This window comes from Mustela erminea, chromosome 10 (genome assembly GCF_009829155.1).
Source record: "Mustela erminea isolate mMusErm1 chromosome 10, mMusErm1.Pri, whole genome shotgun sequence".
Lineage (NCBI taxonomy): Eukaryota > Metazoa > Chordata > Mammalia > Carnivora > Mustelidae > Mustela > Mustela erminea.
The window spans coordinates 93988567-94272468 of record NC_045623.1 but is presented as its reverse complement, the minus strand read 5'-3'; the positions used below and the strand labels follow the sequence as shown (position 1 = coordinate 94272468).

Here is a 283902-nt window from a genome sequence, read left to right as displayed (position 1 = left end):
GTATGGAATTTATCATGTAGCAGTCTTCAGAAAAAAAATTATAGATAAGAAGCCAATGTCTTTCTCCAACATTCCCAAAAAAGCCTCATATAAGGAGGTTAACAGTCAAGAGTCCTCTGTGAACCAGGCCAAGGAATGAGGGAAACAAGATTCTTTAAACCATTTTTTCCCTTGCTTTAATTAAATCTGGATGAGGTAACCCCAGGCCTGGCTCTCCGGTTTCTGCAGTTGTCACTGAGTTTTAGCTGTGCATGAGCAGAGTGGTCTGGGGGTCATTATGGACACAGATGCCACATACTCATTAGTAACAGAGCTCCAGAGACATAAAGCAGAGGAGGATCAGGAGGAAAGCACAGAAGAGTACCGGCTCAGCGGGACACCCACTGGCCAGGTGCCACACAAAGCCAAGTTCCACTCTAGCCCGGAGTCTACAGAGACACACCGGTGATCTAACATTTGTTAAAAACTTACGTGCAAAGGGGAGTTAAAAACAAAGAAAAAGTTAATAATTTTCCTCAATTGCAGGAGGTCAAGCTGCACCTAAGTCCCACAATTAGGAAGAATAAAAATATCTACAACAAAATATAATTTTACTACAGACATACAAAACACAACCAAATAACAAATCCCTAGACACTGAGCAAGATATATTTTTTTTAATGGCTCTGATTTTAAATGGTTCTAAAAGCTTTTCCCAGAATTATTTTTTCAAAAACAAAACAAAACAAAACAGAATTTAAATCCAACTTATCTGACAAAAAACAGCCCACTGGTTTTAGATGGCTTTCAATTACCTAAGTGATATCTAACACTGGGTGCATCATTAACCTGAATTGGAGAAAAGGTCAAAGTCAAAGGGACCCGGTTGATCTAGCTTAGAGGAAAAAAAGGGATTTGTTCCTCCCCATTAAGGACAAGTGGAGATGCAGCCTTTCCTATTACAGGGATTTAAATCAGCAATTGCAGAGGCTCTCACTGGACAGAGATACAGTAACACGTCACAAAGAAAATGTCAGGAGGCCGAAGTTCTGAAAGCCATTACATTCTTCTGGTATCACTTCCTCCTCTAAAGGAAGGTCACACTTGAGATTTTTTTGAGGGATAAAATATTTAAAACATTCTAGAGTATTACAATATCCAAACAAGGAGAGGGAAGACAAAAGAAAATTATAATGTATATATAAAAGAAATTACAGCATAAAAGGCAAGGTTTCCCATCATTCCCTAACATATTTGTAAATATGAAATCTGTTGTCATCCACAACTGAGAAGAGTAATTCTATATGCACTCTTTAAAAATTGCTGTGGTTATAACCACAATGAATAAAACTAGACATTCAAAAAAACCCCGGCTTCCCAAAAATCTCAATCACTTGAAAATATAAAGGGTTTTCTAAATAACTCAGGCTAAAAGGCAAAGCCTAAAGTAACAGAAGCTAAGGGCAGTATGAACATACATATCAAGCTTTACAAAGCAATTTACAAAATTTATAAGAACAGAAAATGAGTCAGTGATAACAGACTTGGAAAAAAGAGGAGATTTCTAACTGATTATTAAACCATACTTCCAAGACATAATCATTGAAATAGCATCTCACTGCCAGCCAAGGAATGTAAGGCAGCAGTGTCCTAAGTCGGTGGATGTGCTCACCCCCCAACACCCACATGATTTTAATGTAGCATCTGAAACGAGCCAACAGACCAGTTTGGGGATCTCTGCCTTGCAAGATGGATGGTCTGAGGCCATGGGGCCATGAGAAGAGCTGATGACAAACATGGTTAGAAGCTGACCAGAAAGCTGTTTGCCAACTCCAATCAAGAGATCATCTCAGGGGGAAGAGGGGTAGGGAGAGGGTGGTGGGGTTATGGACACTGGGGAAGGTGTGTGCTATGGTGAGTGCTGGGAAGTGTGTAAGCCTGATGATTCACAGACCTGTACCCCTGGGGCTAATAATACGTTATTGTTAATAAAAAAATTTAAAAAATTTTAAAAAAAGAGAGCATCTCGAAAACCACCCCAAGAAATGTAAGGCCTACACCTACAACATGTGAACAAGCACAGTACTTATGATGTCCTGTCAAAACTCAGTCTGTGTTCCTGTAAAATGTCTAGGTTTGGTACGTTCTGATGCACAGGGCCCACCGGTGCTGACTAAGTGAAGCAGGGATTTGAGGGGCAGATCACGGTCGGTGGGGGTTGCACCCAGTGCCCGATTTTGTCCTTTCTCATAGGTGCTCACAGTGAGTGTCGTAGGAGATCCAACAAGCCCGGGAAAACAAATGTGGGTTATCTCTCTGTACTGGCTAAAAAACTATGAGTAAAGTTTACCTCAGGGAGACGAAAATTCAAGTCAAGAGGGCTTTTCAGACCTTCTTAATGTTGAAAAGGAAGTGACAGTATCGGTGTGTTACCAATGTCCCAACAAGCACAGGGAACTGTGCTCTTTAACAGCACAGATGCAGCAGAGGCCCCTGGAACACCTTCCCTCCTTCAGGGAGGAGGTTCATCGTAATTTGACTAGTTTTAGTGCACTTAAGTGGTAAAGAAAGAAATCACATGCCTCATCTGTTTAAACTTGGAAAAAAACAAAAACAAAAACAAAACCTAAACTCAAATTAGAGTAGACATCCCATGAATTGAAGGTATCCATAGAATACCCTGAACACTGTGGTCTGACTTTTTGAGAAGCTGAAACTTACCTATACCATGTATCAACTCTATCCCCATGTTATCTCCTGTTCTTAAGTTACTTTTCTCCAAAAACACTATGAATATAATCAAGCAACCAAACAAGTGGGCTAGAAAATTATAAAAAAAAATACACAGAAAGCAGACAGATGATCTGAGGTGGAAAAAATTAAATTTATCATAATGAAATAGGAAAGATGAATGCTGGCCTGGTCATTTGATTAACACTTTAAGAGACACAGAAACCTCTTCCATAGACTCCATTAGTAAAGCCACAGCACGTTTTGTTTGTAATGAGGGAAAGTGGGTTAATTTTTTCATACTTAAAAAATCCATGATTAAATAACAAACCAAGATACAGATCCCATTTTAGCTTCTTTTCCAGCAGAAGATTTAATCATTGTATTGTATTTTAACCTTTCTTACTGAATAGTAACAAATGCATTATTAATCCAGGAATAACGTAGCTCATGGCTTTTTGAGAGAAATCAGGGCTGCGACTGCGAACCAAGGAACTAAAGAAAGAGGGCAAACAAAGGGAGTTGAATACAAACATTCCATGTTTGGGGGCCTGGACTGGCTGCTTTCAGAACAGCGGAAGGTAGGACAATAAAAAGCAGCTTCACACATACTTGATTAAAATCTGGATCTTTTTCTCCATCTGGTTTAGCTTCTTCTTTATCCTCCTCTGTTTCGGAACTACTCACGTTCAGCTCCGGAGCCGAATCCTTCATCACCTGAATGCAATCACAGAGAGAAGAGGGTCAGACCTTGCAGGGCAGGCTATGGGAGGTGCTTATCAATGGGTGGGGGCGGATAACAGAACCAGCAGAGGACCAAGACTCAAGGGCTGCTTCCTGTGCTCTTTTAACATGTTTGTTTCTATCCTAGGCTTTACTCATGTAAAATGTGGTCACCATAAACGTAAACAGTATCTGCGGAAGAATTATTACTGTTGGACTTTTACAATGACGTGATTTTTGCAGAAGTTCAAAGATGCTCTAAATTTTCCCTAGCAGGGGGACTGTCAAACCATTCAGACAGTGGGAGCCACAATATTTCCTGAAGACCGAAAAGGAAGCATGAAGGAAATGCTCTTTTATATTATGAAATACTGTTATAAAACTCAAAATAAGTATTAAAATTTAGGAAAGTTGGATTTTTAATTTTTTATTATTATTTTTTTAAATATTTTATTTATTTATTTGCCAGAGAGAGAGAGAGAAAGCACAAGCGGGGGGGCATCAGGCAGAGAGAGAGAGGCAGACTTCCCACTGAGCAAGGAGCCCAAGCCAGGACTTGATCTGAGGACCCCGAGATCATGACCTGAGGCCAAAGACAGACGTTCAACCGACTGAGCCACCGAAGCATCCCTGGATATTTTTTAAGGATACCAATGTAGATATGAACTAATAGCCACAAAAGACTGAAATTTTTCGAGTAAACACAGAAATCCATGCCGGTTAGCTGCACTTTCTCAGCGAATGAGGAAATAAAGGCCTTAGTTCAACTTGTGAAGCAGAACCCAAGACCTTAAGAGCATAATCGGTAAATTACTCTCCTAAAACAACATGTTTGGTAACGACCGTCAAATAAAATGTAGTTTGGTCTCTAATTCCCCAAATCCTGGAATCAAATTAATGACATGCCCAGAGATCTAGGTCAGGATCTACCTAAGAGCCACCCCTAATATAACAGAAACGCTCCAAATCCAATTCGCATTAAGTTTTAACACCCCTGCTCCCCAAATACAGCCAAGTCTGTCTTCCTTCATCTACTCTTAAAGAGATCAGGGCAAGAGGCTCTATACTGGCCTTCCTTATTCCTGTTCTGCCCCTGGCAACTCGAAACACAGCGGCCAGGGTCACCTCTTTAAAGCATAAATTCATTCACACTATGACCTTAACTGCACCTCCCCAATGGCTTACATCTATCTATACTCAGAATAAAAACCCAAGTCCTTGGTATGATGTATAAAATGTGATAGGATTTGTCCCGTGCTCCGTTATCACCATCCTTCGTTGGAAAAAGACTTACTTTAGACTAGTGTTGCCCCCTATGGTAGCCAGCGGATACACGTGGCTGTTTAAATTGAAATAAATTAAAAATTCAGTTCCTTAGTCACCTTAGCCACAGTCACACGTGGCTACTGGCTTCCCCAGCATCCAGTGAAGACACAGAACATCCCTATCGCTGCAGTAAGTTCTACCGGACAGGGCGGTTCTACACACGACTCACTCTACCGCTTAAGCACATGAGGTACCCTTCACAGGCTAGACCTCTGCAGTGGACACTCAGGTTAACAACTCCTCTAAGACCTGTTTCTTGACCATTTCCCATCTAACACTGCCACCTCCACCTTCACCAGTCTCCCACTTCACCCGGCTACATTTCCTTCAAAAACACTCATTCCTGTGTAATCACTTTATCAATTTATGGGTTTATTCTTGTTTTTTTGATTGGATGTTCTAGATCATTTTTAAACAGAAATATAATTAATATACAACACTATCAATTTCAGGTGTACAAAGCAGTGATGTGACATTTGTATGGATTGTGAAATGAACACGAAAATAATGCTCGCTCACACTTGCCACCATATAAAGTTACAGAAATTATTTTTTGGTGATTAGAGAACTCTTAAGTTTTACTTTTTAAACAACTTTCAAATTTGCAATATAATTACTATTAACTATAGCCACCACCATACACATACATTACATACCCTATATACCCATGACTTATTTTACAGCTGGTAGTTTCTGTCCCTTGATCCCCTTCACCCTTTTCACTCATTCTCCTCCGCCAACCCCCGGCAATGACAAATCTATTCTCTGTATCGTGGAGTTTTGTTTTGTTTTTTAGATTCTATATACAAGTGAAATCATACGGTATTTCTGTCTGACTTTATGTCGTGTGCACCCTACCCTCAAGATCATTCCATGTGGTCATAAATGGCAAGACTTCGTTATTTTTTTATGGCTGAAAATAGTATTCCATTGGGTACACAAATACAATTTCGCTTTCCATTCATCTATCAACGAACACTTAGGTTACCTCCATTTTGGCTATTGCAAATAATGGTGCAGTGAACACAGGGGCACATGTATCTTGTAGACTCACTACTTTTGTTTTCCATGGATAAATACTCAGAAGCATAAATGCTGGATCATATGGTAATTCAAGGAACCTCCATCTTGTTTTCCATAATGACTGCACCAAATTTACCTTCCCCCCAACAGTGCATAAGAGTTCCCTTTTTCTCCACGTGCTCACAAATGCTTCTTTCTTGTTTAGTAGCCATTCTGACTGGTGTGAGGTGATCACTCACTGTGGTTTAGAGTTGCATTCCCTGTTGATTAGTGATGCTAAGTTTCTTTTCACAAGGATGTTGGCCATCTGTATTCCTTCTTTGGAAAAATGTCTATTCAGATTTTCTGCCAAATTTTTCGATCCAATTTTGCGCTGTCAGAGTTCTTTATATATGATTTGCAAATACTTTCTCCCATGCAGTAGGCTGTTGATGGTTTCCTTCACTGTGCAGAAGGTTTCAGACTGATATGGTCCCATTTATTGATTTTTTTATTTTGTTGCCTTTGGAATCCATCAAAAAAAAGTATCACTATAAGGGATATCAGAGAGCTTGCTGCCTGCTTTCTTTCAGGAGTTTTATGGTTTATGGACTAACATTCAAGTCTTTAATCCATTTTTAGTTGATTTTTGTGTGAGATGGGAGACAGTGGTCCACTTTCGTACTTTTCCATGTGGCTGTCCACTTTACCCAGCACCATTTACTAAAGAGACTGTTCCTTCCCCACTATATATTCTAGCCTCGTCTGTGGCAAAATACTTGACCAAAAATGCTTGGGTTTATTCTACTGATCAAAGTCTCTTGTTTTTACACCCATACCATACTGTTTTGGTTAGTGTAGCTTTGTAACACAGTTTGAAATTACAAAGTGCTGCCTTTAGCTTTTTCCTTCTTTCTCAAGACTATTTTGGCTGTTAAAGAGCTATTGTGGTTCCATACTAATTTTAGGGTTGTTTTTGTTCTATTTCTGCAAAAAAGAAAAAAAAAGCCATTGTGATTTTGACAGGGATGGCACTGAATCTGTAGACTGCTTTAGGTAATACTGACATTTTTACAGTATTTTTCCAATTCGTTAGCAAGGAAGACCTTGCCATTTATTTGTGTCTTCTTCAACTTTTTTTTTTAATTAAAGATTTTTATTTATTTATTTGACAGAGAGAGATCACAAGTAGGCAGAGAGGCAGGCAGAGAGAGGAGGAAGCAGGCTCCCTGCTGAGCAGAGAGCCCGATGCGGGACTCGATCCCAGGACCCTGAGATCATGACCTGAGCCGAAGGCAGCGGCTTAACCCACTGAGCCTCCCAGGCGCCCTGTCTTCTTCAATTTTAACAGTCTCATAGTTTCCAATGTATATAGATCTTTTATCTCCTTGGTTAAATTTATTCCTGAGTTTTTTGTTTTTTTTAGAAGACTTTCTTTAGGAGAAATAGAGAATGAGCAGGGAGTGGGGAGGGCAGAGGGAGGAGGAGCTGGATGGATGGCTCAATCCAAGACTCCGACCTGAGCCAAAGGAAGGCACTTAACCAAACGAACCATCTAGACATCCTGTATTTTCTTCTTTTTGATGGAACTGTAAAGGATATTATTTCCTTAATTTCTGATAGGTCATGCTAGTTGTATAAAAATGCAACTAATTTTTTTGTTGTTGTTGTTTAAGTAATATGTCCAAGGTTGGGTTTGAACTCACAACTCTGAGATCAAGAGTCACATGCTTAAGGACTGAGCTAAGCAGGCGCTCTGCAACTGATTTTTTTATATTTTAATTTTTGTGCTCTCCAACTTCATTAAATAAACAAATGGAGACTGAATTCTGTCAAACCCTTTTCTGCACCTATGGAGAGGATCATGATTTTATCCGTTTTATTAATGTACTATATCGTGGTGACTGATTTGTAGATGAGCCATCCTTGCATCCCTGGAATAATTCCCACTTGATCACAGTGTATGTTCCTTAAGATTTTGACAGGAGAGCAAGCAAGTAGCCCACATGCGAGTGAGTGCATGAGCAGGGGGAGTGGGAGGGTGCTAGGCAGGGAGCCTGATGCTGGCCTAGATCCCAGGACAGACACTTAACTGACTGAGCCACCCAGGCACTCCATGTTTAGGTATTCTTATGTTGGGTGCATATTCACAAATGTTTAAAGCTCTTGATGGAATGACTCCTTTATCATTATGTAATGCCCATCCTTGTCTTTTATTACAGTCTTTGTTTTAAAATCTCTTTTCTCTATATACACAGCTTTCTACTGGTTTCCATTTGCATGAAACAGGTTCCTCCATCCCTTTACTTCCAATCTATGTATATCCTTACACCTGACATGAGTCTCTTATAGGCAACATATGGATGGGAGATGGTTGCTGTTCTTTCTTTTAATTTATTCAGCTACTATTTTGATTGGAGAATTTAGCCCATTTACATTAGTAGGTACATATACTTATTGCCAATTTGATTGTTTTTTAGTTCCTTTCTGTTCCTTCTCTTGCTTTCCTCCCTTGTGGTTTGATGACTTTGCTTAGTTTGTTCTCATTTTTTGTGTATATATGATAGTTTTTTGCTTTTGGTTAACATTAAGGCTCACACTAACAACTTACATATAATACCCATATATTTTAAATTGACAGCAAGTTAAACTTAATCACATTCTACAATTGTCTTCTTGTAATCCTCCAATGATTTTTGATGTCATTTTCTACATTTTTTAATCCTTAAACTAATTATTGCAGTCATACTCATTATTAGTAGGACTTTAACATTCAGACTAGCTTTGTACGCGATTAATCCACTTTCTTTTTATATATTTACGTTTACCAGTGAGATTTTTACTGTCACGTTTTCTTATTACTAATTGGTACCCTTTCTATTCACCTTAAGAAGTCCCATTAGTATTCCCCAGAGGGCTGGTTTAGTAGTGATGAACTTCTTTAACTTTTGCTTGTCTGCAAAATTATTGTTCCTTTAATTCTCAATGATATCCTTGCCAGGCAGAGTGCTCCTGGTTACAAGTGTTTTCCTTTTAGCCCTTTAGATATGTCATTACCACTCCCTCCTGGCATGATTTCTGTGTTGGTAAGTCTTACAGAGGTTCCCTTATATAAAACAAGTTGTTTTTCCCTTACTACATTTAAGATTCTCTACTTCTGACATTTTAATTATGATGTGCTGTGGTGTGGGACTTCTTGGATTCATTATGTTTGGAACTCTCCAAGCTCTCTGGATCCAGGTGTCTGTTTCCTCCCCCAGGTTACGGAAATTTTCAGCCATTATTTCTTCAAAGAAGTTTTCTGCCCATTTCTCTCTTCCCTCTTCTGGGACTTCTATAACATGAATGTTGTTGTGCCATAGGTCCCTTAAGCTGGTTTCATATTTTAAAATTCTTTTTCCTTTAGGGTGCTTGGGTAGCTCAGTAGGTTAAACATCCAACTCTAAATCTTAGCTCACATCTTGATTTCAGGGTTATGAATTCAAGCCCCACACTGAGCACGCAGCCTACTTAAAAAAAACAAAAACAAAAACTTTTTTTTCATTTTGCTGCTCTGGCTCAGTTCTACGGCTGTCTTCCAGACTGCTTATTTTCCTTCTGCTTGATCTGGTCTCCTGTTGAAACCCTCTAGTGTATTTTTCAGATCAGTTACTGCATTCTTTAGCTCTGTGACTTCTGTTTGGTCCTTTTAAATATTTTCTCTCTCTTTGTTGAATGAAATTTTCCTCTGTGTTCATCCATATTCTCCCAAATTCTGTGAGCATTTTTATGACCATTAATTTGAACACCTTGTTAGGTAAATTACTTAGGTCTGTTTTGTTATGGTTTTGATTTGGGGGTTTTATCTTATTCTTTCATTTTGGAACCTATTCCTGTGTTTCCTCTTTTTGCCTGACCATTTGTTAGGTGAAACAGTCTCTCCAATTCTCAAACAGGTCGCCCAGTATAAGCACTGAACCTTACTGTTTAACTTCCGACATCTATGGTATCTGTCAAATGGTCTGACTGTTTTAGACCCATGGGCCCAGAAATGCAATCCCCTCTGGCCACAAGAACCCAGTGCCCCAGGGAGCTGGGGATGTGGTAGTCTGCAACAAGTGCACAGCACACTAGTAGGTTAGAGAGTACAAAACTGCCCACCAGTGTGGGCATGAGCAAGGTGGAGAATTTTAAAATGGTGCGCCCCCACCCCCGTGGCTCTGGTCCCTGAAGGGAGTCCCAACAAGCTTTAACCCCTTTGGCAGATGCTTTAAGATGAGCAAATGAATCTCCTTCACATATGATCGAGGCGTTTTGCAAACTGCTGCCTTTGCATGGGGTCCCAGAGTAAGTCAGCCAGCACAGGACCAGGTCTAAGAAGCACCATCTCCATTCTCTACAACCGTGTGATTTTCCTGGATGGAAGTCCCCTTGGTTTCAAAGCCAGACATTTGGAGAACTGCTTGCTCTGGTGTAGGACCCAAGAGCAGGTCCCAGGGGGACCTGATGTGTGCCACAAACCCTTCTTTCCTCAGGAAGGAGTCCACATCGTGAGATCCCTCCCCATGATGGACGGCTGTGCTGGGGGTGGTGATTTTGGTAAGACAGTATCTCTGCTTCTCCTACCCATCCTGATGCGACCTCTTAATCCTTTGTGGAGCAGCTGTTTAGCTAGTTCTCAAGTTCTTCCAGAGGTAATTAATCCATATATAGCTATAGATTTACTGTATCCTGGGAGGAGGTTATGTTCAGGATCTTCCTATCAGGATCTTCCTGCCATACTCAACCATCACACTTTCTGGGTTTGTTCTTGATCTTCCTTAATAGGTACAAATATTTTCGAGGGTAGGTACCTGGTCTCTCTTCTGTACCACTGTATTCCCTCCACACCACACAGCTGACATTCAATAATTATTTGTGTATCAAATCAATAACTAACTAAATCCACATATAATCCCGTAAGTATTCATCTTGAATTCTTATCCAGTATGAATTCTTATGCTCTAGCTCCAAGGAAATAAAAATGTAATCTTAGGCAGGCTCTAGTGAAAATCTATCAGCAAATCAAAAAGCCAACTTGATCATTACTAGTCACGGCCACGAGAGGGACTGGTACCTTTTTGTTATCCACAACTTTATGAACATAGATGGTGGCCTGAGTATATTCACGTAGGTCCCGCTGCTGTTGACACAATAAGCCCTCTCTGCATTCTGGACAGAGTTCTAAAAAACAAAACGAACAGAAGTAGTTGGGGAATAACTGTAAAAGAACCAAAAAACTATAAACACACAGCAAAAAGTTACCAGTGAACATTCATTAAATAACTATTACTCTTAATTCCCATTAATTATTGAATATTAGTAATACCAGTAAGGAAATTCACTTACTATCAACTAGTAAACATACAAATAATGAGAGGGGTATAGAATAATTCCCGCCTTGGGTGTATTTGTTTAGACCTAAATACATGATCGTTAATTTTATTTTATTTTTGACTGTTAATTTTAAATAGGAGGTACAACAGTGACACACTCTCCTTCCCTCTAAAAATGTCAAGTGTTAACTATACGAACAAATATGAAAACTTACTTGGCTCAGAAATATACTGTGTTTCTGAAGGGTTTGCATCTCCTACTTCAGTTCTTGTGATTTTAATTACATGATCCACGACAAAGAGCTTTTGTATCATCTGCCACTCACTGGGCCATATGAGAGCTATACTGTGCAAAAAAACACAACATGCCTTAAGACACATGGAAATTAAGAGAACTAAAATAATCCATTAGTCTCCTAAACCCAAATCGCCAAATCACTAAGACCAGTATTTCATATAGAAAAGTTAAGAAGAAAAAGATACATCATCCTCAACAAAGAACAGCAGTAAACCTCATACAAGGAGAGTGTTAAGAGCAGTGAAACTCAAGATTCACATTACAGGGATCAACAGTTCTTGCGAGTCTAAATCTCAAAAACTGAAACTGAATGAAGGATAAATATCGTATGATGTCCGTTTGTAAAACCCATTTTCAAATAAGCAAAATATTACTTTGTAAATAGTACTTTCTGAGCAAGGTAACCCTCAACTTCAGGCCTGAGATGCATGTACGCAGAACAAAGGGAGAGAGAAAGGGAGGAAGGGAAGAAAGGGTAAGACTGAGGGGCCTTCAGTTTTATTTAATTGTTTAATATTTAAGTTGCCTGGTACACACAGCTGTATTATTATAGTTATCCTCCTGATGTCTAGCAGTTACAACACCACCCTCATAGAGGAAGGAAGGAAAAAAAGAGGGAAGAACCTAGAAAGAAAAATTATTTTTTTTAAAGATTTTATTTATTTATTTGACAGACAGAGATCACAAGTAGGTAGAAAGGCAGGCAGAGAGAGGGGGGAAGCAGGCTCCCTGCTGAGCAGAGAGCCTGATGCGGGGCTCGATCCCAGGACCCTGAGTTCATGACCTGAGCTAAAGATAGAGGGTTAACCCACTGAGCCACCCAGGTAACCCATAGAAAGAAAAATTAATAACTATAAGCTTCCCTAAATGATGTGAAAGTATTAACATGAATAGTAAACTCCCTACCTCTACTCTTAGTCCCAAAGGAATGATTATGTATGTGTTCCAATGTTCACAGTTTATAAGCAATATCAGAGGCATTCTATGTTCTCTTACATAGTTTTTAATTCTTTGAAAAGATAAAATGGCAATATCATGGGTAAATTTCAGACATGAGTCCTTTTGGAAGCACTTGAAGAGTGAGGGGGAAAAAAATTTTGACTTTAAGACCCCAGAATTGCAAATGACCAGCCCAGTAGCTCTGCTCTGGTGCCACAGTGCCTTCCTCCTCAGCTGTTTGCAGAAGCCCGGTGGCTGCAGGAAAAACGAGGACCAGCAAGCCCCTGGTGATTACGGGATGCTGGAAGAGGCAGTACTGGAACTGGCAGCTTGGGAGAAAAAGACTGGGGCTCTGGGAAGGACAAGGTAGACACAAAGAGCACGGCAGCTTCAGGCAGATTCTCGCCTGCTCTACGGAAGCAGTCTTGCCCCCCCCCACACCCCCTTTTTAAAGGGGAGTGCTTACTCTAGTGGAGCTTTTGAAAGGACAAACCCCACATTTCAGCAAAGGCCTAGATCCTTCATATACACTGCTTGTGTCAGATAAAAATTACCTAAGCATTCATTATTAATCACTAGAAAAATTACATGAGGAGAAGAAACTCACAGTTTAGAATCTTCTTTGGTCATGGAAGCAAATGTAAACATGAGCCCCCCGTGGGGGCACAGAAGAGCACTGTTTCCAACCGACGACACAGGACTACATCTTGTAGGTTTTCTACTCAAGTGAGACAAGGAGGATCAATATACATCACTACCACAACCACTCAAGATGTTTAAGATAATTATTTTTACATCTGTAATGTATTTAATTGTCAACAAAAGAAAATTTTAGTACATGCTTAAAAACTAACCATCGAAGGTACTGTGCTCAGAATCCATTAATTCTTTTTTTTTTTTTAAGATTTTATTTATTTATTTGACAGAGAGCTAGAGAGAGTACAAGTAGGCAGAGTGGCAGGCAGAAGGCGAGGAAGAAGCAGGCTCCTGGCTGAGCAGGGAGCCGATGTGGGTCTCGATTCCAGGAGCCTGGAATCACAGCCTGAGCTGAAGGGAGACGCTTAACTGACTGAGCCACCCAGGAGCCCCTACTAATTATTAAAAATAGCAGAATCAACAACAAAAGAAAAGGAAATAGCAAATTTGGGGCCGTACCTAACAAACTTCCGCCATTCTTCTACGAAGAATTGTGACACAATGTATAGAACATCCGTTTCCTGGAACAAGAGAATCACACGCAAATGTCCATTAACTCACCTACATCTTTAGGGAAAATGTTTTCCCATATGCTGTCGTTCTCCTGTTTTAAGATTTATACATATAATGCAAATATAGCCCTCTGCCAAGAAATGCTAAGCTAGGGTAAACCCTCCAATTAGACAACTAAACAATGAGAATCAGAGGCGCTCTGGGTTGTTCCCAAACAGTTCATTAGGAATTTGCAAAGTGCCTTTAAAAGGTTAAGATGAATTCTATCCTACTTTATGGGGATCACTATACCTCTGGCCAGTTACTGAGACACGGTCTGTTCTTATCCTGGAACAAATTTGGAAGAGAAGTCTTTTGCTCATTTGCAATCATCTTATGTAAGGCTTCATTTTCTTCCCCTTCTCTTTCTAAAATCTGTAAGAAAATGAAACAAGAAGCAATCAACCACCCCCTGCTGACAGCACAGGACATGCCTCCTCCCTACTCCCCCCACAGAAGTACAATGTCAATTCCCGGGGAAAGTCAATCCAGGGAGGCGGCATGTGACTTCCCCAGGAGGCAGCACCACATTCAGTACCTTGCACTGGGAACAGCATTCTCTGTAACTTGGAAACTCGGGAGCCTTTGGAAAGTACTGCTGCAGTTTACTCCAAGCCTCTTTAGAAACAAGTCTTCTTTCATTTTCAGATATGCATAACTCCCCTAAGTTAAAAAAAGATTATATTGGGGGGAGTTTAAAAAAAAATCAATATAGATCCCCTAAAATCTCCTTCGACCTAAAAAAAATTTGTAGATCCTCTTTTCTTTCTTTCCTGTAATTCACTCTTTCCTTAGTTTCAAAACTCTTTAAATTTCATCCTTAATTCTGAAGAACTAGCCATTCCTGTATGTCCTTAATCGAAGTCTGTGATTGAAACACCAGGCAATTAAAAAACAAAAAACAAAACAAAACAAAACAAAAAAACACACAAATGTATAAGACTAGAGCCAAACACTTCCCATCTCTATCTCTCTACCTGTCAGTAAAGGAAGCAGTGAAAAGGGCCTTCTGGGGATTGAGGTACCCTTTGCCAGCAGGGTGGTTCAACAGCACTGTGCCTCCACTCATATCCAAATGGCACACTCGCCACTCGCCTACAGTTACCTCCACCCACTCCGGCTGGAGAAATAGGATTTTCAAGATCGGGTCCATTTTTTTTTTTTTTTTAAAGATTTATTTATTTATTTATTTGACAGAGAAATCGCAAGTAGGGAGAGAGGCAGGGAAGTAGTCTCCCTGCAGAGCAGAGAGCCCGATGCGGGACTTGATCCCAGGACCCTGAGATCATGACCTGAGCTGAAGGCAGAGGCTTAACCCACTGAGCTACCCAGGCGCCCAAGGTTGGGTCCAATCTTACCAGAGCCATTCTCTTACACATCAACTCAAGTTGAATAAAGCAAGCCCTGTTCAATAAGAAAACCATCTCCAGTCAAAATCCAGTTGGCTTTCTTGCTACTGCTGTCACCACAGTTCCTGGGAATCTTTGAAAATAGCAGAGGACTGGGTGCCGGGGTGGTTCAGTCAGGTAAGCCTCCAACTTTTGGTTTTGGCTCCGGTCATGATCTTATGGGTCATGGGACTGAGTCCCATGTCAGGCTCCTCGCTCAGCAGGAAGTCTGCGGGGAGAGTCTCTCTTTCTCTCTCCACATTGCCTACCCCTGCACACTTGCTTTTCTTTGTGAAAGAAATAAATACATCTTAAAAAACAATACAAACCCAGAGGAGAACACGCTCAGCACCACCCCTTTCCCTCTTCTCCCATCCCAGGAACGCCCAGGCAGCAGCAACTCCCAATCTTAAGGGCCCCACATCAGTTTACTGCTTGCTGGCCCATGTCAGGCTTACAGGGGGCCTGTCTGCCTTTCTCCACCCCTCGGCCCTTTTCTGCTTCTACATCCTGTTGTTTCAGCTGTCTCTGGTCAGTGAATTAGTGAACTGCACTTACATTATTAGGTGCAGTCATTACACCCCCCACCAAAATCTTCAGGTTTTCAAAGCCATACATTTGTTTCTACCCCATATCTAAGAAAAATAATGCCAGTAACTTTTCAAAGTACTGTCTCATCATTTTTTGCTTTACAGGTTCTATAAAATAAACACAATCAGTGAAGCTGATATACCCAGTCACCAGCGTGGATTGTTTATAACACAGCTGGGATATGACCTCAGGTCTGTCTCATCCAAACCTCCAACTTTCTAACACCTTAAAATGCATCATCTTCCATTCTATCTCTCATTGAGCTTTGAATAACCCCAAGAAAAGATTGCTTTAGAGAACTTATTATCAGAGCAAATAGGTCACACTGTAAAAATTAATCTTCTTTCTGAGTAGGCTGTTGACTTAAATTTCCTGAGGTCATGAAGACCTATTCCAATACGTCTATCCTCAGACAACTGCGGAAGTTTTTTAAAAGGTTATCTGGAAGGGCGCTTGGGTAGTTCAGTGGGTTTAAGCCTCTGCTTTCAGCTCAGGTCATGATCCCAGGGTCCTGGGATCAAGCCCCACATCCAGCTCTCTGCTCAGCGGGGAGCCTGCTTCCTCCTCTCTCTCTGCCTGCTTCTCTGCCTACTTGTGATCTCTGTCTGTCAAATAAATAAATAAATCTTTAAAAAAATAAAATAAAAGGTTAACTGGATTATTGGATTCTAATTTAGTATATCTTTATGATGAAATATAATGCAGTCATAAAAAAGATGACAGTAGATTTCCACAATCTGATTTAAAAGAACTCCAAAGCAATTATAATTTTAAACTGGTTTCTTTCCTGCCCTCCCCCCAACAAGACTGAAGGCTACGTTTGTGCTGAACCAAGTACCTGATTCAGAAGAGGTATGTGAACAAAGGAAACAGTAATATAAACACACACACACTTTAAGGGGATTTCCTGTCACTGGGGACATGTTGCCCTAGTTCTGATGGGAGGCATTTCAATGCTGGATGTGTATAAAGAACAACCTAAATTTATTTCTGAATTCAGGAGACTATTTTAATAAATCACTTCACTGCAGTTTGAGTGAATAAACAAAGTCCTCTCCCCTGTACTTCTTGCCATGTTTCTAAAGTTAGTGTCCTATCATTTTTTTTTTTTAAAGATTTTATTTATTTATTTGACAGAGACATAGCGAAAGAGGGAACACAAGCAGGGGGAGTGGGAGAGGGAGCAGCAGCTTCCCACCGAGCAGGGAGCTCGATCTAGGACCCTGGGATCACAACCCAACCCCAAGGCAGATGCTTAACGACTGAGCCACCAAGCACCCCATGTCCTATTATTTTAATAACTGCCATGACTGAACATATCTGAATCCTGCTTATGACCTCACAATCTCTAACTTTTACTTGTGGTATATGAATTTTTAGACTTGTATCCTGTGATAAGTATCACTTTCCTAAATTTGAAAAGAAAAAGCCTATCAATGAAATTCATCCTGGAGGAACATCTCTCAACACAAGATCAAATCAGCCATGAGAGATCAAATTCACCAAATATACTGGTTAACCTAATCCCCAAGGATTCTTCCAGTAAAAAACAGGAATCTAGTAAACAATGAGTTTAGACTGTGTATAAATATCCTCACCCACAAAATCTAGATCTAAACTGCCCAACTGCAAAGCAAACTGTGCAATAAGAAAGGTTTAGGGACGCCTGGGTGGCTTAGTCAGTTAAGTGCCCATCTTTTTTTTTTTTTTTTTTTTTAAAGATTTTATTTATTTATTTGACAAACCGAGATCCTAAGTAGGTAAAGAGGCAGGCAGAGAGAGAGGGGAGGAAACAGGCTCCCTGCCAAGCAGAGAGCCGGATGCAGGACTCGATTCCAGGACCCTGAGATCATGACCTGAGCTGAAGGCAGAAGCTTAACCCACTGAGCCACCCAGGCGTCCAAGTGTCCATCTTTTGATTTCAGCTCAGGTCATGATTTCAGGGTCCTGGGATCCAGCCCCATGTTTTGGGGGGTGGTGTTGGTTAGGGGGAAATTCTGGCTCAGCAGAGAGTCTGCTTCTCTCTGCCCATCCCCCAGCTCATTAGTATGCAGACGCTGTCTCAAATAAATAAATTTTATTTAAAAACAAAAAAAAGGTTGGGGCGCCTAGGAGGCTCAGTCATTAAGCATCTGTCTTTGGCTCAAGTCATGATCCTGGGGTCCTGGCATCAAGCCCTACATCAGGTTCCCTGCTCAATGGAAAGTCTGCTTCTCCCTCTCCCACTGCCCCTGCTTGTGTTCCCTCTCTGGCTGTCTCTCTCTCTCTCTCAGAAAGGAAGGAAGGAAGGAAGGAAGAAGGGAAGAAAGGTTATCCACTTAAATAAATACAAAATGAACTGGGTAAAAAAGCTTGATGCATACATAGCATATGCAATAAATACTGAACTCTATGGCAGCAGTAAATCTCCTAATGGAATATAATCCAGTGATTAACTCATATAAATCTCTGATGTATTAAATATACACAGGGCTTTATAGATATACTGGGATTTCACAGTAAAAATATGCAAATTCACAATAAGGACATCCAGATAAAAACAAAATTCTGAAACTGGATTTTCAGTGCCTCCTAAATAACATTAAACCAGAGTAAAGGGATATATATATATATATATATCTATAGATATATATATATATATATATATATATTTATTTGACAGACAAAGATCACAAGTAGGCAGAGAGAGAGAGGAGGAAGCAGGTCCCCCACTGAGCAGAGAGCCTGATGTGGGGCTCGATCCCAAGACCCTGGGATCATGACCTGAGCTGAAGGCAGAGGCTTTAACCTACTGAGCTACCTAGGTGCTCCAAGGGACTTTTTTTTTTTTTTTTTTTTTAAATTCTAAGGATTTATTTGAGAGAGAGTGTCTCTGTATGCGGGCATATGCGCATGTGGGGGGGGCGAGTAAGCCCTCTCACTGGGGAGAGTCCCAAGGAGATTCCCTACTGCATGCACAACCCTGAGGTCATGACCTGATCCAAAACCAAGAGTTGGGCACTTGCTTAACTGACTGAGCCACCTAGGCGCCTCCAGAGTAAAGGGATTTTTAAAAAAATTTATAAAATCATGATGATGGATAAAGAAAACACTGCGGGAGCCGTGCCAACAAAAATTTTTGAAGCTTAAGAGGAAATGGATGGGACATAAGAAAAATGAATTTTAAATTGGCAAAAGTCAGGAAGTAACCAGATTCACTACATTGCAGAAGTGCCCCAATGACTCAGGAATTGGGAGCACACAGAAGCACAGATGGTATTAAAAAACAGGTAAACGAACCGCAAGTCTGAACTCAGGAGGCAGTTAAATTCTCAGTCCCTTCCTCATGCTCTAAGCCACTCTATCCACAGAATACCACAGGCTTCTCTGACAACACGCAGCCTCAGGCCCCTGCACCGGGGAACAAAGTGCGCAGATGAATGTGGGCACGAACTGAGATGGAGTTAAGTGTTTCCACACAGAAGGCAGAGGCTCCCAAACCCTCTTGTCTCTCACGACCCCAGAGCTCTGACAGTCCAGTCAGCACTCTGCAAGCAGGAAGATGGAAGATACTTATGGAAAATCTGAGTAGCCTAAGAGCAGATCCCAAACAGTGGGAATTCCCCAGAACAAGAGGCCAGCCAGGGGCCTCCCAACAGCAAAGCTTGTCATCCCCAGCCTCAGCCACACGCACAGCACCCAGAGAGCATCTCACACGAGAGAAGAGGTCGGGCCCACACGGAGGCGGGTTGAGGTGAGAGGTCACAACACTGGAGACAAAAGTCTTACAAGCTGCCAGAAATGAAAGAAAAAAGGTAACCTACAAAGAATGGCTTTGGACAAATGGTACACTGTAAGATGCAATTCCTTCCGGGTTTTGACAGAAAATAATTTCCAACAATTATATACCAAGCCTTTGCAAAACTACCCCCTCAAGGGTGAGGACCTCTAGCAGATAATTCTCGCCTCTTTGTGACTCAGTTTACTTACTCGTGAGTCTGATGGATGTGACAGTAATACTAATACTGACCACTCAGGGTTGCTGTAGAGGCTGAATGAGTTAGTATCTATACCCTTACGAAACTAACAGACAAAAAACCAAAACAAAACAACAACAAAAAACTAACGGACACACGGTCGACATTCAGTTCCTGTGTACTACCCTCTTACTACCAGTAGTGTTCTACTACCACCACGAATGAGCTTTAATATAAACCAAATAGGTGAAGTGGGTTTCTAAGTAAGGTCCAATATCCTGCACCTGAAAACCTGGGTCCCCCAGACACACAGTACACTGAAAAGTGAGGTCCACAAAAAAATCGCTGAGAACCATGCTTTTAAACTACTAGAGAAAGTAGGGGTGCCTGGCTGGGTCAGCGGGTGGAGCACGCGAGTCTTGATCTCACAATCGTGGGTTCAAGCCCCTTGCTGAAAGTACAACTTACGTAAAAAAATAATAAAATCAAATTCAAGATAAAGTATAGCCACGAGTTGAGATCAGGCTAAGGCCCTAAAAACCACCTCTTGTGCTCAAATTTTCAGCTGAGGAGTAGAGCACAAGTCCTGAAATCACATTCAGCTCTGCCATGCTTTTTGTCACAACTGTGATGCTGAAATGACAAGATGAGACAAGAGGTGGGAAGACTGAGCAAAAGTCAGTGAACCGAGGGGTAAGATGACAGTCTGAGTTCTGACACTGTTTCAAACAGCAGGGAGGCACCGAGCAGGAAAGTCAGCGTTGTGTCGCAGAGGCCTCAACTCTCAGAAGGGAGGAACGTACCCCACTGTCTGCATCCTTGCTGTGACGCTTAAGGGAAAAGAAAAGCTGGTATGAAAGTGTCACGAGAACAACTGATGTACTCTTGGCTATTCACTTCACCTTCTTCTACCTACTCAACCTGCCAACCACACACAAGGTCGTGTCCTCTTTGCATCTGTGTTCCTCCTGTGCGTTACAGTGTAAGCAGGGCCAACTGGGAGGCAAGGTGATGGGACAGGAAGGAAAGATGGGCTTGTGGCCCTCCCCATGAGATGCAAATCCACACCCCAAGATGACTTCCCCTCCCAGCTGTATGGCCAATGAACAAGTAAGCACAGTCCTTCAACGACTCAGTGAAGTACAGTGCAACAATGTCCAAAAGGCCAGCACACAAGTATCATTTGAGTGATGACTATAATCACTAATGTCCGCAAGGACTCCGGATATAAAAGGACTCGTGTGCATGCGGGTAGGCGCTGAGATACCATGCATTGGTACATAATGAACTGGTAAGAGCTGGATGCAGTCAGGGATGGGGTGGGGGCTGGGGACACTTATGCATAAATGGCTTTGAGAAGCAAATGCCTGTTTGACTTTCACAGAGCTAACAGAATGGAAAACCGTGTCTCATATACAATCAGTCCCTTGCAAAAAGTTGCTTACTAGAAATGAGCACTCCCTGAGAAAAATAATACGCAACCAAATACACAGGATAAATAAAAACCTGGAAATCATTATTAGGAGTACACAGCACACGGCAGCTGGTCATTAAATGAAAATGAAATGAAACCAGAAATAGCCCTGATAATATTAAAATGCATAAACACTGTTGTGAAAATGTTCAAGTAGAGCAAAGACTCACAGTCATGGGACATAACTGAAATTCTTCCTTTTAACTCAGATAGTCCTTCAATGTGGCAAGTGGCAAAAAAGTTTCTTCTCTAAATATGGGAAAATCCCATTTTTTTTTTTTTAATTTCTTGCAAGGAAAGAGCAGAAGATATGAGGGGTACTAGCGGGAAAACAGGAAGCAAGAATCTAACCATTAAACAGGGTAAGAGAAAAGAAACATTTATGACCAAGCGCAGGCTAGAAAGCCAGCGCTCCACCCTGACTGCCATGTCTGGGCCTAACCCTTAAGAAATGCGGCAAAACTCTGAACACATTTATGATATGCTAACATCAGACAAGCAAGGGAAGACGTATGCTTCTGGCTTACCATGTGGACAAAGAATGTCTTCATTAAAATTTAATTCCTCCTCCTCTTCTTTTCTTTCTTCTTTTGATTCATCTAATCAAAAGAAATACAGATAATAACCACTCTGGCTGTTATATTTGAAGTTCAAAGTAGCAGAGAGATATGACTGGGCACAATTTTGAACAAAGAAAACTGAAAACATTCTGAAAATTAGACCCAAGTGATTCCTACCTGCTACTGTTAGGAAGTGTTATATTTCTTTCCCTTAAAAGGAAAGAAAAATATCTGAATGGCAGTTTTCTTTTTTCAAGATTTATATTATGCAAGAAAATGTTCCTTTTTTCAAATTGAAAAATACTTTACATATCCTTCCATTAATTCTAGTCAAGCTATTCAGAATACAGGATCATAAACCAAGTTAATCACCTACATGTCATGTCATTTTCACCCACCTATTCTTTCAGGGGTTGAACAGAAAGCTTCAGAAGACTAATGAGAAATAAGGACTTAACCTTTAACATGAAAAATATATATTAACAACTGAGCTTTTCCCGTTACCATTTCTCTTCCGATATTCATTTTTCCTATCTGTCTACACTGTGTCACCGTGAATTTGTAGTTGTGTATACCAGTTACACGGTCACATAGAAAGTCTTAAGTCTAAGGAGATTAGAATAGTTATCCATGGGTTTTAGTTTAAGTACATAAGACATTTAAAGAATATTTACTAACCATTAAAAAGCTCAGTAAAAAAAAGGCATAGGAAGGACACTCTATCACAAACACAACAAGAACTTCTTAAATAAAGGACCATGGTTGATCTCGATGGTAATTTTGAAAGGCAAACCCCTGACACTGCTAAGTCATTTTTCATGTATCAGACTAGTATTAGCACATGTGAAAGGTTTATTGTTCATGTTGATAAAAGCATGGAAAAACAAGCCCATATATACTTTTTGGAGAAAATTTACCAATACGTATCAGTACATGGCTATTATAAATGGTTATAATTCTCTGATCCAACCATTTCTGGGAATTTATGCAAAGATGTAGGTACAAGCATATGTAAGGATGCTCACTTTATCTGTTCTTATATATTAATTGTACAAAACTGAAAAAAAAAATCAGTTAAATAAATAGAATACATCCATACAATAATGTATGGATTCCTTCAGGCACTAAATAAGAAGAGCCATATATTCTAATAGAGGAAAATGCACGACTGCACCTACAGGACTGCCATTATTAAAAGACAAAAGAAAACCCCATTTAGGGGCGCCTGGGTGGCTCAGTGGGTTAAGCCGCTGCCTTCGGCTCAGGTCATGATCTCAGGGTCCTGGGATCGAGTCCCGCATCGGGCTCTCTGCTCGGCGGGGGGCCTGCTTCCCTTCCTCTCTCTCTGTGATCTCTTCCCTTCCTCTCTCCTACTGTGATCTCTGTCAAATAAATAAATAAAATCTTAAAAAAAAAAAAAAAAAGAAAACCCCATTTATAATGATTATATTTGTAGAAGGGCTTCCAGATTTTACTTTGTACCTTCTGCTCTGCTTCAAGCTCTTAAAATCTCTGAACGGAGGAAGGGGGAGAAGAGAAGCATATTACTCTCAAACCAACATGAAAACTATTTTTAAGCTAGGCCAACATCAAGATACTGCCTATTATGGCACCTGACTTTACTTAAAAAGAACAATCACTCGGGTGCCTGGCTGGCTCGGTTGCTGGAGTGTGTGACTTGATCTCTGGGTTTTGATTTTGAGCCCTGTTAGGTGCTGAGATTACTTAAAAGCTTTAAAAAAAAAAAAAAAGAAAAAGAAAAAAAAAAGAAAAAAGACCACTAACACATAAAGAAGTTTAAACAAGCACCAAGTAAATATTTAACACAGTGTCACATGATGCTACTAAAAACAGGGTTTTCAGAAAAGGTCGAATCCAAAAACATTAAAAATCACAGCCTGAAACAAATAGCGGCTTTGAGGATTTTATTTTTTATAAAGTAAGAGTTGCTGAATTATGTTGTACACCTGACAATAATAGAGCACTGTGTGTTAACTTCCTTCAAAAAAATAATCCTAGTCCATTTATTAAAATAAAATATACAAAAAATTAAAAGGTAGTGATAGGGGAAGAGCCAGAATATTCAGAAATTCAGAATATTTCAGTAAAAAGGCTACGAATATCAAAAGATAATTTTAAAAAATCTGTGTATGTGATCCTAATAATTGGATAAGAGAACGAGGTGAGACAACTGCTTAAGAGTCACTAACTGTGCCTGAACACACTGATCAAACCAGTAGCTTCCAATTTAAACCTACGAATAATTTTTAGAGCCTTAATTCCTCTTGTATCTTACAAAACACTGATTATAAAATTCAATTTAGTGGTTGACCTATATTAACATAATTTCCTACTTGAAAGCCTAGCTTCAGAAAACTCAGTAGAATTTATTAAGAAAATACTATTCATAAGCTGCCTTCTCTCCTGGATGAAAAAATGCAGAAGTACAGGGTCACTTTATTTGCCAAAGGCAGCCTGTAAGTGGGGCAGATAATCTATAACCAAACATACTGAGCTGACAATATCCTATGCGACTGGCAGCAGACTCACCTTTCTTAAAGATTTTAGTCTGGAGCAGAATTAAAAAGAATTTTGCCTGTGATTAACTAGAGCGACCAAGAGGAAAAAGGATGCCAGGGCACACAGAACTCCTCGCGTGAGCTGCTGAGCCCTTGCTCAACTTCAGTATAATTTAAACAATCTTTTTATTTGTTCTGAGACACTTGAGTGCTTCTGGTTTAATAAAAATGGCTTCTGAAATTCCACAGGTGGGAATTCTGCAGTGCCGCCCACGACCACCAACACAGACTTTTCACGTTACCTTTGTTCAAGGTGTTGCCGTTCATTTTCCCATTGCTTTGGTCTACGTCACCGTCTTGTTCATCTAGTTGTTCAAGAGCGAGCTGACGCCAACTGCGCAGGGAGGATTTCCCTACCCAAAACCCATCACTGCTGCGGAAGAGAGACCATGTGAAATCATGCAAGTAACATTTCCTAATGCCCTCCCCCTTTATGTGTAAAGGTCATGAATGAAAATGAATTACAAACATTCGAAATTTGCTACCATCCACATCTTTTTAAAGACTTTATTTATTTATTTGTCAGAGAGAGAAGAGAGCTAGCGCAAGTAGGCAGAGGCAGAGAGAGAAGCAGGCTCCCTGCTGAGCAAGGAGCCTGATGCGGGACTTGATCCCAGGACCCTGGGATCATGACCTGGAGCCAAAGGCAGCGGCTTAACCGACTGAGCCACCCAGGCATCCCCATCCACACAATTTTTAAACCAGTGCCATGTTTTGGCCATTTTCACTCTTCACTACTGAAATGCAGGTATCTCAGATTCTGTTTCTATCCCAAGTCTTACCTGCTTCCTCAATTACATTCACACCAAACACAACCCAATGAGCTACTTTCTTTCCCTTGACTACTACCCCAAAATACATACAGCCGCGCCTTTAAGCATACATACAAGTCCACACATAAACACATCCATGTCTATACACACATCTAAGGAGTCATGAGGCTATCTGGAGAATGACCAAAAATTGCAAAGTAGGTTACTCTTTATTTGGAAAATATAGAACAGAAGTTAAACCTAGCCATAATAAGCGCCATTAATAAATGCCACCTGAGTTTATTGGTTCCTGGGTCCAGAGGTCTGCTAGGGAGTGGCGCTGGGTTTTTCTGCCAAGGATGCTCCTCTGGATACCATTTAATACACTCCAGCCTCTCTAGAGGGACGCCCCCACACCTGAACACACACTAACACACTGCCTTGGTCTGGTTGGACCTCAGATCTGTACCTCTGCTTCTACCTTTCTGATGAATGGAATACAGTCACAAAGGCTGGGTGACTCACCTTTGTTCATCGCAGCCACAGTGGCGATCACTGCACAGTCTAACCTCCCTGTCATCCACATCATTACTCCTCTTTCTTCAAAAACCCTAACTGCTATTGTCTATAAGTCACAAGCCATTTGGTTGTTCCCTCTTACAACTATTTCGGTTTACCGTCAACAGTATACGCTGTGCAACATACCCCTTGACCGTTGCCTTCAGCAGATTATTCACGGTTTTATAATCTTCATTCAGTTGGCTCTTCAGACGCAACACACGACAGCGTTCTACCACACACTCCTTACACAGGGCTTTCACTAGAGGTGGGAGAGAGGGACAGCAAATGAAGTCTGTTTGCGCACAGGTAAAGTGTCAGGACTTCACGGGACACAGAATTCTAAAGCAAAGTCACAAGTTTTGACAATAGGGAAAGCTGATCTATGGCCTGAATTATTTAGGTGGTACAGATTTCAAGACAGCAAAACTCGTATCGGCATAAAGAACGAACGAGAGCTGAAACGTAATATGCTAAAATAGCCTATGCCATCAAGTATAGTATTCTACAAGGTTTAGACACATATTTTATGAGACTAGAGTTAAATAATTGAGGCTCTAAGTTGGGGGGAGACAACATTTCTGGGACCTATGTAACGTTAATTGAGAGCTTCATGTGAGTATGAAATATTGGGACACTTCAAAGCACAGAACACTAATGGGGAAAAAAAACCACCAAAGACCAGTTTAAAACTCACAGTTGTAGGAATTCTATGAGATGTGATTCTCTGAAAGAGCTTATCACTGCTCAGTTCACTGATCATGAATCAAAAACAGATTTAGAAAGCAAAACTCCAGATGTGTACAAGAGAAGGCCTGGGCCACGCAGTTAAATGCCAGTTTTTATGCAGTAAGTTGTACACATTCAGAGAACAGCACTTAATTTAGGAAAAGGAGGGAGCGTGATCACGCAATTTCGTTTTCGTAGACTCACCTATAGGGTGAAGGTGGGGCTTATGTTGCTGATAAAAATAAAATGTTTTGAGGAGAGACAACCAGAACCAAACAGACTATGGATACTATGTCGTTACATACAGCTCTATAGTCAAAGCAGAATCAAGCAGCTTCCATTCGCATGCTAAATAACCATCTAAGTAGATGTGCAATCAACCAGACCAAGGTTCAAGTTGGGTTTCTCAGAAGAAGGAAATTCTGTCAATGAAAAGTGAGGTATACTGCTACATAACTTCTATCTTTAGCCAATCCTTTCTGCAAAGTATACAGAACATTCGGACCGGCTGGCACAGTCTGAGTCAGATGATCACAGACACCATAGGGTGAGGACTTCATGAATTACTTCGTATGCAGAGAAGACACCCTGAATTACCAGTGAGTCTTGGTCCTCCCCCGTATCGACTATAGAAAATGTCAGCTGCGTATTCCGATATTCTCTTCATAATTGAGATCTTGTCAGGGTGAAGCTTGTCGTGGGAACACAGGCAAGCGTGATTATCGATAGGCTTGGTGGGTGTTGATTCATCCAACCACTTCTGCAGCCACTCGAGAGAGACAAATTCATAGGGCTCTGAGGAAGAAAGGAAAGAGTCTATGTATTTTTACCGTTTTTTGACTAAGTGATACATTCGTTTTCCTCAAAAGACAATGCAAACTCTGTCCAAAGTTAGCAGAATCAGAAGCAACACTGTTCAGGGGAAATGTTTGGGGACCACGACACAAAGCTCCATTTAACTACCCCTCTTCTGGTTCAAGGAGCTGTGCACTATAGGGACGAGTTGGCACAGTGCCCTATGAGATCGGCTGGTATTATTAACCACATTCTACAAAAGAGGCATCCACAGAGAGAAGTGTCTTGCTTGACAGCACAGCAGAGCTCTGATCAGGACACCCACGATGGTTAACTACAAAGCCATGCTCCACGCCAGCTCGTAAATCACATAACCTTATTCCCTATCATGTTTATTTCATAAATGATTTTCATGAACACTTTTCACCAATATGTGATATACATGTGGAACTGAAAATGAAACATCTGAGTTTTCAGTTAGAGATTAACCTCATCAGCTGTAACGGTTTATAAAAGCCTGTTTCAACCACTGAATTTTTCTTCATCCAAGAGGACACTGTCAATTATAACGTACTTGATTTCCCCACCCCAAACCATATCATGAGCTATTTGTTACATTATTATATTATCTCAAAAAACTAAGCTATTTTAAACAAATTTCAGGATGAAGTTCACTAGAATTGAATTGTTACTGATTTTGAAGTTGCAAAAATTAAGATAAAACCAAACTACCTCAAACTGAATTTTCGTTTGGGAAAACTGAGTCCATGAGTTCCCTAAAAGTCAAAATTAAAGACAAAGGACCAGCTTTGATTACTTACAAAGATCTCCAGTGAGTCCCAGCATAAAACATAGAAGAAAACATACAGAGATTGAATTTACGTATTTGTATTATGTACTACTACTGATGAGATCTGAGGGGATAGACAATTCAACTCAAAGCCCATTTTGACCACTTTTAAACTACAGGTCTAGAAAACCAATTTCCATCTCCAGATTAGTTTGAAACATTTCAATTTTTACAAAAACAGAACTCAGCATCGTCACATCCCTTATTTATGCTAAGACTGTACATTGTCAACTAAGAGCCTTCTGACTGGTCATCCCTAATGTCACTACAGAGAATGAGCTCATGACTGCAAGTTGAGATCAAGGTCTAATCCAAGTTCTGCCACCAAGGAACTGAACTTGAGCAAGTCACTTAAACTCTCTATGCTTTAGGTCTTTTATTTGTAAAATGAAGGTAATAATACCTGCCTTCTACCTACCTCACAGGGATGTTGTTGAATGTAAAAGATAAGATAAGTGAAGCATTTTGAGCTTTTTGGAAGAAAAGAGATATAGAAAAGTTAATCATACATTCACAAAATATATATAAAGAGGAGACCTTAACATTCAGTATAGATTACATGGTCGTGGCACTTTACAATATATAATGGTGCCATTCATTAAATTTAAAATCCCTCCCAATTTTATTTGCCATTTATCACGTTGCATCTGCCAGGGACAGAGTACACTGGGTATCTTAAGAATGCAAAGACAAATGATCTCTATCCAAGAAAGGAAAATGAACGTTTTAGTGTATCTCTTCTTTTCCCAAATACAGTCACATAGATTAAAATTTGTATTGATCTAAAGGCCATCAAAGGAGGGAAAACACAACTGTGACACAGAGCCACATTCCAGAATAATTTGGCAGGTGTTCTCATTTCCCAGAAGAGCAGACGACACGTGCTATGGCTAACTGAAGAATGCAGTAAGGATCTCACCCTCACAAGAACGGCAATCTAGGAAAACTGCATGTGCACAAAGCACGCCTGCCCAAGGGCTGTCTGACAGGATTCAAGGTCCAGGGCGGCCATACCCCTGACCCGTACGACAACGAGGCTCAAAGGCAGTCTGTTCAAGACACCGTGCTCTGATCCCCTACCAGAGTCCCACAGAAAATGTCCAAGTGAAGCATATTCTGGTTTTGAGCAGTTTCATATGAATTAAATGTAAGATATTAAGATCAGAAAAATCATATCTGATTTTATAGGAAGAGGAGGAAGAGAGCAGGCCAGGGATTCTGATGTAATACTGTATTATTAATTCTGGCCATTTTCTAGATTCAGGGCGCCAGTTTTAGTATGCTGGAGGACCTGTGGGAGAAGAGGAACTGCGGTCAAAGGTCTCTCTTTCTCTCGTTTTCAATCACTGTTACTATAAAGAACTGTATCAATCTCTGCCAAGAGTATCCCTGGGATCAGGGTCGAGCTCAAGTCTCAAGGTTAAGGCAGATTTGCTAGAAAGTTTTTAAACTACAGATGCTTCCGCTCTAGACAAAGACTCATGGCAAGTTCTTTATGACTTGTGATCCAGAAAAGCACCTGAGCAACACTTTCACCCCAAAAAGGAATGAAACCTCTATTTGCCAAGGTGGAGATACCAGTGTTTAAAATCTCAGCATTTAGCCAAACAGGAAAGCATTTGTTAAAATATTTACTAAGGAAAATGTACATTTTGGTTAAAAGTTACTTCTAACTTTTTTTTTTTTAATGCTGGATTGAACATTAGACATTTTCTTTGGGGGAGTTATAAAAAAAAAAAAAAGGCCAGGAAAAACTGTGGCATCAAAAATATTTGGAACACTCCACCTAGAGATAAAATTTGATTATTAAGAGGTAATTTATTTTAATAAAAAGGGCCAAAGGGTTTGTGTTCCCAATGAGGCTTGTATTTTAGGTAAGTGACTCTTCTTTAAATAGGTTTGCAAACACAGGTAGGATTCAGAAAATGCTTAGCAAAGACTTGGATTGGCAGCACAAAACCATGGTCATCTGCTTTGGGATTTTTCAACATTTTAGCACAAAATAGATTTTCTACCATGTGTTTACTGCAAATGGGAAAAATAAAATCATAAAGTTCATAATTTGTAGAAGTACTGATAAAGAGCCATATTCTAAGAACATAAGCACAGGTTCTTCTAGACTAAATGGAAACAGCCAAGAGAAGCCCAAGTATTAAGCACAAGTGTTAACCTGACACATCCAATCTTTGGGTGATGCAGCAGTTTTAAAGAGTGGTTCAAAAACGGCATTTTACTTTAGATTCAGTAAGTCCCAGTCTCTCGTCCAGTGAAAGCAGGAAACTGGGGAATGCAGTTCAAAAATAGATTTCTAGGTCTCAACTCTTTTGAATAAATTTAGAGATTTGAATCATATTCATTTCCAAATAATTTCCAGTAAAATAAGGTCAGTCTAGCACTTTAGAATCATCCCAACCCTTGGGACAGAGTGAGAGTAGCAGGTTACAAAGAAAGGTCAGAATCAAGTAAGATATAGTTCAGAAAGAACTTTTAAGAGCTATTCTTACAGACTTAGCAATTTATATTCATCTTTTGTTTAAAGTTATACCAGTAATAGAAAATTAAGATATGAAAAAGACAAAACCACAAATACAATTATGCTTGAGTATTTATTTTCTAAAATTAGGATTGAATTGCCTCTCCTTTACGCAGGAACTGGGCATGGGGAATTCTGTCTATGAAACGACAAAGATAGCGTATCATTACTGGTGGCACAGTAGCCGGGAAAAGTTGGGATTTTCTTTCTAAGGCACTACACTAGGTAAACTTGCATTAAACATACACAGTAAATGGATGAGCTGGCTCATGTGGGATAATTCTTAAGAAATTAGGGGTCAGCAGAAAGCTCTCCTATTCTTAGCAGAATATTTGATATTAAAATTTCAGATCAGTCTACCAGTATCATAAAAATAGTATTCATAGAAAAGAGTGCCGGTTAATATGGCCAGGGCACACACTGTGCAAGGAATCAACAGTCAGTTGCTTCCATAGTTATCCAATCAGATCTTTTGTTAAGAACAAATTAGTATCTTACAAAACAAAAACGTCTGTAAGACTTATATATACACAGAGCGCTGACCTAAACCTTGTAATTTATTAAGAGCTTCCCGTTCTTAAAGTACATGATAAATGAAAATTCTAAGGAATGCTACACATCACACTGTTGCTGGTTTACACAGTAATTCTGCAGCGCTTCAGCGGCACGAGTAGGGTAAAGGAAAGGGTTGGGGGCACGTTTGTTCATATACATCTGCGAACATGAAAGAGACAAGGCACGTCATGGCAACAGTGCTGTCCCAGAATATCTTACAGACCAGCTCCAGCAGGTAACCTTTGGTACAGCTCCTTAACCTCTTCGTGTTTAGCTTTTCCTTTGTCCACGCTCTGCTTGCGCATCTCGGCCATTTCAATACACCACTCCTCAAATTTGGAATTATCGCGATCTACCAGCTCTTGAAGAAAGGCTTTCCAAACAGAAAACAGAAAAAAATTATGTTTTCCTGTTTTCAAAGACAAAGAAACACACGGATCTCTGAACTATACCAAATACTGACTAGGATTCTGGTGGCAACTTCCTCTTGAAGTCTCCCTTCCTGGGACAGACCTCCACCCTGAAGGCGAAAGTAAAACTTCCACGAGCCACTAGAATAATACTGGCTGATGCCCGACCTGGTTCTCCACGTCACCAGCCAACTGGAGCCAACAAATGGCTCAGAAAGTACCACTCGGAACTGAGGATGCCACAGAGCACAGACAGAATTACGTAAAATGACAACTGAGGACGGTCCTCGGGCCAGTACCAACTCTTCTTCTTCTTCTTTTTTTAATTAAGTAGGCTCTATGCCCAACATGCCGCTCAAAATCACCACCCTGAGATCAAGAGTAGCAGGCCCTACCACCTGAGTCAGCCAAGCAGCCTTCAACTGTTCCTTTTTAAAAACCCATAAAAATTAATTAAAAGTGGCTAAAACATATTTGCATGCTTTACAAATTAAACCAAGTAAATCATAATGGCTGATTTAAACCAAGTAAAACTAAATAGCTCTTTAAATACATGCTTTGCAGGGTGCCTGGGGGGCTCAGTGGGTTGGGCCTCTCTCTGCCTTTGGCTCAGGTCATGACCTCAGGGTCCTGGTATAGAGCCCTGCATCGGCTCTCTGCTCAGCGGGGAGCCAGCTTCCCCTCCTCCCCCACCTGCCTCTCTGCCTACTTGTGATCTGTCGGTCAAATAAATAAATTCTTTTCATAAATAAATAATGCTTTGCTTACCTATAGAATTTAAACTGTTTTTGCTTTTCTTTGCGAGGGGAGGGGTCAGTGAAATCACTCTGTTAAAGGCTCCTTTATTTTGAAAACTCACCACTTTTTCTTAAAGAATTCATTCTTGGGGTGCCTGGGTGGCATAGTTGGTTAAGCGTGTGCCTCCTGGTTTCAGCTTAGGTCACGACCTCACGGGTTATGAGACTGACCTTCTTGCTCAGCAGAGTCTGCTTTAAGATTCTCTCCCCCTGTCCTTCACCCTTTCATGAGTGGACACCCCCCGGGCCCATGCGATGCTATCTCAAATAAACAAATATTTAAATAATCTCTACACCCAACGTAGGGTTCAAACCCACAACACAACATCAACTAAGCCAGACAGGTGCCCCTAAAACTCATTATTTTATTTTTATTAAGTAGGTTCCATGCGAACATGGAGCCCTACGTGCGGTTCCACCTCATGACCCTGAGATCAAGACCCGAGCTGAAATGGAGTCAGATGCTAAACCAACTGAGCTACCCAGATGCCCCAAAACTCACTACTTTAAAGCAAATCTGTGTCTATATCTACTTTTACCAACATTTACCATATGCAACGAACCCATCTTGACAAAAGGAGTAATTTCCTGTCATTGACCTGTAAGCATGATATTTTACAGTGTTTGCCTTATGGATTCTTAGAAAATGGCTCACCTGGTACCTGAACAGCTGTGGTGGGTTTTTCTTGAGTTTGTAGTCTATATACCAACATATACGCATTTCGAGAGCAGTGAGTTCCTTTGCCACACTTGGGTTTACGTGTCTGGGACTTAGAAGGCTCTGCTGAGGTGGAGAAACGAAAGGTAACGAAATTAGAATGCCTTTTGTTGGTCCATGCTTTGCAGGAGAGGGACAGGGGGAGGGCCACAGAACACAACTCCCACAATACACATTTAAGATGCTTATTCATTTATTATTTTTTAATTTATTTTTTAAGTGGGTCCACACCCAGTGTGGAGCCCAACACGAGACTTTAACTGATGACCCTGAGTTGAGATCACGAGTCAGATGCCCAACTAACTGATCCAACCAGGCGCCCCCACACTTAAGGTACTGTAACAGAGATCTAAAACACTAAGAGGCAGGGGCACCTGGGGGGGCTCAGGGTCTTGGGATCAAGCCTCACATCGGGCTCCCTGCTCAGTGGGAAGACTCCTTCTCCCTCTCCCACTCCCCTTGCTTGTGTTCCCTCTCTCACTGTCTTTCTCTCTGTTAAATACATAAAATCTTTTAAAAAACTTAAAAACACTAAAAGGCAATACAAATTCAGCATGCTCTTTGGATGTCTGAATATTCAGACACATTTACTACCCTCCCCCGTTGTGTGCCACATTCCATTTTTAAAAAGATGGTAAGTACTTTTCACAAAGACAAACCTAGAAGCAGAAAACTGGTGTTACTGCAATGAGTTTATTTTAATGTTGGTCTTAGATTCTAAAAATAAATCCAGATTATTTTATCACAAACTGATGGCTCCCTGAGAGGAGAGGGCTGGCTGATGGGTTAAATGGGTGGTGGGGGTTGAGGAGTTCACTGGTGTGAGGAGCGCTGGGTGTTAGATGCCAAGTTTTGAAACGCTATACTGTAATATAATATAATATAACCCTGGATGTTAACTGGAAAAAAACAAAAATTTAACAAAATAGTATGTTCATTAAAATGCTAACAGGCATAAAGATTAGCTGTGAATTCAGTAGCAAGTAGAAATATTAAGTGTTTTACAGGTCAAGTTTATCACATGAACATGATCTTCAAAATGGTGCTGAGTATCTCAGGGTAACCTTCCAGGGGGTGAAGAGGCTTAGTTCTGGGGAAATCAACAACCAGATCTTCAATTCCCTATGTTCTTTTCTAAAATCAACCCACCTCAATGCTATGGTTCTACTCGTGGTTTCTGCCTCTCCTTTCTCAGTTATCTTCCCAGATCCAAAAAAAGGATAGAACCTCTCCCCCACAAATTAATAAAGTTTTAGCCATGTAATTAGAAGAGATGTTTACAAGAAAATTTTGCTTTGTTCCATTCAGATATTTGTTAACATACTGATATTGATCGATTATGTGGTGATATTTATAAATTTTTTTTAAAAAGCTCAATGCAGGAGTGCCTGGGTGGCTCAGTCGTTGGGCATCTGCCTTTAGCTCAGGTCATGATCCCAGGGTCCTGGGATGGAACCCTGGATCGTATCCCCTGTTCAGCGGGAAGCCTGCTTCTCTCTCTCCCACTCCCATTCCACCTAATTATGTTCCCTTGCTTTCTGTGTCTCTGTTAGATAAATAAAACCTTTAAAAAAAAAATTAGAGGGACGCCTGGGTGGCTCAGTTGGCTAAGCAGCTGCCTTCGGCTCAGGTCATGATCCCAGCCTCCTGGGATAGAGTCCCACATAGGGCTCCTTGCTCGGCAGGGAGCCTGCTTCTCCCTCTGCCTGCCATTCTGTCTGCCTGTGCTCACTCTCTCCCCCTCTCTCTCTCTGATAAATAAATAAAATCTTTAAAAAAAAAAAATTAGAAAGTTCAATCCAAAAGAACTTTTGAATTATTTAGAGATTTATGGTTATAGAGATCTTAAGTATAGTCCATTAGAACAAAATCCCATACAGTCAGTTATAACATAAATACTAGCGTGGGAGAAAGGGTAAGGGTTAAAAATGTCCTGCTCTAAAGACCCATCCACAAGTGTCTTTTGAGAAGTTGATACTGTGTTACTAATTTCATCTGGACTCTCTTAAAAGAGTGATGTTACAGTTCCACTATTTATGTCAGAAATCACATTATTTGTAGCTACTTAAAATCATGATGAAAAAAATATTGGATTTTTGGGGCACCTGGGTGGCTCAGTGGGTTAAAGCCTCTGCCTTCGGCTCAGGTCATGGTCCCAGGGTCCTGGGATCGAGCCTCCCATCGGGCTCTCTGCTCAGCAGGGAGGGAGCCTGCTTCCCTTCCTCTCTCTCTGCCTACTTGTGATCTCTGTCTGTCAAACAAATAAATAAAATATTTTAAAAAAAATATTGGATTTTAAAATGCTCAGGGAAGGGGATGCCTGGGTGGCTCAGTGGGTTAAGCCTCTGCCTTCGGCTCAGGTCATGATCCCAGGGTCCTGGGATCGAGGCCCAAATCAGGTTCTCTGCTCAGCGGGGAGACTGCTTCCCCTTCTCTCTCTGTCTGCCTCTCTGCCTACTTGTGATCTCTGTCAAATAAATAAATAAAATCTTTAAGGAAAAAAAAAGTGTTCAGGGAGGGACACCTGGGTGGCTCAGTCAGTTAAGCAAACTGCTTCTTGGTTTCAGCTCAGGTCATACTCTCAGGGTTTTGAGACTGAGCCCTGTGTTGGGCTGCGTACAGAACCTGCTTGGAATTCTCTCCCTCCGCCCTAGCACTTTAACCCAGGCACCCCTCTTTTTAGAATTTTAAAATTTATTTATTGTTTAGGAGTCCCTGGGTGGCTTAGTGGGTTAAAGCCTCTGCCTTCGGCTCAGGTCATGGTCCCAGGGTCCTGGGATCGAGTCCCGCATCGGGCTCTCTGCTCAGGAGGGAGCCTGCTTCCCTTCCTCTCTCTCTGCCTACTTGTGATCTCTCTCTGTCAGATAAATAAAATCTTTTAAAAAAATTATCATTTAAAAAAAAATTTAGGACTATCTATATATCTATATATGAGAATACTAAACAAAACAGCCTTAGCAATGCTTTTAATCCTACAATTCTGAATAAAATTAAGATGAATCAAATAAACTTCAGTTAAGAACAGTTAAAGCCATATCTCAGTTTTGTTCCCAGAAAGATTCTCATAATTAAAAAAAGAAAAAAAAAATATATATATATATATGTAAGTGGGGCGCCTGGGTGGCTCAGTGAGTTAAGCTACTGCCTTCAGCTTGGGTTATGGTCTCAGGGTCCTGAATTCAAGCCCCGCATCAGGCTCTCTGCTCAGCAGGGACCTGCTTTCCCCCGCCCTCTCTGCTTCCTACTTGTGATCTGTCAAGTAAATAAATAAAATCTTTATATATATATGTGTGTGACACATATATATATAGAAGCAAATGTTAAGAACCTCAGTATTAAAGTCAGAATAATATAGCTGAGTATCTATAAACATCGAAATGTGATTTAATTTTTTGTAGTATTTTCTATTTTCTCTTATTCTTATTATTAACATATATTATTTGTTTCAAGAGACAGGTCTGGGAGTCATCAGTCTTTCACAATTCACTGCTCACCATAGCACACACCCTCCCCACTGTCCATGACCCAAGAGCCCCTTCCCTCCCATCCCCCTCCACTCCAGCAACCCTCAGTTTGTTTTCTGAGATTTTCTGAGATTAAGAGTCTCTTATTAAGAGACAAACTTCTAGGATTAAGAGGTTTCTCTCCCTCTCTGATTTGCTTCATTTTTTCCTCTTTCCCTATGATTCTCTGTCTTATTTCTCAAATTCCACGTATCACCGAGACTATAGGATAACTGTCTTATTTTGCTTAGCATAATACCCTACATGAGATTTAAAAATGGGAACTCCCTCTACAAAATATGAAAACATGGTTCCTCTTAACATCCACAGAAAGATTCCCTATATGCACCAAAAGCCAACTCGAACGGCCATGCTCCTCCCTCACACCTTGAGAAAGTGGATTTGATTAAGAACAGTGGCAGGGGACAATCCTTTTCTCGTACTTAGACCCCATAGTCGAAACCTCACTCAAAAATGACAAACACAATAATAAAGTGATGAGAAGCTCGGCCAAGATGGCTCCTACTGGAAGAACCATTCACTTCTGCGGGAAGTGGGAGTAAGTGGGTATTCTGGGCCAAGAACACGGACATGGTAACAGCTATTCGCCAAGTACTCCTGATGGCAGACCTCATCGCTACAAAACAAGCAGCTCACCCCTCAGAGGCACTGCTCAGATTCCAGGGATGGGAAAAGACACTCAACAGGATAGGCACTGTTCTCAAGAGCAATGGTGCCCTGCTAGAGCTACTTCCCCAAAATGACCCTCCTAACCCAAAGAAAAGGACTACAAATTCTACTATGTTCAATCTACTGTTCATCAGTACTGTTTAAGCTTGATAACCTGCTATCCTCTCCCCTTTCCATCCCTGTTCCTACCCAAAATTAAACTGGTTATTGAATATTTGCCTTCAAACTGCACTGAAACCATCTCTGGGGGAGAAAAAAAATTTTTTTTTTTTTTTAAATTCAGGCATTGCTAATAAACGATATTCAGAGACTTTACGTGTGTTTAAGAAATGCAAATATCCAGAACCCAATCTTGGGCCTTAAGATTATCACAAAGATTTCTAGTTAAAACAAAAAAAAAATTTATATTTTAAAAGGGCACTCACAACTTAAAGGTTTTACCTAGATCTTCCTCAATCCCTAGTTGTAATTTCTTCCCCTCCATCTTTTCTATGTCTTCATCGTTAAACTTATACCATTCACCGGACTGTGGATCTTTCACATGGGCAATGTAGTGGCCAGAATATGCACTCACTCCTCTGTGTATAAGGACTGCACTGAGTTCATACACATAGGACCCACCTGGAGAAAGAGAAAGGGAGAAAGTGAAAGAATATATTTCTTCTTATATCCAGAGTCTGAATTGTAATGATTAAAATTGTTTACACATCTGAGAAAATTCAAAACATGTCACCTAAAACAAAACAAAAATGTGACACCTAAGATTAAAAAAATTCAGTTTTACAGAGTAACGTAAACACATCTTAAGCAGCTCACTGCATTAACTCTCCATTTCCTCTGCAAAATTTACAGATGGAAAGAAAGCTCTGACATTCTGGGCACTCAGGTCAGGGTTACGAAGCTATTCTGCTGTAGGCCTTGCCCTTCTGCAAGCTAGCTGAGCTATATGCCGTTCCTATTCTTGCCACAAAATTACTTACACAAACTAGCCAGATGGAGTGTGAAACTAAAAAGCTATTGATTCAAAAAAAAAAAAAGAAAAAAAAGAAGAAGAAGAAGAAGAAAAATGTTTTAGAAACAACTGAAGGTAAGTCATTAAGAAAAACTGCTGTCAAAATAGGTGTAGGCCAAGGTAACTGGAAACAACCAGGAGAGATAACATTAAAAATCTAGAATGATTCTGCACTCAGATTTCTTTGTAAGTATTTTTAAATTCCCATTTCACTTTAAATAACCAAAAACAAGTCACAGCCTATATATTATGCATGTGGTTTATGCAAGAGAAGACTTTACCCATACATCAAGATATCAGCAAATGAATGAATACTGACATTTTCAGATACAAGTTGAAAAAAATCTTTTAATTAGTTACAGTGGGGAAATTACATATGTACTGGAAAACATCACTTCTACACATTAAAAATCAGAAACCAAATAAATTCATTAGCAACCCTACAATACAGATGTAACCACTATTAATACTGGAATAATAAATAAACACTATTAATTGCACTATTAATACCGAAACCCGCAGGTTCTAACAAATCATTAACATCTTTCTACATCCTTAAATGTTCTTCTGGAACATATCATAAGGTATAATACATCGAACCACTCCCATATTGGACATTTAAACCAGTAGCTTTTATTAAAGTTAAACAATAATTACTACCTTTTTGGCAGAATAGTCTTTGCACATATCCTTGACGATTTCATCACTGTAACTTCCTTCAAACTGCAAGAAGTGAGTCACAAGGCAGAGCCAATCACCCATTCAACAAACATGCTGCACACTTTTAGGAAGACAGGGCTATAGCAGCTGAGTAAAAGGAGAAAGTCTCTGCATTCTTTCAGCTCAGTGGGGGATTCAGTAACACAGATTAACACCCACCTGACGACCCTAGCTGAAAATAATTTAAAAAAATACTCAGATATGGACACCCGGGTGGCTCAGTCGGTTGGGTATCTGCCTTCAGCTCAGGTACTAGGACAGAGCATCACACAGGGATTCCTGCTCAGCAGGGAGTCTGCTTCTCCCTCTCCAGCTCTGCACCTCCCCACTGCTCATTCTCGCTCTCCCTCCTTTTTATTCAAATAAAATCTTTACCCCCCCCCCCCGCAAAGAAAATTCCAGGGGCAATGACCAGCACACAATCAAAGATAACCAAATACAGAAGAAACACGGCAACATTAAAAGAACCCACCCAGACAGCAAAAATTAGGCTGCACAATATTCCAACATCAGTCAGGGATTACGAAACTAGGCTTTCTATGTTTCAAAAAATGAGAAGCTTGAAAATCTATTCAAGTAAAAGAAAACCAAAGAAAGTGACGCAGATTTGAATCAGAGGAAGTATCAGTACTTACCTTAAGGGTAACTGGACTAACTGATGCAGTTAAAAGATGTAGATCAGAATTCAATTTTTTTGGTATAAATCTGAAATTCCTCAATATAAGAAGTCTGAGAGGCAAGCAAACACACAGCTAGGATGGTGTTTTTCTCCAGCTACCTTCAACCATCAGCCAGATGATGGAGCAGAGGAGGGAGACAGTGCAAGACCTTGTCCTGGGTTAGGTTTCACCCAGCACCATCCCAGGAGGAAAAAGGGAATCTCAACTCTGATGTTTAGGGATGGAAACTTACAACGTCAAACACTAAAGCAAGCAAGCAAGCAAATAAATAAAATTAATAAAAATAACAGAAGAGACTGCCATAAAAGCCAGATTAGAGCCTATGATGGAGAGGGGCAGGGGGAAGCATCTATTACTGGGAGGGGCACAAAAGAGACTTTGGGGTCATGGGAAAGTTCTGTTTCTTGAGCTGGATGTTGCTTATGCAGATGTCCACTTTGAAAGAATTCTGCAAGCCACACATGTTTGTATTTTGGACTCTTATGAATGCATTACATTTTATTATAAAAAGTAGGATAAATGGGTAGAGCGACATATATGGTGCAGACAATGGCAGGATAAGGGAGTGTGTGCCTCCCCCGCCCCCAACCCTGTGGGTGGTTGCGGGAGGGTGAAGACAAGACCACTGAAGCAGACAAGTAGGAAAGAGCGCCGACAATATGAGTTCCTCATGGTATTTCCTAAGTTAAATGATCACAATAAGCCAAACAAATGGAAGCAGTAACCACAACTGTATTACCAAGAGACAACAGAGACATTTTCATATCACGATACCACTGTTCACCTGAATTTATGCTCATCCATTCGTTATACTAACAACTTCAGAATTCTGGTAGTTTTATTTGCTCCCCCTTGAGCAAGAAGCCTGATGTGGGACTCGATTCCAGGACCCCGGGGATCATGACCTGAGATGAAGGCAGATGCTTAACCGAATGAGCCACCCAGGCGCCCCTGTTTTTGTTTCTTTTCTTTTCTTTTTTTTTAAAGATTTATTTATTTATTTGACAGACAGAGATCACAAGTAGGCAGAGAGGCAGACAGAGAGAGAGAGGAGGAAGCAGGCTCCCTGCTGAGCAGAGAGCCCGATGTGGGGCTCGATCCCAGGACCCTGGGATCATGATCTGAGCCGAAAGCAGAGGCTTTAACCCACTGAGCCACCCCGGCGCCCCCGTTTTTGTTTCTAATTAAGTAGGCTCCACACCCAATGAAACTCGTTACCCCAAGATCAAGAATCATGCTCTCTGCCCTACACTGGGTATAGAGATTACTCAAAAATAAAATCTTAAGCGTGCCTGGGTGGCTCAGTCAGTTGAGCGTCCAACTCAAGATTCTGGCTCAGGTCATGATCTCAGGGTTTTGGGAATGAACCCCGTGTCTCTCTCTCCCTCCCTCTCTGCCCTTCCCAACCCATGAACGCTCTCTTCCTCTAAAAATAAAAGCTTTCAAAAAATTATTTTAAAATAAAAATAAAATAAAAGCTTATTACCTTTAATCAACACACTAAGTTTAGCTATTTCTACAGGTTTTTTTGACCTACCAAGTCTACTTCCTAATCGTCTCGTCTTCCTTACCGTATAAACTGGACAAACACAAAATAAGCTTAGTAACGGTAAGAACTATGCAAAGTCATGCAGTGGCGTCAAGGAAAGTGCTAATTTTATACCTATGTTTCTGACCCCTGAGACACCACTAGGCTATCAGACATCTCTAATTTCAAACAATTACCTAACAACTTAGGCAGGAAGCAAATCACTACACACGGTGAACTACAGTTACATTCATTCAGTCAAACAAAACAAAGACCAAGTCCAAGAGCAAGGTCTCCAGCTTGTTTCCTCCTCCACTGAGTACAAATCTGAAACCGTGGCACTGACAGAACACACGTTTTTAAAGCTCATTCCCCAACCTCCCCGATGGCTTCTTTCAAAGGTTTTTAGGGCTTGTTTCTATTGTAAGTCGCCTCTAGAAGCTTTTATGATCAAATTTCTATATTAACAATTTAATAAATAAGATCGATCTGAGAAAGGATGGGAAGCAGTCCCTCCAGTCAGGGCAAGAGAAACAAAAGGGTCAGATTCTTTTCTCTTTCAGGTACCATCCTGTGGAGTGAGGCGATGACCCCCAAAAGGAAAAGGCAGTAAATTACTTCTTCTCAAAACTATGTCACAGCGTAAGTTTCCTAGAACTCATCAGTCATCACAGATAGGGAGATCTACAGCATCAATATTGGAATTATGCCACCCAACGGTTTTGATAAGATTTTTTAAAAACCTGGAGGCAGCTCAGACAGACTTAACTTTATGAGGGATTACAGACATGGTATTGATACTAAGGTACCCCGCGTGGGTTCAGAGAGTAAAACACCATCTCCCCTTTTTATTCTTTTATAGATATTGATGAACCATGTAATCCCTGTGGTGTACTTACTCATGGAAAATGGAAGTAACATCTCGACTCGCCTAAAAAGCCTTTATTCCCAGACAGAGGTTAGCAAAGTATAGCCATGAAATGCTATTCTGTATGCATCACAAGCTGACCACAAGTTACAGTCTCTGGGCATTATAATTACCACTGCTCGGTAAAAATATTACCTTTATGTTCCACATAAGGCTCCATATCCAAAATTTCTGAGAAGCCAATGTAGGTATTCAGCTTTTTCTTATGTCCAGTTTGCCTAACCAAGAGGAAAGCTAATTATATTTATATTTAAAACAATCATAAAACAATGTATAAGCTCTACCAGCTATTTTAATAAACTCAATGGTACCTACGTAAGTTGCACTCAACAATCTTGCTCAAAAACTTGTACAATTAGAAGTCAACATAAATTATAAGAAGTCTTATAATTTGTGGGAAAAAAATAAGCTAAAAGTATGAATTTAAAATGTTGATTCCAAACTTACTTTCAGAAGTTTTAATATAATCACAGGAGAGAGCTATAGATGCTCCCGTTCATAGAAGTAATGCGCATGTGCACATATTTCCTTTAATTACACAACCAAAGATATATTCCCATGGGGGTTGGGCAGATTGGAAGACTGTAATAAATAGAAATGTACTCTAGTTCTTTTTCAAAAATACAGAACATCAAGATAATTCAGTTCTTAACCTATGTTTGTTTTCCTTTGCAGTGTTTAATCATTAATAGAGTAAAAATAAGGGTTTCCTACTTTCCTAGTTCTTCCTCAGATATGGCTGGCTTCCTTAAGAATTTTGTGATAAAACCAGCCATTATTGGCATTTCAAAAGGGCAGGTCCCAACTACAACTGTCATTCCCAAATCTTGAGTTTCAAATTGGAGAGGCTATTATCTGTCTATGGTAAAATCTGTACACATTAGTCCACGATGAGCAGCAAACACTGCTCCTCATACATATTTACCTGTCGAAGACAAAACGCATCAGCTGTAAGTTCAGGGTGCAGGGAAGGCTCAGGAGCCTGATCTTCCTTGTGGCATTCTGTTTACTTTGACAGTTTTCACAAAAGTATCGATTGTCTCCCTCTAATTTTTCTTCCTGATCAGAAATAAGACATTATTTAAAAAAAATTAGAAGACAGAAAGCTTTTTTTTAAGTAATCAAATCTCTGATGTACAGCATAATTTCATTTTAAGTAACAGCCCTCGCAACCTGTTGAAGATCGAGCCACTCTAAGTAGTGAAAGACACCCAAGTTAGAAGGCACTACTTAGAAGTGATATTAATTTGCATACAGTGATTTAAAATTGTTGGGGCTCTTTCCCAAATGTGTGATTTTTAAAAGTACTTCTCAAAAATAAAAAATCAGGGCGCCTGGGTGGCTCAGTGGGTTAAGCTGCTGCCTTCACCTCAGGTCATGATCTCAGGGTCCTGGGATCAAGTCCCACATCGGGCTCTCTGCTCGGAAGGGAGCCTGCTTCCCTCTCTCTCTCTCTCTGCCTGCCTCTCCATCTACTTGTGATTTCTCTCTGTCAATAAAATCTTAAAAAAAAAAAAAAAAAAAAATCATAAGCACTTGATGCAACCAAATTAAGAACAGTGCAAAATGGTGGAAATTACATATGGGCACCAGAATACAGAACTACATAGATCATATATACAAAATCATACACAGACACACACACGAGTTACATACATAATTAAAATTGCTGAATCATGCTGATGGGATAAATTTAAAAGACCTCAGGAAATTCAGTGGTATAGCTTGGTGGTTTTAAATTTTTCCTACTGTGTCCTCTTAACTTACTGGCCGGTCCTTCTGCTCAGCATCATTTGCTAGCTCCTCCTACCTCCCTGAGTCCCTGTGTCTGAATGTCCAAAGACTCGGTCCTTGGTCCTCGTCTCGCAGTCCTGATTTCAACCAGCCCCCAAAACCCCGAACCACACGCCTCAAATCTAACACACCCCAAAGTAAACTCCCAATCCCTCTCCCTAGCCCATTCCTCCCACAGCACTTCCCAGAGCAATTCTGGCAACTCCATCCTACCTGGCACTCAGGCGAAAACTTAGTAATTCTTGATCCTTCCTTTTTCTCCAGGTCCAGTCAGCAAACTCTATCAGCCCCACTTTGAAAATATATCGAAAATCCAAACAAGACAGTACCCAGATCTGTCCTGTTCAAACAGATCACAATTCTAAGCTTACTACCCCTGATGACATCTCCTCACACTCAAAGTCAAGTCTCTGGCCAAGGCCCACCAGGCTCTACTGGACATGTTCCTTAGTTACCTCTACAACATCCTTCCCCCCTTGCTTGTCCACTTCAGCCACAGTGACCTTGTTGTTCCTCAAACCACCAGGCACTTTCTTGTTGTTTCAAGCTCTGCACTTCTGCCCATTTCCTCCATGGCTCACTCCTTCACCTTCAATCATTTTATTTCTAACAGCAACCAACCCCACTCTCATCTCTACCACATCTTCCGTCCCCTTCCCAGATTATTCTCCGCAGTACATGCTCTAGGTGACACACTACATATTTTACGGTCGTTCCCCAGTCCCCACACCACCAACATTACAAGGCAAAAGTTTCCGGTTTTGCCCACTAGGGTTATCCCCAAATACCAAATCAGTGTGCAGTTAAGCACTCAACCAGTAACTAGCTGAATGAATTCAGGAAGTATCTGAAGTAGGCTAAGAGTTGTGCTAAGAAAGGAAAAAAGGTACAAAAATATCTTAAGAAAGGAAGCTATAGCGTAAGCTTGTCTATGATACCATGTGCTTGTTCTCACTTGGTAACAACGGTTTCCCCAAGTAGCTTTCCCAACTCAGAAGGAAAGGGAGCCACTCCCGTCCCTCCACATGCATCTACACACACATCTACATACACAGCAAGAACAAATCCGGAGTGGAGGCGCTGAAGAATGAGCAGAGTGATGTTTAAAAAAAAAAAAAAAAAAAAAAATTGCATTCCACACCTTGTAGTTCTCCTTAAATGAAAAGGCAATTTAACTGGATTGTAGAGCTCAGATTTCCTCAAACACTCCACCACCCCTAATCATCCAAGTTTTAACACAGAACTTTACATGTAAAATAACTGAAAGAGCCCCAAATTATTTTAACACACAGTCTGCTTCAGCACTTTAAAATTTACAGTTTCTTCCAGATCATTACAGAAACAGAGACAATTCATATATGAAAAAAGGCTATTAAAGAATTTACCCATTAAATCAAAATACACGTTCAGCATAGTATTTAATGGTTAATGAGCAGAAACAACATACACGCCAAAGTTCGAATACCTTCAAAAATTCTGAGATGCAATCTGTTAACTGCTTGTGGCCTTGGATATTTAACTCCAGTTCATAAAACTTTGATAAAAGCTTAGACTCTCTGCCACACTGATTGCAACTGTAATAAAACAGAGCGGTAAAATTAAGATCAGAGTAGAAAAACAATGAAGTTCCATTATATCACACTCTAAAACTATGGGAAGCATTTATTTTCCCTTGGTTTTCGGTCATGGAAATTATTTACACTATATATTAAAAATAAAAAACAGGGGGCGCCTGGGTGGCTCAGTGGGTCTCTGCCTTTGGCTCAGGTCATGAGCCCAGGGTCCTGGGATGGAGCCCCGCATCGTCCTCTCTGCTCAGTAGGGAGCCTGCTTCCTCCTCTCTCTCTGTCTGCCTCTCTGCCTACTTGTGATCTCTGTCTATCAAATAAATAAATAAAGTCTTTCTTAAAAATAAATAAATAAATATTAAAAAAAAAAAAAAAAACAGGAAGTGATTGGTGAGGCATGTAGTTTATGATCAGGAACAATTTAAAGAGGCGTTTTACGTTCACTCTCAGTACCCTGCTGGCTCCACTCTGTCTCTGAGTGCACAGCATCGACATCCACTATGCGGTGAGAACTCAATCACACGGGGCACTCGACCTCTGAACAGATTCAACTGCACTTTTGCATGTCCACAAAAATGTATATGTTTATATGTTCCCATGAAAATGAATTACACTACAAAAACTACTGGCCCCATGCTGGCCCATGAAAGCCATAACTTGGAACTGAACTGAAAATGAGATGACATGTGAGTAACCGTCTCAGAAGACAACGTGCTGTGGGGAAAGCTGCCACACACTTACACGGTTACGTAAGCATATTCTCCACAGAACTGCTGCTGGACAATGTTCCGCACATCTGGATTCTTTTGTTTAGACAGAGTGTCTTCCAACAGAGACATGAAGAGCTTTGAAAATTCTTGGGCATCCTACAATACAAGTTTGGGTTAGTAAAAAGAAAAATCGTACCTTGCTTTTCAACTTCGGATACAAACAGCGATGAGTGAGTGAAATGTTCGGGTTTTGAATTTCGCATCTTCAAATAAGGACTGAACTGGTTTGTACCAACATATGAGTTGTCAGAAATAGGACCAAGGTAAATGGGTAACATGCTGGACAGTTAAATAAATGCTCTAATTCAAAACAGAAAAAAGTTAATTTTGGGGAGGCGCCCAGGTGGCTCAGTTGAAGGACTGTCTTCAGCTCAAGTATGGTCCTGGAGTCCCAGGATCGAGTCCCACACTGGGCTCCCTTCTCAGTGAGGAGTCTTCTTCTCCTTCTGACCCTCTCCCCTCTCATGCTCTCTCTCTTTCTCTCTCTCTCAAATAAAATCTTTAAAAAAGAAAAGGAAAAAGTTAATTTTTACAAAGCATTTTATGGGACGCCTGGGTGGCTCAGTTGGTTAAGCAGCTGCCTTCAGCTCAGGTCATGATCCCAGCATCCTGGGATCGAGTCCCACATCGGGCTCCTTGCTCGGCGGGGAGCCTGCTTCTCCCTCTGCCCGCCACTCTGCCTGCCTGTGTGCCCGCTCTCTGACAAATAAATAAATTTTTAAAAAAATTAAAAAGCATTTTACTTCACTTCCTCCTACAAACATTCTAAAGAACGCTTAGATATCTTTTTATATTTAAAAAAAAACTTAAAAGGTTCCGGGGCACCCGGGTGGCTCAGTCAGTTAAGCGTCTGGCTCTTGATTTCGGTGGGCATGATCTCAGGGCCCAATCGGGCTCTGCTTTTGGTGGGCAGTCTGTCTGAGGATTCGCTCGCTCTCTCTCCTTTTCCCTCTGCCTCTCACCCCCAACTGTGCTCTTTTTCTCACAAATAAATAAATAAACCTTTAAAAAATATAGAATTTAAAGGTTCTTACCTGCTGTTGCCCTGTGTCCAAGCCCAAGGCTTTAACAAATCCCGATGGATCAATGTATCGCCTGTTACTGTTTTGCAACAAGGCAAACAAATACTGAAGATGCTCACAAATTGTCTGAGGCTCATAATCTATTGAAAAAATACGTTGTTTTTAGCAAAGTGCTACTTTTCTTTAAAATATGTACTTCTTTACATGAAAACAAATTAAGCACCCTTAACTTTATAGAATATTAGTGTTTTATGATAGTTCTAAGAATTTAATAGAAACAAATTAGTAATCACATCTGTTTGGAAGTAAGGAAGCTGCCGTGGCTATCCATACACATCCCCTAAAGGGAAGAGTTACATGTACATCCCAACAGCAACCACGACCAGTTTTCTAGTGTCAAATCACCACTGAAAAGTTCAGTCCAATATGAAAACCACAGACTGTATTTACCATTCACATAAGATGGCCAGATATTTTAATACAATCTCATTAATGTAAACTTGCCATGAATTAATAAGCAAGTGACAGGATTCAAACTGGAATGAATATAATGATGCATTTTAAAATGCTAGAATTTTAGAGTTTATTGAGTCAGGAAAGTATCTTAAATAGGAAAAGTGGATCTCAAAAGCCCCAAAGACTTGAGCATCATCTTCTGTGCAGTCACTACCCTGCGCTGCCGGCTCTGTGACAACAAGGATCAGCCAGGCCAACGTCTCTCCTTCACCAGCCCACGCAAGGTGAAGTCTTGCCAGCAGAGGGCACTGGAGGGTCCAGTCGTGCCTGACCCACCGGCTCCTGCAGTCAACCCTGCAGCTTCCTGCAGCGCCTCCTCTGGCAGTCACCACCGTAGGCCGCCTCCCCTGAGGCACCTCCTCTTGAAAAACCACCATGTGAATGACCTCTCAGGTGCCCTCTTAAACGACTTCACAGAGGTTTCTGAGGCCCTGGATTTCCCTGAAGACAGTTTGAAGTTGGGGTCCCTACTGAGGAAGCAGCTCGGCACCTTCTCAGGCATCTAGTGAGCCTGCACAGGACACTCTGCAGAAGTCCAGATTTCAGGCGGGGGCGGGGCGGGGGGGGGGGTGGTTACTGAGGTGGGGGGTGTGTGTGTGTGTGTGTGTGTGTGAGTGAAGAGTCCTCCTGGGGTGTGCATTTTTGCCCCGAGGGTAGTGGCTGTTCCCTACATCTGCTAGTCCTATAGTTTTTCAAGTCCTCTTTAATTCTTACTAACCACTCCCACCATTACTCTAATTTCCTATTCTTGGTGAATATCTCATAACATATATAATTGTTAAATCACTATGCTATACACCTGATAGATTGTCAACTATAATTTTTTAAAAATCCCTTCCCAAAGCCTCCCAATAATATATGTATGTTTTAAAAATTAAAGTCTATCTTGTAGGATATAAAAACAATTCAGGTCACCAGGCTGGCTCAGTCAGGAGGGCATATGCCCACCTCAGAATTCAAACCCCACAGTGGGTGCAGAGACCACTTAACAATAAGAAGGCTAAGAAGGAGGCTCCTGCCCTCCCAAAGCCAAAGCCAAAGCCAAAGAAAAGGCTTTGAGGCCAAGAAAGTCGTGCTGAAAGGTGTCCAAAGTCACACAAAAAAAGAAGATCTGCATGTCACACACATTCCAATGACCCAAGACACAGTATCTCTGAAGATCGCCTAAATACCCTCGAAAGAGCGCCCCCAGGAGAAGCAAGCTTGATCTCTATGCCATCAAGTTCCCCCGACCACTTAGTCAGCCATGAAGAAAACAGAAGACAACACCACACTTGCGTTCACTGTGGATGTCAAGACCAACAAGCACCAGATCAAACAGGCCGTGAAGAAGCTCTCCCACACTGATGTGGCCAAGGTCAACACCATGATCAGGTTTGATGCAGGTAAGGAAGCATATGTTTAGCTGGCTCCTCACTGTGATGCTCTGGATGTTGCCAACAACATCAGGATCATCTACACGGAGTCCAGTTGGTGAAATCGAAATACGAATTCACCATGAAAAACCCTTAATATAGATGTATAAAACAGAAATAATTCCCTATTCTTTCTGTTCAAATTACTGTGTCATTTCTGTCTCCTATTTGGACTCTGAATGGTTTATCTCTTTACTACCAACTGTGACTTTTAGGAAGTCAACATTTCATTTATAAAACAAATGTAAAAATCTTATTTCCTGGGGTGCAAAGGCTTTGCAGTCCACTGAAAGGTATTCAGGTAAGTTTAGGTCTACTCCAACTCTCTTATCTTATAAGTTAGATACTTCATACTTATTAATTCCAAAGTAACTCCTCTTCTGGGACACCTGAGTGGCTTAGTTGCAACTCTTGATTTTGGCTCTTGGGGTCCTACGACTGAGCCCCAAGGATGGCTCTGCACTTAGCGTGAAGTCTGCCTGAAAGCCTTTCTCTCTCCCTGCTCCTCTCTGCTCTTGCACGTTCTTGTTCTCAAAATTAAAAAATAATAAAGTAACTTCTCCTCTGCTGTCTTTCCTTAAAAAAAAAAAAAAAAGATTTTAGAGAAAGTGAGAGAGACGGAGCATGGGCAGGAGGGGCAGAGGGATGGGGGAGAGAATCTCAAGCTGACTTCAAGCTAAGCATGGAAACTGATGTGGGGCTTGATCTCATGAGCCTGAGATTACAACTTGAGCAAAAACCAAGAGACAGAAGCTTAACCAACTGCACACGCCTCCAGGTGCCCGAGGCTTTCCAATCTGTAAAATAAGGGAGTGACTAAACTAGAAGCAGAACCCAGATCCCATCATATCCAACACAAAGCCTTTGCACTCCTTTTACCCTGCCTATTAAAATAGCAGCAGAAATGTACACTCTCATCAGAGAACAGGTGAGGAACAACTCTGGTAAAATATAAAAATTCATGTACTTAGAAATTAAAAAAAAAAAAAAACCCACGCATCTTTTTAAGGATAATGTTAAAACCACAATACCCAAAAGAGGCCATGACACATCATTTTATAAAACAGTTTTTATAAAACAATTTCACTTGTTATGAAATTGTCATCTCACTGGTAAATTTATTCTTTAGCAAGATAATGCTAAAAATAAAAAAGAACCATTTTACATTAACCATCCTTTATATAATATTACTTTAAATACTTAATACACTATTAATCTAAATTTAAGTATTCTGAACTATAAAAATAAAGTTTTGGGGAAATAATCTTAAAAATTTGTAAGGGAAGGGTGGGAAAAGAATTTGTTTAGGCCCTGTGGTTTTTTTTTCTTATTTTAAGTAGGCTCCATGCCCAACGTGGTGATCTAACTCAACAACCTCGAGATCAAGAATCGCATGCTCTACCAACTGAGCCAGCCAGGTTGCCCCTTAAGCACTGTGTTTTGAAGCAAAGATTTATGTTAACAAGGACCAAGACTCTAAAGCAATACCCATTGTGTGCAGGGCTGCCAGAAGATACCAGGCTTACAAATCCTCTATTCCCTCCCAGAGTCAAAGACATGAGCATGTGCTCAAACCTGATCACATAAAACACAGCACAAGATTTACAGGTGGGAGCAAGAGTTGAAGTTTCCAACTTGGAGCTCTGATCTATGTAATCTCAGACATTCGCTGCCCTCCAACCCCCAGCTTTGAGAACGAGAAAAATCTGGTCTGTTCCATGAAAGTTCCATCTTAAAGAGAAAGCAGCCTCTAGTAGTCCATCTCTAAATAGAAAATAGTATCAATCAGGAATAATCATCCACATACTCTACATGAAATAAACTAAATAATTCCAGTAGGAAGTTTGAAACTGATTCTGTCTAAAAACCCTAAATGGGGGCACCTGGGTGGCTCAGGGTCCTGGGATCGAGCCCCACATCAGGCTCTCTGCTCAGCGGGAGGCCTGCTTCTCCCTCTCCCTACCTCTCTGCCTACTTGTGATCTCTCTGTCTCTGAGTCAAAAACAAAACAAAACAAAACAAAAAACCCCTAAAGGACTATAGCTGCTATTGGTGACTGATTTTGCTAAGGTTAGTAAATTTAACCTTAAATTTTGAGGGTATCAATGAAGCTGGTGTATTTGGGAATCAGGACAAAAGATTGCTTGTGGTTACAATGAAGTATTAAGTCTCCCAAGCTAGGGAAAAGAGTAATGTTGTCTCTGCTTTATTGACTTGATTTTTATCAATCGCTACAAATTAATGGGCAACAATCACAGTGTATTACATGGAGAAACTGTAGATGTAATCTAGAAGAAATAATCGAATGGATTTCCTTCACTTGAGTATGAGCCATTTCGGTGCCTAAATAATAAATTTACAGAAAAAAAGGACATTCTGAATCCTGATAGTATTTACGAAGGACTGACCGCCTACCATGCCCAGCACATAACAAGTCCTCAGAAGTTAGTTTCCAGGGTTTGCAAAGTGTTCTAGCTGGCAACATGCTGTGAAGGGAGCCAGCCCTACGGCCACCCCACTAACCTTTCTCTTCTTGGATACCATCTTCCATCATGTAGTCCTTACAGGTGCTTGGACACAAGTATAGTGCTTGCCGCAGCTCCAAGTTGAGAAACCATACTTGAAGAAATGTGTTGACGTAACAAGTAGCGCCAAGGTTAGTGAGGCCCACAAATGAGTTCTACAAAAATACAAAATTTGCAATTACAAAGTCAATTTCCCTTTACACAAAAAAAGTACAAGAGGAATTATTTTTTAAATTTCAGATAAAAAAAATCTGTTACCACCACCAACCAACATGGCATAACCACATAAGGCTCTCTTGGCCACAGGTACTTTCATGAAAGCCCCATCTGGGTTGGCTACAGGAGTGGAGAAGACATAGGACAGCTCATCCCTGGTCTTCTAGTCTTCTCTGGCCCCTTACATCTAAAATTGAAATGACAGGCTCCAGGCCAGATCCGTTCTGAACCTGTGTACATAGGGTATTCATCTGCTATAATCCTCAAACTGTCAACATTAGGACAACGACAAAGTAAAATGTCCACAAAAGTTCCTTTCTATCATATAGATCAGGGAGAAATGGAGCAGGGGCAACTGGCAACATACAACTTTTTCCAAAAACTGCAGATTCCTGAACTTACAAAGAATCATTCTTTTTAATACACGGAGTATCTATATAGCTATTTTGTGAGCACCAGGCTTTTTGCTTAGAAAATCTTAAAGAGCGCCTGGGTGGCTCAGTGGGTTAAGCCGCTGCCTTCGGCCCAGGTCATGATCTCAGGGTTCTGGGATTGAGCCTCGCATTGGGCTCTCTGCTCAGCAGGGAGCCTGCATCTCCCTCTTTCTCTGCCTGCCTCTCTGCCTACTTATGATCTCTTTCTCTGTGTCAAATAAATAAATAAATAAAATCTTATTTAAAAAACAAAAACAAAAACAAAAACAAAAACAAAAAACACAAACCCACACCCCCAAGAAAGCATGGTAATAATAGCACTATGGGAGCTTGCTTGTTTCCTTGATTTACCACTTCTTTTAAAGATACTTTTTTTTTTTTTTTTAAAGATTTTATTTATTTATTTGACAGACAGAGATCACAAGTAGGCAGAGAGGCAGGCAGAAAAGAGAGAGAGGGGGAAGCAGGCTCCCTGCTGAGCAGAGAGCCCGATGTGGGCCTCGATCCCAGGACCCTGGAATCATGACCTGAGTCGAAAAAGCAGAGACTTTAACCCACTGAGCCACCCAGGCACCCCTAGAGAGACATTTAAAAACGAGTTCAAAATAAAATACACAATATGAAAGCCAACACAGAATCAGCATTCCGCCCCCCCCGCCCCCGCAGAATCAGCATTTAAACTACACCATCCTGAAGGCTTGCTGGATTACACGGCCACCTGATTTAAAAATTACCATTAAGAACTATCCCAATTCAAGCAGTTTACGTTCCACCGCTTATCCTCAAGCTGCAATGGGCTCCCCCAAACCAGTAATAGTTTCTAATTACAGATGCGAAACAAAACAACACAAACCCAGAGGAATACCCCATAGTGATCACTTAAAAAAGGATGGCTTACCTTTTTTCTCCTCTCACAGTTGGGATCATCAATGTTATGGAAACTATTTTCATCTATTTCTCCTAACCAAATATGCTCGCCAATGCCAACCAAGCAATTCGGATTTCCTTTGCAGTTTCGTCTACAAAAAAATGATTATTTGATTAAGAAATGCCATAGTTCCATAAGAAACATGTGGATTAAAGCTATAATAGCATACCAGATTTCATCTATTTCTCATCTATAAAACGAGGAGAATGGAGAAAATGAAACACCAAGTTCAATCTGTGAGGCTGTGGGAAAAAAGAACTCATTTACTGCTGAGAGAATTCAAACTGGCAGGACTTTCAGGGAAAGGACTTTTGCAATCTCTAACGCAACTACACACACAGCTTCCTTTAAACCCAGGAAATTCACTTCTAAGAATTCACCCTGAAGATACACCTCGGAGAGTGCAGAAAAATCTGCACAAATAACGCCTCGGTGACTCATTACAGCACTGTTTGTAACTGTGAAACACTGGAAAGCCGAAAGAGCCAACAGGGGACATGGTACGTCGGCCCCACGGAGCCCTAGGAGACCAGAACAGGAAAACCACAGAAAAACCTCTACGGATGGATGTAGAGTCCGTTTTAGGATGTATGATTAAGAGAGCAACACGCAAAACAGTATCTACAGTATGCTATTTCTTGTGTAAGAAAGATGGGGCAGTAAGAACATACCCGTGTATCTGTTCATCTGAACACAAAGAAACCAAAAGGTTAAGCCAGAGGCCAATAAAAGTGGTTACCTTCCGAACAGGAGTGGGTTTGACGGTAAACATGGAGGGGTGTGTGACACTTTTCTGAATATACTGTTCCATACACTGCTGAACTGGGGGGCCTCTGTGAATGTGACACACGTGTACACACACACACGTTAAGGATGGGGAGGCGGACCCTGAATCCAAGATAAACACATTTCAATTAAGTAACGTATCCACAATGAAGGGAAGGAGGGTGAGGAACTAACCCAAGGAACCTGATGCAGATACCAGCAAGCTCTCGTAGTAGTATCCTCAGACTAAAGATAAAAGGTAGAAATACCAAATCTTTATGACTTCCTTTTTGTAACAATTCTAAAAAACCACTTTCCTTATATTCTATACTTAAACAAATAAGGAAATATATTGAGGATAAAGGAAACCAAGGTTCGGAAAGTTACAAAGAGAAAGGGAGGAAGAAGAAAATGAAGCTTGTAGTACTGGGTCAGGAGTAACAGACATAACCCTAAACTTGCAGGTAGACTAGGGTTGCCAGATAAACCACAGAACAGTAGTTACTTGAATTTCAGATAAATAATAAATTTATATCAAAAAATATTTGTTGAAGGGCGCCTCCATGGCTCAGTAGGGTAAGGGTCTGCCTTTGGCTCAGGTCATGATCCTGGAGTCACTTCCGGCTCCCTGTCTGCTTCTCCCTCTGCCTCTGTCCCTCTCCATGCTCCTTCTGTCTTTCTGTCTCATGAATAAATAAATACAATCTTAAAAAAAAAAAAAAAACAAACAAACACTGCTTGGGACGCCTGGGTGACTCCATCAGTTAAGTGGCTACCTTTGGCTCAGGTCATGATCCCAGCGTCCTGGGATGCAGCCGTCCTTGGTCAGCAGGGAGTCTGCTTTTCTCTCTGCCTGCCACTCCCCCTGCTTGTGTGCCTCTCTCTCTGATTTAAAAAAAAAAAAAAAAATAGATTGCTACTGAAGAAAATAAAAATATTTGTTGTCTAAAATTTAAATGTAATTAATGGCCTTTTATCAGCTGAGGGTGTATAAGCAATTGTGTGAGCACTCCTAGCAACCAGGCCTTGATTTCTAAGTACGCCACACTCAAAAACCCAGGGCTCCTGGGAAAAACAGCTGATTCCACGCTGGCTGGACAGAGTACAAGATGAACATGGAACATCTATTTTGCTATGCCCCCAAAATAAGGATGTACTCAAAGGATGATGGGGGACACGTTTAAAGGACAGTTTGAGGGGGACTCCCTGTGGCAAAATCAGAAACAAAGAGAGGCGAATTAATGACAGGATTATGATCTACTGAGGAAACAGGAACCCACAGTGAAATGGATGAATGGGGAATGGGAAAGTCCTTCCTTAGAGAAAAAAGTCAACTGTCAAAGTAGAAGAAAATTAGAAAACCAGCATTAGGCATCCATCAGATTAATCCAAGAATCAAGCAAGCATCATTGATGGATGCTGGCAGAGGCAAGTCTGTCGAGTGGAGCGTAGAGGAGTAATGAAATATCTACATAGTCTCAAAGTATCTTAGCACAGGATGTCCATGAATTATGAAAGGAAAGACAGTAACTTTCAGTGAAGAGAGCTGGCCAACACTTCACCAAAAGATCAGTTATAGTGGTGGGTTCCTGCTGCTATGATGGACTGAGTTACTGGTGAGACGGTCCGGCCAACGTAACAGCCTCAACCTAATCATGAGGCAGCATCACACAAACCCACCATGATGAGCTTTCTACATTCCAAAAACATCAATATCATGAAATGAAGACTGAATGGTCCTTTCAGATTGAAAAAGACTAAAGAGACAACTGGCTGCAGCACACAAGCTTGGATTTTCTTTTGCCACAAAGGATCTATTCGTTCTGAATGCTTCAAAAGCTTGGCTAAAGCTTTATGGATAGCAGTGAAAGACTGGAAGCATCATCAATGTCCATCAAGAATGAACTGATAGGAGCACATGGGTGGCTCGGTGGACTAAGCCTCTCCCTTTGGCTCAGGTTGTGATCTCAGGGTCCTGGGATCGAGCCCGGCATCATGCTCTCTGCTCAGAAGGGAGCCTGCTTCCGTTCTCTCTCTCTGCCTACTTTTGATCTCTATGTCAAATAAATAAAATATAATCTTTAAAAAAAAAAATCATTCTTCTTTGGACAAAAATAATTTTTCTATCTAGCGAAAGAAGATACAAAGAAACAAACAAAACAAAAAACAGGATTCAGAATCAGGAGAGTAAACTAAAATCTTTTCCTTGAAGCAGGGTAAGGATTTACTAAGAAGATTCTTTTAACAAAAAAATGACAGCTAGGGATGCCTGGGTGGCTCAGTCGGTTAAGCATCTGCCTTCAACCTGGGTCATGATCTTGGGGTCCTGGGATGGAGTCTCCTATTGGGCTCTTTGCTCGTCCGGGAGCCTGCTTCTCCCTCTACCTCTCCCAAGCTCCCCCCTACCCCACTTATGCTGACAAGTAAAAAAAATAAAAAATAAATTAAAAAAAAAAAAAAAAGACAGATAGCAGCACTGAACTCAGGTTCCTTACGATGGAAAAGACAGTATTGCCAGCTGGAGTAAAAACATACCTCTCAATACCAGTAGGTACTCATTCTTTCAAATCTGCTTTTTGAAATGTCAAATCTCCTTTGTTCCTTCTGCTCTTGAACAGGAAAGTGCTAAGACTTTTTCACAGGATTTGGCTGTGGGGACAAGCAGCACTCTCCTATGGCGTCCACCCACACCTCATTCTCAGAAGATGGGTTTTTTTTTTAAGATTTTATTTCTTTATTTGACAGAGAGAGAGAGAGAGAGCACAAGCGGGGGGGGGGGGGGGAGCAGCACAGGGAGAAGAGAGAAGCAGGCCCCCCGCCCAGCAGGAAGCCTGATACCCATGGGACTCAATCCCAAGACCCTGGGATCATGACCTGAGCTGAAGGCAGAGGCATAACACACTGAGCCACCCAGGAGCCCCTCAGAAGATGGTTCTTGTGAACCATTTGGATTTTACTCTCCTGTTCCCAAAAGCAAAAGAGAAACATGAAAGCAGGCTCTCTGGGGTGCCTGGCTGGCTCAGTCAGAGAAGAGTCTGACTCCTGATCTCGGGGACAGGAGGTTGAGCCCCATCTTGGGCACAGAATTTACTGAAAATAATCTTTAAAAACACCTTCATTTGCCTCCAGAATCAACTACATCTACCTATCTCTCCAGGCTAAACACCCTTCCTTCTCCCTCCCAGTCTCTCTCTCTCTGGTCATTCTGAACTTTAAAAAAAAAAAAAAAGTACTCTCTTCTTGTCCCCACTGCCCCCCTACCAACCCCAAATCTTGTACACTCAACTTGGTCCAAGCTGGCTCCAGCTACGGCCTAAAAATTCCATAAAACAGCGTTTCTTTTTAACTTTGAAAAGACTTCCAAAACTGATGTGAAAAGTTGAAAGCAATTTCATTAATTGCCTCTAGAGTGCTGGCATTGTTTTTTGTTTGCACACGTCTTCTTAAATTAATTGCCGGCCAAATATTACTGAATTAAGTGTTCGGTCAGCTAGAACACCATCACCGTGTAGATGAGATGAAGCAGGGATAAGGCACCAGCCCCAGGCAGAACCCATGCATTACAGGTCTCTAGAGCCACACTTCCAGGTAAGAGCCAATGGCAGTGCTTTGCAATAAAAGCATTTAAGCTAATGGATTAAAGCTTTCCACACAGCGGCTAAGCCTTCTGCACAGGAGCCCAGCATTTTGTTTGTTCTCTTGTTTGGAGAAGCACAGAATCTACTTAAGAGGCATAAATCGTGAAAACATTTCTAATTACAAGCTATTACTCCCAAGCCAACCTAACCAACAGAGGAGAACACCAACACAGAAGCAAGACACCCTACAGAAGAGAACCTCTCCCATTCATCACTCACCAGTACCCTGAACGTCACCTGATCCACGGGAGGAGTAGCCATGGTTGTCAGGTAGCATTTCTCATCATGTTTGTACCAATTTTCTAAAAGCAGAAAAGTGTTTCTGCACACTTATTTCTGTCAAAGTGTAAAAAGAAATCAAGAAGGCTAAGTGTTCTAAGATAAAGGACAGGCACACATGTCTGCATAGAAAGACAACCTGTTTACCAGGTAAATACCCCAGCCAGCTTGACCCATTTATATCACCTACTTGGCCAAAGAAACTACTGCTTAGAAATCAAGTAACTCAATTTTACACATCACAAGTGTCCCTGATTTAATCTGAAAAGTGATGCCACTCAGCTTCTCTGAAATAGAAACTTCTAAAACCTTATAACAAACCGTATCTTCTACCCACTCCCCACAAGTCTTCTTCCCAGAAATCCTTCCTTCTACCTACAGGGCGATCAGAGAACCAAATCACAAAAACCAAGCCCGAAGAGCAGTCAGCCTGGTTCTTCCCTTGGGTCTGGCCTACTCTCTCATCTCATATACACTTCTACATTGGTTGGTTTAAGGAGAAGGGCCCCTCAGTCGGCAGAGCATGAAATTTGATCTCAGGTTGTGAGTTCTAGCCCCAGGTCTAGAGATTTTAAAAAGCAAGGGGGATGGGGGAGCCTGGATGGCTCCATTGGTTAAGCGACAGCATTCTGCTCAGGTCATGATCCTGGAGTCCGGCATTGGGCTCCCTGCTCAGCAGGGAGTCTGCTTCTCCCTCTGACCCTCTCCCCCCTCATGCTCTCTCTCACAAGTAAATAAATAAAATCTTAAAAAAAAAAAAAAAGTGTTTGTTTTATGTGGCAGATGCCTACTACTGTGTTATTTATTGTATGTGCCAAGTTTCCTCTCTCATCTACCCCTGCCCTATAGGCCCTTTAGGCCCTTTTTCTGAGAACAAACTTCCTCAGGTCCCGTGGTTCTAGAAAAGGACTTCAACTTACCACCATTTTGACCCTGAACTTTATAATTGAGAAATCCTTTCCATCTTATCTCTTTATCTCAGGCATAAGATCTGAGGGGCAAAGCATCCCCCATGGGCCCCATTCTCTCACCCAAGGAATAAGAACTTCCCAAGGCCAGCAAAACGCCACTCATGACAATGGACTTCACCTTCATTGCCCACCTGCAATCTCTGCCTCACATTTTCCTTCTATAAATCTGGAAGTATTTTTGGTATGTGGTAGATAGTCTTTGAGACCCTAGTCCCCTATCTTCCCGAGGCTGGCCTCACTAAAATAAATTCCTTTCCCGTTTCACCACCACTGTGTCTCTGCCTTTGGATTTTGTCAGTGGTGAGTGCCCAAGCCTGGTCTGTCTGGGAACCCTGGAGCCAGCCACTCTTGCCCGCCCCCCACCCCACCCCCGCCCTGGCTACACTAGCAAGAGCTGCTAAGATGCAGCCCCAATCTGTCACCGAAACACAAAAATCTCACAAGATCTTTCAAAGTGAGGGATGTGGGGAAAAACAACATTAGTACCTCTTAGGTGGCAGGAGACACTTCTGGATGGTGTGGGACTTGGGGAACTCGGCTGTCTAGGAAGCAATCAACATGCTGATTTGCACAAGAAGCAGAAACAGATGGAGGTTCCAGACACACTCCCTGGCCCACCTATGTCCCTGCCTTATCCATGACTTACTTGTTTAAACTTCCCTGAATTTTAAAACCAAACAAAAAAAAAACCTCCTGAAAAAAATTTTTTAAAGATTTTATTTATTTGACAGAGAGAGGACAGCAAGAGAGGGAACACAAGCAGGGGGAGTGGGAGAGGGAGAAGCAGGCTTCCTGCTGAGCAGGGAGCCCAACGTGGGGCTCAGCCCCAGGACCCTGGGATCATAACCTCAGCTGAAGGCAGATGCTTAACGAATGAGCCACCCAGGCGCCCACCTCTTGAAATTTCTTAACTGAACTATTTTTCTTATGGCTATGCTAGTTCCAAGTTCGTATCACCTGTGTCGAGGAGTAACAAATATGAACTAAAGCTTTTTCTATTACCAACACTCCAAAAAAGCCACTTCAGTCTCTCTCGGGCCTTTTTCTTTTCTTTTCTTTTTAAAATATTTTTTTATTTATTTGACAGAGAGAGAGAGAGAGAAGAGAGAGCAAGAGAGGTAACACAAGCAGGGGGAGGGGGAGAAGGAGAAGCAGGCTTCCCACCAAGCAGGGAGCTCACCTGATGCAGAGCTCAATTCCAGGTCTGGGATAATGACCCAAGCCGAAGGCAGACACCCAACTGAGAAACCCAGGCACCCCCCCCAGACCTAATTCTTAAAGTGGTTGTCTCCTCCTCTAAACTTTCTTACAGGACTAGTTAACAAACACAGGGAAAACACTCCAATCCAAAGAAATGCAAAGTTAAAATAGTCATGAAAGAGATCTTCTCTTATCCAATCAGCAAAATCTCCCCAGTGACGAAACAAGGTAAAGTGAGAGCCATTGTGCACTCACTGCCAATGTGCTGAGTAACAAAACACACGCCTTTGGAAAAACATGAAAATGGCTCAAAATATTAAATGACACCAACATTTTCCTTCAATAATTCTACTCCTGGGCATATATTCACAGAATACACAACACTGTGGTAATGAAAAAACGATGAATCCCAATGGGTACTTTTTCCAGAACCGTGTGACAGAAGAACACCAAGCGGCTGAAGTGGTAGACAAGGGACAGGTTCCAAAATGTCTGGTATGACATGCTAAGCAGCTGGGACAGGACTCGCCAGCACAACACCCTGGCAGCAGTCCCAGTGGAGGATGACGTCCTAAACCAGTTTAGCTTAGCGGCAATGAGAATGGAAGAAAGCTGAATTCAAGTTTATCAATGAGAGAAAACCAACAGGACCTGGGGACCCCTTAGATGTGGGGGAAAGAAGGGAAGAAGGGGGCGCCTGGGTAGCTCAATCAGTTAAATGTCTGTCTTAGGCTCAGTCCATGATCCCAGGGCCTGGGATTACGCCCCTCGGGATCCCTGCTTCTCCCTCTCCCTCTGCCCCTCCCCCTGCCTGAGCTCGCTCACTCTCTCAAATAAATAAATAAACAAAACATTTTTAGGGGCGCCTGGGTGGCTCAGTGGGTTGAGCCGCTGCCTTCGGCTCGGGTCATGATCTCAGGGTCCTGGGATCGAGTCCCACATCGGGCTCTCTGCTCAGCAGGGAGCCTGCTTCCCTGTCTCTCTCTCTGCCTGCCTCTCCATCTACTTGTGATCTCTCTGTCAAATAAATTTAAAAAAAAAAAAAAAAAAAAAAAAATTTTTAGAAAAGCTGGGGGGGGGGTCCTGCAGTGATGCCTAAAGCTGTAAAGAATGAAAATAACTTTCCATAAATCAAAAACTGTTTAGCTGGGGACTAGAAAAACAACAGGCTGGTATCTAGGGTACAAACCACTGACTTTCTCTCATACTAACCACAGTAAGAGATCAAAGTTTGAGCTGTTCTGACAAATCTCCAAGGATCTGTCATTTAAGAGTATCTTCCAACAAAATGGAAAAAATTTATAGCCAGCGATTTCATAATTGTTAAGCAGCTGAAAAAAAAATTATTTGACTAGGAGAGGGGGTGGGGCTCCAACCCCAGCGGTCATTTAAAACAGCTATTCCTTTGCTGTTCCACATCATCTTTTGGTTCCTTAGCTCTTAGGAACATCACTTCACACAGACCGCCCAGGCTTGCAAACTTCCTTCCCTGCTTCAAGTGAAGATCGGACTACACCGAGAAAGTTCGCCTAATGCATCACAAACCTGCAAACCAATCTGTTGCACGTCTAAGACAGACTTACTGGTCTTCACATCCTTCGACCCGGAACCACCATTTTCAAGAATGCATCCTAAGCACAGACATCAACAAACACTTTCAAAGATAATCATCACTATTTAGACACAAGCTACTTGCCCAATCACAGGAAAGACACCAGTGTTGTTTACCACAGAAAACTGTTCCGAAACAAGCTACCTGCCCAACCACAGGGACAATGTTAAAGGGGAGGCAGCAGAGTGCAGTGAAGGAATACTACGCAGCCATTATAACTCTTTTCCGACAATACTCTGAGACTTGTGACCTTGTTCAAGACAGAATTCTAAATAAACAGGATACAAAGTTATCCATTACGACTCTAATTTTTCCAAGGGGAAGGGAGGGATGTTTTAATTTTTTTTTTTAAACAGTTTTTGAGGGGTGCCTGGGTGGCTCAGTGGGCTGGGCTTCTGCCTTTGGCTCAGGTTATAATCTCAGGGTCCTGGGATCGAGCCCTGCATCTGGCTCTCTGCTCAGCGGGGAGCCTGATCGCCGCCCCCCCGGCTCTGTGCCTACTTGTGATCTCTTTTTGTGTGTCAAATAAATAAATAAAATCTTAAAGGAAAAAAAAAAGGTTTTGAAAAAAGTAACCACAAGGGAAATTAGAAAATACTTTGAAATGAATAGAATGTACCAAAAATTGTGAGATGCAGCTCAATTAGTGGTTAGAGGGGAATTTCTAGCATTAAATGTTTAGAGAGACTGATCAATCCGTATTTTAAAAAACCAGCCTCTGAGGTCCTTGGCTGTCTCAGACGGTAGAGCACATGACTCTTGATCGCAGGCAGGTAGTATGAGGCACACGTGTGGGGTGATAGTTTACTTAAAATTAAAAAAAAAAAGAAAAAAAAAAAAGCAAATACAAGCCAGCCTCAAACCATATATACACCAGTTCTTAGTTATGACAAATTTCAGGAACATCAAATCAGCAAATGTTGACAGATACTTTACATTCTGGTCATTCACAGTTACTCTGAATCCCCTTAGAAACTCATGTCTATAAAACATGTGATTAATACATGCGGCGGTATGACCATTCTGCTTCTCTGACCTCCAGTGAGAGCAGAAGTTAATGCAAACAAGGGACTAGGGCCAGTCTGGATGCTCAGCGAGCGGCTGCATGGCGGTTTCAAGCCGCCAACAATAAATGGCCACTAGACAGGTCACGACACAACAGGAGTTAACAGTAAACACTATCATTTTCTATAACCCAAACCTACCATCTCATAAAAGCAACTTGACTTCACAGGGTGACACATTCTGTCCCACAGAGATGCCCAGATAATTATCGGGCCAGAGAATGATGAAATGAAAGACCACATCCTAGGCATCAAACAAGGGCTCACAGCCCAGGAGGTGACAAGTAAAAGGAGAGCTTCCGAGACATAAATGCAGCGGTGGCATCAAGCATGGGACCCCGAAGCGGAGATCCCACAGGACGGAAGGCAGTCCTGTGAAGGTCAAAGTCTCCAAGGGCACTGAGGAACTCAACCCACGTGCGACACCAACTAAAGAGCATTCTGGGCGGACAGCTCATGGATCCGAAGGCTGGAGGAGCAAGCTAGAGGAAATGGATGCCGGCTCACCTGCCATGCTCCAAGACCGAAGGAGGTCTTCCTGACACGGCAGGTCAGCACAGCTGGTGGCTCTGCCGAGAGGAAGACGAGAAGGCCAAGGGGGCTGCAGAAGTCAGGGGCTCCGCTCGCAGAAGACCGCAAATACTGAGAGAAGAGCTTGGACTTCATCCAGCAAGCAAGAAGGAGCCAGTTTAAGGTTTCCGAAAAGAAAACTAACTGTGGGGCGCCTGGGCAGCTCAGTCGGTTATGTGTCTGCCTTTGGCCTGGGTCACGATCCCAGGATCCGGGGATAGAGCCCACATCAGGCTCCCTGCTTGCAGGGAAATTGCTTCTCCCTCTCCTCCTCACTCATGCTCTCTCCAAATAAAATCTTAAAAAAAAAAAAAAAAAAAAAAGAATCAGATTTTCACTGCAGAAAGATCCTCTAACTATGCTTCTCAACCACAGTGCCTTCTAAGAATCACCTGAAGATTCCACAAGTTTTTCATTGTCAATAAACACCATTCTTATAAGGCTCTTCCTGCTTCTTAGTAAGACAAATTTTAAGCCTCTAAGGTTATTTTTTAAATTTTAAGTCCTGACTGTGTGTGTGTGTGTGTGTGTGTGTGTGTGTGTGTAAGAGAGAGAAAGACCAATGAGAGAATTCAAAGGGGGTGCAGTAGTAATGGAAGAGATCAGAAGTGAGGATGGGAAATGTAAGAAGCTGGACCAGATAAGAGGTCAAATCAACAGCACTTACCACTGTTCAGTTTTTGTGTGGTGAGGGGAAAAAATGAAATCAGGTTTTTATGAATGCAGCTGCATTTAAAATCTTTTAAAAGAAAACCGGAAATCACAAATGCTTTGAGGATACTCACATCTAGAATTCTGTAAAATGTTCATTCACTTAACAACCTGATTTCATTTGAAATTCTGATTTCTGGCCAAAAGGATCCAAACCAGCCCATAGCAAACAGGACAGATAAGGTATGAGGATCCTGGCTTACCATGTTTTGTAAAGTGCAGTTACACCATTCTGAGGTTGGATGACTGGCTCTATAGCAGCTTTTTCGTTTGAGGGTCTCAAGGTTAGAACTTTCACCGAAAGTTTCTTTCTTCCATCCTTCTAAGATGCAAGCTTGCTATAAAACATTTGGCAGTATTAGGGGCACCTGAGTGGCTCAGTGGGTTAAAGCCTCTGTCTTCAATTCAGGTCATGATCCCAGGGTCCTGGGAACGAGCCCCACATAGGCTCTCCGCTCAGCAAGAGCCTGCTTCCTCCTTTATCTCTGCCTGCCTCTCTGTCTACTTGTGATCTCTGTCTGTCAAATAAATAAATAAATAATCTTAAAAACCAAAACCAAAAACAAAACATTTGGCAGTCTTTAAAAAATGCACTTTCAGGACACCTGGAGGCTCAGTTAAGCATCTGCCAGGGATCAAGTCCCACATGGGGCTCCTTGCTCAGCGGGGAGCCTGCTGCTTCCCCTGCTTGTGTGCTCTCTCTGACAAATAAATAAAACCTCTAAAAATTAAATAAATAAGCCTTTTCATCCAAAGTTTTCCATCTCAGAGTAGGTTACAAAAAAAATCCCCAAAGCAAATTAACTATTAAAACACTGTCAAGGGTGCCTGGGTAGCTCCATCCGTTAAGCGTCTGCCTTCAGCTTAGGTCATGGTCCCAGGGTCCTGGGATTGGGTTCCACGTGGGGCTCCTTGCTCAGCGGGGAGCCTGCTTCCCTCTCTCCCTCTCTGATAAATAAAGAAAATCTTTCAAAATAAATAAAGCATCTTCCCCTTTATTTCTTTTCAGTGTTCCAGAATTCATGGTTTATGTACCACACCCAGTGGCATCTTCCCCTTTAAAAAAAATTATTAAAAAAGCTAATCTTTGTAACACTTGCCTTATATATATGCACATATATGTCAGTCTTTAATCTCTACCGCTCTGAATCTTCGGAAAATTATTTTATACACACTGGCAGCAGCATACAATAAAATGCTTCATGTTAAAAAAAAATAAAATTAAATATACTCATATACCGGGGCGCCTGGGTGGCTCAGTGGGTTAAGCCTCTGCCTTCAGCTCAAGTCATGATCCCAGGGTCCTGGGATCGAGCCTCACGTCAGGCTCTCTGCTCAGCAGGGAGCCTGCTTCCCCCTCTCTCTCTGCCTGCCTCTCTGCCTGCTTGTGATCTCTCTCTGTCAAATAAATAAATAAAAATCTTTAAAAAAAAAAAAATTAAATATACTCCTATACCAGGGCGCCTGGATGGCTCAGTGGGTTTAAGCCTCTGCCTTCGGCTCGGATCATGATCCCAGGGTCCTGGGATCCAGCCCTGAGTCGGGCTCTCTGCTCAGCGGGGAGCCTGCTTTCCCCTCTCTCTCTGCCTGCCTACCCTCTCTGCCTACTTGTGATCTCTGTCAAATAAATAAATAAAATCTCTAAAAATATATATATATACACTCGTACACCAAACAATAATCATGCTCATTGTGCTCCTAGGTATGTATCCAAAGGGATGGAAAACATCCACACAAAGCCTTCCCACAAATATTTACAAAGCAGCTATACACTTAATTGGCAAACTCTGAAGTAACTAAGAAATCCTTAAGTAGGGGATAAAGAACAGATAAACTATAATACAGCCAGTGAAATACTATATGGCACTAAAAAGAAATGAGCTACCAAGCCATGAAAAAAAGCTTAACTGAATACTATTAACTTAAAGAACTCAGTATGAAACGATTAAGTACTATTTCTAACTATATTATTTTGGAAAAAGCAAACCAATGGAGAGAGTAAAAAGTATAGTTGGAGGGTGTCAGGAAGGATGGACAGGCAGGGCAGAGGGCTTTTAACCAGTGAAATTATTCCATATGATACTGTACTAGTGGATGTATGTCTTTATCTACTTGCCCAAACGCACAGAACACACACACCACCAAAAAGAAAACCCTGATGTAAACTACAGACACTGTGAAAGTTACCAGAAAGGAAAGGGGTGGTGGGGGGGGTGAGTTAAATAGGTAATGGGGATTAAGGAGTACGTTTATTTCACTACATGGGGCACCTGAAACTATTATTACACGGTATGTTAACTAACTGGAATTTAAATTAAACAAACAAAAAAATATCCAGCAGGAAAGAATGGAAGAGTACCAAATGCCATTTCTTCCCCAGTATTAAATTAAAAAAAAAAAAACAACAAAACTGGGGCACCAGGCTGGTCAGTGGGTAGGCCATGCGACTCCTGATCTTGAGGTTGTGAGTTTGAGCCCCACGCTGGGCTGGGAGATTACTTTAAATAAACTAATAAGTAAATAAAGTGTTGGGAGAAAAAAACCACCAACCTAAAACTTAAAAAACCAAACCAGGGGCACCTGGGTGGCTCAGTGGGTTAAGCCACTGCCTTTGGCTCGGGTCATGATCTGAGGGTCCTGGGATCAAGCCCCACATCAGGCTCTCTGCTCTGCTCGGCAGGGAGTCTGCCTCCTCCTCTCTCTCTGCCTCTCTCTGCCTACTTATGATCTCTGTCTGTTAAAATAAATAAATACAATCTTAAAAAATAAAATAAAATAAATTAATAAAAACAAAAAACAAATCATAGACATTGAATGACAATGAGGTGTGAAGGGAGGTCCACTGACTTAACAAGTGTAACCCTGGGGGGGGAGGGGCCTTCATGACTCAGTCAGTCCGCTGAGTGTCCTACTCTTGATTTTGGCTTGGGTCATAACCTCAGCAGGGAGTCTGCTTAGATTCCCTCCCCCTCTGCTGCTCCCCCAACACCATTCGGGTGGGCTGGCTCTCTCCCTCCCTCTCTCTAAAATAAATAGATCTTGAAAAACAAGCGTAACCCTCCGGAGGGAAACACTGATAGTGGGCGAGCAGGCATGTGTTAGGACAGGAGGTACACGGGAAATCTCTGTACTTCTGCTCAATGTTGCTGTGACCCTAAAACTTCTCTGAGAAATAGTCTTGGGGACAACTGGCTGGCTCAGTCAGTAAAACATGTGACTCTTGATCTTGGGGTTGGGGAGTTCAAGCCCCATATCAGGCACAGAACCTACTTAAAAATAAAACAGAACTGGGCACCTGGGTGGCTCAGTGGGTTAAGCCGCTGCCTTCGGCTCAGGTCACGATCTCAGGGTCCTGGGATTGAGCCCCGAATCGGGCTCTCTGCTTAGCAGGGAGCCTGCTTCCCCGCCCACCCCCCCACCCCGCCCACCTGCTTCTCTGCCTACTTGTGATCTCTGTCAAATAAATACATAAAATCTTAAAAAAAAAATGTAAATCATTTCCCTATTTAAACTAAATAACTATCAACTAATCACATAAAATTATTTTACTTTACATTTTTATTGAAGAAGAAACTTTTTACTTAAGTTACTAAAGCACCTATTTTCTCGATGCAGTGAAAATAAAGGAAAAATAAGATAATCTGAACTCTAGGTTCTCATGACGGAAAATTGTACATGTTTTTGTTCATGGACTGTACCAAATTCTCAGGTATTAGACATGCAAGATATAAGCAAAAATAAATAAAAGAGCCACAAACAGGTCCCTTGGCACTTATGTCCCTGTTCTAGGATTTCTCTGAAATACATACTGAAGTCTTAGGCAGAAAATAAGTTTGAGCAGCAACTGACAGAGGCAATACAATTCAACACCAACCTTACGTTAAACATCATGGATGGAAGTCGTCCTAAAGTGTTGACAATCCTTTAAAGTTTATTAGATATATAAAAAATTTAAATATATATTTTTTAAGTTTCAGAATCCAATCAACCTTTGAGGCTCTGCCAACTACCAAAAGTAGAAACATCTTCCTTTTTCCAAACCTCAAAAGTTATGCCCCACTAAATTGAGATTAGAAAACTGCAATGTATAAAAATGATCAATACACCCAAAACTCTTGTAATTAGCATATTAAATCAGTTGGCCTGAAATTCAAATTTCTATTAGAGAAAGGGATTAGCCAAGCAAAAGGGATTTAAGAAGTGAGCTAACTCAAATACTATGAATCTAGTTTCTAATAGGATATTCCTCAAACTGGTATTCAAAGAAAAACGCTGGGAGGTAGAAGTACTAACTGGCAAGTCAAAAGTCTTTTCCTATGTGGACAGGCTTATTTAACCATTACAATTTGGAAACTTGGGGTGCCTGGGTGGCTTACTGGGTTAAGCCACTGCCTTCGGCTCAGGTCATGATCTCAGGGTCCTGGGATCGAGGCCCACATTGGGCTCTTTGCTCAGTGGGGAGCCTGCTTCCTCCTCTCTCACTGCCTGCCTCTCTGCCTAATTGTGATCTCTATCAAATAAATAAATTCTTAAAAAAAAAAAACTGGACATTTTTTTGCCCCCTCCTACAGTGGAACTTAGTTCTCCAAAGAGGAATATTTGAAGCAGTTCTCAGGCTTTATACAATTTGAGAAATAATGGGTTCACATGTGAAAAAATAATACCTTCCAACTTCACTAATAATCAAAAGGCATCATTTTGATATCAAAAGATATTGCTTATAAAACTCACGAAAAGAAAAATTTTAAGACTATTTATTTGAGGGGCTCCTGGGTGGCTCAGTGGGTTAAGCCTCTGCCTTTGGCTCAGATCATGATCCCAGGGTTCTGGGATCGAGCCCCACGTCAGGCTCTCTGCTCAGCAGGGAGCCTGCCTCCCCCTCTCTCCCTGCCTGCCTCTCTGCCTACTTGTGATCTCTGTCAAATGAATAAATTAAATCTTTAAAAAAAAAAAAAAGACTACTTATTTGAGAGAGAGGGTGAGACAACACAAGCAAGGAAATGACAGAGGGAGAAAAACCTTCACGGGGCTCGATCCCAGGACTCTGAGATCATGACCCAAGCCGAAGGCGGACACTGAACTTACTGAGCCACCCAGGGGCCCCAAAACTCACAGAAGTCTTTAAAATTTCATACTCAATAGCAAGGGCAGAGAGTGACAGGGATGTTCAGGTACTGCCCACAGATGGGGGAAGCAAATATCAAAAACCTTAAGAATGTTCATCTAACTTTTGGGGAGCCTGGGTGAATCAGTCAGTTGAGTGTCCAACTCCTCTTTTCAGACCAGGTCCTAGGAGTTCAGGGTCATGGGATCGAGGCCCACATGAGGCTCTGAGCTCCGCAGGGAGTTTGTTTCACATTCTCTTCCCCTCCCACTCATGCATCCTTGCTCTCAAATAAATGAATAAAATCTTAAAAAGGGGGGGGTTCATGTAACTTTTACAATCTTTATTTTAAGAAAATAAACAAAGCAGACACTTTACTTACAAGGATGCTCAGAAAGAGCTAACAAAAGAAGGGGAGCGAGAAAAAGGGGGGAAGGCAAATGCTCAGTAGGAAAATGGCTAAATTTTGGGCCATGTAAAATGAAATATATGCAATGACTAGAAATTAGTACTTTTATAAACTCTGTAATACTCTGGGAACACATTCTTAGTATTAAGTTACAAAGTACTTTTTCAAAATATGCAGAATATGGCATTGTTTTTACATATATGCAGGAAAATCAAAAGGAATTTTATGAAAATATTACAATCTTGTTCTCTGGGTGGTAGCTTTTATTTGAGAGGAATTCAAGTCTGCAGTGAGCTCAAATTCCTTAGAAGCCCAATGCAACTATATTTCATTTTAGCTTATCTGTACTTCTCAAATTGAAGTGCACATCAGTGAATGTATAATAAAGCCACAAGGAAAGCACCCTCTGCCATCCTTGACTCTAAATTTCAATTAGTTTTACCAAAAAAGGTTAAAAGAATTTTTGTAATATTACACAGAAAACAAAAGAATTTTAGATCAAATGAGTTTTTTCTTCTATTCCAATTCATTGTTAAGATTGTCCCAAATATAATAACTTTTTCTTAATAATCAGATCATTACCTTGGAAGCTAAGAGAAATATATGAAGTACAGAGAATTCTCAAAAGTCTCATTTGGTTAATTTTTATTTTTTTTCCCTATGTATGTCCTCTCTTTCCCTTGGAATCACGGCTTTTTCTATCATCAAAGATCTTTACCACTAGGAGTCTTTCAACACTCATCTTACACTGATAAGGTCACAGTGAAAAAGAAATCCTTAAATTCTTCCAGGACCCTTCTTCCCAAATGACACGAATAAAATTAGTCAATTCCAAATGGACTGTGGACTACAGATCTCCTTCTGAAAGACAATACAATACAGCTTTGTAGAGGATTATCTTTAGGACCTGGGGGAAGGTGACGATTTCTTAAACAGAATACATGCAAAAAGCAATAATAATAATAATAAAGAAAATATTGCTAAACTGGACTACTCAGAAATTAATACTCCTGTTCATCAAAAGATGCTGTTAAGAGAATAAGGTGGGGCTCCTGGTTGGCTCAGTCAGTGCAGCAAGACATTTGATCAGGTTTCTAAGTTAAGCCCTATGCTGGGTGTAGAGATTACTTAAAAATCTTTAAAAAAGACATTTAAGGGGCGCCTGGGTGGCCCAGTGCGTCCAAGCCTCTGCCTTGCCTTCAGCTCAGGTCATGATCTGGGGGTCCTAGGATCAAGACCCATGTCGGGCTGTCTGCTCAGCAGGGACTCTGCCTCCCTCTCTCTCTCTGCCTACTTGTGATATCTGTCTGTCATATAAATAAATAAAATCTTTTAAAAAATAATAAATAAAAATAAAAAAATTTTAAATTTCAATGAGGCTTAAAAAATTAAACAAGCACCCCACTGGAGGATATGTAAATAGTAGAATATGAAAAGGTCAATTTCATTGGTCAACTGAGAAATGCGAATTAAACCATAAGGAGATAACCATGACACATCCATCATAATGGCTAAAATTAAACAGATTATGGTGAGGATATGTAGAAAATGAACTCTTTCACACAGTACTCAGGAGAGTATAATGTGATATAATCATTTTGGAAAACAGTCTGTCATTATCTAATAAGCTAAATAAACATTGATGACTCAGCAAGTCCTCTTGTATCAAAAATGTATATATATGGGGGGAAAGTGTATGTATATGTTATTAAAAGATACATACAAGAATGCTTACCACAACTTTATTCTGATAACAGCCAAATTCTGGAAAAATTCCAAAAGACCGCCACCACCAGAAAGTATCAAGTTACACTGTAACACAATGGAATACTGCACAGCCTTAAAAATGAACCCACTACTGCTACCCACAATGTAGACAAACCACACTGTGAGAGCAAATGAAGCCAGAATGAACTACAATGTATAATTAATTGTATACAAAGTTCAAAATAGGCAAAATAATCTGTGGTGTCCAAAGTAAGGGTAGTGGTTACTTTTGAGGAGGAGGATGTTAATGACCAGTAAGAGGCAGTAAAGGAAAGATGGGTGTCTTCAGGGATGCTAGCAACATTTTAATCTTGGTGGTAGATACATAGTTATGTTCCCTTGTGATAATTTTCCCTGTGTAATGTTTATGATTGGTATACTTTCCTGTAGGTAAAAAAATAAATTTTAGTTAAATAAGAACACTAGAGGGGCGCTTGGGTGGCTCAGTGGGGGTTAAGCCTCTGCCTTGGGCTTAGGTCATGATCTCAGGGTTCTGGGATTGAGCCCCACACTGGGCTCTCTACTCAGCGGGGAGCCTGCCTCTCCCTCTCTCTCTGCCTGCTGCTCCCCTTGCTTGTGTTCTCTCTCTCTCTCTGTGTCAAATAAATAAATAAAATCTTAAAAAAAAAAACAAAAAGGAACACTAGAAAAACTATGAGGAATTAAGAAGGGTCTAACCTTATCAGGTATTTTTTAAAGTATTAAGCAATTGGAACTGTGGTCATAATACAGAGATGAATCAAATTAATACGGGAAATAAAAAATAAAAAGTAGAAATAAATAAAAGAAATAAACCCAAGTACATATAATAATTTGTCATATAATAAAAGTGGCCTTTTTAACTAGTGAGGGATAACTAGATTACTCAATATATGGTTTAAGAAAATTGAGTAGCCTTTGGCTAAAAAGTCAAATAAAGCTGGATTCCAATCTCACTCTCTAAATCAAATTAAACTGTAAAGGACAAAGATTTGATAGATAAAATGAAACCATCAACACTAAAAATATGTGTGAACATTTCTACAATCTTGGAATCGGGAAATCCTGAAACCATAAAGAAAAATACTGACAAATTTGACCACATAAAAATGAATTTTAATGTACCAAAAGGAGGGGCACCTGGGTGGCTCAGTCGTTAGGCGTCTGCCTTCAGCTCAGGTCATGATCCCAGGGTCCTGGAATTGAGCCCACACAGGGCTGCCTACTCAGCGAGGTGCCTGCTTCTCCCTCTCCCACTCCCCCTGCTTGTCCCCCCCCTCCTCTCTCTCTCTCTCTGTCAAATAAATAAATAAATAAATAATCCTTAATGTACCAAAAGGAAAAGAATTAAAAAAAAAAAAAAAAAAACCAACACCAAAGTCAAAAAAAAAAATTAGGAAAAAGGATCTTCAGCAGAAGTATTCAAAAAGTTCTTGAAAATCAGTTAGAAAATGATCAACAATCAAGGACACACAATTCACAGTAGAAATACAAATGGCCAACACATATAAAAAGATGCTCAATGGTAATAGCAAAAAAAAAAAAAAAAAAAAAAAAAAAAAAAAAAAAGGCATAGGAAAATAACATGCTTTAACTATTAAAGTAGGTGTTTGAAATAAGAATGTCTGGGGTGGGAAGGTGGGAAATAGGGTGACTCTAGAATGCAGTGTTCAACAGTATGACCCTCTACCACCTATCAAAATTTTAAATGGTCATCATGCCCTTTTTCTCTTTCTCATCCAGCAACCTAAGTGAAAACATTCACTCAACCAAGATATATACAAGAGGGATGTTCACAGAAGCATATCTGTATGGTATCAAAAACTGAGAACCCGGAGGTTCACCAACAGGGAACTGCTGAACAGTTAACACATCAGCCTCCACACAATGAAATATTACATGCCTATTAAAAGAGTAAGGTAGGACGCCTGGGTGGCTCAGTGGGTTAAGCCGCTGCCTTCGGCTCAGGTCATGATCTCAGGGTCCTGGGATGGAGTCCCGCATCGGGCTCTCTGCTCAGCAGGGAGCCTGCTTCCTCCTCTCTCTCTCTCTCTGCCTGTGTCTCTACCTACTTGTGATCTCTCTCTGTCAAATAAATAAATAAAATCTTTAAAAAAATTAAAAAAATTAAAAAATAAAAGAGTAAGGTAAATTTTCTACGTGTTATCAAATAAAAAGGTGTTATAAAATCAAAACAAATTACAGAGGGGCGCCTGGGTGGCTCAGTGGGTTAAAGTCTCTGCTTTCAACTCAGGTCATAATCCAAGGGTTCTGGGATCGAGCCCCGCATCAGGCTCTCTGCTCAGCAGGGAGCCTGCTTCCTCCTCTTTCTCTGCCTGCCTCTCTGCCTACTTGTGATCTCTCTCTGTCAAATAAATAAATAAAATCTTAAAAAAAAAAAACAACAAATTACAGAAAGTATGTAGTGTGACATTTCTCCCCTTTTTTCTGAAATAATAATTACACTGATTCTATTCTGCCTTATCTGTAAAATACATGGCACATGAAGGAAGGAACCTCATCTTCTGGGGGGTTATCTCAGAGCCATTCTAGAATACTACACCAAGTCTACAGTAGGTGCCAAAATTATCTGTTGAATAAAAGAATGAATATTTACTCCAGTAAGATATACAGCAGACACTCAAATATTTGAATTTAAAAGACACAGAAAGGAAAAAAAATATATACATATATATATATATTAAGTTTTTATTTATTTATTTGACAGACAGAAGACAGAGATCACAAGTAGGCAGAGAGGCAGGCAGAGAGAGGGAGGGGGAAGCAGGCTGCCCGCAGTGCAGAGAGCCTGAAGCCAGAACCCTGATATCATGACCCGAGCCTAAGGCAGTGGGTTAAACCTGCGGCTTAACCCCCTGGACCACCCAAGTGCCCCAACAATATACTATTTTAACAATGGTTATTTTGCCTGAGATTGAGGGACTTTGACTTTGCACAAAAATTAAGGACAAAGTATTCTCTAAGTGTTAAAATGCTTGGCAGCAAAAAAATACTTAACCATGAACCAGAACAGGTAAGGATCCAAGTTTCAATGAACACAAAACACCTATTTAAACCAATAAGATGCATAAAATTGGCAATTTTTAGATTAAATTTGTGTTAAGTGATAAAAGAACATGCAACGCAAATAAAACAAGAGATTGCTCATCATTATTAAACAACCATTAAAGCTGGGTAAGGGGGCGATTTATGATCCCATCCTCCTCTCTGCTTACTACGTATGTTTAAAATTTGCATTAAGGGGCACCCAGGTGGCTCAACCAGTTGAGCTAATGACTCTTGGTTTGGGCTCAGGTCTTGATCTGCGGGTTGTGAGATGGAGACCCCAAACAGCGAGTGGGGGGGCATCGGGTTCTCACAGTAGGGGAGTCCAACGGAGGTTCTCCCTCTTCCTCTGCCCCTCCCTCTGCACGCAGGACACTCTCAAATAAATAAAATCTTTGGGGAAAAAAAAATTTTTTTTTTTTTAATTAAAAAGCAGGTCCCCAAACTTGCACTGAGGGTCAGGGAAAGTTAGCAAAGCACAAGGGACCAATACTGCTAAAGTGAGGAAACAAAAGCCAACTGAGAAAGGAGCCATCAATGAAGAACAGCTTGGGTGGCTCAGTCTTTAAGCATCTGCCTTCAGCTCAGGTCGTGATCCCAGAGTCCTAGGATCGAGCCCCACATCGGGCTCTCTGCTCCACAGGGAGCATGCGTCTCCCTCTTCCTCTGCCTGTCTATCTACCTACTTGTGCTCTCTGTCAAACAAATAAATAATCTTTAATAAATAAGTAAATAAAGGAGAATTTTTTAAAAACAGCTGGATGAAGAAATCTTCAGAGTGAGGCCCTGCAGCCCTCACAAAGGTTTTGGACTAGAGCTATGAGAAGTCAGTGGGCATCATAGTGACTTTCCAGAATGCATTTACATTTCTGCAATGCTCTAATTTCATAAGTCATTGGTACTGTTTCTCTAATGAGAACAAAATAGACATCTTGCTCCTATATACAGGGGTAGAAGTTAGTCTAGACTGAAATTTTCCTATCAAAATTTTAACTATCACAAAAAGAAACAAATTAACATATGAGACTTATCTGATCAAAAAGCTTGGGGAGGCCTGGGGGGCTCAGTTGGTTAAGCAGCTGCCTTCGGCGCAGGTCATAGTCCCAGCGTACTGGGATCGAGTCCCACATCGGGCCCCTTGCTCGGCAGGGAGCCTGCTTCTCCCTCTGCTTCTGCCTGCCATTCTGTCTGCCTGTGCTCGCTCTCTCTCCCTCTCTCTCTCTGACAAATAAATAAATAAAATCTTTAAAAAAAAAAAAAAGGCATGATTAAGGGGCACCTGGGTGGGTCACTCAGTCAAGACTGAGACTGAGACTCGATTTCAGCTCAGGTCATGATCTCTATAGAGTCCTGAGATAGAGCCCTGCAACAGGCTCCTTGCTCAGCGGGGAGCCTGCTTCTCCTTCTGCCTGCTGCTCCCCCTACTTGTACTCATGCTCAAGAGCTCTCTCTGATGGGCGCCTGGGTGGCTCAGTGGGTTAAGCCGCTGCCTTCGGCTCAGGTCATGATCTCAGGGTCCTGGGATCGAGGCCCGCATCGGGCTCTCTGCTCAGCAGGGAGCCTGCTTCCCTCTCTCTCTCTCTGCCTGCCTCTCCATCTACTTGTGATTTCTCTCTGTCAAATAAATAAATAAAATCTTTAAAAAAAAAAAAAAAAAAAAAAAAAAAAAAGAGCTCTCTCTGATAAATAAAATCTTTAAAAAAAAAGAGAGAGAAAAGAAAAGAAAAATTCTCTCTCCCTATGCCTCACCACCCCCCATTTTGTGTTGGCGGTACTATGAGGAAACAAGACATTCTTACACAGAAGAACCGTAAAGTGGAGCCATCATTCTGATCTGTAATTCAGCAACATGGATCAATATGAAAAATGCACATCTCTTTCCAACCAATTTACTCCAAGGAACTTACTTAACTGTTACGCTCATTGTTAAGCAAAAACTCTTTTAAGAATTAAGATACATAATATTTGTAGAACTCTGTGGGTATACGATTTAATACAGGTTGCTTTCACCATGATTTTACTAAACAGTTGCAGAAATGTAAATTGTCTTGAGTCATTTACTCTTTGAGAAGAACTAAACACCTCTTCAGCTCTGGAATCTCAGATTAGTTGTGTATGTAAAGCATAAAAAAGTAGATTGAAAAAAGGCATACAGGGGCACCTGGGTGGCTCAGTGGGTTAAAGCCTCTGCCTCTGGCTCAGGTCATGATCCCAGGGTCCTGGGATCGAGCCCTGAAATGGGCTCTCTGCTCGGCTGGGAGCCTGCTTCCTCCTCTCTCTCTCTGCCTGCCTTTCTGCCTACTTGTGATCTCTGCCTGTCAAAGAAAGAAAGAAAAGAAAGAAAAAAGGCATACAGATAAAATTTGCTGGGACCTCAGATTATGCACGGTCTCAAAAGCACAAGCAACCAACCAAGCAAAGTTGGGACTACATCAAAATTAAAAGCTTTTCTACTACAAACAGTACCAACAAAAATATGAAAGCACAATCCAAAGAAATGAGACTATTTACTAATATAAGGAATTTGTATCCAATATATAAAGAGCTCTTAGAACTCAATAATACAAAAACAACCCTATTTTAAAAGAATTTATTTATTTATTTGACAGAGAGAGATCACAAGCAGGAAGAGAGGCAGGCAGAGAGAGAGGAGGAAGCAGGCTCCCTGCTGAGCAGAGAGCCTGATGTGGGGCTCGATCCCAGGACCCTGAGATCATGACCTGAGCCGAAGGCAGCAGCCCAACCACTGAGCCACCCAGGCGCCCCAACCCTATTTTAAAGTGGGCAAAGGACTTTAACATACAGTTCTCCAAAAATACACAAAAGGTCAAGAAGCACAGGAAAGATGCTGAACTTGAGTCAGCAGGGAAATGCAAATCAAAACCACAATGAGGGGGCACCTGAGTGGCTCAGTTGGTTGAGCGACTGCCTTCAGCTCAGGTCACGCTCGCTCCTTAAATTCCGGGATGGAGTCCCTCATCAGACTCGCCGGGAGTCTGCTTCTCCCTCCAACCCGCCCTCCTCTCATGCTCCCCTTTCTCATTTTCTCCCTCTCTCAAATAAATAAATAAACTATAGAAGAAAAAAAAAAACCACACCACAATGACATACCACTTACACCCACTAGCACGGCTGTAAGAAAAGAAAAGAAAAAAAAAAACAAAACAAGAGCAAGGATGGGGAGAAACTGGAATCTTCATACACTGTAAGTAAAACAGCACAGCCAGTTTGGAAAACAGTTGGTCAGTTCCTCAAAATGTTAACCACAGTTTTATGACCCAGCAATTTCACTCCTATAGATATACCCAAGATAAATGAATACATCCACACAAAAACCCCTACACAAATATTCTTGGCTACATTATCACAGTAGCCAAAAAGTGGAAACAACCCAATGCCCATCAACTGATGAGTGGATATATAAATGTGGGAAGTACATACATAAAACACAATATTACTTGGCAATTAAAAAAAACGAGAAATGGCCAAAAAACACACAAAGATATCCACCTCATTAGTCGTTAGGAAAATTCAAACCAAACCCATAATGAGATGCCACTTCAAATTCACTAGCATGGCAAACAAACGGAAAGTAGCATGTGTTGGCAAGGATGGAAATTTAAACCCTCACGTTCCCGGTGGGAATGTAAAATGAACGGCACAGCAGCACCAGAAACCAGTGTGGCAGCGCCTCAGTTAAACATAATTACCGTGACCCAGCAATTTCATTCCTAGGTAGACACCCGAAAGAACTGAAAACACGTATTCTAACAAAAACTTGCACCAAATGTTCATAGCAAGCACAACAGCCAAAAAGTAGGTAGAACAAAATGCTCATCAAGTTAACTATGTGAGGTGACAGATAGATGTGTTTAACCACCTTGATCTTAAGAGCACCTGGGTGGTTCAGTAGGTTGAGCACGTGCCTTTGGTTTGGCCAGCGTCCTGGGATGGAGCCCCACAGCAGGCCCCCTGCTCAGTGGGGAGACTGTTTCTCCCTCTCCCTCTGCCTGGCATTGCCCCTGCTTATGCTCTATCCCTCTTACTCTCTGTCAAGTACATGAATAAAATCTTAAAAACAAAAACAAAAATCTACCTTGCTCATAGTACTCTTTCTACCACGTGTACATATATCAAATCAAGTTGTACACTTTAAATAGAGGCAATTCTATTTTTCAGGTATTCCTTGGTAAAGTTGGGGGGGGGATTTTTTAAGTCCATCAACTGATGAACAGATAAACAAAATACAGTATATATCCAAACAATGGACTATTACTCAGCCACAAAAAGGAATAAAGTACAGTCAATGCTACAACATGGAAAACCTGTTACGTGAAAGCCAGACAAAAAAGGCTACACACTGTAGGATTCCATTCATAGGAAATATTAAGAAAAGAGAAACCCACAGAGACAGAAAGATCAGTGGTTGCTCGAGGGGGAAATGGGAAGTGACTGTTTAATGGATAAGGAGTCTCTTTGAAGATGATGGAAAAGCCCTACTACCAGACAATGGTGATGGTGTACCAGTTATAAAAATACTTAATGTCACTTAACTGTATAAAATAATAAATTTGGGGAGCACCTGTGTGGCTCATGGGTTAAGCTTCTGCTTTTAGGTCATGGTCTGGGGTCCTGGGATCAAACCCAGCATGGAGCTCTCTGCTCAGCGGGGAGCCTGCTTCCCTCTCTCTCTCTCTCTGCATGCCCCTCTGCCTACTTGTGCTCTCTGTCAAATAAATCTTTTTAAAAAATAATAAATTTTGTTGCATGTTTTACAAACTTTTAAATATGAAATTAAATACCAACATGTGCTACAACACGGATGACCCTTGAAAACATTACATTAAGTGAAAAAAAAGTCACAAAAATCCACCTGTTTTAAGATTCTATTTACATGAAATGTCCAAGATAGGCAAATTAGGAGGCAGAAAGTTGATCAGCGGGTTGCTTGGAGCTTGGGGCACTGGTGTACAGGGGAGGACCGAGTGCCAATCTAATGGCTAAAGAGTGTGGGAGGGAGGGGCAAAAAAGGTTCTAAAATCAGATCGTGGTGATAGCTGAACAACCCTGTGAACACACAAACAAAAAACACTGGACAGTACACTTTAAATGGGTGAATCAGAAAATATGTGACTTATATCCCAATGCAAAAAAAACCCCCCAAAAACAAAACAAACCAACAACAACCCTGCTTGGATACAAACATTGCAACTGCAACTTAAAACTCTATGACATTACCCTTACAGCGATCCCAGCAAATTTCTACTCCCTTACTTGTGTTAAAATCAGAATTATAACAGTGGAAGTCTTTTTTTTTTTTTTTTTTTTTGGTTACTGTGGAATCTGATTACGTTGAGAGACTAACTGAAGCTTAATAAATTCTATTATACACAGACCCTGTCATTCCAGTACTTACTGTCGGGAGTCAGATGTGCCCTCCCTGTGGAGCCAGACACCCAGAGCCTGGAATTATTCGTCTGCTTTATGGAAGCTCCCTAACTTGAATCACTTCTGAAACTTGACTTTAATTCCGAAGCGGAGAGCTTGACTTCCATTTCTTCCGGATCCCGCCGCGGAGTGTAAAAACTGCAGAAAGCCTTTACTAAATGCCGGCTGAAGTATGGCTACTGAGCATGCCCGGCGTGGCTAAGTCAATTCAACAACATTCCGGAACAAAAAACTATAGTTCCCGCGTTAAAAGGTGGAAAAACAGAAGAGACAGGAACAATGCCTAAGAATTCGAACTAAAAGGAAAGGCAAGGTTCAAGGGCTAAGCGGAAGTGAAGGACAGAACTTACACAGCTCAAACTTCGTACCTGGTAAAGTGACGACCCCCACCCCCAAAAAAAGCCTAAATCAGATTAACAAGAGACGGGAGGTCAACTGGAGGTGAAGGATACCAATGAGGTAGGCTAACCACACGTTTTTCTAAATCTGCCCTATCCAAAGCTAATATGAAGATGACCAAGCCTTCACCGTCAACAGTAATAAATGATACTGTGATGAAACTCACTTCGACGAAGTTCCCTTTCTGCAACAGAAAAAGCCGAGCCGTGGCCAAGATACAACCAACAACGTTTGCTAAACTCTCAGCTCCTGCCTTCAACCATTTCCACCGCCATCTTCTAGATAAGAACCCAGAACCTTTTTCTAAAGGGCTTTCAGCAGCATCACCTCCGCGCAGCGAGCCCGGGATGCCTGCGTTGCTCAGGTCGCCCAGACGCGCTAAGGAGGAAGCCTCCACCTTGCTCCTCTCCGCGCCTGCTAGATGCACACAGCTGGCTGCCGTCCTCCTTCCCCCAACATGACCCCCGGCCCCTGGTCCGCTCTTCGAAGGTCCGAAGCGAGGGGTGGAGGGGCGCAAGGCCCGGTGCGCGGGCCTCACCTGCACACGCCGCGGATGCAGGGCTCCAGCCAGATGCGGTAGGCGGTCTCGATGTGCTCCTGCGACACCTCCTCGGGCCGCACCGTCTCCGCCCAGCGCCAGGCCGCCTTCTCCAGCTGCAGCCGCGGGGCCATAGCCTTGGCCCGAGAAGCGCCTCCCGAGCCGGGCCGTAGCTGCTGCCGCTCCTGCTGCTGCCGCCGCCCAAATGGGCTCCGCCACCTGCCAGCAATGGGGACCAGGCGATTCCTCAGCCAGCTGGCCAGTCAATCACCTGTGCGCGCCACTGCCGCCGCGCCCGCCCGCCCGCGCCCGACCCGCACGACCGGCCGCAAAGCGCCACCGCCGACACCCGACACCCTCCGCGTCCGCAGACGTTGGAGGTGTACTCCCCGTCGCTGTGGGCGCATGCGCGTTCCCAGCAACCTTTGCGCCTCCCGCGCCTCTAGCCCGACGGGCGGAGGAAAGGGAAGCAGCTGTTTGGGGTAGTGTTGCCACGTCCTCACCGGCGCTGCTGGGCAAGCAGCGTCTCAGTTCCTAGCTAGGCTAGCGTCCTGCATACCACTACCCTAACAAGCCGGCGCCTCGAGGGCAGAAGGCTGCCTATTCTTGCTCTGTGCTACTTCCCCTTTAACCTTGAAGGAGTCACACGAGAAGCTAGTTCAACGCACACCATAGGGTCGCTGGACTGCGGGGTAGGACCTGAAACCGGGTCACCAAAAAAACCAGGGTCGGCTCTCTAGAGGATGATTAAACTTGAACCTGGGCCGGTTCCGAATCCTTTCCCGAGCCCTCCTGACGTCACGGGACGTTCTGGGCTTTTCCTGAACTACAACTGGACTACGTGTCCCGGCGTGCTTCCGCGCTGTCACTCACTGGATGCTATGCATGCTGGGATTTGTAGTCCTCGAGGTGGAGGGGTTTGGAGGGGAGGGGATCTTGGGTGGGGTTTCTCGGGCTGGGAGGGTCTTCACTGCAGCTGGCTGACCCTCCTCACTGCTGTTACCTCCTTTTGAAGACTCCTCCGTGCTTTGCTGAAGCTCGGCTCTAGCTCCCGGGTTTGGAAACATTACCTTTTTATACAAGTCCTGCCTCAGGATATAAAGACTAGCCAGATCGAAATGTTTTGTAAACTGTTAAGAGCACTGCTAGAGGAAAGATTTTTGAGGACTTTACATTTGAATGAGAGCCCTCCAGGGGTCTAAGCACTAATTTCTGACACAGCAGTTTACCAGCTGGGTAACCTTGGACTTGACGCTTAAAGTGTGCTAGTCATTAGACAAATATTTGCTGAAAGCATGACGAAGATAAGACGTGGTCCCCGCCATTGGGCGTGGGTGAAGAGAGAGCCCTAGAAACACAGAGCTGCCCTTCGCAGCCTTGGAAGGTTTGCACTACTTGGTAAAAGGCTTACCAGAAGAGATGATTTCTAAGCACATCTTTAAAAGATGAGTAAAACTTAGCCAGGAGGAAAAAAAAAAAGGCACCATTACAGACAAAGGGAACCGCAAGGAGCAAAGACATATGAGAGAGAAACTTTTTGGTGTCAGAAAACAAATTCGGAGACAGGGAGGTGAAAGGTAAGCCATGAGAAGCAGGCTTGCCATTATCTGAGAGATTCCTTGAAAAGTTTAAAGCTGGTGAGAGACACTGGAGATTTGCATTTTGTATGGCTTCCTCAGTCTGGGTCAAGGTCAAAAGCAAAGAAACCTCTTGTAAGACTATTGCCCTCTTCTAAGTAAGAAGGGGCAGCGATGATGAAGCCCTCAACTGGGGAAATGTAACCCAGCTGTGGGGGTCCCAAACAGACCTGGTGCAGCCACTCACCACTGATAAAAATCCAAAGGAAAGGAATTTATCTCAGCGAGGCCAACACCGGAACCATCTCAAAGGCTCTCTCCCAAGTGCTTAAGATAATCTAGGTTTAAGAAAATGTGGGGGTGCCTGGGTGGCTCAGTGGGTTAAGCCTCTGCCTTTGGCTCAGGTCATGATCTCAGGGTCCCGGGATGGAGCCCCACATCAGGGCTCTCTGCTCAGCAGGGAGCCTGCTTCCCCCCCCACCCCCCAGCCGGCCTGCTCTCTGCCTGCTTGTGATTTCTGCCTGTCAAATAAATAAATAAAATCTTAGAAAGAAAGAAAGAAAAGAGAAGGAAAAATGTGGGACAAGGGTCAAGTACACCCAGGTGGGCAGAGAAGGTCAGATCAATCTTTGGGTCAATCACTCCCAGTCTTGCTGGCTCAGGGCAGTCCTTGTTGCTTGAGGGGCTAGTTTTGGCTCACCTCAGGGGATGCTTTGCCTGTGGGGTCTTTTCCCTGAGTTAAGAAATAAGCTGGAAAGAATGACTTAAAGTACAGACTGAGGTCAAAATGGAGGTAGTCCGATTTCATGATAGATATGGCATGAGCAGACAAATTCCAAGATATTTAGGATGTGGAATTGCTACAACTTGAGGTTGGTCTAAACACTGTCTACTCACCTTTGTGTTACTTGACCTTCAAGTCTGGGTCATAGCCCTTTCCTTGATGCTTACAACTACCTGGGACATCCATTGTTTCACTTGGTACACAATAAAACTGTGACTGTTCACCATGTGGTCACTGCTATGTGCAGTTTTCTTACTTGGGTAATTAAGAATTTCCACCTAGTGAGATAGAACTAAAGAAGCAACAGCAGGTTTCTAAGGGAGACGATGATTTCAATTTTTAATATACAGTACACCCTTGAACCATGGGCTGTACCTTGACCCCCTGGGTGATGTGGAAATTCTGGATAGAACTGTTGACTCCCCAAAAACTTATAAACTGATAACCTGCTGTTGACCAGAAGCCTTACCAATAACAATGAACACATATTGTCCTATGTATTATAAATATTTTTGGTTGTATTTTTTAAAAGATTTTTTAAAAAATTTATTTGACAGACACAGTGAGAGAAGGAACACAAACAAGGGGAGTAGGAGAGGGAGAAGCAGGCTCCTTGCTGAGTAGGGAGCTGGATGTGGAGCTTGTTCCAGGACCCTGGGATCATAACTATAGCCAAAAGGTAGACACTTAAATACTGAGGCATCCAGGCGCCCCTTTTTTTACTGTATCTTAAACTAGAGAAAAGAAAATGTTAATAAGACAATCATAAGGAAGAGAAAAATACATCTACAGTACTGTATTTATTGAAAAAAGTGTAAGTGGACCAACACAGCTCAAGGGTCAGCTGTACTGCATTTTAGGTGTGTTGTCAAAAAGCGACCTCCACGATTCAGAGCCAAACAGAACAGGAAGACCGAGTTGGGGATAAAGAGGAACAATAGCTTTCTTGCTTTGCCCAGCGAAGAAGGCCTCGCAGCAGACTATGGCCTTCAAAACCCACAAGCCCTTGAGGCACCTGCGTGCACGGTAGGTTGTGTGGTCAACTTCAAGGTCATGGTGTGGGGTCCTGGGATCAAACCCAATGCAGATCACTTGTCCTTCTCCCTCAAGGCCTCCTCGACCCGCTCATTTTCTCTCTCTCAAATAAATAAATAAAATCTTTAAAATAAAAAAAATTGCAAGGCCTTCCCCAGCCCCGGGAAGGGGCTGGAGGTTTTTACGGGGAAATACAGGATCTAGCAGGGTTCCGCATGCATTGTGTTGTGCTGCCAGCCTCCTTCATCCTGTCTTCACGTGCTGAGGGGAGAGGGGAGGTGTGCTGAAGAGAGGAAAAGGATTACTTTATTTATTTATTTTTTTTAAAGATTTTATTTATTTGTTAGAGAGAGAGATACAGAGCGCAAGCACAGGCAGACAGAGTGGCAGGCTAGAGGCAGAGGGAGAAGCAGGCTCCCTGCCGAGCAAGAAGCCCGATATGGGACTCGATCCCAGAACGCTGGGATCATGACCTGAGCCGAAGGCAGCCGCTTAACCAACTGAGCCACCCAGGCGTCCCGAAAAGGATTACTTTAAAACTGAGTTTTGCTGGGGACACCTGGGTGGCTCAGTTGGTTAAGCAACTGCCTTCAGCTCAGGTCATGATCCCAGCGTTCTGGTATCGAGTCCCACATTGGGCTCCTTTGCTCAGCAGGGAGCCTGCTTCTTCCTCTGCCTCTGCCTGCCATTCTGTCTGCCTGTGCTTGCTCTCTCTCCCTCTCTCTCCCTGATAAATAAAAAATCTTAAAAAAAAAAAAAAAAACAGCTTTGCTGAAGCATTAGGAGAGCCATTTTGACTTTTACTCAATTTTACACTTTTAAGCAGTTTCAGATCCATCAGGGGCATACAAACCAGCACAGCTGACATGACTCTGAGTCTTGTAGGATATACTGTCCTGCACTGTGAAATTTTCAGTCTCTACTGGATGATTTTCATCAGCATTCAAATATGCAGTGATTTCTCCCCACTTTAACACTCTCTTGCCTCCCACATCCCCCTCATCACTCTGCTCTGCTTATATCAGAACTGGAAGGAACTGTTCCCCTCTTCCTGTCCCTTCCTATCCATGTTGAGCCCATTCCAAATCAGGCTGTTGCCTCGCTCACCCCCAAAACCACTCATAGGAAGGGCACACTGTGAAATCCGGGGTAAGCCCACACTCGATTGTGCTTCCTCTGTCCAAAGAATTTGACCCATTTTCACTTTCTCCCTTGGAACTCTCTCCCCTGGTCTTTAGGTTGTAAGATGTCATTCTTTTTTAGTGTCCTTTGCTGGTTTGTTCTAACCCATAAACTTAGAGTGGCATAAGTTGTCCTTGGACCTCTCCTCTAATGCATTTACTCCCCGGACGATCTGATCTCCTCCAGTGGCTTTAAATACCAGCTGTGGGGTGAGGACTGCCAAATTTGTATCTCCAGACTTGACCTTACTCCTAAAATACTAAATTTGTATACCCCATACTGCTTACTTGGCATCTCCAATAAGCAATAGTTCTTCTGCACTTCACAGGTCCAAAACCTATCCTTAATTCTACTTCTAGCAGCCCCCAAATATCCTTCTAAAACTACCATCTCGGGGCGCCTGGGTGGCTCAGTGGGTTAAGCCGCTGCCTTCGGCTCAGGTCATGATCTCAGGGTCCTGGGATCGAGGCCCGCATCGGGCTCTCTGCTCAGCAGGGAGCCTGCTTCCCTCTCTCTCTCTCTGCCTGCCTCTCCATCTACTTGTGATTTCTCTCTGTCAAATAAATAAATAAAATCTTTAAAAAAAAATAATAAATAAAAAATAAAACTACCATCTCGGGGCGCCTGGGTGGCTCAGTGGGTTAAGCCGCTGCCTTCGGCTCAGGTCATGATCTCAGGGTCCTGGGATCGAGCCCCGCATTGGGCTCTCTGCTCAGCGGGGAGCCCGCTTCCCCCTCTCTCCCTGCCTGCCTCCCTGCCTACTTGCGAACTGTCTCTGTCCAATAAATACGTAAAATATTTTAAATAAATAAATAAATAAAAATAAAACTACCATCTCAGCAGATGACAACGCTATCTTACCAGAAACGTTAGGCTTATTATTATTTTATTTTTATTTATTTGACAGAGAGAGAGATCACAAGTAAGCAGAGAGGCAGGCAGAGGGAGAGGGGTGAAGCGGGCTCTCTAGCAGAGAGCCCGATGTGGGGCTCAATCCCAGGACCTGAGCTGAAGGCAGAGGCCCAACACACCAAGCCACCCAGGCACCCCTAGAGTCAGGTTTAACCTATCTTTCTCTTACAACTCCATCCAGTTTCTTTCACAAACCCTGTCTTGTGCCTTCAAAATATATACAGAATACAACCACTCTGCAGTTACCCTTACCATCCTGGTGCTACCTGGATTATTGCAGAAGCTTCCTAACTGGTCTCCAGGTTTCACCTTTGCCTCTTGCAGTCTGCAGGTAAACCAGACGGACATTCCTCGGCTTAAAAACCTACTTCCCATCCCCCTCAGAATAAATGACAAAGCCCATCTCCTCTACACCTTACTGCCCAGACCTCATTTCCTACCACTTGTCCCTTCCTCTAACTTTGCTCCCAAACAACACTGCCCTTTTCCTCCCTGTGCACAACCACCCGAGAAGCCTTCTGCCTCAGGACCTTTGTATTTGCTGCTTCATTTGCCTGGAACTCCTCCAGCACAAGCCACATGACTTGCTTCTTCACCTAGTAAGTTTTGGGAATAGGGTAAGGACCCTAGAAAGAAGGTCCAGAAGGAACAACTGTGAGATATACAGAGAATCTGGGGTGCCTGGGTGGCTCAGTCGTTTAAGCATCTGACTCTTAATTTCGGCTCAGGTCATGATCTCAGGGTCTTGAGGTTGAGCCCCACATTGGGCTCAGAGTACAGCACAGTCTGTTTGGGATCCTCTCCCTCTGCCCCTCCTTGTGTTTACTCTCACATGTGCACTCGCTCGCACTCTCTCTCGATAAATCTTTAAAAAAAAATAAAAAGGAAAAAGAAGTGAAGTTAATGTTAACAATATATTTAACCCAATATATCCAAATTGTGTACATTTCCACATGAAATCAATATTTAAATTATTAATGAAATACTCCCTTTTTTCACACTGTATTTGGAAATCTGGTGTGCATTTTACAGTTGCAACTCAGCTCTGTTTAAACTTGCCTCATTGGGACACCTGGGTGGCTCAGTCGCTTAAACAACTGCTTTTGGCTCAGGTCATGATCCCAGGGTCCCAGGATTAAGTCCCGCATCAGGCTCCCTGCTCAGTGGGGACCCTGCTTCTCCCTCTCCTGCTCCCTCTGCTTGTGTGCTCTTCCCTCTCTCTCTGACAAATAAATAAAATCTTTAAAATACACTTGCCTTGGGTCGCATGGGTGGCTCAGTGGGTTAAGCCTCTGCCTTCGGCTCAGGTCATGATCTCGGGGTCCTGGGATCGAGCCTCACATTGGGCTCTGATCAGCAGGGAGCCTGTTTCCTCCTCTCTCTGCCTGCCTCTGTGCCTACTTGTGATCTCTCTCTGTGTCTGTCAAATAAATAAATAAATAAATAATAAAATCTTTAAAAAAATAAAATAAAATAAACTTGCTTTGGGACGTCTGGGTGACTCAATGGGTTAAAGCCTCTGCCTTCCGCTCAGGTCATGATCTCAGGGTGCTGGAATTGAGTCCCGTATTGGGCTCTCTGCTCAGCGAGGAGCCTGCTTCTCTCTCTCTCTTTCTCTGCCTGCCTCTCTGCCTACTTGTGATCTCCCTGTCAAATAAATAAATAAAATATTTAAAAATCTTTAAAAAAAAAACTTGCCTCATTTAGAGGCTTATTAGCCACATCTGGGTGTGGCTACTGTAATGGACAGCCTAGGCCTACACCATGTTGACTTAAATGATCTTTGTTTAAGGGATGCCTGTGTGGCTCAGTTGGTTGGACAATTGCCTTTGGTTCAGGTCATGATCCCGGAGTCCCAGGATCGAGTCCCGCATCGGGCTCCCAGCTCCCCGGGGAGTCTGCTTCTTCCTCTGACCTTCTCCTTGCTCATGCTCTCTCTCCCTGTCTCTCAAATAAATAAATAAGTAAATAAATAAATAATCTTTGTTTAAGAGGTGCTGGGCGGCTCAGTGGGTTAAGCTTCTGCCTTCAGCCCAGGTCATTATCCCAGGGTCCTGGGATGGAGCCCCACATCCGGCTCTCTGCTCCACAGGGAGCCTGCTGCCCCCTGCCTCTCTGCCTACTTGTGATCTCAGTCTGTCAAATAAATAAATAAAACCTTTAAAAAAAAAAAAAAGATTTATTTTAGAGAGAGCATGCACAGCGAGAGGAGAGGGAGAGAGAGAATCTCAAGCAGACTCCCCACTCAGTGGGAAGCCCAACCTCGGGCTTGAGCCCACCACCCCTGAGATCATGACCAGAGCTAAAATCAGGAGTTGATCGCTTAATTGACTGAGCCACCCAGGTGCTGCGATTTAACTCATCTTCTATTCGCTCTTCAACCAACTCCGATCTGACCTAGGGCCTTATCACTCCGCAGCAGCAGCAGCTTTTATCCAGGTCAGCACAGTTTCCATCTTACCTAATCCAGGGGTCTTCTCAGTCCTCAGCCGGCTGCCGTCACCACTCCTGCCATCTTGAAATGTCCTTCTCTTGGTTTCTAGGCCGTATCCTCTCCTGGTTTTCCACTTCCCCCAGCTGCGGCTCCTTCTCCGTCTTCTTTGCTGCTGCCTCCTCTTCTACTGGCTTTCTAAATGCTAGTGTAACAGAAAAACTTACTCCCATTGTCTCCCCTACATGACAGTACTGCTTCACTTCTCACACCAGGTGTGTGGGTTTTCCACACATCCAGCAATTCTGGGACACCAGCGAGACAGCCCACAAATTTAACCAATTCTGTCATTATTTACCCGGAGACAGCACCATGTCACACAGGTTAAGGGTTCAGTCCTTCAAGACCGTAGGCATGCACAGATGGACATGTGCGCACGCGCGCGCGCACACACACACACACACACACACTCACACACACACACCCCGTTTGGACATCAATTGCAAATCCGGGTTCTCACCTGTGTTTCTGACCAACTGGCTATAAGTCTGAGGTGCCCATCACCCCCTCACCCCCATCAAATCAGGTTTGATTGATTTGCTAGAGTAGCTCCCAGAACTCAGGAAAGCATTTTTTTTTTTAAAGATTTTATTTATTCATCCGATACACAGAGAGAGGGATCACAAGTAGGCAGAGAGAGAGAGGGAAGCAGGCTCCCTGCTGAGCAGAGAGCCCAATGCGGGGCTCGATCCCAGGACCCTGAGATCAGGACCTGAGCTGAAGGCAGAGGCTTAACCCACTGAACCACCCAGGCACCTCAGGAAAACATTCTACCTACTACCAGTTTATTAGAAAAGGATATAACTTAGGAACAGCCAGAGAGAAGACGGGCATAGGGCAAGGGATATGAGAAGGGGCACAGAGCTTCCATACCTTCTCCCAGACACACAGTACTCCCACTACCTCTGCTCTTCCCCAGCCCAGAAAGTCCTCAGGACCCCACCCTTTTTGGGTTTTATGGAGGTTTGATTACACAACCGGGGTTCATTACATCATTGGCCTTGGACGATCTGTATCTCCACACCCCAGAGGTGGGGAAGATGGGAGTGTGGATGATAAGTCCAGCCCTCTGATCATGATTGGTTTTCCCGGCAGCCAGTCTCCATTCTTAGGTGACCCAGGGGCTTTCCAAAAGCCACCTCAGTCAGCAACATAAAGTCAGATGTGGTTGGAAAGGGGTCATTACAAATAACGAAAGACAATTTATCACTCTAATTACTTAGGAAATTCCAAGGGTTTAGGAACTCTGGGAGGCAAAGAGGAACATGGAACATGGATTTGTTAGAAATCACAGCATCACAGCTGGAGTTTTGCCAGCCTTTTACTCTGGGTCCTTTTCTCTATCAGTCAATAAAAAAGAAATGAAACATAAATCAGATTATGTCACTCCATTTTGTCATCCTTTCACACTTTTTTTTTAAAAAGATTTTATTAGAGGGGCACCTGGGTGGCTCAGTGGGTTAAGCCTCTGCCTTCGGCTCGGGTCATGATCCCAGGGTCCTGGGATCGAGCCCTACATCGGGCTTTCTGCTCTGCAGGGAGCCTGCTTCCTCCTCTCTCTCTGCCTGCCTCTCTGCCTACTTGTGATCTCTGTCAGATAAATAAAAAAATCTTAAAAAAAAAAAAAAAAAAAAGATTTTATTAGAGAGCATGAGTGGGGAGGAAAGGGAGAGGGAGAAGCAGACTCCCCACCAAGCAAGGATGTGGGGCTCGATCCCAGGACCCCGGAATCATGACCTGAGCCAAAGGCAGATGCTTAAGTGACTGAGCCACCCAGGCGCTCCCTTTAACACTTTAAATAAAATCCGAACTCCTTGGGGTGGGTTAAGACTCTGCCTTTGGCTTGGGTCATGGTCTCAAGGTCTTGGGATCAAGCCCCCTCATGGGGCTCTCTGCTCAGCGGGGAGCCTGCTTCCCCCTTCTCTCTGCCTGCCTCTCTGCATACTTGTGATCTCTCTCTCTCTGTCAAATAAATAAAATCTTTAAAAAAAAATCTGAACTCCTTTTAGTGTGACCTAAAGGGCTGTAGCAGGCAGAGTAATATCTCCCTCGAAGTTCTCGCCATATACCGAATATTTTCATTTCCCCAAAATTTACATGTTAAATCCCAATGCCCAGTGTGATGGTATTTAGAGGTGGGGCCTTTGGGGGGGGTGTCTTAGATCATGAGGGAGGAGCCCTTCTGAGTGGGATTAGCACTCTCATAAGAGACCCCAAAGAGCTCCCTTGCCCCTTCCACCAATGTGAGGACACTGAGAAGACCGCTTTCTATGGACCAGGAAATGAGTTCTCACTAGACCATCTGTGAGCACGTTGAACTTGAACTTCCCAGCCTCTAGAACTGTATGGAATACATTTCTGTTGTTGATAGTCATACAGTCTATAGTATTTTATTTGTTTTTATTCTATTTTAGTCTGGTATTTTTGTTATGGAAGACCAGACAGAGTAAGACAAATGGCCATGTCCTATTCCCCAAATTTGTGAATATGTTATCTTATGTGGTGAAAGGGACTTTGCAGATGAGATTTAGTTAAAGATACTAAAATGGGGTAAATTATCCTGGATTACGTGAATAGGCCTGATGTAACCACAAGGATTTTTCTGTTTTTGTTTATATGTATATATATATATATATATAGAGAGAGAGAGAGAGAGAGAGAGATTTTATTTATTTATTTGACAGAAAGAGGGAGATCACAAGCAGGCAGAGAGAAAGGGGGAAGTGAGGGGAAGAGAAGGGGAAGCGGAGAGCCCGATTCGGGGCTCGATCCCAGGACCCTGAGATCATGACCTGGGCTGAAGGCAGAGGCTTCACCCACTGGACCACCCAGGTGCCTCCTCTTGGGTTTTTTAAAGATATTATTTACTTGACAGAGAGAGCCCAAGCGGGGAAGCAGGGAAGGGAAAAGCAGGCTCCCGCTGAGCAGGGAGCTGCTGAGCAGGGAGCGTAACATGGTATTCAATCCCAGATCACGACGGGAGCCAAAGGCAGAGACTTAACTGACTGAGCTACCCAGGTACCCCCACAAGGATCTTTATAAGAGGGAGGCAGAATGGTCAGAGACAGAGATGTCCCCCAGATGACTTTGAAGGTGGAAGGAGTCACAAGCCAAGGAATGTAGGCACCCTTTAGAAGCCAGGAAAGGCAAGGAAATGGATTCTCTCTTGAAGTGCCCACAGGAATCCAGCCCTGCCAACACCTTGATTTAAGTTTGGAGAAACCCTCTCTAGACGTCTGACCTCCAGAATTATAAACTGTTCGAAGCAGCCAAGTGTGATTAATGACAGTAGTCAAGGAAGAGGACTACCTCGAATTTGACCTCAGTCTATAATGGATTACGTTCTTTCCAGCTTATCTCTTAACTCCGACAAAAGACCCCGCAGGCAAATCATCCCCGGAGGGTGGGTGGTGAGCCAAAACTACCCCCTCAAGCAACCGGGACTGCCCTGAGCCCTTCAAGATGGGAGAGATTGCTCAAAGGACTGATCTGACTTCACCGCCCACTTCCCCATACCTACCCAACCTTTGTCTCACGCTTTCTCTATATAAACCTAGAAGTAGTTCCAGCACTTTACCGTCTTTCACACACTAGTCTGCCATCTTTCCCATGTCAGGCTCACAGAAATCTTTTCTCATTTCACCACCACTTGTGTCTCTGCCTTTGGATTTTTGTCAGAGGTGAGTGGCTGAACTTGATCGGTCTGCCACATCCCTCCCCCCAACCCCCTGCCCGGGGCCAAGGGCTCTCGGGTCCCCTGCGCCCTGTTTAGAATACAAGGAAACTAAAACTTAAGGGCACTTGACGATCAATCTTAATGTTATTGTTTGTGCCCTCTGTAAGGGCCTATTTAGCCAGAGCGATGCCATCCGGCTAAACAGTGATTTTGTTGTTTATGCAGTAAAACTTAAACTGTCCCTGCCACCCTCCTTCTCCCCCCAAGGGGACTTACTTAAAAACAAGTCCCGGAAACCAGTCCCAGGTAACAAAGCCCAAATACAAGGGTGGGTCAGGCCAGGTGGAGGTATTCAATCAGTGGGGGGGTGCATACTGTCTCCTTAGCTACCAAGGAGTATGGGCCCCACCCTTTGGGTGCCTTTTGGGTGCCAGTTCTGACCAAGGTGATCTGATTGGCTAGTTCAAATATCTACTACAGGGTAAATTGTAATTCAATTGGTCACTTATGTGTGACCTAGCAGGACTGTGCAGCTTTCTCTGTGTTACAATCTCATTGGCCACATGTGCGTGGCCAGGCCCAACCACATGGCTTTTGCCCTTAAGAGCTAGTCTGTAGGGGCGCCTGGGTGGCTCAGTGGGTTGAGCCGCTGCCTTCGGCTCAGGTCATGATCTCAGAGTCCTGGGATCGAGTCCCGCATCGGGCTCTCTGCTCAGCAAGGAGCCTGCTTCCCTCTCTCTCTCTCTCTGGCTGCTGCCTCTCCATCTACTTGTGATTTCTCTCTGTCAAATTAATAAATAAAATCTTAAAAAAAAAAAAAAAGAGCTAGTCTGTAAGGCAGAGAGAGTTCGTCTCCTTGCAAGAGACGGCCCTGGCCGGTCAGTTTGATTCTCCATGTTTGGCATGAAATAAAGCTTTGCTTGACCTTCGCTTTGCATCAGTCTTGTTCCTTTGATCATGGACCCAACACCCTCATTCCCTGTGACTTAGCCACAGTATCCAAGCACTTTCCTGCCTCAGGGCCTTTGCAATCGGTGTTCCTTTGCTAGTAATGCTCTTGCCCCAGCTCTTTTAGATCTCAGTTCAAATGTTACCTTCACAGAGACCTCCCTGACCAGCCTGTTAAGAGTAGACCTCCCGGGGTGCCTGGGCATCTCAGTGGGTTAAAGCCTCTGCCTTTGGCTCAGGTCATGATCCCGGGGTCCTGGGATCGAGCCCCGCATCGGGCTCTCTGCTCAGCAGGGAGCCTGCTTCCTCCTCTCTCTCTGCCTGCCTCTCTGCCTACTTGTGATCTCTGTCTGTCAAATAAATAAAATCTTTAAAAAAAAAAAAAGAGCAGACCTCCCTTTCACACTGTTTATTTCATCCCTGTTTATTTCTCTCCTAACACTTATCATGATATCTAAAGTGATTGTGTTTGGGGAGGAGGTGGGGTGGGTACCTGGATGGCTCAGTGCGTTAAATGTCTCTCTTGGATTCAGCTCAGGTCACGATTTCAGGTTCATGTGATTGAGCGCTATATCAGACTCCACGCTCAATGGGGAGCCTGCTTGGGAGTCTCTTTCCCTCTCCCTCTGTTTCCCCCTCCCCCACAGCACATGCAATCTCTAAATGAACAGATTGTGTCCCATGTTGGGTATAGAAATTACTCAAATAAACAATCTTTTAAAAAGTGATTGCATTCATTCTGATCTTATTTACTCGATCATTGAGGTCTTCCCTCAATTGTCAGCTCTTCAAGCGTAGGAACCTTACCACCTTGCTCTTTGCTATGTTCCTGGCACCCAGAAGAGTGCCTAGCACATAGTAGATGCTTGAGAAATACTTGTGAGGTACTTGGCTGGCTTGGTTGGTGGAGTGTCTGTCTTGGGCTCAGATCATGATGAGATGCCTAAATTATAACCATAACCACTATTTCTGCTTCTGTACCTTCGTTTGCTAACCCATGAGGAGATGGAAAATTACCAGCAAACTTTCTATAGGCACTCAACCACACAACCCCCACCCAGAATTGAACCTAGCAGAGTGGCCGCTCCCAGACCCCCACCTGGCTCTGGGCCAAGAGATAACAGCCATCTGGCGCCAGAGAAACCCCCACCCAGAACTGGACATGACAAAGTGACTGCTCCCGGACCCCCCACCCCAGTTTTGGGTACAGGAGATAATAACCATCTGGCACCCCGCAGCTTGGCAGGGAGACTCCGGCCAATCCTGAGGTGACACATACCCAAGCAGTTTGAAGAATGACAGCCCTTTGACCTAACCAATAATCTGTTCCTAGCACTTTTCTGGCTCTGTAGCGCGCCAGTCATATTATAGAGTTGCTGTTTGATTTTCCCGCGGTATGTAGTGATTTGTTATGAGATACTATGATGTATGCTAAGTCCCTGCCTCCCCTAAAATAGTGTATAAAAAGTGCCGTGATCCTGAGCTCAGGACCTCTTAGCGTCACCGGCAACGAGTGCGCGGAGGTCCGGGTTCGAACTCGTAATAAACGACCCTTGCTGTTTGGCTTTGACTCCGGACTCTGGTGGTCGTCTTTGGGGGGGGTCTCGAAATTTGGGCACAACCATGATCCAGGGGTCCTGGCATCGAGGCCCGTGTCAGGCTCCCTGCTCAGTGGGGAGTCTGCGTCTCCCTCCCCTTCTGTCCTCTCTCTGCTCATTCTCTCTCTCTCCCTCCCTCCCATGTGTGTTTTCCCACTTTCTCACATAAATAAATTTAAAAAAAGAAATGCTTGCGAAATAATGAGTGTGCATCAGTTTGAATAAGGATTACTTTTTGTTTTTAACGTATTTATTTGAGAGAGAGCATGAATGGTGGGGAGAGGCAGAGGGAAAGGAGGAAGCAGGCTCCCCACTGAGCAGGGAGCCCGAGGCAGGGCTCAATCCTAGGACCCTGGGATCACAACCCGAGCCAAAGGCAGATGCTCCACCAACTGAGCCACCCAGGCCCCCAAGGATTACTGTTTTAGGTCCAGAGGTGTGGTTAAAAGTCGATTCTTTTTCCAAGAGGAGGGAGGCTTGAAATCTGTGCAGACTCACACAGTATGTAAAATTTTTAATGCCATCATTTCTCCAAGACTGGAAAGACAGGGAAAACATGAAGCCAGAAAGGGAAGTGGAGGGCTAGAGGGTCTCACCAGCGGAGGAGGATGGGGGGAGGCAGCATTGCTGTGGACACTGAAGATGCCACTTGCCGCCTCTGTGGCTCAGCACGTGTGTGATCACAATGTAGAGCTGAGCCTCCTTCCGACATCTATGCTGCTCCCAGGGGTTGTTCATTGATGAGTGTAGTGGACGGAGGAGCCAAGGCCTTCAGTGAACCATGTTCTGTGAACCCCACTGGCTTTCATGTAATGATGTGGGAGCTGACCAGAGGTAGCCTTTTTTTCCATTTTTCAAGGAATGTGATTTTTAAAAAAAAAATTATTTAAGACAGAGCGAGCACATGTGTATGCATGAGCACATGCACAGGGCGGGAGAGACAGAGAATCCCAAGCAGACTCCACACTGAGCGCGGAACCCTCCATGGGGCTGGTGACCTGAGCCAAAACCAAGAGTCAGTCACTTAACCAGCTGGGCTACCCACACACCCCTGGAGGTGTGGAGGCTTTTTTTTTTTTTAAAGATTTTATTTACTGGGGCGCCTGGGTGGCTCAGTGGGTTAAGCCGCTGCCTTCGGCTCAGGTCATGATCTCAGGGTCCTGGGATCGAGTCCCACATCGGGCTCTCTGCTCAGCGGGGGGCCTGCTTCCCTTCCTCTCTCCTACTGTGATCTCTCTCTGTCAAATAAATAAATAAAATCTTTAAAAAAAAAAAGATTTTATTTACTTATTTGACACAGAGAGAGAGATCACAAGTAGGCAGAGAGAGAGAGGGGGAAGTAGGCTGCCAGCCGAGCAGAGCCCAATGTGGGGCTCGATCCTAGGACCCTGGGATCATGACCTGAGCTGAAGGCAGAGGCTTAACCCACTGAGCCACCCAGAACCCCCCTTTCTTTCTTTTCTTTTCTTTTCTTCTTCTTTTTTTTTTTTTTTTTAAGATTTTATTTATTTGACAGACAGAGATCACAAGTAGGCAGAGGCAGGCAGAGAGAGGAAGAAAAGCAGGCTCCCTGCTGAGCAGAAAGCCCAATGTGGGGCTCGATCCCAGGAGCCTGGGATCATGACCTGAGCTGAAGGCAGTGGTTTAACCCACTGAGCCACCCAGGCGCCCCTCTTTTTTTTTTTTTTTTAAGGTTTATTTATTTGAGAGAGAGCACACACAGGAATGGGGTGGGGGGGCAGAGGAAGAAAGAGAGAGAGAGAAATCCCAAGCAGACTCTGCACTGAGCACAGAGCCCAACGCGGGCTCGATCCCATGACCCCAAGGTCATGAACTGAGTGAGCCCAAGCCAAGAATCAGATGCTTAATCCGGGCACGCCTGCTGTGGGTAGGAGCAAGGGGCATCAGGATCAGGAATCTGACAATGGAGACCTCCTTTTTCTGCAAATTCTCCTCCCCCTAGGGAAGCTGTAATAACTTATTACAAACTGAGTATCTTCGAACAATAAACTTGTTCATGCACAGTTCTGGAGCCTGAAATTCCAAAATCAAGCTACCTGCACAGCCCATGCACCCCCGAAGACTTTGAGGACGGTTTCTACCTGGCCTTTTCCATCTTGTGGCTCTACCTCCATCTTTCCTCTGTGTCTCTCTGTGTGGCTCCTCCCCCTCCAAGGACACTGGTCACGGAGGAAAGGGCCCACCCTAACCTGGTGTCTCATCTAAACTGATGACATCAGGAATGATCTTTTTTCCAAATAAAGTCCCATTCTGAGATTTGGGTGGGGGACAGAACTTGGATTTTGGGTGGACACCCTCCAGCCCATCCGACTGTTTATAACTGCGCTCTTTGTGCGTTGCTCCCTGTGTTTATAATCACGCTCTTGCTCTGATTGGCTATTGGTAATTTAGCAAGCTCTAACATGTTGATCCTTAATACGATTACTATATTTCTCTTGCCACCTCATCCTTGGACTGTAGGTGTTACAGAAATACAAGTGAGGGGAACACAAATATTCTGACGCTGTTAAAGGTGTGAGCTAGCCCTCAGTGGGATGCAGGCAGCCTTTAACAGCGGGAATCAACAGGGAGCTGTGGCAGGGGTGCCTGCCTGGCTCCCCTGGCGGAGTACACGACTCTCCGTCTTGAGGTTGTGCATGCAAGGCCCATGATAAGGGTAGACTAGACGCAAAAAAAAAAAAAAATAATAAAAAAAAAGGCAAAAAACCCAAAGGGGCACCTGGGTGGCTCAGTGCCTCCAGCTCAGGTCATGATCTCAGGGTCCTGGGATCAAGCCCTGCATTGGGCTCTCTGCTCAGAAGGGAACCTCTTCCCCCTCTCTCTCTCTGCCTGCCTCTCTGCCTACTTGATCTCTCTCTTCAAATAAATAAAAACAAAACAAAACAAAAAAACCCGTAACACCCAAGGAGCTGTGTCCATAACTGAGACATAATTCACAAACACATCTGCTGTACAGTTCACACCCTGACTCTGTTACACTTAATGCTTTATGACAGGCCTGAAGCAGTATCAGAATCATAGCAAACAAGCACATTCCTTAAGAATTTGATAATGTTGCAATGTATCCAGTCACCTTGGTTATATCAAGAGTCCCATTAAATGTCCATGGCACAGAGTCATGCCAAGCAGGAAGACTGAGACATAGCTCCATCTGTTGCCTCTTTATTTTTAAGATTAAAAAAACAGGAACGCCTGGGTGACTCAGTTAGTTAAGCCTCTGCCTTTGGCTCAGGTCATGATCCCAGGGTCCTGGGATCGAGTCCCACATCGGGCTCCTCTATCAGCAAGGAGCCTGCTTGTCTCTCCGCTTCTGCCTGCCACTCTTCCTGCTTGCACGTGTGTGCGCTCTCTCTGTGAAAAATAAATAAATACAATCTTAAAAATATATATATTAAAAAAATCTTTTTTAAAGATTTTATTTATTTATTTGACAGACAGATCACAAGTAGGCAGAGAGGCAGGCAGAGAAGGGGGGAAGCAGACTCACTGCTGAGCAGGGAGCCCGATGCAGGGCTCGATCCCAGAACCCTGGGATCCTGACCTGAGCCGAAGGCAGAGGCTTTAACACAGTGAGCCACCCAGGAGCCCCTTAAAAAGCAATTTTTTAAAAGATTTTATTTATTTATTTGACACAGAGAGAGAGATCACAAGTAGGCAGAGAGGCAGGCAGAGAGAGAGGGGGGAAGCAGGCTCCCAGCTGAGCCGAGAGCCTGATGCGGGGCTCGATCCCAGGACCCTGAGACCATAACCTGAGCCGAAGGCGGAGGCTTAACCCTCTGAACCACCCAGGCGACACCCCCCACCCTCCCACCCCAGAAAAAACACTTTTTTTTTTTAAGTAGGCACCACACCTAGTGATGCAGTCCAGTGCAGGAGTTGAACTCACAACCTGAGGCCAAGAGTCAGATGCTTAATCAACTGAGCCACCCAGGCACCTCCATTTTTTTTTTCTAAAGTAATCTCTACACCCAGGATGGGACTCAAAGTTGTGACCCCGAGGTTGAGAGTCGCACGAGGTTGAGAGTCCCACGCTCCACCAACCAAGCCAGCCAGGTGCCCCTAAGGGACTGTATTTTGGCGGTTTGCATAGCTCTAGGGTATCAGGATAGTTGTTTATTATGTAATTTAGACAATTCATTCTGCCAGAACACTGTTCCATTTTCTATTTATTTCACCCCGGGCTGGATTTAGGTGTTTCCTTAGTAACCCATTAAACTTTTTACCATTCCTGTGGCTGTAGGATTAGGAGGCAGATTTTCTTCTTACTGGCTTAGACCCACGGCCGTAATTACTGTAAGGTTTGTTTCCTGGTTTGATTCTGTGGCCTGGGGGCCTCCGTCAATACCAGTAAGTGTCTGTATGTCTGGTATTATGGCTTTCGCATCTACGTAAATCCCAGTCCTGAGAAGTACCCACCACAGCCATATCTGGTCTCCTGGTGACCCAGTCATGGCTTCAACATATTCTGTCCACCACATTTATCTTCTGCTAGCTCTTCAAATTATGTGCCCTTTCTTCTATTGTCAGCTGACCCAGAAAAGGCTGGTAGATTTGACAATGCTTTAGTACCTCTCTCCCTTTACCATTTCATTGATGAGTTTGTGCCCAGCTGTCCATTTATTTGGGGACTCCATATAGCTAGAATATGAGCCGAAGGCAGCCGCTTAACGAACTGAGCCACCCAGGCGTCCCAAGTTAACCATTTTTGATGTTATATATCCAGTTCATTTCTCAGCTTTTTAAATTTTTTTTAAAGATTTTATTTATTTATTTGACACAGAGAGAGAGAGATCACAAGTAGATAGAGAGAAAGGGGGAAGCAGGCTCCCTGCTGAGCAGAGAGCCCGATGAGGGGCTCGATCCCAGGACCCCGAGATCGTGACCAGAGCTGAAGGCAGAGGCTTAACTCACTGAACCACCCAGGCGCCCCACAATTCTCTACTTTCTAATTGTATTTTTCTTCTTGAGTTTTACCCTTCTCGGTGCTGAGACATAACCTTTTGTTACCTAAGACTGTCAAACCCGGTGTGTGCTCTCTCATACTGGTTTTCTCCATACTGACTGTGTGTTTATTAGACAATTATCTCTTTTTCCATTCGGGGCACCGAATTATTAGGCCATTGGCTACTGTCCATGGAACAGAATTCAAGATAACTTCAGGATGTCCTTTGCATAAGTTCTGACTTATTGGCAATTGTTCTTATTTTATTTTATTTACTTATTTTTTAAAGATTTTATTTATTTGACAGAAAGAGATCACAAGTAGGTAGGCAGAGAGAGAGGGAGAAGCAGACTCCCCGCCGAGCAGGGAACCCGATGTGGGGCTCGATCCCAGGACCCTGAGATCATGACCTGAGCCGAAGGTAGATGCTTAACCCACTGAGTCACCCAGGCGCCCCGGCAATTGTTCTGATTTTAATTCAACATATTGAGTTGCCATGTCTGTCCCTCCAGCTGCCAGAGGTCCTCCTCTGGTTGCATTTAGGGTTGCTGCTTTCCACTCGATGACTTGGGGTATGAGTGAGGTACTCCCATGCTTAGGCCCTCCCTCTCATTGCCAGCTCAGCAGGCCAGGTCTTCCTCACCCTCTCTGCTCATGGGGCAAGTCTGGAAAAGCCTGAGACACTGCCTTCTCCATGGAGGACCCAGCTTTGTCCTTTCCCTTATGTAACATTTCCATTTAGGTGAGTAAAACTTTGTGCTACCTGTTTTGTTTGGTCAGCACTGAATGTAAAGCATACTAAGATGTGTGACTTGATTCTTATTTTGGGGCTACCATTAGGCTCACCGTATCCTATAATGCAAGGAATGTAACCAGTGCTCCTTTTCCTTCTTTCTTTCTTTCTTTTTCTTTCTTTCTTTCTTTTTTTTAAGATTTTATTTATTTATTTGACAGACAGAGATCACATGTAGCCAGAGAGGCAGGCAGGGGGGGAGGGGGAAGCAGGCTCCCCGCTGAGCAGGGAGCCTGATGCAGGGCTCCATCCCAGGACCCTGGGATCATGACCTGAGCCGAAGGCAGAGGCTTTAACCCACTGAGCCACCCAGGCTCACCCCCTTTCTTCTTTTTTTTTAAAAAATATTTTATTTTTAAGTAACCCCTACCCTGAATGTGGGGCTCGAACTCACAACCCCAAGATCAAGAGTCCAGCCGGTACCCCATCCCCTTTTTTCTATTGGGCTAGTTTTCTATATCAGAAAATGTCTTTGTTCAGTAGGCTGAACTAGTGCTGTGGCTAATCGTCAAAGTCTAACCCAGACTGACCAGTCAACATGACCATGAGTCACTAGAATCTCTTGTTTTCTTTGGTGGTACAAGTGCTCAGGGTAAAGATGCTGGGTCACCCTCTCTGGTTCATCTAAGGACGTGTGTTGTTTGATCCTTGTGGGAAATCTTGGGCTCTTCCCCCCTAGTGATTTGATATATTGTAAAAGAATATTTAACACAGAGTCTGTTTTCCCCAATAGTCAAATGATCCTATCAATTTCAGGGTCTTTTTTTTAATTTTATTTTATTTTTAAACCCTAGGCTATGTCCTTTATGTATTCACTAATTGATTCTGGTGTGGTGCTCTCTCTAATGAGTAGATTTTACCTAAAATGTGAACTAAGGTACCCCCTTCTTTTTTTTTTTTTTTTAAAGATTTTATTTATTTATTTGAGAAAGAGAACCAGAGATAGTATGAGAGGGGAGAAGGTCAGAGGGAGAAGCAGACTCCCCATAGAGTTGGGAGCCTGACATGGGACTCGATCCCAGGACTCCAGGATCATGACCTGAGCCAAAAGCAGTCACTCAACCAGCTGAGTCACCCAGGTGCCCCTGCCCCCCCCTTTTAAAGATTTTATTTATTTATTTGACAGAGAGAGAGAGAGATTACAAGTAGGCAGAGAGGCAGGCGAGGTGGGGGAGCAGGCTCCCCGCTGAGCAGAGAGCCCAATGTGGGGCTCGATCCCAGGACCCGGAGATCATGACCTGAGCTGAAGGCAGAGGCTTAACCCACTGAGCCACTCAGGCACCCCTAAGATACTCTTTTTAAAAAATCATTTGAAAAAAAAAAAATCATTTGAGGGGCGCCTGGGTGGCTCAGTGGATTAAGCCGCTGCCTTCGGCTCAGGTCATGATCTCAGTGTCCTGGGATCGAGCCCCGCATTGGGCTCTTTGCTCAGCGGGAGCCTGCTTCTCTCTCTCTCTCTCTGCCTGACTCTCCGCCGACTTGTGATCTCTCTGTCAAATAAATAAATAAAATATTAAAAAAAAAATCATTTGAAAGAGAGGGAGAGAGAGAGAGAGCAAGAGAAGGGCAGGGGCAAAGGGAGAGGGAGAAGCTAACTTCCCTCAACCCCAGCAGGGAGCCCAACATGTGGGGCTTGATCCCAGGACCCCATGATCATGACCTGAGCCGAAGGCAGACATTTAACATTAACTAAGTGAGACACCCAGGCATCCCTCCAAAAAACTCTTTTTTACAATTTTATGGTGAATAACTGTCCATTCTTTTAATTCTAAGTATCTTATGATTTTATCTGTTCAACTTATTGAATGTTTTCTTTCTGTTTCTCTAATCATGATATTGTATCTATAATAATGTGTGAGGGAGTTGAACATTCTCAAATCCCCACACAAGGCTATTTATATGTTCCTGTTTATATGTTTTGTTTTCTTTGCCAAGTGCTCTGGTGTTCTGGAGCTATTGGTCTTACAAGAAAACATGTTACAAGGATGTGCGGAAGACGTGTTTTCTTAGATACGTAGAGATCTTTTCTAGGGTTTCTAATGTGTGAGACAAGGGGCTTGCTATGCATTTTGTTTTGTAATATTGTACATATTGTTTTATTTTGCACATTATATTTCCCTTTTCTTTCTGTTTCAGTGGTCAGTATACATCTTCCTTCTGGCCCCACTGATGACTTGTAGGGGGTAAAGTCTGCCTACTTCTGCCCTTTTTTTTTTTAAAGAGTTTATTTATTTATTTAACAGAGAGAGAGAGAGAGAGAGATCACAAGTAGGCAGAGAGGCAGGCAGAGAGAGAGGGGAAAGCAGGATCCCCGCAGAGCAGAGAGCCCAATACGGGACTTGATTCCAGCACCCTGAGATCATGACCTAGGCCGAAGGCAGAGGCTTTAACCCACTGAGCCAACCGGGCACCCCCTATTTCTGCTTCCATTTCAAATCCTCTAAAAATGATCTTGATCTCATGATTTTATCCTTGAGTTGGGTATTGCAGAATATGAATAGTATGTATGGGTAACCAAAAGGGAAAAACTATCTCTTCACATGATTCGATATTGAGAAAGGTTGCTTAACATTGTTGTCATGGAATGAACGTGGATTTGGATGTCGGAAAGACCCTGACTTCTGTCCCTTCTGGCTGGGTATCAAATCTGACACCTGCTTGGCTTTGATACTTGAGCCTGCTGTGACCAAAAGGGGGCACTGTTCCAAGTTGCCTGGTAAAAGCTACAAGGGTGGGCTCTCCCAAGCCTCAACTCTCTGTGCTTCCCCTTCTGCCGAGAACACTGTGGACCCTCTCTCCACCTGCCTGAGTACCATTCAGATTTCAGATTTCGGCTCAGACAATTCCTCCTCTGGAAAGCCAGATCGATTCCCTTTCCTCCCTCCCTCCCTTCTTTCCTTCTCTTTCATATTTTCTTTATTTATTTGTCAGAGAGAGAGAGAGAGAGAGAGAGTGCACAAGCAGGGGGAGCATCAGGCAGAGAGAGAAGCAGGATGCAGGACTCGATCTCAGGACCCTGGGATCATGACCTGAGCCGAAGGCAGATGCTTAACCAACTGAGCCACCCAGGCGTCCCTAAAATGAGGATCCTGATACCCACTTAATGGTACTAACTGTGAAGAATGAATGAACAGATACATGAAAACAATTCCTGGCAAATAGAAAGCATTTGGTAAATTATGATTAATTTATCATCATCATAATTTTTGTTAGTAATAATGACCATTTATTCATTTTATTAATACTTGTTAATTTTATTATTCTCTGGCTTCTCTTCTCCAACCGAGGCTGGCTTCGCCCTCTCTGTTCCCTTAGCTTTGGCTTTCATAATGCTGAATTAGACTTTCATTTTATTTTTTGCTAGGCTCTGAGGTGCCTAAAGACAGAAGTGTGTCCTTTACCACTATACACCCAGCTCCTAGTACAGGGCCAGGCACTTTAGGACTCAAGGTCAAGGGCCAGGCCCTTATGAGGAATCAAATTATGATTCCTGGGATGATATAATAAGAAGAGAATTGGAGTCTGGAGCTCCAGGGGAATGGGCAGTCCTAGCTCTACCTCCCACTTTTGGGGCTACTTTGAAGAAGTCCCTTCATCTCTCTGGATTTTGGCTTTCTCATCAATAAAAGGAGATGATTATACCTGCCTCAGGGCTTTTCTGGAGTGAAGGTATTCAAGGCCTTAGGCTTGGTATTGGCATCAGTGAACAGTTATCTACTAGTAGCGTGTTAAACTGTAAGTTGCAGGAATGACGGATGAGATGTGACATCCGCAGTGCCGAAGTGGACTGAGGGAAAGAGTTCTTAGAGATGACCCAGGCTTGCTGACCCATGCGATGGAAACGGTAGGACACAGCAATTGGGCAGGACAATTGTTCTTTTCTGAAGTTCCCTGAACGTGTAGGGAAGACACCGAGGACTCAGACCTCCGATGCTCAGTCCTTGGCTTCGTGATGGAGCTGCCTCTGTCACCCGCCTCTAAGCTCTGGGGCATCCCATGGCCGCCCAGCGGCTGTTTCTGGGATGAACAACGGGGTTCCTCATCCTCGTATTGGCTTTGACTGCCCCCTAGGGGACATTTTTCTCCAGACCCTTGGGTACCCGTGGCATTCCTCCAGGAAAAGGGCTGGGACACTGTCCAAGCCTGCTGGTTCTCTCCTCTTCTCCATGGCAGACTCCCATCCTGTGGCTTTACATACCGTCCACATGCTAACTGCTCCCCAAATTATATCCATAGCCCACACTTCCCCCTCCTACACTCCACACTCAGAGATCCAATGGCCACCTGTCCTCTCCACAGGGAAGTCGAACAGTCTTCTCAAACATATGTGTCCAAAGCTGAGATCCTCATCCTCCCCCATCCCAGTTACGGCAGCGCTATCCTTCCAGATGCCAGGCTCAAACCCAGGGTGCCATCCTTGGCTCACCTTTCCTTCATACACAAGTCTAAACTGTCAGCAAAGCCTATTGGCTGCACCTTCAATATATGTCCAGAATCTTTCCACCTCTTGCAATTCTGGTTCAGGCTACCACTAATTCCAGACTTATTAAAATAGACTCTTATCTGGCCCTGCAGCATTTGGCCCAGTCCAGTGGCTCTTGTCTCAGCTGGAGAAAAAAACGGAGTCCATACAATGACCACGAGAGCCTTACTGATCTAACTCATCTCCTTTTACCCTCTCCCATCACCGCATTCATTCCATGCTGTTGTCACTTGTGTCAGGCATGCTCCTGCCTCAGGGCCTTTGCACTTGCTCTTCCCTCTTCCTTCAAATAACTACATGGCTGGCACCTTCATATCCTTTGGATATTCACTCAAAAGATCCTTCTTCACAAGGCCTTCCCAGGATATCCTATGCAAATTTCAGCAGCTCTCTGACATTTCCCATTTCCCCACCTTGCTTTATGTTTTTTTTCTTCTTCTTCCTTTTTTTTTTTTAGATTTTATTTATTTATTTGATAGACAGAGATCACAAGTAGGCAGAGAGGCAGGCAGAGAGAGGGAGGAGAAAACAAGCTCCACACTGAGCAGAGCCCGATGTGGGGCTTGGTGTGGGGCTGCTTCCCCCCCCCTCTCTGCATGCCTCTCTGCCAACCTGTATCTCTCTCTCTGTCAAATAAATAAATAAAGTCTTTTTTTAAAAAAAGAGAATATCTTACTCTTGCAAATTTTACAAAAACACATAACCCCATGCAAGAAATGTGTCCTAAAGCTTCAGCCGCACAGGCTTCATGGTAAATCGGCTCCTTCTGAAGCAGACTTGGGTCCTCTGAGAGCCCCAGGCCTGGCCTTGGATGGCACACACAGGGGCACTGAATGTCAGCTCTGGCAGGGATAGCCGTCAGTTCAGGATCCGTGGCTGTTTCTTGGATTTGTTTTATAGAGAGGAAGAGAGAGGGGAAGAGAGCACGAGCACACAAATGGGGTGAGGGGCATGGGGTAGGGGGAGAGAGAATCTCACGCAGACTCCACGCTGAGTATGGAGCCTGACACAGGGCTCTCATGACCCAGAGATCATGACTGGAGCTGAAACCAAGAGTCAGATGCTTAACTGACAGAGCCACCTAGGCGCCCCAGGGCCACTGATTTTAATCTTCCCATAGAGTTTCGGGACCCTGAGGTGTGTCTCAAAGATTACACCTGGGGACTTCTTGAAACGTGGTGCACCTCTGTTTAAATAATAGTGACATTAAGAGTCAGCATCCCACCTAGCATGTCCTGGGCACTTACTTACTGGGTGACAGACACTATTCTCAGTATCCTGCTTGTATCAAGTAACTCAATCCTTATTACAAACCTATGAAACTGGAACTGTCATTTATATATTAAAGCTTCCATGTAGGGACACCTGGGTGTGTCAGTAGCTAAGGGTCTGCCTTTAGGCTCAGGTCATGATCTTGGGGTCCTGGGATGGAGCCCCATGTTGGGCTTCCTGCTCAGTGGGGAGTCTGCTTCTCCTTCTCCTTCTGCTCCTCCCCCATGCTCATGCATGTTGTCTCTCTCAAATAAAATAAAATAAAACAAAATAAAATAAAATATTCCATGTAAGAAAACTTTAGAAAAAACTGATCTTTAAAAAAATATTTTATTTTATTTTATTTTTTTAAAAAGAATTTATTTATTTATTTGACAGAGAGAGAGATCACAAGTTGGCAGAGAGGCAGGCAGAGAGAGAGAGAGAGAGAGAGAGAAGGAACAGGCTCCCCACTGAGCAGAGAGCCCGGTGTGGGACTCGATCCCAGGACCCTGAGATCATGACCTGGGTCGAAGGCAGAGGCTTAACCAACTGAACCACCCAGGTGCCCAAAAATATTTTATTTTTAAATCATCTCTACATCCAACAGGGGAAAACCTACAACCCCAAGATCAAGAGTCGCATGCTCCACTGACTGAGCCAGCCAGGTGCCCCATGAAAAATATTGGTCTAATAACAAGTTTTGGACAAGTTCTGAAATGGCCCAAGTCCTTTCTTTGATATGTGGGGAAGCTGAACCTAGCAAAAGAGAGGTCATGTGCTTAATACTATGTATTTATTCTTCTTTTCTGGATGCCTGCCCTGTGCCAGGCACTGTGCTATGACCTAGGGGTTCAGAGATCAACATAATCCTTGTGGAACACAATTTTAGTGGGACCAGTAGATAATATACACTAGATATCTGTAAGCCAAGTTATTCGAGTGAGTGCTGAAGTAATATATTTGGGGAGATGTGACTGAGTGACAAGGAAGGAAAGCACCAGTTCACACTGAGAGGTGGTCTGAGAAATGTGGTCCGAGGGGGTGACATGTGACCCCAAACCTGAATGACCTGAAGAAGCCAGCCATGGAATGCTATGGGAGAAGAGCACTTCACATGGAGGGAATTGTGAGTGCAAAGGCCCTGGGGTAGGGCCTCCTGGTCCAGCACTACTTTGCCACTTGCTGCGTCTGTAGGGCCCTGAGAGCCGCCCTTTGATGTGCTGGGCCTCCCTCAAGCTCAGCCCTAATGTGTCAATTTATCCAGAGCTCAGCAGTTCCTTGAGACTGTGGGCCCCCCTCCCAGAAGCCTTGTGGGTGAACCGGATCTGAGGTTCCTGGTTCCTATCTGGCAGGGGGTGAGTGGCCATCTTCCCCGCCTACTTTCCCCAGGCTCCAGCCTCAGCCCCAAATCTCCATGGCAACCTTAGATACAATCCTGATCTGAAGAAGGATCTGGAGCACAAAGATCACTATAAAGAAACCAGAGGGCTGATGGACTTACCTCCCCTTGCTCCTTGTGTCCTGCCACAGTCTCTGCCAGGACCCCCCCACAGTCTCCCCAAAGACCCCAAACTGAGGATCCTGCAAGTCTGCCCCATTGCTGGGCACAGCAGGGCCTGGATGGAGGTCTGTCTGGGGCAGCTGCCCCAAAGGCTGCTTCTGCTGGGGGCGGCTGCACTGGCTGTGTCTGCTCTGGAAACAGGTGAGCCTGAGGGGGTTCAGCTGGGGTCAGCAGGGGGTCAGGTCCTCCCACCCTTAGAGACCGTAACCCCCTTGACTTGGAGGAGGCTGGAAAGTCTTGTGACTGGTCTTGTTTGGTACCCCAAACTCCTCTGGGAGGCTGGAACTCCAAGCCACCCAGAAATAGGGGTCTGGAGTGTGTATGGGGAAGGAGGCGGTGGACAACAACAACTGTGAACTTTGGGGTCAGACAGTCCGTGTTCACACTCTCAGTGACATCACGGCTTCACTTCTCCGGTTCTGGTTCTGCACCAGCAAAGTGGGAATAAGGGCCCTTGCTCCTTAAGGGACTATTATTACTATGCACATAAGATGAGATAAATGTGTAAGACATTTAGCTCCGGGCACATAAAAGGTGCTCAACTCATTCACTCTCCAAGCCTCCCTCTTTCACCATTGGCCTTTAGGGCAGGTTCCGGCTTGACTAGATCTGCGAAGATTTGAGACAATGCTCCCACATCCAGAGCCCTGACAGTGAATTTCTTCCCCCAAAGACCCACATCCTGGCTGGTCCTTAACACCCACTGGTGTCCCTACTATGCACCAGAAAAGCCACTTCCTCTTTTCCATCCTTACAAAAATCAGAGCTAGTTTGATTATTTGCACATTATCTCATTCAGTCCTCGCAACAACTCTGTAGCAGTGAGGATGTTTTGGGATGTAAGTAACAGATACCAAACTAACAGAGTTTAACCGATAAGGACGTTTGCTATTTCACTCAAGAAGAGTGGCCACAGATGATTCCAGAAATGGTTAATTTAGCAGCTCCACCATGTTCACGTTTTCCATGATTCTCATGATTTCTCATGATTCTCATGACCTTATCCTTGCAAAATGGCTGCTACGGCCCTGGCCCTTGCATCCTCAGACAACTGCTTTCAGGTTTTTGTTTGTTTTTTTGTTTTGTTTTGTTTTGTTTTGTTTTGTTTTAATCAGAGAGGAAAACCTTTTCCAGGAGCCCTCAGCAAACCTCTTCAATCTCATTGGCCAGAATTGGGTCCCAAATCAATCCCTAAACCCCGCAAATTGAATTAGGATTACAAAGCTTGGTTTAGGCCAATGACCAGGAGACAACCTGGTAGGTTGCTCACTGACAGCTGAGAGATATTAGGGTTCTTTTCCAAAGAGCAACAGGGAAAGGCTGGGGTAGGCAGAGGCCCAGTTGAGTCTACCCCTCCCGGGATAAGGTACTAATAATAGCTAACGCTTCTGTGACACTCTTTAAATGCACAGCACTGTCCTGAGCGCTGAACCTTTACCTGCCCACAGTCCTCTATTTTCAATTCCAAAATAAGAGAAACTCTGAAAGCCAAAACTCCTTCTTAACTAATGTACAGGCGACACTTGACTTGAACTGATAGGAGGCTGTTTCTTGTCTTTATTTGTCATGCTTAGGGTTATGTCAGCAGACTTGCTCTAGAAAATGTGTTTGATCATGGAGGGCTACAACATAATCTCCTGTATTACCTACCTTACCTTTCTAAAAATCTGGAAAATTCTGAAACATATTCCAGAGCTTTTGAATAAGAGATTGAGGACCTGAATTAAATTACTCAACCCTTTGAGTAATTAAATTACTCAAAATTCTGAGATTGGGCAATCATTCCATTTTGTTGATGAAAAAACCGAGGCTCAGAGAGGGTGAGTGACTTACCTGGGGGTCACACAGTGGGCAGGGCTCGGAACCAGGCCGCGCGTTTCCAGGGTTTTTGCTTTTCCCTGCAGCCGACCTGGTGGACCTCTGCGGGCAGACGTGGCAGGGGGCCGGGCTGCTGCTGCGCTCGCACTCCGCCTCGCGCAGGTTCTACTTCGTGGCCCCGGACACCGACTGCTGGCTCTGGATGGGGGCGGCGGCCGCCGGCGACAGAATTCGATTCCAGTTCCGCTTCTTCCTGGTCTACAGCTTGGCCGCGGCGGCGCGGGCGCCCCCAGCATCCCCGGCGTCCAACGCCTCCTCCACGGCGCCGGCCGACCGGTGCGCCCCCGGGTCCTACCTGCAGTTCTACGAGGGCCCGCCGGGGGCGCCGCGGCCCCTGGGGGCCCCTCTCTGCGGCCTGACCATCCCGGCAGCTGTAGCGTCCTCCGGGCCCTTCCTGGGCCTCCGCCTGCTCACCAGAGGCCGCCAGCCCCGCGTGGACTTCGTGGGCGATGCCACCTCTTTCCGGCTGGGTGGGTGGGGGCTGTTGGCCGGGACCGGGGGCCCCGAGCCAGGGGCAGCTGTGGGCCTGGGGTCACCGGTGTGGCACCTGCAGCGCGGAGGATGAGGGCGGCTGCTGGGCCCTGGACGCGGTTGGGGCAAGGGGACTGGCAGCGGGCTGAGCGCGTCCCGGGGGGAGGGGGAGGAGGGAAGGGGGCATTGCAGACCCCCGGAGTCGACCCAATAAATCTGACTCCCAGGGCCCCGATGGCAGTCCCCCTACCAGCCCCTACCAGCCGCCGACATACGCCTGCACACACTCATCCATTCCCAACTCCCACGCACTCCCACACCTGATACCCAGTACCCACATGCACCCTGCACACTCATTCACACGGCCCCCCACTCACACACCTCACGCCTCAACATCCATGCACGCTACGTACCCCATATACCCTGCACACTCATTCACACCACCCCACACGCTCACACCCAACCCCCCGCTCACACACCCTGCACACTCATTCACACGACCCCCTCACACACCTCACACCCAACACCTACACTTACTGTACTCAACCCTCATGGCTTACACACTCATTCACACATACTCACACACTCACCTGTTCACAACTCCCTCTCCCACACCATTCCTACACTCCCACACCTCACATCCAACACCACTCGCATACCGTCACGCCTCAACACCCCCCCACACACCCTGCACACTCATTCACATGACCCACACTCACACCCCTCGTACCCCAACACCCTTATTCATACACTGCACGCTCATTCACACAACTCCACACGTACAAACCTCACATCCCAACACCCACACTCACACACACTGTGTATGTGCATACAACCCAGAAGTCTGTGCTCATTTACACAACTCACCCACCCACATGCCTTGCACACTGCGACACACAAGCCGCGCACGTCCCATACCGCACACTCCCACACAGTATATGTCACACTCCTCCTACACATACAGCACCACTTTGCACACTTAGATATACCTTACACACTCTCAAGTTCACACACGGCTCTTCTGTCCTGGCTCAGCCCTTCAGAGGGTTGCAGGGGGGCGGAGTGAGGACCCTCAGGGCTGTCAGCGACAGCAAGGAAGGGGAACTCACAGTAGTTAATAGTCACTTGGTACCCACTGCCTTTGCCCTTCGCGTGCCGATGTGTCTGGGCCTCCCGGCCGCACCACACCTGTCTCCTTGTCCTCCTGTTTTTGAGTGGGAAACAGGTTCAGGGAGGTTAGGAAAAGTGCCCAGGCCTCCCCGCTCACAAGCGGCACAGCTGGGCTTCAGCGGCTCGAGCGCACGTCCTCTTGTTCAAAGTGAGTTCAAGGCTTTAGCCCCCGCAGGCTTCCCCAGGACTGGAGATACTCCCGTGTGTCCCAGCAGAGGCTGTGTCCGGTGATGGCGAGTAGGCAAGCTGCCCAAACCAGAGGATTCCAAAAGCACAGAGAAACTTTAGTGCCCATGCTGGCAAGATATCCAGGCTGGGGATTCAAATGTGGGAGTGCAAGCACTTTGAGACTCAGATGCAGGCTCACTGGGAGCTAGACTTCAATGTGCCAGGCCCTGGACGGCCCTTTTTTTTTTTTTTTTTTCTTAAAGAGTTTATTTATTTATATGACAGAGAGCGAGATCACAAGTAGGCAAGAGAGACAGGCAGAGAGAGAGGGGGAAACAGGCTCCCTGCCGAGCAGAAAGCCCGACACAGGGCTCGATCCCAGTACCCTGACACTATGACCTGAGCTGAAGGCAGAGGCCCAACCCACTTAGCCACCCAGGAGCCCCATGGACGGCCCTTTAACACTGAGTTGGTCCGCCAGAGTCCCAGGGGCCGTCTCATGGCCTCGTTTTTTTTTTTTTAAGATTTTATTTATTTATTTGTCAGAGACAGAGGGAGAGAGAGCGAGCAAGCACAGGCAGACAAAGAGGCAGGCAGAGGCAGAGGGAGAAGCAGGCTCCCTGCCGAGCAAGGAGCCCGATGTGGGACTCGATCCCAGGACCCTGGGATCATGACCTGAGCCGAAGGCAGCTGCTTAACCAACTGAGCCACCCAGGCGTCCCTCATGGCCTCTTTATTTTTTAAAATTTTATTTATTTATTTGACAGACAGAGATTACAAGTAGGCAGAGAGGCAGTCAGAGAGAGGAGGAAGCAGGCTCCCTGCAGAGCAGAGAGCCCGATGCGGGGCTCGATCCCAGAACTCTGGGATCATGACCCGAGCCGTAGGCAGAGGCTTTAACCCACTGAACCACCCAGGCGCCCCCCTCATGGCCTCTTTAGACAAGGCCCACCTTCTTCTCCCCTGACCTAGTGCCCAGTCTGAATTTTGAATTTCATTTATTTATTTATTTATTGTGTGTGTGTGACCAAGAGCAGGGGTGGGAAGCAGGGGCAGAGAGAGAATCTTAAGCGGGCCCCAGGCCCAGCATGGAGCCTGTTGTGGGGCTCGATCTCATGACCCTGAGATCATGACCTGAGCCAAAATCTAACAGTTGGACGCTTCACTGACTGAGCCACCCAGGCGCCCCTGAATTTTGGATTTTAGATTCTTTCTCTCTTCTCCCTTAGTCTTTGGCTCTAGGAGGAACTATGGGAAATTTGGACTCTAAATCCTTAGGGCCAAGGTGGTGGCCTTGGGGTCTCCCAGGCTTCCATAGGGCTTCCACAGGCTGCAGCAGGCCCAGGGGCCTGTGATGTGTTGCACACAGCGCTCACTGGCTGATGGAGAATTAACCCCTCCCTCCGTACCCTCCCCCTCTCTCCCCGTGGCCTTGCCTGCTTGCAAGTGCCGCTGTCAGCCAGAGCCAGGGATGCTGCTGGCGTCTGTGTTCGTTCGCATGGACTCCCGAAAGGAGGCAGTGGTGAAGCCCTATCATAGCTCTGGCTTCCTTAGATCAATTTTGTCACTTGAATGAAGAAGGGTTCATTTCACATCATTAGGCCACACACGCAGTCCCCCCGTCACTCACACCTGCAGGCACAGGCTGCCTGGTTCTTGCACACATGCCTTCACTGACTCTCACACATGACTGCCCATACACAACCACACCACTGTTTGTGTTTTGTGTCACATTCACCCTTACATCTCCATACCTGTTATGTAGTCTTTATTTTCATCTGTAGACAAAAGAAACCCGACTCAAGTTGGTTTAGCCAAAGGAGAATGGGGAGGGACTCCTGTAACTGGGGTATTGAGGTGTTGGTTCAGGTAGAGCTGGATCCAGCAGTTCAAGTAATGGCCCCTGGGCTCTGTGTCCTTGTTCTCTGTCTTTGCGTTGTGGGAATCTGCTTGGCCTCCCTCTCAGGCAGCTTCTCTTTCTATCTGGCAGTAAGATGATCCCGCAGCTCCAAACCCATGGTCACCATTATAGCTCTAACATCAACAAAATAGAGAGCGAGCATCTTTTCTTATGGTTCTAGCAAGAGTGCCAGTGCCAAGTTTGAGTAGTTATGTGGGCTATGTGTCCATTTCTGGAGCCAGGAAATGGAATGCTCTGATTCCCATGCCCACCCCTGAGCCAGGGTGTTGGGCAACCCCACCGAACCAGCTTTTCTTCACAGAATGGGATGCTGGGTAAGTCAGCCTCTCTGCACACCATGCACATCAAGTCATACAATTCATTCACCTGCATGCATATTCATTCATTTAACAAATGTTACAGGGGCACCTGCAATGTGCCAGGTGCTGTTCTAGGCTCTAGGGATAGAGCGATGAACAGCAGAGAAGTCCCTGTCCTCTCTGAGCTGACATCATGGTAGGGGAGACGGACCATTGACAAATAACCAAGTGAATCCATGTTCTGCTGAGGTGAGGAGGGCTGCAGAGGGATGGAAATCGGGACAAGGAGGACCAGAGTGCTGGGGGAGGGTGGCATTCCTGAGTGTGGGACTGGATTCCTCATCTGCTGCTTTGATACAAGCTGTGTAGCCTTGGCCAAGTGACCTGAGCTCTCTGTGCCTGTCTTCTGATCTCTGAAATGGGAGAAGGAACAGTGTTTATCATGTAGGGTTATTGTGAGAACTTCAGGAGCTGAATGTGGGTGAAGCGCTGAGAGCCATGGCCAGCATCAGACAGGAATCAGTAAATGTCAGCCATCGGCATCATCTTGAGGACCATACACCTGTCTCCACCTATGCTTTCATCTGCACGCACACAGAAGCAGCTCTCTGTGGCTCCCAACTCCCATGTCCACTCACTATAGGGCTACGCATCCCTGTGCATTAGGCATTGGCTCAGGGTCCCCATCTCATGCCTCCCCTCCTGGCCCCAGGAGCCTGCGGTGCCTACTTCCGCTGTCGGAATGGCAGGTGCGTGCCCCCAAGCCTGGTATGCGATCGCTGGGGCGTGGACAACTGTGGCGATGGTAGTGACCAGGCTTCCTGGCCACCAGCCAACTGCAGAGGTCAGTGATGGGTGCGGCCTGGGCCCTGCTGAGCTGCTAGGAGGGAAACTAGGGCTGACTTCCCTTCCCTGGGGCAGGGCCTCAGTGCAGAGACTGGGGGCAGGGGCAGGGCAGGAGTGGGGAACCTGTGTAGACTGGACTATCTGAGAATCAGAGCAAGTTAGAGCCGGAATGATGCTGGAAGTCATCTAGTCCAGCTGCTTCCAAATGGTATTTCAGTGGTGGAAGCTTTTCCTAAGTGGAATTTTGCAGAGGACCAAGAGGAAGAGATGCTCTATTTAACTGGACATGGAGGCCCAGACCCTGGCTGACTGATGTCCTATCAAGGGACATCAACTTGAGTTGAATCTTCAAGACTTACTTTGGAAACCATTGTCCAGTCTGACTCCCATGTTTTATGTATGAGGAAACTGAGGCCTAGGGAAGGAGAAATGTCTTGCCCAAGGTCATAGAGTCAGGGAGTAGCATGACCAGGAACGACTTCTGTGGACAGGGGGACCAAAACAGGGCACCCAGGAAGCTCTGGGAATCTAAGATGCCACATCTGCAAACAGGGCTGCCATGTACGGTTCAACAGGTTGTTTACTGCAAATTAAACACCTGGCTGTAGGTGCTGATAAACCTAACGTTTGGAGTTGTCCTAAACTAAGTGAAATACCACAGGTAAAGAGCCCAGTGCCCAACATGGTGCTTGGTGGCCAGAGAATGCTCAGTACAGACACTTCCTCCTTCTTGAGAAGTAGCCCCATTTGTAACCCTGGGCGCTGGAGCTGGGCAGTGTGAGCTCAAGTCCTCCCCTAGTACTTCCTGCTCTGTGACCTGGGCAAGCGACTTAATTTTTCCAGGCCTCACTTTCCTTATATGAAATGGAAATACTGATAGTAACAAACTCAGACAGGTTTGGGGAGGCTTCAGTGAGCCCAAGTCAAGCCTTGGAAAGTTCTGTGTGTTCCTCTATTATTTCCTGCTGCAGGTCCCCCTCTGGTGCCCAGCCGGGCAGGTGGTACCGATGGCCCTGTGTTCAAGACCCTGACACTCCCCTCAGCTTTCAGTTCTGCAGAAACCCTCCAGATGGCCGCCCAGAGGACACCCATCACAGGCCGGGCCCCTGAACAGCAGGGTACAACAGCTCCTCTGGGAGGTAGATGGTTCTTGCTTCCCACCTGCTTCCACTCCTCCCACCAAGGTCACACTTATCCCTCCCCATGTGACAGGGACAGGGCAACAGGCCTAGGGTGCGGCCTGAGTGGGCTTTCCTTTTCTTCTGCAGGTTCCTGGCTCCGAGGTGTGGCGCTGGTCTGCTCACTGGTCCTAGCCTCTGCTGGCCTTCTCGTGGGCCTCCTCTGGTGCTGCTGCTCTTCCCACTGGCGGGCCTGGTGGGCTGGTGCCCAGGGCCTCTGCCCTGGCTGCACCATCTGTTACACGTCACCTGGCCAGGTGGCTCCTGGGGGGCTGTAGCCAAGTGGGCTGGCCTTCCAGGATCAGGGAGGACATCCGTAGAGGCTGTAGCTTTGGAAACAGGAGCCTGGGCTCTGGGGTCAGACAGACTTAGGGCTCTACCCCATCCCCAGGAGGGCCACCTAACCTTGGGCATGTCACAAAAGCCTCAGACTCAGTCTGCTCCTCTCCTGCCTTGTGGGTGTCGTGAGGGACATGGAGCTAACCAGCCCTGTCACTCGGGTGGCCGCTGGCACCCTGCTAGATCTGGGAAGGGCGGGGGCAGGGGCCTCACTCTCTCACAGCTGCCTTTCTTCACTCCCAGAACTCACCTGCCCGCCTTTGCCCACCCCCCGGGCCCCCCTTGGGTTCCACTGAGTCAAGCCCCAGTCAGGGGCACAGGAGACAGCTCTGGCGGGGATAGCACCGTTTATTAAGAAAGATCAAGACAAAGACCACAGGAGGGTCCCTTCTAGGACACAGAGGCCAGGCGTCCTGACCCCACATCTGCGGGCTGCTGGTGGGGAGGTCACGTGCCCCCAGCTGGGCCCTCAGGCTCCCGCAGATGGGGGCAGGGCTGTCATGTCCCCTTCCTGTCCCTCCCAGTCATGAGTCCTGGCATCCCCCACCCAAGGCACTAACTCTTTTCAACCACCAATGCCCTCCTCCCCCCATGTCCCCTGGGCCTTCACTTCCAGATCAGTGGGGGGATATGGCCTGGTGTGGGCGGGGAGACCCTCTCAGTGCTGGGCTCTGCCTGTATCAGCTCCGGGGAAGAGCTGGGGTAGAGTTTCCCTTGCCGCCCCTGAGGGGAAGGGGCCCTGGGCCAGGTGTTGGGGAGTAGGGGTGGGGTGGGGGGCTGCAGCCCAGGAGGGCTCAGTGGGAGGTGGAGGCTGCCAGAGGCAGGTGGCCCGACTGGCTAGGCAGAAGTGAAAGGGGCTGGGACATGGGCTGGTGGGGGGGGGGGGGGAGGTGGCCTGCCCAGGGGTGAGCTGCCTTTTGTTCCACAGTTGGCACTAAAGAACTTTCCCCACCCAGAGGAGGGTGGCAAAGGCAATTGCGAGGCCCCCTGCTCCAGGGAGCTGGTGAGGCACCAGGCTGTGGGCCGTGGTTGGCTCTTGTAGGACTGAGGGCTGCCGGAGGGCCGTGGGACGGGGACAGCCCAGCTCTGTGGGGGGAGGGGCTCTCCAGCGGCGGTGACAGTTCTGAGCCCACTCGGCTACTGCGTCTGACCCCCAGTCCTGGCAGCCCTCTGAGGCACCGGCTCTCATCCGACCTGCCCTACCTAGCAGCCCGCGGCTCGGCCCAGGGGTGCTGGTGTTGGGGGTGGCATGTCTACCCTCCAGTCCAGCCCAGGGCAGTAGCAGCAAAGCGTGGCATTGCCTCAGTTTCTTACAAAATAGTCATAATAATAATATTAATAATAATATACTCGACGTCGTGGGGCTGGGACGCTGCCCGGGAGTCCGTGTGGGCCAGGCAGCCGCCTATGAGGGGCAGGGGCGGGTGTTGGCGCCAGCCTGGGCACGGTGCTGTAGGTCCAGAGGCTGTGGCGGTGGAGCGCCGGGCCGGGCCGAGTGCAGCACCAGGTTCTTGATGCAGCCGGTGATGCCCGAGGAGAAGCGGCCCCCAGTCAGTGTGGTCACATCGCGGGCTCCGCCTGCAGGCACCGGGAGAGGACGGGGCATGTCAGCTCCCGCAGCCTGGCCTATCCTAGCTCCGTGGGGGCCCCATTCCTTCCCTGGTCCTGGGGAGGGCACCCGAGGCCTGTACCGGGGTCCAAGCCTGGGACTTACCTATATAGATGCTGCCCTTGGTGTTGACAGCCACGTTAGGGCCTGGCGACTGGCCGCTGACCAGCTCCTCACCATCCACCTGGATGGAGCCTCTCTGGCCTTCTCTGTTGGCGGAATAGGGGTGGGGGCCTCATCACCAGTTCCAAGGGACCCCTCCCTTTGCCACAAAGATGCCAGACAGGAAGGCCTGCCCCTGCTTGGAGCTTTTTCCTTCCACCACTGGATAAGATCTGGCCCCACAAGCACAGCTTCTTGGTACTTCTCTCAGCTGTCACCTGTCCCCTTGGGTGTCTGCCCTCCCCCCCCCCCCACCGCCATGGTGTCTGTGTTTAGGCTGGTGGGCTCTCCGCCCGCCTAGGCTTCAAGTTCTCTCCCAGAGCTCAAAGCCTGCCTCCCTGTACAAGGCAGGCAGCATCCTGTCCTACCCCAGAACTCTGTGCCCTTCACCCCAGTGCCTGGGGGGCCTTTCTTACCGCAGTGCGGTCACCCGATGCCACTCGCCATCATCAATGGGGTCCTCAGAGACCAGGCGGGCCTCCCCACTGCCCAGCTGGTAGCTGCAGTCACACAGGGCCAAGACAGTGAGAGCTGGGCCAGATGGAGCTGGTTTGGGGGGCTGGGGTCCCGGGAGGGCTGCAGCTTCTCGTGGGAGAAGCCATGGTACTGAGCAGAGGGGAAGCCCCTGAAGGGGTACGGGGGTCCAGGGAGGGGAAGGAAGGGGCAGGTGCCCGGACCCACCTGAAGACAAGGTGTCCGTCCTGAAGCCCGAGACCGATGAAATCCTTGCTGCGGCCGGCATCTCCCAGATCCTGCCAGGGAAGCACAGGGTCGTTGGGGTTCCCTGTCTAGAGAGCCGAGACCCCTGCTGCTGTGGCCTCCACCCTCCTTTCTCCCACCAGGGGACTGGCGACCCTGAGACCGGGCTGGACGCCCACACTCACCACGCCCTGCCAGAGCAGGAGGCCATTGGCTGTGCTGGTCCGAACTTCCAGCTCGATGGTCTCCGGGACCTCAGGCAGGCTGGGAGTGGAGGAGGCGGGTGAGGGGCAAGAAGCTGCAGATTCCTGCTCCCCTCCCTGAACCCAATGGCTCCCCCGGCACCTATCTCACCTCCTGGAGAAGATGCGGCCAGGGAAGGCAAGGAAGCCACCATCGTGGAAATAGGCTCCATACTGTCCAGGGGCATCTGCAGGAGGATGTGGGGACAGTGAGATCCCTGCTCGCCTGGATGGGGCGGCCACCGTGCTGGCTTCCGGACCCCTACCTCCACCCCAACGTGTGCTACCATGGGGGCCCTGAGCCTGCAGTCTCCAGAGACCCCAGAGGGCTCTGGACACAGGTCAGGGGCCTGTGAACTTGGACGGAGAGATACTGGGGCTCTCATTTCAGTGAAAGGGAGTTGTTCCTTCCGTTATGCATGTGGGCAGCAAACCCAAGGGGCCACAGCAGGACTTATGAATTGTCACTAATACATCATCGGCAAATTTTAAATATTTTGAGAACTTTATCTCAGTACAGTGGGTTTCCTCTGAAATCCTATGTATTTTATTTTATGTACTCAGGAGGGTCCAGATAGGGTGATGAACAACTGTCCCTATTTGCTGAGTCCTGTCCTGGTTTTAGTTCCTGAAGTTCACATCCCGAGAGACCCCTCAGCCCTGAGCAGACCAGGAGAGCTGGTCACCTAGGTCCCTGGCACATAGAAGTTTCAGAGCCCTTGTGTTCCCTCTCTCTTACAGAGGGGAGGGGAAGACAGGCTTGGGGTGGGTGTGAGCGACCTGCCCAGAAAGTGGGGAGCCAGCATGGCCACCCAGACCTTTAGGCCCCAGTGTCCATACTGGGTGTGGTTCCAGCATCCCCAGCCCTACCTGCTCAGACCCATCTTCAGGCCAGTGCTGGTCCCTGTGGGCCTAGAAGGGTAAGGGCACTTGGCCACTGTCCACCCAAAGATGCGAACAGTGAACATTTCCTGAGCACCTACTGTGTGCCAAATAACCTACGAGGGGTGTCACAGCTGGCTGCAAGCACCCTTTCATTTAAAGGGATCCTTACAATAACCCTGTGGCTTAGACATAATGTTAATAAAAGCTACATTCTGTACCTACTGTCGATCAGACGATGTTCTAGGCATTTTGAGTACATTAAGTAATTGTATCCTGACACAAACTTTTATCCAACCCTTGTGGAAGAATGTCACTCCTCTTTATTTTACACATAAGGAAACTGAGGCACAGAAGGGTAAGTGACTCACCCACGGGAATGCAGCTAGTAGGCGGCAGGGCTAGGATTTCAATCCAGAGCCCGTGTTCTTAGCTGCTCTACCACTACTGCTCCTATCACATTAGTGAGAAGGAAAAAGATGGCTATATACAAAACAGTTAGCCCAGCATCCCTGAAAGTTTAATAAACACTGATTTTTTTAAAAAAATGATCACTGCGGGGCGCCTGGGTGGCTCAGTTGGTTGGACGACTGCCTTCGGCTCAGGTCATGATCCTGGAGTCCCGGGATCGAGTCCCACATCGGGCTCCCAGCTCCACGGGGAGTCTGCTTCTCCCTCTGACCTTCTCCTCGCTCATGTTCTCTCTCACTGTCTCTCTCTCAAATAAATAAATAAAATCTTTAAAAAAAAAAATGATCACTGCTTTTAAATAGCCTGTGGAATCCTTGAGAAGGTAGGTCTTGCCTTGTTCATCGTGTATTTCCTGCCTCAACGGCAAGGACGGGCACAAAAGAGTTTGTTGACAGGATGTGTGAATGTAGAGGAGGAAACTGAGGTGAGAGTGGCTCAAGGACCCACCCCGGGCGGCCTCGCGGGCTCAGCTAGCCAGAAGTATAGGGCGTGCTCCAGCTCTGTGTTGCTGGGCTCTTCTTTGTTCCCTCACTCTGAGCCCAATGAGCCTCTCACGTGGCCTTGTCCTGCTCACAGGCCAGAAACAAGAGTGTGGGCTCCTTGGGAGAGGGGCTGACATGGGAGGCCAGGGAGGAGACAAGCCTCTCTGGCCACAGGAAGTACATACCGTTGCCCCCGCTGCCTTCCAGATGCCACTCGGACTCTGCTGTGCCTTGTCCAGGGCCTATGAAGAGAGGCAGGTACGTTCAGCAGGCACAGACACTGCGGGCCCCGTGTGTCGCCCCCAGGGCCACAAGTGAGAGGTGGGGAGAAGCCGGGACAGTTACCTTGTTGGCAGCGGGGCCCAGAGAAGCCAGGGGGACAGAGGCAGCGGGTACCCTGGCAGGTGCCCCCGTGTAGACAGGGCTCAAGGAGCCAGCAGGGGTTCTCCCCATGCTCACACAGGTCTCCTGCGGGCCAAGGCACCGTGAGCAGGTGTGGGTCAAGGCAGCTGCCCCTCCTGTCTGCACCCTCCCCTCGATTCCCCTGCCACCCCCCCGCGCCAGAGCCAGGGTCAGGGGTGGGCTCGCACACCTTTGAAGCCGTCTGCACACAGGCACTGGAACTCATACTCGCCGGCTGGCATGCATGTGCCACGGTTCTGGCAAGGCTGGCGCTCACAAGGGGAGCCGCTGTAGCACTGCCCGATGCCCCGGCTGCCCAGGAAGCTGTAGGTGAGGTCCAGCCGCTTCCCATTCACGGACACCTGTGGCACAGGGACGCTGAGGGGCTCTGGGCATACCGGGGGCAGAGGCCAGGCTGCCCAGTGGAGGGTAGCTGGGAACCCAAGTGGGAATATGGGTGTTAACGGGGGTTGTAGCACAGGCGACGGAGGAACCTAAGCTGAAGACCTCCTGTGTGCCAGGGATATCCAGCACGGTGGTCGCTCCTCGATGGAGTGACCCGCTGCACAGAGGAGGGAACTGAGGCTGGCAGGAAAGTGCCCAGGCTTGCTGTGGGGTCGGGGGTAGGGGGAGCTGGCCTGCACCCTCTCCTTCCCTCCCCTCTCCTCCCCTGCGGGCCCCTGGGGGCTGCTGCTCACCTCGCCCACGCAGCCACGGAAGTGAGTGCTAACGTTGGTGGCCGGCGGCAGCCGCACGGAGGGCTCCACGCCCCCGAGGTAGAGGAGTGTGTGCAGGTTGAGGCCCTGGCTCTTGCCTGGCGAGGAGCGCAGCACTGGGGGTCTGCTGTTCACGCGCAAGCTGCCGTCCTTGTTCAGACGCTCGGCGGACACTCGGTGCCAGTGGCCCAGGACCAGTGGCTCAGGGCTCCGCAGCACGGCCAGCCCTGGTGGGGGGATGCCAGATGGGGATGGCGCCCGCAGAGGGTCCCTCCTGCCCACTCCATGCAGGTACTTGAGCGGACAGGACATTCCAGGAGGAACCCGACAGAGGCCTAGGAGACTTGCCCAAACTCCCATGTGGAGAACGGATGTCACTGAACAGGGGACTCGGGTCAGTCTGACTTCTGAGGGTACTCCTCCAGCCCTCCTTAGGGCATGGGGAGCCGAGGGGGGGTGCACAGCTCCGCGCCCAGAGCCTATCTGTCCTTGGTGTCCCACGCTCACCTGACCCTAACTCGTAGCGGAACTCCAGGTGGCCGCCGACCATCGCCAGGGACACGAAGTCCTCCACGGGCCCGCTCTTCCCCCCACTGAACACCAGGATGCCGTCGGGTGCCAGTGGCTTGAACTCCACGTCCAGGCGCAGCTCGTGGTGTGTGTTGGTGAGTGCGGGCAGTGCCAGGTAGGAGCCAGTGCCCGACATGGAGGGGGTGGTCACTGTCACACCTGCGGCAGCCACAGCTCAGCCAGGCCCAGAGGGGGTCCCGGCTCCCCTGCCTGGCCCGCTCCAGACCCTGGGGCTCAGGACTGGCTGGGTAATAGCTACAGCTGTACAGGAGTCCCTGCCCTCAGGCCCCACAGAACAGGCTGGAAGCGGGGGGTGGGGGGGTGGGGGGGTGGGGGTTGGGTAGGTCGGTGGGGGTGGGGTAGGTCGGTGGGGAGAGTGGGGAGGTGGCTTTTACAGACCCTCCTGGGAGGGATTCAGGCTGGGCAGAGGTTTAGCCTGGTGACTTTGAGGCCTTCTGGCTCTGGACTCATGTTATCATCCACACGGCCCTTTGTGACCTCCGAGTGTCCCTGCCCAGCTTCCCCCCTCCATCCCGGGCTCCCCCAGGGACTCTGGTCTAGCTCCACTCACCTTCCTCACACCTCACCCCTGAGCGGCCCAGGTGGCAGTGGCAGGTGTAGCCTCGGCCATCAGGCCGGTTCACACAGGTGGCGTCTGGCCCACAGGCCTCTGGGGGACAGAGGGGCCAGCAAGAAGGACACTGAGGTGGCCTGGGAGAGGGCGGGGTCCTGATGCTATAGCCCTACCTACTGCAGCCCCAGAGCCATGACCAGCCTGGGAGGACTGCATCAGGAGACTGGGCAGGAGGATTGGACGACAGCAGGGTAGGGGGCACCAAGGAGGCTTGGTGGGGGACAGCACAGGAGGGAAATGCAGGAGTGATGGGGTAACCGCGTGGGGTGCTGGGTATCCGGGAGGTAGGTCATGGGCGACTTTGGTGAGAGTTGGGAAGGAGATAGGTACCTGGGGTGTTAGGGGTGCCCGGCAGCAGTGACAGGGGTAGGATGAGTAGCTGGGCACTGGGGTCAGGGGTGAGAACTCAGGGAGCAGAGTGGGTGTTAGGGTGGCAGGGATCGAAGTCAGTAGCTGTGAGGAGAGGTGAGCACTTGGGTGAGTGACAGAGTGAGCTAAATAGGGTCAGCACTGGGGTGGGGGGGACGGAGGAGCTGCTACGGGCAGAGGCGAGCACTGGGGCGGCAGTGACCGGAAGGGTGGGTCACACACCTGGGTGGCAGTGCAGGGCCTGGGAGTGCTCACAGCGGCTCCCGGTGAAGCCGGCCGGGCAGATGCACACATAGCTGCTGCTCTCCGAATCCTGACATTGGCCCCCGTTCTGTGAAGCCGCCCCAGAAGTCAGGCAGAGAACCCCCTGGCTCTCCCCTACTTCCCAGGGCGGTCATCCGGGTGGAGGGGCAGCAGCTGGGGGTAGTGAGGGGCGCATGGTGTTGTAGGGTTACCTGGCACGGCCGGTCCCGACAGGTGGGGCAGTGGGAGATGCCGTGCGCTGTAAGGTTGAGGTCGTGGAACACGATCTCCTCGCCCTGGATGCGCAGCTCCCGGACACAGCCTGGGTGGTGGGGGGCCACGATGAGGACAGCGGAGGGTGCCAGGAGGCCTGCCCAGCCCACAGCCCACACCCCGCGGTGCTCCCAGACTCCCCATAGGCTCTGCCAGCTGGCCTGCTGAGGCTCGGCCAGGCATGGAGGCCGGGCGGGGGCTCACCTACGAAGCCGCTGCTTAGCCCCGCCTTGGGGATGGCATCGTAGTCGGGGTAGCCACCCAGGTAGAGCTCCTCGTTTAGGTCCAGACCCTGGAACTTGCCCTGGGGAGTGGAAAAGCCCGGATGGCAGACAGGTTGGGCAGAGGAGGGGAGGGGGCTAGAAGTGGCGGGGGGGGGGGGGCAGTGGGACCTCACCTGAGAGGTCCCGTTGACCGGGGCCAGGCTGCCCACGATCAAGGAGCCCTGGGTTAGGCTGCGCAGCAGGGTCACGGTGTGGAACTGACCCAGCGCCAGCGGCGTGGGGTGGCGGATGGTGGCCATGCCCGAGCCTGCGTCAAACCTGCTCCCCAGGGTGGGGCCGGGGTGGAAGAGAGCGTACGGGGCTGGTCAGAAGGGCCGGGCAGGGGGCCCAGCCTGGGGAGAGGTGATGTCACTGTTTCCTGCAGTTCTGATCTAGTTCCTGTCCCTGCCTTGTCCTCCCCCATCACCCACCCCCAGCTCACCCCAACCCTGCCGCTTCCTCAGATCCTTTCCTCCCCGACACACCCCCCATCCCTAGGGCTTATCCAGAGCAGCCGCGGGGCGCTAACTGCCCTTGGCTCTGTGGCCCTGGGGATCACCTTGCTGCTTTCCCTCTTTATGGCTACTCTTCCCCAGCCAAAGTCATCTATTGCCCCAAGGGCAGAACTCGATCTGTCTGTATCAGTGCCTGGCACAGAACAGACAGGTGTCCAGCAAATAGTTTTTGAGCGAATGAACGGACAAGTCCTGGTCTGCAGGGCTCCCACTCAGCAAAGACGCGCTCGGCACCACTGAGCATCTCGGCCGGAGTTTTGTGCGAGTCTAGGCGGCTTCCTCCCACGGCGGGCCGACACACAGCGCCCGCTCCGGCAGATCGGGCGGTCACCGAGGGTAACGGCCGCGCCTCCTCCATCCTCCTTCATTCGGCTCAGTCCGGGGGTGTGTGCCTGACTGAAACCCCGCAGTCCGGTCCCCAGCCCCCTTCCCTCGTAAATGGGGAGGGCGAAGGTCTCACCGAAACTCGGGCCTTCCCCCGATGAGGCCGAAGGAGATGAAGTCAGGCTGCCTGTTGGCCAGGTTGGTGGGGCTCCCTGGGATCTGCTTCTGGCCATTGTACAGCAGCATCCCTTGGGTGGGGGGAGGGCACAGCTGTGTTGGGGCCTCCCACCAGCCACAGGCTCCCTGGCCGCCCAGCCCCAAATGTGAGTGACCGCAGCCGGGGAGCGGTCACTCTCCAGCTCCTGTCCCTCCCTCCACACGCCCTGCACAGCCAGGGCCTTCTCACGGTCTCTGGATCGGACTGGCTCAGAGCGCCTAAAGACAGGGAATTTGCTTCACTCACACCAGAGGGCCTACCTGAAGGAAGGCAGGGAGGCAGAGACTCACCAGAGTAGAGCAGGAGGCCTGGACAGTGAAAGTCAGAGAGCCGTAGGAGATGGAGAGGGAGAGAGAGAGAGAGAGAGAAAGAGGGAAGGGAAGGCTGAGAGATGCAGACAAAGGACGGAAGGAGAACAGAAGGAACAGGAAGCTGGGGCAGGAGGCTGCGTGGGGTTGTGCCCGGCAGAGGTCGGAGGTACTGCAGAGAGGGGCAGAGAGACAGGAGGAGGCACAAGGGAGGGCCCAGAAGGCAGACCTGGGGCTTGCAGGACAGAGGGAGCTAAGGGAGCTGGGTAAGACCCGGGGGTCACGATGGCTCAGATAGCGGCGGGGGTTACTCTAGGAGATCCCTACCCCACGGCAGCCTCTCTCTGGCTTACCATCAGCTGAGTCGGGCCGGAAGGTGATCTTGATCTCGAATTTCCTGTAGGCATCTTTGATGGTGGGCAGCGGCAGGAAGGAGTGGGGGGTCTGAGTGAAGTAGGGCACCACCCGCTCTGTGGGCAGAGAACCAGGTTAGAACCACACCCCCCCAGGCAGTGGGCAGGGCGACTGCTGAGTCTGGAGTCGGGAAGGTGTTGTCTTACCTGGCACCTGCAGGTGGGCAAAGGCTTTAACCTTGCCCTGGCGGTTAGTGGCCGTGCAGACGTAGGTGCCTGCGTCCTGAGGTCGGACGGAGGGCAGCACCAGCATGTTGTTTTCCAGGCGGCTGTCAGGCGGCAGGTTCCCATCCAGCTGTAAACACACCCACAGTCCAGAGCCGGGCCTTGGCCCACCCCTCCGCATGGCCTGCCTCCCATCGTGCCGCAGACCGACCCTTGAACACTGAGCATGAGCTCTGTGCCGAGCCTGGGTCAGGTCCTGGGGGCACCGAGATGGTGAAGACAAAGCCCCTGCCCCTCAGGTATGCCCACTGTGCCCCTGCCAGGCACGTACCTTGCTCCAGGTGATGTCAGGGGTGGGGTAGCCAGAGGCCATGCAGGGGAAGGTGGCTGCAGAACCAGCAGGCACACGGACCTCTGGGGGTGTTGAGATCTGGGGCAAGGCTAGGAGTGGGAAGGAGACACCAGCCATCAACATGATGACAGCCACCATTTGAGAGCCCAGGCCGTGTCCTGACTCATTCCATCCTCACACTGGCTCTGAAGGGAGACACTGCGTCCCCAGGTCACAGATGAGGCTCCCTGCTGGTTGCACACATGGATGGGGCAGTCGGGGCTCAGGGACGGGTCCATTGGACTCCGCAGCCTGAGACGCTTCAACACACCCTGGGGGAACGCTGTGCCGCCCCCCACGGCTGTCAGTCTGGGGGCAGGTCATGGGGGTTGGGGTGAAAAGGAGCTGCCTTTGAAGACACAGAGGCGTGTCGGCCCTGCATTCTCTGTTCTTTCGCACTCTCGTGTGTCTGTTTTGTGTTTAGGTCATCTCTGCCATCAGACTGGGCTGTGGGGCTCCGTCATCAGAGCAGGTGCCCTAGAGGGTGACGGCTACGTGTCCGCTTTCCTGGTGATGCCCCCTGTCCCCGCGGAGGTCCCTGCTGGCCTTCACCTTGCACGAGCAGCAGCACGTGGGACTGGGTGGTGCCGGCAGCGTTGGTGGCGGTGCAGCGATACTGTCCTGCGTCGGCCAGCTCCACGTGGGCGATCCTCACAATGCCTCCGCTCTGCACGATGCCGGGCCGCAGGTGCCCCCCGACTTTGCTCCACGTCACCTGAGGCTTGGGGTCACCCAGGGCCAGGCACTCGAACTCCACGGCGTGGCCAACCACCACGGTCTGCACGGAGGTCCGGATGTTGATGAGCACCGAGGGCAGGGCTGGGGAGGAGGGAAGGGGAGGCAGAGTGAGGCCAGTCTGCCACGCACCTAGCCCAAGGACATGAGCCCGGAGCCCCCAGTGTCCATGTGCTTTCTTGTGCATTCGCTCCTGAACACTCGCACTTGTCTGCAGGTTCCCTCACTTGAGTGTCTGCTGTCCTTCTGCATTGGTTGGTCTGAGCCCCTACTCGCTGCCCCCATCTTCTTTTTTCCTCCCTCCCCTGCAGTGTCTGTCAGGTCTCCTGTACTGTGCTGGACTCAAGATAGCATCGAGTACTTCTCTTTATTCATAGACATTTAAGGGGCTTCCTGGGGAACACAGTCCCTGGGCCCTCATCTCTGTCTCCTGCCCTTAGGAGGACCCCGAAGGCACCAACCTACCTTGGACAATCAGCTGGGCACTGGCCTGGGCCTGTCCCCACGGTCCATGGGCCTGGCAAACATATGTCCCTTGGCAACTCTGGTCCAAGTTCTGGATTCTGTAAAGAAAAAATAATAAGACATCAGCAAATATAAACAGCTGACAAGAATGCTTTGCAATGGCACAGAAGTTCAGAGCCATCAGAGGTTAGTACTGGCTGTGAGCTTCTGGTCTCCCATGAACTTCATGAGGTAGGTAAGGAGTAGGGTAGGCCAGGAACACAGACACACGTCACCACACCCATCCTAAGCCAAGACCATGGTCAGATCTCAAGATCTCACACCGGTACAGAGCAGCAGAGCTGAGACCTGGGTCATGTGTATGTATCCAGCCTCGGAGCCTGTCCCCTCTCCCCTACACTACTGATCAGGATATAAACAAGAGCCAGTATTTACCGAAGGCCTTTCACGTGCCTTAGATAGTCTCATGTGGTCTCATATAAGCCGTTGTATGCATGAGAACATTTGGGCTCAGAGAGTGGAAGTGACTTGCCCAAGGACACAGTTTCATCTGAGCCCCACGGGATGAATATCCTAACAGCACCCATGCACCTTGGGCTGAGGGGCTCAAGCTCAGTCTGGTCTACCCCCAGGCTCACCGGAGCACCCCATCGTGCACACTGTGGCCAGGAGGCAGCTGACCCCCTTCCTTGATCCAACGGAGCTGGGTGCCCCGGTCAGCGGGCACGGCACAGTGGAACTCAACGCTGGCACCTATGCTCTTGGTCTCCAGCTGAGGTGTGACTTGAACGATGGGCGTGGATCCTGCTGGGATGGCAGTGGCCGGGACAGAGCCAGAGGAGCCTGTGGGGACATGTATGAGGTTCTGTGTGTATGCGTGTGTGTGAGAGAAAGAGAGGGAGAGAGAGAGAAATGTCCCTGATGCCTCCCCTTCCCAGGATCCAGAAAACCCCCATCTTAGCACGCAAGGAATGTTCTTCTCCTAGAAGCCCTTCTGCCCTGCCTGAGCCAGGGCTGCTCACCTTGAACAAGCACCTGGGCGAAAGCCTCTGCCGAGCCCACCTTGTTGGTGACCCGGCAATGGTAGCGACCTGAGTCCTCGGGGGCCGCGGGCTCAAAGCGCAGCATCTCGTTCCTGGCGGTCACCCTTCCGGGGAGGCTGCCACCCACGCGACTCCACTGGAAGCTGAGCGGGGGTGTCCCATGAGCCAGGCACTGGAGCTGCAGTGTCTCCCCTGCCCGCACCGAAGCGTACTCCGGGACCGTGGTGGCGTATGGTGGGCCTGGGGGCAGGGCGGGGACACAGAGGTCAGGGCAGGGAAGAGCAGTGGTCAGGGTGTAAGACACAGGTGTAAGACACAGGTGTCCTGCCAAAGGATCAGGAAGCTGAATGGTCTGTAGCAGAGGGCTGGGGATGAGGGAAGCAAGGATGCCAGGGGGGAAGGTGGGTCTCAGACAAGGGCAGGCTCTGGGGGGCTGCGGGGCACGGGGCCCTCTGCATGGCACTCCTGGGGTTCTTCCCAGGATGTAGTCCAGCCTGGGGGCTCAGACCTCCATGCAAGGCAGAGAGGGTATCCCAAGGAGGGTGGGCGAGTGCCTTACTCTCCACGTGCAGGGCGATGGTGGCCTCGGCGTGGCCGGTGGGGCTGGTAGCATTGCAGATGTACTGGCCTGAGTCCTGCTGGGCTACGCGGGGGATGATGAGTGTGTCACCTTCCAGTCGGTGCTGCCAGGGCAGCGGGGAGCGCAGCTTGGACCAGTGGATGGTGGGTGTAGGGCTGCCTGCAGAGTGGAGAGAAAGATACAGAGGTCACTGGGCTACCCTGGGGATGAGCTGGGCACGAGACTGGTGAGGCAGCAACCGGGTGGTCTCATCCCTTCATAGGGTTCCTTGAGTGGGCACCTCAGCCATCACTGGGTGGTGCCAGCAGCGAAGTCCCCTCCCTGGGTACACTAGCATCTTCAGATCTCACGTCTACCATTCAGGCCCTAGGGCCACACTGCTCTGCCTGCCCCAGGTGCCAGCCCCCGTCCACACCTGTGGCTGAGCAGCGCAGGGTGGCTGTGTGTCCAGCCTCTATGGTCAGCTCGGCTTCTTCAACTTGGACCTGGGGGGCCCCTGGGGCCACGGCGCCTGTGTCCACGATCACCTCCACCTGCTTCTGTGCTGTGCCCAGTGCATTCTGAGCCAGGCATACGTAGGTGCCCGCATCTGATGGTTTAGCCGATGAGATCTGGAAGAAAGCAAGGATGCCGGGTAAGTGGGCACACATAGGCACCTGGGCATTAGCCCCCAGGTCTGGCTTGCCTTTCCCGCTTCCCTCCGCTGCCAGGTCTCCTGTTTGGCTGCTTGAGGGCTCCTACTCAAGACATCCAGCCCATTAGTCTGCCCAACCACTTGTCCATCAACCCACCTGCCCAGCCCCCATCCCCCCCCATTCACTTACCACACATCCATCCATCCTAACCACCCACTCGCCCATCTACCCATCCAAGCACCCACCCGTCCAACCATCCTTCCAGCCATTCCTTCTTCCTTCCCAGGGGAACACTTGCCTCACCTGCAACACTGTGTGGCTGTCCACGACCCCATACAGCCGCTGCTCCACGATGGTGGGGGCACCAATCCGGGTCCAGCGAGCCGAAGAACGGGGCTCCCCAGCGCTGACACATTCCAGGGTGACGGACTTGCCTGCTTTCACCCGCACGGGGCCCTCGGGGAGCACAGACACAGTAGGGGGCCCTACCCAGAGGAACGACATTGCTAACACACAGGCAGGGCTCTACCCGTCACAACCCTTGTTTCAGTAACTGCCCGGTGGGGACTCTTCTGCATCAACGTGGAAACCGAGGCCGAGAGGGAGAATGGCCAAGAGGGAGGTGTTGGCTAGAGGCAGAATTGAAACTTGGAGGTCGTGAGCTCAGAATCAGGGCTGGAAGCAGGAGGCAGAGACCAGGCTGAAGCTGCTCACCGTGCACGCTGAGGTTCACGACGCTCTGGGCCATGCCGTAGACATTGGAGGCCACGCAGCGGTAAGCACCATGGTTGCTGGGCCGGGCGCCCACAATGGTGATGATGGAGCCGTTGGGGCTGATGTGGACATTGTCTGTGGAGTTGGCATGGGGCAGGGTATGGTCAGTGAGGCTGTCCTTGTGCCTCTGTGATGACAGTAGGTGTAACTTGGCCCCGCATCCCCAACCCCTCCAGCCTAACTCACAGGGTCCCAGGTGGCAGATGGGAGTCCCTGGAGACTCCCGGGTTCAGCCCTCTCCCCATGCACCTAGGAGACAGTGAGGCCCCAGAGGGGAGGGGCCTCCTCAGCCTTGGCCCCACCCACAGCAGCGATCCCACCTTCCCAGTGGCCTCTAGGATCCTGCTCGCCTCCCCCACCCCACCAGCTCACCCTCCAGTTCTTGGTTCCGGGTTCTCCACTCCAGGCTGACGGGAGCTGCCCCGTCGTGGATGAGGCACTTGAAGCTGGCATCTTGTCCCTGCTGCACAGTGCTGCTGGGCGGGTCGACAGAGATGACAGGGCTCTTGAGGCCTGCGGGGTGAGGCAGGCAGGAGGCTGGGCACGGGTGGGCCGGCTTGGCTGGGCACCCCTGCCTCAGCTCCACAGTCTCCCCTTGGGCCCCGGCCTGCGGCATCTGCCACACTCACGGTAGGAGGACCCTGCGCTGGGAGGGACGGTGACTGTGAAGGAAGCCTCCTGCTCAGGGCCGGAGCCACCAACAACGCGGCATACATACTCCCCAGAGTCAGCAGGAGAGACGTGGTGCAGCCGCAGCCGGGAGCCGTGGGTCTGGGAGCGAGGAGGGAACAGCCATCACGCCAAAGTGCCTGGGGCCAGGCGAGTCCCCAAGCCCGCTATGGCAGGGGCCAAGCTCTCCCTGGAGTCCCAGGAGCCCAGGGCCTCAGTTGGGAGGGAGGAGGGAGCTTCCTTTACCGACTCCTACATGTCCAAGCAGCTCACTTGACAGAAGAGGAAATGATCTTGGGGACAACTCAGTGGCATGGCCAGAACACCCAGGTCTCTTACTACCCCACTGAGCAGCTCTGCTCCCCAAACTATGGTGTCCCCTGGGGTCCCAGAGGAGGCCAGGGCTCACACGAGGTTTGGGGTACAGAAAGCAAATGCAGGTCGAACCCAGCCTGCTCTGGAATGCTCCCCATCAGGCCCCTGTACCTGGTGCTGGGCAGGGAGGCTGTCCCCACGCTTGTACCACGTGACCTGCACGTGGTCCTGCCCGGGCACCACACAGTTCAAGTCCAGAGTCTGTCCTTCAGCCACGTGGGAGGAGGAGGCCTCGATGTAGATGGGCTGGGCTAGTCCTGGAGCTGTGGACACAGTGGGTGGGTGAGAAGGGTGAGGCTCCCGGGGACGAAGGCAGGGACTGAGGGCAGTGGCAGTGACAGGATGCCTGGGGCTCATGCTACCCAGACCCAGGGCTGGTCCCCCGTGATTGGTGGGAGGAGCTGGAGGACCTTCACGGAGCAGAGAGCCAGAGCCCTACTGGAGAAGCAGGGGAGAGCAAGGCCAGGAAGGGATTCTGTAAACCTGTGTCCCAGCATCACGCACTGCTCCTGTCACTCACCAGGAATGGGGCCCGGGCTGGAGGCCTCAATTGTGACTCGGACAGAAGCCTCCAGGGTGCCTGAGCTGCTGGTCACTTGGCACGAGTACTCTCCAGAGTCAGCTGGGGACACCTGATTCAGCCTCAGCAGGGGTCCGTGGACCTGACCAGCATCAGGGCAAGGGCAGGGAGAGTGAGCTGGGGTGCTGGCAGCCATGGCCTTCAGATGCCCAAGTCCTCTGCTACGTACACCCCAGGACCGTCACATATAGTTGCGAAGGCCACATCCTGTGCAGGGCGACCCCCTGAGGCCTTAGTGTGGTGTACGCTGATGACTTTTTTTGTGGCAAGAAAAAGTCTAACGTTCTGAGTAACAGGTGCCTTTTTTAAATTGCACTCAGGTGCTGGGAGGCCGGAGGTGGCTCTGCTGTGCCCAGCCTGTTCTTGACCTCCTGACTCCCACTGGCCTCCACTGCAATTTTCCCTAAAGCCCCGGATGTTGGAGCCACTTTCCCTCCTGGCTAGAATGAGGCAGGACTGTTGGGCAGGTGTGGGGTAGGGTGAGGCGTGCCCACATCTTGCTTTCTCCAGACCCCATACCTGGTGCCGGGCAGGAAGGCTGCCCCCGCGCCTGTGCCACGTGACCTGGGCGTGGGCCTGTCCAGGGACCACACAGTTCAGATCCAGGGTCTGCCCTTCCGCCACGTGGGAAGAGGAGGTCTCAATGCGGATGGGCGGGGCTCCGCCTGGGGCTGAGGCACAGGAAGAGCTCAGTGAGCTGGAGCTTCCACCCCTCTGCCCTCAGTCCTGACCCCTGGGTGCCCAGATTTTCAGACCAGGGGCCAGACCACATTCGGAGAGATGGCCTTGATGCCCCCCACGCTGCCCATTCCTCTGAAGCCCAGGGCAGCTGGGCTGGCCTGGGGGAAATGGCACACCCCAGACCATGGCCCCACTATCTCTTGTGCTTCCAACATCATCAGTGGCTGGGGCCCAGGGGCAGGCACCTCCAAACAAATCACTCATTTTTTCCTCAAACTTGAGCAATGTGTGCCTAAGAACCCAGACTCCAGGGCCAGACTATCTGGGTTCAAGACCCAGCTCTGCCATTCAGGAGCTGTAGGACCTTCGGAGAGCGACTTCACCTCTCCGTGCTTCAGTTTCCCATCTGTAAAATGGGAGAATAGTCACAGCGACCTCAATTGTTGTGAGGAGAAAATGGGTGAAACATGTAAACGGAACAGGGCCCAGCACCCTGTAAGTGCTAGATCACGTTTATTTCTCAGCAATTCCCAATTCCCATACTACGATCACGTCCGCTACAGCCATGTAGTAATTATTTCCCATTTTCCGGTCAATTGATTTACTTAACAAAACCCGTCAACACTCAGCGGCTTCATGGGCAGTGATTTCCCTGAAATCATGGTGGGTTTCATATGCGGCTGTTTTTCTCTAATACACCACCGCGAATACAAAAGGTTTTTATGAGGGACCTCCTCGAGAGCCCCCTCCCGTACTCGTGGAGGTGCAGTCCCAGCCTTTAGGGAACGCAGGTATTGTTGCAAGAGTTTGCGATCCCCACTTTGCGGATGAGGAAGGTGAAGCACGGAGTCCCTTTTGCAACATCTCAGAGCGTGGACAGAGACGCTGGGACTCCTGCCCGCACAGGCCAGACTCCCGAGTCTAGTTTCTGGGCCCTGGACATCCCACCTGACTTGGTTCCTGACCTCTGCCTGCTGGTTCCCTCCAACCCTCCCCGCCGGCCGGCCTCCCTTCTCCAACCTCACCAGGGACAGGAAGAGCGCTGGAGCCGGAGGCCTCGATGTTGACCAGGACTGAGGCCTCCAGGGGGCCCGAGTCGCTCACCACGTGGCACACATACTCGCCCGAGTCAGCCGGGGACACCTGGTACAGCCTCAACCGGGAGCCGTGGGCCTGAGCACGGGCAGGACGGGGAAACGGGAACAGAGGGAGAGAGCTGTCAGAATGCCGGAAGGCTGGGGCCAAGGTCTGGCTTCTGACCTGGGTAAAGCACTGTGCCCCCAGGGACTTCCTGAGTGGATCTCAGGGGAGGGCCTCTAGCCAGGAGCCCCACATTCAGCAGCCCTCCCACCACGCCCAGCCCCCCGACTCCCATACCTGGTGGTGAGTGGGGAGGCTGCCCCCGCGCTTCTGCCACGTGACCTGGGCGTGGGCCTGTCCAGGGACCACGCAGTTCAGGTCCACGGTCTGCCCTTCAGCCACGTGGGAGGAGGAGGACTCAACTCTGATGGGCACAGCACTGCCAGGGGCTGCAGGCGCAGAAGCAGATTTGGGAATGACTGGGTTGGTGGGAGCCTCAGCCGTGGAAACCCATGGCCGAAGATAAAATGGTAGTTAACGGCTGCTAAGCATGCGGAGTGGGGCAGGTACTGCTGGAAGCACCGTGTGTGTGAACTCATTTCATCCCCCTAGAATTCACTGGGCACCTAGTGGCTCAGACGATTAAGCGTGTGCCTGTGGCTCAGGTCAGGATCCTGGGGTCCTCGGGTGGAGCCCTGCATTGGGCTCCCTGCTGAGTGGGGAGTTGGCTTCTCCCTCTGCCCTCCCCTCTCTGCTCCTGCTCTCTCTCTCAGGTAAATAAAGTCCTTAAAATAAAATCCTCATAGGATTCATGAACTTTCTGTGATCGCGGAAATACTCTTTCATCTGTACTGCCCAGTATAGCAGCTGCTAGCTGTGTGTAGCTACGAAGCACTCCAACATGATGATGCGAATGTTAAACTTTGACTGCCATTGCCACGTGTGGCCGGTGGTCACCATAGTGAACAGCAACATGGGGCTGGAGCGACCGACATCCTCATGCTGCTGATGAGGAAACGAAGCCGAGGGAGGAGAGGAAGTCCCAAGTCTCTTAGTGGCGCAGGCAGGATTCGAACCCAGGCATCTTGCTGCAAAGCCTTTGACCCAGACCGCCACCCTCATGTGAGAGCTCTGACTGCTGACCCCCCAGGGAGTACTGTTCCCTGTGTCTCCTGGTCCCTTTTCGCCCTTTGTCAGACTCACCGGAGGGGCTGCCGGCGCCGGGGGAGACTGAGACCATGATGGAGGCCTCCTGGGCATCGATGTTGTTGTTGGCCCGGCACACGTACTCGCCCGAGTCAGCCACAGACATGTGGTTCAGCCGCAGGCGGGAGCCATGGGCCTGGGGCACATGGGGAAGGAGAGGGAGAGGGGTTGAGGGACCAAGAAGTCACCAGCTGGCTCAGGCCTCCTCCTGGGCCTCCTCATCAGACCTGCTGAGGCCACCCTCTGTTTACCCAGGGCAGGAGAGAGGACTGCGCCAGGACTGCCAGCAAGGGCTTCACTTCCAGTTCTTTGCCCACAGGGTTTATCCTTGCAATGCCTGTCCCAGTGACAGGGGTTCTGCCCTTGCTGGCCCGACTCCACTCTGTACCTGGTGCTGGGCAGGAAGGCTGCCCCCACGCTTGTACCACGTGATGGTGGCCTGGGGCTGCCCAGCGACCACACAGTTCAGATCCAAAGTCTGCCCTTCGACCACGGTGGGGGACGAGGACTCGATCCTGATGGGTGGGGAGACACTGGGCACTGGAGACAGACAGGACAGGCCATACAGTCAGAGTTAGTCAACAGTGATGGCACCAGGGCCCTATCTGCCTCCCCGAGCCCACTTGCCTGCAGCCCCTGCCCTGTGCCCGCTCACCATGGGAGGATCCACTGCCCTCGATGGTTACGATGAGTGAGGTCTCCTGGGAGCCGCCGCCATTGCTGACATGACACACATACTCGCCCGAGTCGGCCGGTGTCACCTGGGGGATCCGGAGGCGGGAGCCCACGATCTGCGGGGCAGCATGAATAAGTCAGTGGGTGGGGGGCAGCATCTCCACGACTCAAGTGCTGCCGCCCCAGACTCTAGGAGCCTTGCCACCTCGCTGGGGCTGGCTGCCACCCAAACGTCCTTCAGAATGCCCTCAGGGGCCTTCCTGAGGCTCCAGGCTGGGGTGGACAGTGCCTCTATCCTTTGTACTATTCTCGCCTGTCATCCGAGCCAAGAGCCTGCTGTGACCATCCCTGGTGACTCCATGGTGCCCTGTTGTGGTTTCTGTTACACTGTTGTCACGGGCTGTGTCTGCCTTGTCCCCTAGCCTGTGAGCTCCCTGAGGCCAGGCACCACCTCTTTCCACCTGGAATCCTTAGTGCCAGGCGCAGACTTGGCCGGGAGCAGATTCTCAGGGACATTCAGTAAGTGAGTAAATCATAGAATGTTCTCTTAAGATATGGGTTCCAGCCGGGGTCAGTAGGACCTACGTATCCTTAGTATTGGTCCAGGGCCCACCAAGTTAAGGATGTTCAATGTTTGCTAATTGACTGACCACAGAAAAGATGCTCACAGCCCCTTTGGGATCCCGTGAGGGCCGGTGTGCCTAATTTTTGCTCCCGCCCCCCGCCCCCAATGCCTCCATACCTGGTGCCGGCTGGGCAGGCTGCCTCCCCGCTTATACCAGGTGATGGTGTGGGGGGCTTGGCTGGCCACCAGGCAGTTGAGGTCCAGGACGTGTCCATTGGCCAGGGAGGCCGAGGACGACTCGATGCGGACGGGGTACACCACACCCTGGGCTGGGAGGGCGAGACAGGAGCAGGGTGTGGGAGCTGCTGAGGTTGGAGTGGTCCCAGCAGTACCCCAGCATTTGTTATGACCTGAGATACTCACGGTGGGAGGGGCTAAGGCGCTGCTGGATGGTGACAAGGATGGAGGCTTCTTGGGTGCCCGAGCTACTCACCACGCGGCACACGTACTCCCCAGAGTCAGCTGGGGTCACCTGGGGCAGGCGCAGCCTTGAGCCATGCACCTGGGCAGGGCAGGAGGAAGTCAGGCTCAGAGTCAGGCCCCAGGGCTCCCAGCCAGGCTCCTGCTCCCTTTCCTGGCCCTGCGCCCAGCCCAGTCCAGTCAACTCAACTGGGAAGACCACCACTCATGACCAGTCAATTCCGCTGCCCCCGTGTCGGGACGGGGTCCAATGAAAAGAAGTGGGTGACCAAAATCTGTTGATGTTCTGTGGGGCAGGGGAGGTAGGCAGTATGAGCCCACTTGCCAGAGGAGGACACTGAGGATCAGGGAGGTCAAATGACTTGCCCTAAAGTCACATAGCAGGCAAACTGGCAGGACAGTGTCTGAGCTCAGATATGCCTGAATTCAAAGCCTGTGCACTCTTCTCTGTAGTCACCAGGGTCCTTCAGGCTCCCACTTAGTTCCCCTGCCTCCTACCTGGTGCCGCGTGGGGAGGCTGCCACCGCGTTTGTGCCATGTGACCTGGGCATTGGCCTGCCCAGCGACCAGGCAGTTCAGATCCAGGGTCTGCCCTTCGGCCACGTGGGAGGATGACGACTCGATCCGGACAGGAGGGGTGACCCCCAGCGCTGGGGAAAGAAGGCACAGGTTCAATCCCTGGCTAGAAGTGTGTGTGTGTGGGGGGGGGGGGGGCTGTACTGGTCTCGTGGGATCCTGCCAGTGTCTCCCACGGCTAGGCCCCTAGCCCCACCCTACCCCAGTACTGCTTACCGGGTACAGAACCTGCAGGCTCAATGGTCACCAGGACAGAGGCCTCCAGGGGCACCGAGCCACCCACCACGCGGCACACATACTCGCCCGAGTCAACTGGGGACACCTGGTGTAGTCTCAGCAGTGAGCCGTGGGTCTGGCCGGAATGGAGGTGAGCTCAGAGGGGGCCCTCACGGGACCCTGCACCCATAACCTGCACGCTTGCCTCACTCTCTGATCCCTAGGGCCTGGCCATCAGCTGCATCTGCTTAGGGGGAGACTTGTCCCAAGAGTAGGAGGTGGCCAGGAGGAGCGATGGTGAAAAGGGCAAGCACTAATTCCACCTTCCATCAATTCTAAGACATGCTTTTTAATGTCTCTGAAATCAAGATGCATCTTACAGTAAATAATTTTACAATCATAAGCTGCAACTTTCTTTCCTTAGGAGTATAAAAACTTGTACGCATCTCACAATGGATAGCATCCTAAGCTGTTCAGAACACAGTAATATCAATGGCATCACATGAACAATAGCTCAGCGATTTCTACTGGCCAGAGCTCTGAGCACTTTGCACATATATTAAGTGCCTTCGCTCTGCAAACCCGGCACCCTTACAATTCTGTAAGACAGCACTTTAGACACTGAAGCTATGGCACGGAGAGGTTAAGTAACTCGCTCAAGGACACAGAAGTCACAGAGGTTAAGTAACTCGCTCAAGGTGGAAGCAGCATTCACACCTTCGCTGGCCCGTCCTTGAGTCTGGGTTCTAACCATTGTACCAGACACCTGTGCAGTGACGTCCAAGGCTCTCCCTGACTCCGAGGAGCCAGCCTCTGTCTAGCCCCCATCCTTGACCTGCACCACCTAGTGCCTCCCTCCAGTCCCCTTCTTGGCCTATCCGTATTCTAGGCCTATACCTGATGTCGGGTGGGGAGACTGCCCCCGCGCTTATGCCACGTGACCTGGGCGTGGGCCTGCCCGGGCACCACGCAATTCAAGTCCAGGGTCTGCCCTTCAGCCACGTGGGAGGAGGAGGACTCGATGCGGATGGGCTGGGAGCTGCCTGGAGCTGGGGGAGAAGATGGTCACCAGTCAATCCGGTTCTCTACAATTAACCCCACGCAACCTGTCTTCTGTCCCAGCACAACCTGGTGGCCCCACTCACGGTAGGCGAAGTTGGCCCCGTGGTTCCTGGTTACTGTGACTGTGATGGAGCCCTCCATCCCATTGCTGGCTCGGCAAACGTATTCGCCGGCATCAGCCGGCGAGGCCTGGAAGATGTACAGGCGGGAGCCGCGGACCTGGGCAACCAGGGGCAGGGGTGTGAGAGCCTAGCAGATGCCCCTCTACCAGGCTCCTCTGAGCTGGGAATTGCCAGCCACTCAGCTTAGGGGCCAGGACTCCCTCAACTCACTGCCCAGAGCTTGGCCTGGCCAGCCCCTCCCGCCCTCCTGCCACCGCGCACCTGGTGCCTGGCGGGGAGGCTGCCCCCACGCTTGTACCATGTGACCTGGGCATGGGACTGCCCTGCCACCACACAGCTCAGATCCAGGGTCTGCCCCTCAGCCACCGTTGGGGATGTGGACTCGATCCGGACAGGTGGGACAGGTGCTGGGGCTGTGGGGAAAGAAGCAAAGGTAGCAGATGCTCCCCAGGAGGGAGCACCAGAAGGGTCTACCTCAGGGCCAGTCCGGCCAGGCTCTCATGTGCTTGGGGGTTTGGTGGCCTGGACTTGATGTCCTCAGCCGAGGTGCCCGGAGAAGAGGGCCAGGGCAGTGGCCAAGCCTTATAGAAGGGAGCATGGAAGTGGGGGAGAAGGGGGTAGTTTGGGAGAGGAAGAGGAGGCAGTTGCGTGGTCAGGGAAAAGTGACTGGGAGATAGCGGGTCACCCGGAGAAGTGGAGTCGCCAGCTCCAGAGTGGGCCTCCTGTTCCCACCCTCCCAATGGCAGGTGGGGTCACTAGGACCTCAGCCCCTCCTGCGTGCCCTGCCCTTGGCAGTTCCTCACCAGGGATGGAGCCCGCAGGGGAGCCGGAGGCCTTAATGTTGACCAGGACAGAGGTCTCCAGGGGCCCGGAGCCAAGGACCACGCGGCACACGTATTCGCCTGAGTCAGCTGGGGACACCTGGTGCAGCCGCAGCAGCGAGCCATGGGTCTGAGTGCAAACAGGGAGGGTTGGAAGGCGGCCGGAGGCATCCTATCCACCCCTCCGGCGGGCTGGTCCTGGGAGCTGCTGTACCTGATGCCGAGCGGGGAGGCTGCCCCCGCGCCTGTGCCATGTGACCTGGGCGTGGGCCTGCCCGGGCACCACGCAGTTCAGGTCCAGGGTCTGCCCTTCGGCCACATGAGAAGAGGAGGACTCGATGCGGATCGGCTGGGAGCCGCCCAGAGGGCCTCCTCCAGGAACTGGTACAGAGGAACTAGTAAGGGACCTGGGCTCCTGAGCCCCAGTCCCACAGCCCTGGGGCAGAGCGCCCTGGGACAGGACCGGGCCCTAGCGCGGGAAGGCAGATGGGAGACCTTTCTAAGACTAGGACCATGCTTTTCTACCTCAGCACAGTCAGGCCCCTGCTTCCCTCATCCACCAACAACTTCGAATTCGAGGCCCATTTGCCCACCTGTGACTCCCTGATCTTTGATGAGCTGCCACGGCCTGTGGGCAACCAAAGCCCTTCAGTGCCCAGGCTGGGCCAATAGACACGGACAAAAACGCTACAACTCTCCTCTAGACGGCCTTTATCATCTGCTCACGCCACAGGGAAGTGCTACTGTTCCCATTTCACAGATGAAGGAACTGAGCCCTAAAACGTGACATGACTTAGTTCAAGGCTGATAGAAGGTGGAGGGAGGATTTAAACCCAGGTCAGCCGGACTCCCAACTCAGTTTAATCCTGACTGCTGCTTCCTGACAAAATCTGAAACAGTAACCTCACTGTGAGGCCCCAGGGAAGCCAGACCAACCTTGCCCTCACCCTCTGTCCCTTCACATCCCCAAAGCTGGCCTAGAGTGCCCCCTCTTGCCCTGATGTCACTGAAGAGACTACTGCTTCCCTGGGAGCAGTGGGGAGATCCTAGGGCTCGGTCCCTGCCTGGCCCCGCTCGGCCCCTCACCTGGGGTGTAGCTAGGGCCCGAGTGGGTGCTGTGGAAGACAGAGACGATGATGGAGGCCTCCTTGGGGCCCGACTCGTTCTCCACTCGGCATACATATTCTCCAGAATCAGCTGGTGAAACCTGGGGAATCCGTAACCGGGAGCCGTGCACCTGGGACAGGGTGGGACAGAAAGGTGTGTGGACGAGAGGGGACCGTAGCCACCGCTCCCTCTGAGCCTTGGTGAGTCATTCATCAAGCTCTCCCTGGCTCCGCTCCAAGCTGCCCCATGAAGAAGCTGGAGAGGGAGGGAAATCAGGGTTGATGGTTGCCTGTGGAGAGCGTCGAATCACCCCCAGGGCCCCTGCCACAGGCTTGGGGACCCCCATACCTGGCTGTGGGGAGGGAGACTGCCTCCTCGCTTGTACCACGTGATGGAGGCGTGGGCCAGCCCTGCCACCACACAGTTGAGGTCCAGCGTCTGGCCTTCAGTCACGGATGGTGATGAGGATTCGATTCTGACCGGTGGGGAGGTGGCACCTGAGGCTGGGGCCAGAGGCGAATGGAGTCGGCCTTGGGAGCCCTCCCCGAGCTTTCCCCTCCCCACTGCTTCCGTCCCCAGAGGCCCCGCACCTGGAAGGACAACCACTTGGATCCTGGCCTGTGCAGTGCCCGCGGGGCTGGTGGCCACGCAGAGGTAGAAGCCGGCGTCAGCCGCCGTGATGGCCGGGATGAGCAGTGTGGCGATGTCTGTGTGCTCGGACCGGGCCTGCCGCACAGTGAGAAGGGTCAGCTGCCCAAGGGGGCGAGGCAGCCTGGCGAGGGCTAGCCAGCAGGGATGGGTAGAGGCAAGCACAGAGCCAATACCGGGGCTCAGTTGGACACAGAGGGCAGAGGCGGGTGGCAAAGCAAGAGGCCGACAGGGGCTACCTGCTCGGGTACACCAGACAGGAGGTCTGAGCAGGCTGTCACTCTGGATGTGAGGAAAACCAGGAGGGGAGGAGACGGGGAAGGAAGTGGAGGCAGGAAGGCGGGAAGCGAAGGTGGCAGGTGCTGGAACCCTGTGAGCCTGACGGCCCTGCTCAGACAGCTCTCCTCACCTGTGGGGGGAGGTTGCCCCCTTCCTTCCTCCAGGTGATGGTGGCGCTGGGCACGCCCGCGGCCCTGCAGTACAGCCTCACAGTGCGGCCTTCGTACACCTGAGTCCTCTCTGGACTCACCTGGACCCTGGGCCCGCTGCCCCCTGTGCACAGAACCCCGTGAAAACAGCCCTCTGGACGGTCCGGGTGCTCCCAAGCTCCGCCCTCAGTCCTGTCCCCTCACCGTGCACGTGGAGTACGGCCCTGGCCACGTGCTGCCCGGCGCTGTTACGGGCACGACACAGGTACTGGGCTTGATCCGAAGGCTCGACAGCTGGCAGGCGCAGGATGCCGCCGTGGATCTGTGCCTTCTGAGGGAGCTGGCCGCCAGGGCCCCCTGATGGAGAGGGGGTGGTCAGCAACCCCGGGACTGGCAGAGTTAGGCCTGCTGGCTTGCAGACCCCACAGCCTCCAGTCCTGCCCCTGCCTCCCCACCCATCCAGGAGTGGTGGGCCCCGCGGGCAGTCCTGACATGGCTTCACCTGTCCAGTCAAGGGTGGGTGCGGGGTTCCCTGTGGCGCTGCAGCGGAACTCAGCCATCTGCCCGGGCTGCACGGTGAGCTGTGGTGGGTGGATGGAGACCACGGGGGCAGACGGGGTACCCGAGGCTGATGGGGGAGGTGGGGGGATGCAGTCAGGCGGGGGAGTATCCCCCTTGCTGCTCCTCTCTCTGCCTCTGCTCTAGCGCCCTGTGGCTGTCTGTTCACAGAGTGGCCACAGGAAGCTTTGAAAATGTCCATGGGATCTTCATACTTCCCCACTTTAGGCCCGGCCATAACTCCCAGGAGCTTTTAGGATAAAATCTGAACTCCCTGCTGTGATCCACCTTTGCTCACAGCTTCAAGTTCCTCACCTACAACCCCCACTTTATAAAAAACATTTTTATTTATTTATTTGAGAAAGAGGGAGAGCGTGCGCACAATTGGTCAGGGGAGAAGCAGACTCCCCTGTCAAGCAGGGAGCCAGACATGGGGCTTTCTCCTAGGACTTTGGGATCATGACCTGAGCGGAAGGCAGACCAATGAGCCACCCCGGTGCCCCTCACCCCCTTCCATAGCTCCAGCTACACCAGCCCTGACGATGCTCAAACACATCAAAATGCTCCTGCTTCAGGGCCTTTGCACATGCTGCTTCCTGCGCCAAGAACACTCTGCCAGCTCTTCAAGTGGCTGAACACCTTGTTTTCCTTCAGCTCTCGGCCCAGATATCACCTCCTCAGAGAGGCCCAGCCTGACCACCCCCCGTGAGTAGCCACCTTCCTCCCACCTCACTGTATACTCCTATCCCAGCCCTCATCACCATGTGGAATTACGCCGCTTGCTCATTTGTCCCCAGACTTACTGCATCCCTATCACTACATGTGGCGTGGGAGGGCAGAGCTCCTGCCTGTCCCCTCCCCCTCTTCTTCCATCTAGCCGGGACCTAGCACTCCGGAGATGTTCACAAACTGCCCCCTGAATAAAGACACGCTCGCTAGTCCTGGTGGGCATGGGAGAAGGCTGCAGGGGGATGGGCCAGTCATGGCAATGACCCGTGTACCTTGCACATGCAGTGTGGCTGTGCCCTGGTCCATGGCGAACATGTTGGAGCCGGTGCACACGTAAGTGCCCGCGTCACTCGGCTGGACGTTGCGAATGGTCAGGATGCCGTTGAAGTCCATGGCCCTGGCTGGCAGCTTCCCGTTGTGCAGGCGGGTCCAAACGAGGGTGTAAGCTGGAGACTGTGGGTGGGGCCGGGAGAACGGACGGCTTGTCAGAGCAGACGCCAGAAGGCAGAGCCTCCCTCCCTGAGGTCCCCGCCCGGCTCTGCCCACCTTGCTTTTGGCCGTGCAGATGAAGGTGACGTCGGCTCCAGGGCGCACGCTCTGGCTGCGTTGCTCCTCCACGGTCACCGTGATGGGCTTGCTGGGAGCCTCTGAAGGGACAGGAGGCCCCCCCCCGTGAGCTAGGCGCTAGCCGGGCTCTTGTCCTATGGCCGCTTTCTCTCTCTCCATCACCCTGTCGGGGAGGGGATTCCCTCCCAGGCTGGCTTCCATTCCACTGTGTTCCCTGGTGCCTCCCTCCCTCACCCTGGCTCAACCCCGTGGTGCACATTCTTCCTGCTGGCACTGAGCCACCGCGGCCTGTGCTCTGACAGCCTCTTGCCACGAGCCCACCTGGCTCCACTTCAGAATCACCGACCACAAAACCGCTCTCGACACTTCACTCCAACTGGCCTCCTCTGTCCGGTGGGAGTTTCCTTCCTCCCCAACAATTTTGCACCTTCTCCCAACCTCTCCACACACCTGCACTCCCTTCCACGTCCTTGGCTAAGGGCTTCAATTCACACTTGCTGAGGCAATCGAAACTACCAGGCCGCTATCTGCCGGGCAGATGACTTCGCTCATCTTCCCAAACCTACCCACCCTCCCCCTGCCTCGGCCCTGCAGGAAGAGACCCTTCCCTCCCATCCCCCATCCCCATCCTGTCTTTCCATGCCCCAAACGGCTTCCTCCACGGGCTCTCTTGCTACGTCAGTCCCTCCTCTCGCTCTTGATCATTCTAGAATTTCCTTTCAAAAACACTCCCGTGACCTCATACTCTCTCTTCAGCTACTGCCTTATTTCTTGGCCTTCCTTCAGAACCAAGACTCTTGACAGCACTGTTATATTTGCTGTCTACATTCGCCTCCATTCTTTGTCTTTCTCTCATCTGGTTTCTACCCTTCCTCTGCACTGAAAGTGGCTCTTGTCAAAGCATGACCTTCAAGGGTCACTGCTCTGCTCACATCTGACTTCCCCAGGGCAGCCGGTGAGGCCGACGGTGCCTTCCCGGAAGCCCCCTCCCCACGACCCCAAACATACGACGTCCCCCTGCTCTCTTCCTATCTCACTGGCTGCAACTGCTTCACCCCGTTTCGCTGTCCTCTCTCTTCAACTCGACATGTTTGAGCTGGAGCTCCTTGGGGCTTCGTAGGCCCTGTCCTTAAGCCATGCTCTCACTGCGTAATTCCATTCTGTTCCACGGCTTTCAACACCTTCTCTGTGCCTAGAGTTTTTTTTTTAAGATTTTTTTGTTTGTTTATTTATTTGACAGAGAGAGATCACAAGTAGGCAGAGAGGCAGGTAGAGAGAGAGGAAGGGAAGCAGGCTCCCTGCTGAGCAGAGAGCCCGATGCGGGGCTCGATCCCAGGACCCCGGGATCATGACCTGAGCCGAAGGCAGAGGCTTAACCCACTGAGCCACCCAGGCGCCCCATGTGCCGAGAGTTCTTGAACGCATTTCTCTGCCAGGACCTCTTTCCTGAATTCCAGGCTTCCATCCCAAAATACCTTCCTGATATACCTGCTTAGATGTTTTCTCAAATCCCTCAAACTTCAACAAGTCCAAAACCAACCCTGTGAAGCCCTCTGACCTGTCTGTGGCAGGTGCTGCTGGTACCCTGCTCATGTCCCCTTGCCATGTCACTTCCTGCCTGCCTGACTTCTGCCAGCTGCTGCACTGTTATGCCCAAAGTCATTCTCAGACCACTGGAGACTCCTGTGCTCCTAACCCCCAGAAGTAGTGCAGAACACAGGGGACCTGGTGCTCCTAGATGAGGCCTCGATCGATTGACCCTGGGGGGCAGGGTGATGCCAACATGCACAGCTTACTCTAGAGTTTCCCAGAATTTCAGCCCACGGTGGGAATGTGCTCGGTCACATGCCCTTTACGGGATGCCTTCTCTTTCCTACCTCACCTCACCTCCAAATAAACTACCGGCATGTACATGCTCATCCCAGACTCAGCTTTGGGGGAGCCCCACTGCAAACACTCTCCTGCTGTGCCTACTCCATCTCAGTACAAGGCACCTCATTTGCCTACCTGCTGGAGGCCACAGCCCTGGGCATCAACCTAGCCTTTCTTTCTCTCTCACTGACCACAACCAAATCCTGCCAGATCTGTCCCTAAAACTAGCGTCTACTCCATCATCTCTCCATCTCATGGCCAGCACCCCCGTCCAAGCACAACCCCCTCACTGTGTCTCTAGTCCAGCCACACAGGGCCTGGGGAGGTGGGGAACAGGGACTCACCGGTGACCCGCAGCTCTGCCCGGCTGCTGTTGGCGTGATGGAGATTACGACAGGTGCAGATGTAGATGCCGGCATCCGAGGGCTGGACACTGGGGAAATGGAGCTCAGAGCCTGGTGGGGAGTGGTTGGGAGCTCATGAGGGCAGAGGCACCGCCTCTCCCACCCATTCTTGTGTGTAAGGACAGGATCCCAGCAAACCGGCCTGTGCCTTCCCTCCCACTGGGGTGGCTCACAGGGCCGAGGGGCCCAGGGTCCTGGGTACCTTGATGTCGCTGCTGGGTGCTGCTGGGCATGGGACGCCCATCCTCACGGGACCAGTAGAAGTAGTGGGGTGAGCTCCCGGTGACCTGGCACCGCAGGGAGTGGGAGGCGCCTTGGGGTACTATGCTGTGAGCTGGATGCACCTGGACCACCAGTGGGGCTGCAATTGCTAAAGGCAGGACAGGAGAGGCCATTCAGGCAGGAGGCTCCCGGCTCGAGCCATTGTGTCATGTCTGTCTCCCCAGAGACTGGCATGCCGCACCCTCAGCTCTGTCTCCCTGGACACAGCAGCTTTCAAACTCCTGAGGCTCACTGCCTTGCCCATCCCCCTCTCCTGGGCCCCCCGATCCCACTTACCTTGTGGCAGGCACCGGCCCCCCCGCACGTTGGGGTTACCCACGTAACCTGGGGCACATCTGTAAGGAGGAACAAAGCTCAGCTCTGTCAGGCCCCAGGTCCTAGGGGACTCAGTGCCTCACAGTGGACTTGGAGAGCCAGAAGCCCGTGGGGGTGTGCCCAGTGGGGGGTGGGGAAGCTCGCAACTCTGGAAGGACTTTAGAGAGGCCCCAACACAGGGCCCACTGAGCTGAGAAAGGGGAGCACAGGGCAATGTCAGCAGGTTGGACAACGGGGCTAATGAGGCCTTTAACCTCCAGGAAAATATTCATTCAACACACATTTGTCAAGCAACTACGATGCTAGGTTATGAAAACACGACAGTGAACGTGATGAAGCTTTTGCTTCTACAGAACTCAGTCGTGGGGAAACCAACACAGGAACTAGGTAGTGAGAGTGAGGGACACAGACAGGGGGCACCGACCCAGCCTGAGAACCAAGAGGCTCCCCGAGGAGGGCACTGCTGAGTTGGTTAATTCCTCTGGAGCAGACTGTACCCACAGAGAATGCCCCACTGCCCGTAATGATGTATTTATGCGACTACTCGCTGTCCCGTCCTCCGTGACAGGTGGTAGGCAACCTGAAGCCTGGGACTGAATCTGTTTCATTCACTTTATCTCCAACACCTCGGCACACTACACGGTATACAGTAGATGCTCAATAAAAATGTGCTGAATGGTGAATGAAGGCGAGCTCTGAAGGCTAAACTGGAGTTAGCTAGAAATGGAAGGACGTTCCAGGTAGAGGGAACAGCATGTGGAAAGCCCTGAACATCAAGTCAAGAGGTTAAGCCCACCTACAGTAGGTTTGGGTGTCAAAACTGGCAGGAGCTTGGGCATGGCCCGAGGACAATGGGGACTCCTGGAAGGGCTTTGGGCAGGGGAGAGGTGTGAACCTGGCAGGGACCTGCCAGAGCCACAGCATCCAGGGCTCTCCCCTAGAAGTCTGCCATAGACTGCCTCCCCACCCCCGCCGCTCCTCCATCCTGTTTGCAAACTTACTGCTCACAGTACTGGCCTGTGTAGCCAGGTTCACAGGCCGTGCAGCGATACCCACCAGTCCCCAGGCTCTCACAGGTGCGGGAGAACCTGGGACAGAGGAGGCAGAGGTCAGGCCCTGGGATGCCCGCTCTCCACCCCACATCCTCTGCACGCCCCTCCCCCCAGGAGGGCACCCACATGTTCTCCGGGTTGGCGAGCGGGCAGGCGCAGGGCTGGCAGTCCTCCGGTGTCCCAGCCGTGGCATCTCCGTAGTAGCCAGGCGCACACAGCTCGCAGAACTCCCCGGCGGCGTGGTGTTGGCACTGCTACAAGGCACAAGAGTGTCGGCCGCTCGCTGTTTGGCAACGTTTACCAAAAACTGTACAATTTCGTAATTCCCGGATTTGGAAGTGCCATGTTTATGAGTTTTTTTTTTTTTTTTTTTTTTTAATATTTTACTTATTTGACACAGAGAGAGCAAGGGAGAGAGACAGAAAGCAAGCACAAGCATGGGGAGCCTCCGGCAGGGGAGAAGCAGGCTTCCCGCTGAGCAGGGAGCCCAACGTGGGGCTCAATCCTAGGATCCTGGGATCATGATCCGAGTCGAAAGGCAGCCGCTTAACCCACTGAGCCACTGAGGTGCCCCGTTGGTGAGCCTATCTTAAAGCAATAACTGTAGAATGGCAGCAAGCGGTCGCTGCAGGGTGTCCACCCTCAGTGGAGTTTAGAACGGCCAATTGCCGGGAACAAAGATGAACAGGGAACTGGACGGATGAAAATGAACGTTCACCCCCACAGCTATCCAGAAGGATGATGTCAATGTATCACTGTACGTTCACTATATTGGAATTTAAGTTAAACATTTAATCAAAAAATTTGTTAAAGATTTATTTATTTGAGAGAGAGAAAGAGTGTGCACATGAGCCTACGTGAGCAATGAGAGGGCCAGGGGGCAGGGAGACAGAGAATCCCAAGCAGACTCCCACACTGAGCATGGAGCCCAACACGGGGCTCGATCCCACGACCGCCGAGATCATGATCTGAGCTGAAACCAAGAGTTGGGCATTCAACTGACTGAACCACCCAGGCACCCCAATACAAATATTTTTAAAAAGGATGATGTTGATTTTTTTTTTTCTTAAAAGATCTTCTTTATTGGGGGCGCCTGGATGGCTCAGTCAGTGAAACGTCTACCTTTAGCTCAGGTCATGATCCTGGGGTCCTGGGATCCAGTTCCACATCGGGCTCCCTGCTCAGTGAGGAACCTGCTTCTCCCTCTCCCTCTGCTGCTCCCCCTGCTTGTGCTCTCTCTCTCTCTGTCAAATAAATAAATATTTTTTTAAAAATATTTTATTATTATTAACATATAATGTATTAATATGCTCAGGGGTACAGGTCTGTGAATCGTCAGGCTTACACACTTCACAGCACTCACCATAGCACATACCCTCCCCAGTGTCCATAACCCCACCCCCCTCTCCCTACCCCCACCCCCCAGCAACCCTCAGTTTATTTTGTGAGATTAAGAGTCTCTTACAGTTTGTCTGCCTCCCGATAATAAAAAATATATATAATAAAAAAAAAGATTTTGTTTATTTACTTGAGAGAGTGAGAGTGAATAAGAGAGAGAAAACAGGAGTGGGGGGAGGAGCCGAGGGAGAAGCAGACTCCCTTGATTGCACTTTACATTCGTCTACCCAAACACCTGTGACATCAGAGAGAAGCAAAGGTATACACCTGGGTAAGTGGGGCAGAGCTTTGTAATTCATGCTTCTTCATAAAAATATGTGTAGGTTTTATGTTCTCCAATGAGATTCATGTTTGTTTTATTAACAGAGTCTGCTGCTTGCTCTGCCTTTAGCTGGGGGTCTGTCAACCACCCAGTCCTCGACCCTGGTGGGTGGGGGGCTCTACACAGACACAGACACAGATAGACACACAGATACACAGACACACACACACACCCCACTCTGAAAAATTCCCAGACAAGTAATAGTTTAATGATCTGGAAAGACATTCATGAACTTGTAAGCAAAAAAGCTGATCATCAAACACAATGAAGCTATGTTTATTTGTAAAACAAAAGACATATTGGTATGTGTAAATATGTGCCCAGAAAAAGAACGAAAGAGTTCTACCCGCACTAATGCGGACAGGGATTACCTCCAGGTGGTAGGATTATAGGGCATTTTTACTTTCTTTTTGGCTTGTCTCTGTAGCCTGATGCTTCCACAGAGAACAAGTGTCACTCTAGTGAGAGGACAGAGCAGGAAGCAAAGTTTTCTTTATAGAGAAAATGTTACTACCTCTTCTGGGCACCCCCCACCCCCCACAGACTGCTGGTCCAAGGCCTACTTGCCCAAGCTTGCCCCTCCCTGCCTCCCAGGCAGACCCTGTGCCCCACCCAGGCCCAGACCAAGGGATCCCTGCCCCCCCGTATGGCTTACCGAGCAGGCCCCCGTCTCTGGGTGGCACAGGTCTGAGTGGCCGTTGCATTCACACAGCTCACAGTGGCCGAGGTAGAGCCCACTGCCAGTGCGCGTGTAGCCTGGGGCACAGTCCTGGGGAGAGAGGAGGGCGGGTCTCTATCTCCACTGTGGTCCCATCTGGAGCCTACAGACCAGAATCCTCTCCCTCCTGTGGCTCTCCAGCCTAGATTCCCATTGGCTCTAGGCTGGGAAATCCCGGGCCCAGCTCCTCTAACCGACAGCATCCTCTTTCCAGAACCTCCCTGCTCCTCTTTGTGTTCACTTTCTCAACGCTCGGAAGCTCGGACTGTGTCTGTCCCCATCCTGCCTGGAACCTCCACTTGGGGAGTTACTGATGTCTCAGTTCACTCTTAACGGAGAACACATATCCATATGCCCTTTTGGTTCCTGAAAGTTCCGGCAGGGTCTCTCCTGAAAAACTTAACTCTTTGATGAAAACACAAGGTTCCGGAGGCCCGGATTTGGAATGAGCCCTTGGAGGTCTTCACCTTTACCTTTATACTCAGTAAATAAAGTGAAAGAGGCAGCACACATATGATCGAGGATGTTTTTACCCATTCCAAGTGAGTAATCATGGGTTCTGAAAACAAAGAATTTCTATTCATCACCCCTCCTTTGAAACCCCTCCAGGCCCTCTCTCTCCAACCATTTCAAAGTGATGTTTAGAAATCTGTGTTGCTTCACCGCTGAAAATGTGCACATGGGATTCTGCTGCTCTCCCCAGGGCTTCTCCTTCAAAACGTGTTACATTTTCTCACTTCAAAGGATATGAAGTTCGTATATTTGGATTTGAAAGTTCTTGTGGCCACAGCAAAGGTGCACAGATGTGAAACGGAGGAGACGTGTACTTTCCATTGGGGAGTTCCTGAGTCCGGGTGCTGGCAGGTCCCACACTTGACCTCTGGGCCGCCCGCCTGACACAGCAGCTCTGCCCGCTCCCCTCCGTCCATCTCCCTCCTTCCGTTCCAAGCTCACTCATCCAGCGTGGACCAGTCGCCTGCTACATGCTTAGAAACGTGGCACGGTCTCCACTCAAAGCATGGGGATGCTCTTGGGTTCTCTGCAACTGACAGGCCTCTGTTCCACCCACCCTCCTGCCCTCCCTCTAAAATAGGACTCCACTGGGGTCATTCGCCAGGCCAGAGGAATTTTCCTGAGGCCCAGCACAGATCATAGCACTCCCTTCACAGCTTGGCATTCCCTACTGAACAGAGCCTTGCTCTGGGTTAAAGAAGTGACCCCAACCCCCCAAGCCCCGCTTTCGGGGGGGGGGAGGGTCCCTTCTGCATTGTAGGCTACATCTCCATACATTCCTCCTTCTAGCTTCTGCTATGTGCACCCTCCTGCCTATAACTCTACCCAGCTCCACACTGTTTACCTCCTTGAGGCTTGTCTATGCTCTGCTTTGGCCAAGGGTAATTTGTATCTGGTGCTGTCTCCCTGTCTCTGGGGGGCACCCTGGGAGCAAGAGCTGGGTCTTAGCCTTGGCTGAGTGTAGCTGGAAGCCCTTGGGTAAGCAAATCGCCCTTCAGAGCCTCTATTCAAAAAGAATCTGTTCAAAGGGGATAATTCCATATCTCTCGTGGGTGTCCGGAAGAATAAGAGACACTGCGCAGGACATGATCATTAAGGCAGCCATCACAGGCCGCGGAAATGCCAGCTGGCCAGCTTGCTGACCCAGCTGGACTAGAGCAGAGGCGCTCGGGCTGGCCACACTTACTTGGCAGGATAAACCAACATAGCCTGGGGGACAGCGGCATTCCTCCACCTCCAGGGCGCGGGGTCCTGCCGAGGGCCCGGGCTGGGCCACCTCCAGGCTGACAGAGCTGATGCTGGCGGCCAGTGGCATTGAGGAGAACGTGGCCCGGACCAGGAGCTCATCCAGGTCGGCCAGTGCCATCAGGAGATGTTCCCGCGTGGCCGGTTGCCCGTCAGGCCGGCGCCAGAATTCCTGGTGGGCGGGGGGGCGGACAACAGTAAGAGTGGGTGAAGGGTCTTGGACTTTGTGGGCTAGTCCCACAGCATCCCCTATCCAAACCCCTGGCCTCCAGGCACTGGCTGGGGATAGGGAGGGTTAGCTGGCATTAGAGCCGGGCTCCAAAGCAGAGTGACCCGTAGGGGAGGGTCAGCCAGGATGTGGTCAGGCGACCCTCACCTCTCGGAGAGTGATTTCGAAGCTCTTCCTCTCGGAGCCTTGCAGAGCTGGCTGGGAAGCCACCAGCATGATGTTGTTGCCCTGGGGAGACAGCAGCAGGATTGGGAGGGGAACCAAGGGGCTCTCAGGAACAGAGGGGTCCTCTGCCAGTCCCAGCCTCTCCACAACACCAGCCTCCCAGCTCTCTGATTTCCCAAGCTCATGTGCCCAAAGGAATCAGGTATGTGTTCACTGCCCCCTTTTCCCAGCAGCGGGGCCTCTGCCAGGGTAGTGTCTAACCAGCTGGTGAGGGTGGGAGGAAATGGGCCTTAGCCCCCCAGCTCGTGCCAGGCCTGTAGAGTGCTGGGCTGAAAGGACAGAGGGCGCCCCGGCTGGAGTCCACGTGCTCACCGTGATCTGGACGTCAGGGTCGGACAATGGGCTGCCCTGCCCTCCGGCTGTATAGGAAAGGGTGTACCGCAGCTTTCCGCCATAAGCCGCTACCTGCATAGAGGCAAGCCCTGTAGTCAGAGCCTGATCCTGCCTTCAGTGGCCCTAACAGCCAGAGGCAGAGCCTCTCAAGGCAGTTTTGCACCGCTGCTGTCCCCTCCATTCAACCAGAGGCCCCTGTGCATGGCATCTGGTTACCTAGAAGACAGGACATCCCTCAGTTCTTTCAGTCTTGGACCTGCTGGCGGGGCCCCTGAGCAGCTTTGATGACTCAGCCAACAAGTTTCAATCCCCTTTCCATTTGAAGAAACTTCCATAAAGTAGATGGGGGTACTGACAGTGACCATCACGAGCAGGCCACAGAAGGTTCAAAAGTTCCCAGCCCTGCGGGTAGGGTTGAGGGTGGGCCTTCAGAGGTCTTGTCTCTCAGGCAGGTGGGTTTTGTCTGCTGAGAATCCATTTCCCAGCTATTTGAAAACTGCAGCCCTGGTTTCCTTTAAAGGAAGCTCTGTCCTACAGAACGCACATGTGGTTTGAGGGCAGACGTGAGCCAGGTCTCGTCAAGGGGCATGTTCCACCACCTTCCTTCCCCTCCGTTGGGGTGGACATGAAAACCTGCCACTTCTGCTCTTTCAACTGGAACAGAGATATTCCCTTTACTAGTCGGACTGGAAGCCAGAGAATGACGCCAATCGAGATGAAAGTCCTAAGCAGCCCCTGGACCCAGCCATGCCTGATGCCAACATCCTTGGATTCTGCAGTTATAAAAGCCAATAGATTCTCTGTCACACACAAGCCAGCTGGACTTGGGTTTTCCATTATTCATAACTGGAAGGGTCCTTGGGCTTCCTGCTGGGAGCTTTCACAGGAGCCACTGAGGCTCTGGCTCCACCCCAGAACTTTCTCTCGTCTGCCACCAGGGCAAAATTCAGATCAACACCAGTGTGTCGTCCTCGCCTATGTATGTGGTCATTTGTGTGTTCAGGCAGTTGGTGAGCATTTGTTAAATGTTAAACCTACTGATGATATGCCAGGCATGGTGTGAGCTACTTCAGTCCTGAGGATGTTCTCTACAAGCTCAGAGTGAGGTATAACTGGAAATGGTGGAACAACTAGTTTCTTTCTTGCTTTGGATGCCGGCAAGTTCATCGCCACATCCAGCTGCCAGAAGTGTGCAGGAGGGTGGCTCAGGGAGCAGACTCTCAAGTGTGAGACCGGAGTTCCATGTCCAGCTGTCCTGGCTGCACGGCCCTGGACAACTCACTTAACCTCTCTGAGCCCTGCTTCCCTCCCGATGGAAACGGCAGTAAAAAGTAGCTTGAAGGGAGGCATGAAGACGTAGTAATACAGGCCGAACAAAACACTGCCCAGAGCAGAATGCCCGCACAGCACACGGCCTGCAGGCTTGCCAGCTTCTCAGGACTCCTGGCTCTACCCTCAGCTTCAGCCCATCTTTCTTATCCTCATCACCCCTGGACCACACTGTCCTATCTGCTTCTCCGAATATTTTATTACACATTATGTGTATTCTTAAGAGGCAAGAGGCACTCTTGTGTTTGGAACAGGCCAGAGCCAATGTCAATCCTAACACTAATGCCAGCGGTAATAGCAATGACATTGACAGTGTTGATGACGACAGGAATGACCATGAGACAAACACTTCGCCGTGGGAGGCCAGGGTCATCTTTTGTCCGTATGTAACACAGCGCATAGGAGGTGCTAAATTAATGCTCCCTGAAAGAATGAATGCAGAGCCAAGGGACAGGTCAGGGATCTGGATACAGGTGTCAGACCGCAGGCAAGTCCCTGTCCCTTTCTGAGCTTTGGTCTACCCATCTGTATCATAAAGGGCTTTGACAAAGTGCTCTCGAATATTTTGGGATTCGATGATACCCTGCTACCCCCCAACTCCTTGTTACCTTGTTCCCCAGGAAGGCTTGGGGCAGCTGCCAATAATAGAGACTCCCAGGAAGCAGAGAGAAGCCTTCATAGGAGAGAGAGAACTAGGACAGAAGGACAGGTGGTGAGAGCTGAGGGGGATGGGGTGAGGTGGGGGGATGGTGAGAGCATAGTTACAGGGACACGTACACAGGCATGCACGCACACACATACCCTTAAGGGAGGCCCCGGGGGCAGGGGCAGAGGGATAGAAGCCCCCAGCCCAGAGCTCAAGTTCTGGCCCTGCTCTCGGGACAACTTGCTCCCCATCTCTGGACCCAGATACCACTTCAACTGTTGTCACTGAGCATGGTTGGACTGGTGTCTCCTCGTGTCTGCTGTGTGCCTCTTGGGGACTTCACAATGACATATATGGCACACCAGAAAACTTTAAAAAATGTCGTGGGTATTGTGTATTGGAAAATGTGTATGACTAGCACAAATGAGGTGGTATGTGACTAATTTAAAGGGAAATAAATCTGAGGGGCCCCTGGCTGGCTTAGTCAGTGGAGCAGGAGACTCTTGATTTGGGGGTCATAGGTTTGAGCCCCACGCTGGGTGTAGAAATTACTTAAAAAATAAAATAAATGGAAATTTGAAGTATATAATAGTCCAGGTAGTAGGCAGACACGGCAGAATTGGTGACGCTGGTTCGGAAGCAACTGCAGTCTAGAAAACACGGTGGGTAGGGGCCTCTTGGAGGAGGGTGCCTTGGCACATACCTGAGAGGCTGCCGAAGAGAGCCCAGAAGCTGAGGAGGAGGAGGAGGAGGAGGAAGAGGAAGAGGAAGAAAGTGGGGCTGCTTGCAGAGCAGCTGCAGGCTGGGCATGGGGCAAGAGGCCCCGGGCGGGGGGCTGGGGGTGGGCAGCAAAGCTGGAAAGGAGCTGCCAGATCTCTGCATCCATCCGCCTCTGGGCCTCATCCACCTGGGGGACCAGGAGAGGGAGGACAGAGGAAAGGAGCAGAGAGGGACAGAAAGGACACCACGATGACTTGCTTCCCATCAGGCCGCCCCAGGCCCAGTGAGCCACCTACTACTTCTGGGCTAACTGTTCTGGCCCTTGTTCTTGATGTCTTCTTGCTCCTCATGAGCCTGGGGGCGGTGGAGGGGAGACCTGCGGGGGGGGGCCCAGGCGACTGTAGGGAGAAGCCCACACAGAAGATACCTGCTGGCAAGAGACAGGCTGGTGGCTCTGACCAGCTCCCAAGGGGCCTCAGTGGCTGGGGAGGCTGCTCTGTGGACCTCACTTACCATCCATGCCCATGGTGCCAGCCCACGCCATTCACAGCTCTGGAATGTTTCCCGAAGGCAACACTGGAGGGGTCTGGGCATTAGGCTGGGGCCTGGGTTGGGGGCAAATGGCTCAGGAAGGCCAGGGCCTCAGCTCAAGGCTCTTGATTAGACTATACTCTCTGGTCTGCATGGGGTCCCAGACACAGCCTGTCCCAGCCAGGCGCTAAGTTACCTGTGATAGCCGCTGCGCCCGGGCCCGGCCCCTGCCCTCTGGGGGCCCCATGGTCCTGCCAACTGTCACAGCTGTCCGCAACTGCTCCTCTGAGAGGGATGTGCGGTTCTGATGGGTGGGGGGCACAAGCCAGCTCAGACCTCCCAGGGTCCCAGTGTCGGAGCCCCGGGGAGTGTCCTCTCCCCACGGATACAGTAGCCAGAAAGGTCCACACTGGGGAAGACGACGCACATCCCCCCTCCAGGCTGGCACACAGAGAGTAACGCTAGGCTACTGAAGGGGCACATGCAATCAAAGGGTTAATGGAGGTTGCTGGGGAGGTAGTGCTAGGGTAACCTGGTGGGCTGGGTATAGTCACGTGGTTTAGCATAGTTAGTTTTCCTGCCACCACGGCCACCACTCTGGCCACAGACAGATCTGGCAGGAGCCAGGATCTGACCACACGGTGGCTGGGGCACACACCCTCCCAGCTCTAACTCCTGGTACCATAGGGCTGGGGCACACCGGTGCTCTGACTGTGGGTCTGTCGGGCACTGCCTGGGTTCATGCAGACCCACATCTCCTTGGGTCTGGGCATTCCCCCATGCAGGACTGAGAGCGTCTAAGAATACCATGACCATGTCACATCCATTTCACACCACTCAGATCACGAGCCTACCTGGTGAGCCCAGCGCATCTGTGCAAAATATGCCTCCCTCTGCGGGGTGCAGGGAAATGCCAAGAGAAGGAGTCAGAGAGAGAGAGATGTGTGAACTGCAGGCCAGGGCAAGAGAGATGCACACAGGGAAGCCAGGAAGCCAGGAGGGGAGGAACCAGAGAGGGAGAAGGGACTAGAAGGTCAGCCTTTGGGAGGCTGGGATAGGTGGGTCTGTCCCAGGAAGAAGGACAGCGCAGCTTGGGAACTGCCCCTCCTGTGTCCCTGACCTCCCTGGGATCCTGGGAGAGGGGACACGTCTGCTTGAGTGCTGACCTCGGCCAGCTAGGGCCTCCATCTTTTCCTGGTTGCCATTGGATGGCACAGACTGCTCGAGGAACACATTCTGGCAGGCTCTGGAGTCTGCCCCTTGGATGCGCCTCCTCCACCCCTCCCTTCACCACCATCATCACCAAACCACAGTTTATCTCTGGCCAGTGGAGTATCCAAGAGCAGCCTCTGACCTGGCTCTGAAGACCAGCACTGCCACCTTCTGGGTGTCCCCTTCATTTCCTCCCAGGACAGGGGGTAGGAGTGGTGATTTACAACACATACGAGCTATTAGAATGGTGCCCGTGAGAGCTCAAAAAACAGGAACTATCATCAGAGTTAAGACCACCACCAAGCACCCAGTTAGCACAGAATCAACAGCCCTAGATGAGGGAAGGTGGAGGGAGCAAATGCATGGCATTGAACCTGTGCTGTCTCGTTTGTCCCTGTATTTCCAGGGCCTCGCCCAGGACCTATCTATTGCCTGAAAGCTAATAATCATCAGCAGGAGGGTACTCCTTATGGGCAGGACACGAACTCCCATTCTCCCAGCCACCCTGGAGCTGAGGTTAATTGAAAGGCAATCAACCAGTCAGCGGGAGACCTGGGTTTAGACTGAGGACTCTCTGACTGTAAAGGCACTGAACCCCAATGTGGCCAACTCCTGCTCCGATATCAGCTTGTGTTGGCATCCTGGCTGACCTCGGGGCTCCCTAGGGCCTGGCTCAGAACCCACGGCCAGGGAGGGCCTGCCAGGCCTCACTGTACATCACACCTTGTCTCCCTGGTAGGCCTCCGGCAGCTGCCAGTAGAAGGACTCATGGCCGAGCTGGGCGAAGTTGCCAAAGGACAGCTGGGTGCCTTCGGGCACAGGTTCCACGGTGAAGCCTCCTGTCAGGCGGCTGTTCCGCTGGGGGTTCACCAGGGCAAAGCCTTGGAAGTCCCCAGGGGCAAAGTGGGTGGAGATCTGGCAGCAGAGAGAAGACGGGGTGTCATCCTGTGCTTGGGAGTGGTCACCTTGGTGGGGGAGGGTCGGGGAAGGCATCATAGTGTCATGGAGGCATCGCTGAGAACGGGGCGAGGACAGAAGTGACCGGGGAATGGGGAGGCCACGGGGGAGAAGAAAGGGGTGCGGGGCTCAGTGATGACACAAGCGATAAAGGGGTCCCAGGGAGGGTATGAGGGTCGGGTCGATGGTCGCTGGGATCCGTGCTTACAGGGGCCATAGTGGTGGCCTGGAGATGGGTGTCCTTACAAGCAGAGAGAATGCCACTAGGCCAGTTTTCCGAACGGACCCCGGAGGGTTCCAAGGAGGGTCCAAGGGGGTTCCAAGGGGCGGCGCATGCGCAGACTCACGCGCATACACGCAGGCGCACTTACCAGGTGGCGGACGTAGGAGGAGCTGGCGCACTGCTGGGTGACGCCCATGCAGAAGCAGGGCAGGCAGCCGTCGGGGTTGCTGGAGCTCAGGAAGAAGTGGTGGGGCCGGCAGTGACTGCATGTGCGGCCTTCCACCTGGGCCTGGGAGACGGACGGGAGGGTAGGTGTGGGGGGCTCGGGGGGGCAGTTCTTTCACCTCTGGCAGCCTTTGAGGCCAGCCTCCCGGCCACATCCAGCAGTTCTGGGGGAGTCCCAGCAGCCCCCAGGCCTAGGCTAGACTCCCGTGGGCTGCTGCTGTGATTTCCCACTGGGCCCATACTGTGGGGCAGCGATGGAGCCTCTGGGGAAGGGTTGGGGTGGGTGTCTCAGGGACAGCCCCAAGGGTACCGTGAGAGGGAATGCCAGGACGACCCCCAACGGCTGTGGTGCAGGGCCTCCTAGAGAGCAGGGGTTTGGACTAACCTTGCATTGACACTGGCCAGCTGCGTCACACTGGCTGCTTATGCTGCCCTCGGGATCACAGCCACAGCCGATGGGCTCTGGCAGTTGGCCATCTCCTAAGGTGGAGGGAAGCCACAGCTGGAACCCCAAACCCGCCTCCAAGCACCCTCACTTCCACTACCCTCTGGGCATCGAACTCATCACCAGGAGAGGGAGTGTTTATTTCTGAACACCTACCCTGTGTAGGCATTACACCCACTCATAGCAGCTCTCTGGAGTGCATGAGTTTTTTACTATACCCATTTTACAGGTAAAGAAGCTGAGGCTCAGAAAGGTAAAGTCACTTGCCACAGGTTGAAGAACTAAATTTCTAACCCAGGTCTACCCCTGGGGGAAACAGGGTAGCCCAACCCCCAAAACCTCCCCAACCCTACTCACTTCGGCATGGCTGGCCCTGGCTGGGGTTGCCATAGTAACCTGGGGCACACCTAAGGAGAAAGCATTAGATGATGGGAGGGCAGAACCAGGAGGGCAGAACCAGAGGATCCTGGCGAGCCTGCTGTGAGCCCAGGACTGTACTGGGGCCCCTGTATCAGACTCACACGGGAACCAGGCCTCAGTGTGGGAAGGAACCAATCAGCCCAACTCGTCCATTTTACAAATAAGGAGTCAGGTGGGAGAAGAGCAGGGACAGTCCTGAGGCCACAGAACCAGTGAGCGAACATGATCGGGCCTTGGATCCAGAACCTTTAGCAAGAATGAGGGGTTCTCTGGGGAGTCCCTGCCCTCGCTGGGGCAGGGGTCCTGGTGGTTGGAGGTGAACCACAGGCCTAGATCTCTGAGGATTCAGACTCTCAGGGAAGAGAGCTGACTGTCTTCTGGGGACCTGTGTAAGGGGAGAGTGGGAGGCCTGTGGGGCAGGTCCTCCCTGCCCACACTCCCCACCCTGCCCACCACCTGCCTCACCTCTCACAGTGACGCCCGCTGTGGCCTGGGGAGCACGCATCACAGGTGGGGTGGCCGTCGGTGTCCAGAAAGCAAGTATGAGTAGCCCTGATGGTGTGGGGGGGCAAATTTCTAGTTAGTAGGTCAGCAGTGCTTCCTTTAGGACCAGGGGAGAAGGGAGAGGAAGAGTGGGTGAGTGAGGGAGGTGCCAGGCACTGTACTCCGAGCCCTCATTCAGTTCTCATACTAATGGCCAAGAGGCAGTGTCTTATCATCTCCATTTCACAGATGGGGAAATGGAGGCCCAGAGAGGGAAGTGTCACTTATCCAAAGCGACACGGTGAGGCGGTGGCAAGGCCAGAATTTAACTGCTGTCTCTCAGAAAGGCCTGGAAAGAAGAGAGACTGGAAGGGGATGGGAGGGGGTATTTCAGGAAAGGGCAGGTCCAGGACGCACTGGCCACCAGCAGGGGCTCCATGGCATGGGCACGGCTGGCAGTCCTGGGGGGTCCCCCGCTGGGCATCTCCGTAGTATCCGGGCTGGCACTGCTCACACTGAGGGCCCTCTGTGTGGTGTTGGCAGCCCTGGAGGGGGCAGAGTGTGGGTTGAGGCTGGGCCCCTGGAGGCCACTGATCCCTGGACAGGAAGGAAGGCAGGCGGGACTCACCTGGCAGACACCTGTTTCAGGCTCACAGACCTCCGTATGGCCATGGCAACTGCAACGTTCACATGTGCCCAGGTAGAGTCCACTGGGCATGCGTGTGTAGCCCGTGTCACAGTCCTGGGAGCAAGAAGATTGGGCGGTAGTCGGGCCCTCCTGGTCCGGGGCCCATTCGGGGCAGTGCCCATGGGATGGTGGGGCTGGGTGTGGCCGGGGGAGGACTAAAGGGGGAGGAATCTGGAAGCACCAAGGAGGTTGCTGATAGACAGGTGGGTGGGGCCCAGGGCTCACCTGACAGGATGGGCCACGGTACCCGGGGGGGCAGGAGCACTGTTCCACCTCCAGTGCAGGGTCCTGACCAGTGTCCTCAGGCACAGCGACATCCATGCTGATACCAGAGACCCTGGGAATGAGAAGAGCCACCACAAATGAGCACACCTTCCACGCTGGCCCTCCCTGGAGTTCTGCGTGTGATTACGTCATTAATTCTCACAGGCCCACTGTGGTGTTGTTGAGTCCCTGTCTGGCTTTCCAACTGGGTGTCCATCCCCTGGCTGCTGCAAATGACTTAGACCTGCCACTCCCTCTAGAGAATGAGCCTTCCTTTCCCGGACAGAACATACCACCCTGCTCTCCCGGGGTGACCAATGAGAGCCTGACCTAAAGCACAGAAGCCCCTCTCCCTCTGCAGAAGGACTCTGCAGAGGTCCTGTGGGGTGAGTCTGTGACTAGTCTTTATCTGAAACCGCTTCCTTGCTGGGCCACTTCCCCTTCCTGCATCCGGCCGTCCTGCTCTCTCCCTCCTTCCCACGTTCTCACCATCAATCATGTGCTCCCCAATCTCCATCTCAGGCTTTGCTTCTAGGGAACCCGACCTTGGTCCAGCCCCATGATCTCCATTTTACAGATGTGGAAAATGAGGCACAAAAGGCCCCACAGCCTGCATGTGGGAGAGCTGACAATCTGGCCACACCACACCACGCCGCGGAGACCAGAACCCCTGCCTCAAGCCCCTGTGGCCTCCTGCCCTGGCCCCAGACACCTGCTCTCAGCTGGCTGCTGGCTGAAGGACGCCTGGATCAGGAGAGTGTCGATGTCCGCCAGCGCCATCAGCAGGTGCTCCCGTGTGGCCGGCTGCCCATCAGGCCGTTGCCATGCTTGCTGCCAAGGAGAGGACACGTGTGCGGTCAAGCACTGACACCCCGGGCTACTGACGCCCCTGAGTGAGAGAGGCTGGGCCCCGTGCCTCCCCACCCCCAGGCTGCAGGCAGTGGGGCTCACCTCCCAGAAGGGCACTGTGAAGGTGCTGGGCTGGCCGGGGCTGGGCTCCTGGGAAGTGTGATGCTCCAAGACAATGCCATTGCCCTGCAGGACAACCAGGGGCTGCCCGTGCAGGGGCGTGGAGCCGGGCTGGGGCCTCTGGGTCACTGTGAAGCGCAACTCCCCTCCGTAGGAGGTCACCTGGGACACAGGGTAGACAGGTGCTCAGCAGAGGCCCTGCAGTCCAGCCCCGCCATTGCTCTTCCCCAGCCGCCCTGCTCACCTTGTCCCCACGAAAGCGTGAGGGGAGGCTCCAGAAGTAGGGTCCGGCCAGGAGGCTGTGGAAGGAGAAGACCAGCTCCCCGGGTGCGGGTGAGGAGATGCCCTCGCTGGTGGTGTGCGTGCCGGCGGCATTGGTCAGGCTGAACTGCCCGGGCTCCTCAGAAGCCCCGTGTACCTGGGAGGGGGAGAGGAGGCTGGCATGGGGGCTGGGGGCTGGGTTGGGCACGTGGCCCACCCTGCGCACAGGGTCACCGCCCCCCATCCCTGCTGTCTCCCCACCCGCCACACAGGTACCTGGGCACGGCTCCAGGACGAGCTGGTGCACTGGCGACTGACGCCCATGCAGAAGCACTTGAGGCAGCCGTCGGGGTTGCGGGCATTCAGGTGGAAAGAGCCAGCCACACACTCGTTGCACAGACGTCCCACCACGTTGTTCTGCAGGCACAGAGCTGGGAGCTGCAGGACAGCCCACGGGAGGGGCTGCCTAGAGCTTCCGGCTTCATCTGTCTGCCCTTCCAGGGGGGGACCCAAGGCCAGGAAAGCCACAGAAAGAGCACCTGTAGGCAGGGCTGCCACCATGTGAACAGTGATTCCCAATAAGGGCAGCTTAAGCCACCAGCCTTTTCCTCCTTTTCGATTTGGCTGGTAAGGGGCTCATAAACGCATGTAGATTTGAAATACAGCCATTTGGTTAGAAGTTACTGCTACTCTTTATGGAGTGTTTCAGGCACTGTGCTGGTTCCTGTTCAACCATTAACTCATTTAATTCTTCTGAGTCCCTTGAAAGTAAAGTGAAACCTCCATGCTTCACATGAGAAAACGGAGGCTCAGGGATGGAAAATGATTTACACCAGATCCCTTGGCTTGCTAATCCACTCGGGGATCTAAGATCAGGAATACTTTGGGGGCACCTGGGTGGCTCAGTGGGTTAAGCCTCTGCCTTCGGCTCAGGTCATGATCTCAGGGTCCTGGGATGGAGTCCCTCATTGGGCTCCCTGCTCAGTGGAAAGCCTGCTTCTCCCTCTCCCACTCCCCCTGCTTGTATTCCTTCTATCACTGCCTCTCTCTGTTAAATAAATGAGTAAAATCTTGAAAAAAAAAAAAAAAAAGATCAGGAGTGCTTTGGTCCAGTTCCTTTTTCCCACTGACTCCAGATTCTCCCACTCTTTTTTTTTTTTTTTTTTTTAAAGATTTTATTTATTTATTTGTCAGAGAGAGAGCGAGCGAGAGCGAGAGTGGCAGGCAGAGTCAGAGGGAGAAGCAGGCTCCCTGCGGAGCAAGGAGCCCGATGTGGGACTCGATCCCAGGACGCTGGGATCATGACCTGAGCCGAAGGCAGCTGCTTAACCAACTGAGCCACCCAGGCGTCCCAGATTCTCCCACTCTTAATGTAAATGATGACCCTTCTTGGAGCCTCTGTTGCTCATCTGTAAATTGGGGACGCTAATACGTGTACGGTCACATCAGTGTGAGAACATAAAAGCAAAGGGACAACACAGAGCAGTCACAAGAACAATGACTGGCAAAGGATCTGGGACTTCAGCCCAGGCTCCCTGACTCCGCAGACTAGGCTCCCTCCTGGTGCCAGACCACCTCTCAGGAGGGGAAGACTAGCCAGCCAGGCTCAGCAGCTTCTGGCCAAGGAGCTATGGAGAAGGTGGAGGCTCCTTCCTCCCTCTCCCAGATGTGTGCCCACCAGAAGCCCCTGGGGTCGGGGAGGGGAGGGCACACGTACCTTACAGCGACAGGCCTCCCCAGAGGTCCCCGTGCTGCCTCGCTCGTCACAGCGCACGATCTGCTGGTCTGGAAGCACAAAGTGGATGTTGGCAAGGCAGGCGGGAATGGGATAGACCCAGTCTGGCCAGACAGGTGGCAGAATGGGATGGCTCCCCAAGGATCACAGGGCTGGGGCTGGGCTCCTGGACTGGGGCCCAGCGGGCAGCCCGGGGAGGTGCCAGGGGATGACGGCTAGGATACTCACTGCTGGGCCTGCACTTCCCACCAGGTTGGATGGGGTTGCCCTCATATCCCGGGGCACAGCTGGTGGAGAGAGGGAGAGTCGTTAGTGGTGCTTCTGTGTCCCCCACTCAATACAGCCTGCTTGCCCCAGTGCCTGCCGGCTTTCACTCACCTCTCACATCGGCGGCCTGTGTAGCCTGGGGCACATGCATCGCATGTGGCTTGGCCATCTGTGTCCAGGAAGCAGGTGTCTGAGAATCTGTGGGTATCGAGTAGCAGGATGGGGCAGGGCTGCCGTGATGGGCCAGATCAGGGCTTACACTCCCACCCTGGGAAATGATTTTTTGTCCACAAAGCACAGTATGCCACGAGACATGGTGCCTCTCTTCTCTTTGCCCACCTGTCTTTTTTTTTTTTAAGATTTTTTTTTTTTTAAGTTCTCTCTACACCCAACGTTGGGCTCGAACTTATGACCCTGAGATCAAGTCACATGCTTTACTGACCAAGCCCCTGACCACCTAGTTTTGATCTGCAGCCTCATAGCAACACTAGAAAGACAGATGGGCCCACTATATGGGGAAGGAAGGAAGCCGAGGCCCAGAAAGGCCAAGTGGCACGGAACGATTTAGTGACCAGTTTGGGATTTGAACCCGGGCCTCCCACCTCCCTGCCCAGAGTCTGCCCATCGCCTGCTGTACTGCCCCTCCCCCCAGGATCACTGCCCCATGCCAGCTCTGACCTGCGGGAGGCGTCAATGTATGGGCAAGGACAGGGCCGGCAGGCAGTGGCTGTGGCCTTCGTGGCGTCTCCAAAGAAGCCAGCCTTGCACTTGTTGCACTGCGGACCCTCTGTGTTGTGCTGGCAATTCTGGGAGGAAGGGCAAGGGGTGGTTCAGGTCCTGCAGAGCAGGCCTTCCACCCCAGCATAGGGCCACACTGGATTCTGAGCGTGGCCCTTTGAGGCTGGCCCAGCCTCCTCCAGCATGCTGGGATTACTCCACCACCCTGCAGACAGGAGAGCAGCCAGCTGCATCCTGATGGGGAATTCATCACCTCACGTGGGCAGCCTGTTCCACAGAAGGTTCAAAATGCCTGCTTTATATGAACCTAAACCCGCCTCCTTCTTCTAACCTGCTGGCCATTTCAGCCCTCTAGAATCTGTTTCTTTTTACCCTACACAGCTCTTGGGGAATTTGAAGATGGTAGCTTTCTCTGCTTGAGCCTTGTCTTCTTTTTTTTTTTTTTTTTTTTTTTTTAAATATTTTATTTATTTATTAGAGAGAGAGATGGGGAGAGAGCAAGCACAGGCAGACAGAATGGCAGGCAGAGGCAGAGGGAGAAGCAGGCTCCCTGCTGAGCGAGGAGCCCGATGCGGGACTCGATCCCAGGACGCTGGGATCATGACCTGAGCCGAAGGCAGCTGCTTAACCAACTGAGCCACCCAGGCGTCCCGAGCCTTGTCTTCTGTCAGCTCCATAATCCCAGCCCCCTCCACTATTCCTTAGAAATACATATGATTTCCAGGCTTTTCCCCCTTAGTGCTGTCTTGCTAAGGACCATCCTTAACATAGTACTTTCCAGGACTGTTCTGACCAAGGTGGAAGAGAGTAGAACATTCACCTCCCTTTTCTGGATGTTATACCTCTCTTAATGCATCCAGAGGTTATGATATTTTATCTGGCAGCCATGGCAGTCATTCCAGAGGCTCATGCTGAGCTGGTGGGCACAAAGAGGCTTTAGCCTGGGCCTCCCACCCTGTCTGTGTCCCCAGCCCCTAGCCAGTATCCAAATGCCAATGGGCACTACTCACCAGGCAGTGGCCATACACAGGGTCACAAGCGCTGGCGTGCCCATTACAGTTGCAGCCCGAGCAGGTGCCCAGATAGGGCCCACCAGGCACCCGGGTAAAGTGGGCATCACAGCTCTCACAGGATAAGCCGGAATAGCCGATGGGGCATCTGTGGGGGCAGGACAAAGACAGTGGTTACAGGAACTGTGAGGCCCTGCTGTTTCTCCCTATCTTCGCTGGGGACCCTGTGGTTCCAAGCCCTGCCAAGTCAGGTACCTGCACTCCTCTACACTGTGGGCCCGGCCATGGCTGGTGGTGTGGGTGACAGTGGTGTCCATGGCAATGTCACTCAGTCCCACGCTGGCCATCTTGGCATTGTACACCGTCTGGATGAGCACAGCCTCCAGGCTTTGTAGCACCTGCATCATCTCAGCCCGCTGCACGGGCCGGCCGGAATCATGGACCCAGTGCTCCTGGACATGAACAAAGGTGTGTGGAGGCAGCCCACGTTAGCACCTGCCCAGCCTGTAGCACCTTTGCCCCGGGCCCTGAGAGTTGAGGCACCACGCACCTCGGAGAACTGAACCTGGCGCTGGTTCAGAGTGCCGGGCTGGGTGGGCACGTGCCCTCGGGAGAGGAGGCGATATCCAGCGCCCACGAGGACCACATCCGGCCGTTGCACTGGTTCCAGCGTGCCACGGGCCAGCTCGTAGCGTACCTTGTAGCGCAGGGAGCCCCCATAGGAGTCCACCTGGTCAAGACAGGGCAGCTCAGGGCAGGGAAGCCGGCTGGGAGCGGGGTGCGACCTGATGCCTGCTCTGGGTCCACTTGGCCTTTCCTCCTCCCTCTGTATGCCTGGCACTCACTGTATGCCTCGCACAGAGCTAGGCACAGGGAAGCAGAGATGAGTGGGACTTGGCTCTGCCTTGAGGGTACTCAGTCCGATGTGGGTGGTAGAATAAAAGTTGCCCGGGGAGGCCAGAGAAGGAACACTGACCCTGTCTCGGGTGTAGGGGAATGGTCCAGGAGCACCTTTTAAAAGGCTGAGTCAGCATTCCTTCCAACCTGAGCGTGGTGGACAGACACCTTACTCTGAACGAATAAGTCAGTGCCCATCTTTCCCCCAGAGCGGAGTCTGTCTTGCCGCATACCAGCTTCAAAGGGAGCAGAACACCCAGGCAGGTTCTGGGCATAGGAGGGCAGCTTGGCCTTTCTCCTGCCTGGAGCAGCCGAGGCTGGTCCCTCACCTTATTGCCCAGGAACTGCTCGGGCAGAGTCCAGAAAGAGTCATGCACCAGGAAGCGTCGGGACAGGTCGACCAGCTGGAACTCCTGCAGAGCAGGGTCAATCTGCAGCTGCGTGGAGGAGAGGGGTGGCATGCCGGGCTGCGCAGGCATGGTCACGTTCACGCCTGTTGACAGCAAGACGGAGGGGTGAGGGCCACAGTGCATGCCTGCCAGAGACACCCGCCTTGAAAGGCAGTTATCCAGAGAGATAGGAAAGTTCTGGGAAAAATCTGACTTAAAGAGAACTTTAGTGTCTTCCCCCAAGTCAAAAACACACAAACAAAAAAAACCCAGTTTTTTTTTTTTTCTTCCCTACGGTTTTGGAGCAGCATTTCCCAAAGCACGCTCTGGGCAAAGTCAATGCTGGAGAATGATGACTGGGAACCATTTGGGAACCACAGTGTCAAAAAAAGGTCAAGGGGATTCTTTGTAGCGGGACTTCTCAGAGCCTTCTGTTGGAGGACCTCTCTCCACGGACTCTCAGGGTAGGAACGGCCCTCAGGGGGCAGTAGAGAGCGACCCAGGGCTGAAGAACAGATGCCAAGTCCTGGGTCTACTACCCTCCAGATGTGTGAGTCTGATGAGAGGCCTCAGTTTCCATCTGTAAAATGGAAGTAATACTGGCTTGTTTCAGAAGGTTATTAGGAAGATAAAACGAACAAATTGATAGGAAATGCTTAAAACAGAACATAGCACAAGAGAAGTGTTCACAGACAGCTGTTTATGGCTGTTGTCAGTATAATGGGTCTGAGAGCCTAACACACACCCCCGGACCCCAACACATGCACACACGTGCACACAAACACACAGACACACACAGGAATTCTCTCTACAGCACGCTTCCAGATCTCTAGGGCAGCACTAACCATCCAGGAAAATGTTTGTGAGGATGGACACGTCTTATACTTGTATTCTCTCATACGGTAGCCACTAGCCATATGGGGCAACTAGGTGCTCAAAATTTATGTTTTTTTTTTGTTTTGTTTTGTTTTTTAAGATTTATCAATTTATTTGACAGAGAGAGAGAGGGAAAGCCTGCATGCACGATGGGGAGAGGCAGAGAGAGAGACAATCTCAAGCAGACTCCCTGCTGGGCACGGAGCCCTACGTTGGGCTCGATCATGACCTGAGCTAAAACCAAGAGTCAGAGGCTTGACCAACTGAGCCCCCCAGGCATGCCGGTAAGTTGATCAATTTTAATTCAAACAGTCACTTGTTGCGAGTGGCTGCCACACTGAATAGCTCTAAGGGGTGGGAGTTTCATTACCTTCAAAAGCAGTCCTTCCCAACCCTGGACAGGTTTGACTCTTAGAAATTCCTTCTTTGTGCTAAGACTACATCTATGTGGCACTAGCTCCTCCCCTTCCTTGTAAAAGCAAGCCCTGTAACCATGGAGGGGTCTCTACTTTTCTCTGCAGAATGACCATACAAGGCCCCCAACACCAAGCCACACTCCTCCAGGCCTGCCTTCCTCCTTCCCTCCCAGGGATGTTTTTGGGTCCCCTGCATCCTAGTCACCGCTCACGCACAGGCCACCTGCTCAACCCCGCCCACCCTGACCATTCTGAGTCCGATCAGCCAGACCTGGGGTCCAGCTCGAAACACTCTCTAAACAGCTGTGTAACCCTAGGGCAGCCCCACTGCCTCTCAGAAGAGTAAAAACAGCCCTAACCCTGCAAGGACGACCAGCTGTCCAATGACTGTGTGTCAGGCCACAGCACTGGCCCAGGGCTTACTATGGAAGCAGCTAAGTGCCCTCCTTGCATTCAATGCCCTGGGATGCAGAAAGTGAGATGGGATATAGCTTGATGTGAGGCAGTCAACGGGGGCTGCGCCTTGAACCCAGGTCCGGGTGATGTCTGGGCCCATGCCATTCTGCCTCTCAGAGCCAGAGAGAACGGAGTCTGGCTGCCTGCCCTTGGGTTCGGGAAAACGGGCCTGGAGAAGCCAAGGGTCGCACAGACAGTAACGGGCATAACTGGAGGTCAGCTCCAGGCTGAGAAGATGCCCAAGCCTGGCTCTGGGGACATGGGCACCTCTTAGTCTCTGGGGATATGACGATGCTGTAAATGATGACGAGGACGTCAGAGAGTATGCATGGGGCCCTCAGTGTGGACTGAGCTCGATTCTGAGTGGCTTATATAGGTTAACCTGTTAAGTCCTTCCAACTCTGAGGGAGGTAGTTCGTATTTTTTCCCCATTCTGTAGATGAGGAACTGGAGACACAGGATGGTCACCTGACCAAGGGCACAGGTGGCAAGAGATCATCAGGATTTACATCAGGGGTCTGACCCCAGAGCCTGTCTTCTTCATAACCCAAGCAGGCAGACGAGTATGGACTTGGCTTTTCCTAAAACGTATGTTTCCCCTGAAGTGCTGCTCTTACAGGCTCCCCCCCTCCCCCGCCCGTGCCTGTCCTTGAACCTGGCCCCAGCTGCCAGCGGATGTTGCTCTCCCCTCTCTTCCTCCTCTCTAGGCCTGGTGCCTGCCCCTGCACTCCCACAGCGCCGCCCTCCTGTCCACCCACTGACGCACCCTTGAAGTCATCAGGCCGGTCAAAGCGTAGCTGGATCTGGTCCCGGAAGCGGCGGCTGCTCTGGCACACGCTGGTGACCCCAAAGCAGAAGCAGGGCAGGCAGGAGGCGGTGGGCTCCAGGTAGAAGTGCCCATCGGGGCAGGGCCCTGGCGGGTGGCATGGGAGCGGGTTGCAGCCGGTCACCAGCAAGCAGTCCCGGCTCCCCATCTGGGGCCCGTCTGCCCACCGGCTGTACCTCGCTTTGGAATGAGCTCCAGGACGCCGTCAGGAATGCCAAACACCATGCCCCGGGCGTTCATGGCCTCACAGGTGTAGGCCCCCTGGTCTGCCTCTTTCACATCGTGGATGGTCAGCGTGCCACGGCCTCCTTCGCTGGTCACTGTCACCCTGGAAGGCCCCGAGACAGTGGTGGGGTCAGACCAGCGCCCCTGGCCCAGCGTCCCCCATCTCCCCGGGCCCTGCCCAGGCTCAGAACCATACCTGGGATGAGAGGGGATGTGACCCCAGTTAAGCCTCCAGTTGATGATGGGGGTGGGGACACCAATGGCCACGCAGGTGAAAGTCACTGTCTGGCCCCGGGAAGCCTGGACGAACTCCTGGGGAGGAGTCACCACCTGGGGGGGCACTGGGGAGGCCAGAGCACGAGTGAGGGATGGAAAGGGCAAAGGGAGGAGGAGAGGGGCGGAGAGCAGGGCTGAGGGGGCGGAGAGCAGGGCTGAGGGGGCGGAGAGCAGGGCTGAGGGGGCGGAGAGCAGGGCTGAGGGGGCGGAGAGCGGGGGGCTGAGGGGGCGGAGAGCAGGGCTGAGGGGGCGGAGAGCAGGGCTGAGACTGTGGACTGGGCCACGGGAACCCCCGCCAGGGCCCCTGCTCACTGCAGCCAAATTCATCGCTTCGGTCGGGACAGTCACTCTCCTCGTCACAGTGGAAGCTGGCCGGGATGCACGTGTTTGTGGACACACAGCGGAACTGCGTGGGCCCGCACACGTCCTCGGGGCGCTTGGCAGCTAGGGGACAGAGCCGGGCAGTATGGGCAGCAAGCACTGCCCTCAGGGAGGGTCACCCCCAGTCCCTACCCAGACCCGACAGTCAACCCTGCCCACCTTCCCCTGGTGTCCCCAGGGTCACTCTCTCTTCTCACCCACGTGACACACAGCTGCCCTGATGAGATCCACACACTGTTACCCCAACATTGCCAGCTGTCACCAGCCAGCCATCGGATGGCTCGTCACATTACCCTGTCCCCACCCCACCCAAAGAGAGTTATACCTGGGACAGCACAGTCACTCAGTTCCCTCCATACTCAGCCAGTCTCAGAAGGCCAAGACCTCTGCCAAAGGCACAGGCAAATTGACCGGCCTCCCTAGACACCAGGTGATGCCTGGTGCGGTGCCCTCTCCCAGAAAGGCCTTGCAAGGGGTCTGCCACAGCCCGAAACTCGCTGCTCCATACTCCTCTGGCCCAGGGCTGCCACCTGGTCTGAGACCGCCACCCGGGGACTGGCCCGAGGCCTGGGGTTGGCTGGGCCCCCTAGCTGGGCATCTTTAGTAGACAGTGACTGACATCCTTCCCCGGGGAGACTGACTTTGAGACAGACACATGCACCAGAGAGAGCAGGCAGAGTGGTGTAGGCGAGGAAGGAGAGGGCACAGGGAAAGAAGTGAGAAGAAGCCAGGAGGCAGCCACCTACTGGCCAGCCTGGGGCTTCTGTCCCAACAGTCCAGGAGTTCCCAAGGCCACTCCGCTTTCACATTCTCTGTCCTGTGCTCTGCCAACAAGGACTTGTGGCCTCCTTTGATTTTTTCCCCAGCTGAGAAGGGCTTTTCAACTAAAGCCCTCAATTACTTTCTTTCCCAAGGGGCTGTCTGGTCAGGGAAGCTCGGAGCCACGGGAAGGACATCAGAAAGCTCTGTTATTTTGCAGAATGCTGCTGCTTCTCTCGGCACCGATGTGGGGCAGGGAAGGCAGAGGACGGCAGGGCGGAGCTGGACCGGCAGACGGAAGGAATGTCCACATGCACCCGCGCACGTGACCCGGGATCACAGAGAAGTGGTTTGAAAATTATCCTCAATCTCAGACTACCAAACCCCAGGCTTCACCTACAGGGAAGGACACTCTAGATGCTGCCTGATAGAGCGTCTGACTCTCCAGCGTCAGCCATTTAACTGCCAGAATGGCCTTAACATTGACTGGAAGGATGGATGGAGGTCAGCTGGGTAGATGGGGATAGGTGGCTGGGAGGAGGGAAGGATGCTAGGTTGATGGGTGGACAGATGGATGAAGGGCTGTGTAGACAGCGGACAGACGGAGAGTTGGGTGAATGGATGGATGGACAGATGAACGATGGACGAGGTAATGGGGAGACCACGAAGAGCTGGGCAGACGATGTCCAGAAAAGTCCGAACTAGCTCGCTGTGAAGAAGCCCTACGCCCATCAGGGAAAGGTTCTGGCTCCCACATACACCAAATGTCCCATTGTTAGGGGACACTGGGCTATCAAGCCCTCTTGGGCACTTGTCTGACCCCTACCCAAGCATAAGTAACACAGAGAAGATCTATGACAACAAAGTACAGAAAAGAAACAAGGAGACATTGGCCACAGGCAGTCTGGCCACATGGATTCCTACAAAGCTCAGTTCAAAGCCGAGAGCCCTCACCGCTGGGGGCAGAGAGAGAGGAACCTTCAAGTCTGTCCCCAGCGCCTGTGCGCTGGGCCAGGGAGAGCAGACCATCCTGCGGGCAGGGCTGGGGCAGGGAGGCTGGGCCTGGTGGGGGGGGGGCGGGCCCTGGGCACACTCACGGCAGTCAGCCTCGTCGGTGCGGTCCTCACAGTCAAAGTCCCCGTCACAGTGCCACAGCTTGAGGGCGCAGTGTCCGTTCGCACAGGGGAACTCGTTGGGCTCACAGGGCGGTGCGGGGCCTGGGGGACCGGGCTCGGTTCAGCCAGCGGCCTCCCCCGGCCACTCCCATGCCCCCCCCGCAGCCGGCTCTCCGCCGTCCGGTCCTCACCGCAGCTGAGCTCGTCACTGCCGTCTTCGCAGTCCTCTTGCCCGTCACAGACGTAGTCTTTGAGGATGCAGTGCCCACTGCGGCAGGTCGCCTCGTGAGGCCCACAGGGCAGAGGCCTGCCTGGACTGGGGGCCAGCAGCTGGGGAGTGGGCAAGCCTGGGAGCTGCTGTGGGGTGGTCACCTCCAGCCGGGGCACTAAGGGTGGCGTCTCCACCAGAGCGGGCGGTACGGAGCTGAGCTCTGGGACTGGCTCCTCTGTGGACAGAGCCCTCCTGGTGTTGGCACAGGGTGGCGGCATGTGGCTCCTCACCCCTCGCCCCCATGCTCTGCCGGCCCTCCCCATACCTCCCTGCCAGTGCCCCTCCCGTATCCCTGCCACCCCCCTGCCTGTACCAAACCCTCCCAGCTCCTGTTGGACTTGGGGGCCAGGTGCGTGCTGGCCCGCCTGGTGTCTGTGGGTCCCTGGTGGCCCTGGATGGCCCCTCACCACAATCGAGCTCATCAGACATGTCCCTGCAGTCAGGTCTCTGGTCGCAGCGATACTCCAGGGCTATGCACTCGTTGTGGCTGTGGCAGGCAAACTCGGCCTCGGTGCAGACTCGCGAGACCTGGGGCACTGGGGGGATAGGAGGAGAGTCAGAGGGACGGTGTGGGGGAAGGGGGGGCGGTGTGCGGGGCGGAACTTGTGGGTGGCACAGGCACTGCGTGGCTGGGAGCAGGCTTTGGTGCCCTGTGTCTGGCTATTTGGTTTCTGGCAGACTTCAGCGAGGCAGAGGAGCACAGGGTAGACACATCACAGCACACACGGGGCATGGGACATGTGGCGGTGGCCTCACCCATGCCTTCCAGAAACCCCACACGCAGTTAACAAGCCACACGCATGCGAATACCACATCACACGCATGCAGGCCACAAGCTGGCCCAGGGAGGATGCGGGGAAAGGCTGAAGGGGCGGCTGTGGGCTCTGCCCGGCCATCTCGCCCTCCTCCTTCCTTCCCTGCCATCCAGGAACTCGTCCAGGTACCTGGCTGGGCCTAGGTCTGGCTTACACTCTCACCTGGTGTCACTGCGGCCGCCACGGCGGCCAGAGGGGGCGGGGGTGTCTGTGCTGGAAAGGAAGGTGTGATCAGCACTGGCCCCACGTGGGACCTGGGAGCCATGGGCTGCGGGGCCAAACCAGGCCCGTCCCACCATCCCTAGCTGGGGAGCCTCCCTAAAAGGTGGGGAGACGAAGGCTGGGTGCCCAGAAATCTTCAGATCTGGGGCTGGGGAATACCAAAAGAGCACACTTGAACTTTAGGTGTATTCTTTGGGGTTTTGTGTGAAGAACAAGGGAGGTGATGGTTTGATGTAATTTTTCTGATTGGGCGACCCCACAGCAGGGAAAGAGTGTGTTCAGTTCTGGGTTCCCCTGAGTCAGGGATGGTGATGTCTTGGAGCTTTTCCCTGGGGGAGAGACAGCGATGGAGTCGGGCTGAGAAGCAGGGCCTGTGGGGGAATGAACAGGGCTTGTCTGGTCTGGGAGTCAAAACAGGAGACGGGGTGCCATGTAAAGAAACGCGGGCTGACTGAGAGCTCAAAGGCCAGGCCTTTATATCTGAAAGCTGTGTGACTGTGGCCCAGTTTCTCGATCTCTCTGTGGGGACTCATATCCTCTCACCAAAGGTTCTGGCAAGACTGGCATGGACGTGAGGCTTGGTGTCGGTTCTGGCTTTTCCACTACTGCCCAGTTGAATGGGACAGGCCACTTGTCCTTTCTGGGCCTCCATCCCTTAATCTCTAAAACAGGAAGACTGTCTACTTCGTAGGACTGATGAAGGTTGAATGGGAAGCTGGACATAAGGGCCTTAACTGAGTGCCTAGCCTCCAGTTAGCATTCCATACATGTCTGTTCTGTTATTAAATACATAAGTGTTTGGGTCTCAAAGTACTGTATGTAGAAAGGAATTCTCACCTAACTGTCAGCGTATGGAGGTCTAGAGAGAGGGGGGGGAGAGCAGAAATTGGGTCTAATTGGGCACCTGTTCGAGGAAACAGGTTACAAGATTACACTGAAACCCAGCCAGGGCTGTGTAGAGACTGAGGGAGCAGACTGATGGGGTAGTGAGCTCCCTGACCCTAGTGGTGTACAGGCCCCACGCTAGAAGAGCCCATGGTGGGGACCCTGGAAGGGGCCCCCACAAGTCTGAGACACGAGGAAGTGCCCCAGGTCCCGGGATGGGCTTACCTGTACCCAGGCGACGGAACTGGAAGCCCTGGGGGGAGGTGATGTAGGAGGCAATGGAGCCGCTGGAAATGACCCTGTGCAGCACCTCCTGAATCTGAGCCCCATCTGCGTTCCCTTCCGAGCCCACGTCCAGCTCCACAAAGACCCAGCCGTCCAGCTCCCTAGGGATGGGGCAGGGGGGCCGGGGAGCTGGTGAGTCCGCGGCCTTAGCTCCTCCCTCAGCCCCCAGCCTGAAGCTCAGGCCTGACCTCCTCTTTCCCTGTCCCTGGACAGCCCGGACCCGAGTGGGGCAATTTAAGGTCTAAACTGTCTTCCCAAATTCCTGAACTTGCTCCAACAAAGATGCACTCCATTTGGCTTCTCTTCCTTCCCCTTCTTGTCGCCCCCACCACCCTGGTCCCTCTCCGGCCCCCAGGGGACCCTTCTCACTTGATGAACACCACACTGACAACTTGGTCCCCAGGAATCTTCAAGTACTCCGACTCGAGCTGGGAAGCAACACAGCACCATCAGCCTCCAGACACCTTCACCTCGTCCCAGGGCCGCCCGCTCCCCCATACTCGGGGCACTCTCAGGCCCCTTCCCCTTCCCCTCACCGTGTCTACCACCGCCTCGGACACCTCCCGGAACTCCTCGGAGCCCGCATCCTCCAGCTGGGGGCTGTAGTGGATGGAGCGGGTGAAGTTTACCAGGGCCCGGAAATAAACTGTGGAGAGGAGTGGGGTGTCACCATGAGGGGCCCGGCCTGGTAGGCGGTGGCCTCAGGCAGCTAGGCCAGTGGCAGGAAACTCAGGGATGGTCTCTAGAGCCCTTCTGCCCAGGCTGACCCCTGGTGCCCAGCACTGCCCGTATGAGTACTTGTCACAGTGGCCCTGGCAGTCCTGCCCAGGGTCAAAGCCGAGGCCTCCACCTTCGAGTGAGGGGGCTTCAATCATCGGGGAAGCAGCCTGACCCAGAAGCTAAGTGATGTTGCAAAAGAGGACCCCACCCCCACCCCCAACGGCACAGAGAATGCTGGACAAAAAGAGCTGGCTTCTAGAAGAGGCTGGCCTGGCACAGGGATCAGCCACGAGTGACTGAGACATGCTTCCCCACTCTTCTGTGGCTGGTTCTACTCATCCCTCAGGGCTTGGCTCAACCATCACCTCCTCCAAGAAGATCGCCTGAATTGCCTTCCTTGCTCAACCCTGGCCATGTTAGAGAGACCTGGTCTGGACCCCCAGCCCCTGCGCTCCCCCCATCAGAGCACCTTCCACCCTGCACTGCATAGATTCTGCCCGGTGACACATGGACTATAGGGATTCATGGTGAAAACCATGGCTTCTGAGGTCAGCCACACTGCAGCAATGAACTCACCTCTCTGAGCTTCTGTTTCCTCCTCGGTCTGACGAGGATATTAATTTAATATTAATATTTTAATTAATATTAACAATAAATGTTAAATAATAAATATTAATGTTTTATTATTATTATTAATTTAATAATTAATTAAATTAATTACATTGACTGCACTGGAGAGCTAGAGGGAATAAATGACATCATGCTCACATACACCATCTCCCCGAGCACGTAGATGTGGCACCTGGCACAGAGCAGGTGCTAGAGGATCGGGAATTGGTGTCCCCTCCCTTCTGTCCCCTGCTAGACCACGAACCCGAAGAGGAGTGCAGCCCTGGATCGCATTCACCCCTGCATCCCCAGAGCCAGTGTAGGGCTTGGCACACAGTTGGCGCCTAAGATGTGATGACTTAATAAATTCATATCAGATCAGTGTGGGCGTACACATACGACTGTTTCTAAGCACCTACTATACATATATGATATGTATAAAGTCGGGTTTTTTAAAAGATTTTATTTATTTGATGGAGCGAGAGAGAGACAGCGAGAGAGGGAACACAAGCAAGGGGAGTGGGAGAGGGAGAAACAGGCTCTCCACTGAGCAGGGAGCCCAACGCAGGGCTCGATCCCAGGACCCTGGGACCATGACCTGAGCCGAAGGCAGACGCTTAACATCTGAGCCACCCAGGCGCCCCATGATATGTATAAAGTTTTGTTGCTGTTGTTTTTTTAAAGATTTATTTATTTATTTGAGAGAGAGGAGGGAGAGAGAAAGAGAGAGAAAGCACAGAGGGAGCGGAAGAGGGAGAAGCAGCAAGCCCAGTGTGGGGCTGGATCGCAGGACCCTGGGATCATGACCTGAGCCGAAGGCAGACACTTAACCCATTGAGCCACCCAGGCGCCCCTGTATAATGTTTTATACACATTACATACAATGTTCATGAGTTCATGCAGCAGTTATAAATATGAATTAATACGAGCTGGGAATGAATCATATACATACACACGTAAGCACTCATATGGGGCTCTTAGAACAGAGCCTGGCATGTAGTAGACGCTGACTCGGTCTATAACATATGTTTACTGTATACATAGACTAGTGTGTACGTGTACACACACACATGCGCGCGCACACACACACACACTGTTTCTTGAGCCCCTACTATGTATGAGATATTTTAGGCATTAAATCTTATAATGTTCCTGAATTTAGGTGTTAATTATAAATGCCAAGTTAATGAGTTACAAATATCAAAATGTGTGTAAATGCTTAGGACGGACCCTGGCACACAGTCGGTTCCAGATAACGTGAGCTCTTACTATGTGAGAGGCAGTGTTGTGGTTAACAGCTTAGCTGCTGGAGTAAAACCGCCACTTATAGCCCTGTGACCTCGTGTGATACGCTTCACCCCCGAGGATGAGCCTCAGTGTCCTTGCGTGTAAAATGCGTGTAACAGCAGTCCCCACCCCCGAGGGTTCTTGTGAAGCTTAAGCTCAGAAACGTAAAGTACATTTTTGACCGTGCTGGGTGAGTACTCGGGGCTGCCTGGGTTACCTCTAATTATTGTCTCTGGTCTTTACAACAAACCCGAGGGATGGATTTGGTTTTATTACCTCTCATCTGAGAGAGGCATTTATTCCTCTAACAAATCTATATTGATGGCCTACTACGTGGTTGGTGGTGTTCTCAGGGCAGAGGGTCTGGCTGTGAACTCCACATATGACCATTCCTGTCCCCACGGAGATGATTTTCTAGTGGGAGGAGAAAGGAAACAAATGAGCAAGAAATACATGGCCTCTGGGGAAAGAACCAGGGCTGGGGCAGAGGGTGTGCTGGGATCGGGGTAGGGTGCTATGTTCCGGGGGGGCCAGGGAAGGACTCTCCTCAAAGGGGATCCCTGAAGGAAGAGAGTGAGCCATGGAGGAGAATCTGGGGGAAGAGCATTCTGGGTAGAGGGTGCAGCAGCTGCAAAGGCCCTGAGGCAGAAGGGGCTCAGAGAGGGGACTGATGACAGGGTGAGGCCAGTAGAGCAGGGGGTAGTATTGGGTGGGCCTGACCACAAGGCCCGTTCCCTGTGCCCCTGCACTCGGCCAGGCCCCCAGGTGCACATGCCCCCCGAGCAAGGACCCTCTTCCTCTGTGGCCTGGGCTAAGCAAGCCCTGGGGTGTCAGGATGGGGCAGGAGGGGACTCCTACACTGAGGGAGGGTGCTCATGCCCTGAACACAGGGACCATGCTGGGCTGGGCCCCTGGGGGCCGGGTGGGTGGGGCTCTGTGGGTCGAAGCGTGGAGGCCGTGAGCTCAGCCACAGAGGCCCCTTGTGAACAGGCACAGAGGCCCATTGAGAGCCCCTCCAGCCCCTGGCCTCAGCCCCATGGCCCAGCGCGGGCGAGGAGGCCGGGCCTCTGCCCAGGAATGTGCTCGATCCTGGGGGAGGGGGCCAGGGCTCCACAAAGCCCCTTTCTCCTGGGCCCTGGGAAGGGTGCGGACCCTCCAGGCTGACCCCACCCCTGCCTCCTCCTCCTCCTCCCAGACCAGGGGTAGGTCAGGGCGAGCACCCTCCCTCTTCTACCCTGAACTGCCTCCCTACGACCAGCGTCTGAGGGCTGAGAGCAGGAGGTAAAGCCCTGTCTGTCCCAGGAACCAGGCCCCAGAGCTGAGGGTATTGTAAGAGAGTGAAGCTGCCCAGGGTGGGTGTGCTCTCTGGGTGCCCACCCTGGCCAGCCATCTCCCTCCTGGCCCTCATCTTGACCTGAACCAGACACCTCACTTGGAGACAGAGGCTGGAAGAGCAGAAGGCCAGGAGCTGCCTGTGCCCAGGTGGGGGTGGGGAACAACACGGGACCACCCCTGCCCCAAAGCAACGATCCCATCAACTCCCTGCTGCGAAACTCCTCTGCCACACACCCAGGCCCCTGAACCCCAGCCCTGAGGGCCCCTGGGTCCCTTGGGTGAGCCCCGAATCAGCCAGTCCTGAGGGGAGTACAAGTGGCCTACAGCCTCTAGGGCCTTGTTCCTGGGGGGGTGGCTGCATTCATCCCTGTCCTAGCAGTGCCCAGGGTGGGGGAACACTAGGGGACCCGCCCACTGTGTTTAGATGGGGCCTGGCTATGTCCTGGGCGGGGGCCGGCCAGGCCCTCAGACTCAAAAAGAAAGTCCCTCAGAACTTTGCGTGTGATAAAATAGAGGCTGGGGAGGAAGGGGGGGGGTAAGGAATGGGGAGGGAGACAGAGGGACACCCCCAGGTCGCCCTGGCCTCACTGAACTGGGCGGAGACTCCCCACCAGCCACAGGAGGGTAGCCCGGGGCCTGCAGAGCAGAGTTGCAGGGAGAGTGGCCAGGAAGGACAGCAAGGGAGGGGGAGGGGACCAGAGGGAGAGATGGAGATGGGAAAAGACAGAAACAGACAGACAGGGGGGAATGACGGGGATGCAGAGAGAAAGCAGGGGGAGAACGAGAGCAAGGTCTGAGACACAGAAGGAAGGGAGAGAGGGGAAGACAGCGATGGAGAAAGACAGAAGGAGACAGGAGGACAAAGCACAGATGAGACAAAGAGGACAGAGACAGGCCAAGGCAGGGGAGGAGGGGAGCAGGAGGCCCAGAGGGGTGTTGGAGCAGGCCAGACACGAGAGAGGAGCTGGGCGGGGATCCCAGAGAGGGGATGTCCGAGCGAGGGGCTGTCTGCCACGTTGGGGTACTGGCGTATAAAAAGTGGGGCAGGGCCAGAGGCTGCAGGAGTGGGCTAGGGTACCATCTCAGGGGCTCGGCTTCAGGGTACGGGGCTGGGCCCCAGGCAAGGGGCATGGCCGGTGTAACCCCATCTCTGATGGCCCTTGCTTCCCCTGCTTCCCAGCATGGGGCAAGGCTGAAGTGAGCACACAGAGACCCTGGGAATGACAGACCCACTGGCTGACTCCGGGCCTCAGACTCGGCCCAGCTGCCTGGACCTGCCCCAAGGGTGGCGGGCCGATGCCAGGGCCAGGCCTGGAGGGTCTGAGGCCCTGTGTCTTCCCACGGATAGGACCCACTCACAAGCGCAGACCTCTGCCCGGCTAGCAGGCCCTGCCCGGCTGCTGCTCTCCATTCCCAACCCCTTCTCCCACCTCTGACCCCTCCTGCCCTCGCAGCTGCCTCTCACGGGGGAGGAACGCTGGCAAGGGCTCCTCAGAGCTGTGGTGGTCGACAGCCCCACGGCAGGGGCCACAGACATTTCCAAATGGAACGTAGGGACAGGACCAGGGCCTCCGCAGACAGGCCTCGCTTTAGCAAGAGGCAGCTCCCGGGCATCCTACAGCCCTAGAAGGACCTACATGGGGAAAAGCTTCAGGCAGGATCCGAGTTCCAGGGGCTGGGAGGTCATGGTCAGGACCAGGACATACAGGGGCCAACCCTCCTGTCTGTACTTGCCCAGGCAGGACACCACCCTCGGGCATGCGGATGCCCCTGATGCATCAAAGGTAGGGTCACCACCCTGGAGAGGCGAAGGCCCACCCCTGTGGGAGCCACTGGCTGCCGTGTGGCCGCCTCTGGCTGCCGTGTGGCCGCCTGAGCTGAGCTCCACCCTTGGCCCTGACCACAGGGTGCTCAGCACTGGCTTCCAGAGAAGGCAGCAGGAACCATACGGAGCTGCTGGGCTTTGCCATCCAATAGTTCCTTCTCTACCCGGAATGCTGGGGTTGGAAGAAGGAGGGACTCTGAGGCCCAGTGCTGGCCTGGCCCCAGCTCCACTGTGCACCGAGTGCTGGCAGTGTGAGCCGCTGATGGAGGCCTGATTCTCGTCTCTCCACCAAGTCCAGCCTTCTTCCCGAACCCAGGAACCCCTGGCTTCTCAGCAGGTGACCCAACCTAAAGGCGGGGTCCCTCTCGGGTCCAGGTTGAGGCTACTTCCACCCCTAGTTGGCCTGCCCAAATGTCCTGACCCAAAGAGCACCCTTACCTGGCCAACCCCGCCTGGGGTCCCCAGCTCTGCACCCCCAAGAAGGGATCTAGGGAAGGACCCCACAGTGGAGTTGCCCTGGGAGATGAGAATTTTCCTTTGAATGTTGCATGTCTGGCTTTCAGCACCTATTATAACCGGACATATCCTGCCTGTGGCCCTAAGCCTTGTCCCTTGGGCACAGAAGACCACACAGCCTATGCATCCCGACTCGTGGGGACCTGCCAGTCATGTCACATGATTGTCACTGGGCAAGTATGAGACCACCTGCATGGCAGGCCCATGGAGCCCTTGAGGCCCTCGGCTCCTGAGACAGGACCTCTGTGGTGGGAAAGCCCTGCTTTGGGGCTTCTGTGGGGAGCAGGAAGAGGGGCCTATGCCCTTAGCAACTTACCCATCTGAAAGTCCGCGCTGCCCAGGTCCCCGCTCCCCAGCTCATCTGCAAGCAGAAGAGAGGTGTGTGCGGCAACAGGCATTTATTGGGCATCTACTGGGTGTCGGGCACGGTTCGAGGCCCCGGCATGTCATGTGCCAGGTCATGAAAGCCGAGAATTGTCACCTCCTCCCCATGCCTGGGGAGGCTGGCCGGGAAAAGTCCGCTCAGAAGCCTCCGTCGGAGAGGGCACGGACCAAGGCCGCACACTCTGGGGACCTGACTGTCTGCCCACGCTGGGATAGGATGGGCCCGGTCACACTGGCCACCAGGCGAGGCCAGGCCGGGGTGCAGTACGGGGCGGTCACCGTCCTCTGCTGTGCCTTGTCTGCCACCTCCCTGTCAGTCCTCATCATCCTGGGCTGTGGGGAGCAGCTGTCATCCCAGGGTCACACAGGTTGTGAGTGGAGGATCGGGATGAGGCTTAGGATGCCATCAGCTCTGGAGTCGCCCCCTTGGGCCAGCTTCCTAGGGCCTCTCTAAGGACAGGTGGGAAGAACCCCGCCTCCACCCCCTCACCTCTTCTGCTCCCTGCCACCAGAACCTTCTGCTCACCTCCAGAGGCCTCGTCAGCCAGCAAGTCTTCGTCGTCAGAGAGGTCTGAGTAGCTCCAGCCAGCCCGGCCCGCCGACACCGTCTCTGCATCCTCAGGCAGAGACAAGCCATCATACGCCTGCAGCCCGCGGGCCACCTGCAGGAGATCACACAGTCGATGGTCACATTCTCCAGCCCCCGCCAAGCCCAGGACCCCTCTCCTCACTTCAAGCGGGACCCCGAGTCCCACCCCCAAAGCCGTGGAGTGGTTTACTCAGATGTGGTTTGGCTAACAGAGTCAGGCTGGGGCTGAACTACTCATTTTGACTCTGTTTCCCCAAAGCCCCATTCACCCTTACAGGCCTCAGAGCCCAACCCTGCAAATTCACTGAGTCTGAAAGAATCCTCATATAAATAGACAACATTAAAATCACATTGGTGGGGCGCCTGGGTGGCTCAGTGGGTTAAGCCGCTGCCTTCGGCTCAGGTCATGATCTCGGGGTCCTGGGATCGAGTCCCACATCGGGCTCTCTGCTCAGCAGAGAGCCTGCTTCCCTCTCTCTCTCTCTGCCTGCCTCTCCATCTACTTGTGATTTCTCTCTGTCAAATAAATAAATAAAATCTTTAAAAAAATAAAAAAATAAAAAAATAAAATCACATTGGTAAGTGATGACTGACTCATCTTCCTTCGAGAAAGTAAGGGTCATCCAGGACACCAGGCAGTAGACAGGGGACCACGGGCAGGTAACGGGTAACCTGGGCCAGCAAAGAGGGGGGCCATAGGCACGAAGGGTAGCCAGGGTCAGGATGGATAGGACAGAGACAGAAATCAAGGGTGAGCCCACTGCGGCTGCTGTCTCTAATGACAGCTTCCCATCAGGCCATCTTGGCCACCTCTTTTGGCCTCAGTCTGGCCTCCAAAGTTCCAAGCCACAGGAAACACATTCCAGCCATGCTGGACAACCCGCTCCGGCCCTCGTGGCCACAATGACAAGCTCATCTGTGCTCCCAGCAGTGGGAGTGGAGTCCAGCAGCTGGGCGGGATGGGGGCAGGACAGGCGTGGTGTCAACTCTGTGTGACCTCAGGCTGATGCTGAGCCCAGCACAAGTTCCACAGAGGGCGTGCTGAGACCCTGCACCCTGCAGGCCAGAGCAGAAGGGCCCCAGTGGCCATAACACTTGCCTCTCTCAGGTCAAGGTATGGGCAGTGAGTGCCTCTTGCCTCTCAGATAAGATCAAGATGTTTCCAAATGAGTTTTATCAGATACCGTAGAGGAAAACACAAGCCCGGGGGAGCCCGCGGGAACCCCAGAGCCCCCAAGCACCAGCGTGCATATTTGTGATACTCTGTGGCCCCGTAATGCATGTCCAGCCCCAGAGAACCTGGTGTGAGTATCTCAGGCCCTGCCCTAGTCTCGGCCCTCCCTGGGGAGCCCAAACCAGCCAGAAGGAAATGGTCTGGCTTGTGAAAGCCAGACCCAGCCCTCACTGGCTAGACAAGGTGATGGTAACAGGAAAGAGGCCCAAGGAGGAGAAGGAAAACAATGAGACGGCCAGTCTCCCTCCCTACAGCCCCCAGCTTTGCCCAGCCCATGCCCCTGCAGCCTCTGGCCTTTTCTCGTGTGGTCCCTTCGCTGGAATGCCCTTCCTCCCTTTGTTTATCGGACTACGTTACCCTCCAAAATTCAGCTCACCATCACCTCCTCTAACTGCTCAGTAAGAAAAAGGAATGAATTACTGACATTTACAGCAACACAGCCGAACTCAGTCACACATGAGGAAAGATGCCAGACACAGAAGGCGACATGCTGTGGGACTCCACTTATATGAAGCTGTAGTGGAGAGATGGTCTAACCCTCAGTGACAGGTCACTAGTTGCCCGGGACCAGGAGTGGGGCAGGTGACCGGGTAAGGACACAAGGGAACCTTTTGGAGGGCCAGTTCTCTGGGGACATACCTCTCGTGATTGAACTGTACACTTAAAATGGGTACATTTTGTTGTATGTAATTTGCACCTCAAGAAAGATGACAAAATTAAATTAAATTAAATTAAATTTTTAAAAAAGACAGTTTCTTCTGGGAGACTTTGTCCTGACCCTTGGCCTTCACAGTCCTCTCTGTGCCCACACTGGGTTCTGGGCACTCTGGGCTCACACTCTAATCACCTGCATCTCCACTAGAACGGAAACATCCTGAAGGCAGGGGCCCCATGTTGAATAACTACTTGAATGAATGAATGAATGAATGAGTGATCAACAATGTCCTCCCCTATCAAGTCTAGCTGCTTCCTGAACTAGACTTGTTTTGGAGGCATTACCTGCTCCCATGCAGTCTACACACAGTCTCTCTTCCTAGGCTGGGAGCAACTTGGGGGCAGGGTCATTTGGTCACCTTTGTATGCACCGTGCTACCAAGTTTTGTGCAAGGTCTGCACTGCCCATGACTTACCCTTCTCATGGCCTAAAGCCCCTTCCCCTCCCGTCCAGGGGGCAAACCCCTCTTCCGGTTCCTTTTCCTTTCCCACCCTCTCTCCAGACAAATGCCCATCGCCGTCCTAGATGGCCAGCAGACTTCTGGCCTATGCCCAGACTGGGTCTGTATCCAGGAATGAACTTTAGAACCTCCAGGAGCTGGTGAGAAATAGATTCCGGGGCTCCTTCTCATCCAGGAGGGAGGGATGGAGTGGTGTGCGCACAGAGAATTCTGACTCACTGGCTAAGAACCGCAAGATCAATCCCCCACGAGGGGTTCTCCCTCCTTCCCTGACTGTGGGTAGAGGGCAATGTTCCCAGTGGGTGGGAGGGGGGTTCAGAGCAGGCCCTGACTGACCTAAGGGCAGTGTGAGGCTAAGACTGGCATAGGGGCATGGAAGAGGTTAGAGGGGCAGGCTTAGAGACATCCCACCTGAGAAGGGTTCTCCCTCTATGTCATTGCCACACCTTCCCCCTCTCTCTGCAAGCCAGGCTGTCGGGGGTGTGCATGGGGTGCAGAGATTCCCGGCACCCCCTAGACACTGCTGTCTGGGAAGGGAAACTCTGGTGGTGAGCAAGGTCCAGAGCTTCTCTCAGGCCTGGAGCTGGGAGGGCGGGGGCGGGGAGGGCGGTGTCAGGACCAGAGAGGAAATAGCAAAGTGAGATTCGACTTGGAAAAAATGTCAGGAACACACATCTGCAGTGAGAGGAGTAAGAGAATCCAGAGCGTGTCGGGCCCGGATAGAAGCTATCCCACCCCAGGGACTCCAGGGAACGGGCCCTTCCACATGCCAGCCTACCCTTGCTTGCAGCCCCTTCCCCAGGGCCCGAGTTTCCGGGGTCAGATCAGGGCCTGCAGCGAGGGCCAACCCAGCAAGAGCAGAGGCTTCATTTGAGAAAAGCTAAAGATCAAAAGGTTCTAGCAGCTGTATTTCACATCTGGGAGGAGAGAAGGAGCCAGACCGGAAAGAGGCTCCCGGAAAGAGCCCAAAGGAGCCTGAGACTTGACCACAGAAGGGAACTTGGATTCAGATCTGGAAAGTCTGGGGTCTACTTGGGAACAGAAAGAGCTAACATGTATTAATCGCTTACTATACACCAGGCACTCCTTTAAGGATGTTTATAAACGTGAACCCAGGTTATAGGTGTTAAACAGACCACTGTAGGGATGGGGACACGGAGCGGTCGGGTTATCTACTTGAAAATCTAGCAGGTGGCAGAGCTGGGATTTGACCTCTGGTGGTTTGGTTCCAATGTTTAAGCTTTTGCCGGAAGTAATTGAGGTCACTGAGAGTGACTCCACAAAACCTTTCAACCACAGTGCTATTTCACAGTCTACAGAGCATTTCCTCCATCTTAGTGTCATTGGACCTTGACCATGACCCCTGAGGTGGCTGAGCAGGTGTGAAAGGCCCCCTTTCACAGAGGAGGGAACAACACCTTGCTTTCCCATGTAACTTGCCCAGGTGAGTGGCAGGCAGAATCAGGACAGACCCAGGATCTCTGGATTCTGCATCTGTTAACCAGGAAAGAGGCAGGGCTGAGGCTGGGCCTGCAGGCTGGCCTTGAGGTCTAAGCAGGGGGCAGGGTCAGGATGTCCAGGGCTGGTCGGTTCCCATCCCCAACCCAACCGGCTCCCAGGATGGCCCATGGGACGCCTGAGCTACCAGTGGTCTAATGTCCCAAGAGGGCCAGTGGTGGCTCCAAGGTCAAAGGCAGAAATAGAACCCAGGTTTCCTGCCCTGCAGCCCATCTCCGGCAATGAGAAAGCCCAGCTTCCTCCCAGAGGAACGCAGTACTCAGGCAGGCGTTGGAGCCGGATGGCAGGGCCGGAGAGGAGGGGTCCAGAAGGCCGACTTGGGCCAGAGAGGAAGGAGCCAAGCAGAGAGGGGGATTTTCCAGACCTGGCAGGTTCCTGGTGGGGGAAGTGGAAGCAGCTGACTCATATAAACCAAGGCCAAAGGACTGTTTTAGTGTGCTGGGAACAATTGCTTGGAGCAGGGGTGTGGGCACGGTGGCCCCCCCGTGGGGCGCAGGGGAAAGGGGGACCCAGACAGGTGGAGAACTTCTGGGAGACCGCTCCCTGAGGCTGGGCTGTGTCCAGGCCTTCCTGGTGGGGATGAGGGTACACACAGGTCTCCAAGTCCAAGTCCTACAAAGACCCTTTGGGACAAGGGACGGAAGCTGGACCTTCCTCTCCTGGCCTGAGTGAGGATGAAGACAGATCCAAGGCTAGCTGGGAAGAACTCAGCATGGAGGGGAAAGGGGGAGCCTTTAGAGAGGGGCACAGAAGGTGGAGAAGGTCTGGGGGACAAGGGGAGGTGCAGATACAGATGCAGGATATGGGGTCTGGGACTTTTCAGGAAGTCCCTAAGTGAGGGTTGTGGGCCTTGCAAAGGGTACATGTGCAGATAAGTGTTTTTGGTGTTGTTAACATCAAGGAAGGCGGCGGCACAGGGAGGAGGTTACAACAGGAACAGGCTGGCTCCATTGAGGGCTTTCTCAGGCCGGTCCCCAGCCTCAGTACCGTGTGGACCACCTCGGTGACTCTTCGCAGCAACCGGGGCAAGGCCGGCGCTGCTGGGCCGTGATCCCTCGTCTGCAGTAAGGGAAATCCAAAGAGCTCTGAAAACTCAGAGTGTTTTCTTTTTTAAAATGAGTTTATAACAAGCTCATTCAGTGCCAAGTCCTGACCCAAACTGACAGGAAGCTATTAACATCCTATTTACTCCACTCCGGGTGAGGAGCTGTAGGTTTTGCTGCAGCAACATGACCGCGTTTCACGACGGGCGTTGCCCCAGACTCCACTGAGTGTTCTCACCGCTTCTATGCAACCGTTCTCCTATCTAGAAACTTCCGAATTCCAAAGCGCCTATGACTCCCTGGGTTTCGGGTGCATGACCAGTTCCATTTGGCAGATGAGCAAAGGGAGGCTCGCAGAGGATCACCGTGTAAAGGAAGCTGAAGGCATGTGAGGCACGTAGCTTGATGCCCTGTATACAGTAAGAGCTCAGTAAGTGCTAGAATGAGTAGCGTGCAAGGGGCAGAGTAGAGGTGAGGTGTGGGTATGGACAAGAAGGGATGCATGGCAGCACGGGGTATGGGTTCAGGCCCAGGCTCGGCCTCCAGGTCTGGAATGTGGGGGAAGGCTCTGGCCCTGCCACCTAAGCTCCAGGCTGGCTGGTAGGGTGGCACCCAGGCTGTGGGTGACGACGCAGCTTGGGGCCGAAGCTCAAGGTATCTGCTGGCTCCGAGGAGGATCCAGAGGGCTTGGGGCTGCCCCAGAGTATTATTCACGGATGACTTGGGCAGCCCACCCACTGCCCCCTCCCCACAGCCCAGGCCTGGGCTGAGCCCACTGCCACCCCCACAGCTGGGCAGGAAGGTCTGAGCACCGCAGTCCCCAGGGTAGCTGCAGCTGCCCAGGGCAAGGCTCCAGACATCTGGGCTGGAGTGAGCTCACCGCATCAAAATCCAGAGACTGTACGGGGGTGGGGGGACAAGCGAGCCCCTGCCTGCGCACCTGCCTTCTGCCAGCACAGGCCCTGCCTCAGTGTCCCTTCCCCCATCCGGGGCCCCTGGGTCTTCAGGGAAGGACACGCACCTGGAGAAGTTCCCTCCCCCTCTGTTACAATACTGGCTCCCAGGTCACTTCACAACCAGTGCTCCCTGGCTCTGCAACAGCCTGGGCCCCAGATACAGGGTCAAGGTGCCCGCCCTACCCCCAGACTACCCAGTGCCCTGTCTATGGGCAGCAGACAGCATAGGGGAAGGAATCTGTCAGGGCAGCACTTTGTCGTGCAAACTGCCAGGGGCGGGTGAGCCCGACACAAAGGCCAAAAGGCCTTTAATCCCCTGGCAGGCTAAGAGGGGCGCCGGGCCGGAAACGAGGTGGCCACAGCGTCCTCTGGCATGCCTACCCAGCCCGTGCCACACGGGAGGCCTGCCAGCTTCCCACACTCAGGCTCCCAAGGTGCAGGACCTTTGCCAGCCAGTTAGCCGGGAAGAACCATGATCCCCCCCATTACCACCACCAAATAAGGAGGATGGCAGAGGCACAGCAAGGGCTCCAGGGCGCAGGTGCCAAGATCAGGTTTTCACAGGGCTTATCTTGTGCAAACGCACAGCCCCCTCAAGCAGGTACCAGCTCCTCCACCACCCACCACCATCCCCAATTTACAGATAAAGAAAGAAGCTCAGAGAAGTGAAGTCACCTACCCAAGGTCACACAGCTAAGGCAGGGGGAATCCGGTTCAAAAGCAGAGCCCCTTCTTCTGTACTCTGCTAGCCTAGAGGCCCAGCAGCCAGCAGGCCCCTGCTTCCCACCCCAAGGCCTGCAACCTGCCAAGCCTGCATTCCAGCCAGAGCCAAGAAGGAGCATGGAGGGCTGGTCAGGGCCTTCACCAGAGAATAAGGACGCAGAAACGCGGAACTCTGGGCTCTCTCATGCCATCTCTGTCCCAGACTCACCTTGTGGCCTTGGATAAGCCCCTCGGCACCCTTCCCTTCTAGCACACTGTAGCCAGTGCCCACTCTGTGCACCAGGCTTCCACACCAGCCGTTTCTGTTGATGTGGAACAGAAGGAGCAGGAGGGCTGCGATATTCACCTGTTTCGAGCACTGCTGCATCTTCAAGACAGAAGACACGTACTAGGTGCTCAATTAACATCCGTGCACACAGACAGAGTAAATGAATGAACCAATGAACCTGCCCAACTGCCCCCAGGTGGGGATTAGCCCTTCTTCTTTTTTTTTTTTTAAAGATTTTATTTATTTATTTGTCAGAGAGAGAGCGAGCGAGAGCAAGCATAGGCAGACAGAGTGGAAGGCAGAGTCAGAGGGAGAAGCAGGCTCCCTGCGGAGCAAGGAGCCCGATGTGGGACTCGATCCCAGGACGCTGGGATCATGACCTGAGCCGAAGGCAGCTGCTTAACCAACTGAGCCACCCAGGCGTCCCAGGGGATTAGCCCTTCTGACAGAAGAAGAAAATGAAGTTCAGAACGAGAAAGTAAGGCCTTGCTTGAACTCACAGCAAGAGCCACATTGCCTCAGTTCCCCATCACTAAAGAGGAGGCCACAACACCCAGTCCCAAGGGAAAAGAGGGCCCAGATACCATGCTCCCTGAAACAGAGAACACTCCCTCCGTGCCTCAGGTTTCTCGGTGGTGAAACAGTTATAAGAAAGTCTGCCTGGTTTGCCTCCTTCCCAGAGCAAAGTGGAGAGGCAAGTGGAATGAGGGGGTACCTGCTCTGGGAAGGCTGGCCGGAGAACTCTGCCTGGGCCTTTCCAAGGTGGACCTCACACGGTTCCTGCCTTTAAGGTCCCTCTGCATGGAGCTGGGGTTACGGCCGAACAGGGCTGTCACCACCAGGGCCCGAGCAAGAGACATGGCCAGTGGGGCAGAGGGTGGGCTCTTCTCGGCAACCCAGATTCCAGGCTGCCTCGGCCACTTCCTAGCTGGGCAGCCTCAGCTTCCACCCCTATAAAAAAAAGGATAATCAATCCATCCTGCCCTATAAGGTTCAATTCATGTCGCTTAGAGCTTTATTTCTTGAGCACCTACTATATGCTGGGTCCTAGGGATAAAACTGGGACATAAAGAGACACAGAGCTCTGTGTTCCTAAGGGAGATACAGCATTAAACCAAGTGATATGGACATGGTGTGGGAAGGGCTCTAGAGAGGAAGGATGGGGGGGCCAGGAGGGCCCAGAGGAGAGTCCCCTCACTGAGCGAGGCAGGTGGGAGTTTGGGGAAGGTTTCCCAGGGGACAGGACAATTCAGCTGGATCTGAAAGATGGCCTCACCTAAATAGGGTGGTGAAGGGGCAGAGTGCGTGCACTAGGCAGAAGGAAGAGCACATGTCCCACGTAGAGGATGCAGCAAGTGCAAAGGCCCAGAGGTGGGAGAGGGCACAGCATGGTTAAGGGACCAGCCCTAAATGGGCTTGTCCCAGAAAAGAACAGTATCCCTGGACTACGCTGATGTCATGGTGTTAGTCACAGAGCCCAAGTCCTTCAGTCCTTCCGGAGTCCCTGTACTCTCCTCCTGCCCCACAGACACCCCAAGAGCGAGCCTCCTCCCAGCGCTGACTGAGCTGCCTGTTAGCCTAGAGGGAAGCAGGAGGAAATCGCTGGGAAATGCTCCCCCCCGCCCCCCTGCGCACCGGAGAGCCAGGTGCTGCCTCGGCGGTGGGAGAGTCAAGTAGGAATGGCTTCCGGGCCTGGCCGCCCAGCAAGAAGGTCCCCAGGGCTTGAACATTATCTGCCAAGCACCACTGGTGCCAACAGCGCCTGCGGTGTTCACGTGCCTGCCTCCTGCCTGCGGCCCAGGCTGGTTCTCAGATTCTCTGGCACCTGGGAGTGTCGGAGTGTCTATGGGCCTTCAAGACACCAACCTGTCTGGGCCAGCCTATTCTCTCTGGGGTCGCTGCCCACAGATTTCATGAATGAAGCCCCTAGCACAGTGCCAGGCTTATGGGAGGAGGGGGAAGGGCGGAAGGTTCCACAAATTTGTGTTGAAATGAGACACTACTTAAAATAAGGACCACCTCCTGAACCTAATGGGCCCGGCCTTTCCATTACTCTTGATTCTCCAAAGGATGAGAAGAAATGCCTTTATTATGGGTAACTAGGTTCTGTGTGACCTACACACACACACACACACACACACATCCCTACACACACCTCTTTACCCTCATCCCCTGCTGTGCTCTCCCCACTCCCTGCCACACTTCTCTCAATGGGTTTCAAACACACCTAACTCTACCTCAGGGCCTTTGCACTTGCTACATTCTCTACCTGGAACACCGCCCCCAGCTGTTGCTCTTGTTTCTGCTCACATGTCACCTTTACAGAGACCCAGACCACAACCCAGGTCCAGAATCTACTAGTCAGCTCTCTGTTACTTCCCTTGCCCTGCTTCACAGCACCTCACCACCTACATTCTACCTGTGTTTACATGTTGACCTGTTTATCATCTGTCACCCCCACCAGAACATCAGCTCCCCAAAAGCAGTGACTTTGTCCATATCCCCAGTACCTACAAGTACCCAGCACCGAGTGGCTGCTCACTAGCTCTTTCTAAGTTAATGAATGGATGGAGTTTATAAATGAAGAGTCTTAGGAAGATGGCTTACCCAGAATCCCAGAGCTGGAAGAGCCAAGGCTGGGAGCCAGACCCCTCCCCGGTTCCCAACCAGGAACACTGTACTCCCGGAGCCCTCTTCCTACCATCTCTGACGCCTGAGGCCTCTGGCCAAGGGACCCATTTCTGAGGGGACAGGACTCTGCCCTTGGTCACTGAGCAGAAACCTGCTCCCTGCCCAAACCAGCATCCCAGGGAATGGGTGAGGGTCTCAGAGGTCAGCAGGGCCATGGCTCCAGCTCGAGGGCCTTGCACCAGGCCAGCCGGGCTGCCAGGCCTCAGGGACTCTGGTCCCGTTCGCTCCCATAGCCATCAGCAACAGGAAAAAACAGGCTGGAATGGCTGCTCTTTGCAGCCAAGGAGGCCAGCTCCCCCTGCCCCCCTGGGCTTTCCTCATCTGCTTCCTGGAGGGGGAGGAAGGGCCAAGCCCATGACTGAAGACAGGCCTGGGGCGGGGGGGTGGGGAGGGCAACAGAGCTGGAAATAAAAGGAAGGGCCCCTTCCTTCCTTTTGAAGTGCCCCTGTCCCCTTTCCTCATGACTAATGTCCATTCCAAGGCACAGTAACTCTGGACACAGCAGGAGGGTCCTGTATTCCAACCTATCTGGGAAAGGCTAGTTATACAAGGCTGGGCTGGTTCCCTGAGTCCTCAGTGTCCTCAGCACCCTGAAGAGGGAAGGGGGTGACTATTTACTGTTTCTCCAACTTGCTTAACTTGGAACCCTTTCTTTATGCTCATGGCACTAGGGTTCCACAGAGCACATACTGGAAGCACCAAAAGGGAGCTCTTGAAGACAGAAAGCCCCAAGGCCCCATGCAATAAAGGGCTGATAGAGGAAAGGCAGGCCAGGCGACCGGAAGTGGGGGTATGTCCTCTCCTTGGGGAGAAACACTGTCAAGAGTCTAAGAAAAGCGAGATGGAACCTGCCCCTTTCCTCCCTGGCCATCAGCCTGCCCTCTCAGGAGAGGAGTCCTGTTTGAGGGGACACACAGAGGGTGGCCCCATGTCTGGTCGCTCCTGGTCCCTTAGAACCATGCAGAAGGTCAGAGGATCCCTGTGCCCACGAGAGACGGGGAGCTGAGTATTCTAAGGGGAAGTTTAGCTGCTGGGCTCTTCCAAGGGCAGAGCGGGCCAGGAGGGACTGAGAAAGGGCTTCTGGCTCAGCCCACTGTCTGGAGTAAGCCCCTTCCCCTCTCTAGGCCTCAGGTTCCCTCTGTCAAATGATGAAGCTGGCCTTGATCACTGCTTTCCAGTCTTGGGTCTCAGCAGCCTTGGGGGACAACTCAGAAAGTGGGTTGCCCGGGGTGGAGGGACAGAGAATGTGGGTCCCCTCTCTCAAATACTTGCTTCAGTGAAAACATACCCACCCTTTCCCATTTTACATGAAGACCTTCTGCATAGTACCTCTGGTGTAGCCCCTGGTTAGCTGAGAGCAGCTCCTTTTACCCCTCTGTGCCTCTGTTCCTCATCTGTAAAATGGGCACAAAAGTTCATATTATCTATCTCATGCGACTGTTGTAAGGATGAGATAAAAATGTCAAATGCTACAAATAGCACTAGCCCATGGCAAATGTCCTGTGTTTGTTGTTACTTATCAAAATATTGCAGAATTTAACCAAAATACTATTATTTTGATTGGCATAAGGGTTTCGCTGCTCAGTAATAAATTTGAAAGCTCTCAACATAGATGATGCCAAAGATTCCTTCTGGCTTTGACATTTGAGGACACTGACACCCTGAAATCTTAGGTTTCTAGAATTCTAGGCTATGACTTCCACCAGCAAAGAGGGAGGGGCTCGCAGAGGGAATCCCAAAGTGAGAACCAAGCCTTAAGCATCGGGCTGCAGGGGACTGACTGCCCAGAACGGAGTCACCATCATCACCATCATCACCTCCCTCTTCCAGAAAAACTCAAAGCAGCCTACAAAGACACACCCAGAAGGTCAGGAGAGAATGAACTACACGCACATAACAGAAGCTCACTAAAGCAGACAGTCTAGAGTGCAGTGAATAGATAGAGAATATGTGCCAAGTTCTGGAGGTCTGGGAAAGCAACCATTCATTTGGCTCTGAGCTTTCCAGTGGCCAATGGGAGGAAGGAAACCTGACCAGTCCCTGGACTCCGTGTCCCAGGGAGGTCAAAATAAACCCGTTGCTTAGAGGAAGCACAACTATTCCTGATACTGAGAGCAGGGAACGTCCCAAGGGCAAGGATTATCTGGCGCTCTTCTTTGCCCTTGCCAGTGGGGCTGGCATCCCATAGGGGTCCACTGACCGTGACCCATTGAGGCTGAAGTCTGGGGCAGAGGCTATAGCCATCAAAGATCCAGGAGGCTGGAACGGCCATCCAGACTGTGCCCCCCAGCATCCTTGGCCCTGGGAAGGACTACCCATCCCTCCCCAAACCTGAACACAGCCAGTGCCCAAAATAGCCAGAGCACCAGAGGGTGCCAAGAGGCCCCGGGCAGGGGACATGGCTAGGCCTGCCCACAGTGGAGGGCCCAGTGGGCCAATGCACACACAACCCTGGCGCACAAAGGAGCACCTTCACTCAGGCACACAGCCCTCCCTGGGAGTCCCCCACCCACGGAGCTCCCCCGCCAGCCAGCACGTTGCTCACGCAGAACCAGGCAGTGTTCCGCCTTTCCCTCCTGCAGGCTTTCTTGCAGGAGCCAAATGGAAAAGTCTTCCCAGAAACACCAGCCCTACCATATAGGGAAGACATCCTCCTGCTCCAGGATCAGCCTCCCCTCAGCATCCTCCATGGTCCCCCAGCTGCAGGCCAAGACAATGGGGGCTATTCTGGGCTGCATGGGGGTATTTAAAGCTCTGGCTGGACCTGTTCCCTGGGGAACAAGAGGCCTTGACCTAGGCAAGACCTTCCTGAAATTGTTGCTGCCCAAACTGTGGTAGCCACATCCCAACCTCTCCTGCCAGTCCTTGAGGCCCTGAGAGAGGCAGTGCAAGTGCCCCCTCCTCCAGGAAGCCCTCAGGGCCACTGCCCAAGACCCTCGGGAGAGCTGGGTCCTGGGCTCTGCTTTGCCACTGGTCTCAGTCCATTTTCTCATCTGAAAATGTGGCTAATACGGCAGCATGTGTACAAGAGCTTGGCGGCTTCTGTGGTTAAAATGAAGCTGTGTCTCCCCAGCACTGCGTGGGACAGAATGTAAGCAGGGACAGTGATTTTGTTTATTTTGTCACTGCTCTTTTTCTAGCACCTGGCACACAGTAGGTACCAAATAAATATTTATTAACCGATATATGTATTTGTGGAATGTGTCTGGAGCGCCCAAAGAGCCATGATAACACTGCCAGATCTCATTTTGGGTCCTTAGAACACTCCAGGACTTAGGCTAAGTACTTAACATTGATGCTCTCATGTAATTTGTTCAATAATCCTAAGAGGTAGATCCTATTCTTATTTTATAAGCAAGAACATGAGCGTTCCACTACAAGTGGCTAAGGAGTTGCCTGGAAGGGTGCCTGGCTGGCTCAGTCGGTGGAGGGTGCAACTTGGGATCTCAGGGTTGTGAGTTCGAGCCCCATGTTGGCTACAGAGATTACTTAAATAAATTAAAAAAAAAAAAAAATCCTGCCTTGGGTCCTGAAACTACTAAGTAGTCAAGATGATAGTCAGACCCAGGAACCTCAAGAAGTTTCTACTGTTCTGCACAACATACTCCAAAGAAAGGCCATGGGGTAGACACTGAATCCAGAGCGAGGATCCTAGATTCAGCCATGCAGTAGCTGTGTGATTTCAAGGAAGCCTCTTGGCCTCTCTGGATCTATTTTCTCTTCCATAAAATGGGGGCATTAATTCCTATTTCTTTGTGTGTTCATAGGATCAAAGGAACCCTGGAATGTGACCATGTCACCCATATTAGACCCGACCCCTCCCCAGGGGCAGTGGCTACGAAAGATGGTGGGAAGATGTCCTTCAGAGGCGGGGGTGGGGGGGTGCCCAGGGCTGGCTCTGGAACAAAGCTCAGCAGCTGCTGACAGCAGCTGGTAAGAATTTGGGCCTGGTCCAAGCAGGGGGAGAAGGGGCGGGCTGAAAAATCACCTCTGGCCCTCTTCTGTCACCCTTTCCTGCTGACAGCTGCTGGGGCCTCAGGGCCAAGGGCCCCACAGCAGGAGGGGGGTAGGAGCAGGCTGGCTGGGGTCATCTCAGTCCTCTTGCTGCCAACCGTTCAAATCCCAGGGTCCCTGGCCCTGCTGGGCTCACTGGCCAGGATGCAGGCCTCATTCCTGCAGCCCTTTACCCAGTTCCTGGGGAAGTCAGGGGGGAGGGGCAGGGACTGGAGCAAAGGTCTGTGGGCCCAAGATGCCTTAGCTGGAGACTGGTTGATGCCCCATTGGGAGGGGTGGATGGGCAGGGCCAAGTGGGCAGGGGGTCCCGGGAGAGGCCCCGTGGTGTTCCTGGCAAATGGCCAGGGTGGCAAGCCCTTCAGGGAGGCTTTTTGGAGCCTGTGAACCTGGCCTTGCCTGGCTCCACCCTAGGCCCCTCAGCTCCCAGCACAGTGCCAACCCTTTCCAGTTCGTTCCAGCCCACGCGGCCCAGCTCCTCTGAACTCTTGCATCCCTGTAATTATGCCTGGCCATATTTTCCGAGGCGTATGTGGAGAAGCAGCTTAACAAAGGATCCCTGGGCCGTGTCCAGGTGTCAGAGGCAGCCTGGGAGATGTAGTTTGGATGTACAGGTATTTAAAGCCTGGGGCATGTTCATGGTGTTTTTGGGGGAAGACTACTATTTTTATTGTATTAATAAATCAAAGAAAGCCATCTTAGGAAATGTGTGTTGGTCACATGCCACCCCAAACCACTTGGAGCTGATTGGACGCCCTAGGCTGGCAACTTCCTAGCTGTGTAGCTCTGGGCAAATCCCTTGACCCCTCTGAGCCTCTGTTTTCCAATCTGTAGAATAGGAATAAAAATGACCACCTTCAAGACTGCTGTGAAGATTTAACAGGACAACCTGTCCCCTTCTCCCTTTCCTCCCCTCATACCCCCACCCCCTCATCCAAGGGCTTACAGGCCCAGATAATGAGCTCTCCAGAAACCCCCAGGGAAAAATAATTCCTGCTATGCTCCCCACCCCCTGCCGCCCCGCAATCCACCATAGGCGAGGTAAGCCTCAAACGAAATGTGCCTGGGAAGCCTTCCAACAGATTCCTGGGTCCTGTTCTGCCAGGGCTGGAAGGGATCCCCTAGCCCAAAGCCCTCACTTACTGGGAGGGGAAGCCAAAAAAGAGCTCAGAGAGGGCAAGCAAGGGCATCAAGGAAGACCAGCCAGTGCTGAAGAGTCTGAGTTCAAATCCCATTCTGTGACACTGCCCACTGGGGGACTTTCCACCCTTGAGCTTCATTTTAGTGACCGTCCCCCACGCCCCCACTGTTGTTATAAGGATGAGATGGATGGTGTATGTAGAGTACTTAGAACCACGCTGGTTACTCAGACAGGCTGCAGGGGCTCCAAGAAGAGAAATCCTAGCAAGCTGATGGCAGAGGCAGACCCAGGACCCAGGTCTCTGGCTCCTAACCCAGCGCCCTTCTCCTACCATCGTGTCACCTCCTTCCCCCTCGTCCCCAAGGCTGGGGTGTGGGGCTCCACAGAGGAGGGCTCTGGGAGGGTGGCATTAGGCTGGGGCTTTGTCAGGGGCTGATCAAGGCCTGAGACCCCTCCTATCTCAACCTCTGGGACTTTCAGCAGCTCCCTCCAACAGGTCCTCAGCCCCAGGCAGACCAAGGCCGAGGCAAGGGCAGGAAGGGCTGGCAAGCCAAGGGTGCACGTCCTTGGCAGGGAGAACTCAATCTCCCAGGGACTCGGGTTACCGGAAATGGTAAATCTCCTGCTGTCCGCCACCTCCGACCAGGAATGTCTGCTGCCTGCGTGAACACCCTGTCCACCGGCCCCCAGACAGCCAAGGGACAGCCCAGGACCTGAACCACCCCTCACCCCGGGGTCCCTACGCTATCCCTGGGGTTTCTAGTTGACCTCTGGGGCTCCCCAGCCAAAGGGTACCTGCCATTCTAGGGCAGTGGGAATGGCTGTACTTGACCAACCACAGGAGAAGAGAGGGCTGGAAGGGGCACCCCAAAAGACGGAGAGCCCCCCCTTAAATCTGATCCATTCACTCCTGACAAACGGAGATCCTGCACTCCAAATCTGGGTGAAAGTTCTGATCTTGTTAGCCCAACCCAGAAAGCGGTGCAGTGGGAGCTTCGGGCAGGACCAACCCAGCTGGAAGCCTGGCTCTGCCACTTTCCAGCTGGCTTGCCTCGGGCGAGTCACCGCAGCACCTCCTGCCACTCAGACGAGTGACAAAGCTGTCACGGGGACCCTGTGAAACTCACGGAGCACAGGGCCTGGCCTGGAGCCAGGGCCCGAGAAACGGCTGTGATCAGAAGGACCCGGAAGAGGAGGGGAGGGAACCAGGAACTGTTAACGTGCGTGGGTATCACGAACCACGCTCATGTGTTTTCTGCCCTCATGGAGGTGACACTTCACTGGGGACTCGACGGGACCATGAACTGTTAGTTGTCAGAGGGTGAGAGTGCTGTGAAAAAAAACACAGCAGGGCGAGGAGGACCAGGACTGTCGCGGTGAGGCCCCTGTTTTACACAGGCCAGTTAGGGAAGGGGACGGCGATGTGATGAAAACTAGGGCACAGGGGAAGGGCACTCTGGGGACAGGGAGTCGTGGCTGTCTAGGCCCCAAGGCAGGAGTACCCTTACAATGTTCTGAAAACAGCCAGAGGGCCGGTTGCCTAACCTTTACAACCGCCCTGAGAATGAGGTATAATTATTATCCCCATTCCCCGGATGAGGCCCAGGAGGAGGCTCCGAGAGGCTTGCCCAAGGTCACAGAAAAAGTGGCAGGGCCAGGATTCCAACCATCTTTCTCAGCAAGATATCCAGGGGCTACTACCATCCCCAGAGCTCCCACAGGGAGGAGCAGGATGGGGAAAAGCCCGTGAGGTGTCCAAGCCAGAGTCCCAACTGCTCTAGACTGGCTGTGTAGAACATCTAGACAGTGGTGTGACGCTGTGAAGGCGTCACAATTCCTTGTTGGGCCTCAGTGGCCTCAGCACTCGTGGGCCTGAGAGGCCTGCTTGTCCACTTCCCGGGTGATGAGGGAAGGGGCCAATGGGAGGGGGAGGACAGAATGTGATAATCAGAGGTGACCCCAAGCTCCTCCCTAGACAGGTGTAAATGCCCCGTGGAGCCCCTACCAACCTGAACTGCCCAGGATGACCTCCTGCCTGGCCCCCAACAGTGTCCGCCCTGCCTATGCCTGCCCGGGCCTTGTCCCCACTCAGCACCCATGGGCCAGCTGCAGCAGGGAACTGGCCCTGCCCTCCAGCTCTAGATGTGCCCCTCATCCCCAGGACCCAGCCCAGGAACAGCTCCTGGTGTCCTGACCAGGCGGAGGCCCACGATCTGCCTTTGTGACCAAGGGTGATAAACTAGGCCAGCCCTCGAGGGCACTGGGCCAGACCCTGAGGCCCAGCCAAGTGCAAACAACATGCTTGGCGCCCAGATACGGGAGTGTTAGAGCGGGCAGGCTGCCCACTGCCCCCGTCACAACAAACCATCATCTCCGTCCTGCCGAGAGGGGCCCAGGCACCTCTGCTGGGAGCAGGGGACTGCCAGGGGAGGCCTCCACGCGCACCTCCACGCCCCAGGAATGGGCAGTGGGAATCTCGGAGGCCGGACATGGACATTCCAGATGCCAGCAGCTGAACAGGCAGATCTGCAGAGGCAGCTGAGGGGAGGGGGTGGGAAATTAAGGGGGAAGGGGAGCCTTTTTACCATTACGGGTGGTCAGGGGAGGGACAGGGAGAGCTCCCTGGGAGCTGAGGAGAAAGTAGGGAAGGCATAGACGGACAAACCTGTCCACCTCTGTCAAGGCTCAGGGGTCTCTCCGGCCTCCACAGCCTGGGGGGCTCCAAGCTGGGATGGGGAACCAGTAACAGTAACAATAGCCACCCTTACCCAGTGCACAAGGCCACCCAATAGAACTTTCTGCAGTGATGGAAATGTTCTGTTTACCCGGTCCAGTCAGGTAGCCATGAGCCACCTGTGGTTACCGAGCACCTGAAATGTGCTGAGGCAATGGAGAAACGAGATTTTTTTATTGAAAACTTAAATTTTATTTTATTTAACTAAATCTTAGACTTATTAAGTCATCACCTGTGGCTAGGGCCATCTTACTGGGCAGCGCAGATCACACCATCACCAATCCTTCAAAGCAAGCCTGGAGGGGGAGCTGTCTCTGCCCCGCAAAGGAGGAAACTGAGGCTTGCCCAAGGCCACACAGCTGGCAAGCCACAGAGGGGAAACCAGAACCCAGGCCTGGCCTTTCCGCTGGGCTCCCCACCCAGGGTTATTGTCAATGTTGGAAAAGACTCACGGAAATTGTACATGTGTAGGCGATCAGGCTGCCCAGTTAATCAGGGCATCAAGTCTCTTGCTTTTGGCTTGAATTCTGTGAGCTAGGCCCGTTATCACACGTTGACCAGAAGCTCAGACAAGCCATTTATAAAGTCTTTGATTTCTTGACATGAAGAAAAGTGAAAATGATGATGGAATAATCCCTGCTGGCTAAGGAGCCAGTGTTCGAGAAAAAATGGAAATCTTCAATAACAAGAAAGCTGGACTTGGCCTTCCAGGCCTTATCACTGCAGATGCCACACAGCCCCAGACCCCTGAATGGCACTGGCTTTCACAGGGCACATTTCCTGCCTCTAGGCCTCCGTGAAGGCTGTTCCCTCCTCCTAGAATGCTGTTCCTATGCCTCCCAATCTAATCTACTCGTTGGTCCTTCAAGGCTTTGCTAAATTACCACCTCCACTCTGAAGTCTTTTGGAACCCCCCACAAAGACATCTCCCCCCCACCCCCATGTATCCACAGAACTTAATTCCTACCTTTGACAGGGCTAGAGATTTGGTCTTAATTACAGCCATTTGAGTAAATGTCTCTACTCTCCTGCTGGAACCAATGTTCCTTGGGAACAAGCACCAGGACGGGTTTTCTCATCTTTTGCATATATTTTAACCTTAAGATATGTCCCAATGTTGAGCAGCAACTAGTGGATAAGAAACCAGCATATACCAAAGTGAGTTGCATTATAATAGTGACTCAGAAATTTAGGGACTCAATTTTTTAGGGCTCTGCCCTCCTCTCCTGCAATCCCAATGGGAAAGTATCCTTCTTACTCTGGACCTCAGTTTGCACATCTGTCAAATGGAAGGCAGCAATAGGACCGGCTTTGTTGGGAGATTATTTGTACTTATTATATGTATTTAACAAACCCTATGTGCCAGGCACTTGACAGATGTTATCTTCATAACAACCCTATGAGCTCGGTGTTATTATTACTATCCTCATTTTATAGAAGAAGAAACAGGCCATGGTATTTAATAGATGAAAGAGATAATGCAAGTGTGTGGCGTGGGATAAGTGGTAGAGAAATAAATAGTAACATTTTTATTTCTGGAAAATAAAGAGTCTGTAGAACTGGGGAAAATTTAGGATGCTTCCCCAGGGCTGGGCACATAGTAAGTGTTCCTCAAAATACTTGCTGCTAGATGAACTCAGTCTCAAATGTACCAGTAATACACAGGGTGACCCCGAGCAGCCCCTGCTCTGATCCCCTGACCCGTCAGGCAGTGGCCACTGTCTGTACCACAGGGCACGTGAGTAGATTGGTAGAGAAGCCCTTATGGAATGACTTTGGAGTGACCTCTGTCCAGCTGTGCTCATCCCAGTGGTGCATGGAAATAAGAGAGTCTAATTAAATCGCAAAGGCAGGCGATACTCTTGACTTTCTCCAGTCCTGCCAGGAACTTTGATGTACCTCTCCCCAGACCTGGCCTAGCCCAAAAGAGGGGTAGGAGGGGCAGAAGGGGCAGAATTGGGAAAGAGAATGAATATGGATGGAGTTTCTATGCCGGCCATCTCTCCATGCCTCAGTTTTCACAGCAGATGACAGTAATTCCCACATCACAGGGGTGGTGTTCAAGATAAAATGAAACCAGCATGGGGCACCTGAGTGGCTCAGTGGGTTAAGCCTCTGCCTTTGGCTCAGGTCATGATCTCAGTGTCCTGGGATCGAGCCCCACATCGGGCTCTCTGCTCGGCGGGGAGTCTGCTTCTCCCTCTCTCTCTCTGCCTGCCTCTCTGCCTATTTGTGATCTGTCTGTCAAATAAATAAATCTTAAAAAAAAAAAAAAAATGAGACCAGCTTCCCTATGAACAGGAATCCTAGGGGGTCTCTTGGGAATCCTGCTAGCACACCTGCACTGACTCAGTAGGTGTGAGTGAGGCCCAGCAGCTGGTGTGTGGGCCATCCCCGGAGTCAGAACACCACCTTGCATCGGTGATAACAAAAGTTAACTCTGCTTTTTTTTCTAGAGATTCAGTCCTTAAGAAACATCTTCAGGGGGCCGGAACCATTTTCACCACTGAGAATACTGAGGTTTGCTTCCAGCGACTTGCCCAAGTACAGAAGGCTAGAAGGAGGCAGAAGCAGGATTCACGGCCAAGTCTGCGGATCTGTCTTCCCCATGCGTCACGTCACCCGAGGCCCCACCCGCTTGGAGCGGCAGCCAGAGGCACAGGGCTGAGCACACAGCAGCCCTACCCCTCCAGCCACATCGCCAGCCCCTGCTGGGCCCACCAGGCCTCTGGGCACGGGCCCAGATGCCCCCAAACGAGGTCCTGGGCCATCACCTCCACTCCCCGCAAGGCCTCCCCCTTCCATCGCCTTATAAAGTGGCCCGAGCCGCTCTTCTCCAAGCTGCAGTTAATTTTATATGGCGCGAACCCACTGTCCTCTCACCGCGGCCTCGGCCCCGCGGCTTCACACATTCCTTCTGGAGCAACATTACCTAATTTAACCATAGCCCCTGCTCTCCGGGGCTCTCAAAATAGCAGCTGCCAGTGGGGGAATATGCCCTAATGTTATCAAAATAAACTTCTCCCTCCTCCCCCACTTTGCCTGCACCAACCTCAGGACCCAGGAGCTGGGGAAGGGGGGGCACCGAGGAGGCCTGGGGGAGACCCAGAGAGCCTGCCAGAGCCCTGTTCTCTCCAGCCAGCCAGCCTTCTCAACCATGTCCTCTTCAAACAAGTTCCCGGGACCTGCCCATCCCCCGCCTCCTCCCAGATCCCCCCAGCCATGGGCCCAACACCCATGGGCCACGGCTGCCCTGGTTTTACCGAGGACCAGGGTTCAACTTTCACTTTCTCCTAATAACAAAAACTACAACAGTAATAATTTCTTCCCTTCCCCGGCTATTAATTACGAGCTACATACTCTCCAGCCGTTGGCTCGCGGACACCCACAAAGTAGGCATTAGTACTCTCATTTCAGATGAGGACATCGGTACTCGGAAAGGTAAAGTGACATGCCCAGGGTCACACAGCCCCAGGTACCAGAGTGGGGGTCAGAAGCCAAGCCCAGCTGCCCCAAAGCCCTAACCCTCACACGGCCTTCCAGCTGGGACTCCCCGGGCGTGGGGGGGCTCTGAGTCTGGGTGAGGAAGAGCACAAGGCTTCTTCTGGGCTGGGGGCCTTGCTCACCTGATGTGTGACTGTACGGACACGGCTGGCACCAAAGCACAGGGGCCTATGATGCCTACCTCACATTTCACCCAGATCTTATGGGCCCTAAGCCTGGGCCCCAGGGGCACAGGCTGGCCTGTCAATCTGCGACTCTAAGACCCTACTGCCTGCTCCCCCCTCCAACCCCCCTCCACGTGCCTCAGAGCTGGGCTGCCACATTAAAGCAGGGAACACCCAAGCCGCTTGCTAACATACCTCGGGTGCAACCAGTGGTTAAGGCCCTGAGGGGGCGGGCCTCCCCGTCCCCTGCTGCCCAGAATAATCATTAACTGTAGCAGAACCAAGGCACTGAGGGGAGGCAGGAGCCCGGGTGGAGGCTGGGGCACGGAGGGGCCCGGTTCTCCAGGGGGTGGCCTGGACCACCTGGCTGACTCGGGCTGGCCAGTTAAGCTCAACCTGGTGTCACTAGGACAGGTGGCCCGGCTAATGCCCTGGGGGCATTTACAAGAGTCCAGGCCCCCTCTTCCCTTACAACCTGTCCTGCCCCGCTCCCCTTCAACACCGTGAAGACCCATAGGGAAGAATGCTGGACAGAAGGATGGACTCTGGGGCTTGGGACCTTCCCAGAGGGCAGGGGAGGAGGGGGCAGGACAAAACGGAGCCTCCATGTTTACCTACGGCCAAGTCATCTTCCATGTTTACCTACGGTCAGGGGTCATCTTCAAAGGGGGCAAAAGAAAACCACAAAAGAGTGGTTCCTGTTATTTGTCGACGGTCTCTTCTGGCTGTAGGAGATGTACATGATCTCTTGTCTTCCCCCAAAATCCCACCAAGAAGGTATTGCCACTCCCAGCTGACAGATGAGGTTCAGAGAGGTTCAGCCACCCGCCCAGCAACACAGAGCAGTAAGTGATGGAACCAGGACAAGACTCATGGCTGTGTCTCCTGTCTATGACACTATCCCTAGGTACAACCTGCAGAGTTAAATGGAGAATTAATGGATGGAGGGCCACGAGGCCACTGAAAGAGCTCCCCAAGTCCTGGCCAGAAACCCCCAGGGTGAGAGAGCTGTAGGGGTGGTAAAGAGGGAGGCCCCCCACCCCAGTCTGGATGCACCAAGTACAGGTGGTCCCTGGGGCTACCAGCACCTGTCAGGGCAAGAGCTGAGCCTTCTGGAAGATGGGGGGCGGGACCTCTTTTGGAGTGCCCAAGGGAGGAGGGTGGGACCTGCAACCCCCTCCCCCAGGAGTCCTCCAGCCTCCTCCTCCTCCAAGGAGAGAATTCCCTTAAGTTGCTCAGGTGAAACCAAGGTGAGGCCCGGGCAGGCTGAAAGCTTTGATCTTATCACACATTCCTGCCCCAGCCATCCCTTCCTTGCTCCCCACCTCACCTCCCCCTACACAGGAGGTAGAACACCGGGCTGACTTAACCCTTTCAAATCAAATCCAGGCCAGAGCTGGTCTCTGCCTCCCTTTCCCTCGAGCTTCAGGCCCACCCCCTTCATCCAGCCTAACATCACCGAGCCCCACACCCGGGGCTTCCATTTCTCCTAAATTAATCAGGCTCAGCATAAATAACCCCGGTGATTTTCCACACCCGCGAACTCATCTGAGATGCCCAACAAAACCAGCCTGCTCTCTTCTCCAGCCCTATGGGTCTTCTCGCCTGCCCTAGCCCAGGGGGGCCATGTCCCCGGGTCCCCTCTTTCCACAAGGAGAACAGGCTGCCAAGTCACTACTAACAAATGCGGGCTTAGACGAAGTCACAAAGACTCCAGATCGTCTCTCCAAGGCCACGTGGCCATGAAAACCTGCTCTTGCACACCACTCCCCACAGGCCCACACCTCGTATGGACCAGTCCAGCAACCAGCAGGCCTCCCTCTCAGACTCTAAAGCTCCATTAACCCCCTGGCTGGTTTATACCTAACACAGGGCCTGGCCTAGGGCTGGCACTCCATAAAAGTTTGCTGGATGAATGAATGGCCCCATTTTGCCTCCGGGGGACGTGAAGCTCAGCGAAGTCGGAGACTTGTCCAGGATCACACAGGAGGAGTATAGGAGTCCCGTGACCCCCAAAGCTAATGCGCAGTCACTAAACACTGACAGCTCCCCTGTTGTTAGCTCAGCCGCAGGTCCCCAAGGGAAACCCATGTGGGCAGGCCGCCGCAGAAGGGATCTCGTGTGCATAGGAAAGGATAGGTGAGGTCTAAGGGAGCAGACAGCCACCTCCTCCATCTGGTTCCCTCGTTCAGGGCCTGGCACCTGGGCACTGGTAGCATCAGTGAGGGATGATGTAGGACTGGTCACAGGGGAGGCTCTGAAGAATGGCATACCACCATCCCTTGAGGGAAAGCCAGTGGTTTTCTCCAAGATCTCAACACTCCCGCTCCTCTGGGTTGGCGGGGGAACCAAAGAGAAAGAAAGAAATCCATTTCGTGGATAGAAAAATCAAGCCCAGGAAAGAGGGTCAGCAGTTGGTTGGCAACTAAGTGGCAGCCAGGGGCCTTGACCTCCTGCCTCCTGGTCAGGCCAGGTAAAGGGTGGGGACCCAAGATGGATGTCACCTCAGCTAGCTTGGTGGCTTCCTTTCATTCTTTTCCTCGTGTTAATGACTCCAGCAGCAGCCCTGGGCCTTCCTGCCCACACACTGGACAACAATGTGAATCCAGGGACAATGGGGACAGATGACTTCTGGCCCCTTGGCCCAGATGCCTTCCTCCCCCACCAGCCAAATCCTCTAGGCTCTTTAGGTCCTGTTGCCTCCGCAAGGTCTTCCAGGCACGAAATCCATCTTTTCCTTCCCTGGCAACCTGTTCCTGTCTGCACTGTGAGTTGCACTGGGTGCTTCTGATTCATGGGACCTGCCTCTCTAAGACCCAGGGACCCCGGAGAGGAGGGACCCTGCCTCTCACTTCTCCCAGGAGGACTGTCAGATACGGATTCCACTCCCACCTTCCTTGGCACCTGGCTGTGTGATCTTGGGCCAGTCACGGCTCTCCACGGAGCTGCTTCTTCGTGGGAAAAGGAGGTAGAATCCCAACTACATGGGCAAGTTGACAACGCAGATAAAACACCTAGCACGATGGCTAGCAGACAGTAGGTCCTCAGGCAATGAATGAACGGGAAAATTCCTGACTCTTGCACTGCTCAGGGATGCTCGGATGACTCAGTTTGGGACTTATGTGTAGATTATGCCTCCCCAATGGGCCATGTGGTCTGTGTCTTCTCTTCCACACAGGTCCCTGGGATGGAGGTGGGCACAAGGCTGATTCCGAGTGAGTCCCGTTTGGCAAAAATTCACTGAATTCCTAATGGCAAAACGTGCAGTTCCCACGAGGAGCTTGGGACCTGACTGAAAAAGATCCACATTCCCAGGGGTCTCAGTCCCAGGGAAAGCCAAATCCATCTCCCGGGGGAATGTTATCACTAAGTTGGGATGGAGGCCAAGGGGCAAAAGGCACCCAAGCCCTCGAAGTCGGAACGAGATAAGCCCACATGGCAGATACACAGTTTGCTGTACCCTCTGCCAAGGCCAGCCCCGTCCACCTCCTCCGTGTAGCCTGTCCTGCCTGTGCCAGTCCTCCAGTCCTCCTGACTGTCCTCTCTCTACACCAGCCGGCTGGATCCGCAGAAGGAGGGATGACAGCTTTGGAGGCAGACAACCTGGACCCCACTTCCAGCTGTGCCACATATGAGATGGATGAATTGGGCCAACCATGTCCCTGCTGTGCCTCAGTTTCCCCCTCTGCAAAATGGCAAAAATAATGCCAACCTTGAGATTCCTGGGATTATATGCAATAATGCCTGCTGGGAGAGAGCCCCGTGTGGGGCTTGGCTCAAGACAGGGTGGCGGTTTTTAATCAAGAGAAGACATGCGCGCTCGCTGAGCACTGGCTGACGATCTACATGACTGGGGTCCCTGGGGAGGAGCCCCAGGAGGTCCCAGGGCTGAGAGAAGACCCTGGTCTGGCCTCAGGAAACTCCAAGGTCTCTGTTCTTCTGGCCCAAGGGTCGCAGGAAGGCAAACAGCAGAAGAGGGAGAAAGCGAAGTGACAGAGGCCGCTGGGGCCAGGATTTATGAAGCCAGAACTTCAATCCATCCAGCCCAGCGAGGCATCCAAGAAGAGGCATGATCCCAGTTCCCAACTATTTGAAAACTGGAACCGCCAAACAAGGAGAGGGGATGAGTCAGCTGGGGTGAGGAGGGGAGGCCAGCAGCAGCAGGAGGTGGGGGCCAGATCTGGCTCCTTGCGGGTGAGCAGGGAAGGCGGGGAAGGGAGAGGTGGGGTCAGGGACCTGGAGGTGGGCTGGGAAGGGGCCAGAGGCAGCTGGGAATTCCCAGCCCCATGCCAGGAGACCATCTGTGAGGTCACCCGAGGCCACTCTGAAGTCCTCCCCCTGCCAAGCCCCAGGCTGCCTCCCACTCCCCACAGACTGGGACTGGGGGAAAGATGGGGAACGATGCCAGATGCAAGAAAACGAAACACCTGGACGCGACACACCCTCGTGGGGAAGGGGCAGGTCTCTAGCCAGCAGCCCAAGCCCCAGGCACAGGGTGGAGGGACAGGTTACCACGCACTCGTGCATCTCTTTCCCTTTGCCCCGATGCTTCTCTGCCAGCTCACAGGGGTCAGAGTAAGGGCTGTGCAGCTCCACTGACCCTATAGGATCCCTCGGGACCTCCCTCGGCAAGGTCTTATCTCCTCCAATTCGGGCCTGAAGGAGGACAGAGCTGGGATGGGGTCCCAGGAAGCCCCCTCGCCACACCCCTTAAGATGCGCCAACATCCTTTCTGCCCCCCTGTGGGAGCTACTTGGCCACACCTCTTGCTGCTCGGAGCCCACCAACTGCACACATCTGGGAAGGGGACAATGCATCCACAGGCTTGAGCCTTTCCCAAGCCACACCCTGGGGTGTGCCCCCCTCCTGCTCCCCCAGCAGGAAGGAGCAATCAGGGTGGAAGACTGGACTCTGTCCTGCAGCTGTGGCTGCAGTGGGGGAGGGAGGCAGTGACAGATCAGAGGCTGTTACATCCAGAGCCCTTGGAGCGCGAGAGGAGAGAAGCAACAGCTTTCATCTGCGTGGTCATTCATTCCACAAGCGGGGTCCTGGGTCAGTCGCTGGCAGCAGTTTTGATCAGAAGGTGTGGCATGCTGGGCAACTCGGAACCCTTAGTCAAACATCACTCTGGCCTTGCCCTCAGCAGGAACAATTCGCACAAAACAGCCACCATTTGTCCAACACCTATTTCCCTTCGCACACCGAGCAAAGTGCAACTTCTGGGTCTCGCGTACACTGGGGAAACGGGCATCACGATCCCTATTTCTGACTTGAGGCTCAGACAGACAAAGCAACTTACCCAAGGTCACACAGCCAGGTGGGGCTGAGCTAAGGCTTGAAGGCAGGGCCCTTTGAGCCCACACTTTCCCTCGATCGTGGTGCCCAAGAAAGGGGCTTTGAGTCCAGAGTGGAAACAGACAAGGGGAAGACAGCAGTGTGGGCACCACAGCTTAGGCCCCATTCTCCAGGTCTCCGCAGAGAGCAGAGGCTAGGAAGGACAGCTCCCCTGTTGCCCAGGGGCCAAAGCAGCCCCTTCTCTATCCTCAGCAAGGAGCTCGGCCTTCTGGGCCTGCTGACTTCTCCCAAGGCCATTCACATATTCACTCGATCAATGTTCAGCTACTGTCTACTGTGGCCTAGCACCAGGCACAGAGCAATGAACAGAATCTGAGTCCATGTCTTTATGATGCTTCCCTGCTAGACTGGGAGGGAGACAGTACATTCCAAATAAACACACAGATACACAAACATGAGCTCGGGCTGTGGGGTCCTAAGGGGCCCGTGCCTGCAGTTCCATATGTGCCAAGACCCCCCACTCCGCTAGCACCCAATTCACAGGACAGTGTAGAGGTCTCAGCTCTGGCTGGGGGTCAAGGGGTGGGGTGGGGGGGCTGAGTGTCCTCGCTCTGAGTCGGTCCTATGCTGCCCCCATCGCTAGGCCTTCCCCTCCAATGCCTCCCAGAGTTTTCCCATTTTTTTTTTAATTTTATTTATTTATTTGACAGACAGAGATCACAAGTAGGCAGAGAGGCAGGCACAGAGAGGGGGAAGCAGGATCTCTGCTCAGCAGAGAGCCCATGTGGGGCTCGATCCCAGGACCCTGGGATCATGACCTGAGCCGAAGGCAGAGGCTTTAACCCACTGAGACACCCAGGTGCCCCGAGTTTTCCCATCTTAATTAGTGTCTGCTCCATACTTCCAGATGCTCACACCACAGACTGGGGAGACCTCCCTGACTCCTCTCTTTCTGTCCCCATACCCAATCAAGCCATCAGCCAATTTTGTCAGCCCTAACTTCAAAATATCTTCAGGGATCAACTGCTTCTTCCCACTTCCATCGCCCTGGTGTGAGTTCCCCTTGTCTTTGGCTGGGATCGCGGCTTTGCTTGCTTTTGGCCTTGACCCTCCACATCCTCTTCTCTGCAAAGCAAGAGAAGTGGCCTCTCATCTCACTCAGAAGCCAATCCAAAGGCCTTCCCATGGCCAAGGCTGAGCACGTGGACCATGCTCCCCCTCACTCACCCTGCTCCAAACACATGGGCCTCGTTGTTTTCCACAGATATGCCGGAGACCCCCAGGGCCTTTGCACTAGCTGTTCCCTCTGCCTAGAGTGCCCCGTCCCCAGGCATCTGTAGGTTTCACACCCTCACTTCTTTCAGATGCTTCTGTCCAAGGATTATCTTCTCGGAGGCTTTTCCTGACCCTGATCCCTGATGGGGATCACACCTCATCGTTCTCTCTACCCTCTTTCCTGCTTTATCTTTCCTTGTAAGCACTATGGCCATCTGACATTACTCTCTTCCGGCACGGGCTATACTGCAAGTAACGTGAGGGAAGGGAATTTGACCTTTTGTTCCCTGCTGTGACCTCAGCACCTAGAACAAGGTCAGACACTTAGTAGATACTCAATAAATACTTGTTGAATGAATTTCACGTCTAATGTGCAGCCGTAGGGGACTTTAGCTTATGGACTATTTAATCACATCCACCATCGGTCCATTCATTCATTCACCGCACATCACAGGCCTCTGTGCCCCAGATGCCCCCCCTACAAACCAGAGCAATAGAGAAACAGGGTGCCCTCCTCTGTGCCTCAGGGAAAGGGCTCTGTCTGGTAGGTAGCCAGGAGCTCTCCTAAGGACACCTCAAGGATGCCACTGGGATGCTCTAAGGTCGCTGCAACTGTGGCACACGCAGGCATGGGGAAAACAGGGGAGGGTGGGTTCTGGGGGCGGCTGACACTTGAAGGCCCCACATTCCCAGGCCTCAAAGAGCCGCCTTGTTCTCAGGGCTTTCGGGCTTTCGTGATGATGCCCCTAGCCCAGCCACCCCCAGCAGCCACAAGCCACTCCCCTCTCAAGGCCACTATTGACACGGACCCAACCCAACGCCAGCAGTGAGGCTGGCGGCTCCCCGCGAAGTGAGTTCCACACATTCTTCAAGGTTTCAGTCAGCCAGCTCTGGGCGCTGGGGCAGGCCAGCAGGCCCCTGCTGGGCTCTGGGAGTAGGAGGGGGCAGCAAGGCTAAAGAGGCCAAGCCTTGGGTTCGGGGAACATTCCAGCAGGGCTAGGATCTTCAGCCCAACCTCCCTCTTCCTGGAAGAAGGGAGTTGGGGGCAAGGGCAGGGTGGGTCCTGGGAGGAGAGGGCACTGTGCTCACCCTATCCTTGGGAAGCTACTAGGGAATGGAGTCAAGTTCACCCATTCGTTCTCCAGCCTGACCTCTCCAGCTGGGATGGACTAGGGAAGGGGGCCAGGGGCCAGAGCTGAGAGCCCTTCCCACACATCCCAAGTAGTGAAGGGTCCAGAACCTACATGTCTGGCCTCCCAGTGGCCTCTGAATTGTGGCTCTGTATCTCTCCACATCTTGCCTGGCCCTTCCCACTCCCCGTCCTGAGAGTCTCCCCACAAGGCCGAGTAGCCTTGGAGCCTCTGCAGACTCACCCTAAACCTTGAGTCCCCAGGGAACAACCAGGGGAAACCAGTGAGGGCTCCATGCACCCCGGCTGAACTTTCTTCCCCCTCACACCCCACACAGGGTGGGGCCCGGCCTGACCCCCTTGGGCCTGAAAGTCCTAGGATTAATTCAACTGTCTATAGGACCTCGGGGAATATTCAATGAGGAAATCAACTAACAAAACTACAAATAAACAGGTGATCCCACAAATAGCCACCCTGGAGTTAGGTCTTTCTAGGCTCCCTCCAGGACAGGCGTCCCTAGGAGGTTGGATGGACAAGGCATACCCATCCCGAGCACCTTTGTTCCTGAAGCCAGGCCCAGATATTCCTTGTCTGAGAGCAGCTTCTCTACGACCTCAGACCTGAGTTCTTACTTTTATCAACATGAGCGACAACAGTTTTATCAACATCCAGTGCTAGCTATAAGCAAGTGGGATACGAGGCAGAGTGGCAAGAAGGGCTTTGTCTGCCTTCAAAGCAGGGCTCACAGTACCACCAAGGATGTGTGTCTGTGAGCTACTGGGCAAGTTATGTAACCTCTCTGTGCCTCGATGTCCTCTGCTTAGAGAATGGGGACCATATCAGGAGCTACTCGTTAATGCATTCAACAGATATGTTAACCAAGCACTTACTACCTGCCAGATGCTAAAGGTACAGCAGCAGTGAACAAGAACACACAAGGTCCTGCTCTCGTGGATCTTAAATTGGTGGGGGGTGAGGGGAAGAGATAAATAAGTAAACAAATACTTTCAGATAGCAACAAGAAAAAAAAATAAAGCAGTGTAAGGGGACAGAGAATGTGGGCAGAGTAGTCAGGGACTTAAGAGAAGGGAGGCAGAGGGTCATGTAGCTATCTGAGGGACAACAAACGTTCTAGGTAGAAGGAACAGCAGATGCAAAGGCCCTGGGGTGGGAGTGTGTTTGGCATATTTGAGAAACAAAGACCAGTGTAGCTGGAGTGAGTAAGCAAAGGGAAAGTTGGCAAGAGGAGAGATTTTGAAAGGGAGCGGGGGAGGCCGGATCCCAAAGGGCCTTGTGGGCTATATTAGGTCAGGGGCTTGAGTCTGATCTTGAGCAGCAGGGGGAATGCAGGGAGGATCCGAGCAGGGGAATGGCATGCGAGAATCTGCTGAGAAACTTTGTGTCTACAAACAGTAGGCACTCAATAAATGTAAACTGTCCATATTATTTTATCATCATCTGGCCTGGCACCCCAAGACCTCCCTCCCTAGCACTCCAAGCTCTGAACCCAGTCATCTTCTGCCACCTTCCTTCTAACCCTCTTTCCCCAGCTGCGCCTCAGATCCACAGATCCCAACATGCCTGCGCTGAGCCTGAGAACAGGCCCGGGCCAAGCCAGGTGGGGGCCACTACTCCCCAGACATAGGGAGCTGGGCCTAGTGTATGGGGGGGGGTCCATCTCTGCCCCTTCCAACCTCTACCTCCCTCCATGGCCTAAGGCCCTCCCTCCAGAAGTCCCAAGGCACACTTACAAGCATACCCCACCCCAACCAGGTCTAGAGCAAGAGGGGCTGGAGGCTGGGGGCTGGGAGGCAGGGGGTTGGGCAGGGCAGCCAGTTATGTCCAGGGGAGGGCTGAGATAGTGCTGCCCCTGAGGGAAGGGGAGGCTCCTCCAGCTCCTCCATTACCCCCATCCGCCCACAGGCTCCCTAGTGCGGAAACCCAGGCGAGGCAGGAAACAGGTATCTCAGTGACTTCCCTCCTCAGCCCTGAAAACACCGTAATCATGGCAGCCCTCTCAGGATTCCTGTCTCCTGGCAGGGCTGGCCCCAAGAAAGGAAGGGCTAAGGCCCCAGCAGGAAGAAAAGGGATCAGCAGGCCAAGGCAGGCACTGAGTCACCCAGGCCTGGCCCCCACCCCCAGCAAGCCTCTCCACCTCCTCTGAACTGAAATTACTCCCACACTTAATCACAGACCACTGCTTCCTCTGTCTCCTGCCCCCAGTGATGTCTTGAGCTCCCTAAGGACCACCTTACCTTCCTCTTGTGTAGATGTGAACCAAAGGGCGGAAAAGATAAAGGACAGTGGGTGAGGAGGAGCCCAAGGCTTGCTAGGACACTGGGCTGGGAATCTGATGTCATTGAAAATGTGTAATAAACCCCATTTTACAGATGTGAAAACTGAGGCCATGAAAAAGAAATGGCCTCAGATCACAGGCTAGAAAATTACAGAGCTGGGATCCAGACTTCTTGGGTCCAAGCTCTTTCCAGCTCTCCATCATTAGCCAGGGGTGGGACAGTGAAGACCTCGGTGTGGTTGCTGAGGAGACTAAAATCCCACAGGATTGGAACTGCCTGTTTACCCATCTCAGTTCTGGGAAAGCAAAGACAGGGCCTGTTCTTGCTCACCCATAAGCCCCAGCCCCTAGTGCAGTGCCAGATGCATGGTACACAGTAGGTGCTTAGCACTGTCTGCTGAATGAATGAACCCCCAAACTCCCACTGACTGTCATGGAATGCTGCTCAATGAAGATATGTTGAATGAATGAGTGAATGAGATGATTGGCTGCAATCTGGAATTTCTGTGGAAATTTCTCCTGCGCGCAGCAAATAACTCCACCCACCTCCTCACTCTAGCCATGGTAGGACCCAGCATCCTGGAGCCCCTCAGCAGGGGAGCAGAGCTGGGGGAGTTCCAGAAAAGGAAGACATCCCATGTGCTATGTTGGTGCCTCCTTTTTGGAAAAATAAAGATCAAGTTTGGATCAAGATGGGATGCAACAGGACAACGGGATGTGCTGGGGTGAGAGGCTGAGAGAGGAGATTAAGGAACCAGTGCAGATGGGGAGTGGGGGGAGGAGAGGTTCTAGGTGGGCGGGGCTAGAGAGCTGAGGGGTCAGGTCTGGGGTGGGGGTTCAGGAGTGACTCAGGAGGGCAGAGGTGAGACAGAACTAGCCAGGCGAGGACAGGGATTCAGTCACTGGGTAAACACTGGCTTAGAGAAAAGTCCCTTTCTTGGCTCTGAGAAGGGGGTGGGGGGCAGGGACAGGGACCGCCTAGGACCACCTCAAAGAGGGTGGGGGAGGCCCTGTGGTTCACCAGGGGAGGCCCAGCTCCTCAGATGTGCCCCCACCCACATCTGCCACCAGCTGCCTGCCCACGGACCCTGCCCCGCCCTTCTCGAGTTCACTCAGGTCCTCAGAGCCTCTCCTGGCCAAGCATTCCTTTTCTCTGCACGGGCCCATCCAAGCTCAGAGCAGGGAAGTGGGCTGTAGTGGCAGGCCCACCCCTGCACCTGAGGACCCCAGAAGAGAAAAGCTAGGAAACAGACCTAGGTCCAGTACCGGGCACTTCCACCGCCTTCCAGGCCGTCCTGCCAACCAGCTTCCAGCTGTATACACTTTGAGATGTGCATTTTGAGTTCCCTTTGGGCTTGCCCGAGGTCACATAGCCACTCGGTGAGGAGCAGGGATGGATTCAAGTCCTGAGCTGTAGGGCTCCAGGGCCCGTGGGTGTTCCACACAAACCTCAGTTGTGTCCAAAATGGGTTTTACTTGTGCCTGCCCGGTGACTAGCTCCCAAAGGGGCCAGACGAGCTGGTAAAGTTCCGGTGAGGATTGATAGTCTTCCCATCACCACTGAGTGCCCCCTTTCCAAGCTGGCACAGAAAAGGGTGCCCTTGCCCCGCCAAGTTCCCGCCCTGCTAGAAGTTTCTCCACTTGGTCCCCAGGAATGGCAGGCCGGGCCATGCCTAGCGCGATTGGAGACTCAGCAACGTGGCCGGGCGACCCACGGGCTCTCACGCGGCCCCGCCCCCGGCCCCACGCAGGTTTCCCCGGGCGCCTTTCGGAACCACCCCACGGTGGAGGGTGGCGCCGGCCTGTGCTCGCCCGGGGTCCCTGGCAGGCGCCCCCTTCCCAGGCCAGAGTCCCAACCAAGTTGGCTGGCGCAGCGAGCGAGGCCCGGGGCGCTCCCGCCCTCCAACACCCACACCCCCGCCCCCGGCCCCGCACACTCACCGCGAGCAGCCGCCCGTGCAGCAGCAGCGCCAGCAGCAGCGCGCCCGCCGCCCGCTGTCCCATGGCCCGGCCGGCTCTGCTCCCTCTCTCACTCGGCGTCAGCCCGCAGCCGCCCGCTCCCCAGCCTGCGGAATCCTCGGGACGGCGCGGCCCGCTCCCGCCGCCCCAACCTCTCCCGCGGCCCGCCCCGCCCCGCCCCGCCCCGCCCCGCCCTCGCGGCCGTCCGCCCCGCCCCTGGGAACCGGGCCCCGCCCCCTGCCCGCCCCGCCCCGCCCCGCGGCGCCAGGCCCCACCCCCGGGCCGCCCCGGACCAAGGGCGCCGCTAGCCGGAGCCCGAGCGGGCCCCTCAGCCAACTGGGCCTTTGTCTGGGCCCCCCAGCCCCCTCGGCGCGGGCCGCGGCCCAGCCCGGCTTCCCGCCAAACCCGGCCTGGAGTGTGGGATGGGACGGGGCCGGGGCCCTGCGCGCGGGCCCCCACAGCCCCTCCCTGAGCTCGCGACCCCTGCACGGACCCCCAAACTCGCTCTCACCCTCCAACGTGACTCTTCACTCGGGCCGTGAGAGCTCCCCACGCTTTCACACACGCAGCCTGCACACTGCGCACCTGGGGACGCACGGGCACACACACACACACACACACACACGCATATGCCACACTGTTCCCCCTACGACCCTTCACACTTGAGTCCTCACTCCCAACCGGCGCACAGCGACAGACTTCACCCACTCAGACGCACACTTGATCAATTTTTTTTAAAAGATTTTATTTATTTATTTGACAGAGAGAGATCACAAGTAGATGGAGAGGCAGGCAGAGAGAGAGAGGGAAGCAGGCTCCCTGCTGAGCAGAGAGCCCCATGCGGGATTCGATTGCAGGACCCTGAGATCATGACCTGAGTCGAAGGCAGCGGCTTAACCCACTGAGCCATCCAGGCGCCCACATTTGATCAATCTTAAAAAGTGTCACCCTGCAGGTGACACAGCGGGCACGACTTTTACACACGCTGCTGCTCACGTTCCAATTCACATTTTTACACAGACTCACAAACGCAAACCCTAGACCTCAAAGCGTCAGGACGTGTTTTCACACACAAATTCTGCACAGGCACTCCCGGTTCACACACAAGCGAACATCATTTGCTCACGCACTGGTTGGCCTTTTTCACATTTTCTCCTGCACTAACCACAGCGTCTTATAGTGGGCACGTGAGAGTGAACTGAATTGCCCCTCACACACACCATTTTCCCCATAAACCACTCACAGACCAACTTGGATTGACATAAATCAGAGCCTGGGGAGAGGGGTGCAGAGACACACGGCTCGCGCACACACAGGCCCAGACGCAGATTCTTGGGTGGTAAATCCCCCTCCTGTATGATCTGACACACACACACCCACAGACAGCACCCTTGGCCTTGCCACTGGGCCTCTCTGCCTGCGCTCAGGTCTCCCTTCTGCCTGAAAATTTCCAGAGCAACCCAGGCTGATGGGTGGAGAGAAACCAGCGTGTGTGTGCGTGTGTGCATGTAGCTTAGAGGAAAGTCTTTTGAGTAATGACGAGGGAGAATAAAAACTGAAATTTCCATTGTTTCCTGTGAGATTTGCTAGGTTCCAGAGACTCAGGGCTGGGTTTGAGGTCAGAAGTGAGGTGAGCTATGGACAGAAGGAAATGCCCAGCTAACTGGATGGCACCAGGCCGGGCTCCGGAAGGTGTGTTCCCTGTGATAATGGCTTGCAAGCTCCCGGGCACTCTGTGGCCTCCCATACAGACACTGGGGGGATGGAGAGAATGCTGGCATCCTGACTCTCCCCACCCCCAGATAGATGCTTTATCCTCAAAAGATTGGGTTCTTCACCCTGTGGGCCGTATTTCTGGGGGACCAGCTCAGAGCTTCTTTCCCTAGCCCCAACCCAGATGCCAGGCACACCACTGAGTAATAAGGGCTGTTATTACTGTTACGGCTCCCAACAGGGAGATATAGGTGGAACAGAAGAGGGAGGTCTGATCTTGGAAGGAAGAAGCCTTCCTTCTTTTCCTAAATAAACCCCTGATCTGTTGGAGGCAAGGGGCAGGATATAGTCCCTGTCCCCCTGTCCCCACGTTGTTCTCAGTCTGATGGAGAATCCTGCCTCCACCGCCTCGCTGTGCAGCCTTGAGCAAATTAGTCAACCTTCTGATGCCTCAGTCTCATCATCTAGAAAATAGGAAAAGAAGAATCATACTAAGACCTCTCTCACAGTGTTGCTGAGGGCTAAAATGAATTAATATGTTTATTTAAAAAAACAAACAAACAAACCAGTTTCAGGTACATAGGAAGCACACAATGAAAGGTACCATTTCTCTTACTGTTGTCTCTGGGTGAGTACCTAAACTGAAGAGGGGGACACACTCTGCCTTCCGGGGGCTCTGGTCTGAGGGAGGAGCGACTCCTGCACGAATGTGTAGTTTCTAACCTGAAGGGTAGAGGCGGCCTTCGCCCCACAGATCTCCAGTCTGACGGGTAAGTACAGCCTGGAGCTGGGGGAACTCCCATCCTGGGGAAAAAGCCTGCAAAACTTCACTGACTTCAGCGCTGGCAAGTAGCCAGCCTCGGTGGCAGGGTTTTTCCGAGGCCTTGCCTGTCTGCGGAGGGTCAGCATCCGTGACAAATCACATTTTGTGAGTTGCCTCGGTGTCTTTTCCCCACCTCGGGCCCTTTAAGTCCCAGAGCTTTGGCTTCTTGCACGATTTGCTCATGAGCAAAGGGAAAAGGGAACAAGCAGCCCTTTGTAGATGTCTGGTCAAGGCTAAACCCGAGCTATAAGTCTCACTTACTAAAAGAGGTCGGGGAGAGAGAGATGGTAAAGCTGAAGACTGGAGACTGGAAAGAGCTGGGCTGACACAGAGGGCAGGAAAATATGGCCTGTCTAGAAAGCCTTCCAGAGGAACCCCACCCACCCTGAGGACTGGTCACCGGCCTATTTATTCTGCATCCTTTCCTTCCCACTAAAGGATTTGGCCAGCTCTGTTTTCTTTTGCCGTCCTCGATATCTTTAGTAAATGTTCTCAAGTTGCTTTGTCTAGGGCCTGGCTATCTCCTCATATGGCTTGGAAGAGAAGCAGGGGCAAGGAGGCTTTGCTGAGTCTCGGAGGCGCCTGTAAATCGTGCTGTGCGTACTCATAGCTCAGGGTGCTCGTCATCCTCTTGGAGAGAAACAATTCAAGTCTTGCCCAAGGTGCCTTAGATAAGGAGAGACAACAAGAGTTTGGGTAGGTTAGAGCAGCCAAACAGTCTGGCTTCTATGAAACAGGAGTTGGGTGCCTTCTGGAACCGGTAGCCGGAGTTTGTGGGTCATCTTGTTTGCCACTCCAACATTGCCAGGACTCAGCTTTTCCTGGCTTCCATGTCCACTCCAAATCTTCTCTCTGCTTTAGGGCTTCTCCTTCCTTCCTTCCTTCTTTTCCTTTCTTCATTCCTTCAGAGCTGCAGTGAATGGTTGGGCAGGTTGTTCACTGAACAAAGGTATGCAGCCAAGTGGGCCTCGGCTTTGGGACTCTATCTGCCCCGAGGGGGGGGGGACCTTTTGTTCATTTGAGTGAAGGTGGCACCGTATGGGCTCACTGTGGACTTACATTCATTCAATTATGAAATAAACACCTATTTTGTACAAAGTTTCCAGTGCCTATGTGTGCAAACAGATGCAGGCAGGGTCAGGATATATCCCTGGGTGAGAATGTGGAATGGGAAAATTGGTACTGAAAGGGAGTGGAGATGGAGGAGAGGAAACTTAGAGGTGATGTGAAGAAGAGGACACAGGTCTAAGCAGGCAGCAAAAGTTCTTGTGGAGAAGGAGAGAACCTTCCAGGCCTGGCAAGATATAGTCCCCCGCTTTTCTACAGCCACATCTCTCCCCCAACCTGGTCTCTCCACGTATTTTTCCTTCTCCTTGAGTGTTTTTCCCACCCAACATCCAACCACCTCCCTTCATCCTACTATCTTCTAGCATTTAGTTCCAAGATTATGCCACCACAGGAGACTTCTCTGCCCTCCCAGGCTGGGTCATGTTCCCTGTTGTACTTTCCCACAACCTACCTCCCCTAAGCTTCTCTTTCAACATTTTTACAATTGCAATAAATTAGAAGATTGTTTAATATTGTGAGGCCTGGGGTGCCCAGGTCGCTCAATCGGTGAAGTGTCTGCCTTCCCCTCAGGTCATGATCCCAGGGTCCTGGGATCAAGTCCTGCGTCGGGCTTCCCACTGAGCTGGGAGTCTGTGCCTCCCTCTCCCTCAGCCCCTCCCCTTACTCTTGTGCACTCTTTCTCTCTCAAATAAACAAATTCTTTAAAAAATATATTATGAGGCTTAATAAAGGCAGGGAGTGTGATGGTCTGGCTTCTGTTTTGTTCCCTGCTATATCCCCTGTGAAGGGCATAGTGCCTGGCAGAGAGCTGGCATTGGAATAATTTCACTTGAATGGAAGACCAAGTTGGTCCAAGCATGGCTTAAAGATGTAAATGGGGTGCCTGGGTGGCTCAGTGGGTTAAGCCTCTGCCTTCAGCTCAGGTCATGATCTCAGGGTCCTGGGATGGAGCCCCACATCGGGATTTCTGCTCAGCAGGGAGCCTGCTTCCTCCCCTCTCTCTGCCTGCCTCTCTGCCTGCTTGTGATCTCTCTGTCAAATAAATGAATAAAATCTTAAAAAAAAAAAAAAAGTAAATGTCCCCCTTTTGGCTTGTACTTGGGGCAGATAAATTCTTCTCGCTGTTGGATCAACACTGAATTTCCTTTGATGACCCCCGCATTCCTTGTGGGGAGTTGGCAAGTGAGAGTATTTTGTTAGGGCCCTTTTCTAGACAAGGAAACTGGGGCCCCCAGAGCATGAAGTGGCTGGCCTAGATCACACACAGTCAGTCAGTAGGAGGTAGGGCCAGGATTCAGATCCACGTCTGTCTGACTCTAGAACCCACATTCTCTACCGCATCCAATTCTGCTTCCCGCTAAGCAGAGGTGTGACTTTTTTGAAAATGGCCTTGGAGTTGGCCCCTCTGCCCTCTCTAGATATCTCCCCCCAAACCCATTGTGGTTATCAATCACTTTCTTGCTGAGCTCCCACCCTGGGGCCAAAGCCCCAGGGCAGGGTTCCCCAACCTGTGCTCAGGGACCACCTGCCCTCTGAGATGCTCCTTTAGATAAGCGTTTCCCTTGCTCAAGGAGTTTGGGAACCCTGTGCTCTTCCTTACACTTTGGCCATCTCAAGGGCCACCGACACAGGAAAGTTCCTGAGCAGGCCTCCAGTCAAGTCGCCTGGCCAACTCTATTTAATCCAGCATTCCTCAAGATACTTGAGAAAGGAGCCCATTTGTTTTTAATGAAAAAAATCATTTAACATCTCACAAGACGGGTATTTCTCATAACATGCTTTGCAAATACGGCCTCCGAGCTCGCTCCTGAGCTGACCATAAATGGTCTCTATAATTTGAATTTGTCACTCAAGCTCCCCCTCCTCCAGCTTGGCTGGAATTCTTACAGCTTCCACACACCCCACCCCACCCCCCACATTCCTGCCCACGGACTCCTGCTTTAGCTATAGAAAGAAGACTTCTGTGCAGGGCCCGGAGCCGGTGCTCCCTCAAGCCTCATTTCCCTTCCTTCATTACTGTCCACACGTGTATTTTACCTCAAGGGATCACCGTTATGGGTACCAGTTCGTGTCTTGTTTCTCCTGCCTGACATTCTTTTCAGAAACACGATTCTACATGTCAGGAAAGACCAGGGCTACTTACGAATGGCTCTGTGGCTCCGTACGTCACAAACTTTATTAGCAGTCCAAGATGAGATAAGAAACTTGCTCATAAATTAGCTGTATGGGTAAGCACCCCGTTTCACTCAGCTGACTAATCTTTTCTTGCCATACAGGCTCCATATTGGAAGCCGTGGACAGACACACATACGGGCTACACGGTCTTGATTGTGGATGGAAACTGTGAGCAATTGGTGGGTTGGCTCCTTTGGCACTCCTCTCGACTTTGCCCATCAGAGTTCTAATAACTATTTGGTATTGTGTCTCCTCAACACCCCATAGTTCATCAACCCTATCCTGTTGTTGGGTATTTGCCCTGTTTCCAGGGCAATAAAGCCTTGCTGCAAACGGGTATGTATGCATCCACGTGTTTTCTTCTGTGGTTCCCTCAGTTTTTAAGGACCACGGATCTGAGGCCAGAAAGGTGGAGGGTCATGGGTGGCACTGACCTGTGGCCCCTTTTTCCTTCCTCCAGCCCGAACAGCCCTTCCTACCGCGCAGATTTTCCATCGCTTTCATGCTTTTCTTTGCTATGAGGTTTCTGCAGTGTTCCCACATGTTGTCTTTGGGAGCTTGAGAGAAATCCTTTTGGAATGTCCTGTGCCTTCTCCCTCTGAGTTCCCGGCTTTGTTCAATTGTTCACGATAAATTCCTGCCCTGTTGGGAGGGGCCCAGGAGGCTATTAAGTTTGCCAAAAATGGTGGTACCAACTCAGGCACGGCACACGTCTGAGGCTCTTTGCTTCTACTGAGATTTCACCTTAAAAGAGGGCAATGTGGGTGTAGTTGTGGGGGCAGAAGGAATCTCCCTCTCCTAGTTTTCTGCTCCCTAGGTAGAGTCATCAAAACTAGTCAGGGGGAGACAGAAAAGACAGTGAGGGGTAAGGTGGGCCTGGGGAATGGGGTGGGGCGTGGGGAGGGCTGGGGGTGGAGAGTAAGGTTCATAAGGTTCAGAGATGGGGAAACGTGGGTGGGGGAGTGAGGGTTGGGAGGAGGACGGTGTGTTGCTCCAACGTGCACCTTGGCAATACGCGTGTATTTTCTGGAATCGTAGAATGGTGGTATCAAATTATCTGTTTGAAAAGGGCTACGCCAGATCTTTTTTAAACATACAAAAATAATTCTAATGTCACGCACCTATCCCCAGTGTGGCCCAACGATGCAGGCAGGGACCGGTGGATTGGGTGATGGAGACCACAGGTGACCTTTGAGGAAATTTCTCCCTTTGTTTCTTATTTCCCAGAAAGAGCATATACCAGGTTAACACTACTCTGTTCAGAACACTGGTGTTGAGGGGCAGCCCAAACCCCTGGAGTTAAACACCACCCTTGGTTTGTCTAATTTACTGCATATTTTGGATACCAAGGTTTACCTCTCTTTCTCTTGGAGTCCATTCAATAAATACTAAGGAAAAAAGAGATCGGGAGAGAAAAGACATTGCCTGAGGGTCAGAGCCCTGGGTTGGAATCCCTGCTCTGCTCCGTGCCCGCTGGAGGAGCTTGAGCATGTCACTTTTTTCTCTCTGAGCCTCAGTTTCCCCCTCTGCAAAACAGGGTGCTAAAACTTAGCCTCATAGGAGCAGAGAGGGCCAAGAGCCTGTGTTTCAGGCCTTGGCGGCATGCCTGGAACCTAGTGTGGGTGCTCGAGAAATGAGGAGGTACACGTGCAGGCGTGAAGGACTTCCCGGGCCCCCCGCCCCCAGCCCCAGGGACGCCTCTCTTCTTCTCTATACAAGCCGGACAGCACACTAGGGCCATGGCACTGTTCTGTTGCCAGCATGCCGCTTCCTGTTTACATGGACCTCACAGATGCATGGCTTGAACAGTGGACATGGAGGCCTTCCTGTGGCCTTTGTGTGGCCACGTGGAACAGAGCATCTGCTCTAGCTACGAGCTGTATTTCTCTGGACTTGGGCTAAGTGACTGCTGCAAGGGACTTGGGAGCCGTGAGTAGCCAAGTAAATAAATACTGAGAAAAAAAAGCAAGTTGGGGGGGCCAAACACAGAGATCCTGTTGCTTGCATGTACATCCAGCCTCCCCCCCGCCCACCGATGGTCAAACTTCATTTGAGCGCTGACTATGTATGGGGCTCGGCAAGGATATTTACCATTCACTGGGCATCCACAGTGCACATCTGCAAAGCACCCACTACTTGCACGATGTTATAGTCATTATTGAGCACCTACTGTGTATGTAATGGTCTAGAATGACTCTGCCATCCAACTTTGGAAGAGCTGCTGTTCTGGATGCACTGTAATCATCTCTGTCCTGATCATTGATGCCTGACCTCTCTGCCTCAGCTTTCTCATCCATGCGATAAGGACAACAATACCTTCCTCGAAGGATTCATGTGGGGATTAAATGAGTTGATACATAGAAAGCACTTAAAACAATGTCTGGTGTATAGTTAAGAGCTTAATAAATGTTGGTCACCATCATGAATAGTTATTAAACAGTCATTGCATGGAAGACAGTCTAACTATTCTCCAGGCAATAATAGTTACCACTGCTGAGCAACTCTTGGGGCACACGGCCCTATAATCACTAACTGAGCTCCTGTTGTGAGCCAGAATTGGGCTAGACACCAGAGACCTTAAGAGCAGTGTCCTAGACAAGGATCTTACACTCCGATTAGGGGGAATTAAACTGTTTTCTAGGTGGGCATCTCCAGGAGAGTCAGGGATAAATCTTATGCAAATATGGACCTAGAGCAGGAAGGGGATGGCTTTGAGTGGCCAGACAGAGGATTTGGGAACCAGGACACCCTCTCTTGAGTCGGGCCAAAAAGAATTCTAATAAGCTGTATTCCTACAAATGTTCACGTGGGGAATGGGTCTCTTGGAGAACTGAGGACCCACCAGACAAAGGCCAAGGTCTTCTCCCTCAGGAAGAAAGGGATATAAGAAACAAGGAAAGGAATATGTTACACTGCTGAGTTTTGGACCCAGGGAAGATATCCCCTGTTTTCCAGAGATGAAATTGAAGTGGGGGAAGGGAAGAGTTCAGTAAACTAAGGGTTCCATAACCCCTTCCTTCCTCCTCTCCTGGGACGGCCATGGTGACGTCATCGTAGGGATAATCAGGCTTCCCACTTTCTCTGTTTGGCCACAGAGCTGGGCGAGAGCAGGCCACTCCGTCCAAGAGTCATGGAATCTTGTGGAACTGCAGGTTCTGCATTATTTCAAGGTCAGCTCCGTTCCACACTCTGACCTGCCATTGGCCCTCATATTTCCAAGGAGACAGGAAAGCTCTGACAAGAAGGGCCTGGGCCTGAAGTTCAGAGCCACACAGAAATTGCCCTGAGGCCTGAAATGGGAAGCTGGCTCAGGACTCAGGAGTTCTTGAGGGCCAAGAGGGTGGGGGACACTCTCGATTCTCAGCCCAGGCCTGGCTTGGGTCTAGGAGGACAGACTCAGAAATATCAGAGTCTGGGCTTCTTGGAGCCCCTCAAAACTATGCTACTCATTTACAGAAGGAAAAACAGGCCTGGGGAGAGAAAGTGATATACCCAAGGTCCCACAGTAGGCTAGTGGTAGAACTGGGCTAGAATTCCAGTCTCCACCGTGCCTTAGCCAGGGGGAGGGTGGAGAGCTGGATGCCTTGTGGCCTGACTTCTCAGCACCCAAATCAGTCCAGTCTCTGAAGGTTTGGAGCCCTTGGTAGCCCAGGGAACATTTTCTCAGACATGTGCTGCGAGAAACCTGGGACCTCCTCACTCTGACCTTCCAGCCCTCTGGCCTGGACAGAACCATTTTTCGGAGATTTCCCAGGAAGGGCAGTCTCTCTAGGGGCAACCATCCCTGGCTGACTCTCCCATTTGCCATCCTAACGTGTTTCCTTACATCCACCCTAATCCTTGGTCATTAAAACCATATCCTTAGAGGAATGTATGAAAAGCATTTAGAACAGTGACTGTTGCATCGTTAGTGCTGTAGGAAGTTCTGCTGTAATTATCCATCATCATCATTTCTACTCACATTGGGCAGTGCTGAAATCAACACCAACCGACAATCCTGAAGGGTTCTATAACCCCTTCCTTCCTCCTCTCCTGGGACGGCCATGGTGACGTCATGGTAGGGATAATCAGGCTTCCCACTTTCTCTGTTTGGCCACAGAGCTGGGCGAGAGCTAGTCTCTCTCTTCCCATGGGGAAACTCCCCACTGACCCACTCAAGACATAAACCAGAGATTCCAAACCGAGGCCCGTGGGTTTTACATCCCACCTGCCAGGATTTTTCTTCGGCCTACAGAGGGTTATGACATTTTTGAATTTGTTGTTAGCATCTAAAAATGAGATTCCTGGCTTCTCCTGAAAAAGCAACAACCCGTCAGAGAGCTGGGTTTAGAACAAGTATTTCCTCTTCACCCAGCCCCGTTCACCCGTTAACTTCTACCCTCCTGGCTCTGTAGGTCCTCCTTGAGTTTCTAACATCCGATCTAAACAGGTTTCCCCACCCGGACCCCCAGCAGAGCCATGGAAGGAGCATGTTGCCACAATTTATTTTCTACAACTGCGGCCTGATGGACGTGTACGCATTTCACGGTCGATGTTACCACCAGCTACAGGGTTTAGAGATGGGCTCAGGGGCTCTCCAGCCCGAGCGGATTGCCTCCCAGAACTTGGGCAGACAGCCTAAGGAAAAGATCCCACTGCTGAACAAGGGCAGCTCGGGCAGCTTTGTGCCCGGCCTCTGGGGCAGCTCAGGCGCGAGTCTCCGGCTCTGAAGCCGGCGTGGGTAGCTGGTATTGGCAGAGTCATCCAAGCACCGCAGGGCGTTGACACCCCTGGTGGACGGCACCATGCTTGTGCTGGTGCAGGGGTCGGATGCAGCCACGCTGGTGACGGGGGTGGAGTAACTGCGGGGGAAGGAGTGGTCTGGGCTGTCCAAGTGGATAGAGTTTGCGGCGCGCTCCAGGTAGCTGGCTGCAAGCCTCGGCAGGCTCAGGGATGACTTGGGGCAGTGGGTATAGATGGCATTGGTGGATCTGTCAAGGTAGTTGATGCCTTTGATGAGTTGGTCCAGGAAGGTGGGGTTATAGGGGCCCGAGGGGCGATCTGTACAGAGCAGGCAGCCGGGGCTGCCGCGGCAAGCAGGCCTCCTGGACACCTTGGGGCGGTTCGCGAGGTGGCTGGTCTCTACACACTTGGAGTTGTAGGGGCGGCCCATGCAGATTTTCCTCAATGGAAGCCTGGGGGAGCCGGGGCTGTCAGACTGCTCAGAGGGGCTGCTGCACCTGCTGAACTCCGAGCCACACGGGGTGTGGGGGCGTTTGAGACTGTTGGCCCGGGTCACGGTGGGGCTGTGGGGCCAGCCTGGAGTCTGGGCTGAGGAGGACAGGTTGTTGGCATGGCTCAGGCGTCTGGAAGTGTTGGAACGGCTCACCAGGCGTCCAGACATCATCCCCGCTGCTGGGCAAATGAGCTTTGTGGCGTTGACCTGCTATGAGCTCACACGGAACCTGGCTACCTGGGCCTGGTGAAGACAGCTGGGTCAGCTCCGCTCGGCTCCCTGCCCCTGCCCTGCAGGCTTTCTCGCCTGTGTTTCCTCTGCCTCCCCAACACCACCCTTCGCCCACTCTTCCTTCCCCTCCCAGGCCCAGGGATTTTTAAATCAAAAAACAGACATCTTAATCTTCAGAAGGCAAGACCCTGAGAACTAATGAGACCAGAGAACCCTTAGGGAAAAGTGGGGTCGTCTGCTTGTTTATTTAGCTCTTGCCCATATTCTGAAATTCTGATTTGCCTTTTAAGCAAGGACTCCAGAAGACCACGAAAGCCAAGAACTGAATCTCTAATGGGGAAATTCCAAGCACCGAGAGAGGGAGACACCGTCTTTCCAGGTAATATTAAGTTGCTAATCACCAACAGCACAACACACCTGATACTAGGAAAAGAAAGAAAGAAAGAAAGAAAGAAAGAAAGAAAGAAAGAAAGAAAGAAAGAAAGAAAGAAAGGAAGAAATGTATCCGGAAAGTGATGAAATACTATAGCTACTCTCTCGGTGCCTGGCCCTGGGCTTGTGTCTTGCATGGAATGGTTGCTACAAATCAAGAAAGTGGTCATTATTCTATTCCTGGTTGACAGGTGGGGAAACTCAATCTCAGAGAGGTGAAATGACTTGCTTCAGATTCCACAGCTTGTGAGTGGTGGGGGCAAGGTACTATCTTGGGTGTGTCTGGTGACCTCTGAAAGACTGTGCTGTGTCGGGGTGACTTGGCTCCCCTTACAGTCTCTTAAGGAAAAGTTCTCCCTACACCTGCTCTGCTTGCTGGATGGGGGCGCTCATGGGGAGAACCAGATGGACAGGAATGCTTGTTAAACCCCATAGCTACGTTGATCCTGACTTTAGAAATCCCAAGTGAGGTGGGGGGGCAGGTAGTACGACAAGTCTACCAATGCGGGCCCACTTGTAAGGTCACAGCCTTCCAGGATTTCTGGTCTTGACGCTTTTTGGCATTGGGGGGGTGGGGTCCTCCTCGTCTATTCTCCAAGAGGAAGGGGCATTGGGATTCTTACTCCTTGTGGTCCGAATGTGGGTGCTTCACTGAGACTAAAGCCTACCCAGGCCAAGAAGCTGCTCAGTCCATTTAACCCCATCTTCTGTCCCAGCCAAGGCCAGTGGGGTCCTCCCTTCCTTGTCCCCACTGTCCCTCAGTTCCCCGATTCTCTCCTACCCCCAACCAGAAGGAAGGCTCTGGTTTCTTTACCCCAGTACTGCCAGCTTTTGCTGCTCATTTTCCACTTCTGCCTCGTGAGAACAGAGCAGTATTCGAGTCTGTCCCACCCAGAAAACAGCTGCCTGCCCCTCTTCTGGCCCACGGCCCTCAGCTGCCCCTGTCTTGCGGGTCTGAATCCAGTGGAATGTACAGACCCTTCCCTCTTTCCTTCCAGGTCCAACCCCACCCTGTCTCCTCCTCCGGAAACATTGGAGGTGACTGAGGGCTGACCCCCCCACAGGGCCCCACCCTTCCCTCCCTGGCTGGCTAGGCCCCATCTGACATCAGGGCCCTCTCCCACGCTTACTCTGTCTTTAGGAGGTAGATGACTTAGCCCTCCTGTTGCTCTCCACGGGGCATACCTTCATGCCGCCACTCCAGACTGCTGGCCATGTCATAGAGTCATGGAATCCTAGAGCTGGGAGGGGCCTCCAGAGGTCATCCTGGCCAGGCCCCTGCCTCCGGGCCCGCGTCACTCTAAGCCCTCCAGGACAGATGGGCCCTATTTTTACAACGGGACTGGGGTGGATGTTTTCCAGCGTTCCTTGTTGTTTTTCTGATGTTGAATTATGCGGAGAGTCAGGAATTTCTGTGCTGGTCCTGATACAGCTCTGCTTGGCCATGGTCGGCATCTGTCACTTCTCTTTTCTCACTGGCTCAGCAAACGTTTACTGAGTCTCCCCAGAGTGCCGCCACTTCAAGCGACCCATTCTTGAGTATAAATGCTTGATCTCTCCTTTCCCGCCGAGGTCAGCGACCCGGTGTAGAGTGTCTCCTACACAGCAGGCTCTGGCCAGAGCCCGAGGACTCTTCAGCCAGCAAATCTCAGAAGCTCCGTGCCCTCCACCCAGCCCTGGTCCCTGGGGGACACTCAGGACAGATTTGCCAAGAAAAGCCTCCCTCCATCTTGTCCTTCTCTCAAATATTAAAAATACGGTTTTACTTTCTATTTTGATAATTTTTCAAACTTCCTGAAAACTCACAAGACAACGAACTCCCATGTAGTCCTTATCCAAATCCATGAATCATTAACACTCTTGCCACGTTTATCACTACACACACACGCACACGCACACACGCACACACAGAATTTTTATTATTTTGAGAGGAAGTTGCAGAAAACAGCATCTTTTAGCCCTGAACACTCAGACATGAATCTCCTACACGCTCAGCGAACAGGGACATTTTTTTTCTTGTATTTTTTTTTTTTTAAGTTTTAGATATTTATTAATCAGTGTAAACCCCAACACGATACCTCAACATGATTTCACGCATGTAGAGGGGAAGTATTTCCTGGATGAGTGGAAAGTTGTGCGGATGTTTCCCGGAAGACCTTCCTTCTAAGCAGCTTTATAGTGAAACATTTCATTGAGAAGTCTGGACCTAAATGTTTAGTTTGCTGTAATCTACATGCATTGAGTAGAACTTGTACGGATCACAGGGACCCCGTTCATTCCAGGATTCTGGGTTATTACTCCTACCCGAGACTTCATTTGGATTGAACAATGGCAGGCACAAGATATAAGAGCACGGCTCTGGTATCCCCCTCACCAATAACGACAAAGAGGAGGATTGAGCTCGAATGCTTCATGGCCTGACCCAGGATCTGGCAGAACACGATCTCCGCAGAGGTCGCAGGGCCAGGAGAAGAACAGATCACGTCTGTGAGGTCCCGGTACGATGTCGTCCCTACACCGAGGACCAAGGGACATCCCGGACATCTTCTCATGCTTCCACGCTACAATGACCAAATACAGGACATTTGGTCATGGGAGGGAATGATCATCTACTACACGGTCCATACCCACATTTCACCAGTTGCCCCTCGGACGTTCTTCGTGGCCACTCTTCTTCCCAGGCGAGCCTCAAGCCAGGAGCACGTATAGCCTTCATTCTCAGGTGTCTTTGGTGTCCTTCAACCCAGAGGAGCTCTTCAAGCCCTTCTTTGTCTTCTGAGATCTGGTTGTGTTTGAAGAGCGCAGGCATGTCGATCTGGAGAGGGTCTGGGTTTAATCGGATATTCCTGAATGATCAGACCCAGGACCGTCACATTCTGTAACATGAGGCCTTGTGTGGGTCTTCCTGAGCCCAAAGCCATGGAGCCTTTTTGCCCTGGGGTAGGATGGTTGTCATTGCTGAAACAGGGAGCCAAGAGGAGGGATCAGAGGGCCCCCCAAGGAGGTAGAAGAGAGGTGTGGGGGAACTCAGCGGACCAGGGGAGCAGTGGTAACAGTTCCCTTGTGGCGCCTCAGCCTGGCCTGGATCTGCTCTGGGCTGGGGGCCGGACAGGCAGACAGGCAGCCAGCGAGAGGGCTGGGCCTCTGTGCCATTTGTCCTGAAGGTACCCAGACATCGAGATCACTGGCCATTTCTGGCCTGGGCACTAAGAACCTCTGGAAATAGCCCCAGGACAATTATTTTAGGAGGAATGTGTTATTCCTCCATCTTCCCAGAAAGCCAGGCTACGTCCCAGAAGATCAAGACTGTCCCTCTCTGGCCTCCCCAACTCCAGAGGATCTCTAGCTATTCTGGGGGCCACAGAGGCCTGTGGAGCCAAAGTGGGGTCAAAGAGACTAAAAGTCCTCTCCCTGGGTTGGGGGAGGGGAGGATCTGTTCTTGGATCCTGGGCTTTCAGGGACGGTCTTGAGTCAGGTTGGCTAGTTAGGGTCCAGCTGACTCTAACCCTGAGGCCCCCAGGAGAGGGGTATAGGGAAGCTGCCTGCCCTACCTCTTGCCCAGCCCCATCCCCAAGAAACTGACATGGGTGGGGTACCTGCTGGGCTCCAGGACCTTCTACCCTCTCACGTGATCCTTCCAGCGCCCCTACGGGGTAGATACTGGTTTCCCCAATGAGGTAATTGAGACACGGAAAGGGCAAGAGACTTACCCAAGTTCACCCAGCAATCAGAATTGGAACCTGGTGTTCTAGCTCTATCCAGAGGGGGAGCCACTGCTCTCACTCAGTGACAACCCAGTAAGCGACCCTGGGAACTGGATGGTGTTGGGAGGGGCCCAGCCTGGAGACACAGGCTGGTGGGCAGCTGTAGCCCTGCCCCCGTCCCCCAGCAAGCCCGGTGCCTCTCCCTCCCTAGCACTGCCGGAATAAACGCCAAGGTCTCAGAATGACCTGGGTGGGCGCCCTGCACAGCCTCCAGCCGCAGCTGTCCCCACCCTTGCCCCACCGGATCCGGCTCCAGCCTTGGCTCCTGAGCTCCATTACCAAACCAGCTGCGCTTTCCTTCACCCCTGGCCCCTCCATCTCCCTCCCATCCCCCATCTTCCACCCCAGCAGCTCCTCCCTTCCCCTCTTGTGTCCCACCATATCCATCAGGGGCGCTTACTCTACCCCAGGCATGAGGAGTCGGAGGGCATCTCATTTCTCTGGGCTCTCCCAGAATGGAGGAAACAGCCTCCTTCTCCGAGACCTTAGGACCCTGCCCCATTTATACATCTGCTGCTGATTAACCCCCCCCACCCTGCCTCTGACACCCCCACCTGTCACTCAGAAGTTACCCTTCTCCCCGGGGCCTGAGATGGCAAGAGGGGTGTGTTCCCATGTCCTTTCTGTCACGTGGCTCCTGAAAGTGTCAAAAATAAGGAGCAAGCGAAGGTTGGCAGCCCCGAGTGTGATCTCAGCAGCGGCTGGCGGGAGACCCCCACATCAGTCCAGGAGACAGGGAGAGCCAAGGGCCGTGAAACTTTCTTGGCTGTCCCACCCCGCCTGGAGGATGTCTGTGCCCAGCCTCAGGCCACTATTAGCAGTGTGACTCACCTGAGCCCTTACCTGGCATGGGACCAGCTTGCCTGCAGGGCTGAAAATCTTTCTTGGGCTGGGTTCTGGCCCTCCCCTTAGCTACAGCCTTTCACCCACCCAAGCACAGTGAGTCACCCCCAGACACCCTGAAGGCCCTCTTCCTCCAGCTGCCAAAACAGCTTTCCCCAGGCCCACATGTGGCAGGTACAAGCCGAGACAGATTCAAGCTCAGAAGCATCAGGGCAGGTGTGGCTTGGCAGGAGCCCCAGTCAACAAGAACTTCCCTCTTGCCAAGCCACCTTAAGGATTTGGGGGAAGAGCGGCCAAGGTGGGAGCGGATGGGGCTCCTGTCTTCACGGGGCCTGGGAAATTCCCTCTAAGGGATGGGGGGCAGTGGAGATGATGTTCACGTGTGGGTTTATCGACCACCTTGCTGGAAGAAGATGTAGGGAGTAGGTCAGCAAGTAACTGGCTCATGCCGTGACCTCGGGGAAGCGCTTGAACTTCTCCATACCTCAATCTGCTGTTCTGTAAAATGGGCAGGAAGGGTCCTCCGTGGACCTTGTAGACTGACTGGCGTGCAGGACGGGCTAATGTTTGTGACATGCCCTCGTGTGCTGGAGGCCCGGGGGAGCAGCATGGGCATGCTGGGGTCAGCTGGGACTGACTCACAGAGCCGATCTGTTAAGTATTCCAGAATTTGGGGATCGGGTTGTTAAACCGCTGGTAGCTTGAAATCAGCCTTGGGGGAGTACTCACATCACGGGGATTGGCAAAGCAACACATCAGATGTATTTCTTTGTGGGTATTTCCTTTCTGAGACCCAGCCTACCAGCCTATCATCATCCATCCTGGCTGCGCGACTGTGGCCCAGGGACTGAACCTTTCGAAACTTCTGTTTCCTTAGCTATAAAACCATGATCATAATGGCCTGTCTGTGTCTAGTGCATACTGTGTCCCAGCTGCTGTGTGTAAACTTCTGTATCAACTTGGCTGGGTGCCTACGTGGCTGGTTAAACCTTAGTGCTGGGTGTGTCTGTGAAGGTGTTTCTGGAAGAAGTGAGTATTTGAATTGGTGGGCTGAGGGAGGCAGACCCCAGCGTGGGCCAGCATTATCCAACTTGTCAAAGGTCAGAAGAGAACCAAAAAGCTTGAATTTGTTCTCTGACAGCCCGCGTTGGGCTGGGAATCCATCAGTCCTGGTCCTTACACCTTCAGACCTGGAATGACATCTACACGACTGGCTGTCTGGTTCTCAGGCCTTTGAACCGCACCACCTGCTTGCCTGCGTCTTAACTTCCATAATTGCATGAGCCAATACCTAATAATAAATTTCTTCATAGAGATATATATTTACATATATTTACATACCTACAGACTAAAAGTATGAGTTCCCCCAAAATTCGTTTTTTTTTTTTAAGATTTAATTTATTTATTTGACAGACAGAGATCACAAGTAGGCAGAGAGGCAGGCAGAGAGAGAGGGGGAAGCAGGCTCCCTGCTGAGCAGAGAGCCCAATGCAGGACTCGATCCCAGGACCCTGAGATCATGACCTGAGCCAAAGGCAGAGGCTTAACCCACTGAGCCACCCAGGTGCTCCTCCCCCAAAATTTGTATGTTGACGCCTAACACCCCATGTGGTGGTGTTTGGAGGTGGGGTCTTTGGGAGGTGACTAGGTCCTGAGAGCGAAGCCCTCACAGGGTTAGTGCCCTAGAGAGCATCCCTCCCCTTCCGCCATGTGAAGACACAGCAAGAAAGTGCTTGTGCGCCCCAGGGAGTGAGCTCCGTCCAGACACAGAGGCTGCCAATGCCTTGCTCTCAGACTCCCAGCCTTCAGCACGGTGAGAAATAAATGGTGGTTCCTTTGAGCCCTCCGGTCTGTGGTCCTTTGGTATTATAACCCGAACACAGGCTAAGACATCTCTGTATTTCTTCTTTTTTAAGATTTTATTTATTTATTTGACAGAAAGAGAGATCGTAAGTAGGGACAGAGGCAGGCAGAGAGAGAAGGGGAAGCAGGCTCCCTGCTGAGCAGAGAGCCCAATGCGGGTCTCGATCCCAGGACCCTGAGACCATGACTTGAGCCCAAGGCAGGGTCTCAACGCACGGAGACACCCAGGCACCCCTGGATTTCTTCTTACTGGTTCTGTCTGTCTGGAGAAGTGGCTACGATACTGTGCTAAGTGTTTTACACGCAGTTGCTCATGTATCCCTCCCTCCAACCTTCTGAGGCAGGACTAGCACCGGCGTTCTTCAGATGAGAAGCTGAAGGGCGGAGGTAAAGTGATTCACCTGAGGGAACACGGGCAAGGCCAGGAAGCCCAGCAGTCTGCGTGCCCTCCGCCTTCCAACTGCTGTACCTGCTGCCACCGGGCCATCCTGGCTTCGTCAGGGGAGACGCCGTGCTGAGCATTTTCCACAGGGAACAGGTACACCTCCAAGCCCTCCAGCCTTGTAGGGGAGCTTTTCCTGTAATAGCCAGATAAGAGGGCTCCAACCTCCATTCCAGGAGCTGTGGGAAGGTGGAGCCTTTCCTGCTCTTTCTGAGGAAGTCCAAGGGGCTGTTGCTGTCTCTCGTCACACTCACTCTGGGTCCCTGCTTCTGGATGAGTCCTCAGAGCCCCCCTCCCTTGGGGCCCCGCCTTCTGTGACCGTCACCTTTTCTCAGGGGCTCCCCCCTCACCTGGCCACCATGACCACCATTCCCTCCTCATCTGTGCCCCCAGCCCCCACAGACATGCAGCGGCTGTGTGTGACAGACTCTCCTAACGGTGCAGGGTGACAGAAGGGGGACAATCCAGCCCGGGATGAAAAGCTGTTCACCTGGAACAAATGGTGATGACTCCGTTCACGTCTCTCACCCTCCTCTGGCCTCAGGCTCCGGCCTCCCGCCATGACACCCTGGGACACCCTGCCCCGTCTCCCCCTCCTCCCCTCCCCTCCCCCCATGTGGGGGCCCCTCCCCCCTTGGCCAGCTGGTGGCAGGGTTGACATTTCTGGTTCTTGTGTACTCCACATAACGGCTCCCTTGATTCTCAGCTGGGGTAGGGGGGAGGTCACCTTCCATATGAAGGGGTTTCCCTCCCCCTGCCCCCACTGAGTCGTGGAAGCAGCTGCTGACAATGTCTTGCTTCCTGTAAATCTGCTTGAGATGACTTCAATCCCTTCAATTACAGAGGGAGGTAAAAGCCTCATGTTCCCAGAGAGCAATTTCCTGGTGAGGTACCAACTCTGAGACGTCGGGCGGTTTCCTTCCCTCATCTGGGCCTCAGACTCCTCGTCTGTAGACGGGGGATAACAAGAACACCGGCCCCACGAGGTCGATCCCCGGTATTTTGCCAACTCAACAAATACTGGCTGTTCATTATATGACAGACGAGCAAACTGGGTTCTAGGCCCAGCTGTGTTATTAACTTGCTGCATGGGGGCGCCCGGGTGGCTCAGTGGGTTAAGACTCTGCCTTCGGCTCTGGTCATGATCTCAGGGTCCTGGGATCGAACCCCGCATCAGGCTCTGCTCAGCGGGGAGCCTGCTTTCTCCTCTCTCTCTGCCTGCCTCTCTTCCTGCTTGTGATCTCTGTCTGTCAAATAAATAAATAAATAATCTAAAAAAAAACCAAAAAACCAACTTGCTGCATGTTCTGAGCCTCAGTTTACCTGACTGGAGAAGGAGAAGGGGCTGCTGAAGTCTGTGCAGGCTTCCCTGCCCAGCAGGGAGCCGGATGTGGAGCTTGATCCCTGGACCCTGGGGTCTTGACCTGAGCTAAAGGCAGACACTTAACGACTGAGCCACCCAGGTAACCTGTTTTATTATTATCAGCCATTCCAGACCTGCTGTTCTCGTGAATGGCATCTGCGAGTCTTTACATTGGGCACCCTATGGAGCTTTTTGTCTGGCTGTTCCTCTGAGTCTTTATATGATAAAATTGATAAACGTGAGTAGTGTTTGGGACGCCTGGGTGTCCCCTGGGTGGCTCAAGCCATTGGGCGTCTGCCTTCGGCTGAGGTCATGAACCCAAGGTCGTGGGATCGAGCCCTGTGTAGGGCTCCCTGCTCAGCAGAGAGCCTGCTTCTCCCTCTGCCTGCCACTTCCCCCTGCTTGTGCGCACTCTCTTTCCCTGACAAACAGATAAATAAAATCTTTAAGCAAGCAAACAAAAAAAACACATTGAAATACACACAGTGTATTTCTAAGAGCAGCAAGACATTCTAGCAAATTATCAAAGCAGGGGAAGGGGTGGTGGGGTTGTGCCTGACGTGGGGACGGTCATATGGAACAGAGAGAGCCCTTTCACTGGTGGGATCTGGCGCTACTACCAGATAGAAAGTGCCAGAAGTGTGGCACCTGGGTGGCTCAGTGGGTTAAAGCCTCTGCCTTCGGCTCAGGTCATGATCTCAGGGTCCTGGGATCAAGCCCCGCATTGGGGTCTCTGCTGAGCAGAGAGGCCATGCCTGCCTCTCTGCCTACTTGTGATCTCTGTCAAATAAATAAATAAAATCTTTAAAAAGAAAAAGTGCCAGAAGTGAATCGAATTGTTGGATACTCAGCAGGTATCAGAGGGTTAGCTGGTGCCAAAACACCTCACAGACTCTGTTTGATGATGCTTATACATGGGCCCTGCAAAAGAAACACGTTCCAGGAAGCAAGGAGAGCACTGATCCGGCTGGGGAGGAGGCAGCGGTCACAGGAAGATATGATGAAGCCTGATGGTGGGTTCCTGAGGGATGTGGTGTTATTCTTTCTTTCTTTCTTTTTAAGATTTTATTTATGTATTTGACAGAGAGAGAGAGACAGCAAGAGAGGGAACACAAGCAGGGGGAGTGGGAGAGGGAGAAGCAGGCTTCCCGCTGAGCAGGGAGCCCGATGCGGGGCTCGATCCCTGGACCCTGGGATCTTGACCTGAGCTAAAGGCAGACGCTTAATGACTGAGCCACCCAGGTAACCTGTTTTATTATTATTATTATTATTATTATTATTATTTAGTTATTTTTTAAAGTAATCTCCACCCCCAACACGGGGCTTAAACTTACCACCCCAAGATCAAGGGTCATGGGCCCCACAGACTGAGTCCACCAGGCACCCTGCCTTGATACCATTCTTGAAAATTTTGTTTTCTTGAAATATTTCACAATCATCTACTCGAAAAGCAAACAAATACACAGCAGGCTGGGATGCAGTGGAAAGAGCCTCGACTGTGTCTGGAGTCCTGGGGCCCCGGTGTCAGATACACCACGTGGGACCTGAGCCGGTCCCTGCCCTTCTCTGGGCCAGGAACCAATCTTACTTACTTGGATCCAAACATATACTGAATGTCTATTAGGTGCTTATGTGTTCATACATCTGACCTCCCAAGCAGACACCGAGTCCCTGGAAAGATGAGGGGCTGTCTCTCAACCCGGTCTTCTAGTGACCGGCACAGGCCGTAGTACCTAGCAGGTTTTCAGAAGGCAGGGAGAGAGTGGGGAGGGGAGGGGAGAGTGGGGAGGGGAGGGAGGAAGGGAGGATGGGAGCAAAGAGCAGAATGAATGAAGCCAGGCCATGTCTTAGAAAAGCTGGAATGTCTCTGCCCCCCGAGGGTTTGGAGTCTGTGGTTGAGGTCCTGGTTAGGCATCCTGGAGTGTCCTCAGGACTAGAGGTGGTGATCCTCCTTGGTGGTGGTCCTCCTGCCTCGTGCCTGGGTGGCTTGTGCTGGTGGCAAATGGGGAAGACTGTGGGAGCAGGAGGAAAACCAGTTCAAGGGGGGACTAGGAGGCTTCTACCTCCTACTAAAGAGACCCTACCCAAGGCTGGTTTGATTGAGCTCTGAGCTCTGACCCAATCACGAGAGCACCAGGAAAGACAGAAAAGTGGGAAACCTCCCCTAGGTTGGCCTGGGCTCAAGCCCTGAACCCAGTGGGCCAGAGCCCACTCCCCTTGCCTAGCCTAGCAGAGTTTAGCTCTCTGTTGAGCTCCTTGGCAATTTTTGTCCTTGATGTCACTGCCAGCAGTTCAGTAAAAACAAGCCCTCCATTGACAGAGAGGGCAGCTCTGTCAGGAGATCTGGGTTCAATTCCCACCGTTGTCTCCAGGAAGCTGAGTAGGCATGGGCACTTTACCTCGCCTCCCCGAGCCTCTTTGGCATAGTTCATGCTCAGGGCTGCTGTGAAGATCGAAATAGAGAATGTCTCATACCATATTCAAGGAATTCAAAAATAAACTTACAGATACAGTTGCAGTCACGTGGAGACCTTACCAACCCTGTTCCCTCCCCTTCTGAGAGGGTGCCACCATCCCGATCTCTGATGATCAGTGTTCTTCCTGTTTATTCTGTTCCCACGCGTCGCCATATGGCATATCATCGCTTTGCATCTTTTCAAATGCTATATATATTATGGGATACTGAATGCATTATTCTGTAATTTGCTTTTTTTATTCAATGAAGCGCCTCTGAGATCTCTCCATGTGGATACATGCTGCTCTCGTTCCCAGCATTTTCACTCTTCAGTAACGCACTCTGCAAATAGCCCACAATTCATGCGCTCTCCTGTCATATGCATTCAGGTTGTTTCCAGTTATGTTTCATTTCGAGCGACACTGTAACAGATAATCTTGTACATGTGAAAAAATGAATTAAGCAGAGATGAGCGTTTCAGAGAGTTCACATGCATTAACCAGGGGTGCTCGCCATTTATTTTGATGACAGTATTTTCTTTTTTTTTTTTTTTTTAAGATTTTATTTATTTATTTGACAGACAGAGATCACCAGTAGGCAGAGAGGCAGGCAGAGAGAGAGGAAAGGAAGCAGGCTCTCTGCTGAGAGGGCTCTCTGCAGAGTCCGATGCAGGGCTCGATCTCATGACCTGAGCCGAAGGCAGAGGCTTTAACCCACTGAGCCACCCAGGCACCCCTGATGACAGTATTTTCTGGACCCAAGTCAACGCAGACACCTTGACAGCAAGGCAGGTCATTTGAGGTCGGGACTCTCTAGAAGGCAAGAATAATCATTGCCCCCTTCTGTTCAATGCTTCCTGTATGCCAAGGCCTGTGCGAAGTGTTTTTTTGACTTAAGTGCTCTCTGAAACCCTGTGAGGGAGCAACTGGTGTTACCCTGGCTGAGGAAATGGAGGTGCAGTGTTTAGGTCTCTTGGCCAAGGTCACACAGAGGTGGTCGAGCTTGAATTCAAACCGCGCGTGGGTCTCCCTGGCTCCACCACCCGTATTTTTACCAGAACAGAGAGGTCCCAGGTAGCATCTCCCAGAGCCGCGGGAGCATAAAGGCAAGAGGGACAGATCGCCACTGAGGGCCCAGGGAGGCCTTCCTGAAGAAGGTGCCAACCCCAGCTGACCTGAAAAGATGGGGAGCACTGTGGTGGGCAGCGTGGGGGGCCTCTGGGAGAAGAGACATTTCAGGCCAAAGCACCAAGGTAGGCACTGCACCCCTTCCCTCACCACCCCTGACTCCCCCGCCTACCTTCTTAGTGTTTCTCTTACTCCGAGGCACCGTCATCTGTCTGCTTTCCCCCCTTCTTCCTGATTCTCCTCTCTTTACCTTTTTCTCCTGAGTCATCCTTCTCTCTCTTCTCCCAGCCACCCTGGACTCAGCTATTCATCTAACATGAAATAAGCACCAAGACCGGGCCAGGGCTTTGGAGCCTGCTGGATGCGTCCCTAGCACTGGGGGTGACGGCATCCATCACACTCAGCTCTACTTCCATGACCAGCTCCTGAGACCTCTCTTCTCCCTCAAACACACCCAGAGACAAACACACCCTTCCACAAACCAGGAAACCTACTAGGAAAAAAACACACACACACAAAACACAATAAAAAACCAAAAGCCAAAAGCCAAAAAAACAAAAAACCCTCAGAAACACGATCATGGCTCTTGGGCACCGCCTGCTGGTAACTTGAGAGATTACAGCCTGGGCTGGAGAAACCCGGCTTGCCATGGTTCCCCTCACTTCCCTTCCGTAATTCTACTTTAGATGGGGCTCTTAAGGGTGGGCTTTTTATCAGAAATAGTTCATGGTCTAGCCTTTGCCCAGCCCAAGCCACAGACCAGAGTAAGAAGCAGTGAGAGGTGGTTATAAGCTGAACCTTTGTGTCTCCCCCAAATTCATCTGTTGAAATCCTGCCCTCCCAGTACGATGCTATCAGAAGGTGGAAAGCTCGTGAATGGGTTTGGTGCTCTCACAAGAGGGCACGTGGCAGCTTCCTGCCACGTGTGGATGCGAGAAGATGGCCCTCCGAAACCATGACCCTGGACCTGCTCTCACCTTGATCTTGGGCTTTCCAGCCTCCAGAACTCAGAAATAAATATTTGCTGTTGAAGCCACTGATTCTATGGTATTTTGTCCAATTAAGGCCCAGATGTTTAATAGGGAGGTGGTGTAACTCTCTAGCCTGTATGTGAATCACATACATGTGTGCTCTGGTGTGTGTGTGTACATACTCTGAGCATGTGCTTGCACACGCCCGGCCCCAGGCATGGTGGAGCTGTGCATGTGGATAACCTAAACCTGTGCACACATCCCCTGTCTGGGGACACGAGCAGAAAAACCCACGAGTGGACTTCTCCCCTGCGGATTGGGCAACTCTAGGCATCGGCTGGCAGAGTTCCTGTGGGATCGGGCCCCAGTTGTCTGCCACCACACCTTGTCTAGGCCTCCTTCCCTGTCTCACTTCCTGGCTTCCTGCACACGCTTCTCAGGATCCCCTCCCAAATCAACTAGCCGCACCCAGATCCTTGTCTCAGGGTCTGCTCCCAGGACAATGAAGGAGGCGGCCCCAGGGCGGGGAGGCCGGTTGAGGTTAGTAAAGGGCAAGGGTGTTTGTGTGTGTGTTTTAAGATTTTATTTATTTATTCGACACAGAGAGATCACAGGTAGGCAGAGGCAGGCAGAGAGAGAGGGGGGAAGCAGGCTCCCCACTGAGCAGGGAGCCTGATACAGGACTCAATCCCAGGACCCTGAGATCATGACTTGGGCCGAAGGCAGATGCTTAACCAGCTGAGCCACCCAGGTGCCTCAGACGGCAAGGTTGTAAGAGCCTGGGTCCTCTGTGTCATCTCTGGGCCAGTGGTGAGTGGCCACCCACCACCCTTTCTGGTGAGGTGAGAAAAGCCCTACCTTTAAGTCACTTTGTTTAATTAATTAATTGATTTAGTGAGGGGAGAGAGAATCTTCAGCAGGCTGCACACCAGCAAAGAGCCTGATGTGGGGCTCGATCTCCCCACCCTGAGATCCTGACCTGAGCCAAAACCGAGAATCAGAAGCTTAACCGACTGCGCCACCCAGGTGCCTGTTGGGTCGCTCTGAGTGGAGTCCTCTGTTACCTGTGGCTGAAAGCCTTCTAAGAAAATGTAGTCTTCAGGGGTGTATCCTATGTGAAGGGTGGCCGGCAGGCAGGTGAGAACAAGCCAGAGCGGGTGCGGCCCTGCTGAGTGTGTGTGTGTGTGTGTGTGTGTGTGTGTGTACACGCACGCAAGGTGGCTGCCTCTGCACACCGGAGGCACTGAGTGAGTATCTGCCCTGGGCAAGCCCCGTGTAGCGGCTGTGTATCTGGGACACTGAACTGGGTCACCTGGCATATTTGTGCTTGTCCCGCGTGGTTCTCCCGTGAGTCCCAGGCTCCATCTTTCTTGAGCACTTCCCATGTCCTTGGCCATCTGCTTATCCGTGGCCCCCATCCTGGTTCCCCGGACCCCTGTAGAATCCCAGCTAGTCTCTCAGAAGGTTTCCTGGTACTTCTTTAGACTCTTTTCCACTCAACAAGACCTAGAGTTTGCAAACAAACACTGGATTATGTTGCTCTCTTGTTGAGAACCCTTCCAAGGCCCCTGTTGCTCTGAGGTGCCTGCCCTACAGAGGCCTCCAGTTCCATCCCTCCCCTCCTCTTCCAGCCTTGGCTTTATTTCTCGGTGTTGAGGTTGAGCAGGGGGGGATGGGGAGACCTGCTCCCACGGGATGGATTTCCCCAGTACCTGTGATGGCTGGTTTCCAGCTGGGTTCAGCCGGCGGAGGGCACTAGTGGGAGACAGGTGGGCTGGAGAAGGAGAGAAGTCAGGGTCTCCCTATACCTCCTCCATGGCTTATGCTAGACAGGCCTGGGCTGGGGCCAGCTTTAGCTGGGCGGCTCTGACTCCTGCACTCCTGCTAACAAGCATCCCCTTCCTCTATTCCTCCCTCCTAAGAGTAGCTTGGCTAATCTCTGGGATTCTCCATCTTCCCTGTTGGCTTCTCTGCACTGCCCTCCCCTGGGTAACCAATTCCGCCAGTGAAATTGAGATTTCTGTTTTCTGGCTTGATACTGACAGACACTGACAGCCTCTGACTTCCGGCCTGGGGAGGAAGCCAGCTGCCTGTGCAGGGCGGAGCTACCGGAAGGAACCCCAGCCTTGCTGTAACCTCCCCGAGCTCCCCCTGCCTCTGGACTCAAAGTCAAGTCCCGTAAAGAATACATTTCCTAAGTGTTTACCTTGGACAGAGCTTCTCACTGCTCACGTCTGAAGGCGTTTGCGGCATTTGGTGCCAGGCACCTATAGCTACCCCCCAAACCCATTCTTCCTCCTTTTTTTTTTTTTTTTTTTAAATGATAACAGATGTTTTTCTTGTGCACAGGGCATTTCCAGGCTCCTGGGTAGTCAGGGGAGGTCAAGTGCTGATTTCTGACCTTGGTCAGAAGAGATGTATGCAAATTCCAGGTTGGGTGCTTGAAGAGAAAAGTGCAGGCTTTCCCTTCCCTTTCTGTATCTGGAATGTGGATGGGGTGCAGGAGCCCCGCGCGTGAGTCTCCTCATGGGGCTGTTCCAGCAATAGAAACATATCCTCCGAGTTTCAGGTGCTGGAAGCCTGAAATCGAAATGTCAGTGGGGTTGGTTCCTTCTGAGACCGTGTTGGAAGGATCTGTTCCAGGGCCTTCTCCTTGGCTTCTAGATGGCCGTCTTCCCTCCGTGGCTGTCTGTCTCGGTGTCCAAATTTCCCTTTTATAAGGACAAGTCATGTCGGGGTAGGGCCCACCCAAATGACCTCATTTTAGCTAATTGCATCAGCAAAGACCTTATGTCCAAATAAGGTCACATTCTGAGGTACTGGGGGTTAGGACTTGAACATGGGAATCTGGGGGAGACACAAGTGGACCCATAACGAATGCCTGGAGAATGAACACACGCTCTAGGCACCTCGAGCTGGAAAGAGCAGATGGCTTCACTGAGCAAAGCTGCCATGTGAACTTGGACTTTGCATTTAGAGGGGAGGATGTTTCTAGCTTAATTTATGCACTGCTATTTGGGGTCTCTGTCACATTCAACCAAACCAAGGTCTGGGAAGGAACAGAGGTCAAGCCTAGGGGGTAATAGAGGAACATTTAATCACAGTGCAGGCAGCATTGGAGAAACTAGTAAGAGACGGTGAAGCTCCCCAAGGTTGGCAACAATGGGGGGCTGATACCAGGCCTGGGCTTGAGGGGCAGAGGGAGGAGGTGGTTTTTGGAGCCTAGAGGTAGGAGCCCCTAGAAATGGAGGCCTCCTGCTGGGAGCCAAGGCCTTTGGTGGAGGAATGCGGCCACTGCAAACCTGAGACCCTGCAGAAAGGGAGCTAACAGGGGCGCCTGGCTGGCTCAGTGGGTTAAGCCTCTGCTCAGGTCATGCATGATCTCAGAGCCCTGGAATCAAGCCCCACATTGGGCTCTGCTCAGCAAGGAGCCTGCTTCCCTTCCTCTCTCTCTGCCTGCCTCTCTGCCTACTTGTGATCTCAGTCTGTCAAATAAATAAATAAAACCTTAAAAAAAAAAGAAAGAAAGAAAGAAAAAAAGGGGCTAGCAAACAGACAGCCCAACTGCTCTCTCTTTCCTGTCCTTTGGTCTCTGCTGGCGGCTTCCCGTGACTGAACCAAGCCCAGAGGACAAATGAGTCTGCTGATCCCATCATCCATCAGGCAGCCAGTGGCGCAGGGTGGGGCTGGGCGGTTGGAGAGTATCCAGCGGACTGGGACTGACTCTGAATTCCTGCAGCCACGCTACCCCTGGCTGGTGGTAACCTGTCATCTTTGCAGAAGGATTGCTGGGGACTGGGACCGTGCCTGGAGTCCGGGATGTGCTCCACAGATACTTGTTGCTTGTATATGTGCCGGCAGGGCAGGGGAGGGAGGGAGCTTCACACCTTGTCTCCCCTTCACCACTACCCCCAACAGGGCCAGGGGTTCTCCTACCCCACCCCTGCTCTGCCCCAGGAAGGCATGGCACTGGCTGTGGGAAGAAGGCTGTCCCTGCTCCCCACCCCTTACCAAGGCAATTGCCGAGCCATCTTCTCGGGTCCCACCTGAGGCAGTGGCTTCCCTGGGGTGAGAGACACCTATATGCCATTCCTGCCCTGGGTCCCCTCAGGGGTGGCTTCTTGGCGCTGTTGCCGTGGGGCACCTGCCTGATCCTGGGCCTCCCTGAGGTTGTGCTGTCCCATCTTAGAGGGATGGGGCTGGTCACTGGGGAACTACAAGGTGATAAGGCCCCTGAGTCTGGACTTCTTATGTGTGATTAACAGTTAACACCTTAAAGGCTCTGAAAAGTCCTGCAGGAAAGAATCATTTGAACTTTGTTTGATCTCATATTTTCTGATCCCGTCTGATCTTTAATTCTTTGCTGTAGGCCCACTGGGTTCTGTTCTGAGAGCTGAACCCATAGTGGTAAACAAAGCAGACGAAAGCCCCTGCTTCATGGGGCTCCATTCTCGTGGACCCAATTGTCGTGGGATAGCTATTAATATCCTCTAGACTGCCGAGCATCAGAACCACCATCCGAGCCCTGCTGCGGAGCATTTCTGGGACACACAGAGGCAATGGCCTCCAGCTGTGCTCTTCACGAATGTCAAGGTCAACTGCACTTTCAGGGTAGAATGAGTCAGGCATTCGAAGAGTCCTTTTGCTTCATTCATTCATTCTTTGCTTCTTTTAAGGTAATGTGTATGTTGTTGAGTATCTACGATGTGCCAGGCCCCTTCTAGGACTTCAAAGATGAGTAAGAGAACTTCATGTTCTCTTCATGGAATTCCCCATTAGGTGGGGAAATAATGGAAACACCTTCCTCCTAAGAAAAAGTCTCCCCAGCTGCACACCCTACCCTGACCTACTTCCCAACTCCAAATATTTTCCTACACGCCCAAGCGTTCACCTCCCATTCAGGATATGCTTGTGAAGGCCTAATCTAAGGAGATCTGGCCCTTCCTGGGGCTCAGGAGGAGGGTCATCTTTTGAGATTTCGTTCTGGCTGCTCCTAGACCAGAAGCCTCCAGGAGTCCAGCAGCCGCATAGCTGAGAGCGTCCACAGGGCCCTGAAGGGGAGATGCCCTGACAAGGATTGTAGGGGGCCATGATCCATCTCCCTGGGGACCAAGCAGAGGGCTAGGGTGGTTGTCTGTCTGTTTGCAGGGCCGACTGAGGGGTTGGGAATTGCTCAAAGCCAGTTGGACAGAGGTTGGGCATTTATTGTGCGAAGCCTTGGGGGAGGTGGGCCTTCTCCGTCGGTGACCCTCTGCCAGGCCAAGCAGTGACCAACCAGGGGCTTTGAGCCAGGCCTCACTGTTCTCTGGGTCTCAATGTCCCCATCTCCCAGAAAAAAAAAGAGAAGAGAATGGTCAGATCACCTTGCAGGCTCAGTCTCAGACATTCTGTGGCTGAATCTGGGCATCTCCGAGCTGCCCCTCCCTGCTCCCCTGCCCACTCCTCTGCTTTCCCTTTTTCTTCTTCAGCTCAGGGTCTGGGTAATGGCTCTGAGCTTCAAAGCTGAGCAAACAAATATGTCCAGGCCCATAGGGAGCAGGGGGTAAGGGAGGCCACGGCTATTTTTATCCAGGTTTGAAGGATTTTCACAGCTGCTCCCGAAGCTCCCACGCTCCTTCCAGGGGCCAGGCTGCTGGGCAGGGGGCACGCCCCTGAGAGAAAGCCTGCCCGGCTCCTGCCTGGCGTTCCAGCCCTGAGGAATCCACGCAGCCACTGAGTTTGCCCTCCTCCCCTGCTTCCAAAATGTAGGGGCCCCAAATGAGGGATCCACACAGAGTCAGGAATGCTAGCCGGAGGGAGTCTGGCATTTCTTAGAGCACAGGGCACTGGGGGAATGTCAAGGATTACTCAGGAAAGTCTGGGGAGCCAGTTTGCCCTAATCAGCAAACATTTACTGAGCACCTACTAAGTGCTAGTCCTTGGCTGGGGGACTATTTCCAACAGCCTGTAAGGATGGGCTAAGTCTTTTCTGCAATTTTTTATATATTTTTTTATTTTTGAAGATTTATTGATTTATTTATTTGACAGACAGAGATCACAAGTAGGCAGAGAGGCAGGCAGAGAGAGAGAGAGAGAGAGGGAAGCAGGCTCCCGCTCCCCACTGAGCAGAGAGCTCAATGTGGGGCTTGATCGCAGGACCCTGAGACCATGGCCCGAGGTGAAGGCAGAGGCTTAAGCCACTGAGCCACCCAGGCACCCTGCAATTTTTTTTTTTTTTAAAGATTGTATTTATTTATGAAGGAGAGAGCTAGAGAGAGCACACATAAGTGAGAATGAGTATGAGCAAGGGGGAGGGGCGGAGGGGAGAAGCAGACTCTCTGCTGAGCAGGGAGCTGGGCGCCAGGACCCCAAAACCCCAGGATCCCAGGATCATGACCTGAGCTGAAAGCAGACACTCAACTGATTGAGCCACTCAGACGCCCTGCATTTTTTTTTTTTTTTAAAGAGAGAGAGAGAGAGCATGTGGGGAGGGGAGGGGTAGAGAGAGGGAAAGAGAGAATCTCAAGCAGGCTCCATGTGCTCAGCACGGAGCCTGATGCAGTGTTCCATCTCACCATACTGAGATCATGACCTGAGCCGCCATCAAGAGTCCGACGCTTGGGGTGCCTGGATGGCCCAGTTGCTTAGGAGTCTGCCTTCTGCTCAGGTCGTGATCCCGGGGTCCTGGGATCGAGCCCCGCATCGGACTCTCTGCTCAGCGGGGAGCCTGCTCCTCCCTCTCCCTCTGCCTGCCTCTCTGCCTGCTTGTGCTCTCTCTCTCTCTGACACACACAGAAATAAATAAAATCTTTAAAAAGAGTCCAATGCTTAACGAACCGAGCCACCCAGGTGCTTCTTGTCTGCAAATTAATGTGAATTAAGTTCACTGATTCACTGCCAGGCACTGTGCTGCATTCTTCATGGAGGTGATCCCAGACATGGCTCTAATCATGGCTCTATTTCCAAAATATACCCTGATCCCACCCATGTCCTTCCATTTTCACTCCACTGTCCCAGGCCCTACCTACTTTGTCCAGTGACGAAAATAGCTCCAGTTGGCCCCCCTCCGTCTGACCCCATAATCCTCCACAGTCAGCAGTGCCCAGAAAGAGATTTTCTTTGAAAGTGGAAACGAGATCCTAGGTCCTTGTCCTACTTATTCGCTTCCCCCTGCCTCGTGGCTTTCCCCTTATATTTAGAATAAAGAGCCGAGTCTTTATTATCAGACCTGCTAAAAGTTCCTACAGTGTCTGGCCTCTTCCTCACCTCTTTCTCTTTTTGTCTAAGTCTCTCTTTCTCTCTCAATTTGGATTTCAGGTAACAGAATTGGATCAGTCATAATCCTCAGTCTATGACATACTCTCATCACGGTTTCAGATATCATTAGGCGACCCAAGGGGCTACTTTTATTTAGTGAGACATACAGTTACTTTAAATAATATGTTAGCGCGTCTAACATAGGACACAGATGAAACTTGAGATCATTATGTTAAATGAAAGATACCCGGAAACGAAAGATACAGATTGTATGCTTCAGTTTTCCCGTAGATTCTAGAAGAGGTGAGACCAAAGAGACAGAAGGCAAGACCACTGGTTGCCAGGGCCCAGCCGAGGGGGTGGGAGAGAGAGCAACTAGGCGGGAGGGAAATTTGGGGGTCATGAGAATGTTCTATATTAGTTGTAGTGGTGATTTCATGGCTGTATATGTTTGCTAAAACTTAATTTCACAGTCGAAACTGTTGAACGTTATTGTATGAAAGTTAACCTTCAAGAGAGCCAAAACAAAACAGAAACAACCAAAGCAAAGCTGGAGTTCCTCACATCTAACCTCTCCTCCTCATGCCCACCTCAAGCTTGAGTCAGCCATTATCTAGAACCCTAGGCTCCTCACGCCTTTGCTTTGCCTTTTTCTAGAGTTTGATTCACCCAATATTTGCATTCTTTAAAATGTATCTTTTAAATTTCAGTCGTTTTAAACTCTGTAATGGGGACGCCTGGTGGCTCAGTAGGTTAAGCAGCTGCCTTTGGCTCAGGTCATGATCCCAGCCTGGGACTGAGTCCCACATCAGGCTCCCTGCTCAGAGGGGAACCTGCTTCTCCCCCTGCTTGTGTTCTCTCTCTGTCTGTCTCTCTCTCTCTGACAAATAAGCAAATAAGCCCATAATGGTTTTTTTTTTTAAGATTTTATTTATTTATTTGACAGACAGAAATCACAAGTAGGCAGAGAGGCAGGCAGAGACAGAGGAAGGGAAGCAGGCTCCCTGCTGAGCAGAGAGCCCAATGACGGGCTCCATCCCAGGACCCTGGGATCATGACCTGAGCCGAAAGCAGAGGCTTTAACCCACTGAGCCACCCAGGTGCCCCCATAACGGGGGTATTAAATAGCATTTAACCTCCTGGGACTATATTTTTTTTCTTCTTAATAGATATTCCTAGAAATTGTCTGCATGGTGGCATGTTGCTGCGATTCGTTCTTTTTGACTACTGACTAATATTCCATCCTACGACTGTCCTACATATATTCATCCATTCACCGTGATGAACATTGGAGTTGTTTCTAGGATTATCCTATTGAGGGTTGAAGTCAGGGCTGGGAACACTCTTGCATACATTTCCGGGGGCACATGTGCAGGATTTTCTCTGGTGTCTCTACCTGGGAGTAGAAGTGCCAGGTCACCTGAGAATTCAGCTTTAGGAATTGTTTCTTCTTTGACCTCATCCCCTACCACTCCACTTTCTCTGCTCTGCCTCCTCCATACTGACCTCCCTCTCCTTGAACAGGACCAATGGTCTCCTTGACCATTCCAGCCTCTGACTTTTACTTACCCATTAAGAGTGGATCAGACAATACCCACTCAGCCAGAACTTCTCTCTCGGTGGTCCCCCACCTACATGTGTTACCCCATTCTCACCCCAGCCCCCCGCATTTCATTCTCCTTGGAACACCCACCACCACAATTAGATATGACCTTTACTTTTGCTGATATGTCATTGTCTCCTCTACCAGACTCAAGCTCTAGGGGAAACTGGGATCATGTCCTGTTCATGGCTCCTTCCCCTAGAACATTCTGATATGGAGAAAGCACTCAACACATTTTTTTTTTTGGAGGTGGATACTAATATGGGTCCTGTCTTAGGAGAAAACTGAGGTCTGGAGAGGTTAAGCCATGTCCCCAAGGATGAGGAGCCTGGAGGTGGCAGAGTTAGGATCGGAAGCCAGGTCCGACCAGTTCCAGAGCCCATGTTCTCTCCTGGAAGAGGCTGGCTTGCTTTCATGAGAAATTACCTTCCCCCTCCCCTGTTATCAGCTAGCCATTCAGTGCCACCTGTGTAGCCACAGGTTGGAGGGACCTTGGGTCTTGCTGTTGGCTGTCACTCTCCCATGTGCAGCAGGTGGGGGCCATGGCCTTGGACCATGAGAGAGCTGGCATTCCACCACATATTCCAGGAATGGGGCCCAATCGGCCCCCCTCCATCTGCTTTCTGCTCTATATTAGAGCCCCAGGTTATGTGTGTCTTTCCTATCGTCTCAAAACTCATGATGCTCCGGCTGCTGCCAGTAGAAACATTGAGTTTAGAATAGAATCAAACTTAAGTTGTTATCAAAATAGACTGTTACAGGTATAAACTATTACATATAAGCCTCATGATAACCACAAAATAAAGACCTACAGTAAATATACAAAAGATAAAAAGAAAGGAATATAAGATATTACTAAAAAAAGTAATCAAACAACAAAGGAAGAAAGGAACAAGAGGAACTATGAAAGCAGCTACAAAACAATCAACAAATGGCAATAAAGTCATACCTAGCAATAATTACTTTAAATATAAACAGACTAAATTCTCCAGTCAAAAGACATAGAATGGATGAATGGATATATGCTATATGCTGCCTATAAGAGACCTATGTTAGATGTAAGGACACACATGGACTAAAAGTAAAGGGATGGAAAAAGATATTCCATGCCAATGGAAACTGAAAGAAAGCTGGAGTAGCTATGTTTACATCAGACAAAATAGACTTTAAAACAGAGTGTAGAAACAAAAAAACAAAGAGTATAAGAACAGACAAGGAAGGGCATTACATAATGATAAAGGGGCCACCCAACAAGAGAATATAACATCTGTAAACATGAATGCATCCAATATAGGTGCACCTAAGTATATAAAGCAAATATTAACAGACATAAAGGGAGAAATAGACGGCAATACAATAATAATAACGGACTTCGGTACCCCACTTAGTTTAATGGATAAATCATGCATCCAGACAGAAAATCAATAAGGAAACATTGACCTTAAATGACATGTTAGACCAGGTGGTCTTAACCAATATTTACAGAACATTTCAACCAAAACCAACAAAATATGTATTCTCCTCAAGTACACATGGAATATAGAATATATGTTAAATCACAAGAAAGTTTTAATAAATTTAAAGGGATTGAGATTGTATTAAACATCTTTCCCGACCACAGTGGTATGAAACTAGAAATGAATTACAAGAATATAACTGTTAAATTCACAAATATGTGAAGGTTAAACAACATGCTACTGAACAATCCATGGATTCATTCAAAGAAGAAAACAAAAGAGAAATAAAAAAATACTTTGAGACAGAGGAAAATAGAAATAGAACATACAGAAATTTGTGAGATGTAGCCAAAGCAGTTCGAAGAGGGACGCTCATAGTGATAAATGCCTACTTCAGGAAACAAGAGAAGTCTCGAACAACCTAGATTTACACCTCAAAGGACTACAAAAAAGCAGAACAAATCAAGTCCAAAACTAGTTGAAAGAAGGAAATAATAAAGATGAGAGCAGAAATAGAAATTTAAAGAGATAGAGATTTAGAGGACAATAGAAGAGATCAATGAAACTGAATCAGTTCTTTAAAAAAGTAAACAAAGTTGACAAACTTTTAGCTAGACTCACCAAGAGAAAAAGAGAAAAGACTCAAATAAATAAAATCAGAAATAAAAGGGGAGATGTTACAGCCAATACCACAGAAACACAGGACCCTTAGAGACTACCATAAACAAATATATGCCAACAAATGGACAACATAGAAGAAATGGATAAAGTCATAAAAACATACTTACAATCTACCAAGACCAAATCACGATAAAATAGAAAACCTGAACAAATCAATTCCTACCAAGGAGATTGAATGATTCATCAAAAACCTCCCAAAAAAACAAAGTCGAGGACCAAATGATGTTGTTGGCGAATTCTGCTAAACATTCAGAGAATCAATACCAATCCTCCTCAAGCTCTTCCAAAAAACAGAAGAGGGAGAAACTCTTCCAAACACATTTTATGAGGATAGCATAACCTGATACCAAAACCAGACAGAGAGGCCTAAAAAAAAGAAAGAAAGAAAGAAAGAAAGAAAGAAAGAAAGAAAGAAAGAGAGAAAGAAAATTACAGGTCAGTGTTCTTGATGAACATCGATGCAAAAATCCTCAGCAAAATACTAGCAGGTTGAATTTAACAATACATTAAATTGATCATATAGCATGATCAAGTGTGATTTATTCCAGGGATGTGGTTCAGCATCCACAAATCAGTCAAACCAATACACCAATTAATAAAATGAAGGGTAGGGGCGCCTGGGTGGCTCAGTGGGTTAATCCTCTGCCTTCAGCTCAGGTCATGATCTCAGGGTCCTGGGATCGAGCCCCGCATCGGGCTCTCTGCTCGGCGGAGGGCCTGCTTCCTCCTCTCTGCCTCCTCTATGCCTGTGTCTCTGCCTACTTGTGATCTCTGTCTGTCAAATAAATAAATAAATAATCTTTTAAAAAAATGAAGGGTAAAAATTGATCCTTCCAAAAATATTGATCATCTCAATAGATGCAGAAAAAGCAGTTGACAAAAGTCAACATCCACTTATGATTAAAAACCCTCAACAAGGCTGGTGTAGAGGAAATTTAACTCAGCATAATAAAGGTCATATATGACAAGCACACAGCTAACTCAGTGGTTATCATACTCAATGGTAAAAAGCTGGAAGCTTTTCCTCTAAGATCAGGAACAGTACAAGGATGTCCACGCTTAATCATTTTACTCAACATTGTACTGGAAGCCCTTGCTAGAGAAATCAAGCAAGAAATAAAAGGCATCCAAATTGGAAAGGAAGAAGTAAAACTGTCACTATTTTATGTTAACATATTATATATAGAAAACCTTAAAGACTCTACCAAGAAACAAACTCCATGAAGTTGCCGAATGCACAATTTGTACACAAAGATCTGTAAAGAAATTGCATTTCTTTCCACTTATGAAAAAACTATCAGCAAGTCAAGTTAAGAAAACAACCCCATTTAAAATTGCATCAAAAAGAATGAAATGCCTAAGAATAAATTTAACCAAGGAGGTGAAAGACTTGTCTATTGAAAACTACAAGGTATTAATGAAAGAGATTGAATAAGACACAAATAGATGGAAAGATGTTCTGTGCTTATAGAGTGGAAGAAATAATACCATTAAGATGTCCAGACTACTTGAAGCAGTGTACAAGATTGAACACAATCCCTATCAAAATGCCAATGGTATTTTTTGCAGGAACAGAATAAATAATCCTGAATCCCAATGAACATTTTAAAAGATGCTCAAACTCAGGTGCCTGGGTGGCTCAGTCAGTTAAGCATCTGCCTTTGGCTCAGGTCATGATCCCCAGTCCTGCAACTGAGCCCTGCATTAGGCTCCCTGCTCAGTGGGGAGCCTGCTTCTCCCTCTCCCTTTCCCTGCCATGCCCCACCCCCGCTTGTGTTCGCTCTCTCTGTCAAATAAATAAATAAAATCTTTAAAAAAAATAAAAGATGCTCAATCTCATTTGTGATAAATTAAATGCAAATTAAAATCACAATGAAACACCATTTCACACCTCACAGTTGGGCAAACAAGAATGGCAATGAGAAAGTTGGCTTAGATGTGGAATAATAGGAACCATCATTCCCTCTTAATGAGACTATTGACTCTTTGTCATTACGTGGTATAGTTGGACGATTGCGTACCTTATGTTTCATTGATTTTTACCCAAGGCATACAGCAGATACATGTGAACCACTTCCATAAAAGCAAAGAAGGAGTAACCCTCAAATATCCATTAGCAATAGATTGGATAGATTTTGGAATATTTGAAGTGTGGACAACTAAATAGTAAAAATAAATCATTCGCATACATCAACATGGATGGATTTCAGAAATCAATAGTGAAAACAAAATAAAAGTGACATCACAAATGAATAATCACTATGTGATTCTACTCACATAGAAGGCCAAAAAAGAAAACCAATACGGGCGCCTGGGTAGCTCAGTGGGTTAAGCCTCTGCCTTCAGCTCAGGTCATGATCTCAGGGTCCTGGGATCGAACCCTGCATTGGGCTCTCTGCTCATCAGGGAGCCTGCTTCCCTTCCTCTCTCTCTGCCTGCCTCTCTGCCTACTTGTGATCTCTGTCTGTCAAATAAATAAATAAATAATCTAAAAAAAAAAAAAAGAAAACCAATATATTAGGAATACATATGTATGTGAAAATCTAATGAAAACAAGGGAATGTCATAGGTTTGAGATGTACAAAGGAATTATAATGTTCTATTTCTGAAGTTGGGTGGTGAAAATAAAGGTATTTATTTAACTATTATTTTTTAAACTACACACACACACACACACACACACACACACACACACACGAAGTAGTCTTTATTTCTTTTTATGGATTTGTCATTGTCTCCCTATAAAACCCAAACTCGGGTGCCTGGGTGGCTCAGTCATTGGGCGTCTGTCTGCCTTTGGCTCAGTCATGATCCCAGGGTCCTGGGATGGAGCCCTGCATCAGGCTCCCTGCTCAGTGGGAAGCCTGCTTCTCCTTCTTCCACTCCCCCTGTTTGTGTTCCCTTTCTCGCTGTGTCTCTCACTGTCAGATAAATAAAGAAATCGTTAAAAAAAAAAAAAAGAAAGAAAAGAAACTCAAGCTCTAGGGGAACTGGCACCATGTCCTGTTCATGGCTCTTTTCCCTAGAACATTCTGATACGGAGAAAGCACTCAACACATTTTTTTTTTGGAGGTGGATACTAATATGGGTCCTGACTTAGGAGAAAACTGAGGTCTGGAGAGGTTAAGCCATGTCCCCAAGGATGAGGAGCCTGGAGGTGGCAGAGTTAGGATCGGAAGCCAGGTCCGACCAGTTCCAGAGCCCATGTTCTCTCCTGGAAGAGGCTGGCTTGCTTTCATGAGAAATTACCTCCCCCCTCCCCTGTTATCAGCTAGCCATTCAGTGCCACCTGTGTAGCCACAGGTTGGAGGGACCTTGGGTCTTGCTGTTGGCTGTCACTCTCCCAGGTGCAGCAGGTGGGGGCCATGGCCTTGACCATGAGAGAGCTGGCGTTCCACCACCTGTTCTGGGAATGGGGCCCAATCGGCCCCCCTCCATCTGCTTTCTGCTCTATATTAGAGCCCCAGGTTATGTGTGTCTTTTCTATCGTCTCAAAACTCACGATGCTCCGGCTGCTGAGTTCCCTCCTATTTGTGGCCTTTGGTAAGACCCCAGCCTGTGCTGCACAGGGCCAGGAACCTTGAAATCTGTCACCTACCCTGAGTGCCATGAACCCAACACCTGGGTCCACAGGAGGGGATCTCAGTTTGCACCTGGGCATGATTGTGGGGGCTCAGCTTGGTGCTGGGGCAGGACAATGGAGGGGGAGCAGTGGACGGAACAGCTCAGGAGAAAGACTGGGCTAACCAAAACACTGTGGTGGGACTCCTCGTTGGGGGCAGTAAAGAAAGACTAGTGTCTTTTTTACTGGGCTTTGTGGTTAGACTGGGTTGGAATTTCTGTTCCTCTGCTTAACCCTCTAATGCTCCTCTCCCTGCTCTGCCCCACTCCAAATCATGTGGTCTAGCCTTTTCCTAGTCTCTCCACCATATTATATTCCGGCTCAGGGCCACCTCCTCCAAGCAGCCTCTCTTGACTGACAGTAACAGTAATAGATAACGTTTATTGAGTGCTTACTTCATGTCGGGGAATGCTAAAGATTTTTTCTTATATTATCTCTTGTAACCCTATAACTCTTACAATCATTTTCTTACGTTATTCCTTGTTATGTAAGAGTGATTACTATATGCCAGGGAATGCTAAAGATTTTTTCTTGTATTATCTTTTGTAACATGTCCATGAGATCAGTACTATTATTATCCCTATTTTACAGACGGAGAAACTGACCCTTAGAGAAGTAGCCCAGGCTAGAAGTAGGGGCAGAGCTGTATTTTGAATCCAGGCAATCTTATTCCAAAGCCACCACTTCTCATGACAATTAGCTATCCTGTCGCAAGGGCTCTCTGGGCACCAGGCACTGTTCTAAGTGCACTAGGCCCTTCAATCCTGCCATGGAAGGAGGTCACATATCTATTCTAGCCTCATGGGACTCTAGAAACCCCTGCTCTAGTCCACATGTTCACTGTGCATACATGGCTGCAGAGGTCCACAGAGGGGAAAGAGCTCACGCTGTGTTCAGCCAGTGTGTGGTGCATCTAAAACTGGCACTCAGGCCTCTTCTTAGTTTTGTGGGACTCTCTGGTTGATTGATGTCTCCTCTCTCCCTTCCAGCCTCGGGCTGTGGCCGACCTTCCTACCAGCCCTCCGCCCGCGTTGTCAATGGTGAAGATGCGGTCCCCTACAGCTGGCCTTGGCAGGTAATATGGGTGGCATTGTTTCTCCCCATGGGCTCTGCACCCTCTTCTGACTGCAAGGCATTCAGTCTTGGCCCCACTGCTTCACTTCCAGTATCCTCTCTAGCTTCAAGGCCAGGAGACTCTTGGACAGTTGATTTCACATGGATGCCTTGTCCACCCAAACCATAACCCTCCCTGGACAGTTGATTTCACATGGATGTCTTGTCCACCCAAACCATAACCCTCCCTGGGCTGCTGGCAAGTCAGAAGTGATATCTGGGGAGAAGGCAATGTTTATATTATCTCTTGTAATGTTTATTTGGTGCACAAACAGTGGAATTTCAGTGTTTAGGGAGGGAGGTTTTGGGGTAGACATTTCTAGATTCCTCAAATTATACAACAAGGCTGCAAGGTCTAAGAGCACTAAAGGAAAGGAGGGCTTTATAGAGGTTGGTGGGGCACAAGGGGCTGGGTAGACCCCCTGCGCCAACACAGTAGCCACCAGCTACGTTTGTTTGTTGAACTTTAAATTCATTGAAATAAAATAATATTATGGGGCGCCCGGGTGGCTCAGTTGTTGAGCGTCTGCCTTTGGCTCAGGTCGTGATTCCAGGGTCCTGGGATGGAGCCCCGCATCAGGCTCCTTGCTCCGCGGGGAGCCTGCTTCTCCCTCTCCCACTCCCCTGCTTTTGTTCCCACTCTCACTGTGTCTCTGTCAAGTGAATAAATAATTTTTAAAAATTAAAATAAAATAATGTTAAAAATTCAGTTGTTCAGTGCTGAGCACATTTCAAATTCTCAGTAGCCACATATGGCTACTGGCTACCATATTGAACAGCCCAGATATAGAACATTTCCATCATCACAGAAAGTTCTCCTGGGGGGGGTGCCTGGGTGGTTTATTTGGTGAAGCGTCTGCGTTGGGTTCAGGTCATGATCCCAGGGTCCTGGGATCGAGTTCCACATCGGGCACCTTGCTCAGCAGGGAGTCTTCACCCTCTGCCCCTCCCCGCCTGCTTATGCTTTTTCTCTCTCTCCCTCTCTCAAAAATAAATGAACAAAATCTTGGAAAAAAAAAAAAAAGAAAGTTCTATTGAATGTCACTGGTCTACAGCAGGGGTCAGCTAACTTGTTCTGTAAAAGACCAGAAAATAAATATTTTAGCTTTTGTTAACCTTATGGTTTCTATTGCAATGAGTTAATTTTGCCATGGTAGTGTGAAAGCAGCCATAGATAATGTAGTCGTGACGTGGAACACTGTACATTTCTAGAGGATGCCATTCTGCATGAAAGATACCCTTTAGAGTTGTATAGTGCACAACCGATACAGCTGTGAATATCAGCCCTCACTGAGGGTCCAGACCACTTAGGCTCCTCCCTCCCTTGCTACCAGGTCTCCCTGCAGTACGAGAAGGGTGGAACCTTCCACCACACCTGTGGCGGCAGCCTTATCGCCCCTGACTGGGTCATGACTGCAGGCCACTGTATCTCGTAAGTTCTTTTGCTTGTCCCTGTCTCCACGTTAGAACCAGAAGTGCTGGGGTAGTGGGGGGCTTTGGGCCCAGACTGACCTGACTTCTACCGGCAGGAGCTCCTTGACCTACCAGGTGGTGTTGGGCGAGTATAACCGGGCTGAGGAAGAGGGCCCCGAACAGGTGATCCCCATCAATGCCGGGGACCTCTTCGTGCACCCACTCTGGAACCCCAACTGTGTAGCCTGTGGGTGAGTGAATGCTTCGGCCTAGGACCCAGAAGTTACTGGTCCCCTGCCCTGCCGTGACCCAAAGATGATTCTGAGGAGACTCCCAGGGACAGTGGGGCTGGGTCCAGCAGCATGGGCCCTGGTCTCACACACTGAGGATAAGAGCCAGGAGAGATTCTAAGGACCATCTACACCAAACCTCTCTCCTTATGGAAGGACATCAGGGCCTCTGGAGGGCCAGGAACTCTCCCAAGTCCACTTGGATAGTTGACTTGAACCCAGAACACCTCTGGCATCCCCTTTCCCAAATCCAAGGGTTCCTCCATTCAACCAACATTCGCCCAGTGCATCCTGGGTTCCTGGCCCAGTGGGCAAAGGGAGGAGCAACGGACTGAGAGGGTCCAGAACAAGTCACTAAGGTGCTTGGGCAATGCACTGCCCTTCTGGAGTCTCAATTATACCATATGTCAAGGGTGACCTTCTGGGCTTCCTGGGTGGTTTGAAGGTCAAGGAGGTGATCACTGGGTGAGAACACTAAACCCCTCAATCAGGTGCAAAATCACGTGTCCAGGTGGCTCCGCACTTTTCTGATGAGGGTCAGAGAAGGGTGCAGAACCCTTGCAAGTGCATGGCAGAAGAGACAGTCCATGATGATCATGACCTTAACCCCTTCTCACGGGACTCCTGGGATAGATGGAGAGGAAGGGGGACCTTTCTCAGGCCCCACCCAGACGCACTGCATTAGGAACCCTGGGGTGGAGCACAGCAAACCTGTGACCTCCACGATCCTGACACAGTTGAAGTGTGCAAACCTCAGGGTAGGAGCTGAGGACAGCTAGGAAGGCCAAGGGTCAGCCTGGGTGCAAGGGAGGGGGAGGTTGCTCAGCCCTAAAAACACACGCGATTCGGAGGGAAGGGAGCAGTGAGGACACCCCGGAGGTGAACTCTCTGTAGCAAAGGCTGGAAGGTGGGGCTTGGTCTGGCTGGAGGTCTAGGCTCCCCTGACTCTTTCTGACTCCTTCCTCCTTGCCAGCAATGACATCGCCCTCATCAAGCTCTCACGCAGCGCTCAGCTGGGAGATGCTGTCCAGCTCGCCTGCCTCCCACCTGCCGGGGACATCCTGCCCAACGGGGCGCCCTGCTACATCAGCGGCTGGGGCCGCCTCTACAGTGCGTGCTGACCCCTCCTGCCGGCCTCAGGGACCGTGGGCAGGAAGACAGGGCCTGGGGCTGGGGCTGGAGAGTTGAATAACCAGGATGGGTTTTTGCACTTGCCTCCCATTCCTCCTCCAGGAGCACCTTCTCGCTCTATCCGCCCAAACACCAGTGTGTTCGATTAGGCATTTTGTAGTGTCTCCTACGTGCCAGGTGTTGGTGGACAAAGCAGGCAGGACCCTCTGGTGGGGGGAGAGTCCCCATCAGCCTAGAAGAGTTGCTTTCCCCAAGCCCCCACCCTGCTCTGAGGCTCCCAGCCCGGCACCCCCTTGCCACCCCACTGAGCCCTGTGTCTCCCACAGCTGGTGGGCCGCTCCCAGACAAGCTGCAGCAGGCCTTGCTGCCCGTGGTGGACCATGAGCACTGCTCCAAGCTGGACTGGTGGGGCAGCTCCGTGAAGAAGAGCATGGTGTGCGCCGGTGGGGACACCCTCTCTGGGTGCAACGTGAGTCAGCTCGGAGGGCAGGGCCCTGGGGAACCTCTGCCATCTGCCTGGGAGGCAGACAAGCCATCCTACCTGCATGCCCCACTCAGCCTCTGGACCAGGCAGGACTCTGAGGGAGTCAGTGTGGTCCAGACACACCGGCCTGGCCTCTGGCTTCGAGTCCCAGCTCACACTGACTTGGCCTGGGGCAACTCAACCAGGTCCTCAGGCTTCCCCTGAAGCCCAGCAAAGGACATTGACACCAGGATCTCCCAAGTCACCTTCAATTCCATGGTCCTGAAGTTATGATAAAACAGTAATGTTGCTGCAATAGAAATCAGGAGGATTAATAATAGGATAACTGACTAGTAATAATGCGAACTACCATGAATCCATGGCTTCCTCTCTGCTAGGGGCTGGGCTAGGATCGTATACTTATTATCTCACAAGATCTTGTAGGACAGATCTTAGTCCCCATCCCAAACAAGCCAACTGGGGCTTAGAGAGGTCAAGTCACCCAGGGAGTTCCCAAAACCCCCCACTGCCAGAACCAATTCCTTCCATCTCAGACACGGCTCAGCTCCTCACTGCTCTCTGACCATTCCAGGGTGACTCTGGGGGACCCCTCAACTGCCCCGCAGCTGATGGCTCCTGGCAGGTCCACGGGGTGACCAGTTTTGTGTCTGCCTTCGGCTGCAACACCATCAAGAAGCCCACAGTGTTCACACGAGTCTCGGCCTTCAGGGACTGGATACAGGAGGTGAGCGGGCTAGGACAGGCGGGAGGCCCGCATGCTGGGCTGGGTGAGAACAGCAGGTCCTAGGGGGTGGGCTGAAAGGACCCCAGAAGGTCAGGAGCAGAGGGGCCCTCGGACACATTTCAGAGGGCTTTGGGGATGTTTTCTGCTATGGCGTAGCCCCAACCACTTCAGTGGCTTCTGGATGGAGCTTTGAACTATGGCTGAACTGCCTTATTTTCCTTATTTTAACAAGTGTTTATGAAATGTCTTCTTTGGTCCAGGTCTTTCCCTGTCCTGAAAGGTAGAGTGATGTGTCAAAGGGTGGCCTTGTGGGGAGGAGATGATTACATGAGCAATAATCATGAAATGTGGGGAGAGAGTGACTGGGATGCTCAGGCCCCAGTGAAAATGTTAACCTTATCTGGGAACAAATGGTCAGGAACGGTTAACATAGTTCACCATAACAGTAATAGTTACCATTTAAAACTACGTAAACCTCCTTAAGAGTTTCATCAATGGCCCCTGTGAGATGAGTACTATGATTACTCATCCCATTATACAGAAGAGGAAACTAAGGCTCAGAGAGGTCGAGTCACTCTTCCAGTGTTCCACAGCTGATGAGTCACATGGCTGGAAATCAAACTCAGTTCCATATGACTTCAGAATCTGCTCCTAACCAGACGATTCTGGCTCTCCCCACTTTTTCTAGGTCATGTCAAGCCACTAGAACCAGGGCTTGGTGGCAGTGCTGATCCACCTTCTTTGTAGAAAATAAAGATCTTTCAGAAAACCCCAACGTGTGTATCTTCTTTCTTTGACTCACCTGTTCCCTTCTAGGCTATTCATGAAATCTGAGATCCAATATGTAAGAGGCAAGATCAGATTCAACCCTCTCATGAGAATGAGAAAAACATGGGGCTCTGAGAGCGGAGAGGAATTGCTATCAAGTCACCAATTGTCCCCATTTACCTGGGACTGGGGGAGTGCCCAGGACACAAAACTTGCGGTGGTGAAGATAGGAGAGTCCCAAGAAGTTGGTCATTCTATATAGCCACATACCACCTTTGGCTTTTCAAGGCAGGCATAAAAGCATAGAGTCTGCAGACAAACTGACCTTGTCAGACCCTTGGGAGGCTCGTGGTGGAGTGCAAGGGCCATGTGTTTTCTGCTTCCATTGATGGGCTGGGGAAGGGGGACTGTAGTCATTCATTCATTCATTCATTCATTCAACAAGCATTCATTCCCTGTTTCAGACACGGGCTCAGAGAGGGAGGGAGACATGGTTCCTGCCCTGAAACATCTCATTATTCAGTTGGAGATGATCGTATCAGGGCCATTCACAAAACATTCACGAGGCACCTGCTTTGTGGCAAGTTTAGGGCTGGGAGTACAAGATGTGAGGAAAATAACGTTGGGAGCCCTGGCTGCAGCTGGGAGCAGACACACACTCAGAAGCCCACACAATGCCTCAAACACGGTCCGGAGCCCACTGTGATGTTGCTGAGTCTAAGAGATTGTTGCCCTACAGCCAAGAGCAACATAGAAACAACTGAATTCCTTTCCTCCTGGGTACCGTGAAAGCAAACATGTGCCCAGCAAGGATATATGTTTATAATTTTTAAAAGATTTTACTTATTTATTTGACAGAGAGAGGAAGAGAGAGAGAGAGAGACCACAAGCAAGGGAAGCAGCAGGCAGAGGGAGAGGGAGAAGTACGTTCTCTGCTGAGCAGGGACCCCAATGCAGGACTTGATCCCATGAACTCAGGACCATGACCTGAGCTGAAAGCAGACCCCCCAACTGATCGAGCTACCCAGGCGCCCCACGTTTATAATTTTTAATATTACTCTTGCCCCGTTGCCCCCCTTCCAAAAAATATACTTCTAGTTTTAAAAAGTTTAAAAGATACAGCATGGAGAATAACATAGGAAACACCCATGTAGCCTCCCTCCAGCATTAACAAAGCCCATGTTTTTGCTTCATGTTTTCTAAAAGAGGAACTACATTACTAGGGTAGAGGCCACTTTGTACCCAGAGGACATCATTGTGGCTGTGGGGTTGTTTACCCAACAGCACTGGTTTTCCTTTGGAGCACGGAGAAGGATCCGTCTTGCCTGCCCTCCACCTCGTGAGGGTGGGTTTGGCCCCGTGGCTCTCTCTGCCCAAGGTAAAGACTTGAGAGCTGGGATGGTTTGCAGAGCTCTCTTTTGCTCTGCCATGGCAATGGGTGGCGGCAGGTCAGCCTGGTTGCAGAGTGAGGAGACACGGAGGACTGCCTCTAATGCCCCCTGATCGACACACAGCACAAGCAACAAATAAACTCTGTTGCTACAGGCCACTAAGATTTGGGATGTTTGTTACAGTGACATCAACCTAACTTATCCTTACTAATGAAATGAATTGTGCATTTATCTTGACACTTCATGCTGTTATATAGTTGTTTTAAAGTTTGTTCTTAAGTATTTTATTGTTTTTAAAAATTATCTTTATTAACATATAATGTATTATTTGCCCCAGGGGTACAGATATGTGAATGGTCAGGCTTACACCATTCCCAGCACTCCCCATAGCCCATACCCTCCCCAATGTCCATAACCCAACCACCCTATCCCTCCCCTTCACCCCCTTAACAACCCTCAGTCTGTTTTGTAAAATTAAGAGTCTCATGGTTTGTCTCCCTCCCGATCCCATCTTGTTTAATTTTTCCTTCCCTACCCCCAACAACACCCCAGCCATGCCTCTCAAATTTCTCATATCAGAGAGATCATATGATAGTTGTCTTTCTCTGATTGATTTATTTCACTAAGCATAATACCCTCTAGTTCCATCCACATCACAGCAAATGGCAAGATTTCATTTCTTTTGATGGCTGCATATATTCCACTGTATGTATATACCACATCTTCTTTATCAATTCATCTGTGGATGGAAATCTAGGTTCTTTCCATAGTTTGGATATTGTGGATATTGCTGCTATAAACATTTGGGTGCACATGACCCTTCGGATCACTAAATTTGTATCTTTAGGGTAGATACCCAGTAGTGTGATTGCTGGGTCGTAGGGTAGCTCTATTTTCAACTTTTTGAAGAAACTTCATGCTGTTTTCCAGAGTGGCTGTACCAGTTTGTATTCCCACTCTATTATATAGTTTTAAAATCCCATATTTAATATCTATAAACAATGTATTGCATTGTTTGGGTTTTCAAAAGTACATGCATGGTGGGACTCAGTGGGTTAAGCTTCTGCCTTCAACTCAGGTTGTGAACTCAGGGTCCTGGGATCAAGCCCCAAAGCAGGCTCCCTGCTCAGCACAGAGTCTGCTTCTCCCTCTTCCTCTGCTTCTCCCCCAGCTCATGCTCTCTCTCTCTCAAATAAATAAATAAAATCTTTTTTTTTTTTTATACATACATGCTGTATGTATAATTCTGTGGTCTAGTTGTTTCATCCAGCATGGTGTCTTGAGGTCTCTCCATACTACTTTGTAGATCTCTAGCTCATTGCTGCTAGTTTTGAACACTGCTATTACACAACACTATTTACTTATCCTTCTCCCCCTACAGACGGACATTCACAGCAGGGCCAATTTTTTTTTATGATTACAAATAGTGCCTCAGCGAATGTCCTTGGACATATCTCCAGGTACAAATGTGTGAGAATTTCTCTAGGGTAGATTCCAAGAAACGGGTGGGAGGCTGTGCTCATTTTCAACTTCACCAATTGCCAAGTTGCTCTCCAAAGTAATTATATCAACAATACTTCATACAATTTTCTTTCTTCTTTTCCCAACCACGGTCCCCACGTATTACAACTGCCTCCCCACTTTTCTGCATCACCACTCCTCAACACTCCCCCACAGAAACACTCCTCCAGCCCATAGCCCCCACTCTAGCTCTTACAAAAAAGCCTGAGAACTGGTCTGGCAAGGCCTGAGTGAGGTCAAGGGAGGACCTGAGTCAAGCAGAGCAGAGACAAGGGTGCGGGGGAGGATTCGAGAATTTCTGGAACCAGCACGAGGTCATCATTCGTGTTGAGTCAGAGGGATTTTGCCAGATGACACATAACAGGTGTTTTCAGGCCACTACTTCTTCCCAATGGGTCAGGGAAGGACCCCTGGACAGTTTCCCCTTGGGCAGTTTATTTTAGAATAAAGGGCAGTCAGACCTGTAAAATTCCACCCTGTGGAGCTCCTGAGGGCCTCCCACCTAGCCTCAGAGGGAGGCTAACTGCTGACACCCTCCTCATGGATGGGCAACAGGGAGTTAGGAAATCTTGCCTTAAAGTGTCAACAACTTGATCAATAATTCAGTGTTCTTGGGACGCCTGGGTGGCTCAGTGGGTTAAAGCCTCTGCCTTTGGCTCAGGTCATGATCCCAGGGTCCTGGGATTGAGACTCCAGTCCGGCTCTCTGCTCAGCGGGGAGCCTGCTTCCTCCTCTCTCTTTGTCTGCCTCTCTATCTACTTGTGATCTCTGTCTGTCAAATAAATAAATAAATAAAATCTTTTTTAAAAATTCAGTGTTCTCTTTTTAATCTCCAAGTCTTGACGATTCAAATTCTTTAAAAACCATATAGTCAATAATTTAATTTTTTATAAAAAGATTTATTTGGGAGAGAGAGAGAGACAGAGCACAAGCATGGGAAGTGGTAGAGGACAGGGAGAAGCAGACTCCTGTGAACGGAGGGCTTGATCCCAGGACACCAGGACCATGACCCGAGCCGAGGGCAGATGTTTAACCCACTGAGCCACCGAGGCACCCCAATAATTTGATTTTTAAAGTAATGATTAGAGCATCAATGCCAACAACTTATTTTAGTTTTCTAAATCATGAAGAAAATCTCCATTTCTAAAAAGCACACTGTCAACACTTTATTTTTTTTTTAAAGACTTTATTTATTTATTTATTTGACAGAGAGAGATCATAAGTAGGCAGAGAGGCAGGCAGAGGAGAGAGGAAGCAGGCTCCCCGCTGAGCAGGGAGCCCCACCCAGGACTCAACTCTAGGACCCTGGGATCATGACCTGAGCTGAATGAAGGCAGAGACTTAATTAACCCACAGAGCGAGCCACCCAGGCGCCCCTCAACACTTTTTTAATAATGTTTTGCAGCACTCGGAAATATATTACTCATGTGGGGTTTTGTTTGTTTAAAGATTTTATTTATTTATTTGTCAGGGAGAGACAGAGAGCACAAGCAGGAGGAGCAGCAGGCAGAGGGAGAAGCAGGCCCCCACAGAGCAGGGGGAGCCCGATGTGGGACTGGATCCCAGGAACCTGAGCTGAAGGCCACTGCTTAACCAATTGATCTGTCAGGCCCTCAATAAACATTTATCCAGGGCGCCTGGGTGGCTCAGTGGGTTAAGCCGCTGCCTTCGGCTCAGGTCATGATCTCAGGGTCCTGGGATCGAGGCCCGCATCGGGCTCTCTGCTCAGCAGGGAGCCTGCTTCCCTCTCTCTCTCTCTCCTTGCCTCTCCATCTACTTGTTATTTCTCTCTGTCAAATAAATAAATAAATCTTTAAAAAAAAAAAAAATAAAAAAAATAAACATTTATCCAGCCTGTGCCCAGTTTTAGGCGTCAGAGACATGATGATGGGATAGTCACAGGTTTTGGCCCTGTGATCAATTCTTCGAGTGGGTGAGATAGAAAATAAACAGATAATAGCAATCCAGAGCAACAGGCTATGAAGGGACTGCCTTTAGAAGGGTGGTGTGGGGGGACAGCAAAGGCTGCTCGAGAGAGGCTCCCTTTCAACTGGAACCTGGATGAGCAGGTGTCAGGAAAGGGTACCACGAGCAGAGATCACCAAAGAGGTGAAGATGAGCTTCTTGGGTTTGCAAAATAACTAGAAGGCCAGTGTGCCTGGAGCAGAGTGAGTGAATAACGGTGGGGAAAGATGAGGCATGAAGGGGCAAAGCACGAAGCTTCCATTTTTATCCTGAACTCTATGATAACCTTACATAGAGCCACAACATATATACTTTTCATATACATTCGTAAACCTTTAAAATTGGAGCTGCTCTGGGACCTAAAGCGCTCCCCTGTCTCGTACTCCCAACCCACTCCAGCAGTCTTTTGAAGCAGTCCTAAGGAATCTAAGAATTGGAATGGGGGTGGGGGAGGGCACCTAGAGGTCCTTAATGTAGTCCAACCCTCTCACTTTACAGATGGGAAAAGCACGGCTGAGAGGAGGTGAAAGGTGGAAACTGCTCTGTAGGAGTGAGTGGGGCAAGGGCCACAGTCCCTAGTGGAGGTAGGACTAAGGGCACAGGAAGGAGCTCTGGTTATCCAACCATCAGCTGGAGTATCTGGCAATCTAGAGGTTTACTGACCCGAAGTGGCAGTGTAGACAAAAGGCACATCCTCTTCCCCAGGGACATTGGCTGGGGGTGAGATGGGGTGGAGTTGGGGGTGTGGGAGGTTACCTGGAAGGTAGGGAGGGTTTGGGGGTAAGGGTCGAGATAACCCAGCAGGGGCTTTGGAAGTGCCCCTCTAATTCTTTAGCCTGTTTCATTTGAGTAGGGCAAATGGGTGGAGAGACAGGGACTGGCGCTCAGTGGCCTACCTAACAGCCCAGTCCCTTCCCCTTCAAGTTAAGAGCAAGGACATGGAAGGGCTGTCTCCGTTAGCATCTTTGCACTTCCTCTCACAAGCTGTGCTATCTCAACATGTGTGCTTCCGACTCAAATCCAGGCTGAACCCTGACGCGAACCAGCAAAGTGTGACTTCAAATCTTCAGTTCTTAACCATCAGCAACTGGAAAGTAAGTCTTGGGGAAGAGGCACGCAGGACTAAGCCCGAGCCTTCCATACACAGGACAGACGGACTGGCAGACACATGCCCACTTCTGTCTGCGTACAGACTTCTGTCTGTGCCCACTGCCTCCCGTGAAGTGACTCCACGGGGTGCCACACAGGACCACCGCTTCCAAACAGCAGCCACCCAGCCCTCTATTCTGATTTCTTCCCTCTGGGTGGTGCAAAGGCTCAAGGGTGGAACCTCAGGGTGGGGCGCTGAGTCAGCTGCGGGCGGCCCACTGGAGTGTCCCAATTTCCCGCTTCGACCTCTTTCCACCTCGCGGCTGCAAACTGCGGCTTAAAAAAATCAAAGAACTTCGCCTAAGCCGAGAAGCTACCTAGGCGTTACCAAAAGCTCCGCACGGTAGGAAGAACTGAGACTGAGGAAGGCCCAAAGCCCACCACGGGTTAAAACCACGGAGCAGCAGAGTACCGCCGAGGCCTAGAGAGGCCGCGCCCCTCTACCCTGTGTCCCTCCCCTTCACTTCCAACTTCCGGGTGGGGCGCCACTTCCGGTTCCGGTGGCTGGCTACAAAGCATTGCGCTGGGTAGGTGGTTTCCTTTTTTTCGGAGTCGGTTTCGAGCTTCGAGTCGGCTTTCGAGGAGCCCCCGCCCCCGTTACCCCCACCCTCCGAGGTGGCACCTGCGCAGGTGAACGCCCCCTCCCTCCTTCCCTCCATCCCTCCCGACCGCCTCTCTTTTCCGGGCGCACGGTCTGTTGGGAGTGGGGGGCCGCGGCGGCGGTGGCGGTCGGCCTCGGAGCCGAGAAGCCCTACTCGGGGACTCTGCAGGTCGCTCGGGCTAGAGTGGCATTGGAGCTCGCTTCAGCTCGGGAGGAGGAGGTCCTGGTCTGAACCCCCAGAAGTCTTTTTCCGGTCGGATCTAGACCTTCCGAGCCGCGCCCATATGGTGGGAGGAGCCCGGCTCAGCTCCCCGCCTGGACGCCGGGAAATTTCTGCTCAGCGGGGTGGTCCCACCTCCTGGTCTTGTGACCTTGGGCAGATCCCCTCTCGTCAGGCCTTAGTTTGGTTACGTGTGAATGGAAGTGACAGTAACTGTCCTTATGGGTTATGGGGAGGATTGGATGAGGGGAAAGCGTCCGCGGAGTGTCTGGCGGGTAAAACTCAAATAGCATCAGCTGCTGCTGTTAATAGAGACAGCTGGGGCAGTAGAGAGTCGAATCGGGAGTTTAACTAGAGTGGCTGGGAGGGTCACGTAGCAGAATATAAATTGCCTAGCACAGTGTCAGCTAGAAAGTTAAGTGCTCAGTAAGTCGGCATTATTAACGGATGAGGGTGAGCATTGTGTCTGGTCATTGATCTTCAAAAGCTGATAGGATTTATAAGCTTTATAAGTAAATCGTGGAGTTTGTCAATTTTTCAAATCCAGGCTTGAGAACTGGCCTCCTGACAACTGAGACTATTCTTAGAAGTCAGGGTTGTAAAGACCTCTGGGGCTGGAAGCTAGAAGTATTAATAAAAGGGTGTTTTCCTAAGTGTGTTATGGGTTTTTCCCTCAGAAGGGTTTTGGGCAGGCGGAGAATGTTTGCTTCCTTTTGAATTAGGAAAGTAATAAATAGTTGCAGTTAAAAAGAAAGCAATATAGAAAGATACGGAATGGAAAATGTTTCTTGAAGATAGTGCTTGTGATAGATCGGGTCATCTGTGCTTGTGTATGTATTTTAATTTCCCCAGGTGGGATCATACGGTCAGGTGGTGATGTGTTATGGGCGCCTGTCTGTATCAGCACTCACAGGCCGAGTTCCTGCTTCGTAAGATTGCCCTTATTCCGTTAAACGGCTGAATTATTTCCCTGTTGATGGTCACTTAGGTTGTTCCCAGGATTTTGTTGTCTCACATTTCATCCAACCTTTCCTTGACTAAATATTTCCTTTTTTTTTCAAGGCATCCCTGAGTTATGGGGATATTTTGCTTTGGGCTTCATAATGCTAGGTTAGTGACAACTTACTTTTGGGGAAGAGAACATGCTGTTGATAGAGCAAAAACCCAGTAGTATGTAAAGAATAAGTGTGTTCTAGGAATATCTAAATGGCAGGGTCTGGAATCAGTTCAGGTTTTCTAGAAAATGGGTTATGAAACATTTGAAGAAGAGGTGACTAGGATCTCAGAACTAGTTAATGCAAGATAGGTGGTCAGTGTTGGTGATTGTTGGCCTCTGTCAGTTGTTAACACAGAAAACAGATTTGAGACAGTCTCTGAGTCCGAAGAAATTTTAGATGTCAACACTCCTGCTTCATGGACTGGGGAGGAATTAGATCTTGGGGGAGGGCGTTTGTTAATGAAAAAAAAGAGATGACTTTTGAAAACTGACCACATCATAGGAGTCGTACTCTTTGATTAGACATACCCGGATGTGGAAATTAATTTAGTCATTTCTGTACTGTCACTTGAAGTCTCTGTCTCCCTCTTTTTTAATAGCATAGATTGTGGTTTTCCTATACGTAACCTTTCTCTTGGACTGGGGCCCTAACCCAAATGAAACAAAGCCTTTTTTCCCTAGCATTTTACTCGTATTTAGTGTGCCCCCCCCTCCTCTGCCCCACTCCAGCTGGTTTGCTAATCTTAGCGCTGACAATTATCCGGAGTTGGACATGTATGCTACTAGAATTCTGACTAGTTCAGTTTTCCATATACTGATGAGAGGAACTTAAGAGATTTTATTTGTTTGAGAGAGGGAGAGAAAGAGCATGCATGTGTGCACACAAGAGCCCATACCTTGGAGCACAGGGAGGGGCTGAGAGAGAAAGAGAGGGAGAAGCTCCAGCAGAATCCCTGCTGAACATGGAGATCCTGACCTCCTGCTGAAATCCCAGAGTCAGGCTTCAACCAACTGAACCACCCTGGCAGCCCTGATGAGCTGATTGGGAACTTAGGATCTTGATCTTAGCATAGAGGCTTTTCTATTTTTTCCTTTCCTTTTTGTGAAGAGGGGATTTAGGTTTAACCCTGATGGTAGCTCCTAAAGTACTTTTTTTATTTATTTATTTGACAGAGATCATAAGTAGGCAGAGAGACCCACAGAGAGAGAGAGAGGAAGGGAAGCAGGCTCCCTGCTGAGCAGAGAGCCTGACGGGTGGCTTGATCCCAGGACCCTGAGATCATGACCTGAGCTGAAGGCAGAGGCTTTAACCCACTGAGCCACCCAAGTGTCTCTAAAGTACTTTTTATTTTATTTATTTTTAAAGATTTCATTTATTTGAGAGAGTGAGTGAGCAAGTGAGCAGGAGCATGGGGGCGGGGGAGGGAGAAGCAGGCACCCCACCGAACAGGGAGCTTGATCCCAAGACCCTGAGATCATGACCTAAGCCCAAGGCAGATGCTTAACTGGCTGAGCCACCCAGGTGCCCCCTAAAGTACTTTTTAACACTTGTTATTCTTTCATCATAAAAGAGATTGGGGAGGGGGTCAGAAAAGAGAGTAGATGTCAGTGAAGGGACCTTTATCTTTTGTTTTCAGTAGTTCCTCATAACTTCTTTTGGACATGCACAACTCCATAAAAGACATTGGTGGAAGCAAATACCTGTGATTTTAAAGATTCTCCCTCCTATAAATCATGTGAATGCATAGTTTTTTATTTTAACATAATGTAAAATACTTTGTAATGCAGGGAAAATGAATGGAATATTTCTTAAAAAAGATTCTCTGGTTGGTGAGGCCGGCATTCTTCATCCTCTCTGCTTTGAGAATCTACATTCTTAAACTACTGCCACATTTTTCTCAATTGTGTCAATTGATCCAGAGGAAACAAAAACAGAATTTCTAATAGCTTTATTAAGAAATCCTGTTAAGATTGGAAAGCTGATGGAACTTGGGTCTGGAGCAGATCCACAAGATCAAGGAGGTTTTAACAGTCTCTGGTCTGTTTTTGCTGAGCCTGTCTTTTCTCTGCATTTAGGAGTCTTCAATCTCCTTTTCCAGAGTTCCAGAATGGAGACTGAAGGGTACCTAGAGGCACAAAGAAATAGAGAAGTCCAAGATGATAAAATGAGGTCTCCATCAAATGAGATGATGGCTGAGGAGCCAGAAGTTGTCCTAATACCGGCTCCCCAGGTCCAGGCTCCACGAGAGCCTTCTGGGCTTCCACAAGAGAGCCTTGATGAAGACTCTCTCGAAGACCTTGAGACCTTGCCACGAAGGAATCCTCCCAACGCGGCAGCCTCCAGGCAGAGGTTCCGGAAATTCCGCTATGAAGATGGAGCTGGGCCCAGGGATGTCCTCAGACATCTGCAGGAGCTTGCCGGACAGTGGCTGAGACCTGATATTCACACAAAAGAGCAGATTGTGGAGATGCTGGTACAGGAGCAGTTCCAGGCTGTCCTGCCCGAGGAGCTCAGAGCTCGGGCCCAGAGATGTCAGCCTGGGGTCAGAATCACTGGCTAAATCCTGCCACAGGGTTCTTGCTCAGCCTACACGTGAGAAGTAACCAAACGTTCTCTTTGTTGCAGGAGCCAACAACAGTCATGGAGAAATGTGAACCTCGGGGGTTTTTTTTGTTTTTTTGTTTTTTCTTTCGGCTTGCCTTTGACTAGTTGTAATAAGAACCCATCAGAACCCATGTTTGGACCTCTCTCTGGCGGAGGCAGCTCTAATTCCTGGGACTGAGCTCTAGAAAGAGCTTCTGTTAGGACCCTCCTTTTAGGACAATCAGCCTGTTGCTTGTTCTTGCTCTGCTGAATGCCTCCTTTTTTGCACTTTCTGACATGCTTTAATATATTGTTATGTATCCAAAGAGGTAATTTCTTCAACTTTCAGAATTCTTGATTCTTGCTGTGGCGGCATGAATGGAAGCTTCTGTAACCCCACCAGTAACTCATCTTAGATGTCCTTGAACTATTAAAAGTTTAGTGCTTAATCACAATGTCCTGTGGTGATTTACCAATTTAGCTTTGACTCAGCATTTGAGAAAGTTGAGATCATTATCAGGAGTAGATGTGAGCTAGAGATAAGACAGGAGCAGGTCAACCCTTTGTTGTGCAGTCAGAATTTAAATTCCAACTGAGAAGGGGATAAAACAGGGTCCTCCGAAGTGAGTAACTCTTAGATCTGTTTGATTTGCTCTCCCCATTTCCATGGCCTGTGTTCCACAGCTTGTCACCTCCACAAGAGAACTAAAGCTATCTGACCATTCTGTGCTGCTCCTCCTGGAACAGGTCACCCTGCTTTCTGTGTGTGGAGACATGTGCTTTGGTTGATGGCTGAGAAAGCAGTCAGTAGATGTGGTTGTGTTAGGCAGAGAGTAAACAGCAGCTGCTTTTCCTCAGTGTGACCCAGTCTTGAGGAACCTTTCTGCCTCTGTGGCCTGGCTGTTGGATTTACACATCTGCTCCTGTAATCAACTTGCTGCCAGTTCAGAAACTAATCTTTGGGAGAGGGATTGGTTAGCTCCAAGCTGGAACTCGTGTTTATTCTGGCGGTGTGTTAATACTTCCTGTGCCTTCCGGACTGGTCTAGATGCTAGGACACACACACAAAACCCAGTATGAAGAAGAAATGTATAGTTTTTGAAGAGAGAGGAAGATGTTGAGCTCTATGGGTAGGATCCTTTTATTTATTTATTTAAGATTTTGTTTATTTGAGAGAAAGCATGTGCAGGGGTAAAGGCAGTGGGAGAAGGAGCAGAACAAGCAGACCTTCCCCCTGCTGAGCACAGAGCCTGAACTGGGGCTCAATCCCAGGACCCTGAGATCCTGACCTGAGCCAAAGTCAGACATTTGACTGAGCCACCCAGGTGTTCCAAAAACACATTTCCTATTTAAACACGCATGCACGCACACACACACACTCTGTCTCTCTCTCTCTCTCTCTAAAAGCAGAGGAGAGAGGAAATAGCCAAGTTAGGGAAGTGAGATTTTTTTTTTTAAGATTTTATTTATTTATTTGATAGAGATCACAAGTAGGCAGAGAGCGAGGGGAAGCAGTCTCCCTGCTCAGCAGAGAGCCTGATGCATGGAGCTTGATTCCAGGACCCTGAGACCATGACCTTAGCGGAAGGCAGAGGCTTTGACCCACTGAGCCACCCAGGCACCCCGGGAAGTGAGATTTTAATTGGACTTTCGTGGGAGATAACAGAATCCCACCTTGAGACAAAGTGTGGAAATGCTTGGGGAATAACAAACATACAGAAGGGTGAACTGTGCCTTTTATTGACTAGGTTAAGCTTTTCTTTCTTTTTAAAACCATTTTATTTTTTAAAGATTTTAAAGGCAGATGCTTAACCATCTGAGCTACCCAGGTAGCCCTAAAACCTTAAAGATTTTATTTTTTATCAAGTCCTCTCTACAGACCCAACGTGGGTCTCAAACTGACAACCCTGAGATCAACAGTCAGTCTGACTGAGCCATCTAGGTGCCGCATAGGTGAATTTCTAGTCCTAATTCTAAGAGTAAAATTTAACATTGGCAAAGGAGTTAGGAAGCATGGTAGGGTTGGAATATCTTCAATACTTCCATTTGTTCAGAGCATTATGAAAGTATTTCCTTTAGTCTGCAAAGATCAGGAACTCCTGGTGTTAATTTCCTGGCCTGTGCCCGTTTCTCAGCTGCTTCGGTGATCTGGAATATACTGTTAAGTAAAGGAGCCAACTTTCCCGGTGGACCCAGAAGTTACCACCTTCGAGATTGTATGGCTTGACGGCGGAAGTGTCCTAAGTTAATGTAGCACAGGTTTTCTCAACATGGGCAATTTGGAGCCAGAGAATTCTCTTCCGTGGAGGCTTGTCTTGGGCATTACACGATGTTCAGCAACATCTGTAGTCTCTCCTCACCAGCTGCCGATAGCACCGCACTGAAGAGACAACCAAAAATGTCTCCAGACATTGCCCAGTGTTCCTCGGGGGCAAACTGGCCTTTAGCTGAGAACTGACTAAACAGGAGAGTTGGTCACGGATACGCCACAGTTACCTTGGGATCCCTGGTCTCTTAAGCTTCATGTTGAATTGAGAAAGCTCTACGGTATAAGTTGGGTTTCATATTGGAGTGTCCAGCTGGTTCAGTTGGCAGAGCGTGTGACTGAATCTCAGGGTCATGAGTTCAAGCCACACTTTGGGCATGGAGGCTACTTAAGAAAGTTGGGTTTCATATTCCCTGCATACGTTTGGGTAACGTCACCTACTCTGGCAAATCTTAAGTTCTTTGCTACAAGGATTAAAATGATTCCTCCAACTCTTGTCATTCTATTGAGATGGTTTACTGTGTGCTAGGATAGATGCATTTGTGATTCATTTAATCCTTATTGTCATCTGACTTCACCTATTTATATAAATACACCTGCTTTACAGATAAGAAAACGAGATTCGCCAGTTACACTAGATGGCCAAGAAAATGGTGAAGATGGGATCTAAGCCTGGGATTTCTTTTCCTCTCATCTTGGGCTTTTTCTATCATGTCTGGAAGTAGGAATTGAACAAGCATCTCTTGAGAATCTCCTGCATGCAAGATGTTTCTTCTTTTACTTTTTCCCATCTTTATCTTACAATTTTTTGAGATTTTATTTGAGAGAGAGAGAGCTCAAGCAGGGGGAGGGACAGAGGGAGAAGGAGAGGCAGATTCCCTGCTACGCAGGGAGCGGGACTGGGGGCCTCATCCCAGGACCCTGGGATCATGACCTGAGCCTCATCTTACAATTTAGAATAACATTCCTTAGCTTCATTTGATAGAGAAAAAGTATAAAAACAAAAATGGCCCATAATCTCACTTCGTAGGGAACTCCCATTGACATTTTTCAAAGCAGAAGCTATATTTGCACGTGGATAGAAAAGTCCAAAAAGTATAGAAGGGAATAAAAGGAAAATGTAAAGCCTCTTCCCATTAACAGTTACAAATCTTTCCAGAAGATATCAGTTACACAGATGTAATCATATACACATGTGGGTGCACACACGCATATGTCCCTTTCTTATTTACACGAAATGCATGTTTAGGTTATATATTTTTCTTGACCAATAGGTCTTGGTGTCTGTTGCTATCAACATAAGAGATTTGCTTCATTTAAAAAAAAAATTTTTTTAAGCAGCTGCAGAGTAGTTCCTTCTATGGCTAATACCTAGCTTTGTACTTTCAGTAAAAAAAAAATGCAAGGGAGAGGATTTAGGTATGGGGCCAAACCTCTAAAGCATAAGATGTTTAGAGAGATAAGTGACAGAGCCACAACTCAACCCCACAACCTCCACACCCTGACAGCAGAACTGGTACAATTCACAGCACCCCAGCACCATGTCCTGGCAACCCTGTGGTCTGAGCTCTTTCCCATGGAAGTGAATTTACAGATGAGGCTCCTTGCCCCCAGACAAACCCAGTAAGAGGAGAGGCTGGAGTCCATCTCCATTTCATCTGGCTTCAGCCCCATGCCCTTGTCTTGAGGTCACACTGCCTGGATATCAAAGAGCAGACCAAGTCCAGCGTTTCAAGAGCTCTGTGGGGATTTGAGAGAACAGTAATTCCCTGTCTCTGTTGCCACCTCCTGAGATGATTCCTGTGCTTTCTCTTTGCAGTCTGCGTGGTCCAGCTACTGCTAATGTCTGTCATTGTCATTAAAAAAAAAAAAGAAAAAGATTCATTTAGTTATTAGGGAGAGAGAGCACAAGCTGGGGGAGGGGCACAGGGAGAGAATCTCAAGCAGACTCCCCGCTGAGGGTGAAGCCCCATGTGGGGCTGATCTGTGATTGATGAGATCAGGATCTGAGCTGAAACCTGATGCCCAACCACTAAGCCACCCAGGCACCCCTGTCATTGTCATTTCTTGAGTCCATCTAGAGCCTAGCTCTAAAGAACCCTAAACACTTTGAATTCTGTGAGAGGAAGGAGGAGGAAAATGCAGAACAACCCGAGGGGAAGTCCTCAACTGTCCCTGTGTCTAATTTTCCCTTTGTGATTGTTTTGATTCCCAAGTTCTGCAAAAGAATAATTTCATCTAGTTATTGAAAAATGCTCCTGCCAAATGGCTACTGGTGAAAACCAGTGTTAGGATCACAAGGTAATAATGAGATTCTGAGCAACTGGCTGGTGCCATGGAAAAATATGTCATCTATTGGGCAGCTACTCCCTGAGCAGTGAGTGGGTGCCAGGGCCTGGCTGCCAGAGAGGAGGCCAGCTCCGCGGGGTGTGGGGACCATGAGGAGTCCCCCTGTGATGGTGGCGGCGCCTGGAGCACTCAAGTGTAGTTGGCCCTTCCAGGAGCATCGTGTGTGGTCACTTTCCACGGGCAGCTCAGCTCAACGCTCTTGACAATGGCTTGACTATTTTGCTAAGCATTTTCCACCCACTGCCAGGCATTTATTGGACATTTTCCCTTGGCCTGGAATGCCTCTCCCCTATGCCTCCCCCAATCTTTGCCAGCCTACTACTACTCATTTTTTATGACGCAGATTGGCAGGGTCCCCTGCATGAAGCCTTCTTTGATTTCTGGGTCGAATTGGCATCAGAAGCCCTCCTGTGAGCTCCCCTAACACCTTAGCTTTAGTTACAGTCCCTGTTCATTCAGCAAATGTATGTAGTGTAGTCGATATGCCATGCCCTATTCTAGGGATCACTGTGGTGCAGCGTCCGGGCTGTGCCCCCAGGCAGTTTGTGGACTCCCTCAAGAGAGAATTTCTGTGTGCTTGGCCTCCAGTGCAGGGCCTGCCCATGGTGGATCCTCAAGGAACAGTTTGATTTTTGTAGGAGACACCTGATCACTGCCTGGTTGAAGACTCTTCCTTCTAGTGAAGGAAAACAACTAGAATTCATGGGAGACAATGGAGGGAGTGAGTGGGAGGGCTGGGCATGGAGGTAAACAAAACAAAAAAGGAAAGGCTTCACTCAGGAGGCTGGTTTCCCACTCTGTTCTGCACCTGACCTTGCAATGAGGTGAAGTTAACTGCCCTTGGCTGGCTCTGCTGCGAAAGCTCAAAGGCCCCCGGTGCCTAGCAACAGCCCGACTGCCCAGAGTGCTGATTTAGAAGCTGGGTGTGTCCCGTGGGCAGGAAGCCACTGCACCACCAAAGCAGCCAGGGCCCCCCCTTCACTTCCTCTGAGCCAAAACTCTGTCTCCAAGTGGGGCGAATACTTAGCGTTAGCTGCGTCTTAGCTCAAACTGGAGGTTCTGGCAAAGATAACTGCAGCCCTTACGAGGTGTGTGATCTCATACCAAGTCATGTCACCTCCCTGAACTTCAACTCCCACACCTGTCTTGTTCCCGTCTTATTCCAGCTAGGCTCACCCTCCCGCAGCACCGGAAGCACAGAAACATCCAGTAGATGCTAATGTGGCTGAATCTGCCTGATTAGGTGAAGATTCAGTAAGTGATTCTCAGGTGACACTTTGATCTTCCTCTTTTCTTCTGAGCCCCTCTCTTGAACTCTCCATCTTCCCATTTCTAATTTTTACACATTAAATCTTGTTCTTAGCTTCTCATTTCTTCCATCCCATTTCTCGGCTTTCTTCTTCTTAGGATTTTATTTTTTTAAAGATTTTATTTAATTATTTGACAGAGAGAGAGAGATCACAAGTAGGCAGAGAGGCAGGCAGAGAGAGAGGGGGAGCAGACAGCCCGATACAGGGCTCAATCCCAGGATCCTGAGATCATGACCTGAGCCAAAGGCAGAGGCTTAACCCACTGAGCCGACCAGGTGCCCCAAGATTTTATTTTTTTAAGTGATCTCTATACCCGATGTAGGGCTCGAACTCACAACCCAAGAACCAGAGTTATGCACTCCACCCACTGAGCCAGCTAGGCACCACCCTGCTTTTCTTTTCTTTTCTGCAGTCATTAAACCTCCCCATCAAGACTCAAAAATATTCCACACCTCTAAAAAATTGATGAGTGTTTTGGTTTTTAGGCCAATACTATTGCTAAGGTGAACTTCAATTTTTTTTTTTAAGATTTTATTTATTTATTTGATAGAGATCACAAGTAGGCAGAGAGGCAGGCAGAGAAAGAGGGGGAAGCAGGCTCTCTGCTGAGCGGAGAGCCCAATGAGGGGCTCGATCCCAGGACCCTGAGATCATGACCTGAGCTGATGGCAGAGGCTTTAACCCACTGAGCCACCCAGGCGCCCCTGAACTTCAATTTTTTAAAAGATTTTTTAATTTATATTTGAGTGAGAGAGAGAGAGTGAGATCATGAGCAGGGGGGAAGGGTAGAGGGATAAGCAGACTCCCCTCTGAGCAGGGAGCCTGATGAGGGTCTTGATCCCAGGACACCGGGATCACAACCTGAGTTGAAGGCAGATGCTTAAACAACTGAGCCATCCAGGCATCCTAATTTTTAAAATTTATGTATAACAGACATCCTGGAAATTGTAGGACTGGATGAAATTGTCCAAAGTGAACATATCCCCATAACCACTGTCCAGATGAAGATACAGAGTTTAGCCAGCATGCCAAAAGTCTCCCTCAGGCCCTTTCCTAGTCTTCAATCTCCCGAAAGTTTAGCTATTGTGATTTCTGCTGCCACAGAATAGTGTTGCCTGTTTCTGAACCAAATGGAATCACACAGTGTATACCCTTTCGTGCTTGTTGTCTTGTGTTCAAAATTATCTCTGTGAGATTCATCTACCCCTTGAGTCTCTTGCTTATCCATGCCTGCGTACCTGGACATGTCCAATCTTTCCTCCAGTGGTCAGTATCCCCAACCTGGCCTGGGTAGCCTGTGCTGGTCCTCCAGATTTGGATCAGCCCTCACTCCTTTGGGAAACTTTCCCTTATCGGCTCTGGGTTTGAATTTCAGCTCTTCCACCTGCTAGCTATATGACTTTAGACAAGTGGTACTAACCTCTTGATGCCTCGTTTTTGTTGAAGGCAATAATTTCTATATTCCAGAGTTCTTGTGAATTTCAAGTGACATAATACATATTAAATACTTAGAACAATGCCTAAAGCATAGGAAGCACTTAGTAAACGTTAAGTATAACTCTTTTGAATATTCTGCTTTTCTTTGATTCTCCCAGATTCTTGTACAAACCCTTGTCCAAGCACTTGTTTTGATTATTGTTTGTCTCACCATGGCACCTTAGCTCCTTGAGTAGAGATTATGTCTTCATTCATTGTTTTTTTTTCAACAGGTAATTATTAAGTATGCACTACATTCTAGCACTGAGGGTACAGCAGGAAAGGAGCTTTTAAATTTACTTTTTAATAGGGAGAGACAGATATTAAGAATATTAAAAGGGTGAGATCATTTTGGAGAGTGATAAGGCTGTGAAAGAAAGAAAGCAGCATGGGGTGGTAGTGGGTTGGAACTGCTACTCCAAGCTGGGTGGGGAGGAGGTCTTCTGAAAGAGTTGTTATTTGAGCAAAGACATGTGGGATGAAAAGGAGCAGGCTCACGCAGAACAGGAGCATTCAGGGCAGCAAGTGCAAAGGCCCTGAGGCAGGCACAGTAAGCTCAGTTCTGTCTGAGGAATGCCAAAGAAGGCAGGATAGCTGGAGCCCAGTGAGTGAGTGCATGGTTCTGAGGATGTTGGAGATGTGGACAAGAGCCAGGAGAAGCCATTCAAGAGGTTAAGCAGGGGAATATCAGTTATCTTCGCATCTGAGGTGCCTAGCACATAATATATTCACTGACTGTTGAATATTGGTCACAACACGCCCATTACCAGTTGGTTCACATGAATAAATCTCAGATCGTTTTTCAGATTAAAACTTCATCACCGTACCATGTGCCTCTGGGTTTTTACCAAACTCTTCCAGTGCAGATGGAGTTGCTCAGTCATTTCTAGACTTTTCTTTCCCCTATCCTGTCTCATGCACCCTTCTTCAGTGACCCAGATTGTCTCCACCAGAGATTGTAACAGAGATGAAGGAGACAAGCCTGGGCCAGTTGGAGAAAAGGCAGGTAAGAAACAGGTTTGGTCAGTTCCTCTCCTTTCTCTGACTGCAGGAAGGGTCCAGGTCTCTAGACAAGCACAATGATGTGGCACAAAGTGGAGGAGGGAGGCTGAGCAGCAGGAGGGGCTCAGAAGGACAAGATCCCTGAGTTAGAGCTGATGGGGTAGTGCTGCAGCTGCAGCAGACCTTAGCCCCTTAAGGCGTGACAGTCAGATTGGGAGCCCATCTGGAGTCCTAGCAGCAGAGTGGGGCTGCTGGCACGGCCTGAGCCATGACCATGATTAGCCAGAGAGGGGAAGATCCAGCCGATAAATCAGGAGGGAAGGGTAGACTTGTGTCTTAGTGATAGGAATTTACACAACAGCAACCCCTCAGTTACAACAGTGAGACCTTATTTTTGTTTATTTCCAACCTATATCTTTATGAAATATTACACATGAGGAAAAGCACACAAAACAAATGTGCAGTAGAACGAATGATTATAAAGCAGACATTCATGTCACCATCACCAAGGTCAGGAAATAGACCACTGCCAGCACTGCTCCCCCCCAATCTCTTCCAGATTATAAACTCCTTTAGAGGCTGCCAGCAGCCAGATTTTTATAATAATCACTTCCTTGCTTTTCTTTATAGTTTTATCGCCTATGAATCACGTGGAAAGTCTTAAATTGGGATTTTCTCATGTAAATCCTAAGACTAAAGACCACAAGGGAGAGCCTCTTTCATGTGGATTCCCAGGCCCTGGGGAGATGGTGGTGGATTTGCGCTCTTCGGCCTTTGGCAAAGAATGCTGTTTTGAGAGTTCTCTCCCTCATTATGTTTAAGGCACCTGAGGAGCAGTGTGAGGGGAGCAAAAAATGCACCCCAAGCTGAGCCCATCCCTGGGAACTTATTGTAGGGTAGAGAAAGCATGGATAAACATGACAGAACAGGGCGAGCGCCTAAAGATACCCTCAGGTGAATGCTATGGGAGTTTCGAAGAAGCAGAGATCACTTTAGCAGCCAGAAGAGGAACAGGCTTTGTGGGAAAAGTGGCAGTATGCTCATCCATGCATTATTTATCAAACATTTTGGAGGGCTGGCAGTTTGCCAGGAAATTAGATAAAAGGATACAAAAATGAATACAGTAAGATCCCTGCCTGCTCATGGCTTAATGGTTTAGTTAGCACAGACACAAATGATTTTAATAGAGTATGCTTTAAATACACAGTGTAATAGGAATGATGGGTTGCCTGGGGGTATCAGTCAAGGCTTAGGAGCTGAGATCCACACTAATCCTTGAAGGAGAGAAGCATAGGAGTTTGGGAACTGCTGGAGCTGCAGAAGCACAGAGGTGGGAAAGAACACAAGGTCAGTGTTGGTAAAAGGTGCAGTTTATGGTGGGAAGGAGAGTGGGACTTGATAGGTAGCATGGGTGGGCGGGAAAGTTGTCCTAGGCAAGGGGAACAGCATGAGCAGGAGCATGGAGCCAAGAAATCATGGCACCTACATGCATGATACTAGGTAATTCAGTCTTGCTGCCGTGTAAACACATAAGTTGTGTGATGGAAGGTGGGATAATTAATTTTAAATGTCAACTTGACTGGGCAATGGGGGCTCAGATACTTGGTTGAACATTATTCTGGGTGTGCTGGTCTGTGAGGGTGTTCTGGGTTAAGATTAACATTTGAATTGGTAGACCACGTAAAGTAGATGGCATGCCCCAAATGTGGTGGGCCTCATCCAAGCAGTTGAAGGCCTGACTGGAACAAAAAAGGCTGACTCTCCCATGAGTAACAGAGATTTTTCCTGGCTTGGGACTCAAACACGGACTCTTCCTGGGTTTTGAGACTGCTGACTGTTGGACTGCGACTGAAATGTCGGTTCTTGTTCTCAAGCTTGAGGACTTGGACTAGACCCATACCATCAGTTCTCTTAAGTTTCAACTTGTCAACTCACCATACAGCTCCTGGAACCTATCAACATCTATAATTGTGAGAGTGAATGCCTTTGAATACACCTTTTCAGATTAAAAAAATTATTTATTTGTCAGAGAGAGAAAGAGAGAGCAGGCAGAGGGAGAAGTAGGTTCCCCGCTGAGCAAGGAGCCCGATATAGGACTCGATCCCAGGACCTTGGGATCATGACCCAAGCCAATGGCAAATGCTTAACTGACTGAGCCAGCTAGGCATCCCAGAATAAATCTTTTTAGATAGATAGATGCAAAGCAATACAAATCAATCTCTCTCTCCCATTCCTTCTCTCCCTGCCCTGTTCCTCCTGTTGCCTCTGTTCTTCTGGACAACTCTGACTAGCACAGAAGGGAAAGGGAAATAACTTTGGAAAGGCAAGTTGGTATCAGGGCACAGAGGACACAGAATGCCTGGCTAAAGGACTTTGAATTTTATTTTGAAGGCAAAGGGAAAAACACTGAGGTTCCCGAGCCAGAAAGTGACTTAATAGGAGCTGAGGTCTAGGTAGGCAAAGGTTGTGGTGTATAAAATGAATTGAAACAGAGATAATCAGAGGAAGCCTCTAGAGATGGGATATTGACTTTCTTTGTGTGGGACCTCTGATGCAGAGAGGTTGGAAGACCCTGGAAGTAGTACAAGGGTGCAGGGGCCAGAAGCAGATAGAGGCACAACAGAACCGAAGCAGGTGGGAACTGGAGATGTCGTTAGTGGCGCTGATGGGACTTGTGAGTAACTGGGAATTTGGAAATGGGGTGGGAATCGGGGCTGAAGGAGGTAGAGATTTGGGAATCATCTAGAAGGTGGTGTCAAGTGCTACACCACGCGGCCACAGAGGGACGGGGTGGCAGAATCTTGCAATTGTCACAGGAACCGACTCAATGTGGCTCAGCTAGTGTGACTGAAAATTTAAGTAAGACTAGATCCAAGGGCTCAAACAATGCCAGTGGGACTTGGTTTGACTGTCTCTTTCTGCTCTCTTTTTGCCCTCTGTTGCAGTCCCCTTCCCAGGCAGTTTCTCTCCTTGCAGTGGGAAGATGGCTGCCACCAAAGCCAAGGTGACATCCTGCCCTCAGCAGAGAGATTCATCAAGTGGACAGTTCTGACCAAAGTTCCAGAATTGAGTCTCACTGGTTCTTTTCGGGTCATACGCTCATCACAGAAATGCTGCTAAAATTCTCTGATTGGCTAAGCCTGGGTCACGTGTCCACACGGCACTTTGTAGTGGAGACATCTCCTCTAGAGCCGTGGGGATTGAGAATTGGCGGGGAGGGGTTGCTGCAGCCTTCATCAGCCTTCATCAGCTGGAGGATTGGATTCCGGGCTGGTAACCATGGGGGAAGGGGCGCTGGAGACCCACGGGGTGCTCCTCCCCTTAGTATGAGGTAGCTGCAGCCAGAGGGGCAGTGGGGAGGAGGCCCTAGGAGTCTGGGGTCTAGGCTGGCAGCAAGGGAAGGGGTAGACTGGGGTCTAGTAGTAACGCTACTGCCTCTTGGGGCTGTGAAAAGATTGGGGAGGGCCATTTTGACAAAGACCTGACAAGAGAGAAGACAAAGTACTAAGTGAGCCCTTGTTCTCAGAATAAAGGCAGGAAAGGCCAAGTGGTTGGGTGACACCCCATCAAGATATTGCTGCTCATGGAAAGGGCAGACATTGTCTGGGGACATTCATGGGATTGTGAGAGGGGATGAAGGAAAGGTCACTGCCAACTGGCTTGCAGAAGGAGAAAACACAACCAGATTTCCTCAAGTTAAAAAAAAAACCAAGCTGATGTATTTTACAGTAGTCAAAAAGTTACAATAGCTGAAAACAACATAAATTCCAATAGTAGATTGATTAGATAGATTGTAATGTCCACACAGTAGAATATGACCTTTAAAAACGATGTTTCGTTTGAGATGGAAAGATATTCATAGTGTAGTTTTGAAAGACAAAAACAGTACAATCAGTTTTTGTGCAATAAATGTATATACACCTCTCTCCATCTCTATCTGGGAAGATGTACACCACATTGTTACTATTTTGTGTCAGTAGGGATAGAACCACAGCTGAAGCTTATATTCTGATTTCTCTGTAATCACCTTCTGGGTAGTTGATCAATAAGAGCCAGCCCCTTGGGTCCAAGTTCCAAATGTGCCACTGCCTGGCTTGGCAACCTTGGGCAACTTCCTTAACGTTTCTGAGCCTCGGTTCATTCATCAAAAAAGAACAATAATGGTTCTTAACTGATAGAGTAGTTGTGAGCATTACATTATCTACTATTACACGCAAAGCTGTTAGCAACATGCCTATAGTAAACACTCAAAAATGTAATTATTCTTCTTGTGTAATTGAAAAGCCCAGAAGGAAATATGACTATTGTATCAGATGTTTTGGAAATAGGTGTCTTTATTGGCCAAGTAGCTGAGGTAGTCACCAGCAAATGAAGTATTATTAAGATAAGTGATTTTCCTGTAACACTGGGAAACATCTGAGACTAAGATTGAGAGTTCCTATTCTCCCGAAGCCTGCACACTAGCAGGGAAGACAGATGATAAACAGGTGCTGTGAGGATAGGGTGATCAGGAAGGCAGTGACATGTGAGGGCCGAGAGCCAACCAAAGGCTGCTGAAGAGGAAGCCAGGGGAAACGGAGAGTGCAAGGCCTTGTAGCAGGGAGGAAGTCCCAGAACCAAAAGGCTGCCAAAGTGCCTGGAACGAGGGACAGTGTGTTGTAGGGAGATGAGAAGCATAGCGCGCCACGGA

General features: G+C 49.8%; 6 protein-coding genes across 28 annotated transcripts in view; 3 read left to right on the top strand and 3 right to left on the bottom strand.

The window, feature by feature from the left end:
- The window catches only part of USP48 (ubiquitin specific peptidase 48), a 93516-nt gene extending 12512 nt beyond the window's left edge, over positions 1-81004 (bottom strand). The window contains exons 1-22 of one of the 10 annotated variants that reach the window (XM_032361370.1): positions 80614-81004; positions 53064-53184; positions 51514-51670; positions 47072-47199; positions 46009-46133; positions 45165-45273; positions 42831-42964; positions 42041-42123; positions 37479-37658; positions 32782-32910; positions 31143-31292; positions 26784-26981; positions 25605-25719; positions 24390-24520; positions 21536-21607; positions 14138-14262; positions 13852-13974; positions 13507-13568; positions 12959-13069; positions 11330-11460; positions 10856-10962; positions 3322-3426 (exon numbers count right to left, since the gene is read on the bottom strand). In XM_032361370.1, the coding sequence (XP_032217261.1) occupies positions 3322-3426; positions 10856-10962; positions 11330-11460; positions 12959-13069; positions 13507-13568; positions 13852-13974; positions 14138-14262; positions 21536-21607; positions 24390-24520; positions 25605-25719; positions 26784-26981; positions 31143-31292; positions 32782-32910; positions 37479-37658; positions 42041-42123; positions 42831-42964; positions 45165-45273; positions 46009-46133; positions 47072-47199; positions 51514-51670; positions 53064-53184; positions 80614-80747 (2730 nt within the window). In that variant the 5' untranslated portion in view covers positions 80748-81004. The other 9 variants (XM_032361366.1, XM_032361367.1, XM_032361368.1 and 6 more) reach the window with 9 other exon arrangements.
- Positions 81005-107929: 26925 nt separating this feature from the next.
- LDLRAD2 (low density lipoprotein receptor class A domain containing 2) lies at positions 107930-116476 on the top strand. Its single transcript, XM_032303623.1, has 5 exons — positions 107930-108011; positions 109775-110218; positions 114490-114621; positions 115595-115762; positions 115892-116476. Exons 1-5 carry the CDS (start codon positions 107930-107932, stop codon positions 116077-116079), a joined length of 1014 nt encoding a protein of 337 aa, XP_032159514.1. The 3' UTR covers positions 116080-116476.
- HSPG2 (heparan sulfate proteoglycan 2) lies at positions 116471-215546 on the bottom strand. 10 transcript variants are annotated; one of them, XM_032303612.1, is made up of 103 exons: positions 215357-215546; positions 182195-182330; positions 181601-181645; positions 175529-175638; positions 175362-175420; positions 174933-175093; positions 173763-173813; positions 173193-173321; positions 172706-172960; positions 172497-172616; positions 170509-170703; positions 170180-170381; positions 169935-170086; positions 169699-169845; positions 167125-167288; positions 166449-166628; positions 166154-166350; positions 165899-166046; positions 164829-164956; positions 164262-164348; positions 164112-164170; positions 163866-163933; positions 162425-162586; positions 162132-162305; positions 161870-162049; positions 161631-161749; positions 160880-160991; positions 160595-160708; positions 160384-160511; positions 159949-160035; positions 159421-159470; positions 159004-159098; positions 158542-158682; positions 157937-158128; positions 156856-156894; positions 156198-156305; positions 155454-155657; positions 154713-154796; positions 152755-152847; positions 152365-152445; positions 151930-152160; positions 150168-150281; positions 147919-148046; positions 147742-147828; positions 146702-146760; positions 146346-146513; positions 146084-146194; positions 143847-143947; positions 143573-143753; positions 142516-142641; positions 142218-142370; positions 141995-142137; positions 141528-141663; positions 141286-141440; positions 140917-141067; positions 140045-140211; positions 139813-139960; positions 139271-139422; positions 138971-139106; positions 138723-138874; positions 137826-137961; positions 137532-137683; positions 136977-137115; positions 136731-136882; positions 135969-136104; positions 135702-135853; positions 135311-135449; positions 134405-134556; positions 134053-134200; positions 132866-133017; positions 132287-132428; positions 131878-132029; positions 131352-131493; positions 131095-131235; positions 130663-130797; positions 130252-130433; positions 129729-129924; positions 129293-129472; positions 128713-128973; positions 128329-128533; positions 127691-127788; positions 127043-127309; positions 126431-126540; positions 126082-126229; positions 125875-125991; positions 125504-125521; positions 125133-125244; positions 124292-124436; positions 124099-124198; positions 123834-123943; positions 123601-123709; positions 122947-123045; positions 122313-122534; positions 121788-122032; positions 121280-121451; positions 121033-121155; positions 120873-120929; positions 118965-119040; positions 118796-118874; positions 118593-118663; positions 118328-118411; positions 117855-117958; positions 116471-117718 (listed from the first exon to the last, which is right to left on the bottom strand). In XM_032303612.1, exons 1-103 carry the CDS (start codon positions 215417-215419, stop codon positions 117546-117548), a joined length of 13851 nt encoding a protein of 4616 aa, XP_032159503.1. In that variant the 5' UTR covers positions 215420-215546; the 3' UTR covers positions 116471-117545. The 10 variants fall into 10 exon arrangements, with proteins under 10 accessions (XP_032159503.1, XP_032159505.1, XP_032159507.1 ...); XM_032303614.1 differs by having other exon boundaries at positions 162425-162565; XM_032303616.1 differs by having other exon boundaries at positions 170180-170324; positions 170572-170703.
- Positions 215547-225441: 9895 nt separating this feature from the next.
- Positions 225442-228751, bottom strand: LOC116567941. The gene is made up of 2 exons (XM_032303324.1): positions 228162-228751; positions 225442-226611 (listed from the first exon to the last, which is right to left on the bottom strand). Exon 2 carries the CDS (start codon positions 226537-226539, stop codon positions 225688-225690), a length of 852 nt encoding a protein of 283 aa, XP_032159215.1. The 5' UTR covers positions 226540-226611; positions 228162-228751; the 3' UTR covers positions 225442-225687.
- Positions 228752-254273: 25522 nt separating this feature from the next.
- On the top strand, positions 254274-260388 carry LOC116567958 (proproteinase E). Of its 3 annotated transcripts, XM_032303350.1 has the most exons (8): positions 254274-254379; positions 255448-255533; positions 256906-257003; positions 257101-257235; positions 258248-258384; positions 258732-258874; positions 259461-259613; positions 260302-260388. In XM_032303350.1, exons 1-8 carry the CDS (start codon positions 254307-254309, stop codon positions 260317-260319), a joined length of 843 nt encoding a protein of 280 aa, XP_032159241.1. In that variant the 5' UTR covers positions 254274-254306; the 3' UTR covers positions 260320-260388. The 3 variants fall into 3 exon arrangements, with proteins under 3 accessions (XP_032159241.1, XP_032159242.1, XP_032159243.1); XM_032303351.1 differs by lacking the exon at positions 257101-257235; XM_032303352.1 differs by lacking the exons at positions 259461-259613; positions 260302-260388 and adding an exon at positions 258980-259002 and having other exon boundaries at positions 258732-258878.
- Positions 260389-266929: 6541 nt separating this feature from the next.
- On the top strand, positions 266930-271258 carry LOC116567959 (SCAN domain-containing protein 1-like). Of its 3 annotated transcripts, none has more exons than XM_032303356.1 (2): positions 266930-267037; positions 270302-271258. In XM_032303356.1, the coding sequence occupies exon 2, from the start codon at positions 270334-270336 to the stop codon at positions 270784-270786; it is 453 nt and encodes a 150-aa protein (XP_032159247.1). In that variant the 5' UTR covers positions 266930-267037; positions 270302-270333; the 3' UTR covers positions 270787-271258. The 3 variants fall into 3 exon arrangements, with proteins under 3 accessions (XP_032159247.1, XP_032159244.1, XP_032159246.1); XM_032303353.1 differs by lacking the exon at positions 266930-267037 and adding an exon at positions 267076-267503; XM_032303355.1 differs by lacking the exon at positions 266930-267037 and adding an exon at positions 267414-267503 and having other exon boundaries at positions 270325-271258.
- The last annotated feature ends 12644 nt before the right edge of the window (positions 271259-283902 follow it).

Coding starts and splice junctions, on each gene's coding strand:
- HSPG2 (XM_032303612.1), bottom strand. CDS start 215,419: ATGGGACAGCGGGCGGCGGGCGCGCTGCTGCTGGCGCTGCTGCTGCAC. Junction 173,322..173,762: donor GGCGGCCGCAGTGACACCAG/GTGAGAGTGTAA, acceptor CTATCCCCCCAG/TGCCCCAGGTCTCGCGAGTC. Junction 152,446..152,754: donor ACCCTGACGTCCAGATCACG/GTGAGCACGTGG, acceptor CTGTCTCCCCAG/GGCAACAACATCATGCTGGT.
- LDLRAD2 (XM_032303623.1), top strand. CDS start 107,930: ATGGAGGTCTGTCTGGGGCAGCTGCCCCAAAGGCTGCTTCTGCTGGGG. Junction 110,219..114,489: donor TGCCACCTCTTTCCGGCTGG/GTGGGTGGGGGC, acceptor TCCTGGCCCCAG/GAGCCTGCGGTGCCTACTTC. Junction 115,763..115,891: donor TACAACAGCTCCTCTGGGAG/GTAGATGGTTCT, acceptor TTTCTTCTGCAG/GTTCCTGGCTCCGAGGTGTG.
- LOC116567941 (XM_032303324.1), bottom strand. CDS start 226,539: ATGATGTCTGGACGCCTGGTGAGCCGTTCCAACACTTCCAGACGCCTG.
- LOC116567959 (XM_032303353.1), top strand. CDS start 267,293: ATGGTGGGAGGAGCCCGGCTCAGCTCCCCGCCTGGACGCCGGGAAATT. Junction 267,504..270,301: donor GTCCGCGGAGTGTCTGGCGG/GTAAAACTCAAA, acceptor CTCTGCATTTAG/GAGTCTTCAATCTCCTTTTC.
- LOC116567958 (XM_032303350.1), top strand. CDS start 254,307: ATGTGTGTCTTTTCTATCGTCTCAAAACTCACGATGCTCCGGCTGCTG. Junction 254,380..255,447: donor CCTCCTATTTGTGGCCTTTG/GTAAGACCCCAG, acceptor TCTCCCTTCCAG/CCTCGGGCTGTGGCCGACCT. Junction 255,534..256,905: donor CCTACAGCTGGCCTTGGCAG/GTAATATGGGTG, acceptor CCTTGCTACCAG/GTCTCCCTGCAGTACGAGAA.